This window comes from Syngnathus scovelli, chromosome 15, assembly GCF_024217435.2.
Source record: "Syngnathus scovelli strain Florida chromosome 15, RoL_Ssco_1.2, whole genome shotgun sequence".
NCBI lineage: Eukaryota > Metazoa > Chordata > Actinopteri > Syngnathiformes > Syngnathidae > Syngnathus > Syngnathus scovelli.
The window spans coordinates 7,552,674-7,813,448 of record NC_090861.1 but is presented as its reverse complement, the minus strand read 5'-3'; the positions used below and the strand labels follow the sequence as shown (position 1 = coordinate 7,813,448).

The 260,775-nt window shown below is 42.3% G+C and overlaps 24 protein-coding genes across 86 annotated transcripts; 13 read left to right on the top strand and 11 right to left on the bottom strand.

Moving 5' to 3' along the window:
- The first annotated feature begins 771 nt into the window (after positions 1-771).
- Positions 772-49,420, top strand: snx19a (sorting nexin 19a). Of its 31 annotated transcripts, none has more exons than XM_049742320.2 (17): positions 772-1,067; positions 7,859-7,901; positions 17,136-17,235; positions 20,716-20,829; positions 22,699-22,762; positions 39,601-39,742; positions 40,407-41,870; positions 41,950-42,088; positions 42,186-42,286; positions 42,379-42,498; positions 42,621-42,739; positions 42,841-42,931; positions 43,008-43,155; positions 43,407-43,530; positions 44,130-44,314; positions 44,399-44,486; positions 44,600-45,290. In XM_049742320.2, exons 3-17 carry the CDS (start codon positions 17,199-17,201, stop codon positions 44,712-44,714), a joined length of 3,051 nt encoding a protein of 1,016 aa, XP_049598277.1. In that variant the 5' UTR covers positions 772-1,067; positions 7,859-7,901; positions 17,136-17,198; the 3' UTR covers positions 44,715-45,290. The 31 variants fall into 31 exon arrangements, 23 of the variants coding, with proteins under 23 accessions (XP_049598277.1, XP_049598279.1, XP_068509282.1 ...); XR_007486274.2 differs by lacking the exons at positions 772-1,067; positions 7,859-7,901; positions 17,136-17,235 and adding exons at positions 46,137-46,230; positions 46,384-46,516; positions 46,604-49,419 and having other exon boundaries at positions 19,423-20,829; positions 44,600-44,811; XM_049742322.2 differs by lacking the exon at positions 7,859-7,901.
- On the bottom strand, positions 30,145-33,863 carry LOC125982120 (carotenoid-cleaving dioxygenase, mitochondrial). Of its 3 annotated transcripts, XM_049742366.2 has the most exons (13): positions 33,782-33,863; positions 33,616-33,703; positions 33,324-33,533; positions 33,043-33,254; positions 32,847-32,962; positions 32,648-32,750; positions 32,467-32,595; positions 32,242-32,402; positions 32,000-32,167; positions 31,741-31,878; positions 31,437-31,619; positions 31,201-31,311; positions 30,145-30,933 (listed from the first exon to the last, which is right to left on the bottom strand). In XM_049742366.2, exons 1-13 carry the CDS (start codon positions 33,801-33,803, stop codon positions 30,814-30,816), a joined length of 1,761 nt encoding a protein of 586 aa, XP_049598323.1. In that variant the 5' UTR covers positions 33,804-33,863; the 3' UTR covers positions 30,145-30,813. The 3 variants fall into 3 exon arrangements, 2 of the variants coding, with proteins under 2 accessions (XP_049598323.1, XP_049598324.1); XR_007486279.2 differs by lacking the exons at positions 30,145-30,933; positions 31,201-31,311; positions 31,437-31,619 and having other exon boundaries at positions 32,000-32,162; XM_049742367.2 differs by lacking the exons at positions 30,145-30,933; positions 31,201-31,311; positions 31,437-31,619; positions 31,741-31,878 and having other exon boundaries at positions 31,954-32,162.
- Positions 34,019-38,643, bottom strand: LOC125982121 (carotenoid-cleaving dioxygenase, mitochondrial). The gene is made up of 12 exons (XM_049742368.1): positions 38,509-38,643; positions 37,289-37,481; positions 37,014-37,225; positions 36,512-36,627; positions 36,324-36,426; positions 36,123-36,251; positions 35,894-36,054; positions 35,655-35,822; positions 35,294-35,431; positions 34,872-35,054; positions 34,680-34,790; positions 34,019-34,491 (listed from the first exon to the last, which is right to left on the bottom strand). The coding sequence occupies exons 1-12, from the start codon at positions 38,528-38,530 to the stop codon at positions 34,375-34,377; spliced, it is 1,653 nt and encodes a 550-aa protein (XP_049598325.1). The 5' UTR covers positions 38,531-38,643; the 3' UTR covers positions 34,019-34,374.
- A 24,068-nt stretch (positions 49,421-73,488) lies between the features above and the next one.
- LOC125982112 (A disintegrin and metalloproteinase with thrombospondin motifs 15) lies at positions 73,489-83,132 on the bottom strand. Its single transcript, XM_049742344.2, has 8 exons — positions 82,029-83,132; positions 79,858-79,990; positions 79,422-79,589; positions 77,785-78,068; positions 77,535-77,712; positions 77,272-77,444; positions 75,780-75,955; positions 73,489-75,588 (listed from the first exon to the last, which is right to left on the bottom strand). Exons 1-8 carry the CDS (start codon positions 83,004-83,006, stop codon positions 74,805-74,807), a joined length of 2,874 nt encoding a protein of 957 aa, XP_049598301.1. The 5' UTR covers positions 83,007-83,132; the 3' UTR covers positions 73,489-74,804.
- Positions 83,133-83,145: 13 nt separating this feature from the next.
- LOC125982102 (uncharacterized) lies at positions 83,146-89,383 on the top strand. 5 transcript variants are annotated; one of them, XM_049742313.1, is made up of 21 exons: positions 83,146-83,293; positions 84,044-84,145; positions 84,225-84,365; positions 84,430-84,507; positions 84,584-84,714; positions 84,789-85,038; positions 85,113-85,206; positions 85,278-85,459; positions 85,543-85,661; positions 85,795-85,882; positions 85,961-86,083; positions 86,156-86,332; positions 86,424-86,515; positions 86,601-86,664; positions 86,823-86,933; positions 87,030-87,104; positions 87,201-87,312; positions 87,379-87,505; positions 87,579-87,759; positions 87,931-88,848; positions 88,978-89,383. In XM_049742313.1, the coding sequence occupies exons 2-21, from the start codon at positions 84,062-84,064 to the stop codon at positions 89,098-89,100; spliced, it is 3,270 nt and encodes a 1,089-aa protein (XP_049598270.1). In that variant the 5' UTR covers positions 83,146-83,293; positions 84,044-84,061; the 3' UTR covers positions 89,101-89,383. The 5 variants fall into 5 exon arrangements, 4 of the variants coding, with proteins under 4 accessions (XP_049598270.1, XP_049598269.1, XP_049598268.1 ...); XM_049742312.1 differs by having other exon boundaries at positions 84,198-84,365; XR_007486269.2 differs by having other exon boundaries at positions 83,150-83,293; positions 84,198-84,365; positions 87,579-88,392; positions 88,685-88,848.
- Positions 89,384-89,988: 605 nt separating this feature from the next.
- Positions 89,989-96,096, top strand: stk36 (serine/threonine kinase 36 (fused homolog, Drosophila)). Of its 3 annotated transcripts, XM_049742316.2 has the most exons (20): positions 89,989-90,678; positions 90,762-90,902; positions 91,216-91,293; positions 91,365-91,495; positions 91,573-91,822; positions 91,893-91,986; positions 92,055-92,236; positions 92,297-92,445; positions 92,521-92,638; positions 92,737-92,868; positions 92,949-93,125; positions 93,198-93,289; positions 93,425-93,488; positions 93,560-93,670; positions 93,745-93,819; positions 93,939-94,050; positions 94,126-94,252; positions 94,338-94,512; positions 94,775-95,650; positions 95,735-96,096. In XM_049742316.2, exons 1-20 carry the CDS (start codon positions 90,595-90,597, stop codon positions 95,849-95,851), a joined length of 3,285 nt encoding a protein of 1,094 aa, XP_049598273.1. In that variant the 5' UTR covers positions 89,989-90,594; the 3' UTR covers positions 95,852-96,096. The 3 variants fall into 3 exon arrangements, with proteins under 3 accessions (XP_049598273.1, XP_068509276.1, XP_049598274.1); XM_049742317.1 differs by lacking the exon at positions 89,989-90,678 and having other exon boundaries at positions 90,797-90,902; positions 91,093-91,293; XM_068653175.1 differs by lacking the exons at positions 93,939-94,050; positions 94,775-95,650; positions 95,735-96,096 and having other exon boundaries at positions 94,338-94,472.
- Positions 96,097-96,688: 592 nt separating this feature from the next.
- mrps31 (mitochondrial ribosomal protein S31) lies at positions 96,689-98,985 on the bottom strand. The gene is made up of 7 exons (XM_049742373.1): positions 98,800-98,985; positions 98,218-98,625; positions 97,956-98,108; positions 97,698-97,841; positions 97,550-97,626; positions 97,301-97,441; positions 96,689-97,233 (listed from the first exon to the last, which is right to left on the bottom strand). The coding sequence occupies exons 1-7, from the start codon at positions 98,910-98,912 to the stop codon at positions 96,998-97,000; spliced, it is 1,272 nt and encodes a 423-aa protein (XP_049598330.1). The 5' UTR covers positions 98,913-98,985; the 3' UTR covers positions 96,689-96,997.
- Positions 98,986-99,175: 190 nt separating this feature from the next.
- Positions 99,176-103,285, top strand: taf6 (TAF6 RNA polymerase II, TATA box binding protein (TBP)-associated factor). 3 transcript variants are annotated; one of them, XM_049742363.1, is made up of 15 exons: positions 99,176-99,395; positions 99,806-99,963; positions 100,078-100,164; positions 100,258-100,411; positions 100,497-100,553; positions 100,639-100,752; positions 100,876-100,997; positions 101,152-101,229; positions 101,312-101,413; positions 101,505-101,687; positions 101,790-101,864; positions 101,945-102,070; positions 102,161-102,334; positions 102,504-102,695; positions 102,788-103,285. In XM_049742363.1, exons 2-15 carry the CDS (start codon positions 99,808-99,810, stop codon positions 103,073-103,075), a joined length of 1,908 nt encoding a protein of 635 aa, XP_049598320.1. In that variant the 5' UTR covers positions 99,176-99,395; positions 99,806-99,807; the 3' UTR covers positions 103,076-103,285. The 3 variants fall into 3 exon arrangements, with proteins under 3 accessions (XP_049598320.1, XP_049598319.1, XP_049598318.1); XM_049742362.1 differs by having other exon boundaries at positions 100,639-100,758; positions 102,791-103,285; XM_049742361.2 differs by having other exon boundaries at positions 100,639-100,758.
- A 141-nt stretch (positions 103,286-103,426) lies between these two features.
- Positions 103,427-106,509, top strand: LOC125982140 (thialysine N-epsilon-acetyltransferase-like). Of its 4 annotated transcripts, XM_049742402.1 has the most exons (7): positions 103,427-103,578; positions 103,643-103,694; positions 104,475-104,558; positions 104,803-104,904; positions 104,986-105,009; positions 105,100-105,140; positions 105,213-106,509. In XM_049742402.1, the coding sequence occupies exons 1-7, from the start codon at positions 103,516-103,518 to the stop codon at positions 105,405-105,407; spliced, it is 561 nt and encodes a 186-aa protein (XP_049598359.1). In that variant the 5' UTR covers positions 103,427-103,515; the 3' UTR covers positions 105,408-106,509. The 4 variants fall into 4 exon arrangements, with proteins under 4 accessions (XP_049598359.1, XP_068509288.1, XP_049598360.1 ...); XM_068653187.1 differs by lacking the exon at positions 103,643-103,694; XM_049742403.1 differs by lacking the exon at positions 104,986-105,009.
- Positions 106,510-106,776: 267 nt separating this feature from the next.
- LOC125982138 (thialysine N-epsilon-acetyltransferase) lies at positions 106,777-110,100 on the top strand. Of its 4 annotated transcripts, none has more exons than XM_049742396.1 (7): positions 106,786-106,941; positions 107,048-107,125; positions 108,691-108,742; positions 108,908-108,991; positions 109,191-109,292; positions 109,506-109,546; positions 109,655-110,100. In XM_049742396.1, the coding sequence occupies exons 1-7, from the start codon at positions 106,879-106,881 to the stop codon at positions 109,865-109,867; spliced, it is 633 nt and encodes a 210-aa protein (XP_049598353.1). In that variant the 5' UTR covers positions 106,786-106,878; the 3' UTR covers positions 109,868-110,100. The 4 variants fall into 4 exon arrangements, with proteins under 4 accessions (XP_049598354.1, XP_049598353.1, XP_049598356.1 ...); XM_049742399.2 differs by having other exon boundaries at positions 106,806-106,941; positions 107,018-107,125; XM_049742398.1 differs by having other exon boundaries at positions 106,814-106,941; positions 107,048-107,060; positions 108,615-108,742.
- A 221-nt stretch (positions 110,101-110,321) lies between these two features.
- LOC125982141 (thialysine N-epsilon-acetyltransferase-like) lies at positions 110,322-112,852 on the top strand. Its single transcript, XM_049742405.2, has 6 exons — positions 110,322-110,531; positions 110,646-110,697; positions 111,507-111,590; positions 111,946-112,047; positions 112,445-112,485; positions 112,556-112,852. Exons 1-6 carry the CDS (start codon positions 110,469-110,471, stop codon positions 112,733-112,735), a joined length of 522 nt encoding a protein of 173 aa, XP_049598362.1. The 5' UTR covers positions 110,322-110,468; the 3' UTR covers positions 112,736-112,852.
- A 2,030-nt stretch (positions 112,853-114,882) lies between these two features.
- Positions 114,883-119,649, bottom strand: LOC125982137 (claudin-15-like). Of its 3 annotated transcripts, XM_068653185.1 has the most exons (6): positions 119,395-119,646; positions 119,136-119,306; positions 116,504-116,668; positions 115,719-115,800; positions 115,528-115,638; positions 114,883-115,455 (listed from the first exon to the last, which is right to left on the bottom strand). In XM_068653185.1, exons 2-6 carry the CDS (start codon positions 119,296-119,298, stop codon positions 115,362-115,364), a joined length of 615 nt encoding a protein of 204 aa, XP_068509286.1. In that variant the 5' UTR covers positions 119,299-119,306; positions 119,395-119,646; the 3' UTR covers positions 114,883-115,361. The 3 variants fall into 3 exon arrangements, with proteins under 3 accessions (XP_068509286.1, XP_068509285.1, XP_049598351.1); XM_068653184.1 differs by having other exon boundaries at positions 119,136-119,649; XM_049742394.2 differs by lacking the exons at positions 119,136-119,306; positions 119,395-119,646 and adding an exon at positions 117,496-118,062.
- A 1,753-nt stretch (positions 119,650-121,402) lies between these two features.
- Positions 121,403-125,273, bottom strand: grk1b (G protein-coupled receptor kinase 1 b). The gene is made up of 8 exons (XM_049742285.2): positions 125,053-125,273; positions 123,480-124,195; positions 123,147-123,274; positions 122,706-122,863; positions 122,535-122,618; positions 122,334-122,458; positions 122,064-122,265; positions 121,403-121,980 (listed from the first exon to the last, which is right to left on the bottom strand). The coding sequence occupies exons 2-8, from the start codon at positions 124,176-124,178 to the stop codon at positions 121,697-121,699; spliced, it is 1,680 nt and encodes a 559-aa protein (XP_049598242.1). The 5' UTR covers positions 124,179-124,195; positions 125,053-125,273; the 3' UTR covers positions 121,403-121,696.
- A 603-nt stretch (positions 125,274-125,876) lies between these two features.
- slc25a35 (solute carrier family 25 member 35) lies at positions 125,877-132,393 on the top strand. Its single transcript, XM_049741764.1, has 5 exons — positions 125,877-126,367; positions 126,727-126,792; positions 127,005-127,157; positions 129,638-129,772; positions 130,707-132,393. Exons 1-5 carry the CDS (start codon positions 125,996-125,998, stop codon positions 130,875-130,877), a joined length of 897 nt encoding a protein of 298 aa, XP_049597721.1. The 5' UTR covers positions 125,877-125,995; the 3' UTR covers positions 130,878-132,393.
- A 150-nt stretch (positions 132,394-132,543) lies between these two features.
- Positions 132,544-136,036, top strand: si:ch211-117m20.4 (complement receptor type 2). Of its 2 annotated transcripts, none has more exons than XM_049741766.2 (6): positions 132,544-133,303; positions 133,559-133,699; positions 134,121-134,285; positions 134,363-134,530; positions 134,613-134,813; positions 135,085-136,036. In XM_049741766.2, the coding sequence occupies exons 2-6, from the start codon at positions 133,603-133,605 to the stop codon at positions 135,096-135,098; spliced, it is 645 nt and encodes a 214-aa protein (XP_049597723.1). In that variant the 5' UTR covers positions 132,544-133,303; positions 133,559-133,602; the 3' UTR covers positions 135,099-136,036. The 2 variants fall into 2 exon arrangements, with proteins under 2 accessions (XP_049597723.1, XP_049597722.1); XM_049741765.2 differs by having other exon boundaries at positions 134,118-134,285.
- tcnba (transcobalamin beta a) lies at positions 135,314-137,895 on the bottom strand. Its single transcript, XM_049741767.1, has 5 exons — positions 137,755-137,895; positions 136,828-136,965; positions 136,526-136,667; positions 136,322-136,455; positions 135,314-135,823 (listed from the first exon to the last, which is right to left on the bottom strand). Exons 2-5 carry the CDS (start codon positions 136,901-136,903, stop codon positions 135,753-135,755), a joined length of 423 nt encoding a protein of 140 aa, XP_049597724.1. The 5' UTR covers positions 136,904-136,965; positions 137,755-137,895; the 3' UTR covers positions 135,314-135,752.
- A 417-nt stretch (positions 137,896-138,312) lies between these two features.
- On the top strand, positions 138,313-148,709 carry abcg4a (ATP-binding cassette, sub-family G (WHITE), member 4a). Of its 2 annotated transcripts, XM_049741759.1 has the most exons (16): positions 138,317-138,456; positions 139,818-139,874; positions 140,105-140,331; positions 142,560-142,677; positions 142,741-142,873; positions 142,968-143,018; positions 143,087-143,232; positions 143,318-143,441; positions 143,690-143,804; positions 143,890-144,029; positions 144,387-144,485; positions 144,636-144,804; positions 144,874-144,974; positions 145,161-145,319; positions 145,388-145,506; positions 145,571-148,709. In XM_049741759.1, the coding sequence occupies exons 3-16, from the start codon at positions 140,106-140,108 to the stop codon at positions 145,794-145,796; spliced, it is 1,926 nt and encodes a 641-aa protein (XP_049597716.1). In that variant the 5' UTR covers positions 138,317-138,456; positions 139,818-139,874; position 140,105; the 3' UTR covers positions 145,797-148,709. The 2 variants fall into 2 exon arrangements, with proteins under 2 accessions (XP_049597715.1, XP_049597716.1); XM_049741758.1 differs by lacking the exon at positions 139,818-139,874 and having other exon boundaries at positions 138,313-138,456.
- Positions 148,710-148,863: 154 nt separating this feature from the next.
- Positions 148,864-155,118, top strand: LOC125981788 (histone acetyltransferase KAT5). Of its 3 annotated transcripts, none has more exons than XM_049741762.1 (14): positions 148,864-148,990; positions 149,071-149,137; positions 149,692-149,760; positions 149,839-149,975; positions 150,437-150,505; positions 150,826-150,996; positions 151,074-151,148; positions 151,992-152,054; positions 152,256-152,594; positions 152,681-152,821; positions 152,894-152,987; positions 153,052-153,211; positions 153,301-153,382; positions 153,684-155,118. In XM_049741762.1, exons 1-14 carry the CDS (start codon positions 148,961-148,963, stop codon positions 153,816-153,818), a joined length of 1,632 nt encoding a protein of 543 aa, XP_049597719.1. In that variant the 5' UTR covers positions 148,864-148,960; the 3' UTR covers positions 153,819-155,118. The 3 variants fall into 3 exon arrangements, with proteins under 3 accessions (XP_049597719.1, XP_049597718.1, XP_049597720.1); XM_049741761.1 differs by having other exon boundaries at positions 150,778-150,996; XM_049741763.1 differs by lacking the exon at positions 150,437-150,505.
- A 2,299-nt stretch (positions 155,119-157,417) lies between these two features.
- sipa1 (signal-induced proliferation-associated 1) lies at positions 157,418-176,322 on the top strand. Its single transcript, XM_049741685.2, has 16 exons — positions 157,418-157,822; positions 165,902-167,357; positions 167,422-167,546; positions 167,628-167,816; positions 167,970-168,144; positions 168,311-168,414; positions 168,774-168,931; positions 169,101-169,707; positions 170,378-170,652; positions 170,734-171,102; positions 171,309-171,435; positions 171,518-171,647; positions 172,584-172,682; positions 172,928-172,988; positions 173,277-173,355; positions 174,226-176,322. The coding sequence occupies exons 2-16, from the start codon at positions 166,235-166,237 to the stop codon at positions 174,367-174,369; spliced, it is 3,765 nt and encodes a 1,254-aa protein (XP_049597642.1). The 5' UTR covers positions 157,418-157,822; positions 165,902-166,234; the 3' UTR covers positions 174,370-176,322.
- Positions 176,323-177,020: 698 nt separating this feature from the next.
- On the top strand, positions 177,021-190,127 carry LOC125981760 (sodium/potassium/calcium exchanger 3). Of its 2 annotated transcripts, none has more exons than XM_049741686.2 (17): positions 177,021-177,523; positions 179,899-180,003; positions 185,469-185,545; positions 185,612-185,686; positions 185,758-185,842; positions 185,924-186,027; positions 186,099-186,173; positions 186,249-186,274; positions 187,159-187,212; positions 187,292-187,434; positions 187,531-187,697; positions 187,821-188,025; positions 188,109-188,275; positions 188,364-188,478; positions 188,633-188,745; positions 188,821-188,886; positions 188,979-190,127. In XM_049741686.2, exons 1-17 carry the CDS (start codon positions 177,424-177,426, stop codon positions 189,087-189,089), a joined length of 1,788 nt encoding a protein of 595 aa, XP_049597643.1. In that variant the 5' UTR covers positions 177,021-177,423; the 3' UTR covers positions 189,090-190,127. The 2 variants fall into 2 exon arrangements, with proteins under 2 accessions (XP_049597643.1, XP_049597644.1); XM_049741687.2 differs by lacking the exon at positions 177,021-177,523 and adding an exon at positions 179,493-179,824.
- Positions 190,128-190,669: 542 nt separating this feature from the next.
- dpf2 (double PHD fingers 2) lies at positions 190,670-196,941 on the bottom strand. 4 transcript variants are annotated; one of them, XM_049741689.2, is made up of 12 exons: positions 196,812-196,941; positions 195,263-195,423; positions 195,028-195,135; positions 194,776-194,951; positions 194,138-194,230; positions 193,961-194,042; positions 193,726-193,767; positions 192,585-192,716; positions 192,371-192,502; positions 192,185-192,297; positions 192,017-192,098; positions 190,670-191,948 (listed from the first exon to the last, which is right to left on the bottom strand). In XM_049741689.2, exons 1-12 carry the CDS (start codon positions 196,841-196,843, stop codon positions 191,866-191,868), a joined length of 1,236 nt encoding a protein of 411 aa, XP_049597646.1. In that variant the 5' UTR covers positions 196,844-196,941; the 3' UTR covers positions 190,670-191,865. The 4 variants fall into 4 exon arrangements, with proteins under 4 accessions (XP_049597646.1, XP_049597645.1, XP_049597648.1 ...); XM_049741688.2 differs by having other exon boundaries at positions 195,263-195,426; positions 196,812-196,891; XM_049741691.2 differs by lacking the exon at positions 193,726-193,767.
- Positions 196,942-197,905: 964 nt separating this feature from the next.
- sptbn2 (spectrin, beta, non-erythrocytic 2) lies at positions 197,906-226,876 on the bottom strand. 5 transcript variants are annotated; one of them, XM_049741692.2, is made up of 40 exons: positions 226,435-226,876; positions 221,227-221,422; positions 213,200-213,351; positions 212,863-213,036; positions 212,680-212,771; positions 212,481-212,561; positions 211,751-211,866; positions 211,454-211,566; positions 211,141-211,328; positions 210,957-211,074; positions 210,708-210,866; positions 210,321-210,623; positions 210,061-210,214; positions 209,586-209,980; positions 209,238-209,501; positions 208,944-209,155; positions 208,234-208,371; positions 207,932-208,151; positions 207,324-207,860; positions 206,792-206,994; positions 206,624-206,714; positions 206,402-206,548; positions 206,065-206,328; positions 205,765-205,989; positions 205,439-205,528; positions 205,030-205,308; positions 204,839-204,969; positions 204,540-204,744; positions 204,080-204,454; positions 203,762-204,006; positions 203,559-203,697; positions 203,359-203,443; positions 203,067-203,263; positions 202,840-202,967; positions 202,664-202,739; positions 202,180-202,257; positions 201,385-201,557; positions 201,124-201,297; positions 200,925-200,967; positions 197,906-200,839 (listed from the first exon to the last, which is right to left on the bottom strand). In XM_049741692.2, exons 2-40 carry the CDS (start codon positions 221,381-221,383, stop codon positions 200,618-200,620), a joined length of 7,143 nt encoding a protein of 2,380 aa, XP_049597649.1. In that variant the 5' UTR covers positions 221,384-221,422; positions 226,435-226,876; the 3' UTR covers positions 197,906-200,617. The 5 variants fall into 5 exon arrangements, with proteins under 5 accessions (XP_049597649.1, XP_049597650.1, XP_049597652.1 ...); XM_049741693.2 differs by having other exon boundaries at positions 202,180-202,254; XM_049741695.2 differs by lacking the exon at positions 202,180-202,257 and having other exon boundaries at positions 226,435-226,875.
- Positions 226,877-229,287: 2,411 nt separating this feature from the next.
- Positions 229,288-251,033, bottom strand: ltbp3 (latent transforming growth factor beta binding protein 3). 3 transcript variants are annotated; one of them, XM_049742027.1, is made up of 28 exons: positions 250,516-251,033; positions 239,756-240,034; positions 239,517-239,680; positions 239,346-239,451; positions 237,644-237,730; positions 237,296-237,412; positions 237,064-237,210; positions 236,875-236,982; positions 236,731-236,790; positions 236,559-236,636; positions 235,483-235,611; positions 234,492-234,623; positions 234,288-234,416; positions 234,088-234,207; positions 233,872-233,994; positions 233,480-233,602; positions 233,222-233,341; positions 232,875-233,003; positions 232,363-232,533; positions 232,214-232,294; positions 231,966-232,094; positions 231,716-231,853; positions 231,503-231,643; positions 231,030-231,158; positions 230,702-230,863; positions 230,544-230,633; positions 230,313-230,441; positions 229,288-230,066 (listed from the first exon to the last, which is right to left on the bottom strand). In XM_049742027.1, the coding sequence occupies exons 1-28, from the start codon at positions 250,751-250,753 to the stop codon at positions 229,915-229,917; spliced, it is 3,711 nt and encodes a 1,236-aa protein (XP_049597984.1). In that variant the 5' UTR covers positions 250,754-251,033; the 3' UTR covers positions 229,288-229,914. The 3 variants fall into 3 exon arrangements, with proteins under 3 accessions (XP_049597984.1, XP_049597985.1, XP_049597986.1); XM_049742028.1 differs by having other exon boundaries at positions 235,483-235,608; XM_049742029.1 differs by lacking the exon at positions 235,483-235,611.
- Positions 251,034-253,358: 2,325 nt separating this feature from the next.
- On the bottom strand, positions 253,359-256,365 carry si:ch1073-224n8.1 (uncharacterized). Its single transcript, XM_049742167.2, has 2 exons — positions 255,330-256,365; positions 253,359-255,195 (listed from the first exon to the last, which is right to left on the bottom strand). The coding sequence occupies exons 1-2, from the start codon at positions 256,000-256,002 to the stop codon at positions 254,246-254,248; spliced, it is 1,623 nt and encodes a 540-aa protein (XP_049598124.1). The 5' UTR covers positions 256,003-256,365; the 3' UTR covers positions 253,359-254,245.
- Positions 256,366-260,775: the final 4,410 nt, after the last annotated feature.

Sequence of the window (260,775 nt, the reverse complement as noted above, 5' to 3'; positions counted from 1 at the left end):
CCATGATCAGAAGCTTAAAAAAAGACAGATGCAGACCTCAAGAAATTTTTTTTATTAGACAACTATGGTAAAAAAAAAAAAAAAGGACACCACACAGAAAAGAGAAGCGGTCATTCAGCACCGTAAAGCACTTTAATGCAGACTCTTTCATTTCTGTGAGCTATTGACATTTTATCTTTTTTTTTTATTCGAAACTTATTTGCCTTTTTAATTTGCTTTTCAAATTTGAGGCACCATACTGGGCTGCGAAGTTGGAATCATGCTTAACCTTCAACTGCTAACATTTTTTTGTGTTCATCAATGCAAATAAAGAATCATAATTTGATTTCCAATCAAAAAATAATAATATCCTTTAGTGATTCTTCAGTAAATGCTTATTTGAATATGTAAGGATAACAATAATTATTATATTTCAACATTAAACATATTTCTCCGTGTTGTCCCTTTACATAAAAACAGATTTTGGCATAGCATCACTGTTATTGTATGGCGGCTGCGGCCTAAACTCTCATCAGATCAAACGATAATCTTTTCATTTTTGATACAATGACTAAACTAACCTTTTCTTTTTATGTTGCTGCAAGTAGCATCAGAATATGAAAAAAAATCCTGGACCTTTCTGGGTGCTTTTTATTTGTGTCCTGTCTTGGAGTAGTTGGGAGAAAGGGAGGGGAGGAGGAGAAGGGAGGTGGAGTAAGGTTGGAGTTCCACACAAGAGGACTGGCAAAGGAGCCGCTTCATACTGTGCTGCTCTTGGCTCTCCGTACATCTCTGTTTGTATTCGCTGGCAGTCAGCATGCACCTGTGTATGTGTGTGTGTTGTGTGTATGTGTGTGTGTGTCTTGTTATCCAACTGGTTGTTTACCCATGCTGTCATGTTAGCAGCTCACGCAGCAGTCTGCCGTGGAGAGGCAGAACTGGACTTGACAGACTGAACATAACAAAACGTGAACAAAGGAATGTATTTGGGAAGTTTCTGCCTCCATCTTGAGTTGAAAGAAATCTGAGGGTTACCAACTTTCCTCACAACGGTGAAGGTCTGGCAACAAGATGACGTATAGTGAATGGTGAGTTACTTGCAAACAGCTGGAGTGATTCGAGGGTTAGTTTGTGAATGCTTCGAGCTTTTCACTTGATTTAAAACCTAAGCATTGACCTCACAGGTCTTTACGTGAGCTTTGTGTGCATGTGCTGATATGTGGCTTTGAGTTTGTTGGGTGTGTGCTGTGTTTGTTGAATGTTATGATGACTGGGCTCGGGTTCACCTTTGGATTAAACTCAGCTGCTTCAGTTTATTTACATCACTTGTGCACAGAAATAAACACACAGACACACAAACACACACACACACACACACACACACACATGCACGCACTAGCAAACACAGGAAGTAAAATGACAGCGTGGTGTGTTGCTTCATAACAGACTGCTGCGGGTCTAACTTGCAATTGTGTTTTTAAAACATGATAACTCTACTGGATTAGTTTTGCTACCCACATGCATAAAAATATTATTTACAAATCACTTAATATTTCATGTTGATGAATTACAATAGTCCAACCAACTGGTGTTGGATATTTGAAAGGTTTTTTGTCGCGGGGAAAGTAATAAAAGGCATTCGTAGTAGTCCCAAGAAGCACACATATATTACCATTTTTTTGACATCTGATTGCAGTACAGAGATTCCATACTGGCTAGCAGATAGCATGCTATAAGGATGGCTTTATGTGGGCAACTGAACATTAAAGAGGGCTACAAAATATATTGTGGTAATTTGAATTTCAAATGTTTCCTGCCATTTGGGGTCAACTATGTATTTGTTCAATATTAATTTTGACAAAATAATAATGAAATAAAAACAGAGGCCTTTCGAGGCTCAACTTTTGTATTTAATTTTTGTAGCTATGGTTGTCATACAATTTTTTTTCCAGTGCCTTTTTATTTTTGGCAGTTCACAATAGCTGTGGAGTAGTTGGTCACGGTATAAAAAAAAATGTATTTTATCACGTCTAAATTTGTCATGGAGAAATTCATGGATTTCGAGAGGCAGCTATCTGTAAATTGCAATTATTCAGCCTTGGGGGATTTGTGTGCAAGTGTGTCTAGCTGTTGTTGTGTTAGCTAAATGAGCTTGATCACTTGATAGCCATCAGGAGAAGGTGTTAACAATTTTTTTAGACTTCTATCAGCTTCATTTTAAGAAAGTACACCCATAATAAATTTGCATATATTTGCAGCGGAAAGATGAATTAAAAAGTGCTAAATAGCTCCTCAGAGTTGGTGTACATCTTCATTTGTCCCTTGTGAGGCACTATTCATTCTAACCCCATGCAAGAAATATAAAACCATGATTTGCTTCTTCTCTGACGACATCCAAAAACAAATTGGGTAATAGTAAAGAAAGGACGGGTTATGAGCTGCATGCTTCACATTCTTCGCAGCTGACCCCTGGAAAATAGGAACAGCCGTACTTGACAGTGCGGCTGCTATGACTGCAACAGCATTGCATACGAGTACACACAACTACTCTATTAAACAAAGTGATGCTGTTCAAAGGCTCCGACAGTCGGCCTTTTTGAGCGTGTGGCCACCATGCTCTTAGTTCTGGTGGCCCTGTTAGAACGGGCACTGTATTCGTGATGGAATATGATAAGTTTCAACGATACCACTTTGTATGTCGTTCCAGTGTCACATGAAGTTCCATTTCTGGTTTTATAGTTCTCAAAAACGGTAATGTGGCATCCTGCAGTCACTGGCATGTGGTGTGACATTCTCTATTACTTGTTGGACACTAACAATTACTTTCATGCATACAACACAGGGTAAGTGGATGAAATATCCTTCCACCCAGGCTGCTTCCCGCTTCTGTGATGACACTAATAGTAGCTCAGAAAGCTAACAATTGCTGGCTCTTGTGTCTGTGCTGTTTTTTTCAGAAGAGTGAGGCAGAAAAAAGAGGAAAATTGTGGCTTGTACGAGCAGTTTAAAAGGTGCTTCTGGCACCACTTATTACTCTCTCACCTACTATATCTCCCCATCTCATTATCCCCAGCCACATCCTGTTATGGGAGGGGGTGTAGACTTGTGCAACCACATTATCTTAGTTTTTAAATTTTACTTAGCACTTTCTGAAAGAATTATTCATTTTTTTAATCGAGTTGTACATTTTGTAAGTCACATTGATGGTAGGATGGTTTGGAAAGGATTTCTCTTATGGCATAAAGCTTGCATTTGAAGAGCGACGTGTTGAATTTTTCTAGCCACTTCAGCAGTGAATTAGGCCTTGGTCTGCTGTGTATCTTTTGACAGCGTTCATACAGCTTTTGCCACTGCAACAGCAAGTGCCTTGGACAAGTTGAGGTCAGCAGCATCCTTTTTGTCTTGTTCCAAGGTTAAAGTCTTGCTGGGCTGTGTGTTTTCAACAAGTCATTATAGTTGGAGCTCAACCTCTGACCAAGTACTAGTCGGAAACTGGAGTGTTCTCAAACAACAAAGCTCTGGCTTCTTGTTGTCAATGTGACTGCATGTTGCAAAAAATTCCATTCCTTTGTTGAAGTCTTCGGTAGCTACAATATTATATTTTAGTAGACAGTGAAATGAGTCGATGTTAGTTTTTACATTTTGAGTTGATTGAGTTATTTCAAATAATCAGTGCATTTTTGTATGATACAAGAGAGTAAGGACAATTTGAATCCCAACATCTCCTTCTAGAAGAAACAGCCAGAAAGCTTCAACCCCTCGCTACATCTGCCATCAGCTGTACAATAAGCAGCTTCCTCTTTTTCTTCTTCCTCTCTGTCCCTTTGACCTCTTCTCCTTTGTTTCATCTTTCTCTACTCTTATTTTATTTCTGTCGCTGGCTTTTTTCGACGTCACCATATTGCTCTTTCCTGTGGTATCTTGCAGATACACAAACGTGTGATAAGCAGTAAAGATGAATCCCCTTACATTCCCACCACTCGACCTTGAATATAATCACAACTCCATCATGGAAAATCACTTATTGTCTTTTTGTTGGCGGGTCTTTTCTTGTGATTTGTAACTTTTATTTCTGGTCTTTGTCCTTGTTTCTTCAGCAATGACAAGCTTACCTTTCCTGTTTATATTCCTGTCAATGCAACATACCAATAATATTTGTTTTTGCTTTGCTTTGTATAATCATTTTTCCATCACTCTGCTTACTGTGCTTGCTTTACGTATACAACCACTTTTCAAACATAAAGACATAAGGATCTCCAATTTTCCTCCAAACTTCCTCCCACTTCCCAATTGAATTGCAGCTGTAACTTGTCTGCTCAATTTGTGAGAGACAGATATATGTAAATCACGAACCACAGTTTGGCCCGTTCCTTTTTCAACAATGTGCTGGCATTGAGGAAGAGTGAATGAAACGATACGTCCGTGTTTGTTTTGCGGTTGGTTTGTTCGTGCAAGCATTCATTTCAATCAGTGAAGTTGTGAAATAGGAAACTTGTCATTGCTTCAAGATTTTTATACATGATTGTGTACCACTGAAAGCAAAAAGCTGTTGGGATTTTGTTTAACAATCGCCAACACCCAGCTCTGAAATTTTGTGAATATGATGAAATCATCTGAAAGCAAAAAAATGCAGTTCTGTATCTTAAGTAACGTGAGTCATATTTTTATAATTGTGACCAGTCCAGGGTGAGGTTTGCTTTGTGCTGAAAGGCAGCTGGGATAGGCTCCAGCATAAGTTGATTCTAGATAATGAATGATTATTGTTATTTTTCATAAAACTTGTTGCAGAGCTTAATTGACTTGTACAATCACAAGATGATCTCATTTATTTTATTTTCACACAAGTTGTTTTAGAACTATTGAAATAATTCAGTTTTTCAACTCAAAATGGCATTTGTTCTGACATGCAAATATCAAAACCAAAGAATTTGTCAACTCTTTTACAAAACTACTTCACTGTAGATGTTTTAATACGGATTTGAATTGATTATAATGAAATGTGTTAACTGCTGTTACATTCATGAGAGGAAAAATAACTCATATAAATAGAAAGCAGTATTTATTCCAACAGAGAGGACTTATAATAGACTCTTGAGGTCTTCCTTCTGTAAATTCAAACTTTTGTTAAGCAGCAGAAGTAGGGAAATATTGTATGTACAGCCTCGTTGTTATCTCAGCCACTGCTTCACACTCACACATTGTAGTTAGACAAGCAAACAAATATTTGAGCAAACATACTCTCACCCTTATTGTACCCAACGTGTAGTAAATGAAATACAGAAGGGCCACCTGGTTCCTGCGCCTTGCACAGAGCTTTACTTTTAGGACTAGCCTCGCTACTTAGTTAAACAAAAGGGCCCCCACGTTGGTCCTCTAGATAAACACACTTTCCTGAGAAAACACGGACACGGTTACAATTTAACCTGCAGCCACATCGTTCGGACAGTTAAGGTCAGGCCGGGCTTTACTTCAGACCTGTAGTGAGAATCATGCGCTGCACGTGAAACCACGCTGGTATGTGTAACAATGGCGCCTTTGACGCTCATAGCCCCACTCCCCAGTCCGCAGTACAGTCAGTGTAGTGTTTCTCCAGGGCTTGGGTGTCACTCCCCATCTCTGTTGTGCTCCCCAAGAGCTGACCATCTGGCTTCTCAGCTCGGAAAGCAGCAGCAGCACAGAGGCGCTAGTCAAATGTCTGCCAAAATCGGTTCTGCAAAACTAATCCGACGACCTTTTTGTGCCGGTTTGATTCACTCGTTCTTTCTCTAATATATTTTCACACGGACACCACAGTCCTGCTTTGGCTTGCTCCTCACAGACCGAACATGCAATGCAGAAACGCGTCTGCAGAAAATTCCGAATGATGCAAAGGAGAGTATATTAAACAACTGATTGCCACTGGATGAACGCAAGTGACTGAGCTGCTATCTGAGTGAGTAGCTATGCGGTGCTGCCACCTCCCCCAGGCTCAGCAGCAGCAGTCGTGTAAACAGACAGCGCTCCAGAGGAATGCTGGACTCTGTGACCTCGCTCCCCGAGTGCTCTTATAGTGCAGCGAGTTCAGGCGAAACAGCCCGCCCCCATGCAGCTTCTCGCTGAAGCTCCACCCAACCCTGCCCCAGCTTGAGGCCCCTCAGGGTGGAAAAAAAAAAAAAAAAACTCACCTCTTTCACCCAACGCCGGTAGCTTCACATATAAGCTCTTGTACAGTATAGTACCTAAACACATGGACAAGTGCTAAAGTGCTGTCTTATTTTACCCGCCCACCTGTCAGAGGAGCAGCTTAGTTTCGACAGTGCCTAAATGTACATTCTTTTGAATTTGGAAAACATTTTGACATTTGTCATTTCAAATTTCTCTCAGGTGCATCTCATCTTTCGAGCTAGAGAATAACAGGACTGCTGTATTGCAATAGATTGGCAAAGGTTTTCCTCATCATTTGATGGCAAATGTCACTTTTTCTAACAATACAAAGGTGAGAAGTTTATATTTATTTCTAACTGAGACGCTCAGGAATGAGCAGAAGTCCTGTTGCTGTTTCTTTACTTTAACTGGTGATGGCTGCACTATGAATTGTGATTTATAGAAAATGTTTGTTTGCAAACAAAGCATGCCTGTTTTTTTCCCAGGTACAGCATTTTTTATAAAGGTTGTTATTAGTTGAGTTTTTTTTTACGTTGATACTTTTGTCATTTAAAACTTAGTGGAATTTTTGTATGAAAATATTTTATTGGGTGGATTTACAAATATGGTTTTATTAATATTATTATTTTTACAACCTTTTTACGTCTCTGAGATAAAACCAGACACTGCCCTCTGCTGGAGTTTAGTTGGCGAAAGACTCCCGGGTCAAAATGGATGAGTGCAGCATACATTGCATGCGGCTTGAGACCATACTGACTCATTCCACTGTGACGAGGCCTCAAGAAAAAAAAGTAACTGGCATCATAGAGTAATCTGACACTATGAAATCCATGCCTTCTTGCTTACACACATCTCGTGAATGACTGAAAAATATTTTTTATTCAAACATTGCCCCCAATTTCCCTCAGTGATATGATACCGGTTAGATCTCATCAGCGGTGATTTCAGCAATTTAGACGTATGTTGTGATCATAATGGCTTTTCTGCACTACATCAAACCAACCTCGGGGAGCTTCACACGTGGTTCCATTGCTCTTGTGAACGCGCTTGCAAATACAAAGACAACAATCACAGTTAGTTGTTGTCTGAGGAAATGAAGAGCTGTCTGGTGCCATAGCAACCAATTCAGACATCCCACCCTTCCAGAGAAAGGGGCGATTAAAAAAAAAAAAAAAGAAGAAAAAGTGTCAATCCCAAATCAATGAAATTTTAATCCAAGGAGCAGAGATGGACAAAGATCATTCGGTCAGCTAGCTATCATTCCGTCTTTTATTGTGTATCTGATCATCTGTCACATGTACGTGAAATGAGGAATTGAAAGTGTTTTGAGTGCAGGACTAAAGGAAATTTGAACAAATGCTGGAAGCACTGGTCATGCAAAGGGAGAGGCCAAAGTGAAGGTCTAAAGCGTGAATCATAATTAGTCTTATAAGAAAACTCGGAGTCATGCCAGAAGGCATTGCAGACGTCTGCATCAGCCTGTCTTTCAGCATTGTGACTTCTGGCTGAACTGCAATCTCAGATGTAATTCTGTTAAACAGGGCCATATAGCTGCTTATGTAACACTCAAATGTCGACCTCAATCTGCTAAACAGACACTCAGATTCAAAATCTCCATATCAATGTCAATACATTCCTCGCATTACACTTTTCAGCCTTTGTTTGATGACATTGACATAAAATACGTTTCTCAGGTTACAGAATAGTTATGTTTTGATTTTTCTCTTGTGCATAGGTGGCTCTGTAGTGGATCAAGAGCAGCAGCCATTTTCACACTGGTGAGTTCAGACCAAGCATAATTTCTTGGGCTCCACTGTCGGTGGAGATCATCCCAACACCTTTGGTGTTATTTTTACACTACCGTCATCTTGCATTAGTCCAATTTGGTGCTTTGCTTCACTGTATCGTAGGTTTTATTTTGTCCGTGTTGTGTTTGTGTTATTTTTACTCAGAGCGTATGAAGGGAGATCATGGACCTGACCCACATATTTTTAACACAGTGTCACTATGAGGTCTATGTGAGATGAACAGCATTTTTTAAAAACTCAAGCCACACTTCAGCACTTTTTTTTCCTCCACATTTGACCTAGTTTAGTGGTGTTGCTTTTATAGGTGCGCTCTACGCAGGTGGCTGGACTCTTCCAGCCGTCCTTTCTCTGGCCCCTCTGTGAGTGAAAATACAGCATGGGGATTAAGAAGCTAATATATTTGCTCCACTGTCCTCAAACTGAGGATACGATAACTTGGGTGGGCCAGGGTGCCTCACCCCCACCCCTTCTCTGCCGCTTTAGGAAAGCAGCCCCACCTGATGCATTCATTTGCATGCCTGATAGATGTGGGGATCTGGCAGGGGCAGGGGCAGGGGTGGGGGTGGAGGAGGAGCATTAGCCAATAATACTTTGTATCCTGACAGCACTGAAGTGACTTGATTCACATATTCAGCCAATCACAGCGCACTGCAGCAAAGACAGCAGCAGTTGTAAAAAAAAAGAAACAAGAGCAGAGTTGAAAATGAAAAGGCTTACAGTAAGAATGCATCCAGTGAGATAATTATTCTCTACTTTTAACACATTTACAGTCGCTTGTATATGCAAAAACGAATAAGATACCAAATCTTAAAAAAAAAAATGCTGCCCCCCATCATTTCGTTGCCATGAAAAACAATAAATAAATAAATAAATAAATAAATAAAAATGCTATTTTCTATGGCCCCTTTAGGATTATTACCAGCCAACACCCAATACACGTGCACACGCCCAATCTACTGCAGCAGTGGGCTCACTGTTCCATAACTTATGCAGAGATGTTTAAATCAGGCTGGGTGTTGTGATCAAATGACAAAGTTGTTTCATATCCTCACCACAAGTGAAAGTGCAACGGAGTCATATAAACACAGACACAATAGTGCAGGAAACCAGAATGGGGTGGTGTTGACATGCACCCTGCATATCTCTCTCTCTCTCTCTCTCTCTCTCTCTCTCTCTCTCTCTCTCTCTCTCTCTCTCTCTCTCTCTCTCTCTCTCTCTCCCTCTCTCTCTCTCTCTCTCTCTCCCTCTCCCTCTCCCTCTCCCTCTCCCTCTCCCTCTCCCTCTCCCTCTCCCTCTCCCTCTCCCTCTCCCTCTCTCTCTCTCTCTCTCTCTCTCTCTCTGTCTCTGTCTCTGTCTCTCTCTCTCTCTCTCTCTCTCTCTCTCTCTCTCTCTCTCTCCACCCCCATTTTCCCTCTCTTATCTCTCTCTTTTAATAACTTGGATGAGGTTATTCTAATAAGTACTAGTTTAGAAAAGGGGCACTAAGTCATAGTGAGCTCGAAGGCCTTTCGACAAATATACTCAACATTTTAGACAAATATACACAAACACACACACACACACACACTCGTTGCATTGATTAAATATTTGCTGAGTAATCCTTCAAACTATTTTTTTCTCCATGACCTACCTGCAGGCCAATTAGGAATGGAGACAGGTAGATGACGCGGCAAAGTGCTATAATTGAATGAGTTAGAGAGTTAAGTCTTGTTTATCCGTACTAAATACAATTTGCAAGCCAGAGCGTTATACCACCTGACAAGATCACATTGGTACTCCGGTTACATATCCTGTTTATTCCTAAATACCAATAACTAGTTGTTAACCTTTAAGGCCCTATGAAAAATGGTTGAACTTGCAGTCTAATGTTGGTGACACCGTTCTTAGTTGAGTTGAGCTTGCGGTCATTGAACAATTATTGCCCGAGAAGGGCAAGTTGAGAAAGTTAATGGCCACTTGGTTGTTCCTCATTCTTTCATTCTAATTAGTGGCATCTCGTGGACACAGATCATTGACTGGCTTGATCCGCCTCCACAGGAGACAACAGGAACAGTCTGCTAATGTTTGTGTCATATTTGGTATTTTCCAAACTAATTTGTTTACTAAAATGTCCAAGTGACGCAAGTTCTCGCTCCAAAATTGTTGAGATTCAAACGAGTGAGCACAGACGAGATGCTATAAAGGCCCAGTGTCTATTACATCACCCACATGTCTCTGAAGGGAGTCTTTCCACTCTCGCTGTTTCTTTTCCAATCCAAATTCATGGAAAGAAAATGCAGTGTACTCTAATCTCCATTACCGACAGAGAAAGGCCATAGTCAACTGTAAGCCATGTTTCTGTGGAGGAAACACATTCTGCTTGCTTGTTTTGCTCAATTTTGTGTCACGTAAATAAGTAGAAACGTCAATGTTCAGGATCTCGTATTTGAGGGCTCTTTGGTTGTGTCAGCTGTACAGCTAGCATGGCTCTTGACACTACACAATTAACAACCCTGAGAAGTTGTTTTATGACCGCAGTCACTCACATTCCACGGAGGCTCTACTTTTATTGGAACCTCTACGCAGTGGAGATGAGGCATGGTCTGGGGGAGATTGGGCCAGCACTATAGGACCAAATAATCTTTAATTAGAGGGAGAACTTGGCAGGGACTGATGGAGGAGAAAGGATCTCAGGATGTGAGTCCAGGGTGAGAGGGTTCACACACAAAACACTGGCTTTTCATCACTGCATGACTCACTCAGTTTGTGTCTAGCATGTGTGTGTATTTGTGTGTTGTGTGTGTCTTACCTCAGTGCCCAGGCATTCCAGTAGAGAAAGTGGTGTGAAGTGAAAGAGCGGCTCTAACAGTGTGGGTATTCATGGATCTGGCCCCTGTGAGCTTGTCTGGGCTCCAGTGTTCACAGACAAAGCCTCTCCTGCAGGACCCAGACACACTCACACAGAAAGGGGAGCAACAGGAGAGGGACAGACGTTGGAGAGGAGGGGGGACAAGGTAACAAGGGGTGGAGTGGGTGCTGTAGAATAGGAGGGGGGCAACAGGAGAGAGTCCTTGTGGCTGTTCTCATTCCCTGGGAGTGGAGGGCGTATTTCAAATTGGGATGAGGTAGAAGCTCAGGTTGTACAACTAGCATTGATTTTGTCAGCCAATAAAAAGAAGACAGCGCTCATCTTTGCTCTGTATTTTGTCATAGTGTATGAGTCGACAGCACCTACAAAGCATCTCTCCTCTTGGGCAACAAGCTCCTCCCACTCTGTTTAGGATCAGCCAATCCACTGCCCTTCTTCCAGGGCTCCCCCCCGCCCTCGCTGGCATGACGGCTCTGGCGCTTTGGATTCCATGAAAATTCTTCCACTTGGCCATCCTGTCTTTGCTCCCCATGCTTGGCCCCTTCCCTGCATTTAGTTCACTGTGTCCTTAAACAACCCATGCGCATGTACAGCAAACGGATCCAAAGACCGAGCGCTTTTGAAAATGTCTTTATTGCCTTTTGTAGACCATTGATGGTTAGGGAAGCACCATTTAAAAAAATATATATATTAGAAATGTTTATGTGTATAGTTATCAACTTACAGTGCTGCAGCAACAAATATGATGTTAGATAGCCGTGAAACATAATGTGATAAAAGATCTTACCATTCAGATTTAGATACATTGGTTATGGTTTGTAAATGTTGATCTGCACTCTGAAACACACAAGCAGTCACTGCATTTTTGTCATTTATATCAACATTTTACAATCGTGTTTGTCATTTTTGTACAGAGGAATCATTTATAAAAAAGACAATATTGTCATTCGATTTTTGTCATTCAAGTTCAATTTAGTTGAAATATAAAAATGTCAAATATTACAGTTTATAGGCGACTTACCCAAAAATGTATATTATCTTTTTTTTTCACAATACATTATCATGTAAGATAAAAATATCCACTGCGACATTGATTGTTTTGCTTCATCCATTTTTGTGTTTTGTACAAAATTCTGTGTATACCCCCAATAAAAGAGGTCGAGCACAGCCTGCAGGTTGAAAGTACGTCCCAAGCTTGCACAGCTACCCTAGCCTGTCTTTCTCATTGATATATGAAGAGATAGAGATGATATTAAAAAGCCCGTAGACATTCTTGTCGTATGGCTTGATGTTCTCTTTGACTCTTGATCCTCTAAAATTCCCTGTGGACTCGAGGCCGTGACCCCAGCATCTGTCAGCTGTGGCAGACGGAGTAGGCAGCTACTGTACCACTTTGAGTCACCTAGACAGATGCTCGCCGCTAAGAGTAGCGAAGCTGCCCTGCACTTACTGCCCGAGTCTCCATGGGCGACATGACTCATTAGACATTGATCCAGACATCTGAGCGAGACTTTGGCTCCAAGTTGCACAAGATTATTTGTAACAGAGACGTGAGGAATACCGTATAAGGATTTTTGTTTGGTTAGAAACTGCTATGAACCTTGTCTCGGTCTCATTTATGGAAATTAAAACGAATGGTATTTGCTCAATGTATCCCATTCTCTTTCCATTTATTCTTTATTCACGCACTGTGCATTTGAAATCTGAATATGATTATGCCTTTCCTTACATGATAAGATTTGCTGTTGGTAGCTGGTGTTGGAGCAATAGTTAGAATTTTAACTGAATGAAGTCCAAATGATAAAGCTTTCAGGATATTTTCTCTGTCACATGGAGTTGTAACCATACACGAGTATCGGATGAGCTTTTTGTAAAGCGGTTTTGCTTCTTCCCTTCCTGTGTGTCGAAATCCCCCTGTGCTGCAGACACTGTGGGATGCAGAGATGGTGTGGCGTGGCGGGGTGGGGGTGAGGCAGCGGACATGGCGGCAGGCCAGAATCAATTGGCGGTGTAATGAGATGGCCTGGTGCCAGGTAACCATGGAGCTACCCTCTTTGCCCGTCTACCAATGCAGAGTTCAAAATTAAGTGAATGAATTAGAGAGGGGGAGAGGAGGCAGGGAAATAAAGGTTTGAAATGGCAGGAGTGGAGGGCCAAAGGGATTGTAAATGCAGAGGGTGGCTGATAAGGCCTTATGAGCAATTTCAAAGCACTGTTGAATTTCTTTTTTCTTTTTACCTTAATCACTATTACAGAGTACAAATCGCAAAATGGTGAGGATATAAATGTGAGGCGATATCTAATTTGACCGGCTAGAAGTATTGTTTTGGTTATGTTCCGTCTGCAGTCTGGTAGACAAAACGTTGGAGCAAGTAGATTGACTTTGTGTTTTTGTTGACATACGTTCTCTGCCTTTGTTATGTATGTTTTGGAATTGTTTATTGATGTTTGTTTTTTGATCACGGCTGCGTTCTTGAAGCGAAGGCAAGTCCTCTCACAGTGAGAATTTATGGTCCGCTTACCTGTTTCTGGAGCGTACCAACATTTAATAAGGATATCCTGCTGGGTGTTAATAGGTAAAGATAGAGTGTTAGAAAGTGATTACACACTTGTGGTTATAAACTAAACTTAAAGAGTTGAGAGCGAATGCATTGTGTGAGATTTTCTCATATACAAAACAAAGAAGTGGCTGTTTCTTGTATTGTAATTAGTGACTGATAAATACTGATGAAAAACTGAAATGCTTTTTTCTTTTTTAATTGAATCGTCAAAATTGTGGAACAGCATTGAACCATGCAGGTTGAATTGCTGTCTGGGTACTGTTTATATTGTAAGCTTTGACTGTAAACTTTTTTTTCCCCCTAATTTGCATTATCTAGATGGATTTAGCATATGAGGTATTCATCGTATTGCCAGAGGTGATCAATCTCTGTCAAAATGGTCCAGACTTGTAGAGACAAGACAGTGGACCAAGATGTCTGTGGTGTGGATTAATGGGAGGACTGGAGAAATGCTGCCGCAGTTGGACGTGAGCAGAATATTTGAGAAGGCTAGTGAGAGGAGGCAAGCGAATGGGACAAGCAAGTGCAAAAGATAGGTGAGATGAAAGCCTGCAGAGGTACCAAAAAGAAACCAGATATTTGATCGAGAACTTGCAATAATAAATACTACTGCTCCCTTCCTGGTACTTTTTCTAGCTCAATGCAGGCTTTATGTATTCCCTCTGTTGCGCAAGATATTACAAAACTATTTACCCACTGGCCTCCTACACTGAATACTTAAACAGAGCCCTCTGTCAAGTTCACTGCAAACACCCCTAAAACTGTATGGGACCTTTTTCTAATTCATGAATGCAAACTAATGCCTATTTCAGATGCAGATGTATTCTAAAATCACTCCAATTATTGCTTGCTATCGTTGAAGCACATTTTGCCCATCGAATTTATAAGCGCATATACAGAGCTCATAAACAATTGCATGTTTGCCCCACTGGATAAATGTGACCGCACATTTCAAGCTTGCCAATTTAATTTGGCATTTCATCAGCGCTAACACAATTTGAGGTAACTCAAAACAGCTATTTGTAAAATCTTGGGCTTTCATTTTGCAACACTTCTACCTTCCCTTTTGTATGCTTTCACTTTGTGAGCTGTTTTCTCATGATATCATGGGGTAATATAATAATAATATTTTTAAGTAATGTCAAGTCAAGTTTATTTATATAGCCCTAAATCACAAGCAAGTCTCAAAGGGCTCTTCACATCTACAAAAATTGACAATCAAGAGCCTTATCCAATTGACTACCACTCTTTGCTTATGACTGTGCCTTTTTCCAGGAATGACTTTTGCTCAGGCTTATTGCCTAAAATAGCACCACGTGTTCTTTTGGCATGTGCTTGGCAGCCTACGGTTGCATTTTCATGTGGCTAGAAATTTATTCAAAAGTCTACAACTTGCTCTTTGGGACACGAGTTACACAGGCTTGTTTGGGGTTTAATGCTGTGATCAGTTATAATGAATCGTTTGACTCAAGGTTAATGTGACTCTCCCTATTATTAGACTCTTGATCTTAGCATTGATTTTTGATTACAATTACCCATAGACGACAATTTCCAATGCAGCAGTGCTATTGATGTGGTTTCAGTGGTTTCACTCGATTGTGCGGGCAGCACCAAACAATGGCAGGCTGGACCGTAGGCGGTTATCTCATGTTTGAACTGATATATCCAAATAATTGGACTGAGCCACAACTATGCCTGCCCCCCGGGGTGCTAAATTCTGCTGCTAATTACTGTTTTCCAAAAAGTATTCTGATATTATTTTAATAAATGCTTCGGGCCCAGAGGCAATTAGGAGACAACCATGGAGGACAAGGACACGTTTTTGGACTAACTTTAAGGTTCCTTCACAGGGTAATGACTAGACTCTTTTTGGTTTCCATAGCACAAATTTAGATGGTGACTCACAGGTCATGGTTGACTCATCATTGTGCTGGCTTTCCAGTGGACAGCAGAATCTTGGTTGTGCTAGGACTACCAGATCGTAGCACACGCATTTGACCTTTCATTAATAGGCTCAACAGTATTTTACGATAATGCATCTGGTGTTACTTTCAGAATTCTTACTGTCATCTAGTTCACATTGTGTAGTAGTAGTAGTAAATTAATATTACTTATTAGTTGTTGTTTTTTTCTCTTGATGTTATTGGCACTAAAAATGTGGTCTTTTGTTCAGCCGTTCTTCTTGTTGCCTCTTTCCCAGGCTCTGAGAGTGGCTTTAAGGATTGGGGTTATGGCTACGTGAATGGTTGTGTTCTCTTCAACCTTCTGTTTTGGAGAGGCCCTTGTTGGTGCCGCCACTCTGACACTTTTTGGCAATATCCTGAAAGTCAAATCTGTTCATTTAGATTCAAGGGGTGACCTCGGAGCAGACAGCAGCTCATTGTCGCGCTGGGGCTAAACCGGGATGCGGGACACTTCATGTCTTGTTCAGTTCTTTGTTTCTTAACATTTCAAAACCTTATATGGATCATACAGGGGAGTACTGTAGTGTATGAACTAGACTTTTGGGAATTATTGACTAAAATGCTTGTGGTGAAATGATGACGTGAGTATTGATGTCAATGTTCTTTTTACCAAGTGAATGTAAGCTTAAGGTGCTCACTCTAGCTTTAGCAGCCGTGAAAATCTAACGCTGTCATTGTTGTGCTGAATATCTTTGTCACACTCTTCCTTATATAGTCACGTCCTTTCAGACGTTCAGCAGACGATTAACAATAAAAAATGAAGCACAGAGCTTTGAAAGAGACTTGAGGTGGTAGGATCTTGCTTATGGCGGACAAATATGAATGTCGATGAATCCTCCTTGCAGCATTTCTTTTGGCCTGGCGACCCACGCTTAGTCCGGTGTGAATGGGACAAAGATTTTGGGCAAGGAAAGGAAAGCCGGCGAGGGATTCCGGTTGAATCGCCCAGCCCTCCCCGATGTGGGACGGGGAGCACGGCTCTTGCTCTCATATGCTCAGAGCTGCTTTTCGCCCGGCCCTCAGCCATTTTGGAGAGAGGAAAAAAGTCTTTGCTTCTCCTTCTCTCACTACGTGGCGTAGATTTGGCGTAGAAAGGCTTTGGCTGCTGCTTTTGCCGCTTTAGTAGTAGTAAGGGAGGCACATTTTGCAGCTCCTACTTGGGAGAGAATGTTAGTAAGAAAAAACATTTTTCCACCTTTTAATTTTTTTATTTCATTTCCATTTTGTTTTGTTGCTTCTGCTCAGTGGCGCTTAGATGCCTCGCTGTCCGTCTCATCTCTTAATTTAAGTATCGTCAGTATTTTCCTTCTTAAAGACAAAGGAATACATCTCATTTTTGCTGCACTAAGGAGAGACGGAGCTGCAGCCAAGAATCCTGCTGGGATCTCAAAGAGCCATGCAAAATGAGGCACCAAAAAAAAAAAAAAAAACACCACCACCCTTTGCCTAGTCACAAATTCCACTTTCTCTGTGGCCAGCTCTGCGACTCCTCCTCATCCATATCTTACCGCTTTCAACCATTTGCCATTTCCTTCTCGCCGTACCTTTTTGTTTTTTTTTTTGTTTAAAAAAACAAATTGAGGATTTTGTAGCATGGACAATGGAGACTGAAGATTTGTTTAGGAGGGCGTATCAAAGATAAAAGGGGATGCCGGCTTCTTACTTTTGCGTGTTGTATGGCAGTTGATTTTGATGCTTTGACTCAAATGTTTCGACAGCTCGTGTGTTTGAATTCCAGGTCTTACAAAGTTTTAGACGCAGTGCTCTTGTGTCTGTGAACGTAAGACTTTTTGCTTCTGTCTAATTGTGACAATCTGTTGTTTTCTTCCAGACCTGTTGATTTTGGCTAAAGCGCTGGCCTGCAGCAAATGTCAAAGCCGGAGTCCATTTGAGGATGTTTGAGCGTCAGTGTCCAGCCTGCTCCCTTCTTGGTATGTTTGCAATCCTCGCGTCTGTCCGGCTCAGCCTGTTGTGCGCCGCAGAGGGTGCTTTTCTGTCCACGCATTTTTTTTCCAGATCGATTCACAATTTATACCAGCTAGTAAAGGCAAGATACATTTTGCCAGTACAGATACAGAGATTAATTTTTATTGGTTGATTTTTAATGGTTTCTATAAATTTTAAAATTTATTTAAGCTTTGTTCCGCACTGCTAGTGTATTTATTACATTTTCGGTCTTTTTCTTTTTTTAGTCCTATTATGTGAGAGATCCAGCGATGAAATATTTAAAACATTTTAAGTGTTCAAGGTAATTTTAACAACTCTTGTGAAATCAATATGCTTATTTACTTTAATCCCGGTTTTCAGATGATTGAGACTTTTCTTTTCATACAAACAATATTTTTACAGAATAATATTCCCCTCTAAAACGTAATTGCTGACCGCAAAGGAACTGAACCAAACCACATTCACAGTTGCCGGATTCAAGAATTGTTCTTCGTGTTTTCTCGTGTTCCTGAAGTGGTAATGCCAGCTGCCACAAACCCGTAGATCCGAACTTGTGGTGACAGGCTGCACAAGCTCGTATCTACAGGTACGTGTCTCCTTGGCAGAAGCAACACCTGCCCAGCAACTGTCTAAAAGCATGTTGACCTTGAGTGTTGGCCTAGCAGCATTGTTTCTAAATCACCACGTGTCCCTTTGTATCCACTCAGAGCTCACACGCCAATTCATGGTAATGCAAGGAAGATTTACTTCAATTAGGGCACTAGATCGACGTAGCAAAATATCACTCTGAATTTATTTAAAGCTTACATTTATATTTTTCTCATTTCAATCAAACCGCAAGAAATCATTTAAGGTGAACTATTTCTGCTGCAAAGTCTCCTTCCTGCTGTTGACTTGAGTGGTCCATCCGCAGGGTGAGGTAGTAGGTTGTATAGTTCAGAGTGACACCACAGGAGATAACTGTACAGCCTCCTAGCTTTCCCTGAGGAACCAACTCTCTTCACACTGATTATTTTTACACACTGTATTTAGATTAGTCACTTTATTGTGTTAGCGTATTTAGCCGTAAATTTACCCAACGTGTGTGTGTTGAAAGGACTTGAATGTAATGTCTTGGCACCCGCGTATATGCAATGAACCGAATTGTTTCCATTCCAAACTTTTGCCCGAATCTCATCTTGTTTCCAGAAACAATTTTTTATTATTATTATTATTATTGTCTTTGTTACATTACCTGAAGTATTTTGGTTTGTATATAAATACTGTGATGCTTCTTGGTGCACTTTGATAGCTATGGTATCAAGTAACGGACACAACTTTTTTTTTTTTCAAATTCCATATTACATTCAAACATTATAAAAGCTTTTTATCCAAACAAATATAAAGAATAAAGCAAGTCCCTTGTGTAGTGGACATTTAGACGGATGTGTCACAGCGTGGTGGGCTGCTGTGTGCAGATGTGCTGTCCAGGGAGTGCTATGATGATGAAAGACTGTTTCCACTTAAACTCTTCGCTCTCTGTCTCAAGGCCACCGGGTTCGATGAAGGTGGGGAGGGATGAATGGGGGGGGGGGGGGGGGGGTCGTCGGGTTCTTCGGGCTAGAAAGAAGCAGGGGCCCACTGTACGGGGCAGTTGTTTGCACTGTTAGCCAGCCAGCAGTCACTTCCAGTCAACGTGACTCTACTGTAATTTCTTGCACAACCTCTTCCTTCTTTGTGTACATATTTTTAATAACTCGTTAAATAGTAGTTATGCTAAAGTTAGTTGTATGGCTGGCAAGATGAGTCGGAATGTCCACAGATTTTAAAACTATTTGTAAAAGTAATATAATATGACACCTACACTGCTCTCTAGCCGAAGTGAGATCTGATATTTTTAAATACTGCGTATTAAAGTCTATTTACACTCTTAGGATGCCCGTTTAAGTCCCAATGGTGTGTATGTGTGGGACCACATATGCTGTCACTGATCTTGGTCTTAAATGTTGCCCGTCAGAGGACCCCCCTGACGGCAGAATTCCCTCTTCTCCCCGTTAGTCTTGCTCTCCTTGCATGTTGTCTGCCTCACGAGCCCTCGCTGCTGATTTACGGCACTTAATCGTGTCGCAGTTTAAGACCATCAGCTCCATCTTGCAGCTATACGTTCCCCCTAGTACAATTTTCCACATTTTTACGTTTTCTCTCCTTTGTGCCCTCCTTTCATCCCTTAGTTGTGTTCCCTTAGTTCCCCGTCATGTTCCCGCCCTCCTTTTCTCCACACATGCTGTAATAGGCACCCACTCTCACACACACAGAGGGAGCGACAGACAGGAACAGAATACAAAACGGACTTGCCGACCCGGGAAGGATTCAGATTTCAGATTTCTTTTTAAAATTTGATATGACAAGAGGAACGGGTTGTAAGACAAATATATCCTGTTTTTCTTTTGTCTCCTGAGGTATTTCTAGATGTTCTGTCTTTCTCTTTGTCCCTCCCTCTTTATCGCTCCTTTGCTGCATTTATTAGACCCTTTGAGTCTTGAGTGATTTCAGCTGTGAGGAAATGAAAGGTTATTTATTTTTCTTCCCCTTCTCTCCTTTGGCTGTATTGATGCTCCATGCAGCAGGAGGCATGGTGAGGCTCCCTAGTTTCTCGATCTCAGGGACTTGAGCTTGTAGTCTTTGAAGGTAGGGAACCAACTACGGAGGTGTGATATGGCAAGACGGAAGAGCCGGGCAACATCAGCAAGTGCGAGAGTAGAACTGCTGTCATACAGGAGAAGAGAGGAGAGGAGCAATGGACAGCAACAGTCGTTAGTTTTCTCCATTTTTATATGCGAAGAAATTGGGTTTGTTTTCAAGGCAGATGTGCGTCCACGTGTATTTGAATGGCTTGTTTGTACGAGGAAGCGCCTTTCTGCCTGCATTTGCTTCGGCTGTCAACTTAGTGGCATGCGTACAAAAGACTTGCATTTCTTGACTCCTCGCTGCCTCATTTCTCCTGGCTCTTATTCATGAGTTGTCATGCATTTGCAATAGCTGCATGGATTCATTGACGTAGTCTTTGTTCCCTTCTGCTTGCCTTTGCGAACCGCAAAGCATCACGTAGGAATTCTTTCGTTTGATAATAAGAGTAGATTTAGTTGTCTGTAGTCTCTCATAGTTTGTACATTTACACAAGCGGTAATTCTACCCTGGTTCCTCAAAACATACGCTTGACTTTATTTCTCGTTCACCTAATGTAACCCTTGTAATTGTTCTTTGCCTCTCTCTCTGTGGCTCTCTCCGCCGCTCTCGCCGTCGCTCTCTGGCTGGCCGCACATGGTACAGTCCTGCATGTCTGAGCAGCAGACGGCGAGACAGCAGCAATCTGCTAAAGCAGCTCCATGTGCTCGTCTCATCCATTTTCAACAACGCCCATACAAGCGCTCCTAAAATGTTTTTCTCTCGCTCTCTCTCTCTCTTGCCATCCTTTTCTCATATAGATGCCTTTGGTTCCATTTTGTCGGGCCACATGCTCTTCCTCCCTCTGCGAGGATTGAGCGATGGAGAGGCTCACAGAGATGACTGCGGCAGCCATCGAGACAGCAGTCAACCGGGTGAGTCGTCTCCTATCCTTCCTCGTACAGCCTGCTGTCTGAATGAGCTCCAGAAAGTGAGAGCACATGCAGGCTCTGTGGCCTAACAAGCTTTGGATACTTTACGCAAATGCAAGAACTGATAATGATGAGCCCACATTATTTTTTATTTTTTGTCCTGGCAGATCATTTATATCCGTGCTGCTCATGTCCTTGTCACCTGCGAGCGCGCATTTACAAGCTTTATGCGTTTTCCCACCATGCCGTTCTCTGCTCGCTCTGAGCTTTTGCAGCCACACAGGAGCTTGAATGCGCAGAAGCGGAGCCGTTCTCATGAATGTCATGTGATAAGCGATGTCTGTCTGGGTGTGGATGGCAGACTTTGATTCAGCGGCGACTGCAGTCATTTGCTGTTGGTTTCAAAATCATGCTGTCTTTTTGTTGGCTTGCGACTCACCGCCTCTATCGGTTTGTAGCTTCGGTATTAAATTGAATTGTGCACGTTGTTAATGAACGCAAGCATATAATCTGGGTCTAAAACTTACTATGGGGCTCGAGTGGCAAAAGGTTGTGTTGCAGAGCACAAAGACAGAGAAAGGGAAGTGCCGTTGTTTGCTCCAGTCAAACCCATCCAGCAGATGATCTTCCATAACCGGGGCCAGATACGAGCAATCTGTACCTCTCTCATTCCCTGAGACCCTAACTTGTGACGTTTTGCTGTGATGTGCACGGGTTGGGTTCTTGGGAGCTGCGAGGGGCACTCACACATCTTTTGATCGTAAAACAAACCCAAGGAAAAAAAGATGGCGGAATGGCACAAAGCGCAACAAAGACGGGACGCCGTCGTTGATTAAGCAAGGCGTGATGATGGCCGGGAACGGTAATTTGAGCCGGCCGCACAGTGAGAGATTGAAGCGGGCGAAATGAAAGAACACGGTTTCATTTAGGTTATGGAACCAGAGGCAAGCACAGCGTGTGGGGTGCTGGCTGGAGGAGAATGGGAGGAGGGAGGGATGGATAGAGGAATGTGGCTATGAAGGACACGTGACTAAGATGGAGGGATCGTCCACGCGGGGTGCGGTGCGGTGATATGGCAAATGCTAGACACAAAAACCTTTCTGTGAATTTGCCCAAACAGCCTTGCACACTGTAATGTGCAACACCAGCCCACCAAAAAGATCGTATAGACACAACCTGTGGAAACAGAAATCTAAAAGATATTGTCAAATGCAGCTTCATGACTCTTGGGTGGCTCTATGTTTCATTTTGAGAGCAACACAAAGTACTTTTGAGAGCGTGACACTTAAAGCTCAGTACGTGTGTGTTTGACCTCATGACAATGACCATCTTTGAATGCAATCCACCTCCAACAATTTCTCATATGGACAACACAGAACAGGAAATGTTCCTGAATAGAATACAAGTGCATGTTTTCTGTGATTTGACAATGGGATTTTGCTCATTGGTCAAATTGTGTCATGTGCAACTGGGCAAGCGCATAAGCAGCACATTTCTTTTTTTTTTTTTTTTTTCTTTCAATGGAGCTAGCCAGCAGGGCACATTGAGAAATGTTGCCTCAGTGCTCAGTTCTCCTGAAACCATTGTTGTGTGTTGAAATGTGTCTGGAGGCAAATGTCTGTTTCTCTGATTGCTCCGTGATCTCACTGTCTTCATTTCCTGCTCTCCTATTAGCACCTTTCTCGGAATCGTTCTTTTGTTTCGGACTAATCTTGCCACAATCTTTTAGTGAACAGCAGTGCTGTGGGGATCATTTCATTTCCACTCCTTTACTGTGGTGGTTGAAAAAGGTGTGTGACACAATGATGGCTTTTATGTAATGCCATATTGTCTCACACCACTTAACCTATTTATTAACTTTTAATTCTACAGCTTCTTTTAAATTCACTGTGAGGATGCAGCCACAAGAAACCTTGAAGCACGACAACCCCAGCAGGTAAGTGATCCTGTCTCAAGGCTGGCTTCTGATGATGTCGTAAACACAATTAGGCAGCTCAGATTTCTGATCAAGAAATGTCAATGTTCTCATTTGCGTTTTCAGACTTTTCACATAAAATCTGATTTGCAAGCTCTCTTGTGTACACTATGCCAACAAATGATGATAAACAATCTGAAGAATGTCCTTAACGACAAAGTAAACATGTTAGAAATCTTTTTTTTTTTTTTTTTTACTGTTTCAGCAATGTCTTCCCATAAAAGGTGAGTTTTACACAAACCTAACCCTTGCCTGAGCCAGAAAGCTTTTTTTTTTGTCACAAAACTGTGACTGTAAAATTCCTATGGTGAAAATTCAAAAAGCTTTCTCGACAAATGAGTATGAATCGCCATAATATGAGAATGACGCAAAAATAGCTTGTTGACGTTTGTGTCCACTTCTACACTGAGGAGTAATACCTTCAAATTAAAGATAAAAAGGAAACAATCTCTCTTGCTCACGTTGTTGAAAACTGCAAACGGCTCAACAATCAGTAGTTACAGGGCAGGAACCATATTTGGGTGTGTGCAGGGACACAGCAGAGCAAGCATTCCTTCCTATCAGGCAGTAGCGATTTCTCCCAGCCAACCTGCAGAGAAATAATCAAAAACATTTTTACGTTTTTATGATGGTGAGATGCTTAAATCGAAATCAATTTCAATGGATTGCCCAACCCTAGTCACTATTGTTTTCCACATTTTCACTCGGAGAGAACTTGTTCATATTTATGACAACATGAGTAAGTGTGTTATATGTGGGTGCGACATACAAGCGAATGTTAGCATTCTGTCCCGCCCGCCGGCCATATCCTCCCTCGACCGGCGTTGGCGTCCTGACATGCCCTCAGATGGCTCAGTCCTTTCTTTCTGCATGTGTCGCCTGCTTTTGGCTGCTGCAGCAGAAGTAGAGGCAGGTGTTTCTACCTTATGTGCACCTCCCCTCCCTCCTCTCACTTTCCCTTTTTCCTGCTCCCTTATCACTGCAGTGTTGCAGCTCTGTCTGGGAGGCAGCGATTCTATTGTTCAGAGCAAAGGAGTGTTCTAGTTGAAGGTGGTGGCCAGTGAGGGAGGGAGGGCGCCATTGGGTCCACCCCGCCCTGTGGAATGGACATGCTTCAAATCACTGTGATACTTGGCATCTGGGTGCCATCAGCAGCTCAGTGTTTTTTTTTTTTTCCTGGACTGCCCTCGCTGGACAGAGCTCACTGGTCTTTCTGCTGCAGACCGCCGCCATCTTGTTAGCGCTCGCTTCTGCAGCGCTCAAACAAACTCGAAAATCAAATCCTGCCTTTAGCATAATCAACATTTGATCAATGAAACACCTTACATTGATAGATTTATACCATAGCCTTACCAGAACATGAATATGATTCACTGCTCTCTTAATAAAACAATAATAGGCACCATAAATGTATGCTACGGAGAAAATTAAGCGTTGTTTTAAAACGGATCAAACAAGTGGTTGTGAAACAATAGCGATCAGACCAATACAACTGCCATATGTCAATTAAAAAAAAATCCACCAGCCTATCAGCAAGCAGACTGATGCTGAAGTAGGCATGTGAAATAAGAATCTTAATCCATGTACTGTTACAATTATTATTATTATTGGGAAAAATACTATAATTGTGTAAACATTTATTTCTGTATTCCAACACGTTAGCTTCATCTTTGCCGTAACCAAGAATAAGAACAAGTAAAGCGGGAAGATTGCATGACAAGGTGCAGTTTTCACATGAAATTTCAGCCTCTGAATAATGAAGACCAGATGTTGGAGTTATGCGTAGGAAGTCAATTGTCTACACTTGTTACCCACCGCTTGTGACAGTGATGCACACAGGCACCAGCGATGCTCGTTACTGTATAATCAAATTTAACCAAGACCCTCTCTCATATTACTGCTTGTTTAAAAGCAGCACAGCACATTCATGGAAGTTCAAAGGCAAAAATAGAAAACGATACATAAGTAAATGTGCAAACAAGCTGTTAGTCAATTCCTAATAACATTTTTTAACCTAAAGCAGTGCTTATGTTTTTACGGATGGTGGAAAAATCGAGTGATTTAAATACACATGAGCCAAGTCAGAAACATAAATAAAATGAATAGCTGTTTCTCTTATAGAGATGTGATGGATAGTAATGGGCACATGTAATACTGCACATATATGATACAATGAGCTCCTCCTACTCTTGCCCCTTTCCCTCGTTTTACTCTTGCAGTTTGTTCCTCCTCATCTTACATACACTTGCATACACCGCCAGACTGTCTCTCTGTCACGCATACGTGTGTGCATGCACGCACACACGCATTCACGCGCACACGCACACACACACACACACACACACGCACACACACACACACACACACACACACACAACTTTTGTTTGGAGTCAGACAGCATTGAGAGGAGATCCTGTGGCCTTTCTGAGAAGAATGTTAATATGGCCGTGCTGGTCTCTCTGGGGACGGAGCGAATGGATTCTGGCTTGCTAATGTACTGTCACACTAACCCAGCATGCACGCACACACATACACGCACACCCACGTACACACAATTTAGCTGTAGCAGCGGCAAGCAGACGGTGCCAGCTAACTATCTGCATACTAAACATAAAGGGGTACCCCCCCAAAAAAAATCTTAATGAGGGTGTGTGTGTGTGTGTGTGTGTGTGTGTGTCTGTGTCTGTGTGTGTGTGTTGCTATAACTGACAAATGTGGAAACAGTCAGGGAAATGTGTTGCCTAGCATCAGTTGTACATGGTATTACTGTAAAGTGCAAATGTTAGAGAACCGAAGAAAGAATTAAGAGACATCCATGATTTTTTTTTCAATTCTTTGTTCATTTTAATGTCTGGTGCCACTAAAAGTGTGTCGAGCGCAGAACTGACAGAAAGAAAAAAACATGGAATACCTAAAAGCAGTATTTTATAAGGCCTTAACTATTTATGTAAGAACTGTTGAAATGATTTTGGTTGTTATTTAGAAAACCTTTTGAAAATCTCAATCAGCTATTGAATTGAATTCTGACGAGCTGGTTTTGTTGTCATCAATGTACCGATCCAAACAAATGCATCTTAAAATGAACAGGGAACTGAAGAAACAAGAAGGGTGCTCTCATTCTTTTCCATGGATGTATATTAGAACAGGAAATACATTTCTATGCTCTACAGTAAGTTGCTTTCACCGTTGCAAAGTTCCTTTCATAGTCATTCAATCTCATTCCGTATTCCTGCTGTAAAGAGAGAAAATCCACCACAATGACCGCCCTCCTTAGACCCCCCCCGCCAACCTTAGTCCTTTCTTAATAAAGGTAAAGTATGATAATGGCCTCCAGGTTGCCATAGAAATGAGACGGGGCCCCTGTACGTGATTGTGGACCTGAAGGAAAACCCATTTACCCCCCACCCCCCCATGGGCCCTTTGCCTTCATCTTTTCACCCTTTTCTCCTTACGAAGCAGTTCTGCGTTCGTCAGGGCTTGCGTCCACCTTCTCCTGTTTGATGAGGGAAGAAATTGTAAAAGACTCCGGTAGAATTTCAATCCTCGGTGTTTATTTGCACTGCACATGGCAGAAACACTGAGAGTGTGGTCAGTAGCTGAATCCTCAGAGACGCTCCGTGGCTGATCTGCTTTGAATGCCAACACATTGCTGAAGAGGATGAGGAGGGATTCAACTCTTAGTGGGCGACTATGCCTTGTTTTCAATTCAAATCCTCTCAACTTCGAGGTGTTTGATGTCATATGGCAACTCAAGATTTTTGGAGTGCGTCTGCCAAAATATTCCTCCACAGTCTTCTTTGTAGATCTTTCCGGAAACAGAAAAACACCCTTATCCAAATTGTTGTAAGAACAGAATTGAGTGTCCATTTTTCTATTGTGGCCTTTGCAGCCAACATCTCTTTTGGCCAGAGTCCACGTGGCACCAAAAGGCTGTAGCATTCCTGATGTCTTTGGCTAATCTGTGGTGTCAGCTTGTGTTAACGCCGCACTGCCAAATTTGAGTGCTCGCAGCGCGGGCGAATATTAAAAAAAGTCACATTCCGGGAGGGCGGGTTTGCGAAACAAGGGTCGCGTAAGGTTGAATGGTGCTTGCGCGCTGAGCAGCTAGTACAGTAACGGTCCAATGGTCTGGACTGGAGGCGGGGCCCGAGCGCGCGGCACTCTTGAACGAACTTCAAAGCGAGAGGGAGCATTTTTTCCTCATCCTCATTGAAAGCAGCTAAATGAGCTTTGTGGGGGGGTGGTCCACTCCTGCTGCGAGACAATTGAGAAGCACGATGAGGGATGCCGAAAAAGGCCGGCAGGTCATATGCGTAGTTAATTATCTGTTCCTCAGCCTGCCATAGTTTCTGCATACCACCCTCGTTGACCTTGAACCAGTGGGAGCTAACGCTTAATTTGCAAGGTTTTGCAAGTACAAGGTCAAAGAGCCCAACATTTAATATATAGCATGGTGCACTCCCTCATTTTGAAAAATATAATGTATAAAAATGTTTGATCATTGATGATATTTGATGATTGGTATATTAATGTAGTTGGGACTCACAGAGAGTAAAAAGTACAGCAATTTATGAACTCCTTGTGAGGCCATTTTGGGGACTGTGTAATATGTGCACTGATCCCTGCGAGTCCCAGTGGGGTGACGGTAGGAATGTGATGGGGTTCAAGGGTCAGACAGTCACTTGAAGTACACTTCTGTAGTGTGGCAATAGGTGCCAAAAGAACCCCTCTGAAATCAAAGCCAAAATGTTTTTGCCGCCTTACAGTATCTCAAAGTCTGCTGGATTTTCTTTCCTTTTACATCCCAGCAAACGAGTACAAATAAAACCTGTTGACATTAATACTCTAACTAAACACGACCAGATTATACACAGTACATTTGTGCGTAAATTAAGATGAGATCATTCTTATTTTAGTGATGTTTTTATTTTGGTGATGTATTTATTTGGTGGTGTGCGGCAAGATTTGTCTTACAAACTATGTGTCTTGGCTCAATAAAACTGGCTTAAAGGCCAGCACAGCGTTCGTGCCAAGGTACTCCTTTTCCCTCCTGAGAGAGGCCCCACCATTCAAGCACTGTGAGGTCAACAAGTACAGATGATCACCCACAATGCCTCTGGAGTGGGGGGGGGGGGGGGTGCACCTTAAATATGCAGCTCTGTTCCTTTAAGATGTATTAGGAGCTGCCTGGAAGCAGAAGGAGGGCGAGGAGGGAGCGGGTGACAGAAATTGTATCATCTCGCCGCGCTAAAACGTCGAAACTGTCGCTTCCCACCTTCTGCTGCAAAGCTATTAAGTTGCAATTATTCATCATATCAAATTAGGGGTGTCACTTTGTCCACCGCTTCGATGCGGAGAAAAGGAGCGTTGTTGCTAGGAGAAGGAGAGAACCCTATCTTCTCTTATTGGCCGCCGGGCAGCGTAACACGGCCCAATGAGAGCAGTAGCCGTGCTACCCCCCCTACAGACCTGATTAATATGTCAGACATGTTTTGTGGGTTAACGGGAATCCGACTGGGTTACTGGTGGCATAGTGCTACATTTGGTTGACTACACTGATTGGTTATGACTAACTGGTAACCAGTCCGGGATGCAGCCGGCCTTCCAAACAGCTGGGACAAGCTCCCACTCCCCTGATTGAGCAATATAGAAAATGGATGGATGATGGGAATTTGGTGAGGTACATGCTGAGGGTAGTGAGCATCACACACAGTGTACAGTACTTGGAGGTCAGAGGGGCGCACGTTCACACACATACGCTGTAGTCTGGAGTAAGTGAAAACAGACCGAGCGCAAATAGGAAATGAGATTGGTCACATGTGCACCATTATCGGAAGAGAATGTGGAGCACAGTGAAAAGCGGGTGTTTTCCTCATCGACTGAATTCATTTTAAGAGCAGTATAATTGAAACACAGTGTGCACGCTCGTGAAGCAGATTCAGTTATTCCTTTTTTAATAGTGAGATCTTGACTTTTCATGTCAACAGGGCAATTGCAATTTGTCAGATGATATCAAATCAATAAATTAATGTAAGCGTTCTTTGTGGGTTTTTATTCGTCAAAAGAAAAATCATTTCGTTTGTCTTGTACAAAAATGGTCTGTAACAAAATCTGTGTTAAATGTTAACTGTAATTTGGTTTGCTTTGAAACACACAAAGAGATCGAAATTACGTTTCCCACTATCCCACGGTGACAAGACATAGTACACAATATACATACAAGTAAACAACACAAAAAGTAAAAACAAGAAGGCACAAACAATGAATAAATAAGAGCGATGAGTAAATAATAAATAAACAAATAACATAATAAATAAGAGGAGTAAAAATGGAGCAAGTGTGCATACAGCAGACAGTCAGAATATAACGCAAAAGTACAGGACGTTACGCAGGAGGGCTAGAGAGTTCAGGAGTATGAAGCTGTTGGTGAGTTTGGTGGTGCGGGAGCGCAGGCTCCTGTACCTCTTCCCAGAGGGCAGACTCACATCACACACAAAAAAGTTGTGTGGTATTTAAAAAAAATGCAGAAAATAATCAAATGCACAATCCACTGTATGTTTTAAATTATTTAAATGAGTAGTGTAAAACATTCTCTGTTTACAACTGCAAATAGCAAAGTTCAATCCAGGATGAAAATCTTATCCTGTAGCTGAGAGGATCTCTCACACCAGAACATGATAATAATTGTTTAATGGAGCGTGATGTATTATGTTTTCAGGGGGCCCAAAAAGTCTCATTGCGCCCCTGCTGGGATTTTGCTTGAAATTAATTCAATGTGACACCGCTTTAAGTAAAACATTCCACCAGCAGTTTTCAGTTGTTAAGAAGCAATTACCCAGTTCCATTCTTCTCTGATGTTTTTTCAAGTGAGTGGGGAACAGATTGACATGTTATTAAAGAGTCATAGGTCTAAATGATCCCCCTTGCAACTGCTTCCTTTTTGTCTTAGATGCAACAGTAAGACAATCCACAAAGAACCACTCCCTATTTGCATATTGATTATTTGTAGTCCCACTGACTAAATTATAATCCACTCAATATGCGCCAAATTTGTCTTATTCCCATCTGGATTTGAACTTTTCTCCCACTATTTTCTCACACAGCCTGGAAAGAGGACGAGTGTACCTTCACATGCTGCCCTCTAACGGTCGTGTGTAGATTTACCACTCTTTAGTATACTGTAGGCTAGGCAAGGGTAGTATATTGTAGACTTAGACTTAGACTTAGACTCAACTTTATTAATCCCTTGGGAATACTCCTTCAGGGAAATTCAGTCTTTTGCTGAGCAATAAAATAATTGCATTGCATTTTTTTCAGACAACATAACAAATTCAACACACAAGAAGAGTGCAGGTTATTTTTTTTATTCAACCTCGGTTAACATGACTAAGAATCTACACAGACAAAGAAAAAACAATTTTTAGCAAGCACTTTTTTAAAATTGATTTATTTCGTTTTCCCCATTTGTATATACGTATGTGTCTGGCTTTAGGGGGAAAACAGCAATTAAGTTGATGAATTTTACACAAAAAAAAAAATCAACTTTGCACTTGCATATGAGGAAAGGCTTTGTGGCCTGCTTTTGGAACCATTTCAGCTGTTTGGTCAAGCAAAGGACTGTTTTTCTTGGATTCATCTCATTTGCTTGCGCAAGATTGAGCATAACTGAGCTTTAAATAAAACGGAATTGAAGAGTCGGCTGACCAACAACATTCCTCTCGTCTCCTTGGACTAATTAAAGCAAAGGTTGCCCGAGGTTAAGGAAAACATTTTAAAGGGAGATGAAGTTGGTGCCTGATTTGATTTAAAAGTCATAACGTCTAATCAGTTGTTGTGCATTAAGTACCATGAATCCCATTGGATATTGTGTATGATTTATCACGCATTCCATTATGCAGACATGTTCAAAATGGATATACCATTTTGGCTTTTGTTGCCATCCCAAGGACTGTACGAAAGCAATCAAATATGTTCCAAAGTAAAACATGAAATTCTTAGCTTTCATTATATTTTCAAGATGCAGATGCTTTGAAGAGCCCATGTAGGCTATAGGCCATGTTGACAGGCACATTGGCTCTTCCCAACTCTTCTAACGTCTTGGCATTCAAAACCAGGAGGAATGTGCCTTTATCCTAAAGTTGGACAAGCAAACACAACCCAAAATGGAATTTATTTAACTCTAATTTCTGTGTCTCAAAAGTGCAGCATAGAGCTTCTCAATCTCCGAAATACACAGGTGTAGTCAGTGAATTTTTTTGGTGGTGTCTGCCGATTCTTCCTTGATAATCACACCTTATTTTTTCGATAAGTAGGGCCTCCATGGACTCTAATTTTTATGTTTTTACCTTATATTACACCACCTGCACGCTGAAAAGATATTCGTCCTTAAAACATCTTACCTGTGAAGGCGAGAGAACCACAGAGAGGATGACACCGTCGTCCTCCTCTACGGCGTCTGGTGAGGGCACAAACACCGGCTCAGATGGGAAGCAGCCCTTCTGGTGCCACACCTGAGCTCACATGAGCATGAATATGATTGCAAAAAGGAATGTTCAGATAGGCAAACAGACAACATTTCAAAAGCATTTGAAAAAAAATTATCATCTCAGCTCTGTTGTTGCATTGCATCAGGCACCTTAAGCGTCTTGTCGTTGAGGTCCATCTTGAGAAGCGAGTCCCCCAAAATGTTTCTGGAGCCGCAACCGTAGAAATACCGATAAGGCTTGGTGTTGTAGAGCTCGTAGTTGATGTTGGGGAACTCCAGGCCACCGTACCGGTAGAGGTCATCGCCATGGAGATCCTCGTGTTGGCAGAATACCTGGTGCAGCAATTTTAACCTTTGGTAACTTAAGTTTGTTCCCTTTTTGTTTGGATTAGATTGCGAGTAAAAGTTGCTCCGCTGACTCTTGCATCAGATTCAAGTGAAATTCCTTGCTTACCCTTGTGCTGCTCTTTTTGACACATGTTGCTGCACTGGAAGGACGAGTATTCAGGTTTTGGGCAATCGGCGTGTCATCAGTCACATGTAGGGGTAAAACAAAGCGGCGAGGAAAAGCTCTGCTTGAGCTTTTGTACGCCTGAATGGAAGAAAGGTTCTTAAATATTTCCTGTATAAATTGCGGGTTGACCAAAGAACGGATGATGACATCATAGCCAACGCAAGGGCAGGCAACACAAATAATAATCGGCAAAGTTGACCTCATCTAGAGCTTCTCCCGACTTGCGTAAATTTTGAAGGGAGTAGATGTCGATGGCTTGGCCGTCATCATAGCAACACAGGTCAATCATCAAGAGCCCGTTCTCTTCATAGGCGTTGATCTGATGGAAATTGAAGAAAGCTTTGGTGTAGTACTTCACCGGGCTGGCCTCGGAAGACAAAAACACATGATTAGATCTAAATCTCATTTAGTGAGTTCTCCTACCTGATGGCCACCTCTCACCTTGCCCGTACTCTTGTCGATGACGTGCATGATGGTTTCCAGTTTCGGGTCCCAGTGAATGGCCTGGCAGAACGCCTTGCCCTTCATCTTAGATGTGGCTATCTTCATCATGTCAACTTTACTTGGTTGCTCAATGAACACCACGTAGTTCTTGGACATGGCTGAGGTGGAAAGAGCTGCTCAGATTAAAGCACCAGCAGTACTGGCCGCCATCTGCTGACTTACCAAAGCTGTGGTAGTAGGAGGGTTGAAACTTATTAGTGGAAGGGATGGAACACAGGATTTGGGCCCCTTGCAAGGTGTCTTCAGCATTGGTCTTCTCAGGAGGTACACGTATGATGTTGTACATGCTTCCTGAAAAAAGTACATTTGTGACTTGTACCAACACCTTTTGCTGAGGCCTTACCTTTGCCTCCATAGGAATTGCCCATATTGAAGCAGGTGCCGTCAGGGTCGTAGTGAGGGTGCGCGGTGGTCCCATTCACAGCAACGAACGTGCTCCAGTCGACCTACGCAGCAGAGCAGAGAAATGCATTTTCTCAGTGGCCGGAACACGAGATGACATAGCAAATGTCAGTCAACAGGATGCTACGTCAGCGGTGTACCCGTTGGAGTGTTTCTAAGCTCTCTGGGTCCACTCTGTGCATATAGTTGCTCTCTGTGCAGACGTAATAGTCTCCTTTGTATTTTGAAAAGTTGACATTGCCATTGTCTGTGGGCTCTGCAACAGACAAATACTCAGCGTATGAGTGTATATCTTTTACTGATGGAAATATTTACATATCGGATGGTAATACTCACTTAGGATCTCAAAACGAGAGAAGAATCGCTGGAAGATGTTTTTGCAAGGGTCGGGCATTGAGGCGGTACCAAATTCAGACACCATGATTCGATCCCGCTCGCTATTCTTCTTGTAGGCGTCGCTGTGCAGGAAACGACTCCTGTACGTCACTTGGCCTTTCTCCATTTGGAATTTGTGCATCATGGCCATCCCGTCAAACCAGTGGTCGTAGCTGTCAGGGAGAAAATGCTTATGGTGCGAATTAGCACTTGAATTAAAAAAACACTCAGGTTGAACTTACTGAGTGTCTCCAAACTCAAATTTGCCCGGGCCGTTTCGGAGCAGGCTGCCGTTGATCCAGTGGGGAATGGTCCCTTGTACCTCAGCACGGATTGGATCAGGGCTCTCCTCGACAGAACAGACCAGAGGAGCCATGCTCTCCAAACTCTTTGGTCGTATAGTACCTTGCTTCACCCCCTTGTTGGATTCTTCTGCACACACAAATGGCTCGCTAATAACATTACGAAGGATAAAATCTTGTCAAATCTATTCTCTCCACAAATATTGTATTCATTTATAACCATCAAACTAACCAGATGTTTTTCTCTACCGTTGCTATTGTGCAATCAATGATTCTCCGTGTGAATGTCACAAATCCGGTTTTGTTCCCTTCATTAATGACTACATGAGCAAAAGAGAAGAGTTTTTCCATGTCATATTAGTTAAAATGATAATATTTTTAGTATCCAATTGGCTTACCTGCATTATTCATTGTGGACATGTTTGCAGTGTGCTCTCACCTGAAGTGATGAGTACTGCTGAGCACGTATTGGCGTTTTTAAATAACATCTCCATTACGTAATCCATTCCATTTTAGTAACATAGCATGGAAATGAGGTCACACACAAAATGAACAGTAGATGATTGCAACTCGTTCAGTCACATCGCATACCATTCAGGTTTTCTTCTTTAAATGTAATTGAAATTAGAACAAGATGACTTTCATTTAATTTTATTACCAGAATTGCATAGAAAAGATACACAAAGACACAAGTATGGCAAATTATATTGTTTGAAAGCACATTTGTATAAGGAAGGCTGGTGGTGTATTTGACGTGTAGTAGTTTTGCGCTTATACAAAAACTGTCACTAATAATCATAAAAAAAAAAAAATTAAAAACTGGCACAATAAAAATTGTCTTCATTTGGTAACAGAGCAGTGTAGCTTTGTAAGGCATAAAGTGGCAAATCTGCCCACTACCCTCAATACAATACAAACATATATGTCATCGTACTTACTTAGTGTTTTTGGATTAATATTATTATTGATGTCATTAATGTCACATATTCATTCAAACAGATGCGCTGAAGACACCGTGGAAGCCGTAGGGCATGTTGACAGCCACATTGGCTCTTCCCAACTCCTCAAAGGTCTTGGCATTCAAAACCAGAAGGAAGGTGCTTTTATCCTAATGTTGCCCAGGAAAACAAAACAAAGCAAAACGAATATTAGTGGACCAGCAGGTAGACATTGTGCAAAAGTTTCTGAACACTTTAATTGAACGCATTCATTGAAATACTCATTGGAAGATTGACACCTGAGATTTTCTTGACACAATTAGCTAATAAATTGGAAAAATATTTCTCATTATGTTACCTGCGAGGGAGAGAGAACCACAGAGAGGATGACACCGTCATCCTCCTCTACAGCCTCTGGTGAGGGCACAAATACCGGCTCCGATGGGAAGAGACCCTTCTGGTACCACACCTGAAAATGAATGAACAAAATCGGAGCAATGTAAAAATGTTGCAACTACAACATTATGTTGCATTGCATCATGACAAACACCTTAAGCGTCTTGTGGTTGAGGTCCATCTTAAGAAGCGAGTCTCCAAACATGTGTCTGAAGCCGCATCCGTAGAAATAGCGATAAGGCTTGGTGTTGTAGTGCTCGTAGTTGATGTGGGGGAACTCTAGGCCGCCGTACTGCGTGAGGTCATCGCCATGGAGATCCTCGGGTTGGCAAAATACCTGATGACAAAGAGATGGATTAGTGTGGCATTGTCATGTGTGGTCAAAAGATTCAGTGAGAGTTCAGGACTGAAAATCACTTTTTGTTCTGGCTCAATTGAATTCATTTTTTTAAATTGCTGGGTCAAGCTGCATTTCGAACTCTTTAAGCAGATTTACTGCAAAACTTTTCATACTGTAAATATTTCAAATAAGTCGAGGGGGAACAGTTGAGTCGCTTGGAATGAAGTCACACTTACCCTCGTGTTGCTCTTTTTGACACATGTTGCCGTACTGGAGGGACGAGTGTTCAGGTTTTGATCGGTCGGCGTGTCATCCGTCACGTACATGGGTAAAACAAAACGGCGAGGAAAAACTCTGCTCATCTTGTTGTACACCTGGATGAAAGCAATTGCAGGTGTGCTCTTTTAAATCCAAATGACAGCATAATTTTGTAGAGCAGTTATGTCATTTGTACACGATTGTTTCAAATAGGAACAAATCAGATGTGGAATATCGTCCCCAGTTGGAAAATCTTTTGCTTTAATTTTCTATCAAAAAAATGTGTCAAGCATTAACAGGGAGAACAATGAGCAAATGTTTCCGTAACAGCGAGCTGACCTCATCTAGCGCCTCTCCCGACTTGCGTAAATTTTGAAGGCAGTAGATGTCGAGGGCTTGGCCGTCGTCTGAGCAACACAGGTCCAATATCAAGAAGCCGTCCTCTTCAAAGGCGTTGATCTGATGGAAGTTGGAGAAAGCTTTGGCAAAGTACTTCACTGGGCTGGCCTGAGGAAATGAGATGGCATTAGACTTGAATCCAGTTGCATGATCCTTCAAGCCTGACTGTGACCTCTGACCTCGCCTGTGTTTTTATTAATAAGATGCAGGACGGTTTCCAGCTTGGGGTCCCAGTAAACGGCATCGCTGAAGGCCTTGCCCCTCATCTTACATGTGACGATCTTCATCAGGTCAATTTTAACTGGCTGCTCAATGAACACCACATAGTTCTTGGACATGGCTGGAGGGAAGAAGGGTGGTCAGAAGAAAGCACCAGCGGTATTGGCCGCCCGCCATGAGCTGACTTACCAAAGCTGTGGTAGTAGGACGGTTGGGACTTGTTTGCAGGCGCGATGGAGCAGAGAATTTTGGCACCTTGCAGCGTGTCTTGGGCGTTTGACTTCTCAGGAGGTACACGAATTATGTTGTACGTAGTTCCTGAACAATTTGCATTTTTCAGCGCATGGAGGCACTTTAAGGTTTTTAAGGCAAGACAGAATGCAAAGTTACCTTTGCCTCCATAGGAATTGCCCATATTGAAGCAGGTGCCGTCAGGGTCGTAGTGAGGGTGGGCAGTGGCTCCATTCACAGCAACAAACTTGCTCCAGTCGACCTACAAAACAGAGCAGCTATTATGATCCACATTTATTTTGTTATGTAGAGGAAAGTTTTAAATAGACCGTGTTTTGTGTACGTACCTGTTGGAGTGTTTCGAGGTTCTCTGGGTTGACTTTGTGCATCAAGTTGGTCTCTGTGCTGACATAGTAGTCTCCTTTGTATTTTATGAAGTTGACATTTCCATTGTCTGTGGGCTCTGCAACAGGCAAATACTCAGCGTGAGCGTGTGGGAATCTGTATGTTCTAAAGGTCATGACAAGAAGTCTGTCAACAAATTCCCGGGTTCCCGCACTGCAATTCATTCTGTTTCATAACACAGTATACTGTACACAATCAAACACAAAATGGTACCAATGTTTTAGGATGTTTCGCTACTGCATTATAACATAATTTTTGTTACATACCATACTTGCATGTTTCACAAGGGATGGATTCAGGATTACGACAATAATGGTACAAAACATGGACAAAAGTATTGGGACAGCTTGCTCAGAGCACATCGATACAGTGTACATTTTATGATTTGTTTTGGCCTAAAAAAGAAGTATTATGGACTGACAATAGTACACCAGACATACTCACTTATCATTTCAAAACGAGAGAAGAATCTCTGGAAGATGTTTTTGCAAGGGTCAGGCATTGTGACGGTGCCAAATTCAGACACCATGATTCGATCCCGCTCGCTATTCTTCTTGTAGGCGTCGCTGCGCAGGAACCGACTCGTGTACGTCACTTGGCCTTTTTCCATCTTGAACTTGTGCAACATGGCCATCCCGTCAAACCAGTGGTTGTAGCTGTCGGGGAGGAAAGGCTTTAAGGTGCGGGCCCTTGAATTGAAAAACACTGGTTGAACTCACTGAGTGTCTCCAAACTCAAATTTGCCCGGGCCGTTTCGGAGGAGGCTGCCGTTGATCCAGTGGGGAATGGTTCCTTGTACCTCAGCACGGATTGGATCAGGGCTCTCCTCGGCAGAGCAGACCAGAGGTGCGATGGTCTCCAAGCCCTTCGGTCGTGCAGCGGTACAGTCCTTCCCCTCCTTGTTGGCATCATCTGCATACACAAATGGCAAATAACAATAACAAATGTTAAGCGAAATCCAGAAGTTATTAATTTTAGTATGGTTTAGTGAAAAAAAAATCAATGTAACCGCGGCAATACTTTCAATAAAATTGTGGATGTATAAAGTATGGAATAAGCATATGGTAGTGATCCAAGTCACACTTCCAAAAGCTCTTTTATTTATATAGTCATGAATACATTGGACAAATCAGATTTTTTTCTGTGTGTCAGCAAATAGTCATGCCTTGACTAGTGGGTTGCATAATAGCAATAGTTTGATGACAGTTATGTATTTAATATTTCGGGGGGGGCTTGACTCACATCGGCGAAGCACGCATGCTGCCTGCCTGGCTTTGCTCCATTAAGCCAACACCCAAAGCAATTTTGTAAAAAAAAAGACATCTGATTTGAATTCAGCTTAATACTCTTTGTTCTTCTAGCGGTTGTTCAAAAGGAACACTTTATCTATGTACGTATAAACATTTGAATTACAGCAAAAAGTTAGGTAGATTCAACATTTAAAGGCAACAAACTTTGATAACGTTTGCAATCTGAGGTTTGGAGCAAACAGTTTGCTAGTCTTGTTGTGCTCATATTTCCATTAATGTCAATAATTTACGTCTCTGAGTTGTTCCAGCCTAATAATAACTATCGTCAATACAATACACAGTGTACTCCATACAAGGTCTGTTTACAATTTACTCCCAAAATACTTTTTGTAATGACACCCTGTGCATGTTGACCCTGGGTCTAAATATGTACAGTAGAGTAACGACAAGGATTAGAATCATGTTCTATATATACGTTCTTTGTATTCCTCGTGAAGAGCAGTCTCCTAAGTAGAATAATTTAAAGCGCCTGAAACATGAGATGTTTTCTTCCATAGATGGTCAGTGATGGGGTGTGGGGGGGAGCACAGCAAGTCTGCCATCACAGTCATATCTTACCTCAGAAATAAAATGAGCAGTGCAGCGTTATGATCTACATAAGACAAGCAAAAAGCATCTTAGCATCTTACCTGAATGAATGACTGGGGCCATGTCCGTTGGCAAACAAAATCAAGTCCCTGAGGCAAAACAGCCAGGCGCGACTGCGGTGGTGCAGCAAGAGAACACGCTGCAGAGCAGTTACATAACATGATGATGCTTTTACGTAACCCATTGAGGCATAATGGCATGGTAACCATGGTTACTAACCACGGCGTCTAAATGAGGGACCACGAGCAGATACTTACTCTTCGGCTGCTATTGCATTGTTTAATCTCATGGTGTCCTCTTAATTCTTGGTTTGGGATGATTACTTGAAAAATGTATTCTCTGATAGTGATTTCTTTTGTTTTTAAGCAACAAATTATTAAACTAATGTAGCTGGAGTGCTTTCAATTAGGTTTGGATTAGTCTAGTCGTACTAAACTGTGAACTCTGTAAAACAACTGAACATTTTAACAGGTGTAGATTTTTTTTCGTATCCCCTGTGTGATCAGGATACCACTTCTAATGTATCTTGGGAAATGGGAAAGAGGTAGCATTTAAATAAAATAATTATAAAAAATAAAAATCATTCTTCTCATAATTTTCGGACAGGCAGCAGGTGATTCAAAGTGGAAAATTTAATTTTGGAAATTGTTCAAGTCATTGTTTTTGTATGCTGCGTGTTCACAATGTATTCACTTAACAAATTAACTTGGGAAGAAATGCAAGAAATATGGAGAAAGAAATCCTTTCAGTTTAAATGGTTGGGCTGTTGAATAGTATATATAACACTTGCTCTGTGCTCATGTACCAACATGTTCTTCTCGTGGATTGCAGTTAAAATTTTGTTCACTAGAGCGCACTGTTGACTTAAGTGCAAGATAGAGGTCAACGGATAGGCTCCCTATCATCCTATTATGGAACTTCGAGGACTTCACTAGATCGGTCATATTTGTCTGTCCACAAAAAAATAAACAGTATGGAAGCGAAGGTATTTTCAAAAAATGAAAGGAAAGCCCCAATTGAATTCAAATTCATACTGTAATCAAAAAAGGGAGGTGGGGTAAATAACATTTTATATAGTTGTTTGTTTCACAGTCCTTAAAATCATTTGTCACGCTGTTTTTGTTTCTTCTTAGAATGAATGCGACAAGAATTACACTCTGGCAGATAAAGTGGACACCTAAACTATGTTGCATGCTGATCCTCCTAATCTTAGTTGGAGGATTAAAGCACAAGGAGGCTTGCCTGAGGTCCAGCCATGAAGCTCTAACCATTCAGGTGACGTTTTATTTTGTTTGTTTTTTTTTTTTTAAAGGTTCCCCAGTCATAGATTGAAACCTGCTCACTGTCTTGTTAAAATGAAACATATAGAGAGAAGACTGCAGTGCTTTTCTTTGGATTTGGGGAGTGATTGTGTTTTTGCTGTTTATGAATTGTTAATGCTGTGATCAAATGAACTATTAATTTTTATAATTAATTACTAGATTTGAAGCTGGCATTGCAGATTACATTCCATTTAAAAACAAATCACCCTGGCAGTAAAATATTGGATAAATTTGCACAAGATAATGAAATCATGCTACCCAAATGCTTCATGTTTAAGGCTTGGTGCATAACCCAGAGTTCCAACTTATTGAGTCAGCATTGTCTTTGTGCGATATCAAAATTGATTTGGTGGTTTGAAATATTTAAGGGTGATCAATATGCAAAGAAAAAAAACTGAAATCAGAAAAGGGGCAAACATATGGCACATACGCTAACGTAAACGTAATGTAATGTAAACATTGCGGTAAAACGTAACATTGCAGTAAAATGTAATGTAATGTAGTGTAAGATGTTTTAAGCATCACTTTGTTACTCTACTGACCTGTACAGAAAGTCATTCATGAATCCTGCAGTTGATGTTTTGTAATAACTCGTAAAATGTATATTTCCTCGGCAGGCTATATCTCATCTGCTGGATAGAATGCCTTCATTTCCGAGTATGAATAAGTGGTCATTGTCAGAGGTTCTGGGCCGACGGAGACGACTGTTGGGCCTTGGCGCGCTGCTCGCCTGGTTGGTCCTCTTCCATCTCCTGGTCAACGTCTGGCTCCTCTGCATCTTCACCAGTCTGCTAGTTGTTTTGGGAGGCTGGCTTGGGTCACGCGCCATTCTGGATGCCAACAACCTTCTCCACTTGGAGCATTTCTTGCCCCTCGGCGGTGCAACTCCTCCTCAGTGTTCAGCTGAACAAGAGTGGAGGCTCAATCAGGAGATCCACAGCGCCGTCCACAAGGCGGTGCGGGATTTTGTATCTTCTTGGTATCGCACCCTACTGCCAGAAGTGGAAGGCGAGTTTGAGCGCGCAGTGCGTAATTCCATGCTGGAGTCAGTGATGGAGTTGAAGGAACGTGCCAGGCGGGTCGACAGAAAAGTGCTGGTCCAACGACTTTTAGAGCTTTATGGCCGCCACCTGCAAAGCTACATGACGGCCAGACGCGTGCAGCTGGAGACGCGGAATGCCAAGATTAGCCTTTGGCAGCTCTACCAGGAAGTAGACAGCCCTCATCCAGCTGTGAGCAATGCAGCCACTGAGCTGGGCTACACCAGAGCTCTGGTGAACCTCGTCTTGCACGTGCTTGTCCCATACCCTCAGATGGAAACCAGAACCGGAGGGTACATGGTTACCGAACTCATCACCTGCAACGTCCTTCTGCCGCTCATAAGTAGGCTTTCCGATCCCGACTGGCTCAACCAAACCATTGTGGAGGTTTTCACCAGGTCACAAAAACCGCAAGATGGCGCCCTGTACCGTTGCGCCCTCAATGATTCGTGGATGACCTGCTTGTCGTCTTCGGATCGAGTGAGCGAGAGCATCTCTGAGCTGTTCAGCCCAGTGAGTGAGGAGGACTCCTCTCAGTGCAGTATGCTGACCCTCGAGACTTGTTCCGGGAAAGCTGAGAATTGCCACGCCGGCCTGCTCGCGCCTTGCAAGATCAACTGCTGCTCCCATGCATCTGGCCACTACTCACCGCTCGCAGGCTCCAAGATGCTCTCACTGGATTCCCTGATGCAGTCCGACACGGAAGAAGACACAACCAGACGCTTGTGCGATTGCGGTCCTTCCCCCAACTTCTGCAACTCGATCAATTTAAAGGATGATGTCGATGATTTTGGCTGCTTGGCCCCGTTGAAGAATCTCGGGCCGAAGGTGGCGGTGCCTGTGGATTCGCCCTGGCCTGCAGGTGTTGCTCAAGAAAGAACCCCCACCGGTCCGTCAAGCAGGCTTTGCCTTAGCCCCTTCAACTTCGAGGCTCCAAACAAACCATCGCCGGGCATCCAAAATGTGCAAATTGCGGGAACAGTTAGTGCGAGGGAGCAGCGTGGCACTGGAACACATCCTTATACTCTCTACACTATCACGGTAAAAATCTAGTCAGACAGTTTGTGACGATTGATTTCTATTTCTCCAGTACAACTTTTTGTCATTTCATCTTTGGCAGTTTGAGACAGCAACATGCCCGGAAAACAGTGACCTTTTGCAACCAGCGACTTGTCACTCGGTCAACCGCAGATACAGCGAGTTCCTCAACCTGCAGACGCGTTTAGAGGAGAACCCAGAAGTGAAGAAGTTCGTTAAGAGTGAGAATTGAGCAAAATATAACTTGATTTATTTCTCTTGTTTTGGATATCTTGTCACCATTTTGACACCACTTTTAACAAGTATCTGGTGTTACAGATGTTAAAGGTCCCAAGAAAATGTTTCCCGACCTCCCCTTTGGGAACACGGATGGCGAGAAGGTGGAAGCTCGTAAAGGTCAACTGGATACATTCCTTAAGGTGCACTCTAGCCCAAATTTGCTAAAATAGCTAAACTGGGTTGTACTGGTGCAGATCCTTCAGTCATTTCTTCATTGAATTTTGTTTTGTAGCAACTGAACAGCATACCAGAGACCGCGAGGACCGAGGACATGCAGGAATTCCTGTCTCTAAACTCAGGGGGTTGCACATATTTTGGAAAAAAGCCTTTTTCCAAGTCAAGAATTGATAAGGTGACAAGGAATTTGTGTACTCTGGACCGCAGTCTTGCGGTGTACAAATCAACTGCGTCATGCAACTTAATTTATTTTTGAAATGGGATCCAACATTTTGTCTGTCGTGATTGCTGCTACAGATGATGGAAAACGCCTTGGACACTTTGAAGACAGCCTTTCCTTACCCTGAAGCCATGAGTCCAACAGAGGACCTTGAGGGAGACTCTGATGGTAGAACACTGGACAGCAGGAAGTACAGGTGAGAGTTGGCTCCATAAAAAGAAAGGTCTACTTATACATCTCTTGTGAATCATTTTTGGGGGGGATTACAAATGTTTCCTTTTTTGTTCCCTGTATCAGACGGCTCATGTTCCCAAGCAAAGTGTCTCCATCCCTCAATATAACCGACTTACATCCTAAAGTGACGTACTGCTTTAGCGAAGGCAGCCCCGTAAGTTCTCATGTCATTCATTAAATGTGTTTTTATTTGCAAACACATTTGTTGTCATTTCTCTGATTTGTTCAAGGTGCTTAACGGCATGTCCTTATCCAGATTGGAAAGTTTTGTCCTGGAGCAGGAAAGACTTTTATGCCAGCCGCAAAGCAGAGAGCAAGCCAAGCGCAGGGAGTCTTCGGGCACAGACAAAAAGACTTTGGGGAAAAGTCAGAGTGCAGGTATGAGGTGCTTCCTCCCACCCTCAAGTCAACAGCACTTGTTTTTATGAAATGTTTATTTTCCAGCACTCCATTCATATTGTTTCCACTGTTGTCTTAGGCAGTACAGTGTAATGCCACTTGAGGGCAGCAGAATCCCACATCTTGCATTTGCTTGTGTTAAAAAAAATACGAAAGTGTCGCTACATCTTGCACTGAATTTGTTTTTTTTGTTTTTTTTGTTTTTTTAATTATTATTATTTTATTTGCAGACACAGCTGTGGCGGATGTTGCACTGAACATCTTGTGTTTGTTGATGAAGGAACAGTGGAGTTGGCTGTGCACCGAGAACATCCAGAAGGCCATCAGACTTATCTTTGGCACTTTTATTGAGAGGTTGGACTGAAAGCTTCCATTGCTATTTAAATTTGTTCATCATTTTATCATGAATATAATCTTTCTTTGATTATGTACTTCCATAGCTAAGCATTATATTTTGACTCCATCAATTAACTGTAAAGGTAAAGGTATCACCACTAATGTTGACAATATATATTTCTATGATCATGTCTACATCATTTTTTTCTCACAGATGATCGTCGTTTAGGCCTTTTCTACAGTAAGGAGAGTTAAATGAGATGCTGCATGGCACAAAATCCAAGGCATTGTTATTCATTTTAAATGCAAGGTTAATGCCAAATTTTAAATTCAAATTTCAACAAAGGCATGTCTATGATTACCACTGGGCTTGTTTTACCGCAACGTCTGTGGGAACCGCCTTTGTTTAGGCTCCAGTGTTCTGCTGTCATTAACATCACTGACTTGCTTAGTGCTCACTGAGCGGGTCACTAAGTAATTCAAGCTGCTGTTATGTTTTGAACTTGGTAAGCACGCTTGCATCACTTTGCACGCACGGCTTCGAGATGTCACACCTACGTTTGAAGCCGATATTCCCGCAAATTCTGACTCCTGTCTTCCACTGTTTTTTGCCCCAGATGGATGGACGTGGGCGTGGCCCACCTGACCAGCGCCCCCTGTTGGGTCATTTACCTCCAAGTTCTGCAGGAGGCCGTGTGGCCCGGTGGCACTTTGCCTGCCCAACCGCAGCCGGAACGCAGTGCCGCAGAGAGAGAGGAAACCAAGGAGCGATGCTTGGAATGTCTCCTGCAGCTACTTCCGGGTTTGCGAAGACACACTGAGTGAATGCTTGACGCGTTGACTTTGACCTACTCTGTCTGGTTTGTGTTGATTTTGGTGGCTACAGAGTTCATCACCGACATGTTAGGCAGTGACAAGTACAGACTGAGCTTGGAAACCATGCTGGAGTCTTTACAGGACCACCACATAAACAAGTGAGTCGTCAAGCATTTCATTGCTTTCTGTTTTGATGGTGGTGGGATTTGCTTTTTCCATCTACAGTCGAATATCTGCACAATTCAAATGTCCTAATCGTCTCTTTCTGCAGGCATCTGGTTTACTGCATCTGTGACTTGCTGCTGGAATTTCTGATACCGGAATCAAGTGATGACTCCTTCCAGCGATCTCTTTTGCAAAGTCTGTGCAAAGATACTCCTGCCTGACGGCCACATTTCACCACAGCTGGAAGTCCACGCTGACATGACGGATTCATACCAGGGCTGTGTGAGTTAAGGCCATGAAGAACTCACTAGATTCTTGGTCAGTATCCACAGATCGTAAGTTTTAGGTTGACAAACTCATTTTTGTGCTCAGATATATTGTGTATTTTGTTTTAATATTGCTCAACGTGCACACAAATATGCAAATATGAAATCCAAAATAAGCAGTGAAAATGTTGCATTTAAAAAAAAGTTCATGTTCAGTTTTTATTGACATTATAAAGTTGGTTATAAAAGATAAATATGAATACAAGAAATGTCAAAGTAATCAAGCATGGTGTAAAATAGCATTATCAGACTTAACAAAACATTTACGTACATTATCCTATGCAGGCTGAATTCTATGCTAGATTAGAGTCAAGTATTTTTACTGAGCCACTGGAAGCAATATGTTTATTATAATCATTAGCAACGCTGAAAGCTGTTTTTAATGCCGTATCCCATCCCACACATGATTTATTTGTTTTGTGCTGATGCCTCCAATATCATCCACTTTTCCATCTAAATGTTGAACAATAAGTTGTGGTCAGTGATTTATTCTTTTTACTGGGTTGAGGGCTGTGGTGCATTCAGTTATTCATTCCAAGTTGAAGATAAATTTGCATTTTGAATTTAATGCAGTGTATTATCATACAAATGAACCCATAATATTGATTACAGCTGCTGAATGTTTTCAAATGAATCTCTGTCATGTTGACCCGAGCATTCAAGTTAACCCGACCAGTATTACAAGAGCACGTGTGAAAAGACACCAGAAGCCAAGAGTTCTTTTCATCAATAAAGTCAATGTGTGGTCCAGGCAGCGTTGTGATCTTCCCATGATCGTTTCAACATTTTCCCCAGACAACTCTTTGATGAAGTTTTAATACTATCAAAAATCAAAACTATTCTTTGGCACTCATGCAATCCAACATGAACCATGAGACAGTGTAATAATGTTCTTTTTATATTTGACCGGAATAGTTAATTAAGAAAAATGAGCTACGGAACCAACAGCGTACATAAAGTGTTTCCGTACGGCAACATAAATCATTTCAAGTAGATCACATTATACGCCAGTCGCCAAACATAAAGGAAGTGGAAATGTGTGCTTTTTAGACTATCCTGACGTGAGGGCAACCACAACGCTAAATCAGTGACAAAGTAGTTAGTTGGTTGTAAAATAAAAATTATCTTCTGACACCTTTGTAGATGGTATGTTTTCATAAAATGAACTTAGCGGCTTGGAAAAGTCTTTGAGTCTCTTAACTGTGCTTTTTGTACCTCCTGCATGAATATTATGATTGTGATGATTAGCAGTATTAGTATCAAGATCATATTCATAACTGCTAGTTGACGTCACAACTGTTCCACTGTTATGGACAGAAATTCCCACAGGCAGACTCCGAAACCATAAAGAACATCTTCCCAGGAAAATGGAAGCTTTTACGGAGGCCGAGGGGCTTTCCATAATGACCAGGTGTTCCAATACTATATTTTAAAAGTGTGATTACAAGTATATAGTATGAAGCAAAAAAAAAACTAAAGGAAAAGGAGGAGATGTTGGGTGCTGCTCTTGAGTTGCATCTAAATCATCCTCTCTCTCTCTCTCTTTCTCTCGCTCTCTTTGCAGTAGGATTGCATCAAGTCTTGGCTTTCCAACCGGGGATTTTCTCAAACATCATGTTTGCTGGAATTCACACAGCGTTTCAGCAAAATTGAACAAAAGAAAAACAAAAGAAGAAAAACATCAAGCCATGTTACTGGTGATAAGGAACACATTGTATTCTGATGAAGTTTTGATGGCTTTACGTCACAAACATACTGACGACTGGTTTTTGCTTACTCGTCAGCCTTCCCGCTGCAAAATAAGAGAGGCGACAAAGGGGTGACGCGCCTCTTCATTTGAAGAGCACACTTCTGTACAAGTCTCAAATTGTTGGAATACTTTTGGTTCTGGTCAAAGTGAAACACATTGTGAAAGGCAGGGGTGTCAAACTCATTTTTGTCACGGGCCGCATTGTACTAATAGTTTCCGTCGGGAGGGCCATTATGATTATCAACGCATATGTTATATACAGTATAGCCTACACAACAAACTGATGAATAAAGAGCTTTGAAATCAGGCACTAGTAAAAATTGTTTTAAATATTTAAATGGGATGCAAGTTAATAAAAATTGCTAGCAATATCTGTAGTTTTTAAAAATGAAGATAATTTGCAATTTTAGTATTGACACATGAAGTCAATGCACAATTTGTATTCGCGGGCCACATAAAATGATGTGGCGGGCCGTATCTGGCCTTGAGTTTGACACCTATGGTGAAAAGCATAGCACCTGTAAAAACAAAGTCGTGCCACCTATGCATGGCAATGATGCGTTGACCCTTGACACCCGTTTCAGGCCTCTGTCGTAGTCTTCGTATTTGGTTTCAGCAAAGCGCTGCGGGCTTATGTAATGCCTAGTGGAGAGGGAAGATTTATTGAACAGGTGTTGGGAGGCTCTGCGCTGGAGTTGTCCTCGTAAAACAGCGCTAGCAGCGTGCTCGCCAATGAGCCGGGTCAGGGCAGAGTCACGTGTGGGCACGTGGGACGGGGCGGGCATTTTATTCTCGAAGGACATAACATCTTCGGCTGTGAGCTTGACTTTTCAAGCTTCAGGCAATTTACTGAACATCAACAATTGCATATTTAACCAACCATAAGGGAGTTCCCTACACTCCTCAGCTCTTCAAGCATCTCGCATACGTCAAAAAAATAACAAACAAAATTCAGAAGAAGTTTGCTTTTATAAACTAATTTGAACTGAACATACTTTTATTGGTTCAATGTTCCATGTTTTAATAATTGAGTTCCCTCTCAGAGTTTGGAAAGTATGAGCAACATTGACATATGCTCTGTTTAAAAGTTTTATAGACAAGAAGCGAGCACTTTTCCTGTTTATGAATTTCATGATCGCGGCCTTCGAAAAAGACTGCAAGCGGGCAGAAGGAGTGTTGAAATACATTTGTAAAAACAATATCAATGTGTGGACAATTAGATGGCTTTTAAAAAAGAAAAACACACACGCTGCAACAAAGAAACTTTTACTATCTCATTGTTCCAAACTGACAATAGCATGCTTTGTTTTCCCAGGGTCAGTTTTTTTCCCGCCTTTATTTTTCTCTCAGTACTATCTTTCCCCAAGTGCTACTTTTGCCACTTCTGGGAAGAAAAGCTGGTGGCAGAAGGTAAAGCATGCGTTCACATGGTGAGAAGTCAAGTGTTTCTTAAAAGGCGCCGTTTGAGTGATGGCGAGGCCTTTGATCGGTCAACACATGACAGACATGTCAGACAACTTGGCACGGTCCAGAGAAGAATCTTGGAACAGATGAGAAGCTTCACCTTCAGATGTAAATATTGGATAGTACCAGTATTTTGAGGCCCTCATTACCGATGAGGACATCTAGTTTCGGACGTGCAGAATTTGTCACGGAACATTGAGGAAGCATTTTGTTTCATGAGAACCGCGCCTCTCAAATAGGGCTGCGGTAGAAACTATTTTGTCATTTTTTTTTGTCTGTCAACATTCATCAGTATAAAGCTCATCCGTTTGTCGTCATCTCGAGACCTTCTGTTCCGTCTTGTTCACTCTGGCGGTTATGTGATAGGCACTCTTTGGTCTGAGCTTTTATTTGTCGTGGCGAAAATGTAATACTCGCTCTTCTGGGCCAGCTCTGACTTTGACGAATCAGCAGTAATCCTTCGATGAGTGAATGTTTGCTGGGTACTGGATGAGAAACCAAAGCGCTCGTCTTTCACACAGTGGGCCTCCTCACTGTAATATCGCACACCAGCGGGAATTTTCCTCGCTCGCATGTGCGGGAGGTGGAGTTTTTGGTCAGAGATGACCTGATGAACTTTTAAGGTGCAGATGAGGATGAGAGTTGTTGAGCTCGAGATTTTGTTACCTGACTTTAGCATCATGTTTTGCAGTCGTTAAAACCGAATCAACCGTTAAAGAGTGGCGTTTTTAGCCCCATGCTTTGTTTAGAATGAACCATAGTGACTCGTTTGAATCCATTATGCTCATTAAGCTATTTGCATTTACAATGGTTGGCGGGTTTCTTATGGATTGCAACCAAAATGATCTATTGCCGTTGCGTCAGCTGCAGATGCAGATAAACTTCCTGCAATTAGACAAATGGCCACAATGGGATCTAAATGGTACACAAATGGTACTCGGAGAGCCAATATAATCAGTGCTTTAAAAAGATAATGCTCATTTTTAGATCTTTATTATTGTGGTTAACAGTGTCGTTCCAATGCAAAGTGTAGCAGTCATTTAGTTCAGCAGAAATTGATCTAGTAAGGTTGCTGGTACCTCGATCTTGATGGATGTGTTATTTACTGATTTTGACGTGCATCAAGGCGGATTATTGCTGCCAGGTTAGAAAAATGAGACGCAGTTGAATCATCCCACAAAGATGTCTTTCGTCCAAAATGTTCTGTCCCCTCAGAACATTTGGTTTTGCTTTCCAGGGGTGAAAGCTGGAAGGCAAAAAGCCAGTTGGGGTTTATCAGAGATGCTGGAGCTCTTGCTGGAACTCGTGTTTGTGTGTGTTTGTGTGTGTGCGTGTGTGTGTGTGTGTGTGTGTGTGTGTGTGTGTGTGCGCGTGTGTGTGTGTGTGTGTGTGTGTGTGTGTGTGTGTGTGTGTGTGTGTGCGTGCGTGCGTGCGTGCGTGTGTGTGTGTGTGTGTGCGTGTGTGTGTGTGTGCGTGTGTGCGTGTGTGTGTGTGTGTGTGTGCGTGTGCGTGCGTGTGTGTGTTTTGTGCTTTGATGGCTCTTTTTACTGCCAAACTTTGGAAATGTGCCGCTGTGATGTGACTCCATTACAGCTGGGCTGCGAGTCAGCCTCCAAGAACACTGAGGTCGACGCTTCGGGGTCTGAAAAACATGGCTGAGCTACACAACATGAGTCAAGAGATTAACTGGCAAGACACCAGTGCCATGAAACGGGGAACAACACGCAAAACAATATGGAATGTGACGTTTCTGATTTGGGTTTTACGAGGTGATGAGAAGATGGAAACTCAATTCCAGCAATAACCAATAGAATCGTTTGGACTGACCAGAAGAACAATTTGTGTAGTGACGAAAGAAAATGCAAAGCACTCGTTACTGATAGGAACTGGAAGAGCTCGCACAGACACGAGCCTGAAAAATTCTGGGACAACGTTTTGTGGATTGATGAGACAAAGCTAAAGCTTTACCACATTCCCTCACATGCCGTCTTCTGAGATGACCTCATTAATCTTCATGAAAGTAACAAATGATGGCTGCAGAGATTTCGTCTCAGAAGTCTACAGAAACATTTTGTCCAATAGTTTAAAGAACGATGCGGCAAACTTATTGGCGGATGTGGTGAGTAAGTGACCCAACACACAAGGAATTATCCATCCCTGCCTGCTCACTTTAATATTGTAAATAATTTTCCCTGTAGGCCAATTCAAAAGTGTGACGAATTTCGAACACAACTGTTTTTAATTAGTGTGATAATCTTTTATTTTATACGCTCGATTAAAAAGCCTTTCATAAATCGTCAAGATTTACACCACGGCTAAATAAAAGAACGGCAGTATAATATAAAATGGCAGCCTTCAGATTTTATGTGTTGTAATTCCAGTGATGATGCAATCTGGGTGTTCAGCTCACGTTCTTCCATGTAAGGAAGGCTTTCGTTCTCATTCTTTTTACTGTTCTTTTTTCTTTCAACTACGAGGCCCATCCATGCTTAAAGAGCAGCTGTCCCGTGCAAACAAATTTTGTAATGTACCCGTGATAGAGTAAATCATGATATTATTACAGTACAGTGCCAGTTTCCTGACAGTCCTCTGATGCTATAAAAATCCTTTTGGTAGAACCTGTGTGTGATATGTTTAAAAAGCCCGAGTTTTATGACAAACTTCCCTCAGTCATTCCAAACAGAAGATAAATCCTGTACTGCTTCAAGTTGTTGTAAAAATGAATCAAAATATTGCGCTTGTGCTCCCAGTGTCATCTGGCACGTGAATGGGCGTGCGCTGCCGGAAAGTGCTGCTTTTTGAAAAGAACTTTAGTAACGCGCACTGCTGGATGTTGTTTTACGAGTCCTCTGTCACTGCAAAGACGGAACACTTAATGCTGGGACTCGTCGTGCTTTCGAATTTAGGAGCAGATTTCCTGCCTGTGCTACTCTGGGACACTTTTTGGACTTGTGTGGGGAACATGTGCATGCAAAGCAGGCAAATGTATATTTCCATGATTCATCCCAAAAACATGCTTGGTAGGCCGATTGAGCACTCCAAATTGTCCGTAGGTGTGAGGGCGAGTGCGGATGGTTGTTTGTCTCTGTGTGCCCTGCGATTGGCTGGCAACCGGTTCAGGGTGTCCGCCGCCTACTGCCCGTTGACAGCTGGGATAGGCTCCAGCACGCCCGCGACCCCCGTGGGGACTAAGCAGTTCAGAAAATGGATGGATGGATAATTCCTGTATGCACACACTTGTGAAAGGTGTGTGTCAAGCAAATGTGACAATATCCACTGTTGATTATCTGGCCTGGTACCTGGGGGGGGTCCAAGCTTATTTGAGGGGGTGCAGTGCCCCCACAGCTTCCCCCCCCCCCAACTGCTCCGCCATTGAACAAGCGGCTGTGGAAATATTATCCAACAACTGCCTGGAGAATGTCTGTCTGGTGCACTTACAACCAGGTGCTTTCAATCTGCTTCCCCACAAGATAAAATGTCCTTACATGGAGCTCTGTTGAGTCCAAAGATTACTATTGTGTCATTTATTTCTTCATAAATAGCAAAATAAAGCGTTCTTCATCACCAGGGTTCTGAGTTAATGGAAACAGGCTTGCTGGTTTATTGATCCCGTCATTCCAGTTTTGAAGTCATTTCTTCAGAACTCTATACTGAGCTGAGAAGAAATGGAAATGAATAAGCTCTTCCCCTACACGTGGAGACTTTACAAGGCTAGCGTCTGATGTGAGGTTTACCTTTCTATTAAACAAATCTATTTTAAGTCAGAAAATGTTACATTTACAATGGTAGGGCTTCTAATTCATGCCAGATGATATAACATCTCAAATTAAGGCAGATGTACAAATACATGGAGACCATTCCAAAGATTCTAGGTGATGTCCACTTTATGAAGATTCCTCATTTTAACCTCTGCGCAGGAAAATATAAATCCTGGTTGGAAAATGACACGTGGAGCTGTCTAAACCATACTTGAAAACAACATTTAGTTTGAGTTCTGTTGCTAGCCAGCGCATCAACACTATGTCATAGACTGGCCCGCACATTGCCGTGTGCATGTTGTGTGCAGCCTCCCCCTGCCAACTTGACTGACTCTCTCCCAAAAGAGATTGACAACACATTTTACACACAGTTGCTGACCAAGAAATGACACGCATGGCCGCGGTTGCGTTCGGAGGGAAAACTGGCATCAATGTCCGGCAGTTGTGCTGCATATTGTTGTCAAATAGAAGGATCAAGTGATTTATTTTCAGCAAAATGATATGAAAGTGAGACGTTTGTATGGACTGACACAGAACACGTGTTGCATATTGTTTCCATATTTGCTTGGCTCTCTCAATTCACCTTTGGATATATTCAGCTTTTGGCTTATGTCTTTCCATTTTCACCCAAAATCCACTTTAAGATGAGACCTTGGCACATAAAGCCAAAAGCAGACGAGGTTCCACCTCATCCGTAAACGCTAAATACTCACGTTGAGAAATCCTACACGACAGGTAAACAAGCTCATGCACCCGTAGCTAAAGCCAAACTGTGGCAAGGTTTCTATTCGCTGGACCTGAATTTGACAGCTCTGGTATGTACACAATGAAAAAGTATTTATTTTCAGCACATAGGTTGAAGCATAAATTGTCGGTTGTACTAAAGCGTTGCTTCAAGACGCCAGAGCTTATGTGAATTTTGGTTGTAATGAAAGCCAACTGCAATATATTGACACACTTTCCATTTACATCAAACTGACAAGGAGCTGATGTGGGAGTAATTATGTGACTCAGAATTATAGAGAATCTTGGAGTACAGTCCAACATTGGTCATCTCTTGGGGCCTTCCAATTAGCAGCAAGAGCTAGTGAGGAGCCCTGAGTGGGGAATTCCTAGCACATTCCCGTAGCAGTGTTAAGAGCATTGGCATTGTTTGCTCATTGCTATGGGCCAATTTCAGAACTATTTTTCTTGTTGAGTGCAAACCCTGTTGTAGATTGGTAATGTCCAGTATCTGAATGGGGGATGTTCCTTCCTGTTTGCTTTTTGGTCTTGCGTTACTGACAGAATTACCTCCCACTCCAACTTAAGTAAACTAACTAGTTTAACTACACTGATTGCAGCTGCTGCTGGTCTCCCTGCGCAGGAAGTTGTTTATGTCATCTAGTGGGATTATTTAGAAGGTGAATATCTGTCCGTCTGCACGTACAGCTCTGTTTGGGCCAAAACATTGTGAACAGACGCTGAGGTCGTTGAGTACAATGCTTGGTTTTACTCCATAACAAATAAAAAAAAATAGTTCACTTGTCACTTTATGATGTTACCTACTGAAAAGTTGATTACTGCTATTTATTGCTGTCATCATCTGCGAGTGGAGCCAGTTTGCAATCATGCGCGTCCCTTTTTTTTTTTTGGTTCCTGCTGCTTAGATTGAGCAACACAGAACGGTAAATGAAGATAAAATTTTATATATTTTTTTATTTTTCCCTAAAGATTTCCTCAAAATTTGCCAGTTGTGCCATTCATTTGCATTCCGGATGAGGATGGGTGGATATCAGAGATCTTCTAGGAGGACATCTGGGAATAGTTTTAAATTGCAAAAGTGCACAATATGTCTTCTCTACACAGTATGGAATAAAAGTGTTTTGCATCTTTAAATCTTTCAGGGGTGGTTCCACAGTGTCTTGGGGCAAAATCCAGAAACTTTAATTGCATGTGAACAGCAAGTTGACACATTGAGTGACACCTTATGTAATGCTATACAACTCATAGCGTTAGAATATAAATGCACAAGTAAAGGCATACACAGATTCCGTTTTGCACATGCCTTTGGAATTGTACAGCAAGCCTCGATGCCTCACGCGATCATCACCCTCCTCCCAGAGCGTAACAGCCGTGTTGATAGTGAAGATTTAATGTCTAATTTGATAAATATTGTGCAAAAAGCATTGCTCAAAAATTCAGACCAATTTTGTATTGTTCTTATTGTCACCATGAAACACTTTAGAAACGTTTTAGACCACAGCATTAAAATTGGTTTGGCCAACATCGAGATGAAACAAAAGCTAACGCTTCCAACTTTTGTGTAATGCTGATAACTTACAAAAAGTATTAACATGTGCACTGCAATATTTTTACATGGCAGATGAAGACAAGATACCTCTGTAGTTTTGCCAATTCCATGTGTCTTACATTTAAGGCTCTCTTCTTGCAGTGTTGCATAATCTAAATCAGCGGGTGCACAGATTAAATGCCAGCAAAAAGAGGTCAAAGAATTCACTACTAGGCAAAACAACAAAATCAGCCACTCCTATTTTCATAGCGTCTCTTGAAAAACTTCATTTAGTTGAGCTGTCTCGACTGAAAAATATTGGAATGTCAAATAGCAAACAATAACAGGAGCTAACACATTAGTACTTACTTACATTTAGTAAAATTAAATTAAGCAAATTAAATTCTGCTGCAAAAATTGAAATTTTATAAAACCAATTATAGCAAAAATGGCCTTTGTTTTCATCCTTGTCAATTAATACAAATAAGCGTTCAGGGTTGATTTAATTTATTTTAGTTCTAGAAGCAGGAAGGTCGTTTCTTCATGTGGGGCTCTCCGACCCTGCACGAGTTTTTGCGTGCAATAGTAAGACATTATGAAGCACGTGTGTGCACACTTAAGAAACTTTTAAATGATCGCCTCAAGGCAAGTCTGTGGCTACACACCTGGAGAGAAATACGAGGTGGAGAGTGAAACTTCCCAAATACTTAAGAGTGTATAACTGTCATTGAAACCATCACATGGAATAAAGAAAGTGTGCACGCAGATCACAGGTGGAAGTTGTAACTTTATTAGAGTTAATTGGAGGTTTGTGCAAAGGTAAAAAACAAATGATAGGACAAGTAACAGCGCTGCACCTGCAACCACACTATGTTCCATCTCAACTCAAGAAAACACAAGATAAATTCTCTTTTTTTTTTTTTTTTTTGTTGTTTTCTGGTTTTGGTCAGTTGATTGTTACTGTCGTGTGTTGGCACTTTCCACCCGACGCCGTTGTGGTGCATAATCGTTCATTTGTTTATTTGGGAGAATGAAGTGGGAGGCGACAGGTGGTGCTGAGTTCTGAGTGGGTTTTTTACGTTTGCTATTACGGTTTACTGCCCCTACCATGAAACTTCACAGCCAGATGTACATTTTGTACCATTTAGTGGGAATGCGTCTTTACATGTGGAAATGTTTTGCGTGTTGTGAGCTAATGACTTTCACGCTTGTAGTTGTTGCGCGCGTGTTACACACTGCATTGATTAGTTCTTCCTTCGTTAATTGGGGCAGATGCATGATGGATTTTCTATTTTGTCATTTTCCAAGATGGAGGGTTTGAATGTTTATGTTCGACTGTTGTCCGATTTGAACACTAGTGTTGCGCCACACTTGACTGAGGGCAACAGCAAGATATACGTAATAGACCATTTGAGCCTTGGAGAACAAGAAGGGAAATTAGGATTTTCTTTGAATGAGTCACAGGGAGATTGGTGGGGTGATGTCAGGCCAGTCCTCACAGCTGAGTGAGTGTGTGTGTGTGTGTGTGTGTGTGTGTGTGTGTGTGTGTGCGCGTGTGTGTGTTTGTGCGTGTGTGTGAGTGTGTGCGTTTGTGTGTGTGCGTGTGTGTTATTGGTGTGTGTTATTAGTGAGTTGGCACCGTGAGTGTCACTAGGGCCTTCTGGACCCAAGCTGTTGTTTCGAGCTCAGACTAGCACACACGCAACTGTACAATGTTTCATCATTTCATGAGCACACTCATAGTAAAATGTTGATTTATTCTAACAGTAACACTAGTCACATGGCCTTCAAACTTATTTTCCTTTTTTGAACAAACAAGTCTCGTCTGCTGAGTGGACTGAGTGCAGCGGTTGTCCTTAGCGTAGTCTGAACTGATAAATGTTTAGTTTGTTATGAGCTCTGACCTTATGAAACAAACATCAGCCACCTGTTCCTTGGAGGAACCAACAGTAAATATTTGATCTGGAAAACAATGGCACATCATTTACAACTGATATTACTTGTTTTCGCAGTTTGGTGCTGTGACAGAAATACTACGTGCTGTATGGAAATGATTAAGTTTGATTAGGTTTTTTTTTTCTGACAAGTAGTTGACATTGAAACGTTGATGATGGCTTCCAGGCTTGACGCCAAAATAGACAGTTAGCCAATGAGGAAGAATATTGAGTACAAAAACATCATCGCTCTTATCCACCCCGCTCTGACTCCATTTAATCTCAACGGACTGAAGACTAACATTGGAAGACCCAATCAATCTGTTTATGACTCATTTGTTTCAGTGCATGTAAAAGTAAAGCCGCACACATCCAAACATCCTGCTCAGGTGTCTAAATACATTTGGTGCTTTTGCTTGTGCTACCTTTCCAAACGATCAATCACTATTGAAAAACACAAAACAAAATCAGACAAAAAAAAAAAAAAGGATCCCATCCAAGATGATAATTATGTGTTGTAGATGTGCAGACATCAGCCAAAACAGTCAAAGAAAAAAAATTCCAGTTTCACTGCTGTTGTGGGTTTCATTGGATTTTTTGTTGTAGGACTCATCTCACAATGAGTCACTTCCCAAATGACCCACTTTTTTTTTTTTTGTAAAAATAACCAGGAACGCTTTGTGTTTAACCAAGAGAAATTTGATTTTTATTTCACCCACTTTAACCACTTCAGTTTGCTCTCTTTCATCCGAAACACTCCTGTCATCATTGAAAATAAGCGTGATGACATTTTAATCTTTGATTGGCTTTTTCTTCCTCTGTCTCTCTCTCTCTCTTGCGCTATTTCTTTCTCTTTTTTTACGCAATTGCAACACAAGTGTAAAAGATTAAAAAGTGCTAACATTGCTGACAATTCAGTCGTTGTGCATTACCTGATGCTTCCTTAAATGAACACCAACATTTATTTTTATTTAAATCTATTTGATCTATTTTTGCAAAAGTCAATACACCACTAAGTATTGTATGCTGTTTAACTTGAAGCATATGTTTTAAATGATAAAATATCATATTGTTGATTTAGTCTCCAGCATCCAAACAGCCTTCCCGCCATGTTGTTACCAAGCTGAAGTCTGTGACCGTGTTTTGCCTCGAACACAACACGGCTACAGCGCCGTGGCACTGAATGAGGAATGTAACATGTTCTCTGTAGTCTCATGTGCAACCCGGAGAAGCAATAATAGGGCCCGTTTGCTGCAAAGTTCTCTTTAGGAATTCATCTGTCTGAGTTAGTGCTGGGCGGTATAGAAAAAGAAAAAACATGATATAGGCCATTTAATGTCACAAAAAGGATATATCCAGGTTTTTGGGGGCTTTTTTTACACGTAAGGAAATTGAAGGCTTAGAATGAAGCACTCTGTGTCCTCTGTTGACATGAACTCCAGCACTTATGTGATCTGGTAATCTGGCACACTGGCTCAGTCCCAAACCACACCTGCACTGGGATGATGCGAAGACGACTGTGCGTTGAAAGGCCTCTGAGCTGCTATGACAGCTTTAATGAAGACATCCGCATCCGTTTTGTATGAACTCTGAGTGACGCCTCTGGCAGCTAGCCAGGCGTAGCCTGTGGGTCAATGGGCGTTGAGTGAAGGACACAAAAGATATGAACCCCGCTCCTTGAACCCCCCCCCAGACATGTGTGCACTTGATAAGCGTGTGGATATTTGGTCATGTTAAAAGTACAATGACAATAGTTCCAATGGCTCAGCAGACATGCATTAAAAGTCCTGTGCGGTACTTTTTTTATTTTGATTTTCAAAGAAGCCATCTGTTTTGAATTGTGACTTGTGAAGTCAAAGAAATCTGATAAGAGTTGTACAGTCAAGCACATCTGCAAATACACACAGGGAAATGCGTGGAACAATGGAATGACAATCTGGCGTTGACAGAAAAACAAAAAGTATCATCAGTGTTGTGCAATTGCACTTATTGAATGGATCACAATGGAATGTCAATTGTTTCCCTAAAGTTCAAATTTTTAAAAGCCCTAAACACACACATCGACTTAAAACACAAGTATCTGAATATGTTATTGTTATTATTTTTGTGGTTTCAGTTTGCAGTGATGTATTAGAACAGTACTGCAGTATAATGTGAGATGTGTAAATTCTTTGGTTAGCTCAGTTAGCGTGCTGCTATAGTGAGAACAAAAATATTAGGAACAGCTGCTTGACAGTTCCACACCAGTGCAGATAACAACCACAATAATAAAACATTTTACTATTATTATTGAGCCTTTAAATTTGATTCGCATGCTCACACAAAACTTACACGTGCTCTTGTTTTAGCTTACCAGGGGGGTGAAACAGTCAAAAAGATGTCATCTGCCTAAACACGAAAACGACAATTCTATTTAAACAAGTAAGAAAAGGTGTAGAAATGCAACTGACGTCATACATCACTGTCGTGGCCGACTGGTGTCAAAAGCAATCATTAAAAAACATGAATGAGGAATGAGTTCACCAAATACAAAAGATTTGTTGAGAGAATTAATTATTGTGTAACATTGCAAACACTGCCAACTGTCTTTATTAAACCTACCACATGATGATAAATGTATATCATCTGCATTTTTTTTTTGTGCTAATGCCCTGAAACTATTGGCCACTTTGGCGCAGGCTGGTCGTTTATGGCAAGCCAGACCTTGTAGCTGGAATGTTGTTGTCAGAATTCAAAGTCTTCCAAGGCGTTTAGTCCCCCCCCCCCCCACCCACCCCCCCAATCCACAAAAAAAAAAAAAAAAAAGCTCAATGTGTCAAGACCTCCAGGGACCATTCCCACTCCCCCAAGTTACAACACCAACATTATGTCATGCGGTCGCGTTTATTTTTTCAGTTTTTTGTCTCGTCAATTGTCGTAACTTTACTTCCGGTTTTATTTTGTCATCCCTTCCGTTTCAGTTCGTGTTTCCTTCCTCGGTGTTGGTTGTCTTGTCTTCCCTGATCCCGATTGTGCGCACCCGCGTAATCGATACTAATTGTCATCACCTGTGTCCCCGCCCGTTTGTGTGTATTTAGTCCGTGTCTTCCCCTTGTCTTGTGCCAGTGTGTCTTGCCTCGTCCCGACCACCAGCGAATCCTTGATGTCCGAACTCTCTGAAAGAACTCTCCTTTTTGTCTCGCCGCCGAGCGACGCTTTTGGTTGTGCCTGGGTCTCCAGCGCCTTTTTGTCTCGTTCCAGTGCGACTCCTTTTGTTGGTACTTTTTGCTACACGTTTTCCCTCGAAAGAGGCGTTTTGATTTGTACTTTTAGCCTTTTGACTCGCCACAGTGCGACGCCTTTTGTTTGTACTTTTTGCCCCGTGTTTTCCCTCGCAAGAGGCGCTTTGTTTTGTACTTTTGCTCTGAGTGCTTGCTGGAATAAATGCAAGATAGATTCGACTCTGCATCCGAGTCCTTCGCCTTGTCCCCTGCCTGACAGTACACACTGGCCAGACATGGACTCGGCAGAGTCGGAGCACCTGTGCGCCGCAGTGCGCTCCCATGCCTCACTCCTCGCCCAGCACCAGAGGGAGGTGGGCGACTTGGGAGAAGAGATCCGAGGACTCGCAAGGAATCAAGAAAATTTCAGAGGAGCGGTCGCCACCCAAGTAACTAAGCTGGGTCAGCAAATGCAGGAAGTGCTCTCACTCTTGAACGCGGGACCAGCAGCGACCTCCAGTACACCCGTCGCTTCCCCCGTTCCTTCCCTTGCAAGAGTTCCCATGACTGGCAGTGGCAGACTGGCTCCTCCAGAGCGCTACTCCGGAGAACCCGGCCTGAGCCGGGCTTTTATTACAGAATGCGAGATGAACTTTGAGAGTTCCCCAGCAGAATTCCCCACCGAGCGCTCCAAGGTGGCCTACATGGTATCCTACCTGACGGGAAGGGCCCGCACGTGGGCCACCGCGGAATGGGCCAGGGATTCCATCTCCTGTCACTCTCTCCCCGCTTTCATCCAGGCCCTGCGAACGGTGTTCGATCCCATTTCCGCTGACCGAGACAAGGCTCGCCAACTCTGTCAAATAGTCCAGGGACAAGACACCGTCGGAGACTACGCCATCCGGTTCCGCACGCTGGCCGCGGCGAGCGGGTGGAACGCGGCGGCACTATATGACATCTTCCTCCGGGGCCTGTCAGGACCCATCCAGGATCAGCTAATCCCCTTAGACCTTCCCACCGACCTCGACGCCCTCATCGCTCTGGCTATCCGCACGGACAACCGGCTGCAAGAGTGGAGAAAACACCGACGCAGCAACGCTCCCGCCTTCGTCCCAGTAGCCGGTCCAGACGCTCACCACTCCAGGCTGTACGGGGATCGGCAGCGCCAGGAGCCAGAACCGATGCAGTTGGGCCGAGCCAAGTTAACAGAGGAGGAGAAGTTACGGCGGCGCCGAGAGGGAAGATGCTACTACTGCGGCGAGCTCGGACACCTCCTTGTCTCCTGTCCAGTGAGGAGGACCCTGAAGGTAAGCGCCTTCTCGGCGGCTCTGTCCCCGGGGCGAGTGCTCCCCAAGGGCAGGATCACTCAGTTGGGAAGAGAAATAGAACTCGAAGTATTAATAGACTCAGGGGCAGACGAAAGCTTGATAGACTGGGCATTTGCTCGCCGGTGCGGGATAAAGACTGAGCCACTGAACACTCCCGTGAAAGCTAAGGCACTCAATGGACAGGCACTCTTTGAGATAACTCACATAACCGAACCAGTCTCGTTGTCAATTGGCCTCCACCAGGAGAACATACGTCTACATGTCGTGACCTCCCCAATGAACCCTCTCGTTCTCGGGTATCCATGGCTTCAACGCCACAACCCCGCTATAGACTGGGGATCAGGGGAAATAACGGGATGGGGGTCCGACTGTCGTGATTCCTGTATCAAGTCTAACCCGCGCCCTGTGCCTGCTGCCCCAGACGCGCCAACCCCAGACTTAACCGGGGTCCCTGCGTGCTACCACCAATGGGCCGAGGTATTCAGCAAGGCCAAGGCTACCTCTCTGCCCCCCCACCGTCCGTATGATTGCGCCATTGACCTCCTGCCGGGATCAACGATACCCAAGGGGAGGCTGTATTCTCTCTCGGGGCCTGAGAAGCAAGCCTTGAATGAATATATAGACTCCTCCCTGCAAGCAGGGCTGATTCGACCGTCGTCGTCGCCTGCGGGGGCGGGGTTCTTTTTCGTGGGCAAGAAGGACGGCACCCTACGTCCCTGCATTGATTATAGTCCCCTCAATCAGATCACCATCAAGAATCGGTATCCGCTCCCACTGATGTCGACCGTGTTCGACCAATTACAGCAAGCCCGGGTGTTCACCAAGTTAGATCTGCGCAACGCCTACCATCTGGTGCGCATCCGGGAAGGGGACGAATGGAAGACAGGGTTCAACACCCATCGAGGACATTTTGAATACCGCGTCATGCCATTTGGCCTCACCAATGCTCCCGCTGTGTTTCAGGCCATGATAAACGATGTTTTGAAAGACTGTTTGGACCGGTTCGTGTACGTATATTTGGACGATATTTTGATTTATTCCCCAGATCTGAAGACCCATAGGGTTCACGTCGAGACGGTGTTGCAACGACTCCTTGAACACCAACTTTACGTAAAGGCCGAGAAAAGTGAATTTCACAAGAGCACCGTTTCTTTTCTCGGCTTCATCGTAGCCCCGGGCAAAGTAGAGATGGACCCGGCGAAAGTAAGCGCGGTAACGGAATGGCCTACCCCTGACTCACGCAAGAAGGTGCAACAATTCCTGGGCTTTGCCAATTTTTATCGGCGATTCATTAAGGGCTTCAGTGCCACAGCGGCTCCCTTGCACGCGCTCACGTCTCCTAAAGTCCCCTTCCGCTGGTCAGCAGAGGCGGAGGCGGCCTTCCAGGAGTTAAAGAACCGTTTCAGCACCGCTCCCATCCTCACGCTCCCTGATCCGTCGCGGCAGTTTGTGGTGGAGGTGGACGCCTCCAATCAAGGAGTAGGTGCCATCCTTTCGCAGAGGGCCAAGAGCGACAACAAGCTCCATCCGTGCGCGTTCCTGTCTCGACGGCTGACGCCCGCCGAACAGAATTATGACGTGGGGGATCGCGAACTGTTGGCAGTCAAGCTGGCACTAGAAGAATGGAGACATTGGTTAGAGGGAGCACAGCAGCCTTTTTTGGTCTGGACAGACCATAAAAATTTAGAATATATTAAGTCAGCTAAGAGACTGAATTCACGCCAAGCCCGCTGGTCACTTTTTTTCAATCGTTTTAACTTCACTTTGTCCTACCGACCGGGAACCAAGAACACCAAGCCTGACGCCCTCTCCCGTGTTTTCAACTCGGACCCAGAAATTAAGAAGCCTGAGACTATCCTACCTTCTCATTGCCTGGTTAGAGCCGTGACCTGGCCTATCGAAGGCCGGGTACAGCAGGCCAATGGTAACGAACCACCCCCTAGTGGTTGCCCTGAGAACCGACTATTTGTCCCTGCTCAATTACGATCCCAAGTCATCCATTGGGCTCACACCTCCAGACTCTCCTGCCATCCGGGCATGCGCCGAACGCTGTTCGTAATCCAGCAGCGATTCTGGTGGCCCTCCATGAGGGCAGACGTCAAGGAATACGTTGCCGCCTGTCCCGTCTGCGCCCGGAACAAGAACGCCCACGGCGCCCGCATGGGGTTGCTGCATCCCCTACCCATTCCTTCGCGCCCGTGGGCGGAGATATCTATGGACTTTGTCACCGGGCTTCCGACCTCGCATGGGCGAACCACCATACTCACAGTGGTGGATAGATTTTCAAAGATGGCTCATTTTATCGCCTTGCCCAAGCTCCCGTCCGCTAAACGAACGGCCACCGTGATGATGGACCACATATTCCGGGTTCATGGGTTTCCGAAAGACATAGTTTCCGATAGAGGGCCCCAATTCGTATCCAGGTTTTGGCGGGAGTTTTGCAAGCTCATAGGGGCAACCGTGAGTCTCACGTCAGGCTATCACCCGGAGGCAAACGGACAGACAGAACGTATAAATCAACAGTTGGAGACAAGTCTCCGCTGCCTGGTCTCCCAGAACCCCTCCTCGTGGAGCAAGAACCTCTCCTGGGTGGAGTATGCCCACAACTCCCTGCCCACCACGGCTACAGGTATGTCCCCCTTCAAGTGTGTGTTTGGCTACCAGCCCCCTGTCTTCCCTGACAGTGAGCCGGAGGTGACGGTGTCTTCGGCCCACGCCTTGGTGCGCCGCTGTCATCGCGTCTGGTCGGCGGCTCGGGCCACGCTGGTCCGACAGGGGGACCGGGTGAAGCGGATGGCTGACCGGAGGAGACGTCCGGCGCCCGTGTACCAGAGAGGTCAACGTGTCTGGCTATCCACCAAGGATCTTCCCCACCGGGGGGACTCCAGGAAACTGGCGCCTCGCTTCGTGGGTCCGTTCCCCATCGCCAAGGTCGTGCACCCGGCCGCGGTGCGTCTACGCTTGCCCAGGTCCCTTGCAGTCCACCCCACCTTTCACGTTGGGAAGGTCAAGCCGGTGGTGGACAGCCCGTTGGTGCCAGATCCGGCGCCCCCTCCGCCTCCGCGGACTGTGGACGGTGGGACGGCCTACACCGTTAAAGAACTATTGGATGTGCGCAGAAGAGGCCGGGGCTGGCAGTACCTGGTGGACTGGGAGGGTTATGGACCGGAGGAGCGGCAATGGGTGCCGCCCAGTTATATTTTGGACCCGGGACTTTTTGAGGACTTCTATGCGGCTCACCCTGGGGCTCCTGGGCCGTCTGGGATCCGGCCCTAGGGGGGGGGTTCTGTCATGCGGTCGCGTTTATTTTTTCAGTTTTTTGTCTCGTCAATTGTCGTAACTTTACTTCCGGTTTTATTTTGTCATCCCTTCCGTTTCAGTTCGTGTTTCCTTCCTCGGTGTTGGTTGTCTTGTCTTCCCTGATCCCGATTGTGCGCACCCGCGTAATCGATACTAATTGTCATCACCTGTGTCCCCGCCCGTTTGTGTGTATTTAGTCCGTGTCTTCCCCTTGTCTTGTGCCAGTGTGTCTTGCCTCGTCCCGACCACCAGCGAATCCTTGATGTCCGAACTCTCTGAAAGAACTCTCCTTTTTGTCTCGCCGCCGAGCGACGCTTTTGGTTGTGCCTGGGTCTCCAGCGCCTTTTTGTCTCGTTCCAGTGCGACTCCTTTTGTTGGTACTTTTTGCTACACGTTTTCCCTCGAAAGAGGCGTTTTGATTTGTACTTTTAGCCTTTTGACTCGCCACAGTGCGACGCCTTTTGTTTGTACTTTTTGCCCCGTGTTTTCCCTCGCAAGAGGCGCTTTGTTTTGTACTTTTGCTCTGAGTGCTTGCTGGAATAAATGCAAGATAGATTCGACTCTGCATCCGAGTCCTTCGCCTTGTCCCCTGCCTGACACATTAATCATACTTAATACTTTGAAACAAAGCAGCACATATTGAAAGACCTCCACCGTTGTTTGTTTTTTACCATCAGACCCCTTCCCCCCCAGAGGAATTTATCGAGACAAAATATTCGGGGGGAAAAGCAGCTCCAAACCATAAGGAATTTCTAATGACAGTCCCGACGTCTCACAATCTGTTAACGGCAATAAATAATCTTATGAACAGTTTTGCAATCGGCATTTGGCTTCAGAGTCTCATTCCCTGCCAATAAAAATAAATTATTATTTTTGACAGCGCTGATAAGGCAATTCAGTGATTTAGTTTTGTAATCATTTCATAATTTGGCCCCTTTGGAGAATACCTTCTCCTGTGAGACTAAACAGCTCGTCTTGAAGCATGTTGTTACTCATTGCTTCGTTGCCAGACGAACACAGACAGATTTTCGGCTGTTCTTTTCTTTTCTTCCCTTTTCATGAGAACACTCGTGTATGCAATATCAGCTAAAATAAAAGCTGACAAATATTATCTTTGCAATCTCACTGAATATTCACCACTAGAAAGCAATATAAAATTTTTGGTTTCTACAATCTATTTTTTATTTTTTCACTGATGACAACCAAACACTTTACGTGCAGAAGCAAAGAACTGCAAAGTAAGCGAGTACAAACTAACACCCTCTTGAGGACACTTGGAAATAGTTTTTATTCTTGTGATTTGTGCATGACGCGCACATTTTGGACAGTGTTAACAAAAAACAACAACAAATGGTGGGGTGAAATATATTATTTCCTACTTGGTCTATTTTACAAATAAATCATTTCAGCAGTTTTCACCATGTTAATACGCAGTTTGAAAACTGAATCAGAAGTGGAATGCTTCCAGAGGTGCTCTTTTAAAGGGGTGAAAAGGTTGTGTGCTTTCTGTCTGAAATGTTTTGAAAGAGAAATGTGTGCAGAGATTGATTGGTCACAGCCGTCCTGGGTTGATCAATATTGATAGAAATCAGACCTTCTTTGAGTGTGGTTTGAGCAAGCGGGGTCACCAAAAAGAGAGAGCATGTTTATAAAGTAGACATATTCATGTGGGGACGTAAAGCAGACTTCAGCTCAAATTGGTGCGGGTTCCAAAAAAAAAAGGAGGTTGGGGGGGGTCTTCAACCACCTTAGCCTCAAACCAAAACAATGTGACGCTCTTGTTTCTGTCAGTCATAATGTGCTACATCCTTGCGCACAAAGGCTGTCTCTTGTTAATAGCTGCCTGTACTGGGACTGAAAACAAAACAAAGATGTCATCTATTTTGGTTCAAAGTAGAGCGAAAGTGTCATATTGTGACTCTGGATCAAATTGAAGTCCATCATAGTAATTAGGCGTCCCGGAGTGAAGGTCAAAATAAGCAGGTTGGCGCAAAACGCCTTGAGCTGTGACGTCAACGACAACACAAACAAAGTGCTGTCCCGTATCATTTAGGATGTCTACAGCTAACATCTTTTGACGGATGTTCCGGGCACTAATGCAAAGAACCCCCTCCCCGCCCCTTCTCCCCTCCTGTGAGTCACCAGAGGTGATTTGTGGGCGAGGACTTTTCTTGCTATGTTGAAGAAGCAGCAGTTTTTCATCAGTAAACAATGTTGCCTCAGGGGAGTGGAAATACTTGCAGCATAAGAGCCATAAGAATGGGAGTGGGGGGAAAATCTTGAAAAAAAATGTTTTTACTGAAATGAAACATGTTTCCGTGCATTCGATAAATTTCATTGATGTTTATTTTTGTGCAATTATCAGCGCTAGACTTGGCTTTATGACCGCATAGCCGAAACATTAACACCAATGCCTCATTGGTGCTAATGAGCAGATGTTAGCGTATTAAACACGTCTTTTCGAGGACCGTAAAGGGCAACTTAAAAGTTCAGAACAAAATAAATTGCAACAATGAATATGATGATACGTCGTATGGCGAGAATGTCCTCCTGCCAACTGGCAACATCTGGTTTCTTGTTTTTTTTTGTTTTGTTTTTTTATATCATTAAATATTTTCTTATTCTGAATGCATGGCCAAGAAAATAAAATCCTCAGTTTTGATTGGCTCCCAATTTGGTGAGCGACTGACTTTCTCGTTCTTGTCAAAGTCAGCGCCGCTCATTTTCTTGATGTATGCACTCATTTAGGTTACATTTGTGAATCCAAAGGAGGTCAGCTCAGGTTGAAACACGGCCATCTGTAAAGCAGACGGATGAGTTACAGTCTCATTCTTTACATTTGGCAACCCAAGCGCTTTTTGCAAAAGGCCTAGCGGCAGCCGGCTACACTCTCGTAACCTCCGTCGACGGCACGGCATCCTCATCAGCGTGCAGGAGAGTCTGACAAATGAACAAAAATCAGTTGGTAGGTTCTGAAAGTGCTGAATGGTGAATCGCTCCATTGTTGTTATGTGAGCATCTTGAGAGCATTTACTGTCAGGGTGTGCAGATTTCTTTCCTCTTCAAAGTGGAACCACACTTGAACACACTGCTAAGATGAATAGTATAGATTTGTGTGTGTGTGTGTGAGAGGGGGGGGGGGGGGGGGGATTCAAACTGTGACACCAGCGATATAACTTTTCTACAGTTTCTGTTTTCCAACTGTCACACATCTATAAACCAAAATGCTCCCTGTTGTCATTCAACTTTTTGTTTCATATGCATGGTTTGGATACCACAGAAATGTACTTTATTCCAATCCTGTCATTTATGATAATTTATTGTTAGTCTTGGTCAGGACCACCATCAGCATGTCCGCTTCTCTTATTTTCATTCTTTTCTGAAAGGGATCCCGCATTTTTAGAATGCGAAGAGGAAATAGGAAATCTTATCGCTTCTCTCCAGGAACTTAAAGTCTACTCTTAAATACATGACAAATACATGTCTTGTTGGAAATTCCTTTTCACAGAAATAGGCCTTTGTTGCTTCTTTGCGGTTTGCCCCGAGCACCTTTGGCTGTGAGCCATGACGCTGTTGTCGGTCCCATTTAGAAAAACAGACATTATTCATCGGGGTCGTCTCAATCATTACTCGTGACAGTTTTGGAGTTTCGCAATCGGAGGCAGACCCCAGGGACGACATATACCAAGAGAGATACAGCCTTAAAGCACCCACAAACACCTGAGAATCATTTATCAAGCTCGCTGACTGCTTTGCTTTCCTCAACAAGTAATTCCACTTTGGCAATGGAAAAGAAAATCTCTAATATCCAATTAGAATAATTGCATCAAGTGATCGTTTTTTCAATGGAATGTTTTCATCTTCATTGGAAGTGGTAGACATGAAAGTATAGTTGTGATGCTTTGTGACAATACTATGACTCCATATACGCTGAATCGAAGCAAGAAATTAGAAACAGGAAGACACCGGCCGTACACTTTGGCAGAACTTGAGAGAGCTATTTTCAAATTTATCCACAAGCACGATTAATGACCGCTGCTCCTTTTGTGATGTGAATTCCAGTTCCCCCCCATGCTGACATTTGGACGCCAACAGGAAGCATTAGGCTCCACTTTTGTTTCACATTGTTTTGAGAGCTTTTCGCATCCACTTTGCTTTTGCTTTGCTCCATTTCGCTCTTCTCCCTTGCTTCTCGGCAGGGTGACCTGATGAAAACATCTTCTCATGCCATGTTTGTGTTTAGAGGCCATGTTGGCCAAACAACGTAGCGACAAAAATATCCAGACACACTTCTTGAAAAGACCTTGTCGTTCCTCTGTTAATATTAACGATTTATCAATTGTATGCTTCCAAGTTGGTGGGAATAACTTTCGAAATTCCTTTTTGTTGTTGGTCCATAAAGGCATGGCTGGATTTAGTGTGGAAGGACTTGCATGTAACCATGAGTGACCCATTGAACTCAATCAGGGGTCATGAGCTATCACGTTCTCTACGTATCAGTAACACAGAGTCTTCCCAGAAGAGTGCAAGCTGCTACTATAGCTAAAAGTCTTTTCTTCACATTCCACCTTCTGACCTACAATTCCAACATACCCTCAAATATTGGCTACATGTAGTATTCATTTAATCCCAACAGTTTATTCTACTCATTGTATCAAAGTTTTTCTTGGCTGCACTCCTTTTAGTATGTGTATGTGGATATTAGATTTTTTGATTCTTTTGACCAATCATATTCCGGCCTCCTCGCTGTGCTGCCATTTCTATCTAATCTGTCCAGGGCTTTTGGAATCAGCCTCACTGGGCCAACAATAACATCAGCATTTTTCCGTCATCTGATTGGTTGGTTAGAACCTGCATGATTCAACAACCCAAAAGTGTCTTTAGCAATCTGTAAATACATTTATTAATCAGCATTCGTATGCGTATAATGTGTTTTCGTTAGCTTTGTTTCAAGTTTCTTCTGTTGTTAGCTCAATATTGTTGTCTCCAGCTGCGTGCGTGCTGTTTGATTGTATTTTTTGTGTCGTATAGGTTTGCATAATTGCGATTGTATTTTTTGTGTCGTATAGGTTTGCATAATTGCAGCCTCATAGTGGTCAAGAGGTAAATCAAGTCACCTGAAGGTCGAGATAGTAAATGCACGGCACTGCATTTGATGAACGTAACATCGGTGCTTTGTTTATCATTTGAGCGTGATGCACCCGTTAAAATTAGCAAACAGAGCGTAGCACGTCGTGAAGTGTGTGTGACCTTTCAAAGAGCAAGACCACATTAGATGCATTTTCCAGCAGGTCTAGATGAGTGGGATCATACCGTCCTTTGCTCTTGTTCATAAATCACAATTTATAATTGGATGTCTGCCCGCGTAGGCACTGCAAAGTTGTGTTTGTAGCACCACGTTGTCTCGGGCCTGTCACGCCCGTGCCACAGCACGCTCGGCCTGCACTTTGCTCGGCCACACCCCTTTCGTTACCATAATGTCTGTCACCTGCTTCCTATTGTTACCCTGTGTATTTAAGCCCTGCCCGTGTGTTTCTCCCTGTCGGTGTCTACTGTTGTGTCCATTCCTGTTCGTGCCCAGTGTTCCTGTTCGTGTCATCTGGTTTTCCCTCGGTCTGTCTGAAGGCTCACGGTCAGAATTTTAATCTTGTCCAAGGGGACTTCATGTCGGTCAGTCTGTCTGTTTTGCTGGCCGTGAGCCTTCCTCCCGTCTGTGTCGTTCGTTCCCCACCTGCCTCCCTTCCAACTCCTTTTCCCTGCAATAAATCCTGGTTCAAGCTGCATTTGGTCGCCCTGGCTCAACTCATTCCTGACAGAAGACACCGACCATCACAGCGACCAGCGCTTGGACCAACCCTTTGCCGGCTCCCGCAACTGTTGCATGGTCGCCAAGGAGATGAGTTCAAGCGACGCAAGATGCACGGTTGCCCCCCCCCCAAAACAGATCCGACGGCGCGGATGTTGCGGCCGCCACTTGTTCCGGCGGCGCGGATCCAGCGGCTGTCACCGTCGGCCTTCAACGGTGCATGACGCACGGCCGCCCCCCGACCCAGTCCCGACGGCGCGGATGCTGCGGCCGCCACCAGTTCCGGCGGCGTGGATCCAGTGGCCGTCACCCAGTCGGCCTTCGGCGGTGTGTGACATGCGGCCACCTCCCCATTTCCTCCCGGCTCTTGTTGGACAGTCTTGGACTTTTTCTTTTTTGGGACGTCGGGAGCCGTCCCTTGTGGGAGGGGTACTGTCACGCCCGTGCCACAGCACGCTCGGCCTGCACTTTGCTCGGCCACACCCCTTTCGTTACCATAATGTCTGTCACCTGCTTCCTATTGTTACCCTGTGTATTTAAGCCCTGCCCGTGTGTTTCTCCCTGTCGGTGTCTACTGTTGTGTCCATTCCTGTTCGTGCCCAGTGTTCCTGTTCGTGTCATCTGGTTTTCCCTCGGTCTGTCTGAAGGCTCACGGTCAGAATTTTAATCTTGTCCAAGGGGACTTCATGTCGGTCAGTCTGTCTGTTTTGCTGGCCGTGAGTCTTCCTCCCGTCTGTGTCGTTCGTTCCCCACCTGCCTCCCTTCCAACTCCTTTTCCCTGCAATAAATCCTGGTTCAAGCTGCATTTGGTCGCCCTGGCTCAACTCATTCCTGACAGGGCCATCAATTAATCAAATACAATTGAATGGCTGTAGTGTGACTGTACAGTCAAAACGTTTCAGTCAAAAGCATCAGCAAATGACTTCATCGTCCCACTGCTCCCTTTTAAGGTGCTTGACCTATAAGACATGAACTCACTCTGTTGAGAAACAGCGCCATGTGGCCAAAATCCAAACGCGTTCTAATCTCAAGCAGCAAGACTTTGCTGGGCCAATTTTTAAAGGCATAGGTGGCGTTTTGAAATTGAGCAGATTATTTCACTCTGCCAGGAACTTTGACGTCACGTTGGAGGAAAAAGATGTATTTGCCCTCGAAACGCCTGTGGAAATTAGCAGCATCTGTCAGACAGCATCTTACGACAGTGCAAAAACGTTTGCTCCGTATTACTTCCACAATCACGTTTTGCACGTCTGCCTCCTCAGATGTGCTTCTTGAAAATAAATTTTCATGAGAATTTAGCTGGCGGCCGCAAGTGATGTTTTAGATTACGTTTGAACTGAGCTATTTTTCAAGCAGAATGAACATCACGTTCCATAAAATGCTGACTGTATGTTTTCCCCCAGAATTCAAAGCAGTTAAGAAGTTAGGTCACATTATTTTCAAAAAATACATTATTGAATTTGAATGGCACTCAAGGTCGGAATGGGCCTCATAAATTCTTGGATTATAATACTGTAGGTATTAAAGTAGCAGCTCAAAGCAATGTGATTCTACCAAAGTTCCATCTCAGCCTCAATAGGAGCAGACTGAAATAAATGGTTACGGCATATTCTTTCCTGGGTACCAACCAACTAAGTAACTAAGTAGAAAATGACAAATGACATAACCTCCTCCTGTTATTTGTACTACTTTTTTTGTACAAAATCTGACTAAATATCATGAAAGAAAATTAGCTCCGGACTATTCTCAGGCTCATTTTGGAAAAGCCAAAGCGGGATTAAAAAAATCATCTGCAGACACCAGGCCCACCCAAAACATTAATGAGTGAGATTATGAGAAAGAAGTCATCTCGAGGTCTTGTCTTTTGATTATTATTATAATCACAGCAAAACGGTTTGTGGCAAATTTCTTCCGTCAATTTTTTTTAGGCTTGTGTTGTGAATGATAAAAGGGGAGTGTTCAAACAGACTTCAAACGAAGCACATGCACACTACGATGCTTAAATAAAATAAAAAAAGAACTTTATAGGTGGTCATGGGCCCACCTGTGAGGACAGCTTTGAGTTCAAACATCTACAGAGCATCATGTTCTTCTTTTTAGTGCTGTAGTTCTACTTGTACGTCATTTGTCAAAACCCTCCTTAAAATCACAACATTGCTTGTCAGATTGAGTTTTTCTTCTGCTGTATGATGTGCTTTAATGTGAGCTATGAATAAACGGTGTAACATGCACTTAAGCAGATCAAAATATCAGCTGACACATGAAATGGTTTCATGTGCCGTTGACTTGCTGTTTTTGATTAGGAACCTTTCATTGTGTCTTATTATTGGTTTTCTGTAAAAATGATTTGGATGACATCCAGTCAGTATTTTTCTCGAACGCAAACATCTGGAATTGTTGTTCTTTTTATCTCCGAAAAATACAGTAACCGCTGTCTTAGATTGTTGCCTTTGATGGGTGATTTGAGCTGCTATACATCTTTAACCTTATTAAGTTCATATTAAGGACAGTTTCACATTGACTGAAGTTTTGTGACACTAGCTGAACTGTGAATAGATATGAAATATTAACTTTTACATTAAGCATGACGAGGCAGGTGTTTTTTTTTTTGTTGTTAAATTTTTTTAGAGTGCTGCTTCATTGTAGTTTTTTAGGATAAAGATTAAGAGATGACAAAAGATAAACACACACGGCAATGTTAGCTTATTCTGGATAGTGCAATATCATTCATTGCTTCTCCCAAATGCTGTGGTAAAATATGCCAGGGCAACTTGGTTAAGATCAACTGTGACGTTAAACTGTGACTGACATGACAAAGCTAGGATTTTTTTCTGCCCCAACTCCGCCAATGGTGATTGAATCATTTGAATAGTTGGCACTACATGGAGGTCAGCTGTGAATGTGTCACTTCTATTGTTCGTGAAAATAATGCTGACGTCAACACATTAGTGGTGATACTCCTGAGTGGACGTTTCCATGAACCCACTTACCGTCACGCCACAAAGCAACTCATTGAGATGGTGACTGCGGTAAGCCGAGCATTCCGATCAACGCTATCTGCAAAGGCACATCTGCTGCTGATCACACAGACAGACAACACACAGGCAGACGCCACATCTGTTATGTCATGGTTTTATTCACTCAGTCTAATTAGAAGCTCTTAGAAGTGTTCATCTTCACCTGGTTCATATGAGTTTGATGTTTACAAGGATCAGTCTGCTCAGGAAGAAAGCTATAAGGACCACATTGAAGTGAATTAAATCAATACCAGTCTTCCATGTGCCAGTTTCTCTGTTTCGTAATTTTCTACCTACGTGGAAGAATTATTTTTGAAATTTTTTGGTCAACCGAATGTCATGGCAGACTTAGAATTAGATGTCGTTACAACGTACAAGTGTACCTTGGGAAATTTCTAGTGAGTGTATTGTAAACTCAACTATTGGTTCTCATTGTAATTAGAGGTTTACACAGTTCCAAATTCAAACCTTTGCTGGGAGTATTTGATTTATTTATTTTTTGGTATAAGTTGTCCTATACAATTAATGTCATCAAACCTGCAGCAAGATCTGAGCGTGAACTCGGTCGGGCAAGAGACCATTGGGGGAATGAACAAATATGTCCATTGGCTGCCCTCCAGGTTCTCCTTCATCTGCTCTTATGTAGGTCAGACTATTGAGCCTTTATAGTGATGTATCTACACTTCTCTCAAAAATGTTATTTAAGGGGGAAGGAAACCCAGCGTCCTGAGAGGCTGAATAAGAGCATCTCAGGATGCATGACACTTTTAGAATTTCTCATTCATCTTTAACTGGTTTACAGAACCAGCGTAATTAGTCATGTAAATAAACATGGAAAACTTTTAAACTTTTCATTCAAGGCTTTATTTGGAATAAATATATTCAGACATTTCAGTTGTGTGTAAAAAAAGGGAAAAGGATTTTAAAGTATTTACATGAAATTTTGCACAGAGCTGAATAAATGTATACATAGTATACAGTACAGCCCATATAAGTCATCTGTTTCTTTTGCTGTACAAAGTGCAAAAGTTGCTAAATTAATAATAAAAAATAGAAAATCAAAGCCTGACTATAAAAGTATCCATCGTGTGGCAGGATGTTGTATAAGACATAGTGGGCCCTTTTCGCAAATATAACAAGAATATAATCGATTGACAAGATTTAACTGTGAGTGCACAGAAAGTGGTGCGGTATCTTTGGCAGTGACTGACGGTGACGAAATTGGGGAAAAAAGCGATTTCTACAGCACAGGTATTTAGTATTGTTTGTGGCTTTCTCTGGATGATGACAGGGTGGAAAAAGTGGCGTCATTTAATTAATACAGCTCCCTTACCGATTAGAAAAGGAAGAAAGACATCCGATTGTGATTTGGGATTTGTTATAAAGGATTCATTTGGAAAATGAAAATGTTTTTTGTTGTCATTGTTTTCATGCAGGCGGCTCGGTGGCGCACTGGGTAGCACGTCCGCCTCACAGTTAGGAGGGTGTGGGTTCGATTCCACCTCCGGCCCTCCCTGTGCGGAGTTTGCATGTTCTCCCCGAGCCAGCGTGGGTTTTCTCCGGGCACTCCGGTTTCCTCCCACATCCCAAAAACATGCTTGGTAGGCCGATTGATCACTCCAAATTGTCCCTAGGTGTGAGTGCGAGTGCGAATGGTTGTTTGTCTCTGTGTGCCCTGCGATTGGCTGGCAACCGGTTCAGGGTGTCCCCCGCCTACTGCCCGATGACGGCTGGGATAGGCTCCAGCACGCCCGCGACCCCCGTGGGGACTAAGCGGTTCAGAAAATGGATGGATGGATGTTTTCATGCACCTGGCAGGCTACACAATTGTCTTAAAAATACCTTTTTTTTTTTTTAAATGTGACACTAAATGCGTTTCACACTCATACGTAAGATAAATTGCTTACTAACATATGTCAACTCTTAAATAATTGAACTCTACAATAATAGAACCTTTTATAGTTAGCTTCATAGTAACGTTGTACAATGTTATTGTGCTGTCAGAAGAGGATTCAGGTGGTTTGCTTTAAATGGTGGGGAAAATGCATAATACCATCTATTTGGGCTCTTCTGTGCAAGTGTCTCGTGATGCAGGAGAGAGTGTGTGGAAAAGAGCTGTTGACTCAAGTTCAGTCATACTCAAGCTTTTCAAGTCTCTAGCAAGGCTTGAGTTTACAGAAGTCCAGCTCCTGAGGTTTGCGTAAGCCACTGCAGTGGTCCCTGGGAAGCAAGTGTCCCGTTTGGGCTTTGCAGTGCAGTGGTCGTCTCTTAAAGCCTTTCCCGCAAGTTGCGGAGCACGAGGACCACTGGCCGGCGTACCACCCTGGACACGGGTCTCCGCAAGCTCTGGTGGCCGAGGGTCTTTTGGAAGGATCACAGTTCATTCCCGGCTTGCCGTCCGTCCTCAAACATTGCACCATCCGCCTTTGGAAACCGTTGCCGCAGCTAACCGAGCACTCGTCCCAGTTTGCCGCTGTCCATTTCACCAGGAGGGGCTCCTCTTTGCTGTAAGCTTTCTTTAGAGTCTCCTTCACGCTGTCATCAGCCAGAACGCTGTTGTGGGATTTCACTCGCTCCTCCTTCTTCTGAGTCTTGTCCTCTTTGTTGCTCTGCCGGGCTATGTAGAAGGAGTAGCGTATGCGAGGGGGCGTTAAATTGCCCGCGCACAACACTTCCACAGTGAGTGTCTCCCTCAGGGTATTTACAGACTGGAGGGTCTCTGAGAGCCCAGTGGTGCCGCTGTAGCGCAGCAGAGTGCCCTTAACAATGATGTCCCTCTCGCCGGCTGACACCACGTAGTCGCCATTCAGAAGATAACGACCCTCGCTGTTCTTCACCGCCAAGTAGTTGTCGTCACCCAACATTCCTTGGTAACCGCGTTGACGGATGTCGATGTTGGTTGCGCCCACTGGCAACATCACCACAAAGTTGTAGCCATGCCTGCATAACACCACACAGACAGAGTTATCTTGGAGATTTCTCAACAATCTTTTTTATGGGTTTCTACAGTATGCAAAGAACAAAAAGGATCATTCTGAACAGGTAAATAGCTGGCCATATGTTCTATAGACCCCCATAGGCCCACCCACCCAATCGGCAAATTTGTCCAACTGAGGGATTACTGTACTCACATAGGCTTGGTGAAGAGTCCTGAGACCTTCTTGCAGTTCTTGTTGTCACCGCCGCAGATTCCACATTTGTTAAACTTCTTGGTTGATCCAATTTTTCCATCACACCCAGCCTTAATGCATTTTCCTTGAACGCACACTCCCGTAGCGTCCGGGGAACACGGGGTTCCATCCACAACCTGTGGTGTGCAAGTCAGAGGAGACCGCTCATTAAACACAGCACCCAAAATGCGCTGTTTCACTTTCTACATGGCGTGATTATATTTTTAGGTGTTATTATTATATGGCAATCATTTCTAAAAGCTGAGATGAGTGTATTTCCACGAAGTCGTGGAACAGGATGTGGCGTAAAATGATATTCGGTTCAGATGTTTCGAACAAGCATGCAGCTGCTCTATGATTGAGTGCTACATGTCCCCTGAGTGTTCATGTCCTCTTAACTCAGTATGATGTAGTGTGAACTTTCTCTCACGGCTGCTCACACTCACTCCACACCCATATTATCTCAGGGAGATAAACCCCCCTCCATTCCTCTCCATCGTCCCATGCATTGCTGTTTTCCCTCAGAGGCTCACATGAATTCACATTGCTCACAAATGAAATCATTTTCGGCCACATTGTTCACATCCTTATACTTATCCTGATGCGGTAACGTTACAAGGCGTGTGGAGTGATGAAAAGAAATATACACTCATGAGTTTTGACAATCCTATTTGAAAAAGTGGAAATGTAAATCCCTAAAAGCCAAAGTTGAAAGGGATGACAGCCTGCCATTAGATAATGTAATGTAATGTAATCGTAAAAATCTTTTCAGTAAAGAGATAAACAGACTAAAAGGAAGCAGGCCCTAAAAAGACATTCAACATTCAATAAAGCAAAAAAAGGAAACCATTTGAAATGTAATAGTGCAAGGAAAAGGAAATAACACAGCTGTTAACTTGTAGGTTTGGCATGTAGTAAGTGTAGAGATTCGATAATGCGGTTACGACTACTGTGTTGGAGCAAAGTGTGGCATGTCCTGGTTTAAGATTCTTATGGTTTTCACTTCACTTCCCTCCCATCTGGTCCCAGCAAGAGACACTGGCTGCTCGTCAAGCTTAGATGCCTGTTGATCTGATTGGATAGGATGGATTCATGAAAATTCAAAATCTTGTCTAAATGTCTAAAAGAATAAATTATGTTTTTTTTTTGGTTGGATTTATGAAACAAGTTGGAATCATACTATAAACACTGGCGGTGAATATGCTTGCCCCAGATGCCAGGCCAGATAATTGACTTTTTTTGTTATTTTAAGATTTTGATTTATTATTTTCAGACTTTTTTTCCAGGATTCTTTTCCCCATTTAACCACCTCCAGTTTGTAAATCTTTGTTTTGTTTTGCTTTGTGGAGCCTCTTGCCCCCCGAAGAAGCATGTTTCAAGGGAGACACATTTATTGTGGTATTTGTGTGACCTTCCTTCCTTCCTTCCTTGTAATGAATATATAGCTTCTTACCTTCTGTGCCATAGCGTAGAAGTAGCCGGTTCCATTGGCCCTGCAGATGAGTTTACACCTGTCTTCGACACTCACTCCAGAATACTTGGGCACCCACACCACAGAAGGGGCAATATGGTTGCTGCTGAAACCGCGGCCTCTGGATTCACACTGCTCTTCGCGGTAAGTCTTCCCTGCACAGAGACGAGAGATGGCGCAAAAAAGATGAGGAAGTGGAACCCTCTTAAGGAGGAAACTTGATGTAGTTTTTGAGCAATTGAAACCTGTAGCAGGGCAGTGGTTCAGGCTGCAGGAGCGGTACTTGACCCGAACCCCTTGGCAGTACTTGCCCCCGTTTGAGGGAAGGGGGTTGTTGCACTCCCTTTTGGCCAGTTGGACGCCACCTCCGCACGTGCGTGAGCAGGAACCAAACGTACCCCACTTGCCCCATCGACCATCCACCTAGAAAATACACACATTGGAATTTGTTTGTCTGAGTCAGCCCTCTTGTCCCTGAAGTTTCTTAACCCTTACCTTTAAAGTTTGCTCTTCTATGGGAGAGCAGATGCCTCGGTCACAAACTTTGCCCTCTCCGCAGTGGGTGCCATCCGCCCAGGGAAAGTGGCGAGTCATGCACACCAACTGGCCATTGGACTTGCCTGTGCACCACAGGCGGACGCACGGCGGCTGCATGAAGGGACAGGGCTTGGAACCTTCGCCAAAGGCAAGCTCGCACTGACGCTCTAGGAGGTACGATGCTCCGGGAAGCACGTTGGGGAGGCCTAATGGTTTCTGGGGCTGGTCCAACAAACACTCCCCTGGAAAAAATTCTCATCATCAGTTCTTGTCTTGAACAACAAACATTTTATTCCACCAAATGGACACAATTCCGTGAGAAGTTACTCGAGACCAATCATGAATTGGTGGTGGGTGGCTTGCAGCAATGTACTATGAGAAATACCACACAGAACCCCACCCCGACCCCTTCATCTGTAAGCTCTTGTCGGAAATTTCTCCCCTACGCTGAAATTAAATTAATTACAGTGTAAGTATACTTCCCAAACTTTCCAATTGGTTTTTAATAGCTTTAAATGTTCCATTTAGTGATACAAGTCAAATTAAGCTGAGCTGCAATTTCAAGAAAGGACACTCAGGCATCTTTCCAGGAACTAGATAATAATAGGAAGAGTTGGACCAGCAGGTGTTTGGAAAAAATTAAAGGTTATTATCAATCGAAAAGAGATTCCTGTAGAAAGTTTTTAATCACTCCTGCCTGCGGAAGGAATTGACCAAAATGCATCAAATTGTATAGCTTAGGATGTTAGCAGGGAAATTGTCCTTTTGAAAAGGCCACAAATGGAGCAGCGAATGTTAAATTGATTCCTCCTATTACACTGCAAATTTAAATCATTTGAAAAAACGTTTTCATCAACTTCCAAAGCGCATTGCCCAATACAATGTCTGAGGCTGTCCTGAAAATAATCATGGCCGCAGCACGGCATGTGTAAACTGTCTCAAACATGCCGTGGCATGTCTTCAATCTCCAGGCTGCTCTGTCAGTGAAGATTTATGAGCGATGGCACCAAGAAGCCGTGTTACAACATTATTAGACTTAGTGTCAAAAATGTGGAGAAAAGGGTCATTCTGAAGAAACCCAATGCAATCCTGACTGGTTCTTGCTCTCCAGTTGTCAGAGCATGAATCAAAAGTGTCTACTCAACCTGTATGGGAAACACAGGCTGGGTAAAGCTGCACTCTCCAAACCACTGTGGTGACGCTCCTCCAAACAAAGCCACTAATTTGGGACAGATGTGGAGCAGTTTTTAAAATAAAGCTTCAGCATCACTCCGAGGCCGAGCTCTGCGGTCTGGGATGTTGGAGAACAGTCTGGGTCCATTTTTGCTCTTCGAAAGAATGCATGAATGCAAACACTAAGCCGTGTATTTAACTGAAATGATTGTACAGATGAGAAAAAAAAAACAGCAAATGTCCTTCACTGGCAATGCTACTGTGAACAGAATAGTCATTCGTAAGGAACATGTGTTTTATGAATGTGATCATCATTCAAATATTTCACTGCCTGAAGGGCCATTAAAACAGCTTGTGATCATTTCCACTGTTGGTTCACATCAATCCAAAGTGTTTGGAGAGTGGCGCGCATAGAAACTCACCGTGTCCACTGTCCAGAAACTCGGTGATGATGGCAGCGCTGCAGGGCGACCACGGGCTGGTGCGATTGATCTGAATGAGCGTGGGAGACATCATGTGGTTGTCCTGCAGCTTGCCAAACACGTCCTCACAGGCCTTCACGTTGTCATGCGGCATGTTGAAGACGTGTCCTGCAGAGAGAGAACCCGATGACACATGTTGTCTTTGACTTTGTTTATTTTGCCAGTGTATGTGTGCTTGGACTGGCACCAAAAATTGTCTCTAGTATTTTGACTTAGGCCCACTGGGCATCTGTCCTGTATTCTAAATGGCCAGCCCAGCCCTGATTGTCAAATGATACATTTTTCATTGGTGATGATGTTTTTTTTTTTCCAGCAAGCCCCAATTCCCTAGTGGCACGCCGGCTAATGTGTGATTCATTAAGCTGGTATGGCTTACCGAGCTCGTGAGCTGTGGTGAAGGCCGAAGGCAAACCATCATCTTCGATCACGGAGCAGCTCCTCTTTGGGTCGCACATGGTGCCGACATCGGCCATTCCAAGGGTGTCGCATGTGGAAGCCCCACACAAGTCCTGCACAATCAAACATTCAAATAACAAATATAAAATATTATTCAAATTATTTTTCCCCCGTTTTATGCACTTAGCGTAGTTATTGGGACTCCTTGGAAAATGTGAAAATAGGAGCAAAAAGTATTGAGATGGTCGGGCCCCTTTGCAGTTACAGCAGTTTGCACTTTTCTGGGAAGGCTTTCTACAAGATTTCAGAATGTGTCTCTGGAAATTTTTGTCCATTCATCCAGATGTCTGAGGTCAGGGGTGACTAATGTTGGACCCGAGAGGGGGCCTGGCTCACAATCTCTGTTCTACTTCAATCCAAAAGTTAAATTATTCCACACAAAACTCTGTGAAAGAATCCTTCGTTGTTATTGATTAAGAAATGTGTCTCGAGAATTTTGTCAATCGTCCATATGATTGATGGAAAACTCCCTGGCAACAAGCAAAGTGGTCCAAAAGTGTAGAAGATATTTACAACAGATTGTTTGTTTGCAATCCCAAAGATGTTTTTCTACTCAAGACGGTTTGTTTAAACCCTGTCTGTTTCCCTCAATATTTGTTTCTTGTCCTGTCAGAAGAGCAAACTTTCTCTCTCCCTCCGCTGTTAAATGAGACTGACTAGCGTTTGGAGCACATGGTCCCATGTGACGTCATGGCACTGGTCTCCAATCATTGCATTTTCTTGCAAGAGCAGTTTCCAAATGGCCTTTTTCTGTCACCACACTATTCCAAAGTCTAATCTTAGCGAGGATCCATTCGGAGCACTTGACTGAGCCTCCTAATCACAGGACAAGTCGACAACCTTAACCACACAGTACCGCCCGGCTGCCTACTCCTTCTTGCTTTGCATACACTCTCTAAGGAAAAAAAAAAAAAAAACGGCTCGGGGCAGCTGTTGCATACATAGCTTATGTACACCTTCATGACATTTTATGCTAGAACAAATTTTTTGCAAATAAAGAACTAAACCAAAATTATTCGGCGGTGCAAATTAACTCCAGATGTGTTCATGAGATGGTTTGGTCATTAGTGAGAAAAGAAAATAGAGGCAAGAATCAAAAAGGGGGCGAAGGGTTGATTCTCCGCAATGACCTACTTCCCACATCTGTCATCTCATTTTGCCTTTTTGGTGTATTGCCGCAAAATAAATACAATTTGCAAGTTATATTTGAGAAGAAACATGTCAGTGTTTCCATGCCTCAAAAGCCACCTGGCTTTTTGCTATTTGCCGGAAGTGAGACCGATGGTACCTAAAGTATTGTGGTGGAAAATGCACACAGCCAGTAATTCAACTCTTTAAGCAGACAGGAAGTATGAAGTGAATAAATGCGGATGTGCTTACATGATGTGGTCTGACTTACAGCTGGGAAGAAGTGGAGGTTTTGGGACTAGGATTGAGCAGGTGGGGCATAAACTCCATGTGACGTAACAAATGTGAACAACCTTACATTATACCTCCTCCTCCTGTCTTTCCCCTTAGGTCCCTGTTTAATCAGGAGCAGGCAAGTTGGGGGGGGGGGGGGGGGGGGAGACACACAGCTGGAGCAGGAGAAATGGGAACGGCTATGAGAAACTACCAACAGGGGCACCCCAGAGGGTGCTAATGCTCTACCTTGGTGAAGTTACAGGTGCATTTGTAGATCATGTGTCATGTATTCCTAATTCTGGCCTCCAAACCAGCTTCAAAGTTACATTATGAGGCCATGTGGGCTCAAAGATTGGTGGAATTGAGGTCAAGGCTTTCACTTCATTAACACCAAACAAATCCAGCCATGTATTGTGTGCATTGCTTTATGGACTTGGACAAATTACTTATTTACAGTAGGTAATGTATCTTAGATCAGCAATGCCAACCATGTATAGTAACTGGCAGAACAATTAAATGTGCCTCCACTAGATGGCAGAAGGTACCATTACAGTGGTGCCTTGAGGTGCAAGTGCCTTGACTGAGGAAATTTTCAAGATACGAGCTATTGCAAACGAGATTTTTTTTGTCTTGACATATAAGTGCAATTTATTGAAATGTAGCCCACCTCCATGTAATCAATTTTACCTGTCTTGTGAAGAGGATCGCTGTGTCCCAATATTCTGCATGCTTGTCGCTGTTCTTATTCATCTTTTTTTGCCAAGTGCAAAAATTCCGGAGCGTCAGAGCTGCGTTCCCGGACACTTTGGGTCCTTTGTCCACATCGGATATAACCAAAATCTTCACGACGACTATGTTGATGGAGTTGAGGATACTCGGATGCTTGTAGAGCCTGGCCGCCACTGACATGAGTGTCAAGAGGTAATGTTTGAGGTCGTTTCCGTGGAACTCAGCCATGGTCTGGTCCGCCACCACCAGCGTCTCCACGTACCTGGGAACCGACGCAAAGCGTTTGCTTCTCCCCGTGCCCCTCAGCATGGTTTCAGTCGCATTGTTATCTTCAACGGTCTTGTATTTCCCCAACATCTGCGCGACGTGATGACTTATGTCACTGTTGACTGCGCACCTGGAAGTGGAATTCGGCTTCAGGTTGCCGCTGTTTCTGCGCCGGATGACGTGCGCACCGCTTGCGCTCGCGGTGGCGTTACGCACCGGGCTGATAAAATACTCCCAGCCTTGGTAGCCAAATGCACCTTGCACGCCCTTACACAGGCTTAAGGCTGCATACGAAAACGGGTCAGCGTTCACATAGCCGGAGTAAAAACAGCGACTCAGCTCAATGGTGACGTCCGTACCGGAGAGCCACGGTGCGTCTTGGCTGGACGCATGTGGGCCAATGAAGTTGGAATCTTGCCGTAAATCCACCACTAATTCCTGGTGGAAAGCTTGAATTCTTAGCACACATTTGCCGTGGAGCGCATCCACGTCGTTGTCATTATACTGCTGTTGCGTGTCCAGGATGAACGGGAAGCAAAGTTCACTTTCCATGCAGCGAACCAGTCTGGATAGCGATACCACGACGTGGAGCAGACACGTTGTTCTGACAAACATGACGATGTTTGCATTCAACTTGGAATGCAAGGACCAAAAGCTGAGGGAGAGCATATCCAATGTGCAGGCGTCTTTCTACAAGAGTGTAAATTCCTCCTGATCCTCACCCATTCCCGGCCTGCACCTGTGTGCTCGCTCCACTGCTGCCTTCAGTGCACTTTATGCATTTTCGTCTTGTGTGAAATGATGGAAACTCTATCTCACTTTTGGAGGGGGCAGTCCGCTGGAGGAGACACTCATTGGATGCAACGTGCTCTTCTAGTCTATTGTCGTGGACAGGGCTGAGTCACTAGACTAGAGGATCCAGTCCAGTGCTTTAAACATTCTAGTCCTCCATTCTCGTGAGTATGACAAGGAGTGGAGGCTTAAGATGTAACTTGAATTAGAAAAAGTTTATGAAGAAATCCTCAAACGGATTTCCATAACGAATTTAACCTTTTTTTTTTTCAAGAACTAGATGTAAAACTATTGGAAATATGCGCTACAATAAACAGTCATTGTGCTAACACGCTGAAATGTCAAAAAGTGGACTTATAAATTGGCTATTGTTGGTTAAAATTATTATTGGCTACTACTCATACCTTTTTGACACACAGAGATCTTTGTAATGGCAAAGTCATTGACACAGCTCTGATGCAAGTGCAGCTATTCCTAATGTTGTGACTGTTGTTTGTTTGGCATATTTACCTCAAGAATGTTTCCAACTTCATATTTAATTCACCCATTCTAAACCAACAAGCACTGGCTCAAACGCCAACATGGGTTATTTCTTGAACTTTTTCAAAAGCTGTTGTCTGACCTCTAGTGGTCAATTGAAGAACCCCTCCAGAGGAATTTGTTCTGTGTCTGAGTGTAAATATTGTACATTTCTCAAGTGGAACAAGGTCGAATGACATAATGGCAATAAAGGTTTCATTGGCCAAAACTATCTTGGCAAGCATTGCATTGTTAGTGATGTTCTCTAAAAATAAAACATATGTGGCTTTGATGCTGAATGGCATTGCGACATATCGATGGCAAACAGAAAAGAGAGTCGCCTTTGTGATGTAGGCCCTTTGACTCCACTTACTTGTCTATGTCTCACTTCCCAGTCTAGCAACATAACTAAGATGGATTCCTACCATGTTTTGGCACAAGTGGGGCAGGGTTCGTTTGGCCGAGTTCATAAAGGAATGAAAAAATTTACAGGCCAAGTAAGTTGATTTATTGTAGTATAAGTAACTGAAATGATTCACCCTGGTTTAGTCCTTTCTTTGTCTGCGTACCCGTCAGGTAGTAGCTCTGAAGTTCATTCCAAAGATGGGACGTTCCAACAAAGAGCTGCAGAGTTTAAAGAAGGAAATCGATATTATGAGTAACCTTCAGCATCCTAACATTGTGAAGCTTTTTGACAGCTTTGAAACAGAAACCGAGGTACGTTTCTCTCACACACCCTAAACATGTTTACTACACAAAAGCTGCTTCCTGCTTCTCACAGGTCATTGTTGTGACCGAGTATGCTGAGGGTCAGTTATTCCAGATCATTGAAGCTGATGGAAGCTTACCAGAAAGCCAGGTAATAGAATGCCACACATAATCATGCCCCTATTCCAGATGACGGAATTACCTTTCATCATTTTGCTTTCCCCAAGGTTTGTGAGATTGCCTGCCAACTAGTGTCAGCTCTGTATTATTTGCACTCCCGCCGTATTCTCCATCGAGACATGAAACCACAAAATATCCTTTTTGATAAAAACGGTGTGGTAAAACTGTGCGACTTTGGGTACGTATATGATTTCACTTCCATTCTTCTTATGAGACGTTCCAATTAAAATGATGTCACGATTTCTTGACTAGGTTTGCTCGGGCAATGAGCATCTCCACCATGGTGGTGACTTCAATCATGGGAACGCCACTGTACATGTCCCCCGAGTTGGTGGCGGAAAAGCCTTATGACCACACAGCCGACCTCTGGGCCCTAGGCTGCATTCTTTATGAAATCCACACAGGAATTCCACCCTTTCGTGCCGATTCCATCTTCCAATTGGGACAGCTCATCGTGAGCCACCCCATCCAGTGGCCAGACAATATGAGCAGCGCGTGCAAAGTACAACGCAGCTGTAGTGTTATTAATTATGTCAACGCAAAATGCAAATTGAAATAATTGTATTTTTCTTCCAGAGTTTCATGAAAGGTTTGTTAGTCAAAGACCCACAGATGCGACTGTCATGGCCAGACCTCCTGCATCATCCTTTTGTTGCTAATGGTGTTAAAGGTGACAACATTAAAAAAAAAATCAAATTAACCTGGCATTTGTGTGGTACTAACACAGCGGTGTGTTGGCAGTGATTCCAGACGAAGCTATTTTTAGTCCTCTAACAGCCACACTTGACCCAGACATGTTGGCGCGGAAACTGAAACAAATGGCAGAAAAGACGTCAACAGACACTGGAGAGAGGAGAATATTTCGAAAGCTTCGAGAGCGAAGAAACAAAAGCAACATGAAGAAAGTGGTTGACAGCGCTAATGTGAACCAGATACATATTTTAAAGCAACACATTCCAGAAAAAGATGAAATGTGAATTTATAAAAAGGATGATCTGTCTAACAGGAAAAGAGGGATGGAGTGGCATCTAAAGGAGATTGCGGAGCGGCAGTGATGCCAACCTTTGCACTGCCAAGTTTTGATCAAACCAACCAAATTGAGACTACATCAAGTCAATTAGACAGGTTCGACTCAATTAACTAAACCTCACTGGCGGAGCTAGCATTTGCTATACTAGTGGAGCTAGCATTAGCTATTGTTTATTATTTTTTTCCAGCTCTACATTGGTCATTTTTGTTGTGTTTATGATTTCTGCAGGGGTCCCATCAGTCGAGACTATGAAGGAGAGTTTCCCTCAGTAGAGGTTGGGCCTCGACTACAGACAAGGACACGCAAACGTTCCACAGTAATACATGAAATTATTCGCCAACACTGCTCATAACTTTATGGTAGATCACTGAAAATGCATTTTTCATTCTTCCAGGCAGCTGACAGTGAGGAATTCTGGGAGAAGCTTCTTGAAGAGTCAGATCCAAGCCAACAAAAGTTCAACTACAGTACCATTATTTCCAAACTGAGATCTGCCATTTTAGTGTTGAAGCAAAAGGTAATTAAGTGCTGTTTTCAAATGACACAATTGATACAATTACACTCATTTCATTTTGTTTTCTCTGCTAAGTTGCGTGATGGTGTCCTAAAAAATACGTGCCACATTGGCTACCCGCTGAAGGTCCTGCACAACCTGATTCTGACCTCCGACCTTACCCTGAGGAACCACATTAAGAGTGAACTTGGATTGCCATGTCTCCTCTTCGACTTGATTCATGATTGTGTTGCGAACTCACACTTCATTGAGGTGGTCATTAGAAATATTCAGTCAGTAACATCCAATATAAGAATGTCCGAACACTATCATGGAACCTTTTGTTGAACCTTTTACCGAGCAGCAGCCGTGGAGTCTCCAAACACTTGGAGAAATGATTGCTGTGCTGTTGCTCTACTGGGACAAGAACAATGATTGGCTGAAGGAAGAAAATAGGTTAAGCATTCATTTTTCTTCACAATGGTGTTGTTTATGTCAAGGTAGCAGTCCCGCATTATTGAAACTCATTGTCTACCTGTAGAGCTGAAGACTTGATCAAGCCCTTTGTGACAATTCTTCATCAAGCTAACCTCAGTCCTTTAGTTGTAAGTATCAGATGCAGATTCTGTATGAATACGTCATAAGGCCTCTGAGAATGACAATGTTATTTAGGTCACATTTGTTTCGCAAATACAAAAATATTTTATTGGGCCACTTAAGTGACTTAACTGGCTAGTTGACTATTGACTTTGTTCTCCTATAGCCTCTGTCGGCCTCCGTTTTGTCCCTCTTTGCTCGACACGGGGTTGCTGTCAATGTTGACGTGGACATGCTCGGCTTCTTGCTGAAAGAGCACGTATCTGGATCACATCAAGTAAGTGATCTGTTTTTCGGAGGTAATGTGAAATCTGCTGGATATTAGTTGACATTTTGTTTGTTACATGTTTGTCTATGTTCGCCACCTCAAAAGCTCCAATTTGCATTCCTGTCAGACAGGGGGCTCTGTGATGGTCTTCTGTATTTACTTGTGCACACACTCTCTGAGGTCAGCCAACAAAAAGTGCTTGTGTAGATGACATTTGGAGAGGTTGTCAAACATCAGTGGCTCTTAACTATGCTTGTTTTGAATCACTCTTAACAGCATGGATGTGGATTTTCATGTTTGGATCCACATACATTTTATCGTCTTTGGAAAAGGACTGGAACATCGTTAGTTTGGACAACACCAGAAATGGACTTTTGTTCAACAAATGGTAGAAAACATGATTAGTTGAAAAAGATTCACAGCACACTTACCTGTTTGTGTTTTATTTTTTCAGGACTTTACTTCCTCATGTGTGCCACCTTGATGGTCTTTTGCAATGATCCATATTCATATATTTCACTCTATTCTAAGAGCAAGTCAACATTTATTTACACTCTTGTTTGGCTCCTGAGCCCTGAATGGTTTGTGTTGATTATTTTATTTTTGCATTTCAAGTTAGAATATAAATCATTGCAATGAGTCTGTTTTTTCTAGTCGTCCTTGGTTTGCTGAAGGCAGTCCAGTGAAACTTGAAGAGGGTCTTCAACACGAGAACTTTATTGAGTTGAGCTGCCACTTCCTTTGCCTTCCATTTGCTTTGGACCTGACTTCACACACCGGTTCCAGGATATTGCAGTTGTATGATAGCTGCGGTGTTGCGAAAGGGCTTCTGCAGGTAAACGCTCTTATTTTTGGACTCCTGGCACAGTACACATCATTCAGAGATGCGACAAAAGATGACAGAGGGATCACGAGGCACAGACATGTCTTTTTAATTGGCAAGGAACATCCGATTTGTAGTTTTCTGTTTGATGATGATTTTGACATCTGTTTTCTATTTTGCCAGGTGATTGAAACTCTTCCTGTTTCATTAGTGGATCTGCCACTGTCACTTCTACGTCGCTTGTTGCTATGTGACCGTCAGCACTCTGTTTCCCGCCTCAGTAAAGCTGCTCACGGCTTTTTCTCTGCACCGGCGCTCACTCCGTTGGGTCAGCAGACATCGACCAGAACCGCCAGCTCTTTACTCTCTGATTTGCTGCAGCATGATGAGCTCGGGGACTCTGCTGTAGAACTCCTTTCTCTGTTATACCTCATCACTTGTTTTTGCTCCAATTCAAGTCACATTCAGCTTTACCTTGAATCGTCCGTGCTGCTCCAGGCGCTTGGTCACTCTTATGGACCGATCAAGGCCGCTACATGCAAGATTTTGGGAATGTTGTATCCATTCAATTCCCCCAACATGAACAATTTACATCCGGACATATTCAAAAGCATGATTGACCTTCTTGAGGATTCTAATGTGCAGGTGAGGCAGGCGGCTTGCTTGTCAGTTGGCAAATGGTTGGGTCATATTGCAGTGCAGGCAAAGTTGAAAGTAGAAAGGCACAGTGGAAATGTCGGCAACAATATGGACTGGTTAAAAGAGGACAGTGATGAAAACAAGGGTTCAAGCCGAGAGACAGCCATTGGGATAGCAGAGAATGTGTTGGATCGTAGCGATATGAGGATGTGGCTTGAAAAAACGAGAATGACGGGTGCCACTCTTGCATCACTGACCTCTGACCCGGATGCCCGCACTCGTCTCTACGCTTGTGCAGCTCTGGGAAACCTGCTGCATGTTCAAGGTGCCATACCCGAGCTGCTTGAAGAAAGAGTGTCCAGATTACTTCTGAGAGCCGCCTGCACAGATTCCCACAAGGCAGTGAGAGAAAATGCCATTGCAACTTTAATTTTGTACACACAGCAGGACTCAATGCTCGAGGTAAGAAATGAACAGCACAAGTCAATCCTGTTACTTAATTGTTGCCTACTTATCTCTTGAATTTTGTAGACAATATTCATGATGTATGCATGTTGGTCCATGCATGTGTCCTTTCTGTCTTATGTCAAGGTTCTGCTGACCCTAAATGCTGAAAAGGAACTTCTTCGGGCGTCACAGCATGCACCTTGTGATTGTGACTATCTTCCTCTCATCAGACAACTGAAAGTTGAGAGCAATCCCAGGTTGTCATAAATGATCTAATTTTAATTGGAAAAGCTTGCTACTTTTAACAAAATGGCACTGTAAGGATGTGTGCAAAACATGACTTTTTATATCGGCTTGGCTCGATCTCTCGTACTGAGTCAATGAAAAGTGTTATCCAAAATGTTCTAACTTGATTTGATGATGAGAAGCAGTAAGGACGGCATGGATGTTTCCCCTGCATGTGTATGTCCGTGCTGAGTTAGTATTCCTGTACAGACATGATAAATTTGCGACATCTAGTGGATATTAAAAGTACTACAGTCTACTAAAACAGCTATTGTCTAACAGTGGTCTGCGGCCCTTTAGTGGTAATCCTCAAACCTGATGATCATGTCAGTGTCCTTGACCGAGGCATTTTATATTTATATTTTTCTCCAAGTAGGGCCTGGCCACGTCATTCATGGCAGCATCAATTTACTTTTTATGTGTCTTCTTGGATTTTCACCAAGTGTAGGAACAGGCCCCACCTCCCCCCAAGCAAAATCACAAAGGGCGTGGCTTGGTTATAGAGTAATAGATTTCAACCTTGAAGGTGGTGGGTCCAAGTCAATTTACGCAGGTCATCCGCGTGACAGGCGGAGATTTATTTTCCAGCTAATTTTGTGAATTATTTACCATCCAAATTACGTCAAATGTAGCTGTGATTCTCAAAATAGACATGCAAATGTAAATAAATAACCTGTATAGTTAGTGCAAAATAAAATATTCCACCATAGCAGTGATACCCGAGTTGCTTCTTGGTTATAATGGTGGTCCCTTGGACAAAACTAGTTGAACACCCCTATTCTAGCATACCATGTAACCGTAGCAAACTCTATTTAACCCACACTTGTATCCCATGATTTTCAAAAGACTTGCATTTGAAATACGACCTATAGTTATGTTATACAAATACATTGTTTTAATGACAGACTAGACATTTTCAAAAACAAGCTTAAATATATCACCAACGGGGGCATAAAAAGACGACTAATTTTTATAATGATTTGATTTTTATTATATTTTGATCCAAGAAAATTTAGACAAAAAACATCTGTCAGACATGTTTACAGTTGGATCCTGTTGCTAGGAACGCGTGCTCCGTTGCTAGGCTATGGACCCAATTTAACAGCTGTCCATAAAAAAGCCTGATTATATTTCTCACCTTCAAACGTAAAAAAAATATCAAATTAAACCTAATTTCAAATTAAATCATGAAATGGCAATCGTAAAGAATTTTCTATGTTAATTATCAAAGACAATTCTATTTGAAATTGTATATCGGAGCTTTTGTAACTCGGCAGCTGGACTTTGACACCAGGATTTTTTTTCCAAATTCAGCGTCCCCAAGTTGTAATGATCCTGTCAAACATACAAAATTGCAGCCGCGCTAAGACGTCAATTTCAGCCAATCGTGTATACTGTATTCCATTTCTTAATATGCTGTATAATTTCATTCACGTTAACATTTGATCAACATCTGCTCAAGCCCATCTGCAAAATATGAATTCGTATCACGTTTTAGAACTGGTGGGAGAGGGCTCGTTTGGTCGCGTTCACAAAGGGATGAAGAAATTTACGGGCCAAGTAAGTTGCATTCAATTTTTTTTTATTTGCAAACCTTATTTTTTCCACAAAAATAACGAACATTTTTTTCCATCCGTGTCCAGGTGGTGGCTCTCAAGTTCATGCCAAAGATGGGTCGCTCAAACAAAGAACTGCAAAGTCTAAAGAAGGAAATTGAAATAATGAGTAACCTTCAGCATCCAAACATTGTGAAATTTTATGACAGCTTTGAAACTGAAACAGAGGTGTGTTCTTACTCTACCAGCGCAAGTTTCCCATTCTTTGAGCCGTACTGTATTTTACTATTGAAAAATCGTAAATCGATGCTGAAACAAGGATGATCTTGTCTCACGTTACTCACAAATTTACATAGTGTGAAATGTGAACTTGATTAGTGAACCCCAAACTGTTATTCTGCCCTATGAATGGCAACAGGTGGATTCACAGTCAACCTTCTGCCATCTAGTGGAACAGCATTTAATAGCCATTCCTCCTGCACGCGACTGGTATAGAAGACTGCTTCAACTACTTCAACTGATAATTTACCCGTTCTAATAGGTTGTTGTTGTGACCGAGTATGCAGAGGGTCAGTTGTTCCAGATTATTGAAGATGATGGCAGTTTACCAGAAAGTCAGGTACGAGCATCATCCGACATGAATGTAGTACAATTTCATATTTATTTATTTGTATTTCTTATATTTTTAAGGTTTGTGAGATTGCCTGCCAGCTCGTGTCAGCGTTGTATTATTTGCACTCCCGCCGTATCCTGCATCGAGACATGAAACCACAAAATATCCTCTTTGATAAAAACGGTGTGGTGAAATTATGTGACTTTGGGTACGTAAGATTATCAACACAATGACGTGACTATATGTAATCTGCATAAAATAAATGTGATGCAATGTTTTTATTAGGTTTGCTCGGGCAATGAGTGTCTCCACCATGGTGCTGACTTCTATCAAGGGAACACCACTTTATATGTCCCCTGAGTTAGTTGCAGAGAAGCCTTATGACCACACTGCTGACCTCTGGTCCCTGGGCTGCATCCTTTATGAACTCCTCACAGGGGTGCCTCCATTCTACACCAATTCTATTTTCCATCTGGTGCAGCTCATTGTGAAAGACCCCATCAAATGGCCAGACACTATGAGCAGCACATGCATGGTACAAAACAACTGCAGCTTTAGTTATCATATCAATTTATATTGCGTATTGATATACTTTCACCCTCCAGAGTTTTCTGAAAGGTTTGTTGACGAAAGACCCTCAGAAGCGACTGTCATGGCCAGAGCTCCTCCATCATCCTTTTGTTGCTGATGGTGTTCTAGGTGATGTGCCGTTTTAACGCAGTATATTGTCCTTAATACGGGTACTTAATATAGTGATGTGTTGGCAGTGATTCCAGACACAGGTGTTTTCAGTCCACTGACAGTCACGCCTGACCCAGATATGCTGGCACTGAAACTGAAACAAATGGCAGAAAAGACATCGCTAAACTCTGGAGAGAGCAAAATATTGAGAAAGGTCAAAGAGCAGAGGAGCAAAAGTAACGCAAAGAAACCATCTGACAGTGCTCAAGTAAGTACGTTGTTTTAACCATTTAAAAACAACAATGAAACTATTTGTATTCTTTTACAGAATATGATGGATGAACTGCAAAGTGAAGAAACCAATTCTGTGTTGACAGTAGCGCCCCCTAGTGACACCTCTGTAGCCTCAATTCAGTCATCTTTTAAAGCCCCTTCAAGTGCATTTCCAAGGACTCATACTGGCACCCTGCAAAAAAGGTCTTTGTGAGCTGTTTGTATGTTACACAAGATTTTGATATGCTAGATTGTGTACTGTACTTACTGTTTCTTCAGGGGTCCAATCAGTCAGGACTACGAACGTGAGTTCCCCTCCATAGAAGTCGGGCCACGACTAAACCAAAGGACACTCAAGAACAAACCTGAAGTCACTGCACATATGTCAAGTTCCATAGTAAGGCCAATTAATTTATATCAGTTTGTATCTTTGCTTATTGAAAAGACCTGAATGACATGAAACTAACACCTATGGGTGGAAACTTGTTCTTTCAGGCTGCTGATAGTGACGATTTTTGGTTGAAGCTTGTTGAGGAATCCGATCCAAGCGGAAAAACGCAAGACCCATTAAACTACCGCATTGTTATTGTTAAAGTGAAATCCACAATTTTAGCATTTAAGCAGCAGGTAATTTGGTGCAGTTTTCAACTGAACATGAAATTAATTTCATGTAATCACATTAATTTTAGTCTTGGTTCTCTGTTTAGCTAGATGATGGTGTGCTGAAAGACATTCGGTCCATTCACCTTCCGCTCAAGGTCCTAGAGAACCTGATTCTGACCTCTGACCTTGCCATAAAGAACCACATTGGCAGTGAACTTGGACTGCCAAGTCTTCTCATTGACATAGTTCACGACTTTGTGGAAAATTCGCGTCTCACTGAGGTGAGAGTTAAAAAGATATTCTGTAAATGACGAGTTTGTATTCTGATAAAAATCCCAAATTTTACCGCACAGCAACCGTGGAGTCTGCCAACACTTGGAGAAATGATTGTTGTGCTGCTGATCTACTGGGACAAAAACTATGACAGCTTAAGAGAAGAAAATAGGTTTGATCATCCATTTTCCTTCTGTGGTTTACAGTTGATATAGAAGGTCTACATACCCCTATTCAAATGGGTCACCTACTTTAAAAGATTTTTATAACCACTGCACATTAACCCATTGAATATTTGTGCATGTAGACCCGAACGATTCATCAAGCCTTTCATGACCATCCTTAACCAAGAGGAACTCAATCCCTTAGCCGTGAGTACTCAATGAGTAAAAAGATGGTTATCCTTTATTATTTGATCACATGATTGCCTTTCCTCCATCAGCCTCTGGCTGCAGGTATTTTATCTGTGTTGAGCCAGCATGACATTGCTGTTCAAGCTGATGTGAAAAGGTTGCTTTCCTTGCTGAAAGAACTTGTCAGTGGTTCACGTCAGGTAAACAATGTGAGAAAGTTTTTATTTCAATGGATTTAGGATTTTTTGAACAGAAAAATGTTCTACTTCAACAGCTCCAAGTTCCACTCCCGCCAGGTCGAGGACTCTGTGACGGCCTTCTCGCCTTGCTCTTCTACACGGTGGATGAGGTCAGTAATTCTAGAGTGTGAACGTTCTCATATGCCATCTCGCCAAATAGTCACAAATGACTAAATGGGACTCGGCCCCACTGAGCACCATCCCAAATCATTTTGAATATTCCTCACAGCATGATGATGCTTCTTTATGTTGGGATGCACTCATATTAAATCACCTTTGGGAAGGGATTGGCACTGCGCTGGCAAAGACCAAGCCAGACATGGATTTGTGTTCAGCAAATGGTAAACACACACAATGAATGAAGCAAATCTCTTATCTCTGAAAATACTTATCATTTTCCATGTTTTTTTTTTCAGGTCTGCATTTTCTTATGTCTGTCTCATTATTGGTCTTCTCCAAGGATCCATATTGGTATATTTCCCTGTTTACTGAGAACAACTCAAAATTTGTATACATTCTTGGCTGGCTGCTGAGCTCTGAATGGTTGGTGTTGATGATTCCTTCAGATGTCTTCATTTTTGCCAGCGTAGAGCAACACTAAAACTAAAAATCCCCCCCACCCCAATAGTATATTTGCAGAGGGGCATTCAGGTCCGTTGGAGGAGGGTTTGAGTGGCGAGAGCTTCATCGAGTTGAGCTGCCACTTCCTGTGCCTTCCATTTGCTTTGGACTTGAATTCATGCACCAGTTCTAGAATATTGCACTTGTATGACAGCTGCGGTGTGGTTGAAGGGCTTCTGCAGGTTAGTGCATCCTGATGTTAACACAACAACAAAAAATAATAGTACAAAATGTGAATTTAGGATTTCGTCACAGGAGATATAGTCTATGTCAACGTTCATTTTGTTTCGGTACGAAATAATCATAATCCAGTGACGCAACGAAGTATGATATTTGCAAAATACTCATATCAGACATCTCATTATTTTGGATATTTCTCCCTGTTATTTGTAGTATTCTTTTTTATCTGCTTATTTTGATGTGTGTTGTTTTATATTTTGGTAGGTGATTCAAACGCTTCCTGTTTCATTAGTGGAGCTGCCACTGTCACTTCTGCGCCGCTTGTTGCTGCGCGACCGTCAACGCTTTGTTTTCCACCTCGGTAAAGCTGCTCGTGGATTTTTCTCAGCACCGGCGCTCAGTCGGTCGGGCCAGCAGACACCGCCCAGAACTGCAAGTTCTTTGCTGTCTGATTTGCTTCAGCGAGATGAGCTCGGGGACTCTGCCGTAGAGCTCCTCTCCCTGATATACCTCCTCGGCCGTTTTTGCCCTCAGTCTGGTCACCTCCAGCTTCACGTTGAATCATCCGTGTTACTGCAGGCGCTCACTCATGCTTATGACCCAATCAAGGCCGCCACATGCAAAGTTTTGGGAAATGTATACCCATTCAGGTCACCCAAATTGCCCAATTTAAGCGTTATCATTTTTAAAAGCATGATAGACCTTCTCGAGGACTCTAATGTGCATGTGCGGCAGGTGGCTTGCTTGTCAGTTGGCAAATGGTTAGGTTATATTGCGGTGAAAGTTGCATCTAACGCAGGAAGGCGGCTAATAATGAAGGACAATGAAGCACACAGGGGTTCAAGTAGGGAGAATATAGACAAGCCGGGTGATGATGAGATGAGACCATGGCTGGAAGAAGCCAGGATGACGGGAGCCGCACTGGCGTCACTGACCTCTGACCCGAATGCCCACACTCGTCACCATGCCTGCGCAGCTCTGGGAAACCTGCTACATGTTCAAGGCGCCATCTCCGAGCTGCTGCAAGAAAGCGTGTCCAGACTACTTCTGAGAGCCGCATGCACAGATTCCCACAATGTAGTGAGAGAAGCCGCCATTGCAACTTTGAGTTTGTACATCCAGCAGGATGCATTGCGACAGGTAAGGAATGGAATGCACTCTCGTCATGGCGTTATTTTTATCATCACCGCAAATTGTGTCTGATTGTATTTTTGTAATTCCCAGGTCTTAATATCACTGGATGCCAGAGGACAACTACTCCAGGCTCAACATACACCTCTACAATGTGACTATCTTCCTCTTATGAGACAGCTCCAGACAGAGATTGATAACAATTCATAAATTTTTCACCTTTGTTGTGTCTGCCAGGAAACAACTACGTCAAGCATATTGTAATATTCATGCAATTGAATGCAATAATTGATGCAAAAAGACTCAAATGAATCCCAAAAATGGAAAGTGCATGAATATTACTGTTTGAATCACAGTAAAGTGGTTGATATCCAAAAAGTTTTAAAAATGTGTTATAAGGGCTGTGAATGGACAAAAAGGCTTTGATATTAGCAATAAAAATATGATGTACTGAACATTTTATCCATCCGTGTAGTGGTTCATTCGCTTGACTTGCAGGTGGCGTGAGATCAATTCATATTCATGACTGTGTAAAGGTGAATGCGTGGTGCCTGATAAAATCGTGTTTCGTCTCTCCCGCTACTAGTGGCACTTGTCTTTGTCTGTTATTTATCCTTTTTTGAATTTGGCACTTGTATTCTTACACTCTTGTACGCTGCTGTGACAAGTAAATCTCCCCACTGTGAGATGAACAAAGTTCTATCATCAATCATCATCATCAATGATTGTCAGTCTCTATATATGCAGGAGTGTTTTCAAATGTCAAGCTCTTCCTTGAGTAAGCTTAATAAGTAAAGCAGAGAATGACCACTATGAAACCGCATTCTGCATATGTTTTTAACTTGAAAAGCACTTCCTCGTAAAGGGCACACAATTGAAGCTCTATAAAAACATGTAGTGTAAACGAGCTGAGGATGCTACATGCCAACATAAACCTATTTAACTGCCAAGAAAAATGTCATCAAACTGACAGACGGTTCTCAACAGACCCTTAAACACTAATGTTCAACCAATTCATCCCATCCACAAATAATGAGCAAACATCCATTAATGATGTTATTTTAATGATGTTACACTACATCTGAAAACAACTTATTTGAATGTTGCTCAGAGTACATTACTTGACAGGCTTCCCTCTGTGGTACACTTTTAGATTGTTTGTTTTCACTAATATTGCATTCTACCTCTTTTCGTAAGGGGAAATTTCCAATAAAAATAAATGAGGATTGTGGATTGAATGTATTCCATATATGCTCCTTTACATTATTTGATCTTCTGCACACAATCTTGTCCTTTCTAAAAAGGGTCCTTTCTTGTTGTTTCAGAGATGTTGAAATAACATAAAAATGTCCAAATTTAATTGAGGTAAACCTCAGCCTCTTTGAGGACATCCTGTTTTTGATTAAAGTAGTCTCTGAACCAGGAAATGTGCTCCTTCTTCTCTTGGACGGTCAGATAAGGGTTTCTGGACAAACCGGTCACCACAAGCTCCATGAAATGTCGCACTGGCCCCTGCCTGGGGAAGCCCTCCTCCAGGTGTTTCTCCAGGAAGACATGTTCATGGAAAGGAACGCTGGCTTCCTCCTCGAGGCCTGATGAAAGGAACGACCACGGTCATTCATTGTTTCCTCTACATAGTTACAGCTGTTATGAACTCACCTGCTTCATTGTCAATTGGGTAGTGCCACAGTTTCCCTTCTTTGGTCCACTGAATCATCTCCTCAAAGGCATTTCGGGGCATTTGGTTCACAGAAGAAGCCAGCTGGTTGGCAAAGTCGGCATCCCACAGGCTTGGTCGAGCTAAAAAGCAGCTTAGTGTGAAAATTGGGGGTAAAATCGAGTAAGGCATGTTCAACTCAAACCCGGCTTGCACGTTCTCCCTGTGCACGAGTGCGTTTAAGTAATCACCAAATGTTGCATCTACTCTGTCTTCATCAGAAGTGGATGAGAAGATGTTGAGTCTTCTACCGGTGAACAGGTTGTTCCTAAAAATAAATAAACATTAACATTTCAGCATTACCTGAAGACAACATTGGTCCCATAACAAACAACTTACTTCTTCCGAACGCTGTCCAGCTCTGCAGTGATTCCTCGATCGTGTGTGTAGCCCCGCCCATCGTCATCAAACCGAATCTGATTGGCTGGCCAAGCATTCTGTCGATTGGATTTCTTTCCCACTTTCATGTCAGCTATAAGCACTCTAAGAAATCCAAAGATCCTTGGGTTAATATCAAACAAGTGTACAACTGCAAAATAATGTGGTGGTTGGTGAGTGTCAGGTTCTAATTTGATGACATGATTGACGCTAATGTACCCCAGGTTGTTCACGTCACCCTTCTTGTGAGCCTCGGTGATGGACTCATGCTGTCTCAGTTGCTTGAGCAGTTCAGACTCTGCCTGAACGGGGTTAGGAAATGTGGAAGCAGCAGCGGAAGCGGCTGCAAGCAGTTCTGGATTCAGTGTCTGACTAAAAGAAAAGAAAAAACAGAAATGTTAAAGCACACTGCATTGTTGCTGCCGTGAACAGGACAGCCAAAATAATTAGCAGTTTAGAAAATGATGGGAAAAAAACTCACGTCTGGGCTAAAGCCTCATCTGAAGCCTTTTGAAACATGCTAATGGTGCTGTCCATAGTGGCTGGGGTGGACTTAGGATGGGAGACACCTTGCTTAACGTTCACATTTTTAAGCCTTCTTTTGCTAGTAACATCCACCTTCATAGCTCCGAGAAGTTCAAGAAGATTCTCCTTTCCGCTCTTGGGTGCAACAGGCGAAGCTTCGTTTCCCTTAGCGGCACCCTTTTTAATATTGTCTCCAAAATTTTGTTCATCCTGTTTGTTGACTTCAGTGGAATCTTGTGTTGGTTGTTCACTCACCGTTTCTGTGGGGTCAGGCTCTTTATCTGTTTTATTGGAATTGTGTGCATTGTCACATAATTTGACCAAGCTTGTGTTTAGGTATTTGGTCGTACAAACACTGGACACCCTATGAGAAAAGAAAACCATTGTGATATCAAAAGTAACAAGTCACAGGCTGCATTCATCAGTAAGTAGTAATGTATATGCATTGAGGGATCAATACGTCAAACTTGTAGTATTTATGAAATTATAATGGTAAACAGTGCCCTCAGTAAAGATGCAGTAGCAAAAAGCAACTCACCTCCAAACTAATACTGTAGCCGTGTCATAATCTATTAACGAAATGCGCGACCCAGATATATTCACTGATGATTTTTGAGCCGCATGCAATGTGCGGGATAAAAATCTGAACATGATTACGTCAATATATGCCCTTCCTCGAGCCTAACGTGCGTCTTTGTTGTAACCGCAAAACAGTTCCCCGTAAACTCAAATGGTGGTAAAGGTTCCGAGACAAACGTTGGATGCGTTTTAGTGCACATAAAAGTATTCGACTAGATTTGTAGCTCCCAAATATAAATACATATGTATCAAATACATGAATACAAGTATTTTCTCATATTATTAAAATGCGTCTTGGACACAGTTCATTCTGTGCCGTCGTCCCGTGATAGCACAACCGGAAGTTGACTCAAAATGGCGACGGAACACAAGCGTTCCATCAAGAATGGAGGGTCCTGTTGCTTTCTGCGATTTGCTTAGTTATTTGTATTGAGAATGGAGTACATCAGCGATCGCTTAGCTTTGCGAAACATGTCTCGTTGCATATTTCAACACTGAGTGTTCATATTAGTATAAGTTATCCCCTACCCACCGAAAGGAGAACGTTTTCTGCAGGTAAAGTGAAAAACGTCCACTAAAGCTAAGTCAGTTAGCTTCAAGGCTAACACACAACTGCATACTCAAGCCTACTACAGCTTCACAATGAACGCTATATACAAACTAGATATCTTATTTTTATTTATTATTTTTAGTTGTGCTGTTTGAATTACAGAGTTGATGTGCGTGAAGTTCATTGAAAGTTTTTTTTTTTTCGTTAGAGCGATTTACCCGCCTTCTTTTGCCCTGACATCACGGATCATATTTTGCTCTCTTACCTCACCCACTCACTTACGATCGAGTTCCTTAACTCATAATTAGACGTTGGAGTTTGACCTCCTCTCAGTATTTTTGTTAACTTTTCATTTTGCATGCTTTCTGAATCATGAATCGTTGCATTGTATTGATTAACCTGTGTGTTATGTTAGTGATGGCGGAGGAAAGGCGTCAGAAGCAGTGCTCTGTAGTCCTGCCAACAGAGTCCATGAAGGCGATGGCGGAGTCCATGGGAGTGGGACAATTACAGGAGGACAGCTGTACAGCCCTAAGTGAAGAAGTCAGCTACAGAATTAAAGAAATTACACAGGTACACCACAGAGATCTGTGGGGGAAAAAATGAAAGTTTCTATCACTATTATATAGCTTTTTGCTGCAATGGATTTGCTCACCTAATGTCTGTTACCCCTCTCGCACTCTAAAGGATGCTCTTAAATTCATGCATCACGGAAAGAGACGTAAGCTAACCACCAGTGACATTGATAATGCCCTCAAACTTAAAAATGTGGAGGTAAGGGAGAACGTACTTATTAAATGAAACAATTTCATTCATTTGTTTGGACCTACAGTGTGGTGTTTTTTGTTTTTTTGTTTTTACAAATAGCCCCTGTATGGATTCCAGTCGCAAGAGTTTATCCCTTTTCGTTTCGCAAGTGGTGGTGGAAGAGAGCTTCATTTCTATGAGGAGAAGGAAGTGGACCTTAGTGATATTATTAACACACCCCTCCCCAGAGTTCCGCTGGATGTGTCTCTTAAAGGTACATGTACTATTTTAGCTGAATGTCTTTTTTTTACAACTTGCATGGCTTCTCAGTCTTCTCATGTTGCTATGCTTATTTCCAGCCCACTGGTTAAGTATTGAGGGGATTCAACCTTCTATTCCAGAAAATCCACCACCAGGTTAGACTGTCTTAAAACTTAACGCAATTTTTAAAAAAAAAGATGGGAAAAGATAATGACTTAATCTGAATGCTCTTCTTTGTAGCACCAAAAGAACAACAAAAGGCTGAATCCACAGAACCCCTCAAAGTTGTCAAACCTGGTCAGGAGGACGATGGTAACATTCCAGGCAAAAATCAGGGAGCAACGGCTACTGATGGTAAAGGTCACTATCTAGTTTTTATATTCAAATGTAACATTCATTTAATTCTTCTCTCATAAATAGCTGTTAAGTCCTTGCAACCAAACATTTTCTAATTGATCCTGACTCTGTGTATTTCAGGAAAAGAGAAGGGTCCCATACGGTTGAAACCTCGCAGCACACATGAGCTTTCTGTGGAACAGCAGCTCTACTACAAGGAGATCACTGAAGCATGTGTCGGATCTTGTGAAGCCAAGAGAGCTGTGTGTATATTCATTCATCTTGACCAAAATAATTTTTTTATAGAATGCATGATGAACACCCATTCGGCACATTTTATGCAGAAAAATAATTTAGTTTGGTGTGATTTTTTTTTTTTCCTTGTCCTGATTTATTTGCTCTCTTGTTGCCATTCAGGAAGCCTTGCAAAGCATCGCCACTGATCCAGGGCTGTATCAGATGCTACCAAGATTCAGCACCTTTATTTCAGAAGGGGTGAGCATCTCTATAGAAAAAAAAACAACTTGTCACTTCAATTTTCAAGACTGTTCGCTCATAAATGCTCGCTTTCTGATAGGTTCGTGTTAACGTGGTGCAAAACAACCTGGCTCTGCTGATTTACCTCATGCGGATGGTGAAAGCACTGATGGACAACCCCACTTTATACCTGGAGAAATATGTCAGTAAAAGAAACCAAGTTTTATCATTGGTTGGGATTTCTAATGTTAGTAGTTGATACCATTTCGGGTCCATTTTCTTCTGGTCTGTAGCTGCACGAGCTCATCCCAGCCGTGGTAACGTGTATCGTGAGCAAGCAGTTGTGCTTGAGACCAGACGTTGACAACCACTGGGCTTTACGGGACTTTGCTGCTCGCCTTATGGCGCAGAGTTGCAAAACCTTCAGCACCACTACCAACAACATCCAGTCTCGCATCACCAAGACCTTTACTAAGGTGACCCCCCCACTTCCGCTTTCTTGAAAAGTGCCTTTTAATCATAAGTGCAAAGAAATGAATTTCTCTAACACTTTTGTTTGACTCGATTTGTCTTATTAGAGTTGGTTGGATGACAAAACCCAGTGGACAACGCGGTACGGCTGCATCGCCGGACTCGCCGAACTGGGTCCTGATGTAAGTTTCCGGCTGGGTACCTGGTTTGGTTCCCTCAACGTTGTTACATCAGCACAGCCCTTTGACCTTTGTCCCCGCAGGTGATAAAGACGTTGATCCTTCCTCGGCTTACTGTAGAGGGCGCTCGCATCAAAGCAGTGATGGAAGGACCAGTGATCTCAAACATTGATAAGATTGGAGCCGACCATGTTCAAAGTCTCCTGCTGGTAATTTATTTAAGAAGAAGAATCCTAATGATAATCTTTTCACGACTGCCCATGTTTGTATCTAATTGAAAATGTTGTCTGCATCCCAAGAAACACTGTGCCAGTGTCATTGCCAAGATTCGACCTCCACCTGACAGCGTGGAACAATATCGGATTGACTATGGTTACCTCGCACCCATGCTGTGCTCCCATGTAATGAAGGCTCGGACCCAAGCTGCAATGCAAGCCCAGCAAGTCAACAGAACCACGTTAACAATTACACAGGTACGCTCAAGCTTGATGACAATACCACGTTTTGAGTGTTTGTTCCATGCTTGTGCGGCACATAATGATTAAAGTAACTTTCGTTATCCTTCCAACACACATTTCCACACAATATGATTGGAAATTCGATGAGTCAGTATATAAAGCAGCGACTGTTTCTGTCTCCCAGCCTCGTCCTACCCTCTCAGTCTCACAAAGTGGACTCAGTGGATCGACGGTGTCTCGCACTCCGAGCATCATTAAGGTTCCAAGCTCCCTCGCCCTGATGTCGCCAAGACCAGGGACCCCATCCCAGCCATCACCACCTGCCACTAAGTATATTGTCATGGGAACTAGCGCAGGGTCCGCTTCAACTCAGCAGGTACGTTTCAGTTCCGCAGCAATCACCAGCAGAGGCAGCGACTCAGCTGATACCGCATACACGCATTCATTCGTATCTGTGATTCCCCCCAGCAGGTAATCACCATCAACTCCTCCCAGTCGGCTTCGACGGTTACAAGCACCGTACCCAGCGCTACTTCAACCTTGCAGCCCTTGGTAAAACTAGAACAGGGAAGTGGACCTGCGTTGGCTGGTTCACGACCCATGCAGAAGTACATTGTGGTATCGCTTCCTTCGTCCACCTCTTCCATGGACAGTAAGAGCTCTGTGATCCCAACACCCATCTCAACCACACTAGAACCGACGGGGAAGTCGGACCGATCAGAGTCTCCCGGTGCCAGCACGCAGTCGCCACACTGACATTTTTCACAAGAGATTTGACCCACATTCAAGGACTATATACTGAAAACTCCAGAATGGTGCAGAAGCAGTTGTTTGATCGTAAATTGTAAATATGTTAATGCCCAACAAGTGGCAATCTGTCACAGTGTTTCCTCAACTATTCAAATTGATTTCATGCTCTCTCTCTTTTTTTTTTTACCCAAAAATAAATTTCACTTTGTATTTGTATTTCTACAGAGCAATGAATTTTTGTCCAAAAATGTCTTTGTGATTGTAAAGGTCAGATGAGTTAAAAAAAAGAAAGATCTTTGAGCATCTTTGAAAGATAGCAGATTCACTGAAGCTCTTAATTTGAAGGTTACACACATCTGCTGTAGGCAGTAACCGCTTGTGCGATTTATGCTGCATAATTCGCGTAGGTGCAGTTGATCCAGAGGAACAAGTTGGCTGCTGCAAAAATGAACTTTGCTATTCGACCTACAACAAAAGCAGACTGTAAAGACATATGGCGACTGCTCAGGGTGAGTCTGATGGCTTCATAGACAAAAAATGTGTGGTGAAACTTTTATGCGCTCCTTATTCCAGGATTTGGCAATTCATGAAAACATGCTCAACCATATGAGGGTGACTTACGAAGGTATGCTCTTTTCTAATCCACCTTGCTTGACAATTTAGAAAGCTTAAATGTGACTCATAGGAGCATTCTCTCAAAAGAGTACTTCATATAAACAATTATTCAAATCAGCATGAAGGAATCGTTCACTCAAATGGCTACAAAGAATGCAAAGTGTGAATCTTGCAGCACCAGACTTTGCAAATGTCTCAAGGAGTACAGAAAACATGCTTCTTATTGAAGTCAACATTAAACCCCAGTTATGCCACTGTTCAAAAAATAGTTCCCCACTAATGGAATATTCTCTAAGAAGTGATCATTTGAAAATGTAAACAGGCAGAGATTTAGCGAAATCAAGTGCCGCCTTGTTGAATTTAACTTTTTGTGTCTTCACATAAATGAATATCATTTATTCTCAAGAACATGTCGCAATAAAATTAAAAGTAGTGTCAATGTTTTATTCAGAAGTGCATATTCTGCTAATAAACTGCTTAATCAGTAACCAAAGATAAGATCTGTTTTGACCTGCCTCGGTATTACAGTACGGCAAGCTGCAATAACAGGCTTGCAGATTTGCTGATATGCACAATAACCAAATTTAGCACCTAATTGTTTTCGAGTAAGGTCTGTGCTTTGTATATAAGTTTTTGTCCTCTTTAAAGAATGATTATAAAGTTTATAAAGTAGTTTATAAAGTTCTTTTATTTCATCTTAATTGATTGTGTGGCTGTGCCTAGTGAAGTGTTCAGTGATTTATTTTGTGTATGATTAATGCTATAACTGCAGCACTACTTTTCCCTGTAGAACTGGAGCGGGATGCTTTCAGTCAGAATCCCTGGTTTGAATCCCTTGTGGCAGAAGTACCAGAGGAAAATAAATCTAAAGAAGGTAAAATGTTTCCTTCGCTATTCACAGGGGATCACACCAAGCCCTATGTATGTCAAACTGAATGCCCTCATCCCACTTCAACATAGTTCTTTGGCATGCTGAAGCCACATACTGAAGGCAAAGTAACACATTTGTTTAGTTGTCCCAAGCACAAGAACAGCAATTAGTTGAAATATTCAGCAAATAGCTGAGGACGTGTCGAAGCTTATCTTATTTTGTGATGTTTCTGTTTATGTCCCCTTAGGATTTAGAACCGTTGGTCTTGCAGTTTACTTTTACTCATATAGTACATGGAAGGGACGCACAGTTTATTTGGAGGATTTGTACGTGATGCCAGAATTCAGAGGTAAAACATATTGAGTGCTGTAATTCTTCCTTCAATGAGTCATTGAATGATTTTGTATTATTAAAATTATCAAACTCTCAGGGCACACCACCAATGTCACAAAAAGTATGTATACTGAAGCTGGGACGTTTGGAATCACTGCTTTTAGGTATTAAATATTATTAAAAAATTCAGTTCTCCATTTTTTTTTTCCAGGACTTGGCATTGGAAATAATTTGCTGAGCACACTTGCTAAGGTACCCATTTTCATTTGTCTATATAAAAAAAAAAAAAAATTGTTCTAATGGAATAATGTTTTAATTTTGCAGGTGGCGAGACAAAAACAATGTGTGCAGTTGGAGTTGAACGTGCTCGGCCAAAACATTAGTTCCCGATCCTTCTATGCTGCTAAAGGAGCTGAGGACATAACTGTCAGGGATGATTGGCACACGCTACGTTTTGATGCGCAAAGTCTAAACAATTTAGACTTATTGGAAAATGGAAGAAAGGGCAATTTAATGTAATTTCCTCCTTGCGTATATACATATATATGTATAAAAAAATAAACTTGAAATACTGAAGGAATGGGGTCAAAATACAAAAAGTCCTGCCTAGCTACAAAAACAGATGTGCTCAAACCTCATTGAATAAAGTACATAAGCAGACAAGTATATTCACATATTAAATCAATAAAAGAAACATTTTAAGCATATAATTATACCTACACACCAAATCAATAAAGAAGACATAACTAGACATTTTTGATAAGTGGCAATGAGAAAGGGTTTTATAAACTTTATGATCTGATATATATTTCTGAGCACAAATGTTTTTTGATGTATTGCCTGAATAGCTTAATGACCCTTAAGGAACTGTTTAATGCATGCCTGATGTTTTTCTCTAAATCATGGACACGGCCAGAGTCGTCTTGACCGTTCAGTACTTGATTGTATCTTGTGTTTTGACTAATGCTGGACGCCAGTTTTTGATTACTACTGAACGCTATGCACAGAGGGAAATATTTTGGCCTAACAAAGAAAAGATACGGTTGGAAACATGATTAAACTTAGAATATAATGATGTAAGCAAAGACATGATGTATCAAAAGCACAAACTTTACATAGTCAGGGAACAGCAATAGATTAATGATGTCACAGCCAAAAGCTAACATAATTGAAAGAATGAGGTACGACAGTGTATGTCCAAGATTGGAGAAGAATGTTCACAGGAAGGTCACGTGGAGAGAAAACCAGCAGGTGCTAGAAGGAGCCACCCAAAGACTCGGCTAAAGATGATCGCCAAGGCCGAAAGACGGGATGGAAGACAACAGCCCCCACACACACACACCAACAGCACCCACACACACCAACAGCCCCCACCTACACACCGAATCGCCCATAACCAGCACCACTCCCATGGAAGCAGACTCTCCTTCGAACTTGCCCCACCCCAAAGACTCATCACCCATCAATCTCGGCCCACAATGTGCTACTGAATATAAGCTGATCAAAGAACCTTGAACATTGCCTTTTCTGAATGGAGACTTTCCGCTCTTGAAGGGCCCAGCGCTGTATTGTACTTTCCTGAAAACAGAGCTTTCTAAACAAGAATTGTGATTGAACTCAACCAACCTGTGTAAGTCTAATTTCTGCTTCAGTGTCTTAGCATTTTCCTAAATCTGAAGAAATCAAACGAGCACGCAGTGAGTAAATTGGATAACAGGTGATTGGCAATGGCTTTTGCCGTGAGGCGCAGATAGCGCGCTCCCTAAATTGTGGACAAAATCCAACAATACTTTTCAGGTTACTGTTGCACTCGAGCGGTCTGCTGCAATGGCTTTTTGGGTGTAATACATTCAAAAAGCGCCAGAGGACGCTACTGTTTAACCACATAAATAATGTATTGTTTTGAAAAGCTATTGTACGGATATAGTACGTTGAGCTTTTGTCGGACGGAAGTTACTTATTGATTAAATACGTGTCGCAACTGGCAAATATGGACGTTAAGATTCGTGTCGCTACCAAAGGAGACTGCAAAGACATAGCAAGATTGATAATGGTAAGTTATTCACCGGCTATTTTGACATACATGCGTGCTTGGCACTGTAACTTGTGGAACCAAAATTTTAATTCAGGGTGTTTTCACACCTGGACCCTTTTAAAAGAACCGAACTCAGACCTCTTTAAGTGGACAAAAAAGTGGACCAAGAGGAAACGAACTCAGTTCTTTTTGTGTTCACATTGTGAGTGTGTTTCAAAGAGGACCGAGTTCTCTTTCTGGTTCAGTTCAGCCTTGATGGGGCCTCAGTCCTCTTTCTGTTCACACGAGGTCCTCTAGAGCAGTGTTTCCCAACCACTGTGCCGCGGCACACTGGTGTGCCGTGAGAGACGTTCTTCTGTGCCGTGGGACTGTCCAATATTAATTACGGAGCGCATTGTAAACAGGATCGCCAAACCACTGGTCAGTTCGCGCAAGGCCTGGTCAGCCACTTGCTAATCGTGCATGTGTGGAGAATCGGAGAATCTTGAGATTTCATATTGTGTCGATATGATTGTATTGCATCGGCACATATTCAGTTTGTGTGTGTTGCTGTGTGCTTTTGCTAACAGTGACAGACACTATGACAGTTGTGGTGCGTTTGAGGTCCGATGGAAATCAGAGAATGCAGTTCAACCGGAGAACCTGGATTAGTTATTTTTCACATACGTAAAATAAGCAGTCGAGACTCCTCGACTGTGATAGCCACTCAGCTGCTGTCAGAACAGCAGAGCGTCTTTAAAAGTGACTTTGTTCTTATTGTTGCAATATTTATAGACCTAGTCTAAAACAGTAAACAAAATCACGTTGATTCTTTTATTTTAATCACAATCACTTTAAATAGTTTATTTCTTACACCGTCTAAAACCTTTTTAAAAAACTGTCACTTTTATTTTAAAAAAGGAATACAATGTAAAGAATATTTAGTATTTATTTCTATTAAATTATTCGACTCTCCATACATATATAGGAATAGGACTCTACGTGTTTCGTTGTAATATAACTGATTTTAATATAGGAGCTTAACAGATTTTTGTTGGCGGTGTGCCGCGAGATTTTTTCCAATGAAAAGGTGTGCCATGAATGAAAAAAGGTTGGGAAACACTGCTCTAGAGCTCTCACACTCCCACTGCACTGCATTCTGGGTAGCTTTTGATATCCCCTGACTCCCTACTTCTTCGCATTTTATCTCGAGTAGCTAAATACTTTACTTTTTTCACTTTTATTCTGCATTGTATAGAAGTTCTATCAAAACCGGATGCTTTCATTCTCTCAGAAAATTATTGAAATACTTTCGCATTACGGTGGGTCGTAGATAGTTGTGATTTAATGCTGTCGTCGTTCCAAATTTCCAAGACATTCCGTTTCGTCTTCTCCCCAAACTATGCCGCGTCCAGGTGCCGTGGCAGAACTTTGAACGGCACATGCTTCTCTACGTTTACTATTAGAACCACGGTCACGACCACGACTTGCTGCTGCCATACTTTGGATTCTCTGTTCTCTACAGTTTTGTTTTTGCGCCTGCAGTCACGTGACCAATCTACGGCAAGCCAAGGAGGTTACAATACAGTGCAAAAAGGCGAAATGAACCCAGTGCGCTTTGTGTTCACAATGCACAGATTAGAGGTGGTCTCAGTACGGTTCGTTTTAAAGGGGTCTGAGTACGATTGGCGCGTTCACATATGCGCAAAAAATGCTGAGTCATCAATCTGAGTTCGCTTCGAGGGCTGAAAGGGACCAAGTGTGAAAACACCCTCAATTATCTTTCAGGACTTGGCAGTTCATGACAAGATGTCGGATCAGGTGAAGCTGTCATGCGATGGTAATATATTTCAGTGAACAAATTACAATCCTCCAATAGTGTTGCAAAGCCACTGCAAACTCTCCACAAGATCCTTTTCTACAAAATGTTCAATTATATTTTTACAATTATCTTCCTCGTCCATGGTACATCAGTGAATTGTTTTGATTCTTTTTTAAACCATAGAACTGCAACGTGATGGTTTCAGCCAGAATCCCCTGTTTGAGTGTCTTGTTGCAGAGGTAGCAGATGAGAATAAATCTAAAGAAGGTAAAATGTTTGGAAACCTGTGGCCTACCTGTCTCTTTTACTGTCTGTTCAGCTTTCATTTTCACCACTTGCTAAAGTATGTCTGTCAATTCGAGCCTTGAACACGTCCACACACCAGTCATAAAAGGGTGTGCAACCAAAATATCACTGTTGATTATTTCTTGGAGCTGTCTTTAATGATCTCTTTATTTTGGTTTAGGATTCACAATTATTGGTTATGCCCTTTACTTTTACATCTACTGCACATGGAAGGGGCGGTCCATGTATTTGGAGGATTTATATGTGATGCCGGAATTCAGAGGTAAAATGTGTTATGGCATTTTCATTATATCAAAAATATGTCTGTTCTAATTTGTGTTAATCTCATATACGTTATCCCATAATTTACTTTCAATTTATGCTTGTTCTAGATCAAAACTATGCTGTTCTGTACTATAATGTCCTTTTTTTGAGTTGCTTTGAGTTCCAGACTGGAATATTTTCTGCCTCATGAGTTTGTTGATGTCTTCATCAGGATTTGGCATTGGAAAAAGTTTACTGAGCAATATTGCTAAGGTAAGAATGCTAGAATGTTGACAAATCCAAACATTGGTAATTTACGAGGGCAACGTTGTGCTTTGCAGAAAAGACGAAACACTTTTAAGCCTCGTGATGTTTGTGCAGGTGGCCAAAGAGAAGCAGTGTGCGCGGTTGCACTTGATCGTGTTGAATTGGAACACTCACTCTCTCGATTTTTATACTGCAAGAGGAGCTCAGGATCTCACTGTCAAGGAAGGCTGGCACTTGGTACATTTTGATGGACAAAGCTTGGACCATCTGGCAAATGAAACCCAACAAATTAGGAAGTGTGTTTCGGGAGAAGACAATGTTGTGTAAATATTTGTATTTGTTTTTGGCTACATGCGCATACAATTGTTGTCATGCTACAAAGTAAACAAACGAGTTCCAGAAGATTCTCCACTACATACACAGAAGGATAACATGGTGGCAATTTTTTGTGGGCTCACCTCTGGCATTTCAAATTTGTCATTATAGATGTATATTAATGTACTAAACAAATATGAACACCCTAAAAACTAGTGTGTAATACACACTTGTGTACCTATCTATGTTCTGCTGAATATTATTATTGAAGAAAAAAACATGCACACTCATTCCATCCAAGTTTTGATTATAAATATAAAAAAAGACCTTGCAGGTAATGCACATGAACGTCTTCCTGTTGGATTGTATTTAAAAAACACGGGAAAAAAACGGTAAACTTACGTCGAATGTAAACTATTATTTTCTTAACGTCACCAGAAACACTCGACCGAAAAAGCAGCTACTTTACGTTTTATTTTGAAGGGAGACGAAATACACGTATACGGTGCTGCTGCTTCCTGTTTTTATAAATCGGAACATAATGAAGCGAATTCATTTCAATTGAGCTGCTGGCCAAGCCGTACGTGTAAAGTCGTGAACCGCAGCCTCAAACATGAACTTCAACATCCGTGCTGCGACTAAAGAAGACTGTAAAGACATATCAAGAATGATATTGGTGAGTGTTGCATGTTGACTTTTGCTGAGAGTGAATGTTTCAAAGAATTGGCTACAAAGTAACGAAGCAGGGGCATATGAATGCAACGTTTTTTTTTTGTTTTTTTTTTCCCAGGAGTTGGCTTTGTATGAAAATATGACTGATCAAGTCAAGATATCATGCGAAGGTAATGATTTCACAACAGTAAACTCAAGTTGATTAAATTATTATGACGTTATTTTCAAGTATTGCTATGGTTGAGATGTTTAGTCAAGGCAAAGGCTCCCTAGACTTAACCCTCTTAGAGCTCTACCACAAATTGAGCATATATTTTTTTCTGCCCCTTCGAGTGGTTTGCTTTGATGCGGGTTGTAAAACATGTGGCATGAACAGTTTTGCCCCACTCTCGATCATAGTGAGCAATTATCAGATATCATGTAATGATTATCCATCAAGTGGTTTCCCATCTGTTCCCTGGCAAGTGACACTTGGGCACATCAATATCGTTTACCTATAGGGACCAAGCCCTGCCATAAATAACAGATCTGGAATTATTGAAACCCACCCAAAAATATATATTTTTAGAAGTCTCTTCGACATACTTTTTTTTTAATTAGAAGTGTCTTCGACATACTTCCTTGATGTCACAATAAATTGTCAAAGCCATATTTTTTAAAAACAGCAAGTAGATGAGTTTTTCTGTGAGGAACAGAGGATAGAGTTCCAAAGAAAATACACAAATAGGTGAGAAGAAATGCAGTTACCATATAAGTTAGTACTTGCCTGCCCTCTTTTATTTCCACATACATGTTCTTTGCTGCCAAATAGGAGAACAGGCCTGACAAATATAGTAGCTCATCTCTGGCAGCCCTCTTGCACAATGCAGATATGTGTGCATCCTGTTTTACAATTGTCATTGCTATTTTTACTCTATCGATACATGTCTAGATGTGCACGTTTCAGGTGAACCATGCTTTTGTTTCTGGTTTCGTTTAGAACTTGAGCATGATGGTTTCTGCCAGAATCCCTTATTTGAATGTGTTGTCGCCGAGGTACCAGAAGAGAACAAATCTAGAGAAGGTAAAATGTACGTTACTTGGTGAGTCCCACTGATGCTAATATTTCAATGAAGCATTTTCATCTGTCCACTGGATTGCATTTTTTGTGTGTGGAGAAATACATTATTGCTGGGCTATTTGTTCCAATACTCAAAATAATCTGGTATTTTGGAGCTGGTTTAAACAAAACAAAAAACATCAAATATGTTGGCAGGCCTCCTGTGTGGATTGTGCATGTTGAATTGAATTTAAACATTCATAATGTCATTTTTTTCTGCTCTATCATTGTTGCATGTCAATTTCAGCCTTGCAATTTTAAGCGCAGTATTTTCCTGTCTTCCTGCTACAATGAGAGCAGTCTCTTCATTTTCCGCCAGGATTCACCATCGTCGGATATGGCCTTTACTTTTACACATACAGCACATGGAAGGGACGGGCGATGCATTTGGAGGATTTGTATGTGATGCCTGAATTCCGAGGTAAGTCAAAGTTTCATAGTTGGAATAAATATTAACCACACCGTCAGAAATGGAGGAGGAATCTATTTTTGTGCTTCAAGGTTGAACGTACGTATCCACTGGGATAATTATTCACATTCAACCAGACTTTTGAACCATTTTCTTTCCGCTTAATAATCACACGCCTATTTGTGTTGATCGATCACATAAAATACAGATAAAATACATTTGTGTTTGTAATGTGAAAATAAATGTCAAAAGCTCAAGTGTCGTCACTTTTGCAGGCTACTGTTGCAGGGCAGTACGTATGACTAAGACAAGCCATTGTTCAGCTTAACATAACAGCACCTTTTTATATTGAGAGTCTATTTCAGAACAAACATTTTCTTCCTCATGAGTTTATTGATGTCTTTGACAGGAATTGGCATAGGAAAATGTTTAATGAGCACCGTTGCTAAGGTAAGATTGCCGTAGACTGACTAAAGCTCCACCTTCATGGTCCAACTAAAACAAGTCATATTTGTGAAAGGTGGCTAAAGAAAACCATTGTGCACGCTTGCAATTGAGCGTGTTGGAATGGAATACTCCATCACGAGACTTCTATGCTACTCTAGGAGCTCAGGATCTCACTGTGCAGGAAGGTTGGCACTTAATACGTTTTGATGGACAAAGCTTGGATGATTTGGGAAATGATGGCCCAAAGAATTAGAAGGGGTTCCCCTACCTTGGATGTGACGCCCATGTTACAGAAATGTACCTTTTTGAATTTTATTTCATTTTGGTAAACACATTTTAAAATTCTGGAATAAATGTTCTCTTCTTTAAATTTGTTTTTTTGTCTCCTATTTTCTCTAATATATCTAAAGTGGTTTAAAAAAATGGTGACCATCAGTTATAAAAATAAAAAAACAAATGCATAAGTGGGTAATGCACTGATCCAGAGTGGGGAATTTCAAGGTAATATCACTTAAAACTGACGCCCATCATCATGAAGTGCTTTGAGCGGCCTGTCATGGAGCACATCAAATCCGTACTCCCCCCCCACCATTGACCCTTTCCAGTTTGCGTACCGTGCCAAGCGGTCCTCTGAGGATGCCATCTGCTCTGCCCTCCACTCGGCCCTCACCCACCTGGAGAGAAAGGACTCATGTGAGGTTGCTGTTTGTGGACTTCAGCTCTGCCTTCAACACCATTGTGCCGCAGCGACTCATCTACAAACTCGACAAGCTGGGCCTCAGTACCTCCCTCTGCAACTGGCTACTGGACTTCCTCTGTCAGAGGCCTCAGGTGGTGTGTGTTGGCGACAAAATCTCCGCCAGCATCACGCTGAGCACGGGGGCCCCCCAGGGCTGCGTGCTCAGTCCATTGCTCTTCACCCTGCTGACGCATGACTGCACTGCGACCTACAGCGACAACCGCATAGTGAAGTTTGCTGACGACACGACTCTGGTGGGTCTCATCACGAAGGGCGACGAGACTTGGTACAGGTCGGAAGTTGACCTTCTGACCACATGGTGCAGGGACAACAACCTCCTGCTGAACGTCGACAAGACCAAGGAAATCGTCGTTGACTTCCGGAAGGGCCACACAAAACACCTGCCGCTGATCATCGACGGTGCCGTGGTGGAGAGGTTGAGCTGCACCAAGTTCCTGGGGGTGCACATCAGTGAGGACCTCTCTTGGTCCGCAAACACCTCGTCACAGGCAAAGAAAGCTCAGCGCCGCCTGTACTTCCTGCGGAAGCTCAGGCGTGCATGTGCTCCTCAGGCAGTCCTGTCTACATTCTACAGTGGCACCATTGAGAGCGTCCTCACCAGTTGCATCGCTGTCTGAGGTGGTAACTGCACTGAACAGAACTTGAAGGCCCTGCAGCGCATAGTGAATACGGCTGGTAAGATTATTGGTGCTTCGCTCCCCTCCCTGAAGGACATTTACACCTCCCATCTCGCCCGCAAGGCAACCTCGATTGCGAGAGATGTGAGTCACCCGGCTCACTCTTTGTTTGACCTTCTGCCCTCCCGCACCACCAGACTCGCCAACAGCTTCTTTCTCCAGGCTGTTAGGACCCTGAACTCGCTACCCCCTTCTGCGTAGCGTGCGGCACTGTTGCGCTATTTTCTGGTATGTCTGCTGTACGCTCACTTGCTCCTTTTTTTTTGCTCATCTTATTTATTTATTAGTTGTGTTATTTATTCATCATTTATTCAGCACGCTGTTGTTATACTTGTTTACTTGTTTGTCTGTTGTGGGCCATGTCTTGTCACCGTGGGATAGGGGGGAACGAAATTTCGGTTTCTTTGTGTGTCTTTGGCATGTGGAGAAATTGACAATAAAGCTGACTTTGACTTGACTTTGACTTAATGGTTTTAATAAGACTGGTCAGTCAGAAAGGAATCAAGCATCACATTAAATCCTTAGAAATATTTTTTTTTCTACAGTGTAGAAATTGATGTAAATACCTTATTTGACAAAAGACATAATAGTATCCTTAATTATTTTAAAAATATATTAGTATATTTGAAAAGTAATGACTAATTATATTTTAGCATTAAACTGGTTTATTAAACAGAACTGAACCATAATGATCTTGGTGGTTGGTAAGTAATAAATAATATAATAATGAAAATCAGATAGTCCGGCTCCACTTTTCCACTTTAACAGTAAAAAGTAATACGGTATTGACTACTATTATTTTTCAAACAATCCCTGTTGTGATTTCACGTTTTTCCCACAGGGGGCGTCATCACCAAATAGACCTGCTGGGGTGAGCCACACAGACTTGTCATTTGCTGCCAACAATAAAAATCACTTTCTCGTCAGCGTTACTGCAATTTTTTATTTGTATACAAAGCAAAATTTACTGAAGCAAAAGTGTTTATTTCCATAAGTCCTAAATATCACAAATATAAATATTTCCATAAATGTACATCAAATTCACAGTGACATTAATGTTTTTTTGGGGCACGGTATTTATTTTTAACAGTACTGTTGTCTTAACATCTAAATTTTGAGTCAGCGTATTTAATTACCCAACAATTGATTAGCTTCCATTTTTCTGCTGCGTATAAAAATAGTTGTTCTAATAAGCTCTTAATCATAACTTGCTTTCACTGTGATTTTTTTTCCCATGTAGGTCCTGACACACAGTAGCCATGCACACTGATCATGCCTTCATTGCTCTAAAGATACTGTTATCTTTACTGCTCTACTACTGTCCTCATATGTATTGTGGTGGGTGGATCACTGTGCATCAACATTACGAGTACTTCAAATGAGTAAAGAAAAAAAAAAACAATTTGACTGCATTTCAATAATTGTTGCATCTAAGTAACTTGTCACACATATGCATTTCTTCCATAGTTGCTGGGGGCAGATCGAGATGTAGTGGACAGCACACGTCCCCTGGAGGACGGCTGGTATGGGTAAGGCCTAAGAATCAAAAGATGTGGTTAAACACGACGTCAACTTCTACTCATGGAAAACGTTAGCTTTGATACATACACTTTTTCACCTGGCTCCTTACAACTGCACGAAAACATCAGACAGCCACCTCCGCACAGGGCAAGTATGGCCGACGACCAGCCGATGTACAAACCTTCTCCGATCTCGTACCTGTGTCACAGTGAAATTGCACAAAATTGTTTGATTTGTGTCTTGTTAAACTTCCAAATCAATCAAGTATGCACTCTTACTTTGTCCCTGGGTAGAACTGGTCAAAGAATTCCTGTGTGATGTTGGCTGCATACCAAGATATAGCGATCATGGTGCACATCCCTAGAAAAGTCCACAACATGCTGTAAGTATTTATTTTTTTAACACAAGGGGGAAACAACAAATTACCAGACCTACGATTTTACATATTAAAAAAAAAAAAAAAAATTGATGTGATATTTTTTTGCATAATGTGGAAATTAATAGTGAATGTTTTAAAATGAATGTACAATGACCTTTTTTATCTACACACTGTCCCTTTAATGGCACAACTAAGTTGGGGCAACATTAGCTGATTGCATGCGATGTCTATGCCTTTACACTGTACAGGCAAACAAATCATGATAACCCTTGACCAGGTTTAAGATAGCTTGTCTCCTGTACATAGATTAGAGTACCTGACATGTTAGCTTTTCGGGTGTTGGAGGTAAGAGTGAAAAGGTTAATTTGTGCTATGGAAATAATTAAAATCTATGTAACATTGACTTCGTGAGCTTGTTGTGGAATCTGAGGAGTTGTTTTTCCCCCATGATTACGCCAAAGCCACTTGACCTATTTGCACTTCATTTTGTGGAGGGGTGGGGCACAGGAATAGGAAAACATGGTTTGTTTTGATCAATGCATTTTTTTCAAATCTCAATTTCTGTAATATCACTCTATTTTTTAAAGACAGAATTTAGGTAGTGAAGGCGTAGGATTTGTTTCCAATTTTGGCCTTTCTGCTCTGTTATGCACCACTGAAGTTCATAAATGTTTTTGTTCTTACCCTGTAGTAAGAAGAACACCCCTCCAATTGTGGCAATCCTCCCCTTCAGAATGTAGTTTTCGCCTCCAATTTTGGAGCACTGCATTCCAACCAGAGTTCCCACCAGCCCAAACGTCCCGAACACAATTGAGGCAATCATCAGTGCTCGAGATGCTTGGATGTACCCTGCACACAAACACGAATGATGAGTTTATTGGTAAGACAACACACACACAGCAAAACAAATCACAATAATCCTTTCACCAAGTGCCAATTTCAACAAATAAGTAATTTCCGGACTGCTCTATATTGTTCCTTAGTTATCGAATAGCAGCCTCCTCATTTGATATAAAAGTGACATAATTTTTCTGTGCAATGAATTATTTACAAAATGAATCTTTAATATATGACAATGTTTTGCCTACTTATAAAGAAAAACTATGTACTAAACATGATGTGCGTCCCCTATAGGATCATTTATTACAAACATGAAACTAAAAAAAAAAAAAAGAAATGCTACAAAATATCAGCATAGTAAAATGAAATTAAAAAAAAGCATTCTTTTATTCCCCCAACCATCCATTAGTATCCCACTTAAGGAAACCATACAATTGCCATTCATGTAAATAATATTATCTTGTAACCACATGGTTTTTCATGTCGAGTCTGAAGGTTGAAACCATTTTATGTTTTTTTTTTTTTTTACTGAGGTTATTCTTGCTCATGATTGTCCTTTACTGTTGTATTTTTTTATACTGCCCATCTTATATTACCTGCTGTTAACTAAAGAGCATCACCCGCATAGTGATATCATTCTGACACGCAGATGCCGCTATGGTCAATGCTAAAAAACAACTCAAGAAATCTGATCAAAGCTGAAAACAAGAACGAAATTCTCAATGTGTTAGCCCTTTTTATGGCTGCTCTGGCTCTGTACAGATTTTTACAAGTAGATATATTTTTTCCCTTAACCCAATGAAGTAGTCGACACATTAAAAGTTTTGAACACATACCGCTTAGTGCGAGCAACGAAGGAAAATCGCGGCAGTTGTGAACTCCTATCGAGTCAGTGGCGCAGGACATCCAGAGATTCTCATAGATGGTGGACGTGGTGATCACGTTACCGTCCACCGTTGACACTCTCCAGTACCGATTGGGAAGGGCGACCCCAGCCATCAGCCATCCCAGAAAACCCAGGAAGAAAGCAAACGCTTCCACTACGGGATTCATAACTCTATCGTGCTTGATCCAGCCTGTCTTAGAGCTTCTTACCAATCTCGCCTGGCTAAACTATCTTCAAGAATAAACGTGTTGTTTTTCTCTGGCCCAGCGTTCTCAGTGTGCCACAGAAACCTCCTTATTAATGATTAATCCCAAACTGCCCTCTTATGATTTCTATTAGATCTGTTGAACCTTTTTCAAAAGTGCACTTGTTTACCCAACTCAAGGGAAGTGAGGTTGAACCTCGACACCCGGCGTCTAACATCTATAGACTCAGAGCCATTTGTCACCTTCTGACAATCTCTTTGAACACTGTCAATAAATCTCTGTCAGTACTGATGGGATCCAAGTCCCAGTTGGGCTCCAATGCCCGCAGGGATGATGTGGAACGTCATTGGTCGTGAGGGGTGTGGGCGCATCAACACGTTCCCACCCACTGATAAAAAAAATAATAATTAAAAAAAAAAAGAACCTACCCACTGATAAAAACCATTTGCTTAAAAAAAAAAAAAAAAAGAGGGGGGGGGGAGGAATTTTCTCTGGTTTAAATGTTTACTCGCGTCCTGCAGACATGTTAAAGGTTTGAAATTTGTGTATATATGGGTTGGAGGAGATAATGTCATATTTTACATGTGAAATTTGATGATGATCTGACTTGACATACTTTTTAATGTGAAAATTAAAATATGAAATTGCTTGATTGTCTTTTTGAAAATAAAAGTGTATTTAAATAATCCAAAGGGTTTTTTAGAGTTTCAATGCATTTTGCTTATGAACAGAAATTGATTAACGGAATTGTTTTCCCATCGTGAATTAAAAAAATAAATAAATCCCAATTTCTTCATATTAATTCATATGAGATCATAAGACTGGACAAAATTAAGATATTTGCAATACGATTTAAAATAGAAGGTTTTAAAATGTTTTGGACTAAAGTTCATTACAGATGATTTGTTGAAACTATGTGCAGTAAAAGCTAAATACAGAATTCAGTAATGTCAGAAAAAAAAATCAATGTCATTTACTGTACATTAAAAAAATAATCACTGTCCAGCGAAAATAAAGAATTTAATTTTAATTCAGATTAGTTTTGTCATTTGGAAGAAAATTGAAATTACCATTATACTGTAGCTCAATCAAAGTGAAGTTGCTTTTCTTTTGCAAAGTTAAAATATTCAAAGTATTGTATTGATACCTATTTACATCATCAAATACATTATACTAAATCATATTGTAAACTAACTACATTTCTTGTTTTGCAATATCAAGCAGTTCTAACGAGTTATAAAGAAAATGCACACTCAGCTTTAACCTACAGGTGAATCATCATTACTTTACATGCAAATGTAATGTTGAAGCCTGAGCGCGTGAAAAGCCATCAGTATATTTTTTAACAACATTTTTGTTTTTAATATATAAAAACTTTACTTACCAGGTAGGGCAAAAAGGGATGGAAATTCTCGGCAGTCATAAACCCCAGTAGAATCACTCGCGCAAGACATCCACAAGTTCTCATATATTGCTGAGGTTGTAATTACACTACCATCTGTGGTGGATTCTTTCCAATACTGGTGTTCTAATGATATAAAAACCATGATCCAGCCTAGAAAACCAAGTACAAGTGCTGTAATTTCAACAATGTCCCTCATTTTGCAAGTAATGTTCTCCGCAAGTAATGTTCTCTAACTAACCAGATGAGGTTTCGCCTTCTAAGGAGCTCTAATGGCAACTTCTGTATCTAATGTACATTTTGAAGTGCACGCAGGTTTTTTTTCCTCATGCACTCAAACATACTGGGACTAATTTGAACATTGATTTGTTGGCTGTAGTTACATGATATGTCTGCTATTCCCGCCCAAAATTGATTACATTTCACGTGCGTGGCACGTTACTGTAGAAATGTAAGCATACAAGGAACTCCCCCCAACACGCACACACGCACACACACACACACACACACACTTTTTGATCTTGCAGAGGTGAAATTTTGTCAAATACATGACACTGCTTTATGTTATGTACATAACTACTTGTGAAATTTACTGGGATTCTGTGGCCGTCTTTAGGTTTTGCAGTCTAGATCTGCCTTTAGAGGCACTTTATATGTTGTATTAGCATTTTATTAAACCTAATTGACACGATATTTAGGATCATTTTGTATGACTTCAGTGATATGAATGACTGAATCAAATGTATTATAGTCACAATATTTTAACAAAAAATGCTGCCTTAGTTATTGATAAATGAAGTCAGCACAAGTGAAATGTGAGGATTTTGGAAATATTTTAATCTCTGTGAATTTATTTGGATTTTCATCATAACCATGATCTTGTCTCCCTCCCTCTTTAGACAATTGGTAGCTTCGGATTTTCAAGAGGTTATTTCAAGTTCCATGAGCAAATATTAATAAATTAAGTGGAGTGAATAGAGGGCAGAGTATACATTGAAACCTGTGTCAGGCAAAGTGTCTATCTTAGCACCAGTTAAGCATTAACAAATATGAAACACAAAAGATGCATTGAAATTGTTGGCAAGGTAAATAATTTTTTTTCTACTGGAGCTTATAGATTCAACAATGTCTGTCCTTTTCCAAATAGTTCGTGGACGTACTGTACTATACTAATGTCCATTAAAAGAAATTGGCCAGCACCACAAAAATATTAATTTATTTTTATTTATAATGAATCAGAATATGGAATTGCGCAAAAGGAAGAGATATTTTACAGGATAGTTTGGGGTGTCATGGAATATTATAAACATTAAAATGTGTCTGTTTCTTTTTATGGTTTTAGTCTGTATCTTATCTTATCTTATCTATTTTTCTACTGTTGTCAAGTAATCTGCGGGAAAGTTCAAAGTTCCACCGTATATCTACATTCTACCATATTGAGCAGACATTCAGGCTTTAAATCATAATCATATTTCTGTTAATATTTTATTTCCTTGCCCTTCCCTTCATCTTCTGAAATAAGCGTTCCCTCGTGTCCCCGTTGACCCCGCTGCTCAATGGAGAAGTGGCCTTGAAACTTTTTTTTTTTTTTTTTTTTTTTTTTTTGGGCGTTCAAAAACGTACCTGTTCCTTTTTTTGAACACATCCCCGTCACTTGCCTGACGGCTGTGTGTGACAAGTATGCGAAAGGCTTACGTTGGGTTGCCAAATTATATTTAAATAGTGTGTATGCGTTAGAACAGTCATTATTTGACTATGCAACGAGTTTCGATGAGGTGATTCATCACCATGACTGCTGCTTTTTGTCCCTCCGTCAGGTGTGCATAAACGTGATTTGAAGATCACTAATGCATGCATCCTTTGCAGTATTCAGTCAGTTGAAGTCAGGCAATATATCACTCGTTTGTGCAGAATTGCTCACAATAGAAGATATCAGACTGCACATACTGAAAGTAAAGGCAATATGTTAATGCCGGGCTGGATCAGATTTCCACGTGACCTGTGTTCTCTTCTAGCCTTGCACGTTCCCTGAACAGTGGAGAGGGACACATTTACAGTACCTTAGTTGATATGCATTATATTTATGAAGCTAACACAGTCCACACATGCAACAATGAAATTACAAGTTCATGCTCATTACATTTTTTTTTTTTTTTTTTTAACAATGTTGTATTATTATTATGGTACATAGTATATATATATATATATATATATATATATATATATATATATATATATATATATATATATATATATATATATATATATATATATATATATATATATATATATACACAGTTTCACTATGGCTAAACATTAATGTACTATATTTAATACGCTTCCGGGACATTTTATTGGGTACACGGCACAGTACAACAGGAGTTGAATTTTAAAAAACTCGACTAAGATAGTAATGATTTGTCAGCATTTTTTGTTGAAGCTCTCGAACAGTTGTGTAAAATTGCACCACTTCACACCGACAGAAGTTTTTGCTATTTTGACAGTCTTATTTAGCAAAAATAAATCAATAAACTCATTCTACTTTAAAGAATCACACATCCTCCGCCTTTGGCTTCCACATAGTTTGGGTCAAGGTCATTAGGCAGCTTTCCATTCTCACCCCAGATATTCATCTCTCCAAACACACCCGTCTCGATCATCTCCTCCTGCCACGGGATCGGAACGTTGCCCGAGGCAAAGTCGGCAAAGAACTCTGTATCCTTGTTATCCATGACCACGCCTTTAATGGTGCTAAAGGCGCCTACGTCGTCGATATCTTTGGCGTAGACCATCCTGGGGTCAGGGACAAATGGTGGAGGCAGCATACCTTGGTGAAAATGAGAAAAAAATAATGTATTTATTAATTCTGGTTTGGGTGCATACTTGACTGATTGTTTTTGAAGGCCTCACCAGCCTCAAGACGGCCCCAATTGATCTCCTTGAAGAAGGGTTGGCTCTTGAGCTCAGCGCAGTCGTTGTTTTTGAACCCGAGGCGTTTCCCAGGATCCTTTTCCAACAAGCCTTCACAAATAGCTTTGCATTCTTTGCTAAAGTTGGGAGTGTATGGAACCGCATCGTTCAGAATTCTGCGAGCCACCTCGTCATTCTCCACCTGAAGAAAGGGTGCAATTAGCAAATGTATTCACATAGTGGGAGAGACCTCTTGGCTGTGTCCTCGACCTTCTCTCCTCGTATTCTGAAAGGTCCTTTAGCTGCGATCATCTCAAACAGAGTTACCCCCAGAGTGAAATAATCCACTGTGTAGTCATATTCCTTTTTCTGGAGTAGCTCTGGAGCCATGAAACCTTTGAAAAGATTTCATGAGATCATCTAGTGACTACTCACGGAAATGCACTTTCAGAAAGACTTTTTGTGACTTACCGGGAGTTCCTGCATAACCAGATGTTTTGTCTTTTCCTGGTGGAAGTTCCACAGCCAAGCCCAAATCTGACAGCCGTACGTGTCCTGAGTGATGAGATGCATTGATTACATCAGTACCATATATGTGTCTATTGAAAGTCTCCATGTTGTTCTTTGCTCCTAAGATCTGACCTGCATCATCTAGCAGCACATTCTCTGGCTTCAGGTCTCTGTAGACGATCCTGTGCTGGTGAAGGTGCTCCAGGCCACAGATGATCTGTGCCGTGTAGAAAGAAGCTCTTTTCTCATTGAAGCCAGGGTTTTTTTCATCCACGTTGTACATATGAAACCTGAGGAAGAAGGAGGGAGAACTTTATTCCATCTTTGGAGTTAACAAAATGAAAATTGCTCTAAAGACTTCTTGAGCCTCTTAAGTACTCTTACTGTCTGACTTAAAGCGTGACGCACCTGACGGCCTAGTGTGTATTTTAGCTTTAAGGTTTATCTATACTTGAACTAATTAGCAGACATTGGAGTAAGTGTATTGGGGGCTGCTCCTATGCCTCCAAGTAAAGTATAGAGTTTGGGCACACGGGTTCCAACTGTGTGTGTGTGTGTGTGTGCATAAAGCACCTGAGATCCCCACCATTCATGATGGTCATAACTAGGCAGAGGTCAGTCTTGGTCTGGAAAGCGTAAGCCAGCGATACAATGAAGCGACTGTGGACTTTGGCTAGGATGCGCTTCTCCACAATCGCACCCTAAATATGGGTAAGAATGAGGAAAATTAGTATTGTTTTTTTTTTTGGCAGTGTTTCCCATAATCCTTCAGTGGTTGTACAAGCAATACGCTGAGCTTCTTTGCAGGGTTTTTCACAAGCTTCTTTTCACTCAGCTGTCATAGTAAAGACTAACCCGCTAAACTCAGAACTTGGAATGGATTTCCTGTTAACTTTGGCACTTTACCTCGTAGCCTTTGCGTTTCTTGAGCCTCTTTTTATCAAGCTTTTTATTGGCGTACATTTTACCGGTGGCCTTAGCCTGACAAGCGTAGACTTCTCCGAATCCTCCCTTTCCAAGGACCCTGAAGTCCATGAACCACTCCTCGTCAACGGGCTGGCTTTCCAACGTCTTGAACTGAACGTAACGCAGGAAGTACATGCTTTGCTTGAAGCCCGCCATGGCCTTTGCCTCCAGGTGTTTGAGGAGCTGTTTCTCGCTCTCTTTAAATAAGTCACCGTGGACGTTTTTGAAGTCTTCCTTCACCCGGGTGACAGCCTTCTCCTCCAGGAAGCTGCAGAAGGTCTTGGACGTCGACTCGTAGTATTTATTGACCATTTTTTGGGCCTTCTGAACTCTGTCCTTCTCCTGGCAAATGACGTAGTCTTCAATGTCCTTCCAAAGCTCTGCCGCGGTTTTGTGGGTGGCATCGCTCTCCAGAAACTGCTGGAAGAGCCGCTTGCCGATGGGTTCTTTGACGCACATGATGTCGAAGGTTTTGCCCACGGACGCTTTCATGTGTTCGCATTCTCTGATGTGTGGCAGTTTCAGCCTGGCCCGCAACTTTTTGTCTCTCAGGTTGGCGGCCGCCGCACCATCCATACTTCCTCGTGCTGACACATAGGCCGAGTTGGCCACCACCGTCTCCAATCCACCGATGTCCATGCTCGCTCGACTTTTGCCTGCAACATGTAAAAAGGATAAGAAAAGCAACCCAATTACAGTAAACTAGCATGTCACTGTGATTAAACATTTGGTCAAGCAGTACAATTTTCCTCCACTTTAAAATCCAACCACGATAACCCCCATTAACTAATGAGGAATGTTATCGCTGTAAAGGCATATTGTTCTCATGCTTTGGCTCTCTTTCAATTGTGCATCAGAGGAAACAGCGTCTTGTCCTGTGCTGCACCCTGCTGTTCAAATACTAACAAGGTGAAAAAACAAAATGGGACAAGAAAAGTGGATTGTTTAATTAAGACTTCCTCGGTGTAAACCTCTTGACCTGGAACACTTGTTTCAATTGATAGTGCAAGTGCCACCCTCTTTCTACATAATCCAATTAACACTGACTGTTGATACTTGCGATTTACAGATGATTGGACTCAGCGGTAATTAACCCACATTCTTTTTAAACAAATCTAATCCCATTATCCATTCAGTACCAATGTCTGTGTATTTTATTTTAATTACCCTCAATTCCTCTCAGGAACCAAAGGAAAGTATTTTGGGCATTAACCCCCAAAATAAAAAAAATATAAAAATTTATTCCTGAGAGGAATTGATGGCAATTCAGTTTATTGACTTAATGATGCAAAAGTGAGAATTTTTGCATTCAAATTCTTGACGGCCGCCGTCAAGAATACTTGCGCATCTAAATTGCAGTTTAAATCAATCATAATAATAATAATGTCAAAATATGTTTTATGTGTAATACAACATTTTTAAATATATATAACATCTTAATAGCAATGCTGACAGTCCATTTATTCCCTTCAATATTTGACGTCCATTTTGATGAATATTGAGTAGCACCTACCTTAACTTTCTGCTGCAGTCTCAACCGATGACCAATTTATTATTATTTTTGCTGCTCCTTGGTCCTCCATTAACAAGTATAGGTGGTCTTGAGCATCTCCACTATGAACACTGTCTCCTCGCCCCCTCACACAGTGTAGAGAATGAAAGACACATTGGGTGGAGCTTTTCTGTGCGCCTGAAATCCAGTTTGGTGCTTCCTTTGGTGGCCAGGATTACACGTGGGGCCACTTGACAGAAGCTATTAGTGTAACTAGTAGAATATGGGTTTTCTTTTTCTAAGTTATCAACTAACTGGGTGTTAATAACCATTCCAAGCAAACACGTCCAGAGAAAGCATCTTTCTATGATAACATTCTTGCAAGTGATTTGTAGTGGTCTAAATTTGACATTACAGTTGAATATTGATATTGACATTACATGTGGAAATATGCAGCGCCTTGAAAGTGAAGTAGCCCATGAAATAGTCTGTAAAATTACAAATTGTGTTTTCAAATCCTGTGACTCTGGCACAAGCACAGTTGACAAATTGCCAAGCCTCCACAAGCGGCTGAGTTTAAATCACCTTCAGCAGATTAAATGTAAAGGTGTGCTGAAACTCAACCCATGTCATACCACCATTAACCCTCAGACATTTACTTTACTTATACTTGTCACACTTTGGTACAGTGGATGTAAGAAGTCTACACACCACTGTTTGAATGTCAGGTTTTGACAAAAAGATAACGTTTTCGTGTCTCAGAATTCCGATTTAACCGTCGTTCATGAAGCAATCTTTCTCTCGGTGATGGCGATTGGTGCGTCTGTCTCGCGCAGGCGTAAAAGCAAATAACGCTTCCTCACTATGGAAGGGGAGGAGAGCCCGCTGTCTGGCATGAAGGGCAATCGGGTTCAGTAAAGTAGAGACTAAAAACTTAGTCGGAACCCCACGCGGGTGTCTAATAATGGACTTTCTCCTTAGTGGAACGGCGGCGTGCGGAGCGTGTCTCATAACCAACCCGTTAGAAGTGGTCAAGACTCGCATGCAGCTGCAAGGGGAGCTCAAAAGTCGGGGCACCTATCAGGTTTATTACCGTAATGTCTTTCACGCTTTCTATACCATAGCAAAAGTGGACGGACTGGCTGGCTTACAGAAAGGCCTCGTGCCCGGACTATGGTATCAGTTTTTTATGAACGGGGTCCGGCTCGGTTCGTACGCGATCATCGAGACCTCTGGCTACATCCACACAGATGGAAGAGTCAGTGCACCTAAGACCATCATAGCTGGAGCTACAGCGGGGGTGGCTGGAGCTGTGATGGGCAGCCCTGTGTATTTGGTCAGTAGCCCCTCTTGCTGTGCGTACAAACCTATGAATATATGTATAATACCAAACAAGTTTTTGTTATTTTCAGTTCAAAATTTCATACTTGATATGGGTGTCTACTATGTAGTACTATGTTGACGTAATTGTAAGGCGGAGCAAAGTTTAACTTGGGTTATTAGCAGTGAAGGAGAGTCTTCACCTTATGCATCTATCTGCATATAATTGCTTCCAAATCAACTGCATTTATTTTTAAGGCTAATACTGTCAAAACAGAATGGCAATTATTTTTTAAAGACGGTACTATCATCAAATAGTTTGTTTTTTGCTGTCATATGGGTTTACTGTGTTCTCATATGTGGTTTTACTGACAGGTAAAGACTCATTTACAGAGTCAGTCAACTGCCTCCATTGCTGTGGGACACCAGTACAAACACCAGGTAGCACGTAAACTGTTAATCAATCCAGCGATTCCCACCCAGGGTGCTGCACCACATTAATAATAACTATCTTTCCATTACAAAAATCTCATAGCCCACTACCAAACCAAATATGTGCCCCGGCTCCATAAAGGTTGAGAATCACTGGATTATTGCAATCGGTTACGAATAACAATATTGATGTCCTGATGTTTCTGTTCTTCTTCCTAAAGGGAATGTCCCATGCCCTGGTGACGATCTATAAGAAACACGGCATTCAAGGACTGTGGAGGGGTGCAAGCGCTTCCATCCCGAGGGTCAGCGTGGGGTCAGCATCTCAACTGTCCACCTTCTCCTCTGCTAAAGAGCTGGTGGTTGATCTTCAGGTTTGAACATGACTGCTTTTTGCTAAGTGTGACATTTTGTACAGGCCCACGTGTTTATACATAATAAGGCAATCCTAGACCGTTTTGGCATTTCAAATGTACAAACATTACAAAGTTTGCAGGTTTGCGTGCGGAAGTACGCTCAAACAAAAATCATTAACTGTCGTCAAAGAGTTCAGTCGAAGCAGTTATTGTAACACGGACAAAGCTACAGGCAGCGCAACCTTCTGGAACAGAAACATGACACCATTCCGTGGCCCCCTCGGCTCGAAACACAAAGCTTACATAACAGTAACGCCAGAGTTTCCAGGCCGTAAATTTAACTGCTGCTTTAAAAAATACCCCCAATATATAAGTGCCCAGTGTCATCACAACAGTTTCCTTTTCCTCTCTCACTGAGCTGGTTTAACTAGTCAGATCTGTTTCCTCCTCACACCCTTTGTTTCTGTTAAATAAGCACCGTTCTTTTGTTTTAGAGCACAAACGCGTGTCAAATAGTTTTAATGCTGCTGTGATTTTCCAAACAGAAAGAGTAGAAGACAGGGAAACCATGTCTGTGTATGGGGATGAGTGAGCATGAGCATACAGGACTGTCTCAGAAATTTAGAATATTGTGATAAAGTTCTTTATTTTCTGTAATGCAATTAAAAAAACAAGTGTCATACATTCTGGATTCATTACAAGTCAACTGAAAAATTGCAAGCCCTTTATTTTAATATTGCTGCAAGTCAACTGAAATATTGCAACCCTTTTATTATTTTAATATTGCTGATTATGGGTTACAGCTTAAGAAAACTCAAAAATCCTATCTCAAAATATTAGAATATTTCCTCAAACCAAGTAAAAAAAAAAAAAAAAAAGAAAAGCTTTTTAACAGCAAAACAAAATCAAACATTTGAAAATGTCCATTAATGCACTCAGTACTTGGTTGGGAATTCTTTTGCACGGATTACCGCATCATTGCGGTGTGGCATGGAGGCAATCAGCCTGTGGCATTGCTGAGGTGTTATGGATGCCCAGGATGCTTCAATAGCGGCCTTTAGCTCATTTGCATTGTTAAGTCTGGTGTCTTTCAGCTTCTTCTTCACAATACCCCACAAATTCTCTATGGGGTTCAGGTCAGGAGAATTGGCAGGCCAATCAAGGACAGTAATGCCATGATCAGTACACCATTTACTGGTGGTTTTGGCACTGTGGGCAGGTGCCAGATCATGCTGGAAAATGAAAATGATCATCTCCATAGAGCACTTCAGCAGACGGGAGTATGTAGTGCGCTAAAATCTGCATTTACTCTGGACTTGATGAAACACTGAACCAACACCAGCAGCTCACATGGCTCCCCAAACCGTCAACTGACTGTGGGAACTTCACACTGGATTTCAAGCAACTTGGATTTTGCTCCTCTCCAGCCTTTCTCCAGACTCTGGCGCCTTGACTTCTAAATGAAATACAAAACTTGCTTTCATCTGAAAAGAGTACTTTGGACCACTCTGCAACTGTCCAGTGTTTCGTTTCCATAGCCTAAGTCAGACGCTTCTTCCGTTGTCTTGAGTTCAGAAGTGGCTTGACCATGGGAATACGGCTATTGTAGTCCATTTTCCGGACACGTCTGTGAACAGTGGCTTTTGATACCTGAACTCCAGCTTCAGTCCACTGTCTCTGAAGCTCCCCCAAATTTTGGAAGCGACTCTTCTTCACAATGCGGTCATCTCTCTTGGTTGTGCAGTGTTTCCTGCCACAGTTCCCCTTTCCAACAGACTTTTTGTGGATGTGCTTTGAAACTGCACTCTGAACAGCTTGCTCTTTGAGAAATTTCTTTTTGTGTCTTACCCTCCTGATGGAGGGTGTCAATGATGGTCCTCTGGACAGCAGTCAGATCAGCAGTCTTCCCCATGCTTGTGATTTAGTTTACTGAACCAAGCTGAGTGTTTTTCAAGGCTCAGGAAACCCTTGCAGGTGTTTCGAGTTAATTAGACGATTCAAGTGATTAGTTGAATATCCTACTAGTATACTTTTTCACGATATTCTATTTTGAGATAGGATATTTGAATTTTCTTAAGCTGTATGCCATAATCAGCAATATTAAAATAATAAAAGGCTTGCAATATTTAAGTTGATTTGTAATGAATCCAGAATGTATGACATTTTTGTTTTTTAATTGCATTACAGAAAATAAAGAACTTTATCACAATATTCTAATTTTCTGAGACAGTCTTGTAGATATTAATAAATGTCTCCATCACAGGTGTTGAACTTGAGGCCTGCGGCCTAGATCTGGCCCTCCCAAGTTCTTTTAAGGAAGCTTGCTACATGTTTTTTCCCTTGACTTGTATTTAAAACCACTACTACACTAAAATGTGTTTTTTTATGTCCTGTTACAGTCCTACTCTACTCTTATGTGGTTTCGTTGTTATGATCTGTTCTTATCTAACACCCTTAGTCTCGAGATAGTTCAGAACTTTGTTTCTTCTTTCTCTAAGGTGTTTCCAAAGAACAGCTGGTTGGTGGCCCTGAGTGCCGGCATGATCAGCAGCGTGGTGGTGGTGCTCGCCATGACTCCTTTTGATGTGGTGAGCACGAGGCTTTACAACCAGCCTGTGGATCCGCAGGGCAAGGTGAGGTTGTTGGCCGTGTGTGACTTGTGAATACGCTCAGGGCAAAATGAGTGTGTTCGTAAAAGAAGAGGAGCTTGTGTTTGTACGTTGTCTGCCTATGCCTTAATTTAAACAGGAAAAAGTGGCAGAGAGTAGGAGTTCAAAGGGGGATTCTAAATTGCTGCTAAGCTGGAGCCATATTCCTTCGGCTATATATATATATCCATCCATCCATTTTCTGAACCGCTTAGTCCCCACGGGGGTGCTGGAGCCTATCCCAGCCGTCATCGGGCAGTAGGCGGGGGACACCCTGAACCGGTTGCCAGCCAATCGCAGGGCACACAGAGACAAACAACCATTCGCACTCGCACTCACACCTAGGGACAATTTGGAGTGATCAATCGGCCTACCAAGCATGTTTTTGGGATGTGGGAGGAAACCGGAGTGCCCGGAGAAAACCCACGCGGGCTCGGGGAGAACATGCAAACTCCGCACAGGGAGGGCCGGAGGTGGAATCGAACCCGCACCCTCCTAACTGTGAGGCGGACGTGCTACCCAGTGCGCCACCGAGCCGCCATATATATATATATATATATATATATATATATATATATATATATATATATATATATATATATATATATATATATATATATATATATATATATATATATATATATATATATATATATTTAAGTGGCTAGGGTGCCATTCTGGAGAATTAAAAAACAAAACAAAACAAAACAAAAAAACATGCAGTGAGCTCTCCAAGCGCCTCTAAAATCCTCCATCCGACACAAAACAACATTTCCCCACAACCCGCCATCAGCGTTTAGAAATTCTTGTTGTCGTATTTATCTGACACTTACAAAATTGAAATTAGTAACAGGAAAATGGGTACAAATGATCACTTTGAATCTAAATTAAATATTCCTTTTTTTTTTCATCCTTTTAGGGGCTGCTTTATAAAGGGTTTACTGACTGCTTTTCAAAGACACTGAAAAAGGAGGGGCTAACGGGACTCTACAAAGGTTTGGGAGCCTCCTATTTCCGGATTGGTCCTCACACCATCCTTTCTTTGTTCTTTTGGGAAGAATTGCGCAAATTCTACCAACTGCGCAGATAACACTTTGAAGCCGGGAGTTGAAAATGGTGAGTCGTTAGGCTACGAGTCACGGGTTCCAAGGAATTCTCAATGAGTTTTTTATTATGAGGTTAAAGAAAAACCAGGAGTTGTTTTTCTTTTCTCATAAGGAGCCAGGGTAATATTTAAGAAAGAACACAGTAGCATAAATGAGGAAAGGGAATTAAAAAAGAAAATTAAAAATTGTAGAATGTACAATGCTCAGCACCTCACCGCATCAAATGTGGTTGATGACTTTTCAAATTTAATGGATTGCAATACTATTGGCCTGCTACCTCCAATAATGTATCATTCCATGCCAACCTATAGAGAGGATCCCGCTGTTTCCAGCCATGACAGTATCCAGTGCTGAAGCTAATCAATGATCACTTCTGATCTTCTTGTAGCATCATCATTAATTTTAGCACAGTGTTGATGAACTGAACAAACAAGCTGGCATATATATATTTTTCCATTTTAGTGGCTCACATTTCCAGAAAAAAGAAAACACTCCATTTGTTCTTTATATAAGCATTGATTACTTAGTTCTTAATCATGAACGAAAATTGCCTTTAATTTAATGGATTGGTGAAAATTGTGTCTCATCATAAGATGATGGTTGCCTATGGTACAATGTGCAATTTTATCAAGTTGGTTACAATAGTATTTGCTGCTAAAAAAAAAACCAACAACCCTAATTTTAAAGAAATGCCTATTTATGAAATGCTTTGTCTAAATATGCATAAAAATTAAGACAAAATATTTTTTGTATCAGTTTTCATATTTATGAAAATACCCCTCAAAGTGCTATCAAACTGCTTCATCATTATCCAAGTGTCAAATGTAATCATAAAAAAAGGCTTGGCCTGTTTGGATTTTAGACCTTTAATATCTGGCGCTGATCAGTATTTATATGTCAGTTACACTGTACATTTCTTTTGTGTGTTCTGGAACATTTTTGTTTGGTGACTAATGAACTCAGTACAGTTTGCCTGAGTGATTAGTGTTCACATCGATAGATGAAAGACAGACATTACTGAGTAATGAACCTTCAGGAAATTCCTCAGAAGCTAAACTTGTGCCATTGCTTAGTCAAATAGTTGTAATGTTAGCAAAGTCTGACCGCAAATTTGGATCAGGCAAAGTAGATTACACATATCACAAAAAGACATTAAACCAACCTTGCTTCAACTTTGGTAACGTTACATTAAAAAAAAAAATGCTTGTTACTTTTAATAATAATTTATACAATTATTCGGTATACTGGTTTATTTGATGAACATATATTTTTCAAATATTTGTATACTGTGTCAAACACTGGCGATAATGTTCTCTAAATGCCATGTTCCATATGACTAGTGTGGTGCTTTTAAGTGTTTTCTTCAGTCTAACTGTATTCATACCCTGTTACATGTGGTAACATATCCACTGAATGATGTAAACTATTCTGCCTTGATTGGGGCAACTACTGTTTGTGCAGGACGAAAAAGAAATGCCAATAAGTCATCTTTGGACTATACTATACACATTTATTTTCACATGAACCCTGTAATTTCATTTGGAAATCTTTATTTTGCTCTACCCATAACACACTTGATATTGAGACGAATTTCACGATCTGCTGAAATTGCAAAACGTGCAAAAAGTGACTGAGCAGCAGCACTGTTCTAATTTTAACCCAATTACATCAGTATCAGGATATGTATACCTCAAGAACATGACATGCTGAATAATAGTGATGATTTTGGAAGAATGATGACTCAAGGCACTTCTGTACACATTTGGTTTCTAGCTCAACTGACTGTAACTGGTAAGATGTGATTGTAGAGTTGAATCATTTTCCCATCAAAATGACAAGTCTATATTAGGCAATTCCCCGCTTCTATCTTGTTTGTCAACGTTGTAGACAACTAGATTGTCTGTATTTATATATGGAATTATAACTTGAATTCATTCATCCAATGCGTACTACCTCCCATATAGCATCGTCACATTGGTGTTTGTTAATTTTCTGGAACATGATGGATCAAGAAAATGGCATCCACACTACAATGCGATAGGTTATGCCTACCACATTGTCGTGTTTATCTACTATACACAAAACTTAAATTAAATTGCAGTTTTAAAAATGGTACTGTGAAATGCTTGTTATTCATTATCCATTTGTATTTTTTAACTGCTTATTCCATTCAGGGTTGCAAGGAAATGAAGCCCACCCCGGCTGACTGAAGTCAGGCAAGTGCAGCACTTCAATATCAGTATTACTCTGGTAAATGGTGACCCCTGACTGGTAGTTAAACATTGCGTAGAGTGCGTTTGTTGTATTGTGCAGGGTTTACTGTGCCCCCTGGCGACACGTTTGCTTTATTGCAGCTCGTCGTTAACCCGAACCTGTCAGTGATGAGGAAAACATTTTAGACCTCATACAGGTAAGCTAATTTTAGAATTTCATTATGTTTGCTGCGTTCAAATGCAAAAAAATTAAATAAAAGATTTTAATTATTCTGCTGCTTGCCCCCGAAACACAACATTAGAGGTATTGCATGTTTAAAAGATTAGGCTACACACAGAAGCTTAGTGTGTTACTCCCATCCTCTTCACTCAGCTCTCCTGTCTCAGCTAATGTGTAAGGACTGTAATGGATTGACTCCTTACTGAACATCATGACTCGACTGACTTCCCAGATCTGCAGGGTTTGCCAGAAACGTTGCAAAGGAGCGGAAAAGCAATGAGGTTTCATCCCCTGCTGCTGCTGCTGTTTTTTACATCCTTGCAGAGTGCAACTTCTCAGGTGTCTGAATGGATCGAAGAGGTAGAAGTTAGTGGTAAGATCAATTCTCCTGCTCTGTTTACTTTCCTGATAAAGCTGATTTCATGACGGGAACTGTTTTTGATAAACTCTTGTCTGCTTGAAGTTACATTTTGTCTTCGTGCAGTATCATTCACCCGAGTGTGATTTTCTGTATTGTTTTGCATGGATTATTTCAATTTCTTTGGGAGAATGAAGAATGTCCTCATTCTGGAATGACTCCATGACCCATGTTCTGAGTCAATGATATGATTGAAATCTATGATATGTTTGTGAAATCTAGCCCTGCACAGCTAGCTAACTAATGCAGCATATTTGCGGGAGTTGAAGAAAGACAGTCACGTACAGATCTTCAACAATTTTATCTAGTCACCTGTCACTGCCATAGATGTTATTTAAAAAAAAAAAAAAAAAAGTAACCAAAGTGTTTCCAGTAGGTGACACCGAATGGATTGGCCGACCAGATTTCCTAGGTGACCTCTACTGGTCAGGGACTGCCCCACTTTGTCTGCCGGGCTGCAAGGCGCGCCACCATGAACTCAAGCAAGATCCCTGTGGCGACTCAAGCTGCTGCTGGCTGGGTTACAAGTCTCTGTGCAGAGGTAATGCGAGAATAAAAGGACACGTGAGTCCTAATTAGTATATAGCTTGTTCTTATGCTTTTTACATTTGATGATAGTGAACTGCGGGAAGCCAGATGTGGATTTTAATGGAATGGTGGATGGAGATGACTGGTGGGTGGGATCTGTACTGAGGTACTCCTGTCTTCCTGGCTTCATGCTAGTGGGAAACGACACCCGGACTTGCCAATCTAATGGCCTATGGACGCCGAAACCTTTCTGCCTCAGTATGTAAACACTATGGTATTAAAAGACTGCAGCACTGTTTCTCCCTTTTATAATTGCCCCCTCCCTCAATCTTATTTGTAGGAATGTGCAAAAAGGGCTCCATTGAAATCAGTGAGAGGGAACTCAATGGAACCTGCAACGCTACCTGTGAATATAAAAGCTACTCGGGTCCTCCCAAACAAGGCTGCACTCAGATACACAACTGCAAGAAGAAGGAGACCGGCTGGAAGCGTTTCTTCTCTCAGTGTATCCCTTGCATCTGCGACTGTGCTTTATCATGCCGTAAGTAGCTTTGGGGCCTTAACATACTACAAAACTCATCAATTCTCCCCTCTAATTGTTGCTTCAGGGTCTACAGCTACAACCATTATCATCAATACTGTGGTTGTTATGAGGATTAGTTATTGTGCAATTTATCTAAGAGTCACTTTACAAGTCAAATATACTCTAGTTGTTACTTCTGTGCTTTTCCTTTAGCATCAGTCACTCTGTAGGTTCCCTTTAAAGGAGAATCCCACAGTGTGTATGACCCATCTCTTTTCTGTGTTTTCAGTATCTGTAGGCTAAATAAAGTAACAGGAGACATCCCCTGCAGAACAGAAGGACAGCAGATTGTTCATCTGGTGTAACTGAGCTATAAAGTCAACGCAAGTAACATTAATTGAGTCAATCTTGATATCTTTATTATGCCTATATCTATATTAATTGGACCGCACATTCCAAGAGATGGTATCAGCTTTTCTCAAAGCTTATTATTGATCCAAGAATCAGACTTGATGATATTTACAGTCTACATTAGTGTTTATGTACACTTTAGTGCGTAGTTTATTGTAAATTAAACACACGAGAGGAATGGAACTGTGTGGATTAGTGGCTCCACTGCGTCGTCCATCTGTCCCTCAGGGATCTGAACCCTTAATCTCATTGCAAAAGGGCGGAGCAGCACTGTGAGTAGCTCACAGGGCACATTTAACACAATGTTGTTGGATAGTTTGTTTCTTTAAACAGCACTGTAGAAAGGTATGCAAAAAAATGTCTTGCAAAATGTTTATTTTTTTTAGCTGTATTTTATTAATATTTTAGGGTCTGATTTGTAAGGCACATTTGGATACTTCATTACCAATGTTAACCACCAGATAGTGCTGCATTTTTTTCTAAACCTTACATCACCTTCTGCATTAAATCAAAAAGAAGTTATCAGTTGACACTGTCACAAATGATTCAGATGATGGCCCAACTCCTGAACCTCAGCACTATGTGTTCATTTTCTGCTGGTGTGTAGCAGCCAATTCCTGTGAAAACACACGAAAGAAACATGGTTGGAGGGGGCGTGGGGGGCACATTTTTACTGCACAGTTAATTTCACATTCATTTTCCAGTTACCTTGAAAAGTGGTTTATTAAAACAAAGAAAAGATGATCTGTTTTTTGTCTTTTGTGGTAGGAGTGTGAATTTTGAGGGGCAGTTGTGTCCATTTTATATCAATAAAGCAATCCGCTCCTTCATATTTTGAGTCTTAGTTCATCTTTGGAACAATGTGAATGGATGCGGTGTGAAACCTTTGACATCCTTCAAAATGTAACTTTTACCTGTTGTATTATAAAGAAATAATGTTTGATGGAAATTGGATTATTTATTTGGACCTAATACTGTTCATAATTTATTACAGCAGAACCATGACACAAAAGGGTGTCCCAAAGCAATGAGTGGATGCAAACCAAAATCCCCATGTCTCATTACAGCTCATTAAGTCTCCCTCAGATGTGAGTTACTCTGGAGAGGAAACTCACCCACATCCAAGCGTGTGTATTCCCCTGAGTTTTCTGACAGAATCTCCCAGTAAGTTTGCTCCTTTTCACTTCCAGCTACGCCGTTCACACTCTCCAGAAACAGGCCGTAGTTTGGGTCTTCCTTCAGGGTGAAACTGGTGGATGCAACCCATAAGCTAGACTTTGAAAGAAAACCAGCTGAGATCAACACATGCAAGTTGTTACCTGAAGTGAGGCTGCATCTCCTGTATTCTCCTCAAAGCCCCCAGCAGCACCCCTCCTTCCACCACAGACGTCAAATAGGTCTCAGGGGTCAAGTTAGACAGATCGTTCTCCACAGACAGTGTAATGGCAACTGAGGCCTGTCCTGCATAGCAAGTTCCACAACATAAGTGAATCAATGTTATTTTAATGTACAATGTTATTTTTAAATAGATAAATATTGCATTATAGAGATTCACACATGAAAATACTTTTCAGAAAGCCAATTGTTATCTGCTTATTTTCAATGAATGCAAAATAATTACCTTTGACAGGGAGCATCTCTTGAACAGAAAATAGCAGCAGGCCCATGGAGAGGAGTGCCATTCTTGTTGAAGCCATCTTGTATGACTGTTCCCTTCCCTCTCACGTCTATTGTATTTATATGGCCTTCACCTGGACAGCTAATACCTTACGTTATTCAGTCAGCACATAGCTTTACAAATACATTCTTTGTTGAGTTGTAAAAGTGTTTGCTCTCTATCTTTACAGCAGAGTGTCATTTTCATTATAAATCACTTGCCTTTGTATGAGTGGATTATTACAAAGGTAGGTGAACAAAGGCAATCCTTATTTCGACAGGGCAAATATGTCATGCAATCTGGAGTACTCCTTTGAAGACCAAAACAGGTTGTTCATTCATTTATCAAAAATAAAAAAACTGTTTGGTAACAACGACGAGTGAAGAAGGTATGTAATTTTGCTATGGATTTTAGCAATAAACTTGAAATGGGCACAAATGATTTGCTTTAGCCGGCCACATGAAATGGTGGCCACCAGATCTGGCCCTTGGGCCTTGAGTTTGACACTTGTAAAATTAAATTGCTCACATGAGATGGATATGAAGGGCTCTTGTTAAACGGCTCTGAAAAAGTGTCAGGTGTGATTGGCTCAAAACGGAATTGATGGCCTCCCTTGGGGTGATGTAAGACATGTTGGGCCCACTTGAACGCGAGTAACCCCGGCTGATTTACCGAAAATAACCCGGCCACTGCAGCATCAGCACCGGGCAGCTGCGCAGGTGCGGGCGTTAAAGAGACAGTGGAGCACGCAAATCCTCTTCATTGTTTACCCTCACTGTTTACGCACCTTTGCTTGTATATTCAAACGTAATTTACATTTTGATTAGGGGAATGAAATTGTCGTGCTTGTGAATGATTTTTTTTTTTTTTTTTTTAAATTCAGGATCTTACCTTGAATGATGTAATTGTTAGTCTACGCGTAAGTGTGCATGCAGTGAATGCACACATGCTGGATGGAATAAGCAGAAAACTGAGCAATTATTTTTGCGTTTTATTCTTCTCCTTTTTCCTTCTCCAGCAGCAACGCCCTGCAACCTCTCAGACCGGCGTGCGCACCCCACTCATACGAGATCACCTACCGACTGACCGACCGTCCGACGTCCGCACGTCGAGCTACTGTTGCAGCACTTTAGTTCCGTCCGAGAAGCCAAGTGGAGGTTTTTCAACCATCCTCCCATCCTCCTCCATCAACATCAAACGAAATTTGGGATGCAGGCTCACAGTGGATGGATAAGATAAAAGATAAAGGTTATCTCAGTGGGGTACGGCCGTAGTTTGACGCCGGACATGATTTTAATCTCGGGAGTTGCCTGTGCAGAGGATGCGGGATGATGATGACACCATGAGCGGCTGCCGCACCCCGAGAGATCTTTTGACGAGAAACAGCCGTGCTATTTTTGCACCCGCAAACCAACTGGATTGTTTTTGCCCTGGACTCTCTATCAACGCGCCGGCTGGGAGTATTTGTTGGCGCCTCTGATGTGCTGGGATTGTGTTGTTTTTTTCCTGAAGGGATCTCCTGTGGACTGTTGCTATCCCACCCAGGGAGCGAAAACAGGCGTCTCACTTGCTCGTTTCAACACACAACACTAAGTAAGTCCATAATACAGCAATGTAAAGGAATGTCTACCTTTAACTGATGTGACCGTATTGTAAACATTCATGAAACATTCATGATTAGTATGTCACAATGGATTTTCAGCTATAGGGCATTTTGATTCTTGTCAGATTACGGTTTATAGCTGCTTTTATTTATCTACGCAGAACAGCTAATCATTAAATAACAAGTGGCAGCACGGTGGGCTAGTGGTTAGCACATCCGCCTCACAGTTAAACTGGTGTTCGAATCCAGGCACAGGCCTATCTGAATTTGTAAGTTCTCACCATTCTTGGTGGTACTCTGGCTTTCCACTACATTCTAAAACCATGCTTAAAATAATTCAAACCCCAAACAGTTGTGAATGTGAGTGTGAATGGTTTGCCCTAAATTTGGCTGGCAACCAATCAGGGTGTACTCTGCCTCTGGCCCTAAGTCAGCTGGGATGGGCTCCAGCTCACAGATAAACAGTGCAAAAAAGATGGATGGATAATGAATAATAAGCATATTTCATCCTTACATATACATAGTAGACTTGCATGTGGCTCAGCTGTGGGCGCCACACAGGATGACACAACAGGCAGGCCTTCATCTGAGCAAGAGGCCATTAAAGTCAGTTTTACAGGGCCTATATGTAGCCTGGTAATGGAAATTCACTAATGGCATGGTGATCAATAGAAGAGCCATGGTCAAGGTTCTTCATGTGAGCATATTTTATTGCACAAGACTGCAGTGCATGTTTGCACACACTGACGTGCAATTCTGGAAGAGATTTAAACACCACACCTTTCTGCTTGAGCAACACATTAAGGTGGACTATCATAACACAGGGATGGGTAAAATTAAATATATGCTATGCTGGGAAAGGCTCCAAAGTTATCTGAAGACAGAATGTTTTGAGTTCAAATGTTTTCCAGCATATGTATTGCCAGATTTTACAGATGGCCGTTTAAATGAGCAAAACTGAAACCAGACATCAGCTTTTAACCTTCGCAATCATGCCTTCAAGCAGCGAGTTAAGGTAATTGTCAGGAACCGCATCATTTGACAAGGTGACTCATTTTTGCGAATGTTCATTTAACAGATCTGCCAAAGGATTCCAGTATACCAGACAACTAGAAAACAAGACCTGCTATTATGAATAAAACCAGGCCCATTTTTAAAAATATTATTTTGTTATTAATTCTATAATTACACAGCAGCATACTGTTATGTTTCTGGACTTTTATCTTATTTAAGAAGCAAAAGAGTGAAATTAGAAACACCCTTCCAATTGCACTGCCAGAAATAGAGCAGTGCAGACATATTTTCAACCCTCAAGGTATTATCCAAATTAACGTGTCTTATCATTCGACAGCACCGGTCGACTCCACTACAATCTTTTCCAGGGACAAAAAGATAACTCTGAAGCTATGTAAGTCAACTGTCAAGGGTACATCAGCACCCAAGGGTCTACTTTTTGTGACGGCGCAATATAATACTTCAACCTTCCATATCACTGCACTCGACAGCCACATTATTATCTTTATTATCCATTCAGAGCTGAGCAAGAGTTTAAAATCTATTCTTTGTCTCGCGAGATGTCAGTGTAGAAATTTGACTTTATTAACTCAATTGTGTCATTTATCTGTGTGTCTTTTTCAGCATGGCTGAAAAGACGGAGCAGGTTTCCGTCAGTATCCCCATGGAGGAGACCAAACTCCACAGTGGGGCACCCCCGGAGGCGCCCCTGCTCACGCACCTGAAGAAAGTGGAGAATCACATCACTGAGGCCCAGCGATTCTCCCACCTCCCACGTCGCTCTGCTGTGGACTTGGAATTTAATGAGTTGTCGTACACCATCCGTGAGGGTCCCTGGTGGAGGAGGAGAGGTACAGTACTGCACCCCTAGTAAAAATTATGGATGGTGATTAGAAGCTTCGGTGCACACATTCACAGCGAGGCTTTTAAGGAACTGTCACAATTGGAAGATTTTTTTTCTTCGTTATTTCTTGCCTAGCTGTGTAGTCTCTCTCTTACACATGCACACATACACACACACGCACGCACGCACACACATACACACGTATACCTTTGCAGTGCTCAGCAAAGTTCAGCCATAGTAAATAATTGACGCTCACAGATCGTCACACTGTTTGCATCTCTTTTTCCTGCGTTGTCAGTGAGTCAGACATGATTGATCCGCTCATAAAATATGAACAGCATTGAAACACACTGGCCCTTATTAATGATGAAAGGATGTCCAACGTTAGGTCAGCGTGACTTACCGACTAATCTACCCTCTCTGAACTTGTTACGTCCTCTGTGAGTTTAACAAGGCGGGTGCGTTCATGTATGCTTAAGAGGGGCCAGACATTATTCATTTCAGGCAGTGGCTGTAATTGTAAGTGTGTTGTCCCATGTAGAGTATTTATTATGGGGTGGTCTTGCTAAAGCAGAGCAGATCAGACAGGAAATATTGAGCAGAAGTCAATACTGTTTTTCCTTGGCTCATCAAAACGGCTCTGCACTTTGTGTACTTGCTTGCGTTGCCCCTACGGGCTCCTCGGCTCATCATACGGAGGATGTGTGAACAGGAAGTGCCTGTTATTCCTAATTAAGCAAAGTCTTTCAGAGCTAGGCTCCAATTGCTGCACAGAAGCACAAAAGGCCCGTGATGTCAGAAGCCATAAACGCCATGAGTCTTTATCTCGGTGACACCGCTTATGAGTTATTCTAGAGATGACTGTGGCAAATGGGCCGTACACAGAAAGTGCTATGGATGATGATCATCCTGCTCTGTGGATTAATGTTGTGTTCTCTCCTTTATTGGTGGGGAAGTAAAAGAGCTGAAGTGCTGCTGTCAGGCTGCCATGCTTGGCAAGGAAAGTCATTTGTTCTTTTTTAAGTTGAAACAACTTGCTTACATGTCAATAATGACCATCAATGCTTTGACCGTGGGGGAGGAAATAGGCGAAACATGCCTTCACTTGTGGCAGTGGTAGATCAGTAAGTGAATCACTCTGAGTTTGAAAAGAATGACCTTTTGAGGACATCTTTGATTTACATGCATCTTAGACAGCATCTTCCGGCGTTTTTCTGGGGCTAGACTATAGCAACTCGCTTGATTAATGCTGCATAATTCATAATTCATTCTCCCTTTCATTTTGCTAAGAAAATATCTGATAATGATAAAGCAGTGCCTTTGCCCTGCTGGGAATAATGGCATGGAATATAAATGTTATCTCACGAGTCAGCCAAAGAGTCATGCTCCTCAAAGAAAACTGAAATCAGGCTTACGTAATGTACTTGTTGTATGTGAGCTGCCATTATCATCAACCAATTGCTTGATTTGAGAAAGGGATAAAATATTCAAAACACTGCACTATACATATGATGCAGTGCAATTCTGCGCCATTACAAAAGATCAAAACTTAAATAGGTTTAAATCAAATCGTGTGCAAATATATTTGACTTTGAATGTTTCTTATATGCGTATGTGTGTCAGTAGCGGACATTGAGCCGCTCTTGCTGCCATATGGCTGAGTGAGACATGGTGATAAAGATGTCCGTCCCTGCAGTGTCACACAGATAAAAGCATTATTATGCACGAGCTTCAGCAGAAGTCTGGATCATCAGTATGCAGCACATCGAAACGGAGAAATGTTTTTTCCTCACAACAGGGATCAAGTGAACCTTTCTAACTTTCCATTATGGCTTCATTTCAGAGTTTATGACATTTTTTTAAGTCATTTATTACATAATGTCCTTTGTGTCATTATTCCACATAGCCATTAAAAATACTGCAATGAAAGCAGTCTTTGGCTTTTGCTTGTTAGTGGCCTGCATCTTTGTAAGCATGAAACGAAAGAGCTTGAATTCAATTACAGTGTGGAATTGCTTCACCGCCTGCGGCATGTCGTAACTATGTAAAAACACACATTATGCAAATTTCTATCTAAAACCATATTACACACATTTCCGTGTTGACAGTTACAAGCAATTTTAATTGTAAAAAGTATCCATTCACATTTGAGTAATTGAAAGTGTTTTGGTGACCATTTATTTGAACAGCACTGAGATGCAGAAATATGAATTGTTTTTTTTCCCTCTCCATTAGGTTACAAAGCCCTCCTCAAGTGTCTGTCTGGAAGGTTTAACAGCAGAGAGCTGATTGGTATCATGGGACCCTCCGGAGCCGGGAAGTCTACCCTCATGAATATCCTGGCAGGTTACAGGTGAGACATCAAGTGTTACATTTGCACTGTCTGGTACTACTCATAGTTTGTGTTTGAATGCAGGGAGACAGGCATGAAGGGCCAAATCCTGGTGAATGGCCGCCCGAGGGACTTGCGGACCTTCCGGAAGATGTCCTGCTACATCATGCAGGATGATATGCTACTGCCGCACCTTACGACCAGGGAGGCCATGATGGTGAGGTGACCTCTGCTAGTTTTTATTTTGATACCTTGTGATCAGTGTATGAGCGCTAGAGAAGATGGATGGATCTGGTTTCTCTTTCCTGTAGGTTTCTGCCAATCTGAAACTCAATGAGAGCATGCAGGTCAAAAAGGAACTGGTAAGTCTGAGTACATATGTTGACGGTTAGTTGGGTGGATGGCTATGAGCATGTTGCTTGTGTTTCAGGTCCATGAGATTCTGACAGCTCTGGGCCTTCTGGACTGTGCTCAAACGCGAACCAACTCACTTTCGGGTGGTCAATGCAAAAGACTGGCTATTGCCCTCGAGCTAGTCAACAACCCTCCTGTCATGTTCTTTGATGAGCCTACCAGGTACAACATCATGTCTCTTCTCGTCTGCATCATCTCTGCACAATTCCAGATTCAAGCCTGCGCTTTTTTTTTGTGTCACATCTAGTGGACTGGACAGCGCGTCATGCTTCCAGGTGGTTTCCCTCATGAAGTCTCTGGCTCAGGGAGGGCGAACAATCATCTGTACCATTCATCAGCCCAGTGCAAAGCTCTTTGAGATGTTTGATAAGGTAACCTGAATGCTTGCATTGTTTCCTTTCTGCAAAGATAAGCCTGAGTCAGTATCTGACAGAGAGAGCAGGAGAGTTATTCCCCGGGCGTCTTGTTTTATCTGTTTTATTCATTTCTTAACATATACAGCTCAACGATGTCCTGTTATGATATTCTATTTTTGATTCAATTACTACTTTGGAACTAATGCCCGTGAGTATAATTCAGTTACCAATGAATGAAAGCGCTGTTCTATCTTTTCTTCTAGTTGTACATTCTCAGTCAAGGTCAATGCATCTACAAGGGTACAGTCCCTTACCTCATCCCTTATCTGAAGAACCTGGGCCTCCACTGTCCAACATATCACAATCCTGCAGATTTTAGTGAGTTCAAAGTCTCCTTGTTTACTACTTGATGCGTGGGCATCTTTGAAGCCTTCTATAAGGTGCTCGTCTTCTCCCCTGCCAGTCATCGAGGTGGCATCAGGAGAGTACGGAGACTTGAACCCGGTGCTGTTTGAAGCGGTTCAGGGTGGACTGTGCTCCGAGGAGGGCAAGAAGAACTCAAGAGACCAGAGTGACTCATCCTGTCCCTCTCAGTGCTACAGTGTAAGGGATTCTGATATGTACACCACACAATGAAAACTATGAGAAGAGTACACAACATTTACTTCCAATTATAGGGAGAGCATTTTAATCAGATGCAATTTAGGAGTGTTTATTAACCAATTAATTCTACAAATGTACATAAAATATGCAACGTGAGCTCTTAAATGCCTGTTTTGGTCTCCCATGCATATGACTAATGAGTGTTAGTATATAATACATTAGCCAATAGTGCTGACTATAAACAAAAGTATTGTTTTCTTTCTAATTATCTGGTAACTGCATGAGTGGAAGCTGCTTTATTTGTGGTGAAATTGATTATTTTATTTTCCTGATGTTTGTACGTTTATCTCTTCGCAGGACACGGGGACTCTTGAGAAACGTAGCTTTGCCACCAGTACTTTCACGCAGTTCCGCATCCTCTTCAAAAGAACCTTCATTACAATATGCCGGGACACGGTAAAACTTGTTTTGAGTTCAATAATGTGACAATGTAAGACTTTCACTCAATGAGCTTTTTGTTGGCTGAAGAACAAACAGAGTAAACAACCCAGATACTTAATACCGAGAGTATATTGACATGCATGTGCATTTGTGATGTTTTTTTAGGTGCTGACCCACCTCAGAGTGATGTCCCATCTGTGTATCGGCGTGCTGATCGGTCTACTTTATCTCAAAATTGGAAACGACGCCAGTAAAGTCTTCAACAACACGGGTTTCCTCTTCTTCTCGATGCTCTTTCTCATGTTTGCTGCCCTCATGCCCACCGTTCTAACCTGTACGATGGCCTGGAATAATTTACTTGCTGCTTTATTCCAAGTCACTTATTGATGTTTTGCTTCCACAGTTCCTCTGGAAATGCCTGTTTTTATAAGGGAACACCTCAACTACTGGTATAGCCTGAAGGCTTACTATTTGGCAAAAACAATGGCGGATGTACCATTCCAGGTAATGTTTCATAGATTTGGCACTCAATGGTTACTTTGAACTGTCCGGAATAAGATGTCAGACAAACAAACAAATGGTTTTCATAGTAACTTCCAATTTGTATTGTGGTAACAGTATCGGATCATTTTGTGCCGATAGTAGGCGGGGACCACAAGAATAACAATGCATAATTTTTCTCCTTCGTAGGTGATTTGTCCAATCATGTACTGCAGTATTGTGTACTGGATGACTGAGCAGCCAGCAGAGGCTAGTCGCTACCTGCTCTTCGTGGCCTTGTCCACATCCACAGCCCTGGTAGCCCAGTCGCTGGGGCTGCTTATTGGCGCTGCATCCACGTCTCTGCAGGTATGGGCCACTTACTTAGAAGGACATTTTTTTCCTCCCACCAAATGTTATGTCATTTTTCTCCATAGGTAGCAACATTTGTCGGTCCAGTCACAGCCATACCTGTGTTACTGTTTTCTGGCTTCTTTGTAAATTTTGACACCATTCCCAAGTACCTGCAGTGGAGCTCCTACGTATCTTATGTCAGGTATGTTCTGATTTTTTTCATTATGTCAAAGCCACCTGTGCTCATGATGTTTTGCCACTTCCAGGTATGGCTTTGAGGGAGTGATACTCTCCATCTACGGGATGAACCGCACTGAGCTTGAATGTCCGGGTCTTGTGTGTAAATTTCAAAAGCCAGAGGAGGTCCTGCAGCTGCTGGATGTGGAGGATGCAAAGCTCTATGTAGACTTCATGGTGTTGGGGGTTTTCTTCGTCGTTCTCAGACTGGCCACTTACTTTGTCCTGCGGTACAAAGTCAAGTCTGAGCGTTGAGGGGATCGACTCGTTCATATCAGTTACCTATAAAACTGCTTGTTGTACATGGATGTTTCCTCACGCCGTCCCCTCATTTGTTGTCCTCCAACTTGGATTCCTTCTATGATTGTCATCACAGGACTGACTGCTCATCTTCACTATACATATGAACCATGGCAAAAGAAACAGAACGCATGTTTAATTCAACTAAGAATCTGGAATGTGTACTTGTTTCCAAGGAGAGTGGTGCATCAATTACTTTTTGTCTCTCAATGCCTAGATAGAAATTCTAGATTCACAGGAAATCCAATGATTGGTGTTTAATTGAAACACCCATATTTCAAGAAAAATACATTCCTGTTGTGAGCAGGGAAAGTGGAAACTTCAAGTGCCAGGACCTTTTGTCAGCTCCCACTTTCCCTGAGTTCAGTGTCTCCTTTTTAGGGATGCAAATGTAACATACCAACTGCCACAGAATGACTTTCCTACCCCACGATGGATCATTTTCACAGGCCTTATGGCGCGCACCATGAATAAGACTGAGGATGAAGGATTTGTAAAGATGTCATCAGTGAGTCTTACTCATTTGCTGCCAGGATAAGACCTCTTTATTTGTATCAGGGAGGCATCCAGGAAGCATGCAGACAACCTTGGACAAAACAGGCATGATTGCTGCTTCCATCCTGATACAGAGGGCTATCAGAACTCAACTGGCTGCACTTAAGAAAAGTGCTGTAGCTGAGCTAAGGGTGGGTGAGGGGGGGAATAACAAAAAAAAAAAAAAGACGCCCATCTAATCGCTGTTACTCTTCTGTCTGAAGCAATCCGTCCAAGTACTTGTATGATTGTTTGGCCTCCCCCTCCTTCCATGATGGAATTATCTTTTCTTGTCTCCATCATTCAGAATTGCCGATGTCTGACTGATGTGCATTTTCCAAAACAATGCTCGTTACTTGAAATGCTGGCTGGGCTGATTGTGTGCCTCTGAACGAGAATGATACAAGCTTTGTCTGCTTCAATGCTGGATGTTTGCGCATACAACTTATATCACTGTACATGTTGGTCTGTCTGTCTGTTTGTCTGTCTCTCAGCCACACATGGACGCACGCACACACATACATACACACAAACATGCATCTTTGTTTCAGGGCAATGCAACTATTTTCCTGTAGACTTGCTATGAAATATTTCTTATTCAATCTATGCTACTTAGTAATCCTAAATATAATGTATAAAATAATGTAGGCATATAATCAACGATTGTACAGTGGATATGTTATGCTGTGAAAAAAATACAAGTACAATGCACTTTTCAGTATATGTTTTAAAATCTTATTTATTTGTATTATATTTTATTTTTTATAGCTTAAAGTTTAACGAGTGCTATTTGGAGAGTACAACAGAATGTTTCCTGCACAATGAAGGACCTGAAATTTCATGATAAAATTATGACCCCCATCTAGTAAGTGTATGCATCTTGGGGAAACCATAACCTAAGAAATAAGATAAACCCAAGATGGGTTGCTGCTGTGAATGAGAAATGAAGGAGTGAAAAGATAACCATGTGTGTCACAATCAATGAAAGGAGGCAATGATATACAATTACAGTATTATTATGATAAAATCATAGTTGTAAAACAATAATACTACATGTTATTTTCAGGTGAAACGTATGAAGGGAGAAGATGGTTTTGACTGTTGAATCTGACTATAGCAAGTGAAGTGCATTGTTTTGTACATGGTGGTTCATTTAGAAGGTATGATAAGAATTGTAACTCCCTTTCCGGAACTTTGGTAAAATATACAGTAGCGGGGGCCTGGTTGTGTTAGTAATAGCAATAGAAAACATTGTAACATTTGATAATCCAACATCCCATCTAACTATCGTCTCTTGTATGTTTTATAACATGAAGTTTATTTAAGAGCTTTAATTTATTGCCAATGGCATTGTGTGCAATAACTACTCTAAATGACACATCTCATTAAGGAAAATGTATATTTATTTTTGTGGTGACTGCTCAGTAAAAGGCATTTTAATGTGCATGTTAATGGATGCTTTACAATGGTAAAAGCAGAAATGATACAATTCAAATATAATGCCGATGCTACTTTAAATGATGTTAATGCCACGGGGAAGGTATTGCTTTTATGCCAGATCATGTCAACATAATTGCCTCTCAAGTGCAGGAAAGGAATATTGCAGTCAATTTATTGCCAACACAACAGATACAGTGTTTTCAGCGTCCTCAAATTACATCAAAAAGCATAGATGGTTGCTGACTCTGCAAGATATAAAAAAAAAAAAAAAAAAACAATGTCTGCTGGGTAGAGAAAAAAGTTAATTAACACAGGAACAAAGCACCGGTGTTGAAGTCATTAACCAGAGTGGGAATGTTTGCCTCTGTGGTTGAAGACAAACAAAAATGAAAAAAAGAATGTTTCTTTTACTATTTCAAATTATGTATTTATCAGGATATACTTTTTAAAAAGGTTATGGTGCCTCATTTGTTTACGAACCACAGAAAATGCATTTCTACAATCTTTGAAAATCCAAACAATTCCTACAATAACTGGCTCGACAAACTAAATTTTAAAATTGTCCTAAGTACTTGGTTCGATCCACCAATTGAATCACATCATGTATCATAGCAGTATTCAGGGACGAGGCAAGTTGAAGGGATGCAGCATATAAATGCATGTTCAAGTCAGTCTTGACACATTTTTTTATCATGCTAGAACTGAAGTTACCAAACTCGGTGTCAAAGGTTATTTATTTGTCTGTTATCATTATGTACAAATTTGTGTGGACCGAATTTTGTCTGATATTATTTGTGTATCATTTCTTGTTAGATTATTTTGATTCAAAAACATTGTTGGTCTGTATCCTAAAATCTGTTCTAATGCTTATAATAAAGATCATTTATAACCTTTGCCATTGCTTGCAAATTGTCAGTTGTTTTACTCACGGGAGTTAAACATTGGTGGATCGGTGATGTGTCCCATAAAATAAATTACTGATTTGATTAGTTTATTTTGGCACTTTTTGACACATGAATGTTATTTCCTGTTTCGTTTACCGACTTCCGCTTACCACATATACCGTCGCAGTATTTTCTGATTGGTTTAGTTACCTTTGACGTAGGCCGGCATTTTCCCACAACACCCCGCTGCAGCTCGCAAAGATGACGAAAATGGCTGACAGCGGATCATCGGTAGGTATCCTAGCGATGTACTGTTATTTTTCAGTCGTCACTCACTTTCCAAAGGTAAATAAACCCATTTTCCCCGACAGGTTGAAATTGTTGAGGGCTGCCGCCTTCCCGTTCTCCGTAAGAACCAGGAACACGAAGACGAGTGGCGTAAGCATTGTTCGCTTGTTTTTCTAAATGCTAAACGAGCTAATGCTAACTAGCGAACCTCAGTTGTTTATAAGACACCCCGGCCCGTTGTTACAAACCTGTAATGACCCCTACACAGTCGGCATATAATAAACAAGCTTATGTTTCAATTAGCTAACTCTAACAGCCTTTCTGTTTAAAAACATAAAAGAAGACCTGACTCCTGGCAAGGTAGTATTGATAATTGCATACGATTAGAATATTATAATTGACAGAAGTTAATGTCGTTTGGTCTGTACGTTTGTGGTGGTATTTCGTATTAACTTTTTTAACTAGAGTATAATATTACATCCTGTTGACACTCGTACCATCCAGTCAGTGGATTAATTTACACAGAACAATGTGCATAACAACAGTGGTATCCCCCCCAAAATGTCTATCAGAATGTCACCCCAACAAAAAAAAGAATACACCCTTTTTAAATAGATTAATTTGTTAAAAAACTGCGCTTTATTTGTTGAGATGACACCCACTCATTGAATGTTTTTTTATTGAATTTCTTTTTTATTGTCTAGCATTGGCTGAGATTTTAAGTGTGAAGGAAGTCTCTGGAAGGAAACTCTATTATGTTCACTACATTGACTGTGAGTATAGTTTGCTACATCTTTGCTGTTGTCCAAAACCACTAAGATGGCTAAATTGTATAAAATGTTTGTTGAAAGTCAACAAACGTCTGGATGAGTGGGTCACATCAGATAGGCTGGACATGAAAAAACTCCAGTTCCCGAAAAAGGAAGCAAAAACTCCAACCAAGAATGGTCTTTCAGGCTCCCGACCAAGTTCACCGGAACGAGAAGTGGTGAGTAGATATATTTCCATGAATTGAACAGTAATTGTTACTAAAAAGAACTGAAAATATTTCACATCAATATTTTTAGCAATGTTCAAATTTAGGCCATTCAGATTTTAAGGGAATGTCATTAAGTTCAGCGAGTCACAAAACAGTGGCACACATACCATTGGTGTTACGCAGTCTCCCTCTTGTGGCACTCGAATAATTCACCAGTCCAGTTAAATTGCATTTAATGTTCAAGTATAATTAAATTATTTGGCGTGAAATATGGACTGTTCCTGTAATACTACAATTTTAGGAATAAAATGTCTATCTCACTAGGCCTTCTCCTTGGAGAGCCAATTATTTTTTTGAAGAGAGAGCTCTCAGTTGGACTTTGTGTACACAGTCCATCTGAGTAATGAACTCACGGCCCTTACAAATGTCAGTTAACCCCACCTGCTTCTCTTCCTTTCTGTTCAATTCAGAGGAAGAGTCTAGATCTCAACCTACAATCTGCCACAGCTCCTTCCAGAGGCAAAACTCTCCCCACTCCGGTACAACTTGAATTTACCCATTACCCAAAGAGCAAAAGCCCTTGTTTATTCCTGATGTTAACCCGGTGGGACGTGTTTTTATCGGCTCTTAATACCAGATTTAAATAAGGTGCAATTTCCATTCAATCGAAAGATAACCAAAACTACTGATTGAATAAGCTGTGGCCTAGAGTCCAACTCATTCTCAGCTCACGTAAGCTGCAGGTTGTACGCCTAAAATGGGCCAACGGTCTCATTGAATCGGTGGCTGTTTGCCCAAACACACATCGCAGCAGATCACGAATGAAGCCGACTGTGGTAACAACTCTTGTTCATCGCAGAAGAGGAAAGTGGAGCCGGTCCCCCTGGTACCACAGGTTCCACCAGCCCCCCCGGTGCCCTCTCTGCCAACTTCAACCGAGGCGTCTCCGGCAGCTGTATACCCCGCCACGAGGGAGACGAACACCTTCAAGACCCGAGAAGACCATGACCAGATTTCCTCCCTCACGACAGTAATGATCAGTCCACATTTTGTGAAAGTCTTTTTATTACAGACTAAATTTGCATAACACCTTTGTTATTTCTGAAGAATGGCACCGCTCGAAGGCTCATCACCTCTCAGCCCGGCAGGAAGCGGAAAGCTAATTGTGGACCCACTGACGAGGTATGGAATTTGATTGTGATTACATTTTCGCAGTTCACTGACATTTTGCACACACATTGGTTGTCTTTAAATTTAACTAGGTGTTATCGTAAATGCACTTGTTTATTTTTTTTTATGCATGCCTTGTAAGTATTAGTTAAACGGTGACTGATGTTTATTTATTTTTTATTTTATTTTTTTGTTTAAACTGTTTCTCTGTACAAGGCTGTACACAAATCCTGTGAAAACAAAAAATGCTGCTTTTAGTAATGACTTAAGATAATAGTGATTGAAGGTTGTACTTAAATGATTCAAATTATAAGTGATTGAGAATTTGGTCGCACTTAGCGCCTCTATGAATATTTTTTCTCCATGTATATCCGTATACAGGCAGGTAGAGTAGCCCAAAATTGCTCTAGTGTTTAGAACACTTGACTAAAATTAAAAACTATTCCTCCACAAAAAGTTATTAGGGGAAAATAATAAGTATTCAGTGGAAAAATACTAAGTAAAACTTTGAAAAACGAGTTCTTCTTGTATACCTCATTGTTACCAAAAAAATGGTGGTCTTTGTTTGAATTATGTTTTTGACTTTCATGATGAAACTAACGGTCATTCTGATAGTAATCATTCTCTAAAACAAGATTTTCAAAGTGAAATGGTATGGTGGTAAACCCTGGGAGCTTGCCTAAATCGAGCCTCATGCCAACATGTCCACTGAAGATTCCAGTAACAATCCACACTCAACAAACTGACCTCCATCTGACCCAGTAACCAAAGTGTTGCAAGTGTAAAATACAAATCAATACGTTCCCTTCTAGTTTCCAAAAGCCCGTTTTTTTTGTGTGTGTCTCTCTCTGCTAGATGATAAAGGTTTTGCAGTATAACAAGCCTCAAAGTGCCAGTGTCTTTCTACCACCACCAGAGGTCTGTTTGATTTCCTGTATTTGAAATTTGTGTGTTGCTGCCAAATGATGCTGTCCCCCGTAATATGTACAACCACTGTGATTCTACATGTTGCTCAAAGAAATTCCAACATCAATATTTCATTTGATGAGTCAGCTTTTTATTTTCGGGACCAAACTCCCTGAAACCAGATATGCTAAAAATCATCTTTTTTGTCCCTAGGATTCACAGGACAGTTCTGATGGCATCCCGACCGCACCCCGCATGACGGGCAGTCTGGTGTCGGACCGCAGCCACGACGACATCGTTACCCGAATGAAAAACATCGAGTGTATAGAACTGGGTCGTCACAGGCTGAAGCCGTGGTACTTTTCCCCGTACCCGCAGGAACTGACGTCGCTACCCATTCTCTACCTCTGTGAATTCTGCCTCAAGTACCTCAAAAGTCTCAAGTGTCTCCAGAGACATTTGACAAAATGTAACCTCAGACATCCTCCGGGTAATGAGATCTACCGCAAAGGCACTATCTCATTCTTTGAGATTGATGGCAGAAAAAACAAAGTTAGTTTGCACATTCAATGTTCTGCCCTTCAACTCTATTTCTGTTTTTGACATTTCTGATTAAATACATCTGTCTCTTTTTTTAGAATTATTCCCAGAACCTGTGTTTACTTGCTAAGTGTTTCCTGGACCACAAAACCCTGTACTATGACACGGACCCTTTCCTCTTCTATGTAATGACAGAGTATGACTCCAAAGGCTTCCACATAGTGGGATACTTCTCAAAGGTACTGTACATGTGCAGTCAGCTTGTAACGACCTGGATACGCTTCTAATAAGCTGTCCCCCTCCCTCCCCAGGAGAAGGAGTCAACTGAGGATTATAATGTGGCTTGTATCCTGACGTTGCCTCCTTACCAGCGGCGAGGTTACGGGAAGCTTCTCATCGAGTTTAGTGAGTGTACTTTGAGCTTGTTTGGCACGTTCTCCAAAACCTTACCTCATCATCTGGCCTACAGGTTACGAATTGTCCAAGGTTGAAGGAAAGACGGGCACGCCGGAGAAACCCCTCTCGGACCTCGGGCTGTTGTCTTATCGTTCCTATTGGTCGCAGACCATTCTAGAGATTCTCATGGACCTTAAACCGGATAATGGCGAGAGGCCACAGATCACCATCAAGTATATGAGCGTTGGAATTTGGTCAACATTTTGATTGTCAAGGACAGTTTCACAACTGCCTCTTTTTTGTGTTTTTTATTTTCCCTCAGTGAGATCAGTGAGATCACAAGTGTCAAGAAAGAAGATGTAATTTCAACACTGCAGTACCTCAACCTGATCAACTATTATAAGGTGAGTGAGCATCCCATTTGACCTAAGTACCAGGTAAAGAGGTCTCTAGATTCACAACACACAGGAAACATTTTCTGATTTTATTCTTACAACTTAAGAAGCAATCACTATGATTTAGTATTGGCTTTCTGAAAATGTGAAGGTGTAATCCCACAAATATTTCAAATCAAACAATATTTGATAACATGGACCTTTTGTGAATCCTTGATCTCATCTTATCTGTCGCATGATGCAAGACTTTGTCCCCCCTTCCAGACTAAAAAGTGACTAATTTTTCATATGTATGTTCCTTCTAATGAAGGGCCAGTACATCCTGACTCTGTCAGAAGACATTGTAGATGGACATGAAAGAGCCATGCAGAAGAGACACACACGCATAGATCCAAAATGTCTTCATTTCACGCCCAAGGACTGGAGCAAGAGGGGCAAGTGGTGAAGTCTCCTCGGATCATTTGGACAGCAGGCATGAAGCTGGCATCACAATGGTTTTGCAATACAGAAGCCCCTCCCAACCCAGGACAAGTTTTAAAAAAAAAAAAAAACTGCATAAGCTTTTATTGTGAATATCTGTTCAATACTGTATATTGGAACTCTTGAACAATGACATCAGCAAAACCTACAACACTCCCCCTGCTGGGTACATGATCAACTTCATACAAAACTGTGCAATTTATGAAAGGTGGTGAATAGGGTACATCAAATTAAAACATGCTCAACATCTCTTGTGGGGCCATATTTGAACAGGAAATTCTAACCGTCTGAAGCCGATTTCTTCTAAGTATAGTAGGACCCCCCCCCCCCCCAAACGGAAATGTTTTAATCAATTGAATATCCATATTTTCCCTGAAGTTCATTTGTTGAAAGTACAGCAGTATTATTGTGTGTCACACATTACCGTTTCCAGAGTTCATGTGCCAGAACTCCTGGAACCTTTTAGAACTTTACACCATCTGTTCAGGGCCGAAATTGTGTCCACACCTTATGTTGTGTCGTAAGCATCCTCCTGGCATACGTTTTAAAATTGATGTTCATGTATTTTAGTGATAACCCTGATGTCCCTCAAGCCCCTCTTGTGGTGGCTGTTGAAATCTGTTAAACTCATTTCATGAGGTGAGTTATCAAACTCCTCAGAAATACGATACTAACACTTTAGATTTAATTCGGATTAAGATTTCAGAATTTTAAATTGCGTGCATAGTCGGTAGATCATATTTCAACAATGATAAAACAATCTTTTATGCATCCCTAATGCTGGTGATAGCCATCTTAAACCATTGTCATCATCCATTTTCAATTTACAGTAAGATAAACTGCTTCCATGTTTTGTGACTCCATACCGGAATTGATTGTACCTATCATACAAGCCATCTTGAACTGTTAAAGATTAATGTACATTTTGTGTACCGTTGTCTAATTTTTTTTTTTTACATGCCGTAAAGTAACAGCACAATAGAAGAAGATATGTCATAAGATATTAGTACGTGTGGGAAAAGGTGTTGAGTTTGTCCGTATATCCACGTGGAACACAGTTGTTTGGTAGAAACGAGTGGAAAGTATGTTTTTTTAAGAAATAAGGTATTTTGCCATTTTAAACTTAGTCACTTATTTTTGACGGATGTTTTCAAAAATACAATTGGTTATCTGTGAAAGAAGAATTGAAAGCAAGCGTCATTTGAACGACTTAAAATGTGATTTTGCGTGATATTTGTGCCAGAATAAATAGAATCTGTCACGTTTGTGATCGCAGTCTTACAATTGACCAGCAGAGGGCAGTATCATAGCGTTGACTTACCCGTCACCATTTGCGTAATTATCACCAGCCAGCAGCATTGCATTTAATATTCCGTGTTTTAAGTATTTGCCAAAGTCCAAACAATACAAAATGTGTCTTCCGTGACATTTTAGTGGAACATGGGAATCAAATTCAAAAGCGAGCAGGTAAAAGTCACGTTACTCATCATTTACGTTTCAAATTTCGTCTAATTTTTATACGGCCTCGGATGAATTCGTGTTCACCAAATGGCTTGTGTGCAATCAAATTACTCGTGTTGTTTATTGTTAGATAGATTTATTCCTCGAAATGTCACTTAAACAAGAATGCCCTTGAAAGGCTGAGGCTCGCGTGACGTCTCATGCAACATCTTTAGTGCTTATATTGGGCCTCGGCAAACGCTACTCATTTTATCTAGTAAATGCATTCTGTCTTTCATTTATGACAGCTGCAGGATTATATTATGCTTCTCTTGGGGTCCGTCCAGGATTAGTATTAGGCATTTTATATAAAACCATGCCCAAAACTCTTGTCAGGAAAAACACTCAGTTGAAGCCTTATTTTAAGATTTACACAATCTAATAAACTCCAATACAAGAACTGAATTGAAATACAAAGACGGGGTCTGTCAGGGTTTTGAGATAAAAGATTAGACCAAGACGTTGTAATTCATTTCAGACCTTTTCCCCATTATTGTGACCTACAAGCTGTATAACTCAATTGAAATAGTTTTTGAGACTGGAAGGAAAAAAAAATCAATAACTGGGATAATACGTTTGCACAGGGGCGCTCACACAATAATAAGGATGTGACTGCTCTGACTCAACCGATCACGTTCAAACTCTTGTTGGATGGGACTCAGCACACACCTGCCATTATTTAAGGTTGCTGAGGGAAAACGATTTTTCCTCGCAGCGATTTGGAACAGTTCATACAATTGCCTTCACCTTAACTAAGGGCCCAAGTTTGAATGTGATTGTTTAACTCTGAACACAATCGCAGTCATAGACACACTTGTGCAATCACATTATTCTGTTGAGTTGTTCAGATCACATTAAGTGTGATAAAAATTGCAATGATTTTTTCATCTTGGGCTCACTTTTTAGTAACCAAAACCTGGCATTTCTTACCCATACTTTGGCTTGAATGGTTTTGCACTTATTGGCTCCTATCAACACATGCCTGTTTTTATTCTTTAAAATGGTTCTTATCTGCTCATGACACTCATTGCACCGACAACACGGCCTCCCACACACTCCCCTCCCTGCCCCCAAACTCCTTTAACCCCCACGCTGCTCAGAGTTGACCAGCGCTATTGACCTCCTAGCCCACAACAACCATATGGTCTGACCGGTGGGACTGCGTACAGTAATTAAAGGAGAGGAGGATGTGGGACACTGTATCCCCCCCCCTCCTCCTCAATGGAATAATATTTAATGTTTATTTCAAACTTAACAGGTGTGATTATTAATGTTGTTTTTTTTTGTTGTTTTTTTAGCAAGATGCAGCCACAAATATGGATGCCAAGAAAACGCATCGTCCGGTCCGGGTACAGTCCTCTAATTGTCCGTAAGCAGGTTGATTGTTTGCAATGATGTCAGCCGCTACGTTTGAGGAGTACACAGAGGTAGCTGAGCTCCAACAAACAGTCTCTTTCTCACACACACATGCACCCTATTCTCAACTCTACCCCATTTTGAGCCTTTATCTAGTCTGTCCAGAAATGTCAGAGAAAACGCAAATGGGCCCTTGTGCGCACAGATCAGCACCTTCATAAATCCCCACCTGATGCCACCATTTTGTTAGGAAGCTATATAAAATATATGATAGTGACTAAAAGAGCTAAAGATTCTTGTTAAGGAAAAAAGTCCCTCTTAAATTTAACACGGTCTTCAAGGTTTTGTGTAAGTTTGGAGTAATCCTGCCAGCAAATGAACAAGCATGGACTCCCTACAACTTCTTGAGAAGGCAATGAAGATATAAGTAAAATATTGGTTAAGTGTCATAATGAATTGCTGCATAAATACGCAACTTAAAAAAAAAAAAAGCTTTACTGAATGCAGGATGTGACAACATTACATCATCGTGTCACCGCCGTGCGTGTGCATGTTGTCACATTAACGTGACATCACTTAGTCCTTCCATATCTCACCAATCACAAATTTCCATTTAAGAGCTCTTTTATTTTTTTTGGGCTCCAGCGGACCACTGCTGCCTCGCTCTCTGTCAAGGAGACCAGGAGGGGGGAGGAGACTGGGGCTAAGCTGTGTGTTTGTGCATGTGTATGCGTGTGTGTGTGTGAGACAGAGAGCGAGGAGGAGGAGAAAGAGGGGGTTGGCTTCAGTGTGATGTGAATGGAGCACAAGCGAGAGAGAGAGAGAGAGAGAGAGAGGGTGGGAGGAAGACAGCACACATCAACCTGCCTCTTGACTTAGCGAACAGAAAACAGACACATTGGGAAGTGTGTATGATTGTTTGCTCTTTTTTTATTTTCAGACAGAGGAAGAGAGCAAGAGACAGGAGGAACTAAGCCAAGTGGAGGAGGTGAGCGAGCCCCAGCGTGGAGATAGATAGCAGAAAAATGCTGCCATGGGGAGAGAAGGGGAGGGAGTCGGCCGAGAGGAAGAGGATGAAACGAGACCGGGTGGAGCGGAGCTGAAATGTTGGAGGTAAGACGCTTTCCTTTCTTTCCTCAACGTCCAGCTTCGGCCCTGTCTTCTTTCTGACCGTAACGTTTGGAAGTGCATACACAAGTAGAGTGTGTGGAGGCATGCACACAATTCAGCCAGCAAAGAGGGGGATGAAATAATACCTCGTGTCATCACATCTTTTGTCCCTCCATTTGTAGTGTTAACTGTCGTTGGAGTGAGCTAAGATGCCCCCCACCCCCTGAAAGCCACCTTGTGTGTCATTACTGCACAGCAGTGAGGGATTCAACCCAGTTAGCCACCTTTGTCGCATTTCATCACTGGCCCTCCTCCTCCCCCACCTACCCCCATCTCCCCTGTCTCTCTATTGTGAGGCCCCAATTGTCTTAAAAAAAGCCCCCCACTATGACACAGTCAAGGAGTGGATGCAGGCGGGGATGGAGGGAGGCAGCCAGACAAGATGAACTGAACATGCATGGACAAAAAAGCAGTAGGATTTGGCTGCTAATCCTAATTTTCAAAGACAAGAACAAAAAAAAATACGTTGCCACGTTTGGTTTGCAAGCTTTTGTGCGCATGAAAGGTGATGTGGTGATATCATTGCACGTGACGTGCAGAGACAATGACGGTGAAATGAATTGGGGTGTTGTTTTCAAGGTGGCACAGAGAATAGGGGATGCTGGAGTCAGTCAGCCCCCCCAGCCCCAATCACCACCACCCTCCTGCACTCTGTAATTTCGGATGGGGCTAGTGTGTATGTGTGTGAGCGAGAGCGCAAGACCCTGGGCTTTTGGATAGATGCTGTAGGGAGGAAAGATGCAGGGATGGAGGACCTAGCATGCAGTAATAGAGACACAACAGCAGCAGCAGCAGAAGCAGTCACTTACATAAGCCAGGCCACTCAAAGGACGGGGCATTTAATTTACATTGAGCCGCACTCCCCCCCACCCCCCGCGCTACATGCTATTCATTGTGGTTGACATGAACGCTTTAAGCCGCAAAATGCTGTTTTACCCCGAGATGATAGAAGGACTCACTAACGGTGTAAATGATATCAGCATGAGTAATGCAAAGCTTGCACTGACATAACGTTGCCGAGAACCCACTGATGTGGAGTTGATTAACTAACAGTTGTATGCGTTACTTGAATTCGATGAGTTTCTTTTTTTAACTCCAAGTTACATTTTCTTTTGGTTTGCATCATTGGTTTCAACTTCCCTTTTTGTCTAGGTTTTGATTGCAATCTGTATTCCTGTATGATTTTGTATTCAGGCCAGCAGAAATTTCAATTTATACAAAACATACAGTGACTAACTAAAGTCAACTTTACCGGAAAACTGACTTAACAGTGCGGTTGTTTTACCCAGCAAGTTGGTAAATTCCCGTGAGAGAAGTGCAGTTGTTTGACCCATATTGAGATTTCCAATTATAGCTACCACAAACGGGCAGACAAAACTTCGAACAGTCAACTTTTTAAGTGTGAAAAGCAACACAGTGTTTAGGCAAATTAAAAACAGATAATCAAAATAATGATTCAGTAAACATTTTCAAAGTCAAAAAAGTCAAAGTCAAAAGTCATATAAATGTGAAATAGAAATTGTACCTAAATGAAAGCTTTTAATCAAAGGCTTCTTAAAATTAAATGTAAATGCTTTGTGTTTAAAAAAGTTCAATATAACTGAACTGTGCCTGGCTATTTCCTGAATATAAACATGTTAATTAACGACGAATTTTCATACTTTACTCACTAGATGGCCACTTCTCAAGAAGTTACAAAACTGTTAGAGGCCAACCGCGCACTTCATTTGAGTGTCAAAATTCCCTTAAGGCGCCTGTCGAGTGTTATTTGAAGTTTTGCCAACAATCTTCCCTATCCATTATTGTTTGCTCTTTGCAAATATTGGTGTGCTCTGTGATGAGCAGCGGCAGCAGCAATGTGCAGTAAAAGTGAGTCACACTCAGGGGAAATAAACTTCTGCTCTAATGGTTGGTACTATTAGCACCGTGACTACTAAAACAGCACAAATAGTTTGCGGTCATTAATCAGCAATGTTGCACAGAAACGCAATAGAAGGGAAAGCACGAGCAACTCAAGGGGGAGATTCGGTTTTATTCAGAAGCTCTGTGTGTGTGTGTGTGTGGGGGGGGGGTTATGCATGTGTGTGTGAGTGTGTGTGTGCGTGTGTGCGTGCGTGCGTGCGTGTGTGTGTGTGTGTGTGTGGCAGCATTATGGCCTTCATAAAGGCAACCTTTTTAATTCACCTCTTGTTTTGCATCACATGTGCACATGTAACACGTGGAAGCAGTGTGTTTACGCTGATGTAAATACCTCTTAACCTCAGTATTTTTGGAAAAAGTTTCCTAGAGCCGTTCATTGTCTGTCGTCACAAAGTCCCCCTCGATATAGTCCCGCGTACACACATTAGAGCATTAGGCCGTGCGGTGGCAGTCCTTCTCATTGTTCAAGTTGCCATTACACAGGAGAAGTGCACTCAAGGCCTTTCAGAGCCATTGAAAGCGAGCACATCACCACCTGCAAATAGCTGCTGAATCTAAAGGGCACAAAACATCCTGCCCAGAGACCAATGTAAAAATACATTTTTGTAAGAATAATAGATTGCATGGGCGGGGGCCTCTATTAGGCAGTCGCTTGCCTCTCTCCCGTGCAAAAGGATGTCACTTACAAAGCAGCTGGAGCAGATGCATTTCACTGCTGCACCGTCTGGCTGCACCAAACAAACGTGTCACCGTTAGCAAAGGAGGGGCATCTCCTTTGCACTCCAATTCATTTGAAACCACTCCTAAACTGTGTATTGAAAAATAAGCCGTTTTGCGCAGCACCATTGTTAGCATTCAAACTAGTGCTATATCTAGGTCAGAAGGTGCACAGTTACCGAAGATTAAGCCTCTGGGAAGACTCTTAATTGTGTGCGTTTGCACTAAATCTATTGTGCACCAAGATAATTATTTTAATAAAGGGCAAATTAGGACAGAATATTACAGTTTTATTGTTAGTGATTTGTCTTAAAAGAAAAGCAATGATGACACTTTAGTAGTATCCTGTTTTGGTACTCAATTTGTCATGGCAGTGTGCTATTTCCTCGATGGACTTCATTTTGTTGTGATTTGAGTTTTAGAGGGCATATTGTGTCCAGCGCCACACTATTTCTGTGGCAAGAGCTGAAAAAAAGAACTGCCTGTGAAAGTCAACAAAAGAGTCACAGAGGCAAAGAATTCAGTGTCTTCAAATAATGACAGCAATTTGAGCCCTCTGCTGTCATAATGGACAAGAAGTCTCCAATTTCCCCTTTTGGAGGTGAAAACAACTTATCAGTTAATGATGAAACATTCAGTCAGTCCCAACACTCACAGAGAGTAAACAACTTGATTTCCTCATACGAGTGAGTACTTGAAGATGAAAACTGGCTTGTCATTTTTGAGTATAAACAAGGAACAAAGGCGGGTGGTCGGTGTGTTTTCCGCTCGAAGTGTTAGTCGTGCTTTTCCTCTGCATAATGAGTAGAACAGAAGCGTTCAAAATCAGAATAATAGATGTAGTCATGAAGGCTGAGTTTCTTTCCATCATTTTTTTGCTCATCAGCCACGCCCCCAACACACACACACACACACACACACACGGACGCACGCACACACACACGCACGCACGCACGCACGCACGCACGCACGCACGCACACACAACAGAGGGACAGCTGCCTTTCCTGTCACCACGAGGACAGCGCACAACATCCATGGCCACTATTTAGTCGCTACACTAGTTGATCACATCACGCCATTCCCCACCAAATCCCAAATAACACAATTGCCACAAAGTTTATTTGGAAATATACAGGAAGTGGTAGCGCCATGTTGATGTCATGGCAAATACATATCAAACAATAGAAGTGCATGCAGCGCGAAGGCCACGATGGGAACAATAGCTTTTACTCAACACCGCTTTCAGCTTGGATTTTTTTTTTCTTCTAAAGAGGAACTTGGTTATTAATATCCACAGTACCATAGAAAGAGCTTCTTTTTCTTTGCTTCCTTCTATATGTTAGCTGATGCAAGTGGTTGGCCGATCATGTTGATGCACATTGTTGTGCAAATATCATTCGATTATAGTTCCGTTTGCTTTGAAATCCTTTTTTTTTTAAATCCACAGACAGACAGACAGACATGTTTTTTTTTCATTGAAGTTGCCACTTTACGTCACCCCGACCCCAAACAAAATCTAGCCAGGCAGAACTGAAACTCTACCAGAGCTTACTGAAAGTCTCATGTAAAAATGAACTTCTAGTCAGTTTAAGCATGAGGCATTTACTGTAATGCAGTTTCCCAAACCTTTCAGCTGAAGACCCAAGTTAAAAAAATAATGTGTTCCTTTCCAAATCCCTAACTTAGAAACCAATCACATGTATCACCATAACATTGACATATATATTAGACATTGTTTACATTTCATCTTTATTTGATAAGATGTCAAGATTTTTTAAAAATCTGTACTTGCCTGCAAGTCTTAGGCACCATAGTTTTAGTTATTTGAGATATAAATAATTTACTAACTATAAATCAAATAGACAGCAGGACTTTCATAACAAAAGTGTCATGAAAAGCATTATGTTTATATTTCTTCATCCATTTGTTTCTTAGTCAGCAGGTTACTTCCTGGTTTCTGGAGGATAGCAGATGACAGGCTTCTAAAATCCAGTGTCTGCACCTTTATCAGTGTTGCATGTTTCTGGATTCCACCAGCATATCAAAAATGAGAAGAAACACCAGGATTAGGGGTTGGCTTAGTAAATCATTTGGTCATATTTTCAAATCTTTCACTCTCAGGTGCAGTGGGTTGGATGAGTTCATGTGTCTTATTTAGACTGATCCTTGCAAACTGTCAGGCCAAAGCAGCTGAAATACTTTCCTGTCCAAGGCATAACAGAAAAAATGCGAGAGTAGTGCAGTGCAATCGACTTAACAGCTTTTGGAAGGAGTCCAGTTCACTGTCCGCAGTGTGACTCGGACGGGGTGGGGCTCGTGAAGGGAGGGGATGGGGGGTGGGGGTGGAGCTTTGGACTGAATTTGACCATCAGACCATCCCATTAATACACTTTTACTTTATCTGAAAGCATCACCAGCAGAGCCAGCCAGTGTGAAAAGGTTGAGCGGCAATGCAGAGGTGCAACTGGATCTAATGTAAGAGTGTTGCATTGGATCAATAAAGAGCGTTGGTTTTACATTTCCAGCAATCAATCTCTTATTTTAGACTCACGAACTGATGAGGCAGCTTTTTACTACTGTGAACACCTCAGACATTGAACTTTTGGTCAAGTGGTTAAGAATGTTAAGAATTCACAGAGGAACCGATTAGATCACAGCACAATCATCCCGACGACCCTCCGCTAAAGTCGTGCGAGCGTCAAGTACAAATGATGATGACACTCATCCTCTCTGGGTTCAAATGTCAGTCATCTCTTCCTGTTTCACAGGACGTTTGCAGTGTGCAAAATATGTCAAGTGACAATGACTTCCCCAAAACAGCATGCATGGTCTGTCTCTTTTCACTTTGTGCATCTGTTATTGACATTTCTATCTTGGATGAAATATTCTCAAGATTTTGTCAGAGAGCTAAAAGATAACTTTTCATCAACTCGCACATTGGAATAGAGGCATCCTGATGGTGTTGTCATCTTTATCCTCTTGTATTAGATCACGCTTTAGTGCGCAGGTGTACCGATTAAAGCGGCAAAATCAAGAAGTTGACCATTCTTTCGTGCACTTCCTCCTCTGGTTTATTTAAAAGCATTGAGTTGACTTCATGTCTGGCTGTATACTCGTGGCTCCGATGGCGTGAGGGGTCATCCACCACTCTGACTGAGACGAGCTAACGTGAGTGCGCTGCTATTATAATCGATCATCACTATACGTATAAAGTGCTGTTCGCTAATGAGCACATCAGCTGCAAGAATTTCTTCCCAGGCCGGAAAGTGCAATCTCTAATTATTAGTTTGCGTCATAAAAACAATAACATCAGTGGTAATTGTAGTTATAGCCACATTCCATACATCGTTCTCAGAAGCAGCCTAAGCAGGCACCACTTGTAGCTTGTAGTATTGAGAGCCTTTCAAAATGCATTTACTGTTTATTCCCATAATGTCCTTAAGTTATTTTTTATTGCCACTCAGCCGTTCCTGCTATCATTCATTGATCCGTTTATATTGGTTAAAGCCAGACTGACTCATGCTGCACTGCTCACTGGGTAATATCTAGGGAAACATTAGACTGAGTATTCATCTTCAATGATATTTTTCTCAGTGTACGATTGTTCTTTTATAATAAACAATTTAAATTGCAAAACTTCTTTCAGAAGATCTTACATGAATATAGAAAACAAGTACACTGCATAGTTCCTCTTGAGATTGAACTTCATGTGTCACATGCTTGTCCATAAAGGTTAAAAAGGTGATGTTGTGCTTTTGAGAAAACCCCCACCCAAAACACTACCCTGGATAAATGAATGTAAGAGTGTGGCCATCTTGCTTTGATAATTCATCTGAATAAAAAAATAAGGTGGGATATGCATTTATTACTGTCATGTACAGTAGGTGTTAAAGCATTCAGCTTAAATTTGGAATTTTTATTCTTTTTTTTGCTAAAGGAGAAAGGTTCATCTGTTTTGGTCATCTGAATAAACAGAGGGCTCATTTCAAACAGTGAGGGTGATGTGGCATAATCACCAAGTCCTGTTGGACAGCATACCACATTTAGACCTGGCATGGGACAGGTTGCCATGGAAACAAGCGCTGATTTAAGGGATGAGTTGGGGGGTCTTAAAAACGTTGGCATATGTTCTGTGTCAAAGACAGCTTCAATGTTGTGTGTGTGTAGGGGGGGAGCTGCACCAGTTTTAGTTGTTGGAACAACATGAAGAATGTGACAGTTATGGGCAGTCAAATTGATGTTTGACATGCTCGTCAGCTCAAATATATTTTGCATCACTGACCTCACTGATTATGACGCTACTACTTTTGCTTGTGCCAAAATCTACTATTTGGCCCATTGTCATTCTGTGTCACACATGCTCTGTCACAACTTGCGTAAGTAACCACCCGACCTGTGTTTTGGACTTTCTATAGCTAAGTCTATCCCAGCTGACTGTGCGAAAGGCAGAATATACCCTGAACTGGTCACCAGACAATCACATGGCGCAAGTGTCCCACGCCGACGTTACTAACCACTCAAAAGTCACACGACACAAAGCTGCGGCTGCCCGAATGCTGAGTCAGACGATGTGAATCAACAGACCACATGGACCAAACACACAATGTGCAGTCAGCAACACTTCCTGCTCAGTTTTCTCATTAGGAGCATGCATGAAAACTTTGGCAGTGGGTGCATTAGCATATCTTGCCGTGCGGCTCAAACCGCCCATTGTGACACGTTACACAACTTCTGTATTTTGTTGTTTGTAAACGGCTCTTTGCAAAATGTAAAGCTTCCTCTGTATTCATTTGAACTAGGACAGGAAGCAGACAAGAGAGCAGAGTGTAGACCACTGTGGCGTGTATTCTTTCAACTCTTCTTTGCATGCCACTGCACCTGCTCTTCAGGATGCAAGAGCAAGAGCTGAGATGCATGTGAAAAACCCTGACAGGAAGAAGCCTCACGCTACCAACAGCAGCGGCAGATTTCAGCCTTAGGCAATTGACGTCAGACACGAGAGACAAAAAAAAGATCTTATCTACCCATTATCTTAGGACTTCAAAAGACAACTTATTTATCACAATTGAATTATTATTCCTTTAAATGCATAGTTGTAAATAATCACAAAAGTAGCAGTCTGTTTTTGTGAGAGCAAATGTGAAAGACAGTGTCCTTCTATTGTATGTTGCCAGTGAGTCAGGAAGACACCCCCGCCCCACCCACTACTAAGACTGTCTATTGTGGCTGTGCTTTCATGGGCTGGTTGTACTGAGGCTCATGGAGCTATTTAGAGATACTTTGCTAGAGTTTTAAAAACTGAACTGCAAGAGCAAAACAACACAATCAAACACATCCAGACTTAAATGATGAAATATATTAAAAAAGTTTTTTTTTTTTTGTAGGCGCTGTAAAATACCATGTTGGGGGTGCAGACAGGGCCTTGTCGTAGAGGAAGAAGAATCAGGCCACAGTGATGGTCCACCTCAGTCCGCAGGAAGCGGCAGCTTGCAACTCCCGGATCACTCCCAAAACTCCCTGCCGATCACCCGGTTGAACCTCTGCTACATTCGCATTGCTTCATCATTCACACTCTGCGTGTACAGTTGAGACCATTTCAAGTAATTTGAAGCGGGACTTACAGTAATGTGTCACGTTCGCTGAATAGAGGTTCACGCTTCACATCTGGTTCATATTGGTGATCACATCATTGGATTGGAGGTCATTTCCCTGGCAACATGCAATCCGACGACCTTTTTGTACGCAAGTTCCGGCGCCAGAACGTGCGGCCACCTGTTGCGGCCGTCAATTTTGATCCAAAACGAGAGGCGGGCGTAGTGGAGTGGCCACCCAGGAGGGAGGGAGATGGGTCCGATGGAGACAATCTGACCCCAAGTCGGGCGGGCCTGACCCTTCGTGCGGTGGGCCGTGGCCACATCATGCAGAGGAGCAACAGCGATGTGACTTTAGGGGACTTGGACTCTGGAGGGAAGGCTGGAGGCAAAGCGACTCGGGCGGTTGGCGAGAAGCTGGGCGTGGGGGCTCAGGGAGACTCTGGGGCGCTGCTACACAGGGAATATGGCAGTCTCTCCTCACTGGAGAGACAGACTCAAGTCCAGGATGCAGGAACTGCAAACCAAGGGCCCCTTAGCCCAAATGCCCTCCGCTTTAAAGACCCCTTCCTGCTTTTAGGACTCCAAGGCAACCCGCCAGAACCTGACGGCTTCTTCCGAGGCTTATCTTCTGTCACGGGGGACTCCCCAAAACCCGCAAAGCCGCCCAAGCCTGAAGGTCTTAGTAAGAAGTCCAAACCTGTGCCCCCTCAAATCCCTCAGCCAGGTGCTTATGATACCATCGGGGGTGGTGCTTGGGTGAGGAACTTTGCCCACTATGATGTTCAGAGCATCCTCTTTGACCTCACAGAGGCAGCCACCAACAGAGACAGCATTGGGCGCAAAAAGAATATCACCTCAGGGGCCTCTGCTGCCTCCCAGATGCGGCCCCTCTCCCAGGGCACGCCCTCCTCCCCTGCACTGGGTGGCGTGGGCAACGGCGGCATGGATGACCCCGAGCAGTCACTGCTGCTGGATGAAGGGGACGGCAACGACAACGAGCTCCTCCTCAGCTGCCCCCACTTTCGGAATGAGACGGGCGGAGAGGAGCAGGTGGGCCTGGGTCTGGGCCCGGGCCGATCCCAGGCCAGACGGGGGCTATGGCTGAGCCCGCGAACCCCCAACGATGCGGCGTCAGTCCTGGAGGAGCCCAGGGAAAGTCACATCCAGCAGCAGGGCAAAAGCAACTATTTCATCGAACACGCAGATCTGGGGGCACATTATTATCGCAAATATTTCTACATGAAAGGTAAGAAACTTCAATGTTGTGGCCAGTAAGTGCATACCACTGAATGTGTGTATTCTTATTCCAGAACATCAGAATTTCTTTGGAATGGATGATCGTCTCGGGCCAGTGGCCATCAGTTTCCGCAGAGAGGAAAAGGAAGGCACCAGTGGAGCTCAGTACAACTACAGAATCATCTTTCGCACCACAGAGGTCAACATCAAACTCTTTTGTGCTCAATGTGCAGAGACCCCATTGATTGAACTTTTGTCCTGGATTGAATCCTTTCCTCAGATGAAGACACTGCGAGGCTCCATCTTGGAAGAGTCTGTTCCCTCAGCCGCCCGTCACACGACCCCTCGAGGTTTGTCTCCCAAGCGGCTGCTGGAGTTCATCATGCCCGAACTCAACCTGCACTGCCTTCGCTTGGCATCAAACTCCCCCAAGGTCCGTGATACCTTGCTCAAGCTGGATGAACAGGGGGTAAGTGCCAGCTAGGGATCCCCACGACTATTTGGAATCAGAGCTCTTGGTTTCTTGAACTTATTTGATTCACACTCAACAAAAAGATGACATTCTTTGCAAAAAAAAAAAAAAACAATCACAAACCTTTCTCTCTTTTTTTTTTTTGTCTAGCTAAATTTTCAGCGAAAGGTCGGCATCATGTACTGCCGAGGCGGTCAGAGCTCCGAGGAGGACATGTACAACAACGAGAGCTCCGGTCCGGCATTTGAGGAGTTTCTGGATCTGCTGGGTGATCGTGTGCGACTGAAGGGCTGGGAGAAATACCGAGCTCAGCTGGACAACAAGAGTGAGTGAAAACGCTCACCACACTCACGTTTTGTTTCAGGAGGTATAGCCGTGTAAGCCTGAGATCACTGAACTCATCATTCGACTCCTTTTTGCAAAATAGCTCTCACTGAAAAGACATAATGTTGCGACTTCGTTGCATGACATGTTCCTGTTTTCTTTTACAGCTGACTCGACGGGGACTCATTCGCTGTACACACGCTACCAGGACTATGAGATTATGTTCCATGTGTCCACCATGCTTCCCTACACAGCCAACAACACTCAACAGGTAAAATTAACACGGCAACACTGCTAGTTACTCCAAAAATACATCAATGCAAAATACAAGCACAAAAATGATCTTTGTCCGTCAATTAATACTTCACTGACAGCATCAGCCAAAATTGGTCTCATAATCATTTTTTATGTTTAATTCAGTTTCTGCATAAAATCATATTAAATTCTGAAAGTGTATTTATGGGGAGTTGCTAGCACTGTAAATGTATTTTGATCTATTTGTAGCTGTTGGGGTGACAATTTTAAATTTTAGCTCTCGATTTGAAGTTGCCTTAAAAAGTCAAAGTGATTGGTGACTTAATGTATGTGTGGTGTGTTTGTCTAACAATTCCACTTTCCATCATTTTGCAGTTGCTGAGGAAGCGCCACATCGGCAACGACATTGTAACCATTGTGTTCCAGGAGCCGGGCGCGTTGCCCTTCACGCCAAAATCTATCCGCTCCCACTTCCAACACGTCTTCATTATCGTTCAAGTTCACGAGGCCTGCACGGACAACACCTATTACAGGTTTGCGGCGATGCCTTGAATGCGTCTGTGTTGCAAAACCATATCAAGTCCACTTTCACATTTGTAAACCTGAGGAGGTTCGCTCTCAAACTTCTCAAAGGCAAACAAGACAAATACGAAACGCTACCTGTCTTAATCTGTCGATCGTCTTTTTCTCTTTCCCTCTCAGGGTGGCTGTGACACGCTCTAAAGACATGCCATTATTTGGGCCGCTCTTCCCCAAGGGCGCTCTCTTCCCTCGCTCGCCAGCCTTCCGAGACTTCCTCCTGGCCAAGGCAGTCAATGCTGAGAACGCCGCAGAAAAGTCAGAAAAGTTCCGCTCCATGGCCACCCGCACACGACAAGAATACCTGAAGGACTTAGCTGAAAACTATGTGACCACAACGCCTATCGACTCCTCCACTAAGTTCCCGCTGCTCTCCCTGGGAGGCAAGCGCAAAGACAAGTTGAAGGGCGCCAAAGGGGCGGAGCTGCACAGCGCCGGGGCGCTGGTGTGGGCTGTCATGGTGGACAGCGGGGAGGAGGGCGAGGCGGCAGAGTACAAGCTGCCCTGTCTGCTGGGCATCTCGGCCGAGTCGGTGGTGCTCATCGAGAGGTGCACGCGCAGGGTGGTGTTTAACTGCTCCTGCAGGGACGTCATCGGATGGAAAGCAATGGTCCAAACAAAAGATGGCGGGCCATGCTTGGACATCTTCTATGAGCGCGGCGAGTCCGTGTTCATTAGCGTGATGGAGAGCCAGACTGAGGATTTAAAAGAGGTGGTGCAGAGGCTGGAGGTGGGTGATCATTACCTTGTCATTCATTACTTCTGTAACACTTTATCGGACAAGGAATGGTGACTCAATTGAGCCTTTGAAATTGACCTTTGATGACTCACTGGTGGCAGAGATAGGAGACCAGATCATTGACTTTTGGCTATACATCTCTTTATCAACGTTTTATGAAGAATTTGTTGTTTTGTTGTTTTTGTGAACCCACTGAGATATCCTTGCCCTTCCCCCCACCACCATGGAAAAAAAAATCTTAGCTCCACCTGTGTGCCTCACTATAGTTAGTGGAGTGGAGTTTGTACTGTATGTCCCACACAAAACTTATTGGAACTTTAGTGTCTTTTCTCAAGGGCACCAGTTTCTTGCAACCGGCTTCCACATTTTTCCTTTACTGTCTTTTAAGTAGCATTGAAGCGATGAAAAAAAAATCTTAATCATCGTCATCCTTCCATTCCTCTTGTTGCTGCTAATCCTGCACAGAGTGACAGATGAGCTTGAGCCCATCCCGGCTGACTTTGGGCAAGGGCACATATATACAGAGTCACACTCACATTCACACCGTTGGGCAATTTCTACAGTGTCATAATGACCATCAGTCTTAACTTTTAATCATCATTTCGTCCTATAAGCCGCTTTTGGCCATGCATTTAAGTCTGCATCCTCCCCTCATCTGCAGTTGGTTACTCGGGGGTGTGAGGCCCTGGAGGTCACCCCGCTCCGTGACGGCGTGGGCCAGCCTGGCTTTCTGATGAACGAGGAGGGCTTTGTGACAGAGCTGCAGCGGTTCTGCTATGCCGAGAGCGGCGGGCTGCAGCTGTGGGCTCGCGTGGTGCGCCTATGCGGCCACTCCCTGGTCCACCTCAGCACGGAAGAGAGGAGCAGGTTGCTCCGCACGGCGCATAAGATCCACATCACCGTCATCCCGCCAGACGAGAACGGGAAACCCCGCAGGTGGGAGAAGCTGCTGAGTGAACAGGGAATGTAATATATCAAGTAGGAGAAACTCTGATTCGATTTCTTAATGTTCTTTAGGAGCTTCTCTGAGCTGTACCAGAAAGCCATCAAGGATGCTGAGTGTAAGCCTGGCGAGGACCATTCCGGTGAGGCCTGGGTGCTTGATGAGCGGGAGATAAAAGAGGAAGACGGGGACAAGCAGCCTAAGGAGGATAGCGTTAATGAGGCGGACGCAGCCGAGGTCCAGGTGGAAGGCGACGGGGCAGAAGAGCATCAAGGGCAAAGTGAGAGAGATGACCCGGACTCACTCCTGGTGCCACCAAGCCTACCCTTGTTACGGGCCACCTCCCTGCAAGACCAAACGTCCACTCAGGAGCAGGAGTGCTCGCAGCTCACACGCAGCTTCTCTTTAGAGAGGCATTCATCCTACAGCCAAACATCCGAGGGGTGAGTTAGTGAGACAAACAAGTGCTTTGCAGTGTGTTAGATAAGAACAGCACACAGAATGCAATCCTGCGGATTACTTGTTTGAGTGGTTTGAATTCTCTTGAGCTTTGACATCTGCAGTGGATATAAATGTCACCAAGATTTAACAGCAGATTTGCTTTGTTTTTGTTATTCTCCCTCTCATGCCATATTCATCTTTCTTACAGACACATTTATGACAACGTGGCCTTGAAAGAGAACCGCCACATCTACGAAAATGTCGGCGAGCTGATAGATAACACGCCCGATCTAATATTGGCAGCCAAGCCCAAATTTGCCCTGGAGGAGGAGCAGGTGATGTAGCAAAACGCAAGGGCATGATTTAGATTCTGTTCAATACCGTTGCTCACCTTTAAAATCTCTCTTTGCCTCCCAGTTCATTGGCGACTTTGGTGATGAGAAAGCTTCAGCGAGCGAATCGTCTCTGTCCTCCTCGAGGTTGTCATGTGTGGACCGAGCTGAGAGGAACTCACGAGCCTTAAGTCTTCACAACTCCATCACTAAGAGTAAGACTTGCAAAGCTGATTAATGGAACGCACATACACACTCATTGGGCACAACATTAGGCACATATGCACAAATTCATCAGACAGCTGTATTTAAAAAATATATATTTTCTGCAAACATTTTAAAAAACATTGTTGAACAAAGCTGCTCCAATGAAACAGTTCAAAATCATCTCTGCTTCACTTGTGCCTCAAATGCCTTTTCCTCCCCCCATATCCATTTCTGTGTTAAACCGCTCTTTTCATGATCGTCCCTCTGCATCCCCTTTGTCCTTCCGCCCATCCTTCCTTCCATCCATCCATCCTGCCCCCTTTTTCCGCTAATCTAATATCACCCCTTGCTCTGCTGCCACCCCCTGCCAGGGCTGTGATGAAAAGGGGGACAGATGGGTGGTGGGAGGGGTGGAGTTTTAGTTCAAGACACTCCTAATGCCATCTGCTGTGCCTCCTCTGAGACTATCAACCTCACCATTTAACAGCCATGACTGGACACCCACTCCGCAGATTTATGATCATATGTGAGGAGGCCATCAATAAAACCAATGGATTAGTTTGCCTTCTGTCGGATCACAAGGTACCTTATCAATTATGGCAATTAGGATTGCTTTTGGCCAGCTATAATGGCGATACCCTAAATAATCATTCTCTCTACTTGATTATCAAAGTCCTCATTTCCCATTTACACGAGCAAAAAAAATTGCCCTACATTCAGTCTAGACTAAAACATCTGCAGAAGCATCAAGCAGTTCAGCTAAATCCAATCAGCCTTAACACAACAGCACCACCTCGTGGCGACCTTTTTTTTTCCCCAAAAAACTTTCAATCCAAAATGAGAGTGTCTGCAAAGTGCTGTCGCAGTGTTCTCCTGCCCCAGATGCATTATATTAAAAAGTATTTCACACTGCGGCTGCACTCATCTTACAATCTTGCTCTCAGTTCTCTCCGAGACGACGGAATCCACCGAAGAAGAGTGGCAGTCCATCGCTGACCTGGCCACAGCCTGCCGCAGCATCCTGGAGGCGCTGTCACGCGAGGGTGAGCAGCTATTTAACCGTGCAATGATGTGAATGTCAAATAATCATCAGGAGGGAAGCTAATGGCATACCCGTCTTCACTGATTTGTGGTTATGGTCGTTAAACAAAAATAAGGGAATGGCAAATGGAAGACATTACAACCTGTAAAGACCTACTAAAATAAAAAATACAAAAATCAATTTTGCTGAGAAAACAGCTCACTCTTTCAGTAAGTGTGATATGATTTAATGTTTCTCTTGTCACAGATCGTAAAGCTGGAGACCAATCGGGAGCTGACACGGATGGCAAGTTCAACACAAAGGAAAGGTGGGTCACGGTTGCTGTGCAACAAATGCTGTCCTAATATCTCTTATCTCCACAAAAATCCAGAGGGACCATGCAAGCCCTGCCTCAAAAAGCAAAAATCCACAAATAACTGACTAGTCCACATAAATGGGATTTGTAACTATGTATTGTTACCAAAAGATGGCGACAAAGCACTTACAAAGCGCTAGTCCTAAAGCACTCACAGCATGCAGCTAGCATGTACCCAACGATGAACCCATGTTACATAAGCAAATGTATGACTTGTGTCACTGCTCTTGTGTGCTGCAGTGACTCTCCAGGCTACCTTGAGGAGAAAGTGTCACAACTGGAGGCCATGCTGAAGAAGCTGCAGGATGACCTGCAAAAGGTGCTTTGATTTTCATCTTGGCTCTTTTAGCATTTCCACTGAATTGCACAGGAGATTCAGCAGGTGGGAACAAACGTTGTGCCAGGTGATTTTGTGTCTTGTTTACATGTTCAAGGCCTCCCAGCAATGCAACTACCTTTACTATAGAGGCAGCCAACTCAGTGCAGAGATGAAATACAAACACTGTTTTTTTTTCACTAGTACTGTCAAATGTTCTACGCTGGGGTGAATCTGCTGCCACTCCTGTTGTGATTTAAATACCACTGAAGGCTGTAATCAGTATTTTTGCTTTTACACTTGGTTGAACGTAGTCCATGTTATGTGCATGTAGAAAATTGTGTGGAAAATTGTATGTGCTGCGCCAGAAAGTTTATTGTGGACTTTTTTTCTTGCAGCAAAACGCTGCTTGACGAAAATACTTTGAACACAAAGTTGCCTTGCATTGAGAATTGTCAATACTGTACAGAATTTGTGTCTACTCGATGTGTGTGTGTACAAAACTTTTATTCCTCCCTATAATTTATATGAAAAGTTATTTATAAAAGCTCTTGACTGGGACAGCAACTGTGACTCTTTTCAATTGTGACTCATTTTATGGGTGACTTTCGAAACCATTGATCTGATGCATTATTATTATTATTATTACTATTATTATTATTAGGTGGTTGGGTATTATTTGAGAATTGTAATTTTACAGCTTGTAATCTGCAATGCCTCATATTTCAAGCTGTCATTCACTGACACACATTTGACCACAACCCGCATCCCCACCCCACCCTACCTCCACCTCCCTCCCCCTTTTTGTTCCTGCCACACGCAGCGATCTGAGAGTTGGCCTTTTGTTTTTGTTTGTGTGCCCGTGTCTTTCAGGAGAAGGAGGACAAGGCGGTGCTGCAGGCCGAAGTGCAGAGCCTGCGGCAGAACAACCAGCGGCTGCAGGAGGAGTCGCAGAGCACGGTAGCACGCCTCATCAAAGTCACCGAGCTGCTGTGCAACGTCAACAAACCCAGTTAGCGCACACCGCCTCCTCTAAATGCTCCTGCGGCAAACAACAATCAGCAGAACGATGTGCGTGTGATCTGATCCGTCCCCCTGACGCACGTCCATATCCTCCGACTGGACTTGCCTGCTGGTGAAGGTGTATGCAAATGGACTCTGAAAAGTAATGACATTCCCTTGCAAGTGTGTACTCCTGGCTGCTGTTATTCTGCTATGCCCGAGAGATCTCTTTATGTGTGGGTGCGTGTGCGCATCTCTTACTGTACTTTGCTTCAAATACTTGACAAGCTGGGCTGATCAGCACTTCCATTTGAAGTTACGACTGAGAGCATGTTTATCTGAAAATTGACCAAAAGTGTACACAGACAGCTTATAGAATCACATGTACACTGTGTGTGCGTGTAGCGTGTGTTAAATGTGATGAGTAGTGTTACATTATAGTGTGGAAGGTGTGTTTAAAAAATCTGAGGAAAAGGGGGCCAATTGAAGGCCCCTCGAGATGCCAATCTCTTGCTTCTTAGTAGTACTGTACTCAAGTTTTAGAAAGGGATGCTGCTAATAATCCCTTGAGTAATTAAAAAGAGGGAAACCTGCACATATGAGGACAAATAAGATGAGCCTGAAAAAGGGGGTCAGCCTCCCTTGAAGACACACAATGGCAGGAAAGAACAGCTTCCTTCCACAACTTGTTTTCCTCGAACCTCACTTAATATTGTAGCAGCCATACTGTAGAAGTTCTCCTCCTACTGGCCTCGGCGCACCAAACGGCAGCTTTGATAGATTTTGTGTCAATGAAACAAATATCAAACTAGAATACAATGGTTTGTGACTGCTGGCTGGCCTTTAAGTGGTAGCAGTGAGAGGAAATCTTCCAAACTTGATTTTTTTTTTTTTCTTTCTAGATTCTTTGCACTTTTTGGGTAAAATCAGCACTGGACAGAGGCACATATTGGATTTGATTTTTTCTGCTTGTGCTCTATCTTACCTCACTATTTTTGTTTATGTGGGCCCACCGCCAACATGACGTGTTTAACAAACATTGACTGGTTTTCCTCAGTGCCAACTAACGCCCGGGCAGCTCAGAAACAAGATCCTTTTATCAATTGCGTTTCCAACATTTACTTAGACTCTCAATGCCCTTGTTTGGTGTACAAAGTTTTCTCTTGTAATTTTATTTTAGAGTCACTGTGAATACCTGGTACCAGCATATTAAGATACAGTATATAGAGATTTAATGATGAATCTAATAATGATTATCCGTATGTGAGGATGCTTTGTACAGCTCCTGTTATACAGATCTTGTGGACATGCTGAAGCCTCTGGACTGAACTATCGGTGTGAGAAGAACTGTGTCTCGTATTGTTGTTTAGATTGTGAGAGGTCGGTGAAGCATGAGAATGTGCCAAGCAACATCCAAACTTCCCCTCCGTATGTGTATGTGTGTGCGTCAAAATGTAACTTATTAATCATGCAAATGTGGATTTTATTGTGGCAGTTGAAACTTGAGGGAAGCTGATCGGAAGCAAAATGTGAACAAGCAGAGAAGGGCAAGGCGTGCTTGGTTTGAAATGTGACTTTGTATTATGGTAGGAAGCCAGCAGTGATAAAATCATATCTGTAAAGCTCATATTCTAGCTTTCACAAGGTCTTAAACAATATTAGGTACGCCTTAACGAGCAAGGACGGTCAAAGTACGAGTTCTCTGACTTTGTGCCTACCTGAAAATTTCATGTATGTTTAGCCAGCTCACTTTTCTCATTTCTTTGTCCCATGCTTGCACTGACTTGAGGTTTTGGTTGCAGATGAATATCTTAACATCTGATCTGATGTGTGAGCAAAACAGATTTGAGATGATTTTGATGATGATGCGTGGGGGTTGCTGAGGCTTCACAACAAAATGTTGTAAGTGAAGCAATCAGACAACTGTAGGATTTCTAAACCTGAATTAAAGTGGAAATGGGTGCTTAATTGATGATGCATTGCAATCAAGTTGAATGTCCTATTTTTTTCTCAATGCTCAATTACGGGTATTGTGTTTAAAAATAAATCCATTGATTTTTAAAGACGCAATAAGAAGTAAGTTAAGCCACTGTCATGTTCACAGTACAGCATGACACCGCCATATAAAACATTGCATTTCCTTAGTCTTTCCTCATGTAACTCTTTTTTTAAACAACAGCCCAAGAAGAATGTTCTCCCCTCTCTGCACTGACATTGGGAAGACTTATGATGACAACAATGTGTCGGCCTATGTCTTTATTTGGGGTTGAAGCATACCACTGAGCCTTCACTTGAAGCTCCAACTGTGTCTTACACAACAGCACAGGGGCCCAAGAGCAGTTTGAGTCCACAATAAATACAGACACAGACACACTGTTTAGATTTGTATATAATATTTCACTTCTCCGCGTACAGCAAATTCACTTTCTCTCAACAGGAAGATTGGGCTCAATGATACTGTTTTCAATATCTGAACTGATAATGAGGTCAATGCCTTGTTGTTCAGGTTGCATCTCGCTATTTTACCACAAGAGGGCACTGTGCGTGGTCGATGCATTTTAATGTGTCTATTGTGCACTATTTGCGGGCTGTCCCGTTCCCTATCACGGAGTTTTATCGCCATCCCGTGGTCATTAAAGAGAGGTGCAAAAAGAGGAGGCGGAGGCAAAAGGGGGTTCTCCCAGCATGTCGCCTCCTGTTGCTGCCCCTCACTGTGGGGGCTGCTGTCGACCTTTCAGTCTGCTCAAGTGAACGCAAGCAACCGCGCCACTACGCCGTGACTCACTCCGAGCTGGTCGCAGCTTTGTGGCACCGTAGCGGCTTGTCAGTCCAGTTCGCTGAGTGCAGAGGGCTGGAAAACCAAAGTGGGAGCGTTTCCTGATTATTATAATATTTTTTTCCACGCTCTCTGCGGGAGGTAGTTGGCAGTACAGTAATAAGTGCAGTAGTGGTGGTGGTGGTGGTAGCAGTAGTAGTAATAGTGGTGTTGCTGTTTGGTCGTGGTTTGTTCCGAGAAAGTATTTTAAAAAGGGCGCAACAGATGTTTGTGGGCATGCGGCCAGCAGAGGAATGAGAGCAGCGAGGCACCGGCGGCCCTTCCAGCGGTTCTGCTGCTGCGGAGTCGGGCTGCTCTCCGTCTTGTGGCTCGCCCAGGTCATCTGCGCACCGGGTGAGTTGAAAGAAATGCTTGCAAACTCATTTCAATATGCTCATCAATAACCGTATTTGAATTTGAACAGGCAATATGATTACGATTTTTTTTTAAACGACAGTAAAATTCTTTATACAAGCGATGTGAAAACTCGAGGTAAAATATGTGGTATAGAAGATGAAACTTGATGCATTATCATGATTGAAATTATTATTATGATTATAAATGAACGTTTGTAATATTGGGCCAGAAATGCACTGCATCATACCAAAAAATGGAAACTATGGGGCAAAAACATATTGGGAGAAAATGGAGCAACAATATTTGTTAAGGCAGATGCATGCATCACAGTCTTCCAGTTGAAATGGATTGAAAATACAGCGTAGTTAATTATCCAATAGAGAGTGAACGATTCGGCTCATGTGCCATTAAAAAAACAAAAAAATTGTTTAATTTTTAGTGCATGAAAGGTGCTTTTGGAATTTAAATTCTGCTGGATGATTACATAAAATGCTTTTGGCATGCCCAAATCCAATCATTGAAGATTACATCCATCGGGTATCCAATCCTACATTTTAGGTGACAACTATTCTTTGCAAAACTGTAAGAATATAATAACTCTTGTCTTCCTGTCAGTGACCCAAACTTTAATTTTCTGTCATTTTGATTTCATCCCAATCTTGCCTGAACAAATAGTCATGTCATGAGTATTTACACTTCCCGTCAGAATTATGAGCGTGTGTGACCTGCGGAGGATTTTTACTTGTGGCCCTCAAAGGCTGCTCTGCTTTAAAGCACTGCACAAATCATGTGATCTATTGTTTGTAAGGTTGACAGCCAAGCTCCTTTTGCCACACCTGGACAATGTAACACTTTGAGCATCGCAAGTAGCTCTTCATGGAGCGCCATTTATGGATGTGCTCTTTCAGCTGCGAGTCTGCAAAATGTAGTGACATTAGTAATGTGATTAAAAAAAAAAAAGTGTCACTGTGACCTGCCAACAGTGGAAACCCGAACCATCTTGAAAACACTACAAACTGCATTTGCTAATGCTAATACTTCAGCTTGGCCTTACTGAATATGAATAGCAGCACCTCATGCAGGATTTTTTGCGATGATTGTGTGAACATTTTGGGTATGTTATTACATTTGCCATGACTTTTTTTGTAAGTAAATATGAATCTAGCTTCAATGATATGTATTAGGTAGTAAGCGACTATACATATTGTAATACATGGCTTAAACATTTAAATCATAAAACTATAACCTTTAATAGGCTTCCTATGCTTGACAATGGCAGATATTTAGTGGTGATATTCAGTCCGCAATGTGATTGACAGCATCAGATGTTGTCTTTGTGCTTCTGAGACAGGCAACAGTTGCTTGGAGGAGCAGTGTTGGAATTTCACGTTTAAAATACTGTATGTTGAGTTATTGAGTTGATGTGTACTCTAATAGTTTTTTTTTATTGTTGTTGAAGTTTTGGGATAATTGTCCTACAAAAAGCTATTTGTTTACTTTTTAAATTTGTTGTTCATTCTTTCACGTTTAAATCTTAACCTCCACTCTTGGCACAAGTAGCAATTATGGGAGCTGTCATTATGTCATAAAATAATAGCCTGTAACTCTCCTCCCCCATTATGTAATGATTTTCTAACGATTTTGCATTTGCAATGGTGTAAGAAAAACACAACACTCGGCATCCTTTTTAATCTTATGGTTTTTCCTGTCCTTGTTATTGACTAATTGTACAACACTTTGCAAGCAGCGATGCTTGTTTTAAAGTGCCCTATAAATAAAGTTGTTGAGATGCCGAGGCTCTTGTGTGAAAATGGTGGCAGAAACCCAATTTCACACAAGCCGGGCTCCTCGTGAAGCCGCAACATGAAAGCCTCCTCGCCGAACCTCTTGTCAAAACGTGCTCATTGAAGTGCAAGGTACAAAGGCCACTGCCTCAAAACACACGTCTTAAAAACAATACCGTCCCACTCTCGTCTCAGGCCATTTGTGGAAAGAGCTCAGAGTATATTTCATTCCTGTGGGAGAGATAATGAAAAATATTATCTGTTGTGTTTGTCTGGAGGGGTGTTCCTCGACTGTTGCCCCGGTAACGCCGCAATAACGGCAGCCGCTCCAGAGATAAGCTGTCGAGGAATGGAACAGAGGGTTAAAATACATGCTATAAAGATCTCACTTCACATGATGATTGAGGACAGCTGACCGCTGCTGAGCTCACTACTGCCTCTCATGGTCTTCCTGCTCGACATCCCATCGGAATAAATATCAGCAATTGTTTTTAGAGCAAACTAGCGTAAAATGGTGCCACAAAATTGTTACTCTTGCCAGAAAATGGGGGATAAAGCTCACTCGATAACTTTGTGTTGTTTCTGCAGCCGAGACTTCTGGGTCTGGTCTAGGCGTGGAAGGCAACACGTTGCGATGGACACGCCGCCTCATGCAGATGCCCGGCAACCAGACTGAGGCTGAACACCGAGCAGGTCAGCCACTCTAACACTCGGCATCAATTTCTGTCCATTAGAGTTTAAAGAGCTTCATCATTCCAACTGCTTCCAGTTGATGTGTGTGTGCGTGTGTGTGTGTGTGTGTGTGTGTGTGCGTGTGTGTGTGTGTGTGTGTGTGTGCGCGCAATCAGATTATTATGAGAATCAACAGCGATGGCTGATACAACTTAAAGTACGTATATTAGGCACCATGGGAATTCTAGCGAGCTGTCCTACATTAATTTTAGCAATTTTGCATCTTCTGATTAGTAGTTCAGGGCAAGCCAGGGTCAACTAGTGAACCACATTTGTAGCGATCTGTACTTATTTAAAAAAATCAGAACCATAACAAAGGAGATGAAATGATGTGAAAACATAAATTGCTGTCATTCTCCTGAATTTTAGTTTTTTAAGGAATGTAAAGGGAGGTATTTGCCTGCTTTTGGAGTTTAGCAGCACTCGGTCAAGGTCGCATATGAAGTTTCCTGGTCACGCAATGAATGGCAAGATAAGAGCGCAACTCCCTCATTTTCTCATATTCACACTCTGACAGCCCGAGTAATATCCAGTTGCCACTCACGTTTTCTATTGTATCCTTTCCGGCTTCATTATTACGGCTCACTCCGATGAATGTATGCAAATGAAATTATGCTAATATCCTGCTTTTGCTATAAATACCCCTTTGGTGTGTGTACGCCATAACCTGGGGGGCACATAATTAAGACGCATGCATGGATGATTTTCAATTTACCGTATTTTCCGGACTATAAGTCGCTCCGGAGTATAAGTCGCACCAGCCATAAAATGCCCCAAAAAGTGAAAAAAAACATATATAAGTCGCTCCGGAGTATAAGTCGCATTTTGGGGGCAATTTATTCGACAAAATCCCACACCAAAAACAGTCATGAACGAGCAACAACAGGCTAAACGATAGCAACAACAGGCTAAACGATAGGTATGCTAACGTGACAAACACAAAGAGCTGAGAACGGGCCTGACGTAACATATAGAGTGATTAAGGACAACTATTACATGAATAACATGTTTATAAAACCATCAGTGTCACTCCAATTCATTAAATAGCAACAACAGGCTAAACGATAAGTATGCTAACGTGACAAACTCAAACAAAGAGCTGAGAACGGGCCTGACGTAACATATAGAGTGATTAAGGACAACTATTACATGAATAACATGTTTATAAAACCATCGGTGTCACTCCAATTCATTAAATAGCAACAACAGGCTAAACGATAGGTATGCTAACATGACAAACACAAACAAAGAGCTGAGAACGGGCCTGACGTAACATATAGAGTGATTAAGGACAACTATTACATGAATAACATGTTTATAAAACCATCAGTGTCACTCCAATTCATTAAATCCATCGATCGTTCTTTGTCAACAATGGGTGCGCACGGCTGAGGGCGCTTGCGCTTCAAAATATTCCACAGGCTCATATAACGATAGATAAACTATATTTTAAATAACTATAATACAAGCCAATAATATTATCAAACCATCCGTGCACTTTAATTCCATTAAATCCATCGATCAAATTCCTCGTCCTTTGTCAACATCGCCGCGCGTGCGCCCTGACGTCAGCCTCGTCTTTATTCCACAGATCTACTATATAACTATATTGTAGCGTTAACAAAGTACAAGGATAGACGTAGGTTTGGTAAACGGCTCTTTATTAAACAAAACAAACTTCCAAGCGTGTGGCGGCGTGGACTTCCAGACAGACCGGGCGTGCGTAATGGCCATGTCCGAGCCCCGCGCACCGTTCGCGGACAGCCACTCGGCCGAGCGTCGGCCCCCGACTCAGTAGAGACCGGGCGTGCGTAAAAGCCATAATAGTTTTTCAAACCTTCTATGTCACTCCAAATCCTTAATTCCTTCAAACTCGTTGTCCTCCGTGTCACTTAGAAATGGTCACCGCTAATGATGGTAGTCCTTGTGTGGGCACGTTTGTATGTAAACAACCGGCGCGCCGCGCTACTGACGTCACTTGAAATAGTAATCCATTGGTACATCACGGTTCTCCAAACTTTCTTTCTGCTGCTCGATTACTGTTTTCAGCTGCATATTTTACAACTTGAAGTTTGTAACCTGCAAAATATGAGTTTCTTTTTGGTGCCATTTTTCTTAAGCCCACCCAGTTGATGAGTCACGGCCAACGGTAAAATTTAGAGCGCCCTCATCCAGTTTCGTCTGAAAATATAATTTTTTTTGGTTGTTTTATCAAAGTCAAAGTCTGCTTTATCGTCGATATATTTTTTTATATACTAAGACACACAAAGAGATTGAAATTACATTTCCACTATCCCTCGGTGAGATAGTACACATATGCATACAAGCATCACAAAAAAAAACCAAGAAGGCACTAACAATGAATAAATAAGAGTATTGAATAAATGATAAATAAACAAATAATAATAAATAATAATAATAAATATAAGAGGAGCAAAAATGGAGCAAGTGTACATACAGCAGACAGTGGACTTGGATATGGTGCTTTAAAGTGTTAATTGCTTTATTTGACGTTTTCTCTATTTTTTATGTTTTGAATATGTTCAAGATAAAGAAATAAAAGCATGTGAAGTGATCAACTATACTAAAAATAACATGGGAAGTGGTCAACTATACTTGTAAGTGATGTCTTAATGATCAAGTAAAAATTTGTGAAAAAAAACATATATAAGTCGCTCCTGAGTATAAGTCGCCCCCCCACCCAAACTATGAAAAAAACCGCGACTTATAGTCCGGAAATTACGGTATTACAATTTCGTGCGGCTTGTTTCATTATGGAGTCCGATAATCGATGTGTATGTTGCTTGATGGGATGATTTGCACCAGTCAGCAATTATATTTCCCGTATTATATCTAATTGCATCCCATGAGGACACAAAGCATCTTTCCAGGCTTGCATTCACTCTTTTATCTCCCTTAAGACAGAGTGGGTCCAGCTAGCCACCGTCTTGACCAGCGAGAGGCTCGGCAGCCATTACATAATACACGATGTGGTCGTGATTAAAAAGCCGGCGGCCGTAGCCGACGGGATATCATCTTGGGGATTGCGTGTTGACGTCCTGCCCCAGGCGCTACCGTCTCATCTTTTCATCTATCCTCCACTTGACAAGTTGGCTGACAGTGTGATCTGACTCCAGCCGATGAGCCGCCGCCGCCGCCGAGTTCGTTGCTAGGCAACTAAATGCTAAGTTCCGAAGCCCAGATGAGTGCGCTGAACTAAAATAGGCCCTAAGTAGAGGGTGGCGATGAATCCAAATTATGGAAATGAAGCAAACGGCTTCTAATGAGTCTGGTATCAAGTCTAGTTGCGGTTGTTTATTAAAGTGGCAGTCATATCAAAGATTGGTTTTGTTTCATACTAAAAAAAGATCATGACATTTTTGTGGGGAAATAAGGAATCTCAGTTTCATTTTTATATCAGAAAAAACTCACATTTGAACAAAGTGTGTAGACCCTTTTTTAATATCAACTATATTGTTTGTTTTCATGTTGTAGTTTAAAGGTGAGATTGGCCTGTCTCCCTTCTCATCTTTGTTGTATTCAGGACACCTCAAAGGAAGGCGAAATCAAAGACCAAATGCATAATTGAATTTACATTACACACCAGGGATAAAATATTCATTTTTTTGATTCCTAATGACAAATGCACGATGCGTGGCACTGGTCGATAGATTGACTGGACGCTTCGGCCATCACATCCCAGAGAGGAAGTTTTAAGACACCTGGGAAGTGTTTAAAAAAAAAAATAAAATGTCTAAGAAAGACGGGATCAAACTGCTAAGGAGTTCCTTCATAATCAGACAACACAAAATGGATTAGTTTTCAAGGTCTGAATACAGAAAATGGCCTCACTGTTGTAATACTTTTGGAAAGGAGCCCAAGTGTTTGCTCTCGGAGTTGCCATCTGTTGCTTCGCAGTAAAAAGACATCAAGCCCAAAGATGCTCTCGCCATGAGTGGTGTGGATACACGTGTTGTCAAAGTAACATGGCATGACGTGCATCACGCCTCCACTCAAGGTAACACTCACTCTTAGGTTTAGCGCAAACACGACATCATTAAAGCACTATGGTTTGTGTCCGTTTTCTGTCATTCTCTCGCCGTTCTCTCTCAGACCTCTCCTGAGAGTTTCTAAAGGAAAAATAAATATTTTTAGACATTGCAATCCCGAGCTGCTGTCACTTCTTTCTCTCCCCCCCTTCTTCATTTTTCATAAACTCTAACCATGGGAAAGACACATACCCACCTCCCTCCCCCTTGCCTTTGGCTTCCTACTGCCACCCATCAAAAAAAAAAAAAAAAAGGAAAAAAAAATCCCCCTGGGAGAACATTGCCATGGCAACTGCCTTCATCAGAGTAACTCCTCAAAAGGGTCCATGAGAGCTGCATGTTTGTGTTTGGAGTGACAGTAACACCTGAGAGTGCATCTCATGACTCAAAGCAGCCTGAATGGCTTCCAGTGTACTTAATGAGAGAGAAGAACAACACAGATGATCTTCATATGTGATACATGACAATTTGCAAACCTCCATGTTAGCGCATCAGCTGTCACTAAAGCAATATATATATATATATATATATATATATATATATATATATATATATATATATATATATATATATATATATATATATATATATATCCCCCTCTTCCCAAGTTCCAAGAAAACACACCAACCTTCTGTCGCTTGTGTACAAACAATTAAAAATAGGCTCCGGCAGCACAAGCGGCAACGTCTAAACACAACTGTACAAACATTTACATTTTCTAACTACTCTACATGGCCAAATGTCTCATCCTGTAGAGGGAGGGGGAGTCCCGCCCCCCCCTCACTGTCACAGATCACTTCTCATATCTTACATCACAAAAGATGTCTCAATTGCTTTCCTTATTGTGTGCTTGCAAAGTCTCTGTAGGTTTGCAGCTATTTTTAGCCTGCCTCACCCCCCCACTCTCTCTCCATTTGCACCCCCCCCCCCCTCCCCCCCTTCCGTGCCCCTGGTAGTTTAAATTCAGCCAGCTCAGATCAGAGTCGTAAATTGGTGCTGGAGCACTGTATCTCTGGAGACTCTTTGTCAGGTTGGATGGGGAAGCAGAGTTGTCATTATCCCAAATTTTTTTTTTGCATTCGAGGACACACAGGAAACAGCTGCCTCTTTCACTTCCTGTATGATGCTTCGCTGCATATCAAAGACAAAATAGGCTCCGTAGAGAATGTTTGTGAAAGTCTAGGAGGATTTTGAATGGTACAGTAAATGATAAACACCTCCACCCACCCATTTTTTTTTTTTTTTAATCTGTCAATGTAGCCTTGCTCGAAGACGGGTGACGTCACGTCCTCACACCACTGTTAAATGCCAGACATTGCATTCACTATGACGCTACATTTGAACGCTTCTTAAATTGAGTTTGCCTGTGCTTGGCAGCCATCCACGAGTTTCCAAAAGACATCTTCAACAAGGAGCAGAGAAAGAATGGAGCCGTCTTGTTGCATGTTCTCTGTGTGAGTATCATGTGATGGTTGTGTGTTTTGATTCTTATCATCAAAAGCGCTTGTGTATCCTTTCAGGCCATCTACATGTTCTACGCTCTGGCCATCGTCTGCGATGACTATTTTGTTCCTTCACTTGAGAAAATATCGGAGGTGAGATGGCCTACTTTACTTGGTGTATCATTTAGTTATTTCAAATGTTCTGATTCTCTCCCCCTGCTCAGAATTTACAACTGAGCGAGGATGTTGCCGGGGCGACGTTCATGGCAGCAGGAAGTTCTGCTCCGGAGCTCTTCACATCGCTCATTGGTGACAAATTTCCAAATTTCAAATAAGAATCGCTTCACTTCTTCCTCAATGCTGAGTGGTGCATGCGATTGTCATCATTAGGTGTCTTCATCACTAAAGGCGACGTCGGCGTGGGCACCATCGTAGGCTCGGCCGTCTTCAACATCCTGGTCATCATCGGCCTGAGTGGCATCTTTGCGGGCCAGGTCAAACGACGTCGTGGTGAACATTTTTGTGAGGTCTCGGCGACCCGTGACCATGATGTGCCATTCCGCAGACGGTGAAGCTCACATGGTGGTCTTTGTTTCGAGACTCCTCCTACTACATCCTGTCCGTGCTGGCGCTCATCGGGGTGAGTTCTTTAACGTTAGGGCCGGGGACTCGCCTAAATTTCTTCCTTGTGGTTATAATCATCTCTGTCTTCAAGGTCATTTATGATGCTGTGGTCGTCTGGTGAGTAGACCTTTGTTTTGATTTTTGAAAAATACTCTTCAGGGACATGCACTTGCCCTTGCTAACAAACAAATGAGCTGTCATTTGTGAGGACGAGCGTGTCAATCAGACCCACATTGAGTGAAACGTCAATCTTGGTGATTGGAACCCACCCAAAGACAACCAACCAGCAAATATTGACAGTTTGCTTCGTTCTTCCATTCTGTCTCGCAGAGGTGTGATGTGCTTTAATGGAAGCGCCACTGATTTATCCCTAAACTTAATGGAAGCCCAGGTGATATACAAGGCTGACTTTTTACCGAATGCCAATGTTCTTGCTGAAGGTCGTCTCGCTGTATTTTATAGGAGCCCAATTGTATTTTACAAAAGGCAGTGGACTTAATGAGAAAAAGATTCAAACGGTTGTTTAGAAGGGCCACAAAATTTATGAATAAATTTGATTTAATTTGACACTGTTAGAAAGCTCATGTTTACTGTTGAGGTTGTTTTAGTGGTGTTTTTCTTTTATGCGCCACACACATGGTGAAATGTCAATGTTTTTTATTTTTTGCAGAGAGTTTGGGTTAGGAGAATTCTGTAATCCCCAGACATGCTTAAAAATGGGTGTGATTCAATCAGATTGTACTTTGTGGTGGTGCACCAAAGCGCATCTGCCGGCACAGTCTGATTACATCACCCACATTGGGCCCACCTGCAAAATGCGTCTTTTGCACTTGTTCAAAATGAGGGTGCGGGAGAGCTGGAACATTTCTGCGCTGACATTAGTCAACGTACATTCGCATACACACAATACATATTCTCAATTTCAAAATCATTAGGCGTGAGTGAAACAAATACTTGGTCGTTATTCTGGTAATATCATACCAATGATGTTTGCTTTGCAGGTGGGAGTCTTTGCTCCTCATGACCATGTACGTGATCTACATCATCATCATGAAGTGAGAGGCCAAACCCCCTTCCCTAATTCACCCACAATGCAATGACGTTCTCATTTGCGTCGTATTTGTGCATTGGCAGGTTCAACACTCGCCTTCTGACATTTGTGACGCAACAGTTGCGGCACACCAGGCCATGTTGCGTGGCATCGGAGGATCGCAGGGAGGAGAAAATGGCAGATGACACCTCAGCAGGTCACAATGCCATGGCCCTCCTAAATAAAGGTTTTGAACGTGGCTGCACTTCTTGTGTATTTATAGCAAAATGTTTATCAATATGATTGTATAGAGGTAAAGTCAGTTTCTTTTGTGTGCTTTTAGCCCAAGTCCATAATCAGGAGAGCACCCCAGTCATCATGGTGGACGAGCTGCTCATAGTCAGCCCTCACAAGCTGTCCTTTTCTGACGCCGGCCTGCGCATCATGATCACGCCACACTTTTCCCCTCGCACCAGACTCTCCATGGCTGGTCGTGTGCTCATCAGCGAGGTAACAAACACACATGCCCACGTTAGCACGGCTCAGTCATACATTCTTTCTCCACTGCACAGAACTGATTATTAGTGTTCCCCTGATGAGCTGACCACTCTATATTCTCGTCCCTCTTGCCAGAGACAGAGGCTCATCCGGGGCTCCAAGAGCCCGCGATGCAGCGGGGCCGGTCTCGGGTCCCGAGGGGCCTCCGCCGCCAACAGCCTGAAGAGGGCGGGCTCCTGCAGTTTGGAGAACGGTGGCGGCGTAGGACACGTGGAGTCCGGAGACAAGCTGGGGGCAGATGAAGACGACGATGGCGTGTTTCACCCCTTGCGCTTCCCAGGTGAGGGGTAGGGTTAGGGATCAGAACAGGAAGCGTGATGGCTGGCCGTGGGATCGGGTGACATGTGCGCACGTGTGTGTCAGACGGCTGCTCGGCCAGAGTCAAGTGGGTCATCACGTGGCCACTGGGCCTGCTGCTCTACTGCACGGTGCCCAACTGCATCGTACCACGCTGGCATCGCTGGTTTATGGTCACCTTTGTGGCCTCCACGCTGTGGATCGCTGTCTTCTCCTACCTCATGGTGTGGATGGTAAGGACCAGGATGCAGCTAATTGTCACATCATCATCACTGTAAATAACGACATCATGTGATGTGGCTGTTCTCATATGTCAAACAGGTCACCATTGTGAGCTTCACCTTAGACATCCCGGACTACATCATGGGCATCACCTTCCTAGCAGCAGGGACCAGCGTGCCCGACTGCATGGCCAGCCTCATAGTTGCACGACAAGGTGGGTCAAATAAAAGTATAAATTTGTGTCAAATGTTTTCATATTTGTAATAAAGCAATCAATCCACATTCCAATTTGATCCAATACAAATGTTAGTGTTTGGCGCCCCCTGCTGTTTCATGGACTCTTGACATCTTGTCTGTCGACACTCCAGGCATGGGGGACATGGCCGTGTCCAACTCCATCGGCAGCAACATCTTTGACATCTTGCTGGGTTTGGGCTTCCCGTGGGCTCTCCGCACTTTGGTGGTGGACCACGGCTCATTCGTAGGCTCGCATTAGTGCTTCTTCTTTTGTTGTGTCTTGTCGGCCACTCAAGCTTGTCATCTCGTCCTCCCACAGGTGCCCATCAATAACAAAGGACTGGTGTATTCTGTCATCTTGCTGCTGGCATCTGTGTTCCTCACCGTACGTCCACACACTTGTTTTAGCTTGCAGTCCCACTTTAATATCATGAAGCAAGCAAAACTAGTCCTATCATGCATGGTGTTTGCCTGCAGGTGACGAGCGTTCATCTAAACCACTGGCGGCTGGATCGTCGCCTCGGTCTGGGCTTGTTGTTCCTTTACGCCATCTTCCTGCTCTGCTCCATCCTCTTTGGGCACATGTGAAGTTAAGTGGCACGGCACCCCCACCTCATTCAGCCTTTTTACTCAAGCCAAAAGAAAGGTTTGCTTTCCTAACACACTTGAGTCTTTTAACAGCAGCACTTTTTGTTACTTGGATTTCTTAGTTAGTGTTTAAAAGTACCGCCGTGGTTGTTCCTCATCTATCCAAAAAAGGAAGCAGTATTTATTGTTCATTCTCGTCTATATTTGAGTGTGTTAGTTACATAATGAAGCAGCAATCTATGAGGCTATTTGATGAAAAGGCACATTTTCAGCAAGTATTCATACAATTTAATCATGAATGTCATGTGATTGGCCTATTAGGGGTGTTATGAATAGACAATTATATATTTAATGCCTGTCACCAGCTCTGATGAGTTTAAGTTAGTTTAAATAGTCACACTGAGGTACGAGGAATGAGGTATGAGTCGAATCCAATGAATTCACTTTGGTGGAATATTTGAATTATTAAGCACAAACGTTCACCGGCATAAGTATTGTTGCTTTATCCTGCTGCTTATTCATTCATAAAATAAAATATAACATAAATAAGCAATCTGATAAGTATAGGTACAGGACTAGGTTACCCTAAACCTAACCCTCTTAAATAAGCCGTCTTATTTTGGTACAAAAGGATATTAAATCTAAGTCTTAAATGTTCCACTGAAGTGATTTGGTTTTTACATGGGTGTATCATTATTCTGCTTAATTCCTTGCCAAAAGTTTTTTTTAAGTGTTAAATCATTGACTTAAATTTGAAGCAATGAAGGTCTAAGTAGTTTTGTTGTGTTTTTAGAAATTAAACGGAAGACTAATGCATGTTTCAGTGTGTAGAATATTTTAAGTTCATTGATATGTTCAATGATCTGAAAATATTTTAGATTTAAAATTTTTGTGAACAGAACTCTTGAGACTGAAATAAAAAGGAAAGCAAACATTGAATGTTTAGGCAATGTTAAGTTTATTCAAATGTGATGGGGTAATTTTTCTATTAGGCATTGATCTAGACTGTTATGAGTGCAATAAAATAATGCGATAATATTTCTTTGGATCTGATTTGTGAGTTGAAGGCGCAAACTACTACTACAAGTACTACTATAGTATTAAAAGTACTATTACTACAAGTAATACTATTACTACTACTACTACAAGTACTACAATTACAAGTACTGCAAGCACAAAACTAAGACTACTACTACAATTATAGTAAGGCTTTAATTTTTTTGGGGTAAGTTTTTAAATTAAAAAAAATGATAGTAAGGCTTGTTGTTTTAATAAAGAGAAAAATACCAAAGGCTTTTTCTTTTCATAAAAAAAATGACCACGTATAGTAAGGCTTTTTGTTTTCATAAAAAAATGACCATTTATAGGGCTTTCTTTAAAACAAACTTGTAAATTACAGTAACAAAAGTATAATAGGAATATTCCATCAGTCAGCCTAAGAGAAGATGCATACAGTGATTTTACCATCTCATCCAACGGTCTCATCCAACTGCTATATAGCAACAGATGAAGACTAGAAAAATACAAGTGGCACTGCAAAATAGTAAAACATAAAAAAGGGCATAAACTGCGACAACACAGCAAGAAAGACCACTTTACTTTGGTGGGAGGATTTTTTTTTTAATGTGTACAAAAGGCTCTAAAGACATGTTGGAAATGACAGAGGTAGGCAATAGACATGAGCATAACACTATTCAGAAAATTAATAAATCAATTAAAAGTGATCATTACGGGTTATTCCATGCCAAATCACCTAATGGGGTTGCCCAAGCCAATTTAACTAAAATTTTAGAACACAACATGTGACTTGGTTCAAATGCCAAGCCTCTGAATGACCCGCTCTACTACCTGAGCCATGACCCAACTAACGATATGAAAGCAATAGTCGCTGCCTTTGAAAACATTTGCAATTGCTCGCCACAAGGACTGTGGTGTAGAGTTGCAGAATATTGGGAAATTATTAACTCACATTGAAAATTTTATATATATTTTTTTTTTAAAAAGGCAAGGCTTTGCATGTCATATTAAGAACTTAAAAAGGCTCACGAGGACAAAGCTTGCGGTGGCCTAAAACAGCACTGTACCTAAGGAAATTACATTTTTATCATCTATTGAAAGAACTATTTTTTCCAAGCAGCAAAAGAAGCAATCTCAATAATGTATTCTTAGCTGAAGAATTGTAACCCTAACCCTAGCCCTAACTCTTAAGTTTGCATCTGAGTGGTCAAATTCAGATAAAAGCGTACAATTTATTGCATGTTATTATTTTTTCGATATATTGTGCAGCCCTACTTTAGCGTATATCATCATATTTGCTAATAAATATCCTTAGCAGTTGAGGTTCATTAAAAAAAATATTCAAGAGTAGCATATTTGCTCTTGAGCAATGTTTCACTTGAGATGTGACCCCCTCCCTGCAGTCTCAAAGTCTTTGGGGCCATTTGAGTAAGCTTGTCATGTAATCTATTTTTAGCCTGTGTGTGCGCTGAAATCTAAACAAATTCAAATTGTACTCCGAGTGTACTGAAATCAACTTTAGAAATATAGAAATTGTCAAAAAGCTAGGGTTCGCACGGCATGCTACTAGATTTGAGTGAAGTTCCACTTGAAGGTCTCGCGGAACGAAAAATGGGAGAGCGTAAGAGTCACGTGTGAAGACATGAGGCCAGCGTGGTAGCGCGTACTTCCCTTTGGACCAATCACAGCCTCCCTCTGGACACACTCGCGCGACATCAGTGCAGTAGGCCGGCAGAAGTGTGTGCAGAAGGAGCGGCCATCACGAAGGCGGGGCGTCCTGCTTCTGGTAGATGGACGCTTTGTCTTTCAGGAGGTCCACACACAGGTGACAACTCCAGCTCCCTGATGGCACACACACAGACTTGTAGTCAGTGGCAAGTGGTGAACACATAAGAACCCTGTACACGTACCCTCTGGGGGTTCCGCCATGGGCGGCTTGAGACAGTACATGTGGTAACCTCGATCACAGTCGTCGCAGAAGAGTAGTTGGTCCTTGAAGATAAAATAGAAACCGAATCTATCAAAAGCATTTTTAAATCTTTTGTCATCCATCCGTCATTAAAGGCGGGTGAACTCACGTCATTCTCGGAGGTGCCGCACATGTTACAGCACTTGCATTCGATGCACTGCCAGCGATACGTCTTGACGGCGGCCATCATGATGGGGGTGAACTGCAGGCAGGATGGGTGGCCTAAACCCACCACACTTCTTTTAGCACATTTGAGTGAGGGTGTGGAGGAGGGGACTAGTGTGCCATTCCCAACCTGAGCGGCCGCAGTCAGAGCAGGACACCAGCTCTTCGGACTGGCCCGTCTTGTGGTTGGTTTTGGAGTCTCCCAAGCAGAAGTCGCAGTACTTGTTGGGCAAGGCCAGCCCATCCGGACCTCTCTTTGGGGCTGATCCAGACATGAGACAAGCTCAAGTACAACAGCGCCACCTACAACATTCAAGCAAGCCAAACCAGCGTCGAGCGCTTACTTTTGGGAGTCTCTGGCAGCGGTGGCTCGCTGGCCTCCATCTCCTCCGTCTCTTCGCCCTCCTCGTCGGCCAGATGCGAGTGCGTATAGTGGTAGCTCAGGCCCGGGCGGTTCTTGTAGCGCTTGCCGCAGACTGACGCCGGAACACCGGAAATGACAACGACATGCGTGACCACCACATAGGCTGGAAAGTGCTCTTGACAATGTTTCACCGACAACCTTTTTCATTTTTTACACATGGAGTACAATATGAGCAACCACAGGCAATTAAATATCTTCATATTCACAAATTACTTCATCAAGAAGATGGTAATGTAAATAGTACACTCAAACACAACCACTTTCAAGCAATACCAATTAAATGCAATTAGGGGGCAGTACTGTGCAAATTACAGTATGTCAATTAAAAAGGTGACTACATAGTTATTAGGGCTCGTAAATGTAGGGTTAGGGTAAATGTAAAGTACACTCAAACACAACCACTTTCCAGCAATACAAATTACATGCCACGAGATGGCGGTATTTCACCAGACAAAGAGAAACTAGAAATATCTTCCAAAATTACTTTGTGATCAATTACTAAAAAAAAAAAGTAAATACAAACATTTCATAAAAAACTTTTAGGGGGAAATGGTTAAATGTTATTTGAGATGAATAATATTTCACATCATCACTTCAAAAGGTATTTCAAAATTATCTAAAACTATTATCAAAAGGTTGCTTCCCTCAAAATATTAAGTGAAAAAATAACTAGAGACACATAAAAACTTAAAAATAATAAGAATATTAAATTCATAAATAGATATAAAAGTTTAACCACACAAGAGGATGAAACATACCAGAACCTTTTTTTCCCAGGTCTTAAAACGATCAAATGGTGCACAGCGGGGAGTGAAAAGACAAAGGATGAAGCACGTACATAGAAAAAAAAAAAATCACATGCTTCTATCTACGAGGTTAATGAAGCAAAAAACAAAGCACAACGTCCATATAGTGTGAAGATGACAAATCACTATCAGTGCCCTCTGAATTAGGTCGCGAGCCACAAAAAATGTGAGTCAAACTGAAGAGTGTGGACGACAAAGCACAAGTAGCACACCAGGACATGACATGCAATCGACGTAAGAAGGAAGCTGATGTACCTTTTTCAGAAGGTTTGGAAATATGCTTTTGTTTGATAGCGTCTGAAAGAGAGGGGAGGAGACAAGAAAGCACAGACAGACACTCAGAAGAATGTGACTGCCCTCCAGTAGAAACATAAGACACATAAAGAAGTAGATGAAGCCTACAGTAGCTTGGCTAGCTGACGGGATTACAGGGAGCAGAGACAAGATGGAGGAGGGGGAGACAAAGTCGTGGACGGGCGGCGTCACTCACTGTCGCACACGTATGGCTTGTCGCGTTCCTCCAACGCCGCAGAGTCCAGCTTCTTCTTGCTGCTGCTGCCCACGCCGCGACCCTGAACACGCGTGCACACATATATGCACAATCTCAAAACTGACATCTCCTTTATACAAATGGTTCAACTGTGTTTTGTCCCAAGCAATCTTTTACCTTCCCCTTGCCTTTGCCTCTTCTCTTGGGCGTGTCTTCCTCGTAGTCCTCATCATCCAGGTCATCTAGGAAGTCATCGGGTTCCAGGATTTTCTGGGGTGGGCGGGCACACGCGGGTGAGGGTGTGTCAGAACAGGATTTTATTTTTATTCATTTCGCACTAAATAATTGGTGAACTCACTTGTACATGAAACCAAAATGATTAAAAAAAAAAGGAAATATTTTATATTTAACTATTTTATTTCTAATGATTAATGTTAATTAATGATGATTTTTGGTAATAATTAAGTCAACACAAACAGACCATGGTAAATTTTCTTCAAAGTTTTTAGACTATTTTTAACCTATAATCTCTACCTTAATCCAAACACCTTTTTTAAAAATAAACTGAGATAATGCAGTTGCACAAATGTACACACCCATTTATAGAAACTGTGTTCAGTTATTTTCTAATTTAATCCTTAAAATAACCCTCCAACTGTCTGTAGTCACATTAAAACTAACCCACTTTTTAAACACAGTGTCAATGTATTCCCACAACCGCGTAAGGTGAACTGAAATATAGCGACAGCCCTTGAGCACAAAAGTTTGCACACCCTTTGTTTGGAGTATCACAAGTATGCGTGGAGAAGAAGAACCTTTCTGATGCGTGTGGCAGGGTTCAGGCCGACGGAGTAGTCGCTGGTGTTGGAATCTTCCTCAGACGCTCGGGGATCGACGGGTGTGCGTTTCTCCAGAGAGTCGCCCTTTAGCAAGGCCTCCAGGCTGCTCCCGTCAGACAAGAGTGCGTCTTTCTTCGGTCCAAAATCGATCTCTGCGCAGTCAAACGCAATAGGTTGATATATATAGTCGATTTGAGTATTCTTTAAGAGCATCCCACTGCAAAATACCTGACTTGGCCGAGGGGAAAACTAGCCGAGGGTCCTCGGGGGGGTGAGATCTTCTCTTCTTCCTCCACCTCCTGGAAGGGTAAGTGTAGAGCTGCCCCGGAGCCCTGCCTGAAGAACAACACAACTTCTATGAAACCTCATCTTGTATGCTTCTTTACACTTACAACTCTTCTATCATCAGTACAGGGCCTTTCTAATATCGTGTGGCGAGAGGCAGAAAACTGCTGATTCCTACCAGGCCCCCTGTGCCTCTTCTCCATCCAAATGTAGCAGTTGCTCTGAGCCACGCCGGTCTGGGAGTCGAGGAAGGGCATGCGCACACTCCTCTCCGCGCACAGACGAGCGTTGTAGTTATGGCATTGCTCCATGGCATCTCTGTAGTATTGTTCACCCAACCTGCTGACACACAAAAAACAAAAACATTACTGCTGTGGAATTTCAACTTCAGAAGTCGAAGCAGCCAAGTGTCTCCCTTTACCATGAGATTACATATTGGTAGTTAGAGGGGGTGCATTATGTTGATCATTGCTGCCATAAATCATCAGACCTGAGACAAATAAAATGTTTCACTTTTTGAAAGAAATTAAATGGACTTTACCTCAATATTCAAACGTTTTGCCACCCAACTGAATGTTATTCATCCTGTACAGCGAGTACTCTTTTACATAGCGCCCCCTGGTGTTCGCACTGAGACCCAAGGCTACATTCAAGTGAAAAGTGTGCAAAAGCACAGTTTTGTTAAAATGTCAATAATGATATGTGGGGGGGGGGGAATTAAATATGAATGAAATTTATGCCATGCTCAAGAAACGTTTGGGGTTTTGAACAATAATTGATTAAAATAACGTTTTATTCACAACTGCAATACATAATGGCATACATTTAAGTAGTGCCAAGTCCGTTACATTTATTGTGCAACAATTTCAACAAGTGACAAAAGAGTCCCAACTCAGAAGAGCAGTCCAGAAAAAGCACACCAAAAAATCAGCAAATAGTCCCACAAAAAAAACGAATTTGTGAATTAGAACCGTACTTACGGGGATCAATCCATTGCAAAGTGATGACTATTTTTACCGTTGACATTTATACAACTACAATATGTGCTTGTTAAATACATTACTTAAACTTTAAACGGGTTGGAGGAAAGTTTAGGTGACACCGAGTTCAAGGACAGCTTGGTGTTTCCATGGCATCAGAACTCCCTAACGCACCTGCCGTAAAACATCAAGTTCGAGCACAACTGAGTGACGACGCAGAAAATCGAGTCCTTAAAAACTGCAGTTCAGACCGAACTCGTGCGATAATACTTTGAATGGGTGACATGATGAGGAGTATTTAATGCAATTTTAAACTTTTACTCAATCAGTTCCCCCAAATCGCCAACTTTGGCTAACTTTAGCCAATTAGCGTCACAGACACCTTGCGTGTGTGGAACCAAACGACGTGAGCTAGCTGTCAAAAGAACGTTGCAGGCTTCAAAATAACCATAAAAACCATTTCGGTCACTGCCACAAATGCACACATATCGTAGCATATTATAATTGCTGTATCACAGTGAGTCGACACATTGAAAATGTCAAATGCGTGCTTGCTAACTGGACGAGATCAACTGAACACTCGACGCTCGAACAGCGTTTGGTAACCTTCAAGCGTCCAAGTTGCAATCTTGTTCGTGGTACCCAGCGACGGGGCTGGCAGTCTAATAATGAAATGTTCGTCGTACTTTGGCCGCAACTTTTGTCGACTAAAAGCGAGAGAAATGTGTGGGAAAGTGAAACACTTACAGTTTGACAACATTCTCGACAACAGCTGCCATCTTGCTTCAGTGCGGCCAAAGAGGCTGCTGGGAAACTTCCGCCCCCGCACGCGGAACAGGCAGGGAGGCACTTAGTACCGTCTAGTGGCCATCTTTAGTCATTGCAGAGGCTTTAGTCATACGTGACGTCATTTGAGTAAGTGGACCCCCGTTTATCGCGGGGACACCACACGTAAAAGTTGAGGTTTGTGATTGAGCCAAGGTGGACAGATACAGTTTAATTGGAGTGTCTGACATCTAGTGGAAGAGCAATTGTTTTCCCCGTTAATATATCACTGACATTGAAAGATGAATGAAAACATTTGATACATGACGATTCAAATGAGAAACGCAGATTGTCGCAATAGACGTAATATACGAGTCACATAATCTCTGTAATTGCCCGCGAGCGCATGCAATGCTTTGCTTTTTAACGTATCATTTCTAAATCAGTCGTAATGCTGCATATATGGTGCAACGCAGGTATCGCTGCTTGACGGGCATGAATAATTTTGTTTTGTAAAGCGTCTTTGAATGTCCAGAAGTGCTCTATAAATAAATATAGATAGATAGATAGATAGATAGATAGATAGATAGATAGATAGATAGATAGATAGATAGATAGATAGATAGATAGATAGATAGATAGATAGATAGATAGATAGATAGATAGATAGATAGATAGATAGATAGATAGATAGATAGATAGATAGATAGATAGATAGATAAACTAAAATTAATCAAAAATTAAAATTATATATATGTGTCTACCAGACGGGCTTGATTAAACTGAATGAAATACTTCTAAGCGGAAAGTGGAAATTTTCAAATGTCAGCGTTGACATGGGTTTGGCGCTTGCTTTTGAGCCTCGGTTCAGGTCGCAGGTTCTTGGCTCCTTACTCCACCAAGAACTGGGTTCGGGCGATTTCGTGGTGGCAGGCGAGGTGGAAGTCGTGCGCCCGCTGCGGTACGAGCGTGCAGAGGTTGTCTGGGGCAAACTGTTAAACTTTGCTGTTTCGTTCCCCCAGTAATTCATGAAGAATATCCAAGTTCATAATTTACTCCCCAAAAAACAGCACATCTTTGATTAAACCAGATTTTATTCTTCCTAATGTTGTAGCTGTAGATACAGAAGTCAACAAACATTTCTGGAATTGTAATGAAAATGCTCCACGGCACACTGACACCATGTGGAAGAGTCTGCTATTACAGACACGTACCTGAAAATGGACAGCAATTACACTTTTTTGCAACAAGTTGCATTAGTAACAGCAGTAGTAATAGTAACAACAGTAGCAATAATGATCATAATAGCAATTAATAATAGTTGTGTTATTAACAACTACAGAAAACATTGTCCAAAGTAAAGAGAAAATGAAAGTTTTATCCAATGCTGCAAGACAAACCACTGGATGAAAAAAAAATTACAGTTTCAACCAGTCTGCGATTACCCTGCCTCTTTCAACAAAAAAATAACCCTTTTTCAGTGCTCTTGTTCTTCATTCAGAACTTTTATTTTCACGAGTGCTCTCGAAGCCTACTAACTTTTCGTTCTTGTCCTCTGAAGAGAGTTTGCACACGCTTCAAGCATGCGGTACAGTGTTCATGTGAGGGTGGAAGAGAGAGAGCACTTATGCATTTTTTTTTTTTTTTTTTGCTTCGATGACCAATTTGGCCCAATTCATATACATTCAAATGTTAAGACCTTTGACCTAAGGACTCATCCACTGTGACATTTGAATCATTGTGCTCAATGTAACTAACAGTGCCAATGGTCACTTGTTTATGCATTATTAACCTTCGTATCTTGGCTTCCTCAGACTGTCGACCAAAGTGGACGTTTGGTCACCCTGTACTCGGATTGGAGCAATGGTTGTACTGGTTCCACAATCATTTGGAACTACAAAATAAGGCCAAGCATTACAGTTCAAACCAGTGCAACCATTATGTAGGCTTACATCTCCCTCTGTCAGTCTCATTGTGATCAGCATGTAACGGATTACGATTATCAAATCAAGTGTAACATAGCCCAAACATTCCAGTTCAGTATTGTTATCTCTCTTTGAATTTTGGCAGTGAGAAAAGGCAAATTGACACCTGGATGAAAGTGACAATAATTATCAATATGTATTAATAGAAAACTGCTCTACCACCTCACAGAATACCGTTGGACATGTACAGTAATTGGAAGATTCTAATAGAATGCCTAATGTCTTTTTTCCATTAACTGAGCTATCTTATTTCTAGAGATTATAGATGCCAATTACTTATATTGTTCTTCCACCCTGATAATGAAGCGATCACGTTCTCAGCATAAATCCACACAGATGGGTTAATGGTGATACACAAAGATAACCTACAGTATAATCATGCCACAAAGCACAAATATCATTTAAGGATTTAAAACGTGTCCCTACTTAACAGGACCTTGATGTTTTTATCACATTCGGCCAACATATATAGTCCGTACCCGAATTAGATCACATTCTTATCTCACGTGTGAAAGCTTATTTTGGAAAGGGTTTGAATGAAGGGTATAGGTAGGTTTGTGAACAGGGGTCCGGGGTATCGTTTCAAGTAAGGCGGCACTCTGGCAGCACAAAGTGTATATTCTGCTTCCCTACATCAAATCCACACCAGCCATGCCAACTGTGACTGGACACGTGCTGCCATCTGTCCAGTTCTGCCACACCAAATGTGCTTCAGCTTATTATCTACTAACAGCCCCAGAATACCAGTGATGAATGAAAAAAAACAACTCCTTGGTCATGTCAGTTTACAAAAACAGTAGTAACCCAAAAAATCGCCAGAAGAATCCCAGTAATATTTTGTATTTGTGTTCTATTCTCATCTGCATTTGAATACCAAAAAGTAGGATCCATCAGGCTGTTATTTAATGAGTAATATTGACGTGCAAACTCCACATCACAACTCACATCCACATGCGCACGCACACACACGCACGCACACACACGTACACACACGTGCACACACACGCACACACACACACTAGAAAAACTAATTTTCTCTGCTTTGTACAGACAAAAAAAAAATCAAGCAGAAAATTTCACTCCAATGATAATCAATTAGGGCAAATTTAGCAATACAAAAAAATCAAACTGCTTATTAAATATATAAATGTCCCAATTTAATTTGTGTTCACTTACTGCAGACTGCTAAAATTAAACGTGCTTTATTAAAAAAAAACTCACGTACCGTCATTCCTAAAAGAAATTATTATAATACATACAAGGATAAAGCCAATAGTCTCAACTAGTTTTACTTTCTCTCCACAACATGGATAATCAAGTCAATTAGTTTTCTTCAAACCAGCAATAACAAAAGATAAATAATAATTAGAACAGCATTAATATTGGTCAGGTTAATAACATCAAGCTCAAAGCAGAAAAAAGGGTCTGAGACAATTGCTCTCTAAAAGAGAAGAGCTTTCAGGGGGGGAGGGGGTCACATGGCAGGAAAACAGCACACACAATGCAAGAGAACTGAATTAGTGGACCTCGTCAAATAACATTGGTTGTATTAATGATGACCGTGTGCTGTATCTCTGAACGTGGGGCTTCTGTGATTATGATGCACTTGGTTGGGAAATACTTGTAAATCAAAAACAAAGCGACAGATAAAACCAGAGGAAAGAAAAGAGTACATTTTCTGTAGCTGTCGAAATACAGTGCGCCTCTGGGCTGCACTGAGACCATGTGTGGTTTGGGACTTGTACGTCTGCCTCGTTCAGTTAGTGGGTTGCTTCCATCTGAATTTTTTTTGGACAAAAGTTCTTATTTTTTCTTGCCAAAGAAGCTGAACCTTTTCTCCCGATCCTTATCTTTGCCATCTTTGTTGCGCATGGCCACGGCTCCGGTATCGCCTGAGCCGGGCGAGATGGGGGACATTGGGGGCATGGTCATGGCGCGGCTGAGAACCCGCGGACCTCCGGGCGAGTCTCCTGAGCCCGATGGAATGGAACTGATGATAGAGCGGATCCAGGCGCTCATTTCACTCTTGAGGTGGACAAAAGACACTTGTAATCAATCAATTCACAGCACAAATACATACAAGATATTTAGAAAGTCTATTGTATATCACCTCATCCTTTGCTTGGAATAGGAACTCTTTTCCATCTCCTAGCCTGAAAGCACACCATTCTCAAGGTCAGTTCACACTGACACTAAAGGGTGGTTCATTTACGATTTTTTTTTTTTGATGCAGCTCAGTTGTTTTTGCGCCGTCCATCCATTTAATTCGGAAATACAGTAATAAGGCAAAAGTGAGGTAATCCACTCACCGGAGCTTGAATACATGTTTCCTCTTCTTATAGTCATGTGCGATCTCACAAACAGCCTCTCCAAGGCTGATGGGGACCTCTCCGTGGTATGGAATCCCATTCGCGGCACTCTTGCCATCTTTATAGAAACCCAAACTTCCTTTTCTTAGGACGCAGTATACATTCTGCCATGACCTGTGAGATGACACAAAAGTAATTGGAAGTGTGTAAATGAACACACCCAAAAAATGCATTGTTTATTTTGATGTACATGTTTGTTACCTGGTAGCAGCCTTTTTACTGTGCGACTCCATTTCTTGTTTTCGACAAAGTATGCCCTCCATGGTGTCCGGGTCAGCGTCTGCTCCGCCTCGGCCCGGTAACGTGGCCGACGGGTCAAGGCGCGAGGACGCCAAGCCGCTGTCTCGACCTGGTCCGTTTTCCGATTCTGAGCCCTGTGGTTCAGAGCGGAACATTAGCGGAAGTGGGAGGTGGATAAGCGGAATGTTGGTGGGGGCAAAGCAGCTCTTCACAGGCTGACATGGAAAGCTTGAATGACAGTCGCTTCACGTATATCATCATTAAGTCAGTTCAGCAGGTCCGTATAATGACACATTATGGCAGCACTGCATGTGTGTTTAACTGTACATTAATGTGCACTTGAGACATACAATTTACACTACAGCCACACTTCCTGGAAACCTACATGCCACACCTGTCATAAATACTTCAGAAATTACACAGCCCGAAAATATAGATAGTACCCCTATGCTAATAAGGGGGAGGTAGCTAAGGTAACTGAAATATACAGGGAAGGGACTCGAACAAGCTACATATCAAATAAATACATCGCACCACATATACATCTCTACCTTTACTCGTTTCCTGGTCAGTATGAGCACATACATAAGAGCAAATGTACACTTGATCTATGAATGTGAATCATGCCTTGGAGTGCAGTTGCCAAACATGAGGCCATGACAAAATGATAAAGCGATGCTTATGACAGAGCGATGCCACTGCGGTTGACCAGGAGCTGAGTGGAGGCTACAAAGCTAACCAAGTCTTGGTACTCACACGCTGCGGCTGCTTTGGTTTACACACGCGCTTAGCCTCTGATTTCGATCCCACTGACAATGATAGCGATAGCGACTGCTGGTAAAAACGCAACAGGACATTGTTAAAAATTATACCAGTGTGTCTTTACTAACAAAACAATGCTGTCTTCCTGAGTAGTCTCATTCGTAGACTTTAAACTTGATCTTGTCATTTGACAAGCAGTCATTGTGGAATCTAAACATAGATGATGATGACGATGTACGTGCCACCATGCATTTATAACAATGTCGCGACATTGCTGATAAGTCAGACAAAGCAGACAGTACAGTTATACAATGTTTGAATGACACACTTAGAATCCAGGCCTTTTTTGGAATGCAAATGAAACAGGCATTACTGACAAGAAATGATTTGATTCACAATGTGAGGGTATATTTCTGATTGCTTTTAACGATTATTTCTTTTCAAAACTGAATGTGAATCACCAAAGGCAATCTCTCACCTGTGACGTGTCATTGTCACTGTGTACTCCGTTCACAGACACCGACTGATTCAGTGTGGTCTGGTCCAGACTGGTTCTGTTTGATGAATTGAGTGATAAGGCTCATTAGCAAACATAATGTTGACACTGTGTACCCGCGGCTTTATGTTTGATACAAATCAAACTTTGCTTTTTACCTGGCAGCTGAGTCATGCACTTGACTTTCTGCCTCAGATTGCACCACTTCCTCCACCGGCGCTGGGGTGGGGGGCCGTCGCGCCCTCTCCTCTTCCTCTCGCCTCCTCTGAATATCCTGCTCCTCCAACTGAAAAACACCCAGTCAGTTACCATTTCTAAAATGAAGCCCTCAAGACTGAGGAGTTAAACCTTACGTCACAATATTATTTGAATTTTGTCTACTCACTGTGGTAAGTTTCTCCAACTGGACAAAACGCTCCTCCCAGGAAGCGGCGAGTTTCTCAAAGGCCTCGTGGCGCTTTATTAGACTTTCCACCTCATCGACGTTGGAGCCGAGGTCTGCTGTCCGCACGAGAGGTTCTTGCCCGGCCAACCAAGACTCGGCGACGTAGGCGTCACGTCCAAATTGCAATACCTCGAGCACTGAAAGGCAAGCCAAGGAGAGAAATCTAGTTTCACTTTTGTGCAATGGAAGCAAATATTGCCAGCAGTAAAAAAAATAAGATGAGGTCACATACTAATTTGTAAATAATCCATCTTGTCCTGCCACTTTTTGTTGATTTTGTCTCTCTTTTCTTGTAACTGAGCGAGCTTTTCCCGGATCTGAAAACGAAGATGTGATGAGCAACGACATGGTCATAATGTTTATTGTAGTGATGAGCAACGACATGGTCATAATGTTTATTGTAAAGACTGAATCACAGCAAGAGAAAATGACCTCATCTGTGGCGTAGTGGTTATTGTTGATGAGTGTGTTCCCCATGTCAAAACAAGCTGTGAAGCTGTCTGCTCGGGTCTCAATCTCTGACTTGATGTCTTGATGATTTGCAATGACCAGGCCTGCGGAAGAGACATCCCTGCAACAAGAGAATACAAAGTCAGGTACGAGCAGCTATAATAAGAAACTCATTATGTACTAACCTGGGGCTGTCATGCGCATCGATTTGCAGGTTGACCCCATCCATCCAGAGCATGAGGTCTCGCACCATGTTGAAGAAGCGAAACTTTTCCACGGTGTCAAGGAGCAGCACCCTACGGGATTCGCCGGCCTTAAGAAGACCTTCCCAGGCGGAGCTTACAGCATGTTCACTCCGGTTAATGTCATCAGCTTTCTCTCCGGCGTAGGCCTTCTGCAGCCGCGCGGCATCATCTTGCACCTGGTTCACCTTGGGGTAAAAAGACAAAATGGAGAAAGTCAGTCTTCCACTCACAAAGCCTTTTATCACCAGGTCAGGTCACCTGTCCGCTGAGGGCCTGAATGTCATTTTCAAAAGTATTGTGCTGTCTGTGTAGATGCTGGACAGTGTTCAGATCCCGGCCAAGATCAGACGGCAGCGCCTCTCGCTTCTCCTTAACGCGGCCAAGAACTTCCATGGCATCCTGATGGAAGCGGTGCAGCTCATAGGAGGCTGCTAACATCTGCGTGCGTGTGTCAATCAACTCCAGCAGGTCGGCCCAGGCCTCGTTTAGGCCGTCCTTCCACTCGGCCACGCTGGCGTTCTCCGGGTGACCGGACTCAATGAGGTCGTCTGCCAGTCCGTTTACGCCGTCCACGCGCTCTTGGCCAATTGTGCTGGTGTCGCGGGCAAACTCACGGAACTTGTCCCTCAACATCTATGGGAAGTAAAAATAATTTCAGTTACATTTTCCATAGCATAGCACCATCATCAGGACACGCCGGCGGTGGAATAAAACGTACAGTGACATGCTCATAGTCCTGTCCTAGTTCATGCGAGCCAGCAACCATCTCCCTTTCTGCGATCCATTGTTCCAAATCATCCACCTCCCGCTTTAATTGGGTCAGACGAAGTCTTTCCTGAAGCCTCCCGCGGCGCTCCTCCGCCAGGTCTTTCAACCCAGCGTACAACTTGTCAACTTGTGCTTGTCGTAATGTGATTCTGTCACTGTCAAATTGAAACACAAAGCATGCCAATCAGTCGTTTGGAGTGTACTTTGCTCATAAACAGGTGTGAGACAACAGTCGATGCATTGTCTAACCTCTCTGGGTGTTCACTGGTAACCATTAACCGGCTGCTGTTGGCTAACTGGTGAATGGTCTGGGCATAGTCTTCGAGTGCTTGTTCCAGAGTCTGGTGCTTTTTCACCATCACTAGAGCACTCTGCTCATCCTGAGAGGCAAACAGTTACATGCATTTTCAATGAAGTCTGCCCGATTTATTTTGTCTCACCTTTGCCTTCTCTTCTGACATCATGTGCAATTCCTGCTCTCCCATCCAGGCCTCTGCCTCCGCCGCATCGGCGTAGAACTGCTGCGCTCGATTGGCCTCCACCAGACGAGCGTGGCGTTTGTCGGTCTCGCCAATCAGCTGGTCCCAAAGCTCTTTCAGCTCAACAAGGCGCTCCTCTAGAACAGACTGTCGCTCGGTGTCAACCTGGCTTTGAGTCTTTCCTCGCTTATGGATGTCATCAATGCGGGGTTGATGTCCCTGGATTTCCTTTTGCAGTGTCTGAATCAGAAACAAAAGACATGATCGGTTTGTGTAGCTGCTGTTCGGATCGGTCAGAAAAAATTTCCCGAGTTATAGATGAATGCATGATTCATCCTATTTCAGAGGCTAAAGGTTGACGTCACAATACCTGGTTCTTCTTGATAAGTAGCTGCACTGTAGGAAGATCCTTTCCATGCTCTGTGGAGGTTGCCAAGGGCATCCGTTCTTTCACCCACAACTATAGGAATGACATTCTGGTCAATTATGAATGAAGAATATTTATTTTTTATTTTTCGTACTCTTGAAAATTAACAAACGTGAACAAATATGTTTACTGATGCAACGTTCCTGCTAACAGGCCAGAAATAACACCAATGATTTTACACAAACTATCTTCAGTCGAAACACCAAGTGACTTTGAAATCCTGTTAATAGACTTTTTTTTTTAATCCAATATATAAAAATTAAACTCACTATTTCATCTTCTAGGTCTCTATTGAACTGATGTGCCTCTTTGGAGGCAAGTAGCCGCTGTCTCCGCAGTCTAAGAGGCTCCTGAAGGCTGGAAAAACTGTCAGTCACGCGCCTTTGTTGACCGTCCACCTCAGAAATTCCAGCATCTTCCTGAGACAAAGCCAAGGCTTGAGACTGCAGAGACTGCACCTCCTTCTCCCTGACCTCCATCTGGTGCTCCAGCATCTACACAGGCACAAAACAGAGTGTGAGACAATCAGTATTATTTGTCACTACCAAGGCATCACTAGCGTGGTCTACCTGATGCTTCTTGAGCAGGATGTTGACACTGGTCAAATCCTTGCCATAATCGTCACTATGCAGTTGACTGTCAAGGTTCTTCACCCAGCCATCCAGAGCACAGCAGCTTTGTGTAAACAGCTCTGCCCGATTAGCATCAAACAAGCACTGGGCTTTGGTGCGGGTGGTGCTCTCTAACTCCTCCCACTGACGCTGAAGGTCCTCCAGGGTTTGCTGAACAACAGGTTTCAACTCTGGCTTCTCTGCCACAAGAGCCTGGCCCTCCTGATATGAGACAAAGTGACAAGCATGAAAATGATTCTTGATTTCATCTCTGGGTGTAATTTTACATTCACACCTTATCGATTTTGTCCAGCCAGTCTTTGTTAGAGGCCAGCTCTGCCATGAAGGCCTGGTGTTTTTGCCACTTGCTGTGAAGATTTCGAGCCTCATCATAGGACATGTCCTGAGCCGTGAGCATCTTCTCATTAATCCATAATGTGAGCTAAACAATAGACAAAGGATATTAGGCAACAATGTTATCATTTGGGTTATTTCTACAAATGTGCTATATCCATACCTCCTGTCCATCTTGGAGGAAGTGCTGCAGTTCACGATTATCCTTAAGTTTTGCCAGCAATTCATTGGCGGTGTTCTTGTTCTTGAGATGCCTGGTCAAAGACAGCGAGATCATTAAATTGTGATGTCTTCACGAACGAAAAATGACCTGTTTGAAATATGCGCCAACCTTTCCTGAATAGAATCCACTTTCTCTTGGATCTTATCAGAGTTTGCGTTGCCATCGTTAATAAGGCGCCTTCCCGCCTCCACAACACCCGTTATCTTCTCCTCGCTGGCCTCTGTGGTGGTGAGGAAATCTTCATATTTTTTAATGGCCTCGTCCGCTCCTTGGAGACTTGCCGGCATCTCTGTGTGGGATAATACGTACTCCTACAAAGGGAGGAAAGGAATGTTCTGTATGAACTGTAATCTAATTCTGCTCTTTCTTGACAAGCACTTTAACACAAAATACAGTGACGCCGAGACATATTACAGACATCATTTTAGAAAGGAATGCTTTTTTTCCTGTCTGGGTTCAACTGGCTAATTATCTAGGTTTAACATGTCTTTTGTTACTCATTCATGACTGCAACATTGTGATTCTCCGCTCAGCACACCAACCGGCAGTCTAGTATTTGCTCAAAGCTAGCTCAGACTGTATATTTTTAGAACCATTGTGGTCATAGGAAGAAGCCTTGGTTTTGCAGTTTTTTCCTAACCTGGCTATTGAGGAAGGCCTCCGCCTGCTTTGCATCCCTCAAGAAGGTCTGGAAGTCGAATGCTTGGGCCAAAAGACTGTGCCGGTTCTCCCACATTTGACGCAGCTCATGCCAGCCGGTATCCAACGCCTGGAGTCTTTGGGCCAAGAACATGTGCTGGGCATCCGTTTGACCTTGGGTCACCTCCTCACCGACCACTCGCATCTTCTCATAGTCGTCCTTATAGTTATCCACTTCATTTTTGATATTCTCGTGCTGGGCTAGCAAACTCTCAGCCTCAACCAGAGAGGTGGGAATGTCCTCCGAGGCCACGGCTGTCTGGGTGCGGGATAGCCACGACTGGAAGTCATCAAGATCCCTGAGGAAGCCCTGCAGCTTGCTGGCCTCACCCAGAGACTCTTCACGCCGTTTCATGGTGGAGTTCAACTCCTCCCACACTTGCTGTATCCCTGCCAGGCGATCTTGAATCTCCCCTGCTTGATCTGGATGCTCTTTAGCCAGTTTTTTGGCCTCCTCTGTCAGGTCATTTAACTTCCCCTGTAAGGACACAAACAATAATTTTTAACTCCTTCATGGTTCCACATTCCAAGAGTGAGGTCACTACATACCTGGATAGCTTCGAGGTCTCTCTCCATGCCGGTGAGTTTGCGCTGTAGCGCCATCACTCCAGTCAGATCATTTCCCAAGCTCTGAGTAGATTCTATCACTTTGGTCTTTTCTTTCATCCAACTTTGGATCTCATTACATTCCAAGTGGTAATTTTGGATATTGAGGGCTGACTCCAGGCCTTGTTTCTTTTGACCAGCCAGTTTCTGGAATCCTTTCCACCTAAGGATGATAGTGACGGTAATTATTTATGTTGTGTTGCTTTGTGCCTGGGTCATTAGGGGCATCGTGTGTCAATTCTAACCTATTGTTCAGATGATCACGTGTCTGATGGATTTGGTCTTTGTTGCAGTTGTCTGAAGTCAGCAGCTGCTCAGCCACCCGGTTCACATCGGTGACACTGGTCCCTATGTTGTTCATTTCTGGTTCTAGTGTGTCAAACCTAAAGACACAAGACAACTCAATTCATTGACTGTACTAATTTGTACATTCAGGATCAGCAAAGCTGGCCTTTAAAAATTATATCGGCGCTGTGGGACTGTGTTTTTAACCAATCAAAGTTTAATTAAAAAGGGCCAGCTAGCATACAACAGTGTCAACATTTTTCCATTCTTTGATTGACAGGTCAGAGCAAAGCAAGTTCAACTAGGAAACACATCTAACAATCTAATAATCAGCAGCTCCGGTGAGTTATGATGCATTTAATCCATTTTTTTCATGTTTTTGTCATGTTATTAGATTAATATTGATTCTAAACTGCTCCAGATGATGTTTGTGGCACAGCTGTGTATGGTTTATATTGTGTTTTTGTATAGTATTGATGGATTCTGAAATTGCAGTGTGATAGTCTTTAAGACTCAAGTACCAGTTGCACGGCCCGCCATTGCATTCCAAGCTATACCTTGCGTATAATGCAAAGGAAATCCAGATTGTATAATTGCTGTGTTTTATTTCAATTACTTTGCGAGACTAATAAATGCTGTAATAGTCCTCATTGTTGTTTTTGACACTGACCTCTGCTGCACCACTTCCAAGTCTTCGAGTTTGGTCGGGATCTCCATGCCATGTAACCACTTCTCTTTTTCTTCCACCCAAAGTTGGCAGGCACCCGCCTCACTGAACATACGATAAAGTGCTAAAGCACCTTCCAGGGCCTGACGCCGAGACACTGACAGGGATTGTAGCTCATTATAGCGCTCCTCAATAGCAGGGAGCCGGCCCTCCACCTAAATCAACAATAAATTGTTAATTCAGTACTACAGAAAAGATTACATCATTTGGAATGCATGGAAAACAAACTAAGCACACCTCTGGGAACTTAGCATAAGATTGCGGCAGTGCTTGGTTCTGCTCATGCAGGGATTCAATGAGGGGTTCGTGGCTCTTAATCTCTTCCTCTACTTCCCTCTGCTTGCGAGCGAGTGTTTGGGTGGAGAACTCGTCATGGCCCACATCCTGACTAGACACCTGTCTTAGAGTTTCCATGAGCCAAGCATCCATGTCATTGGCATCTGTTAGGAACTGATGCAAGGCCACTGAGTCTTTAAGCTTCTGTTCTCTCAGTTTTGTCGTCTGTGAAAAAGAACAAGAAGTCGAATTGAGTTTTACTGGGGCATACTTGTCAAGTACATTTAAAGAACGTTGATGGCCACCCACCTCTTCCAGATGTGTCCACTGCGCACGAATGTCTTTAATATTCTCTCTGACCTCTGGGGCTCCAAAGTGTCCCTCGTTCACCAAAGCTTCCCCTGCAGCAATGCTGTTACGCAGCGGGCCGTAGCGTGCTGCCATCTCATCCCTGAAAGCCTCGTGTTTACTGAGCAGGTGAAGGGCAGAAGTAAGGTCGCGGCCGCACTCCCCGCTGGTCAGGATCTGCTCTTGCTCTCTGATCCAGGCTGCTTCCTCTCCCAAGTCCCACAGAAATTGCCAAAGACGACGAGAGTCCTCCAGGCGTTCTCTGCGCTGTCCGGCAAGCCGCCCGAGTTCCTCATAGGCTTGGCCCAGCAGGTCGACTTTTTCACTGACTAGCCCTGGCTCACACGGTGTGTAGGCTGGTAATTAAAAGGGAAAGAACACACAATTATAAATACAGTGTAAAATAGTCTCAATGAACAGAATGTGAAATTCTCACCCTGGTCATGAGAAGTGAAGCGTTTTGCAGCTCCCTGCACTGCTTTGATTCTCTCAGCCTGAGCTGAAATATCAGCTTCGACGAGAGTATGCTTCTGAAGTAGGTCCAAAACATCATGTAAATGTTTGCCACTGTCTTGGGACTGCAGACGACTCTACACACACACAAAACAATCAATGGTACAAAACTACCAAAGTGAGGAGCGTGTAACTGCTAATTACTCGCGGTAAATTGGCGCCACGTATGAAACACATTGGTACCTTCATGTCGGCCATCCAGTCCATGATGTAACGCATCTCTTCAAACAACCTCTGTAGGTCTCGATGAGCATTCAGCCGTTCTCTGCGTGCAGCGATGAGCTCCTTGAGGTATTCCCAGAGACGAAGCACATTGTCCCTTCTTGCGAGCACGCGTCGCACATCATGGTATCCCTCAACCTCCAGCTCTTTGGCAACAGCCTCAACGGCAGCCACGCGCTCCCAATACGCACCAATGTCCGTCTCGATTGCCTCGTGTTTACGGGTGGCAGCTTCCACCGCTCCCAAGTCAGTTCCAAAATTGTCCTGAAAATGAAACAAAATGAATCAAATTCCATTTCCCGTCTAATGTGTTTCTAATGCGGCTCTAGAAAAATTGCAAAGAATTACCTGAGACACCAGCCGCTGATTCTCACTTAGCCATGTTTCCCGCATAGCAGCTTTGCGGTCAAAACGTGCCGCAAGCATTTCCAGCTTTTCTTGGCGGATGAGTTCATTTCTGAGTGCCAACTCGCGTTCATGCTCCGCCTTTTCGAGTCGCTCCCATGCCTACGCATACAGGAATTGTAAACACAATACACTAACTACTACTACAATACACTAACTACTACTACAAAGACTAATGAACGCATGCAATACCTTATTGATGTCAGAGATGAGTTTTCCCTCCCTGGGCGTGTAAACTTTCTGGTTGTTTGCTCTCATCTTGCTCTGGATGGTAAAGAGCAGGACCTCCAAGTTACCTTTCTCCGTGAATCTGTAGCGACAAACAATGTGTTAAAACATACTAAAGACCAAGAACGAGATATTCTCCGTTACTCACTTGGGTGGTTTCTCCACAGTACGGTAAGAATTAAAAGCCTGGAGCTGATTCTGCACAGCATTGAGTGAGTTAGCTAGCTGCCGATCATTCAGTGTCACGATTGTCTGCTCAATCCACTCCAGCAGCTCTGAAGCCAAGGTCTCGTACTTGTCGATCAGCTGATCAGCCTCAATGGCATAGTCAAGAACCTGCAAGAGGGCGTGAAGGATTAAAACAACTGGCCGAGCAAATGGCAACTACGTGGATACGACTGGATATATCTTTTCAGTCATTTAAATGTATGAACGTTAAATGAATTCAGAGGGCAGCTAACCTTGCCAATACGTTTGCCCTCCACTGCTAGCGCTTTCATCTTTGAGAAGTAATGGTAGTAGGTCGCCACATAGGTAATGATGGACTTTTCATCTGGCTGATCAACATTCACATCTGGGGGGGAATTAGAGTTATGAGTTCATATTTTGAAGTAGATTGTCAGAGGACACTGCCGTGATGTGCCATCTCCACTATAATTGAGCCTGGTAATCCATCAATCCCGCCACGGAATTAGTGGTTCAGTAGAAACGCACATTACATAAGGCTTTGTGTGTTTGTAGCGGATTTAATCACTCACCTTCTGGGTCCAGTAGCTTAGTAAGGCCCAGCTCCTTTTCGGCCACATTGAAAGCATTTTGGAGATTGTAGTGAGCATTGGACCTTTTCAGAGTGTCAAACTCAATCAGGTCGGGTCTGGAGAGGCCAGGAAACAATTATTATTTTAATAGCAACAAACTGTAGGGTGGAAGAGACGATTGAAATGCATCATCACCTTTTATGCTACAGAGAATTAGACCTTGAAATAAAATGTACAATGTATTAAAAAAACGATTAGTCTCTGATGATAAACCAGGAAATTGAAAACAACCAATTGAAGGAGGTGACGACTCATACAATTCAATCATATGCTGCCTCCTCTCCTCTATAGCTTATGTTAATTGCAGTGCCAGTGTTTTTTTTTATATACTGTAGGTATGCTTCAGTGACAAATGTACTCATAGCTTAGCAAGATATTCGAACAACTCTATTACCTACTGGATGTGAAATTGACTTACCAAGAATGGCTCTACATATCAAATAAGTAGGTTATTATTTCTGTGATCTAGGTCATCTCACGCCCACTTTTATTTTTATCTTTAGCCATCCTACAGACTGAGAAGACCTGAATAAAAACCCCTCTGAGGAGTGTGATGGCACTGCAACAAGTTATAATACCCCCCCTCCCCAAAATGCAGGGCGCACAACGGATAGTTTCACTGCACATACCAATGTAGTAAGTAGCATGAGTACAAGGAGATGTCAATGACCTGTGTTTGTGTACGATGGCATTGAACGCTAGACCATCCCGCCAGCTGGTAGTGAAGTTGTGGATGTTGACATTGGGGTAGCTGCGGAGGCCAGGACAGACGTGATAAATCATTAACATGACACATCCAGCAACATAGTAGCGTAAATGGCTTAACATTGGAGACAGATGATGACTGTTCTCGCCATCTGATTTCTCACCCGGCGGTTTTCATTTGGCACCACAGGAGAAGGGCATCTTTTGCCGATTTCTTCTCTTTGTTGTCCTCAGTCTCCACACTGATGTCCTGAATCTGTGACCACATCAATTGTTAATTTAGAATGGTGACAAGGGTAGCACGAGATAGAATTTGGCATTTTGGCAATGGGGATTGTTAACTTTACCTGGAAGCGAAGAATTATGGTCCAGATGAGCCCCAGGGTAAGACGGTGATTCCCATCCACAATATCATGTGATCCCATGTTTTCTAGATGGACCTTTTGTTCTTTGAGGAATTGCAGCGCTTTATCGACATTTTCTAAGCAGTGGATACGCATGCGTCCTTTAGTGGGCTTTGGCTGTTAAGCGACAGAGGCAAAAAAGATCCAGGTTGTAAATGCCAGGAGAGAAATAAAGTCACACATAAAAATGATTAAATGAAGCACATGATCTGTCCTTCCTCATCACTTTTGGTGCCAGGGGGGGACAGAGATTGATTTTTTTTTTTCCTGAGATACTGACCAGCTGTTCTCCTGAGAGTACTTCCAGCAGGCGGATAAGCATGCGCCCGTCACGCAGGTCCGTGTACAGGTCACCGATGCGACAAGTCACTCGGCCTAAGTGAGAGTTCACCCATTTGGTAAAGGTCTTCTTCTGTACCGCTTCACGCTCATCTGATAAGGAATCACAAGAAGGGAGGAATGTTTTGAATGTTTCAAGTAGACATATGGAGCAGGGTTCTAATCAAGAGTCTAATCCTTGTCTACCAGCTAACAAGGTGGCCTCATTTCTAGGACATTAGCGCTCACTTCCTTTTAAAAATGCTATTCTAGTATGGCACAGTGTCATTAAAACAATATTATAAATATTGCATTTATTTGTATGCATGACCATTCAAAGTAAACATATTGAGTATTGCAAAGTCACATGAAATTTGCCACGCTGCAAGTTTCTCAAAAAAAAGTCCAATAGGGTAAAGTTCACTGAACATGAGGAAACATAAGACGGTAGTTGTGTAATGAACCGCTCCAGCGACAATTTAGAGGGCAAAAAAAAAAGGAGTGATTTTGAAATTTCACACATGCTTGCTAAGGTGGAGCAATATTGAAGCACTTGAACTATTGCAGGCTGAATGAAAGTGCTTCCTCTTTGAACTCTTTCACGTTTTAAAAGTGAAGTAATAGTAATAGTTAAAAAACTCCATCTTTACTGAAAGTTTTCACACAAATCTATTCTAGGTTGTGGCTGATTTCTAATGCAACATCTTGCTAACACTTTATCGTCTGACTGCAGATGGCCATCACGGTTATCCCTGAATGACTGATTAATCAGTCTGTGGTCATTTCAAACACTCAGTGTCACCACTTAGAACTCTTAAGGCCTGTTCAGCACTTACAGGAAAAGAAACAAGGAATTATTTTTACAAATGTTCTGTAAATGGCTCCGCGAATAAGAAAACAACAGCTTAATGGAGAAAGTAAATGTAAAAGATTTTGAGGCATTTCCTTTGATATAGCCTGTTAAGAGGTAAGATTGTTATACCATTTAAAAGCCTCATCAACTCCAGTAAAATAAATGGCGAGGCAGAAGAGAATGGAATTTCCCATAGCTTTGCAGAAGCAAATGAATGTAATTCAAAAGGGCAGCATTGTTGTGTTCCATGGCACACCCTTATTGTTACATGGCACACCTCTATTTAGAAAACTCAGCCTGCTATTAAGAATCACTAACTGGGCACTCCACTGACATTTTGTGGTTCGATGTGAAAACGCAAGGCCACATCACACGTTGGTCATTTTTATTGACGTGACACACAGAGACGGAATGCAGCTGTTTGTCGTTGCTAAAACGTCAGAGGTAGTCACGAGGCAAAATGATGTCTATGTCAAACAGTATGGACTCTTAATTCCTCAAACTATATATTTTTTAATGCTATCAGCACATTTCTAAAAATGCTATTTTATTTTTTTATTTGCTTTTATTTTCTTGGTTTGTCTTAAAATTTTCCTTACTTATGTATGTACAATTATGTATTTACAAAAAGTTGCCTGAATGCTCAAGGAAGTGAAGAAGTGGAATATTATGAGAATACATTGAAGGAGGTAACATTCCTCAATAGGCTGGGTCATGTTGTGACAGAACTCTGCCATTGAAGTGCAGACAGCGGACCAGTGGACAGCAGTCTTGCAGACGACGTGCTGCCACAGTAGCCCTCCCTAATGACAAGGCAACTGAACAGTTCATCACTAGCTGCTTTGGTAGAAGAGTACAAACCTTGTGCAGGTTCTTCTGGACCAAAAAATGCACTGCTATATTCCACAGAATACATCAAATCTGAAATATTGCATTTGAAAGCACGCACAACCATACATTGACTTACATGTGGCAGTGAGCAAAGATTTACTGCTTCACTTCTCAGCATCTATCTTGTTCAAATTCTGCCAAACCTTTGTGTTGTGGCCAAACACAAGCAGCCAGTCCATGACTGTATTCCCCATTCAATGATAAACTACTGACTGGTTGCCCAAGAGAAGATAAACTTCAGCATATGTGAGGGGGAAAATGAGAAAAAGAAGCATTCTTTGAATTCTCACAATTGAAAAGGAGCTTTATACATGGACACCGAATCGAGTATTGCACTACTGCGATGCATGACACTGCAACTTGAGGTCCATGTCGTCACCGAGGGTAAAAGGTAACCCTGTCTAAAAATAGCTCATCATCGTAAGCAGCATTTCACATGATGTGAAAGTAGAGGACAGTCTATCAGACTGATATAGTCAAACAAGCAATTAGCTATCACAAGTAGCTCATCAAAGAGTTCTGATGAGTATTTTGTTTTTTTTCTCCTTGTGAAGTCTTTTTCCCTCAATAATCGTGATTTCTGTCAGTATTGGGATGAAACACCCTTGACCCCATAAACGTCTGACATCCCGCCTCACCCTGAACTTGCATAATGATTGCTTGTGGTCACCATGTCCTCAGAAAGAATGGGTAAACAAATGTCTGCTTTCATCTGCTTCAATGCTTGGTCATTCTCTCAGATGATTATGGTGGAGGAACCAGGAAATCTGTGGGAGTATGACTTTTGTCTTACATTTCAGCTTAGTTATTTGAGGAAAACCAGATACGTGTTATTTTAATGACCAAAGGATAAACACCAGCCTAAACCTCAACCCTCACAAATTTATAGCCCGCATTAAAAATGACACTTCGAGTTGTGATTTCTGGCAAGCGAGATTTTGATGTCATCCACCTAACTGTAACTGTCACAACAACAAAACCAGTGATGGATTTTGTGAATAGTTACACCACACCGTATGTCTCAGGAGACACAATTAACACCAACCTAATCATTGGTGTGTAAATGAAATTGCAAATGTGGGTACAAACTGCAAAGTAGCACAAGGCTGCATCTTGGCCTCACTATGAAAGCGGAAGAGCCTTCGCCCTACTCCGCCACTAAAAGTAGGCTTGTGGTAAAACTGCCACCTTGCAACATGAGGTGTTGCATGCACTCTTCTTTTTTCCCCCCCACTTACAACCGTTTGAAGTACATGCAGCACGTTTCCTGTTTATGAACTGCGAAGAGGCTCACAGGCCAATAACACCGAGATATCGGTTATAGAACCGTACACCTTCCTTCCTTTGTCAAGTCATGGCATCAATGTACCATTCAGGTCATGCTTCATTGCCATCTGCAGCTGCAGTTGATAAAGCATACATGGGAGGGTGGGGGAAGAGATCGGCCAAGGCCGAATCCCATGGGAGAGCAGCCAGAAACAGGGAACTCGAAAGCCACAACATCTGGACCAAAAAAACACGAGCGACCAGTCAACAAGACAGTAATTGTCCCTCAGCCTCCAAAATGGACACTCTCCCGTGACATACTTCCATGAGCAAACTGTCAATGTTGGTCTAACTGTACAAACAAAAGGAGGGAATTTGTATTTGTGTGCTTGTGTCAGTTTCTACTGCTGCTGAACTCTCTCACAAAGGTAACGTGACTCTTAGATACAGCTGCAGGCCACTTGAGTAAGAGCTTTCCATATATGAAGTTGCAACACTCAGCAGTGAACGACGAGGTTTAAAACTTTACGTTAAAGTGGTGCACGGTGGACAAACAAATACTGTAAAATACAATATGTGAGTTTAGGCACATTTATTAGAAGAATGTGAATCCAAAAGTACAAGGAAGCTGTGTGGTCTCATTCCGTTCACAGAGTTGGGGGAAATTTTATTTATTTTGTGTGGGTTATGAGCTGCCATTTCATGTTTTTTAAAACATAACCATGCTGAGAAGGAATTTAGGCCTCACTATGCACGAGTTCAAAAGTCCAAGGAAAGTTAACTCAGTGGGTATATGGAAGTAGAACAAAAACAACATTTTGATACTGATTACACTGACAAGCCTCACTAAATGTTAAAATAAAAGTCTAATTTTGTACTTTTAACCTGACCACATAATGCGCATACGGTGATTTCTGAAAAAGAATGAGAAAATGTTTCAATTCAAATTAGCATGATATCTCAACTTCTTTACTGTGGGGAAAAAGTGTGAGTGCGCATAGACAAATATTTTTTCTTGAGACATAAATTTAACTATGTGGCTCACGCTTTTGTTACAGTTACCTACTTTAACTGTGGTTAATCAGTTACTTGGTTTATCATTCAATTATTATGCGCCATGGGGTCAGCGCTTGCTTTGTGTGCTTTTGACTTAGTCGAGTTGTGTACTTGGGTTACATTATTTTGAAATTGAGAAATTTGCTTTTTATGACAGGCTTATATAACATCATCACGTTATCAAGACATAATATTAGTTTAAGACTTTTCTCAAATTGTTTCATCATCTACTTGACCACTGTAGTCACATTTAAACACCAATGACTAAAACACGATTTCTAAAAACACATTTCAATCCAAGGCTTGAAACTTGCGTGTCCAAAATAACAGAGCTGGCGGCTCAGACACTAAACTATGTACATCTACAAATCTATTCCATATCACGAATTCACATGGCTGAAGGAGTGACACTAAGAATGAGCCTTAGGTGCAGTCAAACAGGAAATACAAGTAAGAGTTACTCATAAGACGTGTGACTGTGGCGTGGATATGTACAGTTACGGCGCCAAACGCACCCAAGTACAGCCCGTTCTAAATCCATTCAAAGTGTAAAACAATGCTCCTTAATATATAGAAAACTGAAACCTTTTTTGGTCAGTGCTTTTCAATGTGTGTTCACGGCATAGACAGAGTCATGCATTGTAATAAGCTCAGGACAGGTGGCCTAGTAATCAGGTGCCACACTGCCGCCCGCCCTGCTTTAGACACTGAGCAGAAGCTTAATGTGTGTGTATTGGCACAAATCCATGATTTAGAAAAATAAATTAAATAAAAATAAAAAGCAGTTCTCAAATTAGCAGGTTGTAAAAACTTTTCTTACCTTGCAGCTGTTTAAATCTTCCTTCCAGGATATTTGAGTATTGCACCTGATTGACAAATGCTGCAGGAGACAAGCAGGGCTCTCTGTCTCTGTGCTCCCATTCCATGGCCTTTTCGATGGCTTTCCCTCCAAAACAATTCCTCTTCGATACACTATAAATGTGAGCTCTCCTGCATATCACGGCAAAAGGAAAACCTTGCCACTTTAAGACTGCATCAAATCCTTTCAACGGCTAAAGAAGATCAACCGTTAGGATATCCACAAGGTCTTGGTTTATAATTTCCTCTAAATCCTCATGTGTTGAATCAGTTAAGGCAAAAAGTTGGAATCCGACCTTGTCCAATGAAAACGCAAGGGGGGTGTCTTGACTTTAAAAAAAATAAAAATCTGAAGAACAATATAGTCTCTGTTTTACCTCCTCCTGTGAATCATTTCACACTCATGTGGAGGTGAAAAAAAAGATTGCAATCTCTTGTGGTTCCAGAAAAGGAACACTGAGCTGACCAACCGTTCCTCCCAACAAAGTCCTCTTCACATTTGCTGGAGCAGTGCACTGTAGGAAAGGCTAACAGGCTGTGGTCGGATTGCTGTGTAAACAAAGCCTGCTGTGCCCTCCTCGTCTCATTTGCATAAGGTGTGCTTCTAAGGGAGGAGCTTCCAAAGAATGGCGGGTACAAGACTAGAAGGGGGAGGTGCTGTGGCGGACTAAACCATTACGAGCGCTTTGCACCGTGTAACCGAAGGCAGATTACTCATGGCCACCTTAATTCCGTGGAACATAGAGGTGGGTCATGGCCACCTTAATTCCATGGAACATAAGAGGGGGGGGGGGGGGTCTGCCAAGAAGGCACAAACGCTCAAGTGTGTTATCTGGCGTCGAGCTGCACTTCCCTCCTTCCTCTTTTCTAAGATAACATTTATTCTTCCTTTTTTTGTGTGTTCCTCAGGACAATGCAGTGATACATGATAAAAACACTTGAGACATGGAGGAAGTTGTTGAGGGCTCGCCCCTTGGCAAGTTCTTTCCTGTCCTAATATTAAATGATGCCTTCCTTTCAGGAAACCTATTAAGCAAGCTTTTGAAGTGGACGAGTTTTATCTTGCTAAAACAATTACAGATCAAGCGTAACGAAATCATTTGATGCTCTGCTAGATAAAGACAAATACAGAAATAGTTCATTGTATGTCTGCTTCCAATTTCACAGCACTGTCATTTACTCTTTGGGACTCAAAGCACAATTATAACTGTCAGCTCTGTATGACTATGATGACTAGAAACAATAAGGAACGATGCGCCTACATGTGCAAAGAATTACACACGTTTATAAAGAGCACGAGGACTTTGGGTCATGGCCTTTTTGAATTTAGCAGCCTTTGGTCTGGTCAGGGGGCAAAGTTAAAAGGGACTGTTTGTTTTTTTTATTATCCATGTCCTGATGAGCAAGGAGCATCTGGTTTGCTCTCATTAGGAAATGAACTGCCACGGGTCTTATGTGACGGCGTGTTTATGGTGGGGTGGCGGCGGGGGAAGAGACTAATGAGATTCAACCAGAACATGCTTCTTCCTGATAAAAGCAATGAACAGAGAAAAGAGAAAGCCGTATGTTCAAGCACTGGCAGGAGACATGAGAAAACTAATAATTTTGCAGTGGTCTGGTGAATGGACCGACACACAATGGGTGCAGATGGAAGGCAGGAATGAATGAGCTACTGCATGAAACAGCGGTCTCATCCATTAAGACATTAAAGCTATTCAACAGGAAAGGATCCACAGGTCTGAATGGGAGACAAAAACGTGCCAAGTGTACACAGGATGTAAGTCTTGTAAGTTGCAAAAGGCAGGCGGGACCCTTGGCCCGGGGGGAATATTTACCGTGGCATGTCAAAGAATGTGTACATCGAGCCTGTACTTGTCCCACCGAGATGCTATCACAAGTATTCACGTTAGACTGCATACTGTTTTGGTGTCATGATTCAGGCAGGTGACAAAAAAGCTGAGTAGAAGAGCCCTCTAGCTTCCTCTAATAACACGCCAGCTATGATATAATGCCTTGGCGTTACATCATGAGATGGATGTTGTGTTTGATGGGCTCTGAGGGAAGAAATGTCCTTGTTTTTCGACAGTCATATTAAAAGTCTTATTTGACATGAATTTTGGGTGTTCCTTGCTCCCCTCTGCTGGGTTTTCCTCAATACTGCATGTTGAACCCATCAAGCTTGGGGAACCTCAAAACTCAGAGAACTCTATATGCATGATATGCGTTCTGAACAATAATTTAAAGGTTAGTTTCTGCAACTAGGCATTTTATATGTGATACCTTTGAGACTCAACATTATTTCTCTATTACTATGTGGTGTATTGGAAGTGCAGGTCTCTATCTATTACTATGTGGTGTATTGGAAGTGCAGGTCTCTAACATGGCCCTCTTTTGTGTCTATTTCTGTCATGCCCTATAATGACAAAATTGCATCTCTTGGACCACACGGAATTGTGTTAGTACCTAATTGGATTTGTTCCGATTACTAATAGCCTTTGATAGTTTCCTTTAGCGTCATTCCCGAAGTTCTTTGTAGCTTTATGCCAAACATTTCTAATGTTTAAATACAAAAGCAGACAGTCCCAGTACAATGACTTGTGTCTGTGCACGTTTAGCTGAAAAAAAAAACTAAACTCGTTGGGACACTTATGAAACGCTTCACTAAAATGCTGGTCTCGTTTAAATAAACGGCCCAAGTGATTTTTTTGTATTTTATTTCAAATAGCATCTTCATGCGTCTCAAAGCTGGAGCCACTCAGACCCAGACTTTGCATACAACCCAAGTGATCCCATCAGCCTTAACTAAGGGCACACTCCGGATCACAATTGAGTAAAAGCAAATGTGGATGATAAACGTCATGTAATCCACAACCCAATCAAAGACTATTAGTTCAAGATGGATTGCATGCTATCGCTAGACTGTGATGGCGACAAAGATAAGGTCAGTGTTTGAAGAAAGTGTAAGCCACCCAGCAAGTCCTTATTGACCCCCCCCCCCCCCCCGTCCCAAAGTGACTGTTCGACTTTCGGCTTACACACTAAATTCAGACTCATTAAATTGGTACCTGCAAGAGCTTTGATGCGCGAGCGCTCAAAGAGGCGCGCAGAACTATTTTCGTTGTCCCATTCGGTCTCTGCCGCCAGGTCCCAGCGGTTGTTGATGTCATTGTACTGCTGCTGGATCTCCAAGCTGTCAAAGTCTGTGGGCGAGATGGTGCTCATGGTGTCCGGGCGTCCAGGCGAGAGGAAAATTCATCCAACCTAAAGTCAGACAAGACTAAGTCAGCGCACACTAGGGAAATGGGGGATATTGTATAAAAGATGACAGCTGCACAGCTTTATATTCCACATCACATTGGAGCTTTGCCGGTACAACCTACTGCCAGAGCTTATGCAATGAGACTAGGCATTTGATTTTTGAGTCAGAAGCCACTGTGTCTTTGTTGTCTTTATGATAAATCAAAATGAGACAATATTTGTGTAACTCTTTGTTGAAAAAGCCAACGGACTTTCACTCAATGCATAAATTTGACATCAGCCGCTTAATACAATTAGACAAAAAAGAAGTATGCACACCCAAATGCCACCCTTGGTGTATTAATACCCATTTGGAAATCTGTGAAGGATTAAACCCCACTATTTAAGAGCATTGCTCAGATTAATGTCCATTACAGGTCAATTCAATAATAACAGTTTGTTGCGTGGCGGAAAACAAAATAGAGATATAGAGATAAGTTATCTCTAACAAAGCAGGATGGAAGAAGATGATCCATCATCCTTTGATTTGTTGTCTAATAGCATGAGGCATACAAACAGCAGCTCATTTTTATATAGTGCCTGTGTTCTAGCGACAGAAGCCCACAGACTCCACCCCCTCGATAAAAATGAGCTGCACACAATATAGCTACAATATATAGAGAGCTATAACATATACATATATACATACAAACATACATACATACATATATATATATATACATACATACATATATACACACACACATATATATACACACACACACATACATATATATATATATATATATATATATATATATATATATATATATATATATATATATATATATATATATATATATATATATATATATAAAAAACACCTGCTATATACATACATATAAAATCAAAGAAAAGCTTGAAAATCTTATTAGCAGGAGATTAAGTAGTGGCTGGGAATAGGAACTAAAAGCAGGGATTAGTGAAGAAGACCGAACACGGCCTCCACATTACCCCCCTCAACATTTCACATCCCATTCGACGACGTAGTATGCATTAAGGTTGCAAAAATGCACCATTTCATTACTCCCACTAAACCCTGGGTCACAAATGCATAATTAATAAAGAGCGCAATTGGACAAGCATCATTAATATGAATAACAAGAAAGCAATAAATTCAAGTTTGACAAACTTGAGCCACAACAGCCCTGCGAAATTGCCCAGATTTCAAAAGGTGAATATCTCAGACATGTTCAAAGTCCATGAAAATGTGTCTGTGGGTGTGGTTAAGGGAAGGTGGGGGTCTTGAAAGGGCAACGAGTTGAAGGCAGTTGGACCGAGGGGCAGGGCACTCCTGTTCTGGGAACAAGTATGAAGGGTTGTTCAGTGTCCGTGTTAATCTCTCCTCAATGGATCAGACAAACAATCCCCCTGACCTACTATGATACAACCTATTGCTCATCCTCCCACACACACACACACACAAATGGGACGACCTACTACGCTTACCACAAGCGTCACAATCACTACTACCACACACTGCCTGGAAAAATCCACAGTCAATCCACCCACTCAGCATGAAACCATATACTGCACTGGAGAAGTGGAGTAGGATTTGGAACAATGTGGGCCGGTTCAGTACTTGGACACACAAGGCTCCAACAGTGCACACGAGAACAGGAGTAGTATTAACAACTACATCTGTTGTTATGGGTAACCAGGCAGGAACCTCTTGAGGACAATATTTCCAAAATAACCTCCAGGAGGTATCAGATGCACAGTCCACAACAATACAGCTCTGTCCCAATAAAGGAATGGATGGTGACAAACAGATGTCGAATAAAAAGGGTTCCACAAAAGCAAATATCCTTGAGGCATAATCCACACACATAAACAAAATAAATAAAATAACAACACAAATCAGTGTGATCATATGCAATAAACAAATATTAATGTCTTATTTCATGCTGTACTCATCCGGTGCATTAAGTGCGAATGGGGTACTTAAACAAAAGGGGAAGTGGGCCACCCTGCGGGGCCTCAGGGCTAAACCTCATCCTCTGACCTGACAGACGCGTGTCAGCCTATTGTGCAGCGGTGCAAGGCGAACGCCGCCGAGCAGAGCCATCCTCTCCGACTCCCATCTTTGTCACCCCCACCCCCTACCGCTCCTCCTCCTCCTCTGTGAGCCCATTCTCCTCACCCAGCTGGACTGTTTGTCATTGCGACTACGTTAATCAATGAGAAATTGAGCCTCAAATCAGTCGCCTGCAGGGAATTACATGGTCTGTGTACATCAGCCAGCTACACAACCACAGTCCAACATTGGAGTACAGTACTGTAGACACAAACACAAAATAAAATCCCATTCAATGCCAGGGCAGTGTAGTGCGTGTGGGAAACAAGCCGATTGCATTTTAAAAGTCAACGTTTGTATAACCCAATATCAGGTTCTTTTTAATCACATTATGATTCTCTCACACATTTTTTTAACCACTTAAATGGTACAACTTCGAGGATAAAAGTTTTGAAATTCCAAAGCACTTTCCCAGTGTCTTGCATGATAACACTGTGTTTACTTTTTAAAATAAACTGCTTAATCAATGAACCTGCCAAGTGAGTGAAACTAGTTTGTGATTCATTGTGACGCAAATGAGGCAAACAGGGAATACACGCCTAAGTCCGATTGATTCAGTCTCAACTAGTTTGTGGTCTGATGAACAACAAGATGACATCAGCAATGGTTGGATGAGCTCCATCAATACTTTGACTGTCAGTTTCTGCTCAATACAACAATGGAACAGAAAGCAACACTAAACTTCATATCTCATTGAAATGAACTACATGGAGAGTTTCAACGCATTTCTACTCTCCTATAAGTAAAAAGCCTGTGCCAACAAATGACCTCATATAATGAAAGAGTCAGCAGAGAGCTGGGACAGTTGTTGGGCCCTTTCCTGTTTGTAGCCATGAAGCAGCCAGCGGCATGTAAGCATCAGAGGCCCCTCCGCAGGCTGCTGATCCCGGTCTAAATGCATTGCTGAATAGGACAGCAGGCTCTTTTGTGGATCTGTAGCATCACATTCATCAAACAGTCAAGCCACCGTGCCCTCCGCACGCAGACACGGACATGTCACTTGGATTCAGCAAACCACCTTTGTATACACAATAATGGGAAAACATCATTCGTTTCTCTTTTGCGTCAGTTCAATCATGCGGCACAAAAGGGAATGTGACAAAAGTGGCACTGTGAGGGCAATGTTCACACGCCAAAACCTATTCAGCTCAAGACCCAAATAAGGATCTATTAAGTCAAACCATTTCAAACCAGAATTCAAATCCTCACTGATCATAAACTGATGCCACTTCAAATATATTCCAGAAAAGAGAACTGGACCGGTCACTGATGGACAAACAATTCCCTTTCTACTGGGTGCATCAAATGTTAACAGCGATATAATGAGTAACCAATTGTGTGACCAAATTAAATATATCAACTTTTAACACTCACTTCAAGTATTGCTTACATCGTCTACAATATTGACGTTACGTCAATACATTGGGGAAAACTGCAGGGTCCTAGAGAGGAACCAAATTTTCCATCGGCAGACCTAAGAAATGTCCATGAATTTTTTATTACGACATTATTTTGTAGTACAGTACACACCATTTCGGCCACATATTCAGCGGGTCACTGTAAATTATTTACCACAGTACATGTGGTTGTCTACCATCAGATAACTAAATCTGCCTTGAGACGAATTCCTTTCAGTTAGCATTGATTTACTGTCATGAGTGGAAAATTGGACAAGTGGCCCTCTAGTGGCCTTCTTCAATTCTTACTGGAAAGGGGCATGATGGGAAATGTAGTAAAATTGTAAAAATAATGTGTGAAATCAAACCATAAAAGCAAGCATGCAAGCCGCTGTAACATGACTCATAAGCAATTCAGAGAAATGGAGACACAAGTGTAAACATTTCCCATATGCGACAGTATTTTGTATGCAAAGGGAGTAGACAGCAACTCAGGATGAAAAAGGGACAAGGCAATTAAAAAAAACTCCACACAAACACAAGTTGTCTATTCACACCACAAAATTGACTGTCTTTAATTTTACCAGCTTGCCTAAAAGTTCTCATGTGTGTATGGGGAAATGTATTGAAAACCACAATCATAAAGACAACTCTCTTGTGTGGACACCACAAGGGTTTGGGCAAGAAAGGCAATCAAAAGTCATCAATACACATGCATATTGAGCAACCAAGATGATTTAAAACAGCTTTGACATTGCATATGATACATCAAATTAAGTTGGTTGGAATATGCACAATCAATGCTTTTATATTAGCTGGTAGAATGTATAGAATTATGCAGTGTTTACTTTTGTCACATTTTTGATTGGTGGTGTGGCATGAGATTCTTTCCAAAGTAAAACGTACTCGATAAAGTTTAGAAAATACTGCACTTAAAAATAATCAGTAGCCAATTCATCTTATAGCTGATGCGTTCCTGCTGTTTATGCCATGCACGCAGGCAGCATGCATCTGTCCTATCATAATATACTCTTAAGAAAGCCTGACACTGGGTAAAATAAAGACAAAAAAAATCAAGATATAAATAATGAGACAAGCTAACTCGTAGGTAAACGTAGCTTACCGGGCTCCTGCTACAGTTCGAAAGTGTGGACGTGAACGCAGCATGTTATGTGGCAGGCTTTGACATGGATTCAAACAAAGGCAAAAGAGACAGACGTCCTGATTGATGGCTCCTACTTACACACAGACGAACTCCTCGGCTAAGCAGATGGCATTTGAGCAACAGATGAGCCCCAGTGTGCAAAACATTACTTTTGTCATCGTACAAAATAAAACACATATTGGCGACGATAAGCTATCTGTTGGCATGGGATGCTAATAGCGGCTGTGGGCTAACAGCAGTCACCTGAATGATATCACACTCCTCTCTCATTAGCTTTATTATTAGTGGGTTAGACAGAAAGCCAGTAAAAGATGAAAAATTAGGGGAAAATGCTTACCTATTGTTTTGTCTTCTGCTTTGCTGTGCGTATTAATTGTACCCTATTGCATAAAGATGGACTTCAAAGCCGATATCAAAACGTGCTTCGCGTTCAATCGGCGTGTGCCACTCTGCAAATTCGAGCGCTAATGGTTAAAAAACAACAACAATGGGTTAAAAATAAAATCCCAAAAGACGCCAATAATGTCCCCCCGTTACATCTGCATCATCGCGGAAAAAAAAAAATCTGCTGCGCGCTTGCTATCAATTCGCCGTGTTATAACCCCCAAAATTGGCCTTTTCGGAATCTAGCTGAAACACATGAAATCGGTCCGCCCAGGGGGCATAACTGATGAGAGGCAGGTACGAGGCGGATATCCGCAGCAGCTCGTAGCCGAGCATCCGACGCTCCTCCCGGGTCGAACCTCGCTTGCGCTCCCGCTGCCTGCTCTCCCGTACAGCGGCTGGAAGAAAGAAAAAGCGGTCGAGGTGCTGCTGTTGGTGGTCGTTCGGCGTGTGCGTGGGGGGCGAGTGTGGGTGAGTGGGTGGGTGCTTGCTGACCCTTCCTGGTCACATGCGAAGCAGCGTGCACACATTCGATGTTCTTTCTGCACTGCGATTGAACGGAAACATTAAAGCACAATTTGGTGCTGTCCCTGGTGCTAAAAGCTGATCCCATATTCTATTGTATTGTTTTGATGCGTCTCTCTACTTATGTGTTACATCTAAAATATTATTTTTGTTATAGTTGCTTGTTATCATAATAGTGTAGCTCCAACTGGTGAATAAATGCCTTGTGCTTTTACATAGTGGCCAATAAACATGATTAATTAGGCGAATGATTTAGAAATGTTCATAATTGTAGTCAGTCATGGTGTAGTAGTTTACCTGACACCAATCATTTTGGGTTAATTTCCCAACTCAGTGCCAGTGTGAATGTGTATATGTGGATGATTTTCCTGCGTGCATGCTTTTCTTTCTCTCCAACCATGCATCAAAAGTCAGTCCTGGAACACTCTTAAATCCCAAGACGCCATTATCACTGGCTTTCTAACATGTGAAGAGAGCAACTCAGAGCACCTATTTTTGGGTCTGTGTGCTCCATCTGCACTGGAGAGGGTGGGTACATGTGCGCATGTGGGTTTTGCTAAACCAACAAAGTGGTAGTGGGGAGGACTTTATGGGATGTTGGGTCTCCTTGGGAGGGCCGAGCAGTTGGGAAAATAGCCTCCCATTCATTACAAGCAATTTGTGGCCATGAAAAAGTTTTGTTGGGTGTGTTTTATCCTAGCTCACAACATATAACAATACAATGAACTGAAAATTGTCTAGTTCTGTGTTAGAGTATAAAAGCCCCTCCAGTCACATTAATGAGTCTTTGTAAATATGTGTCAACATTTTTAGCACACACCCAGCATGTTTACACCCCTAGCCCCAGACCCACACCCCATGCAGGGAGCTCATCCCCAATCCACTGTGACAAAGGGAAAGAGCTGAGTGCAGAATATAAGTCTGCCACTGGCTGCCAGAGTGTGTCCAGCACAGTACTTTCTGCAGATTGCAGCAGTTTGAGCTAAACCCCCCTCTGTCTGATCTCTATAGATGGGACCCGGACGGGTGGGGGTCATCTTTGGTGCGTGCAGCATCCGGGGATGGCTGGCATGCATTTGGCAAAGTTGGCGTGACTGTGCTCACACATGCTTGGAAATGATCTGTGCTCTTATTTTTTCCTAGTGAAATGTGGGAATGATATTTCCAATCTTAAAGCTGAATCATATGACTCCAGTCAAGGAGAGGTAAAGGAGGGGCTCTGTACTGCCCTTTAAGAATAACGAGAGGTACTTGAGAGACTATACTGCGAGGAGCACAGAAAAATTCAACCTGCAATAAAAACTAAACCATACTGTAATTTGAAAAAGGGTATCTAATGTAAGAAGCAAATTGTTATCGCTCAGAAAAGAATTCACCCTGAACATTTGCTTACTGTGTTTCATTAGACCATCAGGCTTTAATTTGAAGTCCCTTTCATTAATGTGCAACTTTCATTGACAACCCAAGCTTCTTCCTGACAATCAAAGCCAGTTTCTCTAATCTGTACTTCCTTGAGACTTATTCCTTTGTGGACATGGACTTGCCGCCATCTTGTGGCATCCTAAAGCATTATAGAAAAAGCGCAAAACCACAAATAGGTGAGTTTATCAGCAAATAACGGAGGATTGGTTCAACAACAAATGCTAACGGTTGATTAGGGAAAAGGAAGAGGGTGTGTGCTTTGTGGCGGTTTTAGTTTTCAACATAATTTTTTTTTTTAATAGTTAAATGAGGTTGTTTACATAGTCACATTGGCTACTTGCCCGCCCCCATTTTCCCCCTGTAGCCAAGACAATGAAATGGCTTTGCACTTGCTTTAAACATGAAGTTTGTGGTTAAGCGTAGGACTGATGGAAAGAGACAGGTCATTTCAGAAAGTCATTGCTGTCTAGCCCTCGCCCCAACTTCCACCAAACCCGCAGATCACCTACTTAGGTTCAGCAGAAGCAGTGCAGAGCAATCAGAGGTTTACTCTCCGGGCAGTGTGACCCACTAAAATGTATTAATATCCTCTCAACACCTTTTGAGTCACCTCACAAGAGCAGCTAAGCTATTTCTGTTGTAATTGTTGCTCAGACTCCAATTTCTTTCCGTCATGACCGCTTTCTTATGTGCCTGAACTAGTTGCTGAAGGTCACCCTGCTGTTCCAGATTTAAATTACATAATGATCTGACAGAATGAAACCAGGACAGTGAGGGGCTGGTGGCGCCATAGCGATGTGAACTTCCTGAGCGCAAATTCTGAGCAGCATCAAGCAACAAAACATGTCAAATGTGCAAATCGGTTGAAATATTTTTTATTATTAAATCCTTAAGACGTTTTCAAAATGGTTCAATGCAGCAAAACATTCTCGTTTTTCCAAAATCAGCTACAGTTGGCAAACACTCCCACCATTCATTGCTAAGTGCATGGTTTTTATTTCTAGCTTAAAGTCTACGTAGGTGCACATGTCAAATTATACAAAAAACTTCAGGTCTCTCATATTTTACATCAACACAAGTTTTACAACAACGCTCAATCCACAAACTGTACAATAACACAATCAACAATCTGTGTTGGAATAACACAAAGTAGGGCAATTTAGAATTAAATATTGATGAATGCGGATTTCAAAAGGTCTAGCACTAGCCTTCAAACAATGTACAAATATCAAATGGGATTGAGTAGAAAACATCAAGTAAAAAAAATAAAATAAAAAACAAAATCATAACTGCAATAATTAATTACGAAAACATTTCTCCTCAAAACTTGTTTTTGTTTGTTTTTAAAAGGGGCAATAAAGGAGCTGACATGTATTATTGATATTACATGGCTGAGGTGTATGTACAGCATTTGCACAGTGCTTGAGTGTGTATTGCATATACGTATGTATTGTGTTTGGATAAATAAGACGGACAAGTCAAGGGGTTATTGAGTTCTACGACGGACGCATTTGTTTGGCCTGCGTGTGGCCACAAAGCCATGTTGGCAGTAGCACTTGTATGAGCCCACAGTGTTCACACAGCGAGCGTTCTCGCATGGACTACTGCGAATGCCTGGTTCTGCACACTCGTCAATATCTGGTGAGGGTAAAAAAACAAAAAGCAGAAAGAAACATTGAATCAAAGTTTTCAGCAATCGTTTTTGTTAAGTCCAACGCAGCATGGAACAAAGTCAAACGCAAATGTAGCCTGAGTTGACATCACAGGGTGGATGATAAAAGCTAATAAATAGTGTTGTACCACAGCCCAAATTCATCCAACCCCATATTTAAAATTATTAGAGAGGAAAAAAAAAAAAAAGATCAATGTGCTAAAAGTACAAACCTATACAGTGGGTGTGCGAGTGGTCCAACCTAAATCCTGGATTACATTCACACATGGTGCCCAGATAGGAGCGCACACATTGGCCATTAGCACAACTGCATTCATCTGAATCCTCCTCTGAACTGTCACCTGACAACATGAGTATGTCATTAAAACATGGAACATACATAAAAGCGCTGGTGCAAACAGGTAACACATTTGAAGTAAAACATGTTGGAGGTGAGATTCAACCTGGATTGTAGTTAGCAAAAACTGTCAGGATGTCCTGCTCCCCGTCCGACTCGGTCTCCAGGTGCATCTCGCACAAATGGTTGAACATCTCTGCGTATAAACAAGACCTTGAGGAAAACTGTAAGCAACATGAGAGCATGAAGCTGACTTTTACTCACCCGAATGCCTCGGTGGGCAAGTGTTGCACTCGGGACCCCAGCCGCGGCCGTAGTGGCAGCAGCACTCCGAGTAGGTCACCAGCATGACGCTCCTGGGATCGCTGCAGATCAAACCCTCATCCACCTGCAGGAAACAAACGTCTTTGTGGGCTGCAGTGCGATCTGTGTAAAGAAAACAATATTTAAGCATTGTAACATAACAGAAAAAAAATAACACTGAGAACAAAAATTCTTCTAAATATGGAGAAATTACTCGGAGCACCGTGGTGCCAATTAAGTGTCTTAAAAGAAATTTCTAAAAACTATCCAATGTACTGATTATACCCACCGTCATAGACACACTGTTTGAGCGCCGCACTGAATGTGCGAGGAGGGTCACAAAAACAGTGAAAGGAGCCGGGCGTGTTCTCACACCTCCCGTTCTTACAATACGAGGGATCCTGGCACTCATTCACATCTGGAAAGAGCACCACAGACACTGGTTACAGAATGAACATCTGTTCGGGGAAAGCTATCATTGGCAAAGTGGCGGACACAAATACAGTTGAGTTGAGCAATGTGGCAAAATAGTCCTGCATTAAATAGCAGTTATCCCGTCTGCTCCACAGCCGCTCGCTCTTTCAACTGCATAAACACCACTGGCAGAATTTAGAGCAGGAATACTGTATTGCATAACGTACAATTTCAGTCAGTCAAAATTGAACATTATCTTCAGAAAGGCAGATTTATTTGATCCACCTCTTGCATAAAGTGTTGACGATTGGCAAACACCAATTGATGCTAAGGAGAGTGTGCACTTGCCGGCCTGTTCTTCAGGAGTCACGCAACGGTTGCGGTCGATAGCCAGGGTCCAAGGCGGGGAGCAGATGCAGTAGTAAGACCCCGGAGTGTCCACACAGAGACCGTTCTTGCAGTTGGCCGGGTCCTCGCACTCGTTCACATCTGCACAAATAAAAACACACATCATCACGCTGATGGGTGATGGTCTTTGGGAGACAATTTCCGCCTACTCACCAGCCACGGCTGCGATGATACATTTCTTTTTGTTGGCGTCCGGGGTCCACGGTTGCTTACAGTTGCAGTAGAAGGAGCCTTCGGTGTTGACGCAATGGCCATTTCTGCATAGAGACTCGTCATGGCATTCATTCACATCTGAGGAAGAATATTTTCCCATTTAAGCACAATACATTTGCATTTAAACTTTGGAGAGCCGATTGACTCACACCTTGTACCGCTTGGCAGGAATGGTACGTTGGTCACTTACCAATGCATTCGAGAAGGTTGCCGTCATAGTAAAAGCCTTGCTGACAGTAGCACTCATATCCTGGCTGCGTGTTCTGACAGCGACCCTTCTTGCAGATTTCATGGGCAAATAGTAAACACTCGTCGATATCTTTGAGAGGAAGGATGTACAAGTCACATAAGTGACAATTAATCAGAGAATTGATGTCGTTAGCCAGATAGCAATACAGATAAATAAGAAAACTGCAACAGTGGTGACATAATATTTACCCTGGTAGGCAGGCCGGCTATACATGATTCCTTCGTCATAATAGAGACCCTGCCCGTGAGGACACAGGAAGTGGAATTCGGCTGGGTGGATAATACGACATATCTGTTAAATGACTTTTGAAGGAAAGACATGAATGCTTTACTTGTACCTGAGTGAGAAACAGGACATGGGTAGATCTCGCAGTGGTCTCCCCATCCCACGCCAATGGAGCAGCAGCACTCCTGCTTGGTGACGTTGGTGGCCAGGACGCTATCGCAGAACACAGTGTCATCCAAGTTCAGGTAGCACTCCTTCTTCTCATCTGCGACCATCTGGGGTGCTGCAAGAGCGAGATGGGGAGGGGGTGGACATTATGAAAGGTTAGCATAATGCTGAAAAAAATAAAATAAATCAATGGCATGGCATGACAATGATGTCATGATTGCACTTTTGCTGTATTAGCCAGTACAACCACCGATTTATTTTTTAGTCGTTTCAGCTTCACATCCACACACACAATTACTGTGGGAATTTCAGTTTTCAGTCCTTAAAAGGGAGTACAGTTCTCTATAATTGGTCTGACGTGAGCTGATCCTGAGTCTGGGACTGGGAGGAATCAAATGTTCCGGCCTGGTGGAAGCTCGTCATCAAGAAATGCAGGAGGAATGAGAGGAAGCTTACCCTCGCAGCTGTGTTTGTCCTCTGAGAGGACGTAGCCGTGATGGCAGACGCACACATACGAGCCGGGCCTATTTTCGCAAGAGCCGTAAGGCTGGCAAAGACTCCAGTCGGATGCGCATTCGTCAATGTCTGAAAAGAAAACACCACGTGGTGAGACGCTGTGATTCCAATCCAAACACAAGCCCAAAGAATGTCTTGGTAGATTAAAGTAAGAAAACACAGGGCAGACTCATGGCTTGGGAAATTACATAAAACAATGACGCATCACATTTAAGGATGGGACTGTGTCCAGATCTTGCCTTAATATCTCATGATGAGCGATAAAGCAATCATTAGAGCAGACTGACCTTGGCATCGCCGCCCTCCCACCAGCGTGTAACCCGTTTGGCACTCGCAGGTGTACGAGCCCATACTGTTGATACAGCGTCCCCTTTGACAGTTTGACGGCCTCTCACACTCATTGATATCTGGAGGGACAACGACAGGGTGAGGTAAATCATGTCTGGAGGAACTGAGCTAAGCAAAGTAAATGATGAAATTTTATGCACACTATATAAAGCATGCCAACGTAAAAAAATAAAAAAAACAAGGTGAATAATTCATGCCTTCGCAGTGGCTGCCTTCCTGCGTACGCTGGTAGCCTGGGTAGCACTGACACTGGAAGGATCCTTCAGTGTTGATGCAGCGGCCGTACGCACACAGCCTGACATCCTCACACTCGTCGATATCTGCGTGCCATAAGAAGAGCAGGGTACGAGTGTCATCAAGTTTTCTTCTATTATACACATTGCATCAATGTCAATTCTTGTAATGCCACCGTCTCTCAAAAGAGGCCCACCGACGTAAAACAAGGCAGACACGCTGCATGGCATGTCCAGATTTTGTAAGATGGAAATTTAAATAAAAGTAAGTAAAATAAAAAAATAAAGTAAGTTTTGCACTCAAGAAAGCAACATTAGAGAAACGGCAAGTGGTCCGCATCCCTCAAAAGACTCACCACTGCAGCCCTTGCTGTCAATAGAGGGGAGGAAGCCCTCATTGCACAGGCAGCGGTAAGTTCCGGGAAGGTTTTCACATCTCCCGTTTGGACAGATTCCAGGTTTCTGACACTCGTTTATATCTGGTAAACACACATTAAAATCAGCTGTTAATTAACACTCCAAATAAAAATGTATTTTGTTTCTAGAATTGAGTTGTCTCATTTTGTACTGACCATAGCAGATGCCAGAGCGGGCCTCGTGACCCGGCAAGCAAGGGACACACTCATACGAGCCGGGCGTGTTGTCACATTGCTCATTCGGACAAGTGTCAGGATTTAAACACTCATTTATGTCTAGAAGAAATTCAAAATTTTTTTTTTTAATAAAAAAGTACATTGACACACAGATAATGATTGCTTTTTTTTCTTTTTACCTTCACATACAGGATGACGGTGTGACCTGCTCTTAAAGCCACTGTGACATTCACATTTATAAGACCCGGGTAAGTTAACACACTGGCCTCCAGATCCACAGATGTCCCGCTTGGAGCACTCATTCACATCTACCAACACACAGAAGCAAATTCATGACCTGACAAAAAAAATATACGCGGTCATCATAACTCAGGCTGACTTACCGACACACTTGAGCCTGCCGTGGTGCACCATGTGTTTGTAGCCTTGGCGACAGTGGCATTTGTAGCTGCCGTCTGTGTTGATGCAAAAGCCTCTGCCCTGACCGCAAGGCTCCGACTCACATTCATTATCATCTGGACAGGAAGGAGCAATGGCCGCATATTATGACAATGAGTGCACCCACGCAAAGACAAAGCATGTATCAAAAATTCTGCCTTTGCAAACAAACAGCAATTAACAACCACAGCACTCCATAAAAAAAAAAAAAAAAAAAAAAAAATCACAAAATTATTTCATGAGAATAGGCAGGATTTACCACTGTCATGGATTTCTCATATTACATTTTAATCTGGTTTAGTATCCAGATTAATTTTGGTTTGGCGTTTTCTGATTTTGGATATGCAGCACATTGGCATGAAATTTAATGTGTGGCTTCTCATTAAAACTGAATGAGAACATTCTCAGAACCCTACCAAGGTGGCAGTAACTAATCTGTAAGGCTTTGGAATGGGAGTCGTGTAGTTTTGAGGACAATAACAAATAACAAAGTACATTTTGATTACGGTGGACGTGCTCTCGAGCAAGTCATCAATCTCCCCATGACTCTTATTTATCCACAATTAAAGAAAAAAATATTGATATTCTTTTAAAACTAAACAAAGACGCTTACTTATAAAATCAAATTCGGCTGGATAGTAGAGGTAAAATAAATACTTAATGTGGTGTGACTCAAAATCTCTTTTTTCTGTAAATTCTAAACATTTTATGCAGGCAGCTCTTGTTCTGGGTCTCAGTCTATTATGCAGTGTGTACCCTTCATGAAATATTCAAAGCAGCACCCATTCATTAAGTCATGAGAAAATGCAGCTTGAAAAAAAAGTAACAGGCCACACTCTGCTAGAAGCAAAGGGACATGCATGCATGTTTCCTGAGACGGGAGCATCCCAAAAAGGTCCAAGGTGCGCACCTCCTTCAACCGCCATCGTCTCTTACCCTCACAGATGTTCTTCTGCGAGCTGAGACGGTAGCCGGGATGACAGTGACAGATGTGGCCGTCGGGGCTGTTCTCACATTCTCCGTGGCCACAAATGTTCCTGCTTAGCCTACATTCATCTGTCTCTGCTTCAGGGAGGGAACACACAACATACTAGTGGGCCAGCATCTGCGACTGGAGATTCAGGCATATACACTCACGGGGCACCTTATTAGTGAGCACTTTGTCGTACTCTAGGAGGGCAATTTGATTTATGATCAAAAGGCTATTTTTTGGACTGTTATGACTAAAATGTGTCAGCTTCACTCATTTCATTCAGAGCGGGATATGATGATGGAGAAGGATCCTGAATAATTAATAAACCAGAGATCCACCTGTGCTTTCTCATTCCTTAACGTCAAATTCTCAAAGAATGCTGAGTTTTCTGTCATCTGTAAGCTCGTCTTCGTTCTCACCCAGAGTACTATGGCTAAAGTTTCTCAAATCATTAAAGCGAACCAGCGTGGACACAAATAAAGTGACAGGTGAGTGTATACACGTCCAGTGTAAAAGAACTCTCATTGTTTTATCACTGGAAAGTAGATATGGACTGAATTCCAACACCTAGTGTGTTGAAATTGTCCATAAAGAAGCACAAGTAGGACAAATAAAGCTTAGAAAGCAGAAAAGACTGAAAGGGGAATTAGCAACATTCCATTAGCAGCCTTGCTCAAACTTGGGTTTGGGACCAGTTGCCAACAAAAACAAACAAACATGGCAGTTTTTGTGTTAATAAAAATGGTGGCTGTTTAAGTGAACATGTATGTTAAGCGTGTCATGGTACTGAGGTATTTTATTAACATTGTGAAGTTTGGGAAACGGTTTTAGAGCGAGAAGGCACATTATCATTGTAATACAGTTGAGCCAACATCATTTTAAAACAAAACATAGAGAATATCAACAGTACCTAGCCTTGTAAACAACTAATATGTTAACATAAACAAATGTATTAGTAAAGTTAAGCTTCTCCTTTGTGCGGCCTAAACGTCATCCTAATGTTTTTCTGTTTAGCTTTAGGACAAGCGGGGATACTCACGTGAGACTTTAGTTTGGGTTTCAAAGGGGTCATTGCCTGGGGTCATTCGGATGATTGTCGGAGGGGTGGGTTTGACGACTGCCGGTAAAACACATCAAAATAAATTTAACAAATAAAACACTTTTGTGCTTAACGACTTGTTTTGAAAAGTGTGTGCAGTAGATCTGTTTACCGGGAACACGAGGACTGTGAGCGGCTGTTGGAGCCTGCTGCACAGCAGTTGTTGTCGTCTCTGGATGAGAACAACAACAAAAAATATTAGACTTTGAAATTGCACTGACAGGTACCCATGTCGGTAAGGGGCGACTTAGTTTACCTTCCTTCTCAGGCTTGCGAGGGTAGGGGATTGGTGGGAAGGCCACGGTTTCTATAGTTTTGTGGAGAACATAGCCTTTGCCGGCAGGGCAGATATTACTGAAGGCCACTGAGTGAATAAAAGTCAAAAGAAAAATTTTATATTCTATTGAAATAAAATGCATGTTTATAAGTAGGCTGGCGTCCTCACCTGTGCCCACCTGCGGACAGCGTTCACAGTTGCGCCCCCAGGCTTTGCCCACCGAGCAGCAGCACATGTCTTTGGTATGTTGGCTGGGCAGGGCATGCTGGCAACCCCTGCCGTCCGTCACCATCAGGAAGCACTGAGCCAACTCGACTGGAGGAGCGAAGCGCAACATTTTTATCTTCCACGACGACTGAAGGACGGGTGTTTGAATGTTTTTAGCGGGATATTAACTCACCAACACATTGGTTCCTCTCTAGGACAAAACCGGCTTTGCATGAACATTTGAAGCTCCCCAGAGTGTTCAAACAATCTCCATTCTGACAGATACCCTGCATGGAGCACTCGTTGATATCTTCAAGGCCACGCCGCGTGGGAGTAAAAATATGGACATGGTATTTAGATATACAGTCGAAAGGAAAAATCACAACATAAAAACAGTAAACACAACAAAAGTAATGTTGAGCCTCATGCTGAGTCAAAACCCAAAGAATAAAAACTTATTTTAAGGCAGGTTCTGCATCATGGCATGGAGCTGTCTGCAATGAAACAAGCATAAAATTCAGTCACTTCCAGTCAGCGTTACCTTGACAGTGTGTGCTGTTGTATCTTTTATAGCCTTGCGGGCAGGTGGATCCGTAATCTTCGACAATTGTCTGCTTGACAGAAGCATCTAAAGACATAGCAAAGCACACGTGTAGAAACATTGAACCTTTCAAGAATAAACCTTTTACTGACTCATTAACACCTCTTCGTTGAGTCTATACATAAAAAGGGAGCATAAAAACATATTGCATTGCGCCGAGACAGCAATTAAGTCAATTTCCCAAAATAATCAAAGTACCCCCAATAAAATGTTCCAAATTTGAGTGTAAACGGTAAAGAACATAAAAAAAGCTTCATTTTAGCGCCAGAGTGTATTTTTGGCACTGCGTCGTTACGAGGTCTGAGAAATTGCAGTTGTCAAAGCCAGTGAAAGATTTCTGGCCACATTTTACAGCTAAACAAACTGCTTTGTTTGTCTTTTGCTTCTCTAATGATAGTTTTTATGAGCCCTTTTGCACAGTAAATCCAATCTCGCAATACAATGAACACAATTTGAATGTGGCTTCAAAGTTTAACAATGTATTAGTCTCATTCGCCGCGAGTTTCTAACCCAGCTGAATATGATGCAGTAAAAAAATAAGTAGCAGTTTTAGAGCGCTACGGGTGGACTGAAGTGAAATATTTTCAACGTCAACTAAAAAGCAAGATCATTGTGAATAAGAGTGTAAAAAGAAAAAGAAACATGAATATGGATGGAACAAAGAGGGCTGTAGTTTAAATTCTAACCAGACGTACAGTATCGGGTTTTGTCAAAGGCCGTATTGTGTGACTCAGTGCCGAGAGCTGGAATAATAGTTGAGTGGAAAGAATGTGGAGCCAACATTTTCTTGAAATTCAACCTTGGGCGATGTGATGACAGTCCTGCACTGGGCAGGCCTATTGGAACATGGGGATGTACGAGAGCCTTTTTTTCCACATTCTCCTTTTCTCTCTCAGTCTGCTTGTGTCATGCCTAAAACTCAATCGGCTCTTTCCTCCCTAAATTTCATGTGTGGCGGTATCAAATCCATTTTTCAAAGTTGGAAGGTGCAACTTGCCGGGGATGCCTGACATTTCTTGGCTGGATAAATAATTTGTTCCCAGGAACACACAAGATGAAGATAAGGAGATGGATTGTATACAGACTTTTTCTTTTTGCACACATAGTAGGTACTGCTAAGCAACAAACAACCATCATATTAATTTTGAAATGTACCTAAACCAAACATTTGCCACACTTTTATCAAAAAATCGGTTGCTTGCATTATTTATTTATACAAAATTATTTTGCGCTTACTGGACACATCCAAAACACGTGTTTTGATTTGGCTACCTTATTTAACTGCAGTGCACGAGAAGGGCAAACTAGTCTCAAAGGAATAAACACATTGTTAAAAACAGACTTTTGGATATGGAGCTCATTAGACTGTGCAGGTGCCGTTTGCTGCCAGCGAGTGCCGAATCGAAAAGAGAAAATGGACTTTTGCAACTTTCTGAAATGCGTGCCCACTCACCAAGTGTAAAAGAAGATGTAAAATTAAACAACTATGTATATGTTTATCTTAAACCACTTCTCCACCAATAACTTGGCAGCGAGGATGGGTGAGGTTCCCGAGTCATAAATCACTTCAAAGCGGTGGCCCGAAACGCTCACATCCAAGCTAAAGGTGGGTTTATCAAATGTAATTTTTTCAAAAGCTTACTTGGCAGTTTGGGGCATTGATAACACTTGTTTTGTCCCCATGAGTTTCCCACGCTGCCACAGCAGTCCTCCTGGTTGGTCAGAACAGGAAGCGGGGTGCTGTTGCACTGAAGCAATGAGACAAACTATTAGGAACGCCGTCGCTGTCTCTGGAGTCATTGACTCAACTCACGGCTTGCTTGGGCGTGGTCTCCTGGAAGCAACGCCCTTTTGGCTTGTGTCGTGTGGACGGAGGGCGAGGCCCCGTCTTCTGGGGAGTTTTGCCATCTGCTTGGTCCACAGGCTGAATGACCACAGATGTGTCTGGTGCGTGGTGAACGCGCACGTTTATCTGCACTGAAAACAAAGGAAATATTTATTTCTCAGTTCCTGTTAAGCAAATGCGGCCAACTTGACCACCTCTGCTCGTACCTTCAGAGGAGTGGTGGCCCGGCTGGGCGAACGGTATGGAGAAAACAGAGTGCGACTGAGTCAACTGGGTTCGTCCCAGGCTCGCTTGCTCCACCACTTTCTGTCCGTCGGGCTTTAAGGACATGGGATAGACGGGTTGCTTGTTACCCCGCGCTGCCTCAACTCGCTGAGGGAGTCGCAGAGGAAACTGGCACAGTCGGCCCGTAAAGCCCGGCGGGCACAGGCAGTGTTTCCTGGAGCTGCACACGCCACCATTCAAGCACGTGAGGGGACACACAACTGTGGGAACACATTGAGAGGAGACAATATTTTAGACATCAAACATGTAAAACTCTATTAGTAATAGGACTGTAAAAACAAGTTGTCCAATGTCGTTTTTCATGTACATCGTACACGCATTCGGGTCTATACAGCCAATAAGAAGCGGACTCTTGGCAGGATAACAGAAGGTGATGTCATTGATGTGTTTAACAGTCTTGATGGGGGTAGCCTATCCCAATCGAGAATGTATGAGAAAAAGAAGTCCATGGCTTAGCCAGCAATCTATGCAACTTTTGAGTCTCCATTTTGTACGTTTAGTCTGCTGAAAAAGGAAGAAACAGAGAAGAGCTTTTGGCATTTTCCGTTGTTTAGCTACTCACCACTACACGTGTACTAACGAGTGTTTTCTTTTCACTGGTTACAAATTGCATTCAAAGAACAAAGAAGACAAAGGCGAAAGCATCCACATGGAAACAATTAGGGGCACACTGCCAGTGAGTCTGGACTGCGGGGTAATTATGGGCCTTGATCACTTTTAACACAGCAGGGACATCCTCAGAACCAGAAAGACAAAAGGCAACAAATCTGAAAGGGGCTCAATCAAAAAAAATGTGAAGCAGCATGGTGGAAAGGTTTCACGGGAAGAAAATGTTGAAAAATTATTAGAGAGTTGTGAAATGAATTTTCGCTTCTTTACTGAACAGAATAAAGTAATGGGTGTTTATTCACGGGAAGGGTTAGTTGTGATGTTTCATAATAAATCACAAAGGTTCATTACATTGCCATTGGAAGACAAAGTACCATTAAAAAAATGACACGAAAAACTGCAATGTACCTGGTATGAAAACTGGCAAACATTTTCTTAGGAAAATTCCACTGCACCCTCACTAACACAAGGTGACAGTGCAGAACCGCCGAGCAGGCAGCGACATGCAGCTCGGACATGACAGCAAGTAGGTGAGCAGCACACACTCACACGTCGTCTTTACCAGACATCCTCTGACATAAGCGCTCTGCAATCGGGTTGCGGGCCTTGCGGCTACACTTTTCATCTGAGTTGGGAACTGGGAAAGACGCGGGGGAGGAAAATTACGATAACAGATGCAGACGCAAGCCAAAGAACCTCTTTTTCTCTCTCAAGTGTTACACAATGTCACACGATCCCACTCAAAGCCACAGAGACTGGACTCAGGAAGAGTGGAGCTGACTGCAAACAAAGAGCAGAACAGAGGGACTTTTCTGAGGTAGCACAGCCAGGATCAGTGTCACGTTAATGAAACTCCAAGGGAGGTAGAGGAGAGGTTATCCAGAAGTTCAGGGTAGTATCACTGAAGTCAGGGGGGTGGGGGCTATAAGTGATTGGGAGCTTTGAATTCATGTTCTTTAGAGTTTTCAATTAACCCGTCATTAACATTTGGACACTTTTCACAACCAGTGAATTGAGGCACTTAACAAGGTGGAGAGAATTAAGGACTGTAAGGTCACTTAAATGGTGGAAAACATTTGAAATGATGTCTTTTAATCTCAGAATTTCACGACAAAATAACCATTTGGACAGGGGTGTGAAGTCTTTTTTTTTCTTTTCAGTCAATTTCTACAGTAGCAACCACTTGTGGTTTTAATACTGTAAATCATTAAAACACAGCTCAGCAGCTTCATTAAGCAAAAAATTTTTTCCAAGTTGCACATCTTGTCTATATTACAGTGCTAATTGGATTTTGTCTTCGAGTTCTTCAAGGCTGCAGTACTGACACGTTTATTATTATCCTTTATGATTTACATCTTATCAAGTGGTTCTCCACTTTATATTATGGTGTATGGTTCTGGTGACTTTTTTAAAATAAGTTTGTCTGCCAATGGAATGGAGGCAGTTAGCTACATAACACACAGCCTAGCCTGCTAATGTTGTTCACAGCTACAGAAGAGCTTCCCTTTATCGGCACATAAATTATGATCCTCCCTTGCTCATTAACTCATCAGTTAACTTCTTTCAGTCTGCAAGAAAGGCGTTCTGTGCATGTACCACGCCTTTGTTTCAAAGGATCCAACACATTCCTGAGACGGGGTGTTATTAAAAATCGAACACAGTACTCCTTTGAGCTATGCGACGGTGCGATTGTGTGAGATGGGGGAGGCGAGACGAGGGTTGTTTGGATGGCGTGAAAGTGGGACCATACAGCAATTATTTCATTCCCCACAAAGCCTTGACAATGGAAAGAGATTACAAGATCTCCACCTTCATACTTCTGTGTCGTTGTTGTGCATGTGGTTTTGGTTAAGCCATTAAAAGTGTTGTCATGCTTTGGCAGAGAGGAAATGTAGGATTTTCACTGGCCTGACAGAAAACGTTTTGCTTTTGTGGTTTATATAGGGAAAACGCTTGCATTGAACGCATCACAGCAGTGTGGTGAAGAGATAAAGTGCCATAGGAAAAATGACGTATTGAGCATGTGGTAGAGTGAGGGAATAAAGTAAGCAGATACCTGAGAAAGAAAATAATGTGATATCTAGAGCTTGTGATGACCTGTCGTTTCTCTTTTAAAAAAAAAACGCATTCGCATTCCAGACATAAAACAGAAAGCATGGACATGCATGGAAATGAACATAAGATTTTTGGTATGAAAAAAAAAATATGCGATGGGTGGGCTGCTGGAAGAAAGGAATGGATGACGGAAGGAAAGACCGAAGCAAAGAATGGGAAAAAGAAATTGGAGAAAGGGTGTATGGAAAACGAAGGAAGCGGGTAAGAGGGTAGAAAATGAAAAAGTACAGATATGGAAGAAAGTGGGAAAGGCAGAAAAATCAGAAGAGAAGGAAAGAGAGAGGAGGAAGTTTGAAAGGGATAAGAGGGAAAGAAAAGAAGAAAAGTGATAGAGGAAGGGTGCAAAGAGGGCGGCAAGACAGGCGGGGAGTGAGGAAGAACAAAAAGAGGGAGGAGAAGAAAGAGTAAATGGAAGAGAGAAAGACAGGATCGAAGTAAAGTAAGAAGAGGAAAATGGGAAAAAGTGTAGAAAGTATATGAAAATGTAAGGAAGGAAAGGATAGAAAAAAGAAAGCAAGGATTGCCCTTAGAGTGCCCTATGACGCGACCACCCACCCGATGGTTTCTGTGGATGACGCATCATCATAACGCACCCCCCCACACACACACACAGACACGCACACACCATCCCCTACAGCGTCGTTCCATGCAGCCACAGCCGCGCCCTTCCCACACAAAAACAACAAATTACACACCACAAAAACACATGCGCACAAAAGTTGCACATACAGCAGCAAACAGACGATGCGCCCCCTCGACACCCTCGACTGGGCCACAAACAACCACTAGCCGCGCCCCCAAACAAAGGAATCAGACTGTAAAATAATAATAATGACGCCAATTGAGTCACTTTCTCTGTGATTCACGGGTCTGTCTGAACCAACCAACCCACCCACAGATTAAATATAGACACTGTTTCTCTTTCTGGACTACATTGCACACTTTTGCTCATGGCAGCACACACATGCGTACATTTTGTCTGTGCGTGTTTCCACTGGTGTCGTTTTCATATTTTTGGCCCACAACTATCTGGCGCACTGCGCACATGCTGACTTAAAACACACAGCCGCATTTACGGTAAAGCACGACAGTAAATCAAAAAGATAGAATCATTTCACAATTTGATTTCAAAATCTAAATCACTGCTGCACAGCATCTTAACATTGTGTGCGTGACAGTCAATCAAATATGTATCTGAGCTTTCACAATTCACACACGCCAAAAATATGTCACTAATAGTATCAATGAGAAAATTCAAACTTGGAACCTCTTAACTGCAAAGGAAACGTGCGAACCACTAATAAACTGTGCTGCCATATATAAATATATTTCCATGCTAAAATACAATTATAATCCATTCATTCTATGTATGTACTGTTTTACCAAAACAAAAAAGTTGCACATCACAACATCTTTTTTAAAAGATGTCACATAATTTACTTGCATTCCAGAACACAAAAATGTGTTTGAATGTTATGACAGCACGGTGAACTAGTGCTTACAGACAAACTCGGGAAAAATATGACCCTAATACCAGTTGTCTAAACTGTTATGGTCAAAGTGTGACAGTAGAAAACAGCTGTCTATTTTTGTCCACACACACACACACGCACACACAAGTGCATTATGCACTGGGGCTGTCCCTCCGGAGGAAATAGTTTGGCACATAACCCCTGGATGAATGAAACAGAACAGATATAGCACTAATGAGCTTTAAAAGTGCTCAACGAGGGATCGACTGTTTTTCTGTGTTTGCAGTCATAATGCTAGGCTAAGCTAACTCTTTGTTGGAGAGCAATGCCACTGCTCGATATCTACCCTTTCATAAAGCTCCAAGCATCTGTCCCAAGGCGTCAAACTAGCACTTTTGCATGAGACAAAGCTGTCATCATATCATCCCTCTACAGTCTTTACTTGGTTTGCAGCCACTCAATGTTGCTCTCTGTACTTAGTCTGGTTTATCTTCGAATGGCTTTGCTGTCACAGGTGTGTGTGTATATATATATATATATATATATATATATATATATATATATATATATATATATATATATATATATATATATATATATATATACACTGTAACACTTACACAAATTACATATTGCAAACAACCATCACAGAACAAAAACAAACAAATCAAAACAAAACAAAGAGAATGAAATTTGCATTTACTTTGTAAAATCGGGATGGACAGGCTAATGAATAGTATCAATATGGCAATGCTTGAAGGAATGAATGTTTGAACACAAACAGTGCAGTAAAAAAAAAAAAAAACAAGGCAGCAATACAAATTTATTTGCATGAGTATATTCTTTATCCTCTGCACAAAACGACAAATATTGCAGCAGATTCCTAAGTCACAAATGCCCCTTTGACATTGCATCAGTTCTACCCCATGCTTACTGGTCCCGTTTCCATGACACTTTTTCGAGGCCCGACGGTGACAATGGAACCGGTCCTCAGAACCTCTTACGACCAGGTTGTAGAACACAGGCCGCTGATGTCATTGTTATGTACGTAATATTGGCTCCAAATGTCACCAGTCACACTGACTACTAATAATCGGTATCGGCCTTGGGGGGTGGACCACTCTCTGTCTTCTCTGTAAACTGGAAATGCTCATAATTCTCTCGTCAGTAAGATAACAGTCAGTAATGGTGAGAGTGTCAATGTCAAGGTTTGTGAATGTAGCCCAGTATAAGACCACGGCGGCAGCTCTGGCAAAAGTCGTGTTATTCTGTTTACCCTGGCTAATCGCTACAGCTACAGGGTCCCGCGCGATGGCGGCAGTCCCGGGCGTTTGCATTCCTCCGAGCGGCTTTAAATAACTGCTGCCATTCTCCCCCTCGGCCGGGTAAATGGGAGGCGAGTGTTAAAGATGGTGAAGAAGGCTGTTTGTTTGAGCTACAGGTCGGTAAACAGCGTCTGAACGCCGAGCACACTCGCTCGTGCAAACATGCACACTGTGCCCTTGTGACGTTCCCCAAAAACAACCCTAATTGCTGCTTTTGTTTTCCAAACATTATTTTACTGCAATGCTTCATAGCCCAAGCAAGCGACTGGCTTTTTCTCGGTTTCTTTTTGCAAAAAGGGATGACAAGGAGGAATTTGAGTTAAAATGACTTGCAGGGGTGGTCTCCTTGTGTAACAGTGAATATTTCAATTCAGTGAGTGTATTGTCAGATGGACAAGACACTCAAGTCAGTTGTTTTAGTCTCAACGTGGCTTTCTTATCTACCTTACTGTCGACTGAAAATGACATCACGGAAAAGAATATTGTGACACATTGCTGATCCTCCAGGCACACATGACAGAAAATGCAGGCCGCATCAAAAGAAAGTACTGAATGAATGCGTGTGATCCTCCCACCCAAACATGTTTTTACTCCACCATGAGTGTGCGTGGGTGCCTTTCCCAAACGAAACGAAGGAGTGGAGCGTACGGGGTGGCTTGGAGGTAAAATAAACCGACACACTCTAAATAGGCGGGCAGCAAAATCCACAATACTCAACTGAACTTGTCTTGATTTTCAAACTCTCATGGACCTCTGACCTGTGTTGGGGGGTAAGCAAAACAAACCGCAGGCTACTACTGTCATTCACTCAAAATAGAGAACCACATGGGAACTCCCAGAATAGCTATGTATTTCTACTAATGGTGATGACTGATGAGGTCCACTTTCAGCAAGAGCGGCACAGACTGTGATATAACAGGTCAACATCCACACACTATAATGAAAATGCAGGGCTATGCAATTAGATTAAAAAATGAAGAATGGATGATGGATTGGATGACTCTGAGCTAATAAAAACATTCGGACAAGCTCTTGTTAGAGAAGTTCTATGCTATAGATGGGCAACATCAAGCTGAAGAAAAAGGAACCAAAGTAGGGTAGTCACAGGCCAACAAGCTTAAGCCAATGAAAGTTGGATACTTGGTCAGCCAAACATAAAATAAAATCGTTGGGGTACACAAAGTTGAGTCAGTCACATGCAAGGGCAGCGCTATGGGGTGGCAAACGGTGATCACGGCCACTAGGGGAGGATTTTTCATAACTTACTGTACATGACTAAAGGCTGAACTAATGGCCATTCCCTAAATTAATCAGCCCAAGTCATCTTTGTCTAACGCTGCCTGCGTGGGTATTTGTCCACATGAACAAACTCAAAGTGGTTTGGTCAGGATGAGCTCATGTCACAAATATGGAAAAGTCTTCATATTGTTGCCGTTATAGCTGTGGCCGATTTAACACAGGGGAGAGAAATTTCCACTCGTCCACTCTCGCACACATTCCAGGGCTCGCGCAGAACAACACGCATCTCGTGTGTCGTATGAAGCCAAATGCTTCGTAGGCTGCCCTAACAGCCCAAGAATTCTTTTTCCACTCTTTTTGGGGATGATCAATCCCTGAACGCAGGTGCTTTGCAGAGCACCTTCCATCGTTCCGGAACAAATGTGTCTGAGTCACCAGTTATTCCAGGAATTCAAAATGTAATGCCTGAATTATTTGACACAGAAGCTCCAAAATGTGACACCAACAAATTGGAGGAGAGGACCCGCAGAGGGGATGTACAAGTCTGCTGCACAGTGACATGCTTGCCTGTAAGACTTGTCTGCAGGTTAAAAGCCATAACAGGCTAGTAAATCAAATTGTTCTCTGGAAAAAGAATAAAGGAATTGTTGAGCTGAATGTAAAAATGGCTGAGGGATGAACCCTTGCTCTTTGCATGCGTGCATGTGCTGTACTGCATACATGGGAAAGTCTCAAAAAAAAAAAAAACAGCATCATGAGTAGTGTCAGTATCGAGACAAGAATCATGATTAGAAGATGACTGGAATGTACTGCAGCTGATATAAAAAGTCTACACATCCCTATTTGAAAGTGTGATTAAAAAAAAAAAAAAAAGTGACCAAAGCTAATCATTTAGAACTCTTTCCACCATTCATGTGACCTACAGTATAAAGTGTAGAATACTAAAAGAAACAAGATATTGTGGTTGCGCAAGTGTGCACACCCCATTACAACTGGGATTTGGCTGTTTTTCAGACATTTGTTGGAGAGATTTTGTTAAGGTCTGATTAAACCATGGATGAGTTTTCTAGCCAGAATTCCAAAAGTTGCATGGTGGTGGTTGCAGTATTATTTTTGAAATAGCAGTCAGTGTTAGAAAAAAAAACATTGAAGCTCGTATTAAAAAGCAAAAAAAATCCATATAACTTTATATGGCGTAAATATAAATCTACATATAAAGCAATAAAAAACAAATAAAGATTTTGAAGCTTATCTGACAGTACTAGACTGATCTATTTTGAGTGTAAGTAACATGTTATTACTAAAGCAAATGCGAGTTTTACGGCTTGTTATGAATACAAAACACGCTGAAGGGTCGGGACATGATTTATGTGAGGGCAAAGGGGAGAAAACAAAAAAATAATAACAATTATGAACTTTTGACTCTGAATGAAATGATACTTCAAGGGGGAAAAATTATCTTTCATGTGTCTGTAACATGACACTGAATCCACACTGCTTCTTTGAAAGGGACTCAAAGAGGTTTAATTTCCAACAGTCATGGAAACACGAAAAGTTCACTCACTAATGACTTCCACAGATGGAGACAAGATTTTTTTTTTATAGCACATAGATACAAATTCTCAGGGTAATTTCAATTGTCACTCACTATGTCAAACTTGTATTTATTTTACTACGATATTAGACTATATTTTATTACCATGTCGGAATAAAAGAGCAACGTGAATGATGGTTAACAGCTGCTACCTTGGACCGTGATTATCATTTATGGCCCAACTTCACCAGCCACTATTTTTTTTGGGGTAATTTCCTTTATCTGATCTACAGAACATTCTGAGATGACCAATCAGAGGGACTTCCTTTTTAGAGAGGAGGGGGATCATGTTCTATGCGTACAGTCATGACTAAAGTCAATTGTGGGCTGAACAAGTAAAGTAGACAGTCAGGCTCCACGTCTGGCCACATTTGATGTGATGGAGCGGTGAAAGACTTACGCCAACCAGGCGCTGCTCCACTGACTGGGGGGGAAAGTATAGATCTGAGAGCACATTTATGTGCCATGTAATGAGGCTTGGCGCTCAGTAATTTAAGTGTGATATGAGAACATTTTCCAGGGAGGCATGGTGCAGTGGCAGGAACGCCACCTCATTTCACCACCCAATAGCTTTTATCAATTGGGTCTAAAAGTCTGAAAATGAGTGTAAGATATTTGTGAGGCTTTTTGAAGGGTACACGCATATTGAGTTTAACATCTAAGCTGATTTAAGATATGAATCAAGTATTTTCAGTCAAAATAAAATGAAATCTTGCAATGTCGCTAAAACTATCAGAAAACCCTTGTCAGTATGAATGGAGTGTTTTTCTACACCACCGCTAATTGCAACCATTGTAGGTAATAAGGTTTTTGATACGCCTCTTACATTACATGTTATTCATTTCAGGTAATGAACTGGGTTGTGTAATTATTATGTTAATCACCTTCGGCTTTTGAGAGCCATTTTGTCCTGGTTTAATTAAATCTCTCAAACAAAAGAACATTTGTCTATTAAAGGAACCACAGTAGGTTTTAGCATTACACTAATAACATTATTTACTCTTCAATGGTGATATTTTACTTTTTATTAATGACTATAATTGATATTTTTACCGGCAGATATTTTTACAAGTACGTTGAAGTAATTTTAATAATGTTGACTTTCCAAATTTGTAGTGCTGAATTGCGCTGCATCATACTCGCACACTTGTTTAGCATCCAGGAAACATTCAGATCTCATTTGGTGCTACTCAAGACCATTGGCTAGACGTTGGTTCTATAGAACAACTCAGAATGAGTCCTCAAAAGCAGTTCAAAGCCCAAGAATCACGACTGAGTACTTCCTTTATTGGTTAGAGTGCAAAGTGTTTGTTGGACTGTCCTCCCCATAGGGAGGAGTAATTGGTTTATTATGTTTGTTTTATTGGTGCGCCGGTCTGCATCTTTTTAAATGATAAGACATAGTTTATTGCTGATTACTTTGAGGACCTCCCTGCCCCCAAGCTATGGTTCACAGACCGCCAGGGCCCAGTTTGAAAACTAGCTAATGTAAATCATGAGCAAGGTCTTTAATACGTTTGCTAAAACTGTGCAGTTACTCTTGCCAGGACATCAATACTTAATGCAGGGTCTTAGAACAAAATAGCAAAGTCAAACAGCATATTTCCCTACAGGTACTTAATGTTTTCATGAAAACTTGGAACTATTGTTCATCGGTCTTTTTATATAGTGGGCTTTAACACAAAAATGAGGGCAGAGGTCACCAATCTTGTTACTGAGCTACTTCTTGGAGACTGATTAATGTGAGTTTCATACAGACTCCGAAAATATTTTTTCTCAAATTGCCTTCAAATATATTTCACAATTAATCAAGGTCATCTATTCAGAAAATGGGGTCATGGTAATGATTTCTGACAATAATTACCACAAAATGGGAAATGTCAATATGTAACACTCAAAATTTTTGCAAATGACCAAATGAATGATCACTTCTACAACATTCCTCAGAAATCACAATGTCCCATCATTGGTAAAAGCCATCAGAAGCCATATTAGTGTCTCTTGCCCAACATGAACTCAATTACAATAAATTAAGTAACTTTTAGAATAAACTGTACTTACCAGAGAAATTCTGATAAATTATTGCTTTAGTTTTAGTTGGTTTAAGTATTTAACGGGCTACTTTGTACTTTGAGTGTAATTTGTGGCTACTCTCACCTGTAACGACAACGACGATGGTTTCAAACTTTTTCACACCATGGCATGCAACGAACAGATGCACAAACAAATCCAAATTGAAGTCATCAGAGCGCCACTCGGCGTTGATCCCAGCAGCCTAATTATATCCCACACAATCCCCCCCAAATCCGAGGTGATTGTCTACTCACCGACCCTGAAGCCCTGTCCGATGAGCGTGTCCGCCCCCTGGCCGTTCTCCGCTATGAGCGTGGTGTTGTTGCCCTGCTCGCAGCGGTCCTGGCACTGACCCTTCAGGCAGATCCGCTTGCAGACGAATGGTGCGATGACCACCTTGAAGCGCTCACGCGTGGACAAGCGTTCCGTGCACCGCGCCAGTCTGTGCACGCTGAGCCACAGGAGAAGCACGCGGCAGATCAGCGAGGGCATCGTGGCATCCTCCGGTGCCCCCCTCACGCAGCCGGACGCATGAAACCACCAGCCGGGGGCGATCCGCTTTGTTCGCCGATTGACGACAAGAAATAAGTTCCTTTTCGCTTTTCCCCTTCCTCAGGAAGGAATAATGTCACTCCTCGGGTGTGTTTTGGTGATGCATGCACAAAAATGACCGGTTTGGCATGGTTGGAAGTTCCACCTCAAAAAGTTCTCCCAGCTCTTCCTTCTTCGCCTGTTGCTTCCCGTGAGTGCGTATGCGGCTCCGGGAGAAGGAGGGAAGAAAAGGGAGGAGGAGGAGGAGGAGAAGTGAGCCAGCCCTCCGTGGAGAAAGGTTGGCAGCAGGCCAGGCAGGCGGTGCAGGAGTGAAGCAGGCTCAAAGTGCTTCTCTAGTTGGTTAGTCAGCGACTGCGTTTCGTTCCCACCTCCCGTGCACGCCTTGAACGCACCACAGGCCGCGTTTCAAGCTTCCATTCCTTCTGCTGGAAATAGAAAATAATAATAATACCGCACCCTGTATGTCACACGTCTAACAATATGTGTCTAATAATAACACCTTATGTCACGTTAATATCAAACCTTGCTTGACAGTCATAAATCATTGTCTCTGAGAAGCTTGACCTTACAACTACACCATTACAGCCATGGTAAATAATTCTGGCACAGGTGGAAGATCCAGGAAAAAAAAAAAAGAAACTCGGAATAGGCTCCAGTTCACCCCTAATCCCAGTGTGGACAACTAGCAAATAAAAAGGATGGCAACAACCTATAATATAATAAATGTATGGATTTACCCTGTATATACAAGTCCAAGGATTATTTTTTAAACCTGTGCAGGGATATTTAATAAAATGGCAATCCAAGTTTATAACCTGCAACATATTGTCACTGATTTTCTATATTCTACATGGCCAAACTGTCAGCAGCTCATTGTAAATAGAAATAACTCATGAATAGGTTCGTTCGATGACATAACAGTCTACAGCCCCCACCTCACTACAAATGACTCCAATCAAGATTTTCATGCTTGGGAAAAGTCAAGTGTGTCTGGAGTGGACGTGCACCGTGGTCCCAAAGGGAGGAAAGCGCTATTTGGGGTCATGTGGTCAACAAGGGAAAGTCAGACAGACACAATGAAAAAGAGAGAGAGAGAGGGAGCAAGAGAGAGAGTGGAGGAGATTAAGAGAGAGAGAAAGTGAGTCACATCCTCTCCCAAAAAGTACGTGTTTACTTTCCAGGCGCTGAGGAAATGACACCATGCAGTTCACAGGCTGCTCTGACGTCTCCTTTTGCCTGCCATTCTTAACTTATGCCAGCACACACAAAGCATACCAAAGATCATTTTCAGTCATAAACTATGTACTAAAGGAAATCCACTTCAGTAGGATTTACTGAGTGAAATGAAAGCCATAATAATTGCTGTGTTCCATCGTGCCATATCAAAGGGGCTGAGCTATGCAATTTTTACACGAATACATTATACAGTAATCCCTCGTTTATCGCGGATAATTGGTTCCAAAAACCACCCGTGATAAGTGAAATCTGCGAAGTACGGTCACCAACAAGTACTGGGCATGCTAAAGAGTTAGCGGAAAGATGCTTATTCGCGATCGTGCTAACACGCGAAAACTGACTTCTAAAGGAATGTAAACGAACATTTGGCGCAATACTACACTGTCCTAAAAATTACACACGCTTCCTCAATTTAGAAGTTTTATTTTGACTTTTAAATGTTTTTTTAATTTGGAAAAAAAATCCGCGATGTAGTGAAGCCGCGATAAACGAAACGAGAAGTAGCGAGGGATCACTATATATATATATATATATATATATATATATATATATATATATATATATATATATATATATATATATATATATATATATATATATATATATATATACACACACATAAAATTTCGGCAATATGATTCAATTTTAATGCGAGTTCCTGTGTGGAGAGAGAGAGAGAGAGAGAGAGAGAGAGAGAGAGAGAGAGAGAGAGAGAGAGAGAGAGAGAGAGAGAGAGAGAGAGCGAGAGAGAGAGAGAGGAACTCGCATTAAAATTGAATCATATTGCCGAAATTGTGCCACATCTTTTGTGTTAAGCCTTCAATAACACCAAATGGAACACATCGGCATTTTGCGTGCGTGTGCGACCACAGCTGCCATTACTTAAAGTGTTATTGGGGATTTGCGTGGGGGGGTGTCCAGAGACCGCCACCATCTGTCTGGCGGCAGTACAGTCGTGATGCAATGAGATCATGCGAGAGCGCAACCGGTGTGATCTCACTGCACGAAACTGGACCCTAATGTCATGTTTACTGGCTAATAGGTTAGAAACAAAACAGAAAAATAAACTTACATTTCAAGAATGGTAGAACAATCTTGCGCGGTCAACCAGTTCAAACTTGGAGCTGGTTGACAGGAATCTGAGGTTGCTGGTGATGTCACTCGTGACGATTTTGGATTCGGGGTAGAACGGGCAGTGCAACATCTCAACCAGCAGATGGCAATGTGGAGGAAAATAATCTTGTTATATCTGAAGTTGAAATATTTTCGCACAAATGTTGGTCGAATACAATTTAAATATAAACAAGTCTTTTTAGTACAGTGACGTTTATAGTGAAACATAATATGGCAACAGAGCAGCATAGAAAAGTCATTGCACATTTAACAGGGACTTTATGTTTTCATCTTCAAGTTACATGCAAAGGGCCTTCTTTAAAGTCATTTAATTAAAACTACAGCAAAGCTACGTTGGCAAACCACACCGTGGGCATACAATGACATATTTCACATTTGGAGCATCTTAACGAGAAAATACAGTACTTAGTTTAGATGGCAGGTGCTCGCTATAGTTCCAGTACCTGTACTGTAATGTATCTTTTGTTCGAAGGCTGAGAAGATTATATGGGATACAAGTGGAAGGAACAACACTTATTTAAGAAGTATATTTACACTGTGAGTTAGCAGTTTTAAAGATTAACAAAAAAGCTATACTCCACATCAAAAACAACCCCCATTATACAAAATAGTTACATTTACACTGTTAATAGCGTGTAAAAAAAACTTTCTGACTATTCTTTTTTTCTTTAATGATTTTGAGTCTGCTAATAGTGCATAAAAAACATTTTCTGAACTTTTTTTTTTTAATGATTTTGGGTCTTTTATGTATGCTCACTATTCTGCAGTTCAAGGCAGATGTTTGTATTTTGCGTCCCTATTGATGTGAAATGATCAATAAGTAATGCCTCAAGCATCAAGTACAATAATTAAATTTCAAACCACTTAATATTTGAATCCATACGTGTTGTATTAACAAGCATACAACAAGATGTTTGCCAGTTGCATCTAATTCCAAAATCTTTGTTTCATAAATATATGCAACTTGGGAAATCATGACCACAGTCACGGCAGCTAAAAATCACATTCAGTGGCACTGCTCATTTTTAAACCAGGCAAGGCACTTTCTAATTTGTTATGTCTCTACACACAGTCATCAACTGCGTTGTCCTCCTCTTCCGCCCCCCACTCCCCAAACCTCATCTGGGGGGACGGCGCCGCCGGGTGAAGGTTGTTAATGTCATCCATGGCGTCGGGTTCGGCCTCGTCGGTGGCCCCGACGGCCATATGACCACCCTCCTCGCGGTGCGTCCGGATGTGCTTGCGCAGTGCGGCGGGCTCCTTGAAGCTGCGGTTACAGAAGGGGCAGCAGCACGGCCGCTCGCCCGTGTGGATGAGCTGGTGGTGCTTGAGATGCTGCAGGCGGCTCAGGCGCTTTCCACAGATGCCGCACACGTACGGCTTCTCCCCGGTATGTGTGCGGCGGTGTTTGCGCAGGCCGTCCAAGTGTCGGAAGCAGTTGCCGCACTCAGAGCACGAGTACGGCTTCTCCCCGGTGTGGATTCGGAGGTGAGTCTTCAGGGCGCCCGACTCGCGGAAACAGCGGCCGCAGACGCTGCAAGGGTACGGCTTCTCTCCCGTGTGGATGCGGATGTGTTTTTTCAAGCTGGAAATCAGACGGAAGGTCTTCCCACACTCTAAGCAGTGGTGAGGGCGATCTCCGGAAGGCTCGACGGCCGTGTCAGCGCACGAAGGTCCCGCTGACTCGTCCGCTCTACCCGGTGAAACGCTGTGACTGCTTCCGGGTCCTGAAGTCCTCACCGCTGGCTTTTGTCCATCAATCACTCGCTGCTGCGGGGCACTGCTGCATTCTCGAACAGGTCTTTGATGGCGCAGAGGTTGGATAAAGGTGCGGTGGGAACCACCCACATCTCCAACTTGAACATAGTTGAGGTCACCCATGGTGTGAGATGACTGTTCACCTTCGCCAACTGTGTCCTTTCGGTTGTCTTGATTGGAGCTGGAAGCTTGTCCCTGCTCCACTTTTATCTCAAAGCTGCCAGGTTCGCCTGGTCCCTGAGACGGCCTCTCCTCTGAAGCAGAAATAGCATGAAACGTACATGAGTTTTATGATTAAAATGTAATGTATTGAGAAACTCAATTTGGGATGCATCTGTCAAACATGGCTCCACTCGGTTTTTGTTACAGGTTGATATAATAGCTGTACCTGGTCTGTTGGCTTCAGTGCACATGTGAGATGTGTCAGCTGCAAAGGAATCCAGAGTGTGATTGGTTACAGAACCATCAGGTTGAATAGACAGCTGACACATCTTGTAGTCATCCCTTGGCTCAAACCCATGAAGTGCGTCATCCACAGAAGCACCGAGACCCAAGTTCGCACCGGCTCCACCGTTTCGAGGGTTCTGATGGTCCCGGTCCACGCCTGCCGTCATGGAGGAAAGGGATGGGGCAAAAACCGATTGACTGATGTTATGGGGGCCACTGTATGAGATCTGAAGCTGGTCGATGAGTTTCTGAGCACTGCACAGACAATCCTGCATGGTCTTCAACTCCCTCTCAGACACCTCAAGACGCACTTTGAGTCTCTCGTTCTCTTGTTCCTTGTGTAGCAACTCTTGATGAGTCTCATTGAGTACAAGCACCACTTCGCCCAGGAGAGTATCAACTGCAGCCGACATGGCAGATTGAATGGTCGGTGCAAAGCGGGACTTGAGCGACGTGACACTCACGCTGCCGTATAGAACCTTGTCTGGTTTGCGGTCGTAACAGGATTCTGCGCCAGGCCTGTCAGGAATGATGTTGATACTCGCTTTGCGGTTGCCACTATTTGACGAAGGAGAATCCACACTGCTCGTATAACCTTGGCGCCTGGAAGCCATGGCTTTACTTGAGTTAGCGTAGTCTATTGGTGACTTAATAAGCAAAACAGACAACTGACAGGTATGCTTGATAGATGGTACGAGTCAGGTGTCAGCGTTTAATTTGACGTCACTGACCAAAACAATGCAGACTACTCCGAGATTAACAGGGCCCAAATCCGCGCGCTAGCATTAGCCTGCTCAATTCACCTATCATGTCAATGCGTATTTCTGAAAACACAATTGCGATCGTTTACATGTAGGAATAAAGTTAATCTAGTTTACTTACTAAAATGGAAAAAATTCTGGGTGTCGACTGTTCCATTTGCAACCTCTGACTACAGAATTGCATTGGCCCGTCGCACAGAGATGACGTAGGCAGTAGTCATGGGCGCTGATTGGACAAAAGGACGCAAGCGCTATAACAAACTATACAACAACAATAATAATAATAATAATAATAATAATAATAATAATAATAATAATAATAATAATAATATCAATAATAATAATAATAATAATAATAATAATAATAATAATAATAATAATAATAATAATAATAATCTTTTTAAGACCTAAAACGTCTACCATACAATGGACACAAATATGACAAATTGATCGTTATGATTGTATTTGTATATTATACACCATGTTTTGGGAAGGTTTTCCGAATTTTTTGGTGAGACTGGATTTAAAACCAAAGACACAAAATCTATTCATATTATTAGTCAAAGCCAATAAATGGTATTGTGCCGAAATATAAAACACGAAGAAGCTTGGATGACATGAAGAATGACTAGGAATATCAATGATTAAAATTGGGGTATAAATTAATGCGATATACTTCGATTATTAGTAAAGTTGGACGCCCATGGTTTACATTTAGGTGCTTGTTGACTTCCCAAAATAAACGTTTTCAAATTGATGTGAACATGGTTGCATGTGGAATTTTAATGAGGGACAGTGATAACCAATCCACAGAGCGGCACGAACACTGATACCCCCAACCCAGCCTGCTGTCTAATAAAAACAAATTAACAAAAACATTCCGGGGAGTGCTGTTGCTACTTAAATACTACAGATGGCGCCATAGACCGTTCCGAGCATATACCGTTCAATCAGTACTAGTACAATAATACGGTAGAATCAATTTCTTATTCAGTGGGGAAAAAGGAGAAAAAGAAGCCAAACTGATTGGGAGATCATTCATCAGGCAGCAAGTTAATGAAGCAGAGCAAGCTGCCAAAACAACAAATGGGTTTATAAAATATCTCCAAACAATTACTATTATTATTTGTTCCAATATTTTTGGTCAAAATGTAGCGTTTTTAGGTAAATTTTGCTATTTGCACTGTTATTTGTGCTAAACAATAAACTAAACTAAACTAAACTATTTACCGATCCTGATCTAAATACTTGGAAAGCTCGATGCTAAACTAAAATGTTTTCTGTTAACAGCAGAAACAAAGGAATGTTCCAATACTTTTGGAGGGGGATGTAGACAAGCTCAGATCAGGTCATAGCCAGAAAATTTTGTGATATAAGACAGATGTATTTGACTGCACCCACGGGGTAAAATGAGGACAGTCCAATGAATCATTTTGTTTTTGAATGTTACAAAGATGGAATAATTGACGTGTTCTATCAGTTTGCTTATTAATCCCATGTCTATTAAACTAAATGGCTGGCTTTTATGTCCTTGAATTTCTCAATATCACTCCTTTTACTTCCTTCTAGCCCTCCAGTTTGCAAAAGAAAAGAAGCAGATGTGCTCTTTAACTGGGCATCCTGCAAGTTGGATCTGGTTTATTTCCTGTATTTGGTGAGCAGATGTCCCTCAGCTGCACTCCGTTTCTGTTTGGACGTTGATGGGATATTCCAGGCAAAGTCACGCATTTTATTTAGGTGAGAGGTCTAACGAGGCATGAGTGGCAGTCTGGAGTCACTGAGTAATCGTTCATGAATAAAGCATTCCAGTCATTTTTTTTTTAAATTTCCAATCTCCCTTTAAGGTAATGAGCATTAGCAAGTGAGTCGTTTTCCCTTAATGGATGTTTCAAAATGTGAAGAGTGCAAAGGAGTACAGCTGAATTGCCTCCTCTGGCCTGATCAGAAATAAATTCCAGTGGAAAAGTCTAAAGTCAAAGTCCCAATGATCATCGTCACACACACATCTGGGTGTGGTGAAATTTGTCTTCTGCATTTAACCCATCCCCATGTGATTTTGATCCATCCCCTGGGGGAGAGGGGAGCAGTGAGCAGCAGCGGTGCCGCGCTCGGGAATCATTTGGTGATCTAACGCCCCAATTCCAACCCTTAATGCTGAGTGCCAAGCAGGGAGGTAATGGGTCCCATTTTTTATAGTCTTTGGTATGACCCGGCTGGGGTTTGAACCCACAACCACAACCATTTTTTTGTGATATAAACAAGACTAGGTTATAAAATGTTACATCATCTGTGACCTTAATAACTCAATTGAAAAAATATGTTTTCAAGAGCGGTAGTTAAAATAACTAAGTGGTTGCACAAGTGTGCACACCCTCTTATAACTCAGGATGTGGTTGTATATTTCATTGTTTTGTATATATAATATTTATTTGTATATTTAACCCGTCACATTTAAACTCACGTTGAATGAGAGTTAACACACAACGTTGAACTCTTTGGCATTCCTTCAGGTCACATTTATGAGGAAAAATTATTAAATGATGTCTCCTGGTCTCCTTTATTATAGCCACAAAACATGGCAACAAGGGTGTGTAGAAAGTCTTCCAAAAGCATGCTCTCATTTTACTCTGATGGGGAGGGAGGTGGAACGGGTGCATGAAGGGTCCACAAAGTGGGGGGAGTGTGGGAGGTTCCAGTTGTTAGGAAAAGGAGAATAAATAAAGGAGAAGCAGGCAAGTGAGGAAGCAAGTGGAGGACCGAAAACAGCAGCGTGAGGAGCTTCTTAAAGCATTTCAACTACCCAAACCTCCTCAAGCAACGAGTAAGTTATTTTCCCCACCAACATTTTACTGCTCTTTATAGAAATACACACAGAGGCAGAAAAGGTAAATAGGTTTCCTGTGCAATCAAACAAGTTGTATTCAGAAGTATTTGAGATATTTGTTTTGATTTATTGTGAGAATTCCGCACGGGTAGCTTTCCTGTAAGTGGATCCAGCTGACTGGGCTACACTGTGTCCCGCAAGGGTGTGTGTGCGTGTGTGTGTGCGTAGGCATTCACCAAACATCTCTTGTGCAATACGGTCTGGAATGTTGAATTAGTGTGAGCCACCTCCGACAGACAGATTAACATGTGAGGATTAATCCTAGCAGATACAAATACACCGCTTTAAATCCTGTCGCTAAATATTCATGTTTACATGCACCTCCAAGTAAAAAAAAAACAGTTCAATATGGAGAAATGCTTATTTTTCCTGATTTAAATTGACAAGCGAGGCGAGTGGAATTTTCTTCCGTTACTGTTTGATATAGCTGGCTAGTGTATTGACAGTTTATACTTAAGTACAAATAGCCTCTTGGGTTGATTTAAAAATAAAATAAAAGTGTTGATTCAAGTCCTGTAATTCAATTTGTGTGCGTTTCTCTCTCTTTTTTTTTTTTTTTCAAGAAATTATGATATAATTACTTATTGATACTGACGGTATGTTCTTTGTAGCATCTCCAGGTTGTGTGATGGCTGCCAGCAGACATGTTCCCTTGATGGTCATCTGCCTGCTTCTCTTCAGTGGCTCCACTCCCCAGCCTACCACAAAACAAAAGCCGGAGGTCAATCGGACGCGACCCCTCAGACCCTCCGAACCCCTTGAGTTCCCCCCGGATGAATATTATGACATTGAGCAGGACGTTACTACCGTTGCAGCTGCGGCTGGGTCTACAGACAGAGGAACTTTGAAGAAATGTGACTACAACCCCTGCAAGGAGGACCAGCCCGATTGTAGTGAGCTCAAAATCATCAATCACTGCTGGTGTCCGGGGTTATCCTCACAATTTGAGGCACCGCAGCCTCCTTTTCTGAGAACGGCGAAGTGGAACGGGTCAAGCGTGGTCCTCAGTTGGTGTGCTCCTTCATCCTTTGTGAAAGCCTACAGGGTGACGGTTGGCGGAATTGAGAGGCAGATGTTTGGAAAGGACAGACGCAGCGGAGGTGTGGGTCTCATCGAGAACATCTCAGAGGTTTGCGTGGTGGCGCTGAATGACACCGGAGAGAGCGAGGCCTCCTGTATTATGTACCAGCCCAAGGACCAGAGCTTGTCTCTGAAAATAGGGCTCATAGGAGGCGCTTTGGCTCTCTTGCTGCTCCTCTTGCTGGCTCTCCTGCTTTGGAGGCGTCGGCAGCAAAGGAAGCATCAAAACAGCATCTCCGTCAGAGGCACTGCTGCAACTTAAATGACAACACGCAATTTCTTATGAGACACCTTTGACGGCAAACTGGAACAACTGTTTTTCTTTGTAAATACACCCACAAAAGCGCTCTTTTCTCTTTATTTCTCAAAAGCCTGATCCTGACAAGAATCAAATATACTGCCCCTACAAAAATAGTTCACTATTAAAAAAATAAAAAACATGACAGTTTAAATGAATGGGCAATAATCTGACATATGATACATATTACACTATTACACTGTGTAACAGGATACGCAATAGAAACTAGGTGGGTGGAACAATAGAATAAAATAACAATCGAGTCGACAATAAAATCATGAAAACACGATTTTTTAAAAATTAGATCATGTATTCGTAAGTAAGTGCCTGGAGAGTGTTTTTTTTTTTTTTTTTTTACCATGCA

What these genes read in the sequence shown, in the direction of transcription:
- snx19a (XM_049742319.2), top strand. Translation starts at nt 20,667, where the DNA reads ATGTTTTTCTCTCGCTCTCTCTCTCTCTTGCCATCCTTTTCTCATATA. An exon ending in CCAAGTCAAGAATTGATAAG is followed by an intron (nt 42,499 to 42,620) that starts GTGACAAGGAAT and finishes TTGCTGCTACAG; the next exon opens with ATGATGGAAAACGCCTTGGA. An exon ending in GGGGAAAAGTCAGAGTGCAG is followed by an intron (nt 43,156 to 43,406) that starts GTATGAGGTGCT and finishes TTTTATTTGCAG; the next exon opens with ACACAGCTGTGGCGGATGTT.
- LOC125982120 (XM_049742366.2), bottom strand. Translation starts at nt 33,803, where the DNA reads ATGTCCACAATGAATAATGCAG. An exon ending in TCGACAAGAGTACGGGCAAG is followed by an intron (nt 32,168 to 32,241) that starts GTGAGAGGTGGC and finishes TTGTCTTCCGAG; the next exon opens with GCCAGCCCGGTGAAGTACTA. An exon ending in TCAACGACAAGACGCTTAAG is followed by an intron (nt 31,312 to 31,436) that starts GTGCCTGATGCA and finishes ATGTGAGCTCAG; the next exon opens with GTGTGGCACCAGAAGGGCTG.
- LOC125982121 (XM_049742368.1), bottom strand. Translation starts at nt 38,530, where the DNA reads ATGGCCCCAGTCATTCATTCAG. An exon ending in ACCTCGAAACACTCCAACAG is followed by an intron (nt 36,427 to 36,511) that starts GTACGTACACAA and finishes TCTGTTTTGTAG; the next exon opens with GTCGACTGGAGCAAGTTTGT. An exon ending in CGGGAGAGGCGCTAGATGAG is followed by an intron (nt 35,432 to 35,654) that starts GTCAGCTCGCTG and finishes GCTTTCATCCAG; the next exon opens with GTGTACAACAAGATGAGCAG.
- LOC125982112 (XM_049742344.2), bottom strand. Translation starts at nt 83,006, where the DNA reads ATGCTCTCCCTCAGCTTTTGGTCCTTGCATTCCAAGTTGAATGCAAAC. An exon ending in CGATCCTCTTCACAAGACAG is followed by an intron (nt 79,991 to 82,028) that starts GTAAAATTGATT and finishes TTGATTGTGCAG; the next exon opens with GACTTGTGTGGGGCTTCCAC. An exon ending in TCTACGCTATGGCACAGAAG is followed by an intron (nt 75,956 to 77,271) that starts GTAAGAAGCTAT and finishes TGCACACCACAG; the next exon opens with GTTGTGGATGGAACCCCGTG.
- LOC125982102 (XM_049742310.1), top strand. Translation starts at nt 84,062, where the DNA reads ATGGATTCCTACCATGTTTTGGCACAAGTGGGGCAGGGTTCGTTTGGC. An exon ending in ACGTATCTGGATCACATCAA is followed by an intron (nt 86,934 to 87,029) that starts GTAAGTGATCTG and finishes CCACCTCAAAAG; the next exon opens with CTCCAATTTGCATTCCTGTC. An exon ending in GGACTTTTGTTCAACAAATG is followed by an intron (nt 87,313 to 87,378) that starts GTAGAAAACATG and finishes TTATTTTTTCAG; the next exon opens with GACTTTACTTCCTCATGTGT.
- stk36 (XM_049742316.2), top strand. Translation starts at nt 90,595, where the DNA reads ATGAATTCGTATCACGTTTTAGAACTGGTGGGAGAGGGCTCGTTTGGT. An exon ending in GCAGTTTACCAGAAAGTCAG is followed by an intron (nt 91,294 to 91,364) that starts GTACGAGCATCA and finishes TATATTTTTAAG; the next exon opens with GTTTGTGAGATTGCCTGCCA. An exon ending in GGATTTGTGTTCAGCAAATG is followed by an intron (nt 94,051 to 94,125) that starts GTAAACACACAC and finishes TTTTTTTTTCAG; the next exon opens with GTCTGCATTTTCTTATGTCT.
- mrps31 (XM_049742373.1), bottom strand. Translation starts at nt 98,912, where the DNA reads ATGTTCAGATTTTTATCCCGCACATTGCATGCGGCTCAAAAATCATCA. An exon ending in GGTGACGTGAACAACCTGGG is followed by an intron (nt 97,842 to 97,955) that starts GTACATTAGCGT and finishes TGGATTTCTTAG; the next exon opens with AGTGCTTATAGCTGACATGA. An exon ending in CCCAATTGACAATGAAGCAG is followed by an intron (nt 97,234 to 97,300) that starts GTGAGTTCATAA and finishes TCCTTTCATCAG; the next exon opens with GCCTCGAGGAGGAAGCCAGC.
- taf6 (XM_049742361.2), top strand. Translation starts at nt 99,808, where the DNA reads ATGGCGGAGGAAAGGCGTCAGAAGCAGTGCTCTGTAGTCCTGCCAACA. An exon ending in TCCAGAAAATCCACCACCAG is followed by an intron (nt 100,554 to 100,638) that starts GTTAGACTGTCT and finishes TCTTCTTTGTAG; the next exon opens with CACCAAAAGAACAACAAAAG. An exon ending in AACGGCTACTGATGGTAAAG is followed by an intron (nt 100,759 to 100,875) that starts GTCACTATCTAG and finishes TGTGTATTTCAG; the next exon opens with GAAAAGAGAAGGGTCCCATA.
- LOC125982140 (XM_049742402.1), top strand. Translation starts at nt 103,516, where the DNA reads ATGAACTTTGCTATTCGACCTACAACAAAAGCAGACTGTAAAGACATA. An exon ending in GGAAAATAAATCTAAAGAAG is followed by an intron (nt 104,559 to 104,802) that starts GTAAAATGTTTC and finishes ATGTCCCCTTAG; the next exon opens with GATTTAGAACCGTTGGTCTT. An exon ending in CACCACCAATGTCACAAAAA is followed by an intron (nt 105,010 to 105,099) that starts GTATGTATACTG and finishes TTTTTTTTCCAG; the next exon opens with GACTTGGCATTGGAAATAAT.
- LOC125982138 (XM_049742396.1), top strand. Translation starts at nt 106,879, where the DNA reads ATGGACGTTAAGATTCGTGTCGCTACCAAAGGAGACTGCAAAGACATA. An exon ending in GTTCTTTTTGTGTTCACATT is followed by an intron (nt 107,126 to 108,690) that starts GTGAGTGTGTTT and finishes ATTATCTTTCAG; the next exon opens with GACTTGGCAGTTCATGACAA. An exon ending in TGAGAATAAATCTAAAGAAG is followed by an intron (nt 108,992 to 109,190) that starts GTAAAATGTTTG and finishes ATTTTGGTTTAG; the next exon opens with GATTCACAATTATTGGTTAT.
- LOC125982141 (XM_049742405.2), top strand. Translation starts at nt 110,469, where the DNA reads ATGAACTTCAACATCCGTGCTGCGACTAAAGAAGACTGTAAAGACATA. An exon ending in ACATATCAAGAATGATATTG is followed by an intron (nt 110,532 to 110,645) that starts GTGAGTGTTGCA and finishes TTTTTTTCCCAG; the next exon opens with GAGTTGGCTTTGTATGAAAA. An exon ending in TGTGATGCCTGAATTCCGAG is followed by an intron (nt 112,048 to 112,444) that starts GTAAGTCAAAGT and finishes TGTCTTTGACAG; the next exon opens with GAATTGGCATAGGAAAATGT.
- LOC125982137 (XM_068653184.1), bottom strand. Translation starts at nt 119,352, where the DNA reads ATGAGGGACATTGTTGAAATTACAGCACTTGTACTTGGTTTTCTAGGC. An exon ending in ATCCCTTTTTGCCCTACCTG is followed by an intron (nt 116,669 to 119,135) that starts GTAAGTAAAGTT and finishes GTTTGTGTGCAG; the next exon opens with GGTACATCCAAGCATCTCGA. An exon ending in CAGTTCTACCCAGGGACAAA is followed by an intron (nt 115,639 to 115,718) that starts GTAAGAGTGCAT and finishes ACTGTGACACAG; the next exon opens with GTACGAGATCGGAGAAGGTT.
- grk1b (XM_049742285.2), bottom strand. Translation starts at nt 124,178, where the DNA reads ATGGACATCGGTGGATTGGAGACGGTGGTGGCCAACTCGGCCTATGTG. An exon ending in ATGAATGGTGGGGATCTCAG is followed by an intron (nt 122,864 to 123,146) that starts GTGCTTTATGCA and finishes CTTCTTCCTCAG; the next exon opens with GTTTCATATGTACAACGTGG. An exon ending in TGGTTATGCAGGAACTCCCG is followed by an intron (nt 122,459 to 122,534) that starts GTAAGTCACAAA and finishes ATCTTTTCAAAG; the next exon opens with GTTTCATGGCTCCAGAGCTA.
- slc25a35 (XM_049741764.1), top strand. Translation starts at nt 125,996, where the DNA reads ATGGACTTTCTCCTTAGTGGAACGGCGGCGTGCGGAGCGTGTCTCATA. An exon ending in GACACCAGTACAAACACCAG is followed by an intron (nt 126,793 to 127,004) that starts GTAGCACGTAAA and finishes TTCTTCCTAAAG; the next exon opens with GGAATGTCCCATGCCCTGGT. An exon ending in AGCTGGTGGTTGATCTTCAG is followed by an intron (nt 127,158 to 129,637) that starts GTTTGAACATGA and finishes TCTTTCTCTAAG; the next exon opens with GTGTTTCCAAAGAACAGCTG.
- si:ch211-117m20.4 (XM_049741765.2), top strand. Translation starts at nt 133,603, where the DNA reads ATGAGGTTTCATCCCCTGCTGCTGCTGCTGTTTTTTACATCCTTGCAG. An exon ending in TTACAAGTCTCTGTGCAGAG is followed by an intron (nt 134,286 to 134,362) that starts GTAATGCGAGAA and finishes ATTTGATGATAG; the next exon opens with TGAACTGCGGGAAGCCAGAT. An exon ending in GCCGAAACCTTTCTGCCTCA is followed by an intron (nt 134,531 to 134,612) that starts GTATGTAAACAC and finishes TCTTATTTGTAG; the next exon opens with GAATGTGCAAAAAGGGCTCC.
- tcnba (XM_049741767.1), bottom strand. Translation starts at nt 136,903, where the DNA reads ATGGCTTCAACAAGAATGGCACTCCTCTCCATGGGCCTGCTGCTATTT. An exon ending in AGAGATGCTCCCTGTCAAAG is followed by an intron (nt 136,668 to 136,827) that starts GTAATTATTTTG and finishes CTTGCTATGCAG; the next exon opens with GACAGGCCTCAGTTGCCATT. An exon ending in ATACACACGCTTGGATGTGG is followed by an intron (nt 135,824 to 136,321) that starts GTGAGTTTCCTC and finishes GTGTTTTCACAG; the next exon opens with GAATTGGCTGCTACACACCA.
- abcg4a (XM_049741758.1), top strand. Translation starts at nt 140,106, where the DNA reads ATGGCTGAAAAGACGGAGCAGGTTTCCGTCAGTATCCCCATGGAGGAG. An exon ending in TTCTTTGATGAGCCTACCAG is followed by an intron (nt 143,233 to 143,317) that starts GTACAACATCAT and finishes TGTCACATCTAG; the next exon opens with TGGACTGGACAGCGCGTCAT. An exon ending in TTACAATATGCCGGGACACG is followed by an intron (nt 144,486 to 144,635) that starts GTAAAACTTGTT and finishes ATGTTTTTTTAG; the next exon opens with GTGCTGACCCACCTCAGAGT.
- LOC125981788 (XM_049741761.1), top strand. Translation starts at nt 148,961, where the DNA reads ATGACGAAAATGGCTGACAGCGGATCATCG. An exon ending in GCAAAACTCTCCCCACTCCG is followed by an intron (nt 150,506 to 150,777) that starts GTACAACTTGAA and finishes CACACATCGCAG; the next exon opens with CAGATCACGAATGAAGCCGA. An exon ending in AGGCCACAGATCACCATCAA is followed by an intron (nt 153,212 to 153,300) that starts GTATATGAGCGT and finishes ATTTTCCCTCAG; the next exon opens with TGAGATCAGTGAGATCACAA.
- sipa1 (XM_049741685.2), top strand. Translation starts at nt 166,235, where the DNA reads ATGCAATCCGACGACCTTTTTGTACGCAAGTTCCGGCGCCAGAACGTG. An exon ending in AGGTGGTGCAGAGGCTGGAG is followed by an intron (nt 169,708 to 170,377) that starts GTGGGTGATCAT and finishes CCTCATCTGCAG; the next exon opens with TTGGTTACTCGGGGGTGTGA. An exon ending in TGCAGGATGACCTGCAAAAG is followed by an intron (nt 173,356 to 174,225) that starts GTGCTTTGATTT and finishes CGTGTCTTTCAG; the next exon opens with GAGAAGGAGGACAAGGCGGT.
- LOC125981760 (XM_049741686.2), top strand. Translation starts at nt 177,424, where the DNA reads ATGAGAGCAGCGAGGCACCGGCGGCCCTTCCAGCGGTTCTGCTGCTGC. An exon ending in CCAGGTCATCTGCGCACCGG is followed by an intron (nt 177,524 to 179,898) that starts GTGAGTTGAAAG and finishes TTGTTTCTGCAG; the next exon opens with CCGAGACTTCTGGGTCTGGT. An exon ending in GTCGTGTGCTCATCAGCGAG is followed by an intron (nt 187,698 to 187,820) that starts GTAACAAACACA and finishes CCCTCTTGCCAG; the next exon opens with AGACAGAGGCTCATCCGGGG.
- dpf2 (XM_049741688.2), bottom strand. Translation starts at nt 196,843, where the DNA reads ATGGCAGCTGTTGTCGAGAATGTTGTCAAACT. An exon ending in GAAGAGGCACAGGGGGCCTG is followed by an intron (nt 195,136 to 195,262) that starts GTAGGAATCAGC and finishes GTTGTTCTTCAG; the next exon opens with GCAGGGCTCCGGGGCAGCTC. An exon ending in GCGGCACCTCCGAGAATGAC is followed by an intron (nt 192,099 to 192,184) that starts GTGAGTTCACCC and finishes TTTATCTTCAAG; the next exon opens with GACCAACTACTCTTCTGCGA.
- sptbn2 (XM_049741692.2), bottom strand. Translation starts at nt 221,383, where the DNA reads ATGAGCACCATCTCGCCCACAGACTTTGACAGCTTGGAGATCCAGCAG. An exon ending in ACTGGATGGCCGACATGAAG is followed by an intron (nt 210,215 to 210,320) that starts GTACCAATGTGT and finishes GTGTGTGTGTAG; the next exon opens with AGTCGTCTGCAGTCCCAAGA. An exon ending in TCCTGCTCAAGAAGCATCAG is followed by an intron (nt 205,990 to 206,064) that starts GTAGACCACGCT and finishes GTGCCTGTGTAG; the next exon opens with ATGCTGGAGCACCAGATGGA.
- ltbp3 (XM_049742027.1), bottom strand. Translation starts at nt 250,753, where the DNA reads ATGCCCTCGCTGATCTGCCGCGTGCTTCTCCTGTGGCTCAGCGTGCAC. An exon ending in AGACCACGCCCAAGCAAGCC is followed by an intron (nt 239,452 to 239,516) that starts GTGAGTTGAGTC and finishes TCATTGCTTCAG; the next exon opens with TGCAACAGCACCCCGCTTCC. An exon ending in TTTTGCTAACTACAATCCAG is followed by an intron (nt 230,442 to 230,543) that starts GTTGAATCTCAC and finishes TCATGTTGTCAG; the next exon opens with GTGACAGTTCAGAGGAGGAT.
- si:ch1073-224n8.1 (XM_049742167.2), bottom strand. Translation starts at nt 256,002, where the DNA reads ATGGCTTCCAGGCGCCAAGGTTATACGAGCAGTGTGGATTCTCCTTCG. An exon ending in CACTGAAGCCAACAGACCAG is followed by an intron (nt 255,196 to 255,329) that starts GTACAGCTATTA and finishes TTTCTGCTTCAG; the next exon opens with AGGAGAGGCCGTCTCAGGGA.